Source organism: Hakea prostrata, chromosome 6, assembly GCF_041222555.1.
Source record: "Hakea prostrata isolate BN-2017 chromosome 6, UWA_Hpros_2, whole genome shotgun sequence".
Classification (NCBI taxonomy): Eukaryota; Viridiplantae; Streptophyta; class Magnoliopsida; order Proteales; family Proteaceae; genus Hakea; species Hakea prostrata.
Window position 1 is genome coordinate 34,599,931 of NC_142605.1, and position 281,407 is coordinate 34,881,337.

Consider the following 281,407-nt stretch of genomic DNA (forward strand, 5'->3'; position numbering starts at 1 on the left):
ATTCAATATTTGGGGGCCGAAGAATGAAAGTCCAGATTGGGGAAGCAACAATGCTTTTTTGCCACACATATTGTGTGCGCCCTTATAAAACCCATTGGAGGTCCCACCTATGAATTATTTTATTATCTTAAGGAAAATGCTCACATATATTGTGTGGGGTTTACACATATTTGACAAAAATAAGTAAATTATTGATAATGATATTTTTTTCAACAAGATATAGGTAAATTAGAACATCAATACAAAAAAAAATACACAAGACTTCAACCTAAAAAATGTGATGCAAACCAAATACTTTTTAGGTAAGAGATGCAAACAAATGGTAATCAGTTAGTTGGATTTTTGTTCGCGGCGGCGCGTATCCATCCGCGCAGCCGTGAGAATATGCCACGTGCTATGGAAAAATTGAACGGCTTAGATTATTTAAAAAAAAATTATATTTAAAAATGTTTTATAAATTACAATTATGCATCCTTTATACTTTCTAAATTTACAAAATCAATCCCTCTCATCTCGATGACATATCCTACGGATTCAACTCCTCTACATTCCCGTTCCCTCGGTGTCCTTTCCCTTGTTTCCTTTTCTTGAGTTATTCTTTTCATGAGGGCAGCCATAATGTCATTCATTAGATTTGGACTTTTTGCCGTCCTTGCCGCTTCTGTATTCCCTTCCCTGCAGGAAGAAAGAAATCACCATTTGCCCGATAGCTTCTTTGTGACTTTTTCTTGTCATTCCTAATAGCATGAGATATTCTCATCATATCTCTTGCGGTTCTAATTGTTTCCTAATTCTTACATTTTTTCTCCTCCGACTAATAATAATTTGTAATTTCTTGATATACACCTTGTTTTTTCCGATTTCTAGGTTTTGTAATGGCAAGCATCGTGGCTAAAGAATGATCAGGGCTTGGACTTCTTTGATTTGCAACAAATCTTTGAAATGAATATTTGAGAATATTGATTAATTGCTAAATGGATGACCCAAGCGTTGAGATCTGTGATTCCATTGTTATAACTACGGTGGCACCGTGGGGGTGATTCCGGCTCCAACCGTGCGGCCGGGGGGCAAGGATGTCCGGAAGAGCCCATCGGTGATTTTCGGTGAAGCCAAGGTGAACAATGGAGGGGTTAGAGGAGTTTGTAATCCGGTTTAGAATATTGTTTTCATCGAGATGAGCAGGGTTTGATTTTTGTAAATTTAAAGAGTATAAAGGACGCATAATTGTAATTTATAAAATATTTTAAATATAAAATTTTATTAAAAGAATCTAAGCCATTCAATTTTCCCATAGCACCTGGCATATTCTCACGGCTGCGCGGATGGATACCGGCGCAGCCGCGAACAAAAATCCCAGTTAGTTACCTTACTAACCGTAGACATTTTATTTACAATATAAAATCAAATAACAAAAATTACAAAAGAAATAAGGATACAAAGAATATAAAATCAAATAAAGAATAACAAAAAAAATGAAAAAAAAATAATAAACAATAAATAAATTGAGAAATAGAAAGAATACCTAATTGTGGAAATATTTTTTCCTAATTTTTCCTTAATTCACGCTTATAGAAATGGAAGAATAAATAGGAAGAAAGAAATGGAAGAGAATAAATAGAAAGAAAAGAGGAGAGACAAGATATGAGAGTATAAATAGGGATTGAAGAGTTAGTTTTTAATTAGAAATGACATTTTGAATATCTAATAAGATTTATTTTTTTTAATTTCTTTTAACCCACGTTTATAGAAATAGGAGAATAAATAGGAAAATAAGATGTGAGAGAGAAGAGAGGTGAGAATAAATAGGTATTGAGGAGTTAGTTTTTAACTAGGGATGACATTTATACACATTATTTTACCTTATTTTCAATATTGGGGGCCAAATAGTGATATTTCACATGTGAGAAGAGATAAAACTGAAAAAATGAAGAAAATTAATAAAAAGTGAAAAATTAGTGGAATTATAAAAAAAATTCAAAAATTCACGGGGCCACCCCCTGTCTCTAATAGTAGAAGCCTTGAGCATTTGAAGTGTTGTACTTTGAGCAAAAGAAAGGGGTTTACACCAAATTATTATAGAAGGAGATAACTTGTTCCTAATTCATCTCTTGAAAATAAAAGCTCGTTACCAAATAGGTGTGGTGGAAGATCTGTCATATAGTTTAAAATATTGAGGATCTCAATTTAGGATTCTAGACTCTAGACTTTTGCCACATCCCTTGAGAAGGAAACAATTTATTGGATAGCAATGTTTGGAGCAAGAAATTAGCATAGCTTTTTTGGCTATAACAAGAAATTACGATTATATTAAATGAAAGAGTTAAGGTCATAAGACCTATACAAATGGGAGGGATCCACAATAAACAAAGGTGGTATACCCCACCAAGATCTATCTAGAGATAATCTGCAAGCTCCCTTAGCAAGAAGATCTGCATAGCCATTGCCAATTCTAGGAATATAACTAAAAGAAACCCTAGGGAAGAAAGAACAACGCTTCAAAATATCTACTACTAAGCTGAGACACATCCAATCTAATGAAGATTGGAGACCCATAAGAGCTCGAACAACAGGTAGACAGTCCGAATGAAGATGCAAATCCACCGCTCCTAAAGAAGAGCCTAGAATAATGAAATTAGCATAGCTGTCTTAGTTGTTTCCACACCCCACCCCTTCCCCCCAAGTTCGGATCTTCTCTCCAACGGCTATTCCTCCCATGTTATGTGTATTGTTTTTATTTATTATTATTTTTTTTACTTGTGAGCCCCACATAGTTTGTGGTTGTAAAATCGTTGAGTGCTTCCCATTAGAGGAGATGATCCACACTCCCCCCCCCCTTGTGCTTTTATGTTGTAGTCCTTTTAGTTGGTAATGTAGGCTTTAAATTTTCTCGTGGTTTTTAGTTTAAGTAAATTGGGAGTTTTATCCAAAAGGAAAGAAGCATGTACACCTGGATGTGTAGATCATTGAGTTGAATCGTTTCTAAAGTTCTATCTAATATGTCTATTATTAGATGTTCAAGTTTTATCCTAATAGGTCAAATCGGCCTTGGCACAAATCGGTCGTGTCAAATCGGTCTTGTTCTTTCTCCTGTTTTTTCCTGTCTGGTAATCTTTTTCATTTTCTTACTTTTTCTAGAAGAGGTGTTATTGCACCAAGAATTAATTTAATAGTGTACTATTTTGACAGATATAACTAGAGATGTATGTTTCTGTTGTCACTATTTATTGATGAGTCGAACCATAATTAATATCTTTAAGGTAGAAAGTAACGACTAGTGACACTGAATTGAATTGAAACTTTCTATCCAAAAAAAAAAAAAAAATTCAATTCAAACTTCTTAGTTCTTAACCAAAATAATCCATGATTTTCTATTCCTGGCAACCAAGACACAAGCAATTCCAATTGATACATCTAAAGAACAGGAAATTCTACGGAAGGCCAAACTCTTAGCGGAAGCGACAATACAAGAATAACAGTCATGTAAATGGAACCATATAATAAATAGCTTGTAATAAGGTTTTTTTTAACCGTTTTGTATAAAAAAAAAATGAAACATCAATTGAAACCGTACAAGAGACATAATATAATATCTAACCATCCATGCACTAAAGATGTATGGATTTGCCATTTCAATTTTAAATTTTTTGCTTGTAAATCAACCTTGAGAGTTGTTTTTTATTTGATTAAAAGTCAACATCTCTTCTGAAGGATAGGTATTCAGTATTTTTTTTTTGTCTATTGAAAAGATATTAAAGATTGTTTATGGTCCATTCAACAAACCAAATATGATAAATTAAAAAAAATAAAAAAATCCAAAGATAACCTATTGACTACTCGAAAAATGAATATTATTATAAAAAAAATTAAATAAACATGAAGATTGAGATTGATTGACTTTAACATGTATATATTTTTTGTCGAAATTTCGATCCCAAATTCCGATCCTACCGCCCATAGTGCATGGCTTAATGGTTCTACGTATTTATGGCACAGGACCCAAGCAAGGTCCATTTTTTGTTGGGAGCAAGTATAAAATTATATTAGACTCTCTAGTAGAAAAATATGGTCCAAGTGGTAAGCAACTTGGTCCGCTTAAGCAAGGTTCCGGTATCAAACTTTGTGGATGCAAAAAATTCTCGCTGGGAAACTCACCTACCACAGCAAGGTGTGCGACCCGGGTCGAACAACGGATTAGTCAAGGCAAGCCTTGAAAACCAGGGTTGACAACCCAAAAAAAAGAAAAGAAAAGTATTATGTACAAAACACACTGACAAAGACAGCCACCAAACTCGACTAAATTTGAACTTCCCGAACTATGAAGTTAGCATAACCATTACAACCCCTAAGAAATAACGAAAGCCAACATATTCATTAAGAGGTATAGATCATTATCAATTGAGTCAATCACTTTGATTGTAAATTGATATCTATGTTCGTAATTTCATAGTCAAGAGGAAGACCCAAGAGTGTGGGTTTAGTAATAAAGCTCATGGGATTTAGATGGAAACTTTAACTTGAAGGTCAAGGTCTATTTTGGTTAATTGGTTTATCTTTGATGGAACAGGGTGTTCGTTTAAAAATCTGACTTTTAAGGTGGATTAAATCGACAACTATTGTCTGCATTGAGTGTTTGATTTGACTTAGTATCACCTTGTTAACATTGATAAATGTAAGATAACAAAAATAAAATTATAAATTATTTATTTATTTTGATTTAGGGATTGAATTTATATCAATTAAAAAATATTTTTTTTATAGTAAAATTGTGGAAAACATCTCGTATTGTACACAACATTGCACTTTATATCAAATGGTTGGCTGAAAAAACAAAGCAAATGCAAGATTATTAAGAATTTTAAAATTTTAAAATTAATCTTAGCTAACCATTATATGAAAATGCACGAAACGTGCACAGAATAGGATTTTTTTCTACGAAATTGTAAAGATTTTTTTTTAGGGTAAAATAGTCAAAGAACATAGTAATTACTCGGATCTGAATTTATACATAAAACTAGCGGTAAAAAGTGAAAACCAGGACAATTACTCTCTATTGGCTGGCATTGATAATGGGGCAACGCCGAAGTAAATGTCATGGACCCTTTCGTTAATGCAATGTTCCGGAGATTCTCTCAATGAATCGTATCACCAAAAGGTTTCTCCTAACCCTTCTAGAAGGAATATCAAATAATAATAAATATATAATTTAATACAAAATAATAGAAAACTTTTCCCTAATCTTTCCGTTTCTTTATTCTTTCTTTAGAACTTATCACTAAAAAAGACTTCTTCCGTAGGAAACTTCGGAGAGCACCGCAGAGTTGGAATAATTTTTTGGGTATATCATTACGTAGGCACACCTTTACTTAACGCCAGATTGGAATCCAAGTGAGTTCTGATCTGCCACATTCTAAATCCGACGGTTTTAGTGAGTTCCCTCATAGATCAGCCACTAATGTGTAACAAAACTTCTAGAGAACTTTTCTCTGCGAAGTCAAAGAAAACGCCTGCTCTCAGGTTGCCGGTTGACACGTGTTAATGCGTCAGGTATTTTTATTATTTTTAATTATCAATAAATCAATTAGAATTAATCCTTTTTTTGGTAAAACTAGAAATAATCCTCGTTCGTTTCAAACTTTCAATTTCGAATGTTTTTTCCTGCTTTTCCTTATTTATTTATTATCGCGATTCTAATTTCTAAGACAACAATGTAGATGTAACCGGTTCCGGGGTAGTACAGTAACCTTATCATGTTCTTACCGACACGTGGAAGAGTACGGGGTTGTGAAACGCATGGAAGCATCGAAGGAACCTTCTGGAAAAGACGTTGCTAGAAGCTCCGCTTCTCGTGCCTTCGTTTCTCTGGTGGCGTGGTTGGGCATTTCTTTCTTTCTTTACCCTTTGCCTTTTCTCTTTCTGGTTTTCTCTTTTCTCCGTCCTTCCTGTTTATCCTCCCATATTAATCACACAGAGAACCTTCTAGAAAAAACCTCTCGGTCTCTCCCTCGCTCCACCATAGCAACACCTCCCTCCGTCGTCGCCTCCGGTTGAAGATCCATCGCCTCGAAGCTTTGTTACATTAAGATCTTTGTGTTCCGATGGATCTAAATCCATTTCTACAGTTTCTGTCTTGAAATTTCTCGAGGTATTCGAAAGTAGACTGCTTCTTTTTTTTTTTTTTTTTTCCTTCTAGAATCCCTGCTGTTACAGTTATTTTTCTTCTCTGCAACATATTTTCTTGATCTGAAGAGTCTCTGGATTCGGTGATGCATGAGTTAGGCAGTGAATCAAACTATATTCTTTGTTTCCCTGATTGTTTGGTATTTCTGGTTTAGGTTTGGGTTTGGGTTGATTGGTTGAAAGTTATGGCTCCACCGCCGGTTGAACAGATCGGTGAGTCCACAAACACCGGAGACTCCCTCAGATCCTTGCCAACGCCTTTTCTTACAAAAACTTATCAACTTGTTGACGATCCCAGCATCGACGACGTTATTTCCTGGAACGAAGATGGTTCCACTTTCATCGTCTGGAGACCCGCCGAATTCGCTAGAGATCTCCTGCCGAAGTACTTTAAACACAATAACTTCTCGAGTTTTGTTAGACAGCTAAATACCTACGTGAGTATATCTCTGTCCATGATCCTTTCATATTTCTTTTTCCACTTAAAAAAAAAAAAAGTGTGTTCGTTTTTGTATTGGTTCACTTGGATTAATTTTTCTTTTAATTGTTTATTTAATATTATTGGTCTTATTTTCTTTCCTTCTAATTGGCCAGGGATTCAGAAAAATTGTTCCCGATCGGTGGGAGTTTGCGAACGATTGCTTCCGGAGGGGAGAGAAAAAGCTTCTGTGCGACATACATCGCCGGAAGATTTCACCGGCGGCAACAGGTTCTCAGGTTACGCCGGCAGCGGCGTTCCCAACGGTTCGGTCTGGTTCTCCAACAAACTCTGGTGAAGAACAGGTTCTCTCCTCAAATTCACCGGCAGCCACGATAACTGATGTTTGTCGGACTACAAGCTGCAACACTGCTGCTGAGCTTCTGGATGAGAACGAACGGTTGAGGAAAGAGAATCTGCATCTTTCGAATGAACTCACGCAGATGAAGTCTGTCTGCAACACAATCCTCGTCTTGTTGACCAAGTATGCTGGTTCACATCAAGAAAATGGTGGTTTCGCGACGGAAAAACCTCTTGAATTGTTGCCGACGAAGCGGTTCTCAGAGGAATCCGATGCCACTGCAAGAGTGAGTCAGAGAACAGCAATGAAGTCGGAAGATGAAACAAGTCCACGATTGTTTGGTGTTTCTATCGGAGTGAAACGCCTGCGAAGTGGCGAGGATGAGCAGGTTCAAGAGCAACATCATCCAGAACCTCCGCATCATCAAGAACAACGCCACAAACACCATCAACCGCAGGGATCTGAGGTGAAATCTGAGCCGTTAGATCAGAACTCAGATCATCAAGACACCCCATGGCTAAAAAACCCTCCTCGTCCAAACCAAAGGGTTTGTAATTAACAGTAGGTGATCACTTCTTCAAGTAGAACTGAATCAGAGAGTAGAATCGGTAGGTTAGAGAGATGAGAAGACAGAAGAGATTCGATGCCCACCCGTACGAGGAGATCACGTGCCAAAACAAGGGATCACGTGTTTCGTCAACCTCTACCGGGTAAATCAATCAAGACATCTTTTCTTGTTATCGTTTACTTGGATATTTTATTTAATACTCTGTTCTCTGTTCGAACGCTCGGACTGATCTGTAGTGCTTGATCGTCAAGACAAATTAATTACTTGTCATCCTTTCTCTTTGCCCTGTTTTGAGTAATATAAGTTACTCTATATATTTATCAGTAATGTGGTAGCAAAAATTCAAGTTGTATTATCGCTTTAACAGTTTACTCTCACAAGTTTTTTGCGAGTTAGATTAGATTAGATGGATGGACGAAGAAGAAGAAATGATTGAACTTTCTTGGTTAAATATATTAATTCCTTATATTTGCACTTTTTGACTTTCATGAATTCCTCCATTTTCCTTTAAAAAAAAAAAAAAAAAGAAGGGTGTTGTGCAGTTGTGCTTTCATTCCTCGTTGGCTGCTTGTGCTCTTGTCTAATATGAATGGGACACCCCGTGCACCTTCGAGTGTTCCAGAGAGTTGTAGGCTTAACCAAAAAGTTTTAGCATCCACAGGACCACAATCGTCTTCTGTATAATCTGGTGGCAAAATATGTGAAATGTAGATGGGTGTGCCAATCCAAAGGGATCGTTTACCATTTGCTCTCACAAATTGTAATATGATTTATGTTTACTATTTATTATATTAAAATTATTATTAAAAGAAGGGTAATTTTCATATGAACCCCCTGAGGTTTGGTCCCGGTCACTTTTAGTCTAAAAAAAGTTTTCCTTTGCGTATGTCTCCCTTATAGTTTTTAGAAATAACTAATCAAGGACAAATTATAATTTTCATGACTAAAATACCCTTATGATGCAATGGTCAAGATTGTACCATGTATGCCATTTTAATCTAACGGTTTATATTGAAAAGACAAATTATAATTATAATTTTGATCTTTTTATTTTATATTTTAAGGTTTTAAAGTTTCAAATTTACAAAATTATGCCCTGATTGAACTCAATGAAAACCCATTTCCATTACTTACCATTAAAAAAAAGAAGGAAAAAAAACACTCAAAGAGTGTCCGAATTCTATTGAAGAAATGTGCAATGGTACGATTATCTATAACCTCATCCCTCGCAACCGAGGTCGTTCAGCTTCTGCTTCCGATTTGTGGTCTGATCTCAACTCCACAAACAGCTCAGATTTCCATTGCTGCAACCCGCAACAACCATCGACGAAGCAACCTTCCCCTTCTTCGGTGCTCTACTAGCTAGTACTCTTCTGGGTTTTTTTTTTTTTGGTTGTGTTGGGGTGGGGGTTCCTTCTTTTTAATTTAAAATTTTAATTCTTTGTCCTTTCCGTTTCTCCCTTTCCTGTTTGTGTTTTCATATGTGTGATTTTTCATTTGGGACTTTCTTCGAACAGGTAGCGAGAGTGGCACTGATCAAAAGAATGGCAAGAGGCAAAGAAAGAATAAGTACAGGGGATTCGACAACGTCCATGGAGAAAATGGGCTGCCGAAATTCGCGATCCTAGAAAAGGAGTTAGGGTGTGGCTGGGTACCTTCAACACAGCGGAAGAAGTTGCTAGGGCTTATGATAGGGAAACAAGGAAGATAAAGGGTAAGAAAGCCAAGGTGAATTTCTCAAATGAGAGCGATTTGCAGAATGCCAAAAATCTGCTACTCGTGGGAATCCCCAATTTTCTACTATACTTCCTCTATTTCCAATCCAAACCCAATTGACCTTGTGGCTGCTCCACCTACACCCATTTCGGTTCCATTGCCACTACCGAAGAAGGAGATAACTGTGTTTGAAACAGATGTTGAGGATTCAATAACGACAGCTGAGCAAAGTTAAAATAAGGCAGACGTCAGCCTTTATTAAAAAACAGATGTTGAGGATTCCATTTTAGTAAGAGCTTTTAATTTCGAAACAAAACTTCTACGACAGCCTTTGCTTGGGCCCTAAACGTTTCTACAATGACAAACGCTCAAAAAACTATTCATGAATACACCAGGAAAAAAAAAAGAAAAAGGGCCACATGATGTCTATCTAGGGAGTGTTATTCTCTCTTATCTTTTATTAAGTCTTTTCTTTGAGTTTGGATTTTTTTTATCATTGATGGTAGATGAGTGTGTTTCTTTACATAATTTTATCATACGTTAGGAAGAGTTTTTAGCGTAAACAAAATGAATTAGGGGTGAATTTTCCTTCTAAATATGTAATGGGAGAACTTCCTACTTCTATCGAAGTCAACATGGTGGATTTGTTTCATTCTATTAGCGACCTCTGATGAGATAGGCTCAGAGTTATCTCTCACATGTAGGTACAGAGGTCCTATTAAAAGTTATGTCTATGCCTTCCAGCACTAACTTCACTACAACACATATCAAGCTTCCATCGACTCTCCATCATAAAATACGTAGTCAAGCAAGCAAGTTCTTCTGGGTAGGAGATACTTCGAAGAAAATAGTTCACTGGCTCAGTTGGAACAAGCTTTCACAACCCAAAGGTTAAGGGTGGATTGGTCTGAGAGATCCTGAGCTGCATAATCGAACCTTTCTTGCCAAAGCAGCTAGCATGGATATTGTTTAGGAACCCAGGGAGCTAGTGAATGGAGCAGATTTATGAAAGATAATTTACTTTCCAAAGTGTGGTTTCTTTTTTCTGTTGCTGTTCAGAAGCAATTTTAATGATTGGGTGGCAAAATGGAAGGATCGGAGCGGCTATGGAAAAAACAATATGATGATAGCATTGGTCTTATCAGTTTCATTCTTTGGTATATCTGGGTTGCTTGTCATGATAAGGTGTTTGGGGAGAAGAAGAAATTAGGAGCCACATCAGGTGGTGGAGGTGGCAATGCAGGCGTTCAGTGAAGACCAATCTGCTAGTGGCAACACCAAGAGCAAGAGCAAATGGAAGTCCTACCAGAAGAAGTACATGCAGGACCAGAATGCAGAGGAAACAGGTGTGGAGACGATAATACTTGACACAGACGCTTCATGGGATGCGATCACTGGTGAAGGGGGATTAGGTTGGAGCTTCTGTCAATCGGATGGGAGTGTGCTTCAAGCTACCTTCATGTTTTATGGGTTCCATTCGATTTTAGAAGGAGAGCTAATGGCTATAAGAAGTGGTTTAATGGAAGCATCTGCTCAGGGTTGGGATCATATCAAAGTACTAACTGACTGTACTGATCAAGTAGTTACAGTAATCCATGAAGGTCTGGGCCATATCTCCACTCAAGGAATTATTCAGGATATTATGCACTTTAGTTCTAGTTTTTTTAGTTGCTCTGTTACTTTGGTTTCTAGAGAATATAATTCAATTGCTGATTCTCTAGCTAGGGAAGGGCGTTTGTTGAAAGGTATGACTCATTGGCCCTCTACCCATCCCTAGTTGAGGTCTGTTTGTACTCAATCATTTGTTGTGCTGTTGAGACACATGTCACACATTTACAAAGAAATGGACATGATATTGGTCTTGAATAAGTATATAATCTACAATGCCCTACTTTGACATGGATAAATCTTGCAAATATAGGTCCCACACTCTATAAGTGTGGATGAATAGGTGGAAAGGATCTCCACTACTTTTCACCTACCTATTAAGCACACATTGATTATTTTTTAAATAAATTCTGGTGCCAAAGAAACTAACCACCTTCAAGTTTTTAAAGGAAAACAATTTTGCTTGAATTCCCTTCTGGCCAAGGGTGAAGCCCTGCCTATATTATATAAAAGTTTCCTTGAAGATGAGTCGAAGTGCACGTAAGTTAACCCAGATGAACCTTAGATATAAAAATAATAATAATAATAATAATAATAAGTAAAAAAATCTGAAAAGGGGTGATTCTCGTTGAGATCAAGTTTTTTCCCCCTTCTGGGACTGATAGTTTTGGATCTTAAGCTCTGCTTTATAAATCAAGTTATGGAAGAAGAAAATTTTAATGCACGAGAGCCGTGTCAAATCTTGGATTTCAGGAAGATAGGAAGTTTGTGATTATATTAGTGTCTGTTGTAAAATTCTTCACTTGAATCAGACGAAAAGTTCAGTATATTTCGGGCTATGATCAGCTTTATAACCCCTAAATGGCTTATTCTCCTTTTCCATTTCCAATCTTTACTGATTTATCCTGCAATGACTATTCTGTTACTCGGTAGCATTTTAAATAGAGCAAATTGCACTGGCACCCCAAAATGGAGGCATTAAAGCATTAACACCTCACTTTATGTTTAAAAAGCACAGAGACCTCAAAATTGGATTTTCATTGGATATATTTGTCCAATTTATCACTGAAAACCTTTAAAGACACTATTTATTATAAGGATATTTTAAAAAATAAACAGTAATTTAACTATTTTTAATGATAAATTTGACAAATATATCTAATAAAAATTAAATTTTAGGGTCTCTATGTTTTTTAAACATAAAATAGGGGTGTCAGTACTTTAAGGTCTCCATTTTGGAGTGCCAATGCAATTTGCTCTTTTAAATATTCTCTTGAGTGATGACCGGTGATTGGATGAGAATTGAAGAAACTCTTAAATCCATTAGAAATTTTGAAAACATGAACTTCTAAGTCCTTGCCTCAATGAATCACAAGTCTTCAATTAATCAGATCTAATGTCATTGTTTAAACCATTTAAGCATTTACCCTTCAGGATGTCTCATTGTGATTGGACTAGTAGGAAGTCAACCGGCTGACCTCTTGACTGATGCAAAGAGGGACCTGTATTTAATTTAATCCATGTAAATTGTCTCACCTTTGTGCACTTTTTCATAAATTTGGAATTCTTTCAATATCTACCTTTTTTATTATATGGATGGCGGTTCAACTTCATTGCATTACATTAACTGTGCTGCCAATGAAATCTCGATGTCCGTCTCACTTTCAACCACCTGCGAGACGGATGATAGAAATTGAAATCGGGGTCAAGATTTTGATCTCAACTGTTGACAGCAGATGCTGCGCATTAAATGTGTAGCATTCAAGTCTCCCCTTGAATGGGGCCAAACTGGTAGTAGATTAAAACTTTTTGGAGTGGGGATTTTGTGGTTCTAGAATTATCTTTTTTGATAAGTCTTGTGCCATCCTGTCCTTTTTGGGGGTGAACCCACCAAACCATGCTTCAATCTTGCACGTTAAATGCGCAGGACTGTCATGCAAAACAATTTGAGCTGTTAGATTGAAATCTCGACTAGAATTTCGAATTTAACAGTCCAAAATTAATTTGCATGACTGAAGTAATTTCCCCGCGGGGACCCTATTTGCTTGGAAGTGGATTCACCCTTTTTTGGTTGCTTCAAATCAGATAATTGGGCTCCGTCCACTTCATCCCGTAAAATTTTAGTTCAAGAATTAGTTGGTTGGTGGGTCCACATAGCCAGTTTCATATAGCTTATAAATTTGCATGGCAATGGTTATTCTCTTGCTTTAATGCAAACTGCTGCTTTGATTGAAATATTGATTGCTTCCGAGGTGCCAAATGAAAAATTCTAGATTGAGATAGGCACAGTTGCTTTAATCATAGATCATATCGATATTTTTTTTAAAGGTTTTAAGAGACGTATCTTCCTTTATCAAGAATTGTATCGCTCTGGCTAATGTATTTTAGCATAGTTTAATAGATAGACGTATCGAGATGTATCGTATTGCTTGGGTTAAATATGGATACGTATCGGCTAGTATCGTAAGATACTTTAAACCTTGCTTTTTTTACTCTTAGTTTTCATGCAGTATCTATATTACCATACAAAAGAGAGAATTAGTGGTTGTTCGATGGTGGTTCCAGAGGCCCCACAACTAGAATTATAGACCCACTCCACTTGCGGGGGAGTGTTAAGGAGAAAAGGCTTCTAGACTCTTATTATCTATTTATTGCAGTCCATGTATTTCATATGTCAGAGATCACATACCTTTATGTACCCATGTGATGGTTCCTATAAGAAGAGGATGAGGGACGTTTCTTCAATTTTAATGCCTAAAACTGTCATGCGAAACAATTCGAGTCGTTGGATCGAAATTTAAATCTAGATTTAGGATCCGAAGTTCTGAAATTCCGTTTGACGGTCATGCACATTAAATGCGCATGACTAAAGCAATTTCGAGAGGCTGAGCGGTAATTTGGTGGTAGGCCTGGAACACGAATTATAGACCTGCTCCACTTGTGGGGGCGGGGGGTCTAAGGGGAAAGGGCTTCTACACTATTCATGTAATCTATTTATTGTTGAAAATTTTGTTGAGGAATATCTACAAACACTTGAATGGTTGTTGTAATCACAATACTTCTTTAGAGCTAAAATGTACTTTCTTTAAGGTATTTAGACACCCCAATTTGTGTAACGCAGGTTCCAAATGTGTCTTCATCTCAAGATCAGTCAACCCCCAAACCTTTAAATGAAAGACACATGTCCATCAATCACATTTAAAGATTCAGATTAAATTAAAATAAAAGTTTTTCTATCTTCTGAATATTACTTTAACATTTGGATATGACTGATGAATATGTGCTATTCAAATAAAAGAAAATGAATAGTCTATTTTTTATTTATCAAAACAGACTTAAATTAAATTCTAACTCTAGACCATTGTTGACGTGATATGCTGATTCTTTCTGCTGCTTCGCACTTCCTTCTTCGTGACTACGACTTTTCATCAAAAACATTCATGAGGGCCTACAACGGGATAAAAATAAAGTCAACTTGACCCAACCAGCCTCACAAATCTGACGAGGTCATACCTGCCTTCAAAATTGTATAGTGAACAAAGCATAAAGGTGAAATAGACATGTAACATGTTAGTGCAAAAACATTAGACCAAAGCTGCAAAGCATACATTGCCAACTGCCAAGTGCATCTGCAAACTGATGTTAGAAGAAAAAAAGAAAGAAAAAAAAGAGGAAGAATTACAAAAGGCTCAGGCCCATTCCAGAAAATGTTAGTTTGGACCATTCAAGAATTCATGCTTTGTGAATGGCACGTCGTAGCAAATTTGGATTAGGCAAAACCAAGGACAGTAGACTGATTTGACTTGTTTGTTTCAATTGTAAAATCATATTTGCATTATAAATAAATCATATTATTAGCAAGGTCCGACATGTCGCTCGATTTTTGTAACTCATTTCTTCAGCTTCAGCCTTCAGGTTTCGGTGTAGTTCTGAAGTTATCAAACACATCAAAGCTCCTGTTCATCTCGTAAGATTTCCCTCTTTGTCTCAAATCAAGATCGGTTATTCTTGCTTAAATAGAGGTGGTTTCAGGATATTTGCGGCTTCAATTCTATTTCTGAAGCTTCAGGATCAGTTCGCCGGAGATTAGGTTGTAGGCTTGTAGCTTTCCTTTCTCTCGGACATCTTCGAACGAAATTTTTGGTTTTGATCTGATTATTGCAGGCTTTGCAGCTCGATCTATTTTGGATGATCAAATATAACAATTGATTCTGCCTTTCTTTTACAGCTCTTCTTGATTTTCATCTTTGTACCTACCCAAAAACCAAAAAAGCGGAGGAAGGAAGAAAGGAAGGTGGGGTTTCGCAGCAGCATTTCAGAGTTTGCAACTCTGCATGCTTGAGACTTGAGAGCAAGCAGTGGAAGAGAAAGAAAACGAGCGATTTGTCTGCAAATCACAGATGCGGTTTCGACTTTAGATCCTCTCTCTCTCGCCTCCGCGCGACTGCAAATCAAAGCTCTGCTTCACAGATGGGGTTTCGATCTCAAATCGCCTCTCTCTCTCTCTCTCTCTCTCTCTCTCTCTCTCTCTCTCTCTCTCTCTCTCTCTCTACTGCAATTCTGCAAAACTCTTCACAAATGGAGTTTTGATCTCCATTGAATGGGGGTGGAGGTGGCTCTGGCTTGGGTGCCGAGGGTGGGGGTGGAGGTGGTTCTCGCCTGGGTTCCGGAGGTCGGGTTGGAGTCGTCGAAAAAGTCGACTATCGGCGACATATCGCCGACTTTTGGTAAAGTCGGTGTCGCCCCCCAGCGACACAACAAAAATCGCCCCGTGTCAGCGATAAATCGCCGACACAAGGTACCATGATTATTAGTTTTTTGGCAAATTCTGAAAAACCCTTTTTTTTTGTTCTGTGAACTTTCTTCACACAAGAAAAATACTAAGTCAATTTTACCTTAGGATGGTTATATGATTTGTCAAGGGTGGATCTCAGCTGAATACAGATTTGTTTTATTCTAAGTTAATGGTAACATTTTATGCCAAAACAGATTTGTTCTAGTGGTTGAAACCAACACCTCTTAGTGAAGAGATCTATCCCTATCTTCCAGCTTAATAAAGCCCCTTTGTACAAAAAAAAGAAAATAAAAATTGATGGTAACACTTTCATCTGAATTCAAACAAATCCTCAGTCATTTTTTAGAGAAAAATGTTTAATATTTTACTTTAACTATAGAAATCTCGATTTTCTATTACCAACTACTGGTTTCTAAATTCGATTTTCATCCATTTTCAGAAGAAAAAAAAATATTGATACTTTACTCAATCTAGATAAATTTTTATTCGGATATTATACGATTTGATAAGTAATTATCCGAATCCGGTTGTTTAGCGGACAGATATTTAGAAGTGGATTTCGACTATCCATTTATAGGCCAGATCCAACATATTCAAAGAGATTCAACATGTTCTAACTTCCAACAACTTTGGACAAGTTCCAACATATTGATACTTTACTCAATCTAAAGAAATTTTTGGATATTATACGATCCGATAAGCAATTATCCGAATCCGATTGTTTAGCGGACAAATATTATATTTAGAAGTGGATTTCGACCATCCATTTACATGTCAGATCCAACATATTTTAAGAGATTCATCATTTCCAACAACTTTGGACATTTATGGTACTGATCGAACTACTTGGGAGAGTTACCATATAACTAATTTTTGCAGAAAAAAATCACAGTAGTTTTTACTAATTAATGAAGAAAAGAATAAATATCAATTAAAATTTTTTTTTTTTTTTGGTAAAGAATATCAATTAATTGAAAGAATGGTTAACTGTAAGTCTTCTTCCCCTTTGCAGAACTAAAATGTATTACGTTACGCCCCATATCCATATCCGTATCCGTAAGCATAAGGCACTGGAACACCAAGGGCTGTTCCACTTCCACTGGAACAACTGTTCTTGCCGTGATTCTCGTAAGCAGAGGCGACACCCAAAGGGGGTGGCGCCGCCAGGCTAAAATAGTTCTGTGTCGCCGGTGATCCGACCGTTTTAACGGATAAATTAATAATCCCGTTACGTTCTCCTTTCCGATCCCTCAATCGGTAACTAAGGAAGTGCAGATATTGTGGAGGCGTAGAATTCCCTATGAATTCTGAGACCGAAATCATGGCTGTTCCCACGGTCTTCACACCTGAAGAAGTCTTGCATTGAACTTCTACAGTAATGGAGTGAACCGAATTAGGCAAAGGCAATGGCTTTAGCTTTTGATTCCATGATGGGCAGTTCCCTCCTTCACTGTCAATGCTTGTTGATCCTTGGTTGAGTGAATCTGTTCTTACCATCACGAATGCATTTTTCTTCACTGATCGTCCGTTGAGGCGTAAGTCCTCTGCTGAGATAACGGTAACTTCTAAAGACCATGATGATGCCTTCTCCATGTTTGAGTAAATGCCGCTGAAGGAGTTTTTATTTATTTCTTTGGAATCTGTCCGCCCTTCCTTATATATACATAGAGAGAACGAGTAATTAACGACATCAGGGAGATGCGAAGAAGGCAGAGGGAAAGAGAGACGTTAATGCGATTTATTAAATTCAATTCGGCGTAAAGACGGGATGAGTTGTTGTTCAAGGAAAACGGCATAAATGCATCCTTCGCAGAACGAGCGCGCTCGCGCGCATGAGTCTGTCTGCAAATACGCGTTGACCAATAAATTAAGAAGGAAGGAACAGAGAAAGAGAGAGAGCGGTGATTTTCAATTTAAACGTGAATCGGTTCGGTTCCTTTTTTTTTTCTTAACTTTTGAATTCAAATCGCTACGCATCACGTGTAAATTGGATGGAGTTTATCTATTGCAGACCAAAATTGGGTTCGTTCAGTTTTGACCAGGTCTTGAAAGAGTTTTTTTTTTGAGCAAATTGCACTGACACCCCAAAATGAAGGCTTTAAAACACTGACACCCCACTTTATGTTTTAAAAACACAGACACCCCATTCTTTAAACACACTAGTCCATTCTATTAGTAAAACCATTAACCCACTGTTCATTTGTCTTTAATTCCAAAAATGCCCTTACCCTATCTATTCTCTCTCCTCACTCGGATCTCCCCTACTTCACCCTGTCCACCTTCACCTCCGGTAGCACCAGCAACCATGGATGAAGAACTTTGTCTTTGATCGGTTCGGTCAGCCTTCGCCGAGAGATCCACAATTCTAGCGGATCTTCTTCTTCGTCATCCTCATGTTTCGAGTAATCGCCGTTGACGGATTCACAGATATAGAGCTTCAGACCACCATTGATGCCCTTCGATCGAAGGGTTATGATCTCTTCGGCAACGCCATCGAGACCTCCGATCTTCAGTATGAGCTTGTTGACCGCGGCGATTGGACGAACAATTATAAAGAATAATTGTGCTCTCCCACTCAACTGCATCAGAGGAAGCAACACCCCACTGCGAACAATACCTAATATTAACAAAATAGAGATGAGTACTAAAATTGGATTCGTCTGTTCCTTCATCAATCTGATATGATTGCAAGACGGCAAAAATATGGCCTAAGAAAATAAAGCAGAATATAGTTCAGGACTTCCCACCAATGGCCCCATGAAGAACTTCGAGGTTCATATCATTGTTCTTGAAAAAGACCGGGCTCAATCCACCACAATCACTGTCATCGAGACCTCCGATCTTCAGTATGAGGTTCATATCATTGTTCTGAATTCACCGGATGTCGAATTCGGTTGCATACTTACATGTCTGCACCTTCCAATTCTTCTTCCAATTTCACAAACAAATTCGACGACAGCCTCGAATCTGCAATCAAAGATTTGGCTGCAAGATTTGACAGCACCAGCAAGTTCTCCATCGCCGCCGATGCATGGGTTTGGGTAGGACGAAGGAGGCGTTAGTGGAGGAGGCGGCGGCGGGTGAAGCACAGGTGATCCGAGTGAGGAGAGAGAACAGATAGGGTAAGGGCATTTTTGGAATTAAAGAAAAATGAACAATGGTTTAATGGTTTTACTACAGAATGGACTAGTGTGTTTAATGAATGGGGTGTCTGTGTTTTTAAAACATAAAATGGGGTGTCAGTGTTTTAAAGCCTTCATTTTGGGGTGTCAGTGCAATTTGCTCTTTTTTTTTTTTTTTCTCTCTTGGGTAAAAGTAAAACGTTTTCTTTTGAAAACTTGTTGGGTCGTTAGTGGACATAAAAGTGAAAGACGTGGATATTTGTTGTCCCCAAAGCCCACAATAACATATAAACAGGAAAGGATAAATTATACTTAACTCCCCCTTGTAGTTGGTCAATTAATAGTATTTTAACAATGTAGTAGTTGGATAATGTAGGTACATCCCCTTTTACCTAAAGAAGATGACAAAAAGCTTCTTGTCGTTTGTAGAGCTAATTGTCTACGAAAAATTTATAGATGTAGTTTTTTTTTTTTTTAAGATTGTCTCCAATTTACAATCAAACAGGTTATGGTTGATAGATTTTTTTTTTTTTGGTTTGGGGGGGGGGGGGGGCATAGACCCAAGGGGGGATGGGAAAGGGGAAGGATAAAGTGTGGTAGGAACGGAGGATTAAATCACTGACCTCCTAGGACTTTATGCCTCTAAACCGAGATTGTCATCCATTGGATAATGGATAGATAATTTAAAAGAATAGAAAAAAATAACGAGACTAATAGAAGTGAGTTGAAGGATATGTCTAGATTCAGTCAACACTAATGAAAAAAATCTAGATTCGACCTTAAGCAACATTGGTTAGTGGTGATGCCCCTGCATATTTTTATATTATTATTTTATTATTGTATTGGAATGTTTCAATCCTTAAGATTATTAAAGGATCATGGTGGTTGGACCATAAGTCAAAATGGTTGGTTTGATGGTTTAACCAAATAGTTTGAATGTAATTAAATGATAGCTTAACTAGAATTAGATTTTAATTAATATCTTGGTCAAGATCAGACATTATTGTGGGTCTCCCAACAATGGAATTAGACTGAACTAAAAACAAAGAAATGATTATAATAATTTTCTGTATCTGGAGGTATTATTATTTGCATCCTAGAATAGGCACTGCGTAAGAAAATTGAGTGGGCCCATAAGCCTATAAAATAAGCTCATTAATTGAGTATATATATATAAAAGATATATAAAATGTGAAAAGTTAAGGAGAGGGAGAAGGAGGAGGTGACATCTCCTCCTCTCCCTCCCACCTAACATGGTGAATTTTCAAAGATGTGACATGAGGTGGGGGGGTTTGCGTGTAAATAGAAGACAGAAGAGATGAAGTTAAGAGTAGAGAAAGAGTAAAATGGGCTTCTGCTTGTAAACAGAAGAAGAAAAAAAATAGACAAACAAGAAAACAGAAAAGAAAACAGAAGATTGAGACAGCGTAGAGAGTTGAGCGGATAGAGAAAGAAGAGGGCAATTAAGAGGAGAAAGGGAGAGTTGAAACAGACAAGATGAGAGAGAATTGAAAGAGAAGAGAAGAAAGCAGTCAGAGAGAGAATAGAAGAAAGAGAATAGAGAGGGAACGAAGAGAGAAGAAAATGATGAGAGAGAGAGAGAGAGAGAAGAGAGAAGTAAATAGGGAAAAATAGTGGGAAAGCTTAGTTCCTGTATGTACTGAAGTAGTCGAGGATTATTAACAATACAAGGGAGAGGGCAAGGTTTAACAGAGTAAGGATCAAGAGATGTACATCGAACAAGAGATTATTCATACGTTAATATAAAATATATCTTATTCTATGAAAATGCATGATATATTGTTTTGTGAGTAGAACAGAAGTGCATGAGATCGAATGACAGCTTAAAAACTTGATTGAAATGTTTCAATTAAAATGCTGTTAGTATTCTTGAACTGTTAAATTAGGAATTTGAAATGATGTTTATGCTTGTTAAATTCATAATTATCATGTTTTCTTATTTAAATAATGAAATTGTATGAATTGTATCAAGTCTTATTCAAATAAACCAAGTGCTAATTGAAATGCAAGAGGTACATTGAAATGGACTGGGTATAGTAATGCAAAACTAAAAATGAATATAAAAAAAGAAAAGAAAAAGGATGAAATAATAAGAATAAAATAACAATAATAATAATATATAAATGGCTTCTATAAGTCCTAGTACCTAGTGTATCAAAATGGGAAGGTATGAAGTGAGACTGAAAAGTAGAAAAATAGACTAGATTGATAATGACTTCTTGTGGAAAACACTTGGCCTTGTGCCAAAAGACTGAAAAGAGAATCTCTTAAGGAGAACCTTTAAGATTGAGACTGATGCCACTTGTGTGGTTTGGACTGAAGGTGTCCTCGCTACAGGTAGCACTTAGATTTAGACTAATAAAGACAAAGAAAAGGAAAATGAAAAGAAAATTGGAATGCATAATGTTATAAGACTTTAATGTGAAAATGGATGCATGATGATTTGCTTGATTTACTTGCATGATTGTCTATATTATTTGTTGGACCTGCAAGCTCAATATTGTAAATATTAACAGGTTCCCAAATACATGACAAGGGCAATGGTGTTGCTACCCAACAACACCTTTAAAATGGAAGATGGAAACCCTTTTCCTTTTTTGTTGCAACTGATGTTTACTAAATTGGATTGTGGAATGTATATATTTCTTTAAAGGTTATATGTATTTAACTAGGTACTATTGAAAACTCAAATGTAAGCATAACAGGAATTTGGACTGTATACATATGTCTATAAGTCAAACTATCAAACAGATTATCTGTATTAATCCTTGGAGATGTTTAGTTTAGTATTGTTTTTAGTGGCTTTTAACAGGTTGATACTGAGATGAACTATCACGTGCCTCGGTTGAATATTTGTAATGTAGGCCCCACCAAGCTTTAGGAACTGGGGTCATGACAGTTAGAGTTTGAGGATGGGATTTCAGAATACTTTTTTTCCCTTTGATTTTATTAGAAAATTCCAATAACTACAATCTTACAATCTTGCTTCAAGAATTGACACCAACCTCTGTTATGCTTCTTCTCTTCCCTTTATGGTGTTTCTTCTCTATCTTGAACGAAGGAAGTCCTTCACAATTAGTTGTTCTAATTTCGTCCAAAGAAATTTGGTTTTATTTTGTTAGTTTAGAATCTCTCAAGGTAGACATGCTGTAACATACAGTCTTTTTTTCTTTACCAAAAAGAGTCTATTGCTCTAATTCTTTACTAAACAGTGGGAGGCACCACCATTGGGGTGGGTGAAAATAAATTCAGACACTTCTTGTGTTGATGGAGCGCCAAGTTTTGCATAATTCTTTGGTGGATGTTCTAGCCAGAAAAGCTCAATTGGATGATAGAGCAACTATTTGGCCACTTTCTACTCCCAGACATAGTGATTATATTCTTGTTGCTTGACTTTTCCTCAATAAGTTTTCTACTAAAAAAAGATATGATTCTTTGTGTTTGTGACGATGATTCAAGGAGATTTCGTTGGATTTTCCTGGCATATTTATTATATGCAGACTTTGCTTCAGTTTTGCGCATTTAATGCGCAGGATCAAGCAAGCAACACAATTTCGACCACCAGATCGAAATCTCAATTGAAATTTCGAATCTAATGATATTAGATCCGAAATTCAGCTTGATAGTCCTGCGCAGGACTGAAGCAATTTCCATTATATGCATGCACTTGCATAATTGCATCCCGTTCCACCTAAAATTTATGATGGTTGAGGGACCTAAAATTCCAAAAAGGATAAAAAAGACAGGCCATCAATTTTGTAGTGGGTACTTTTAGAAGTAGCCATGAAATGAGTACCATTTGCAAAACCCTCTAGAAAAGGCAAAATTCCCTTTTACCAATTATGGTTGCCCACTCTCGTTAGCTAGTCTTGCATTATTGACCCACAAGTCAAGTGACCAATCTATTAATAAAATTCCAACCACATTTGGAACAAATCTCTCACTAAGAAAACATTTACTCAAACCATGTAATTTCAAAAGTTTTGATGATTAGGTAAGAGGATTTGGCTCCTTTCTCAACATTTTTGTACAATCAACGGCTAGTGAGCCACCGAAATTGCTTCAGTCATGTGTATTTAATGTGCATGACAATCAAGCAAAGTTTGAATCGTTGGATTTGAAATCTCGACTAAAATTTTGCTCTGATGAACTGAAACGTATCATATGACGGTCTGAAGCATGATCTCAAATCTTATCAAGGATCCTTCATTCTTGATTCCTAGTCAATCTGATAATTAGTATATTTTAAGAATACTAATATATAAAAATCAAAATTTAAATAAGAGGTTGTAATAAACAACCCATATTAGAACAATAACATGATATTTGATTACTAAAACCATTATTTTTTATGCAAATTGGATTCTTATCAGTATGATTGCAATGGAAATTATAAGGAAGGTAAGTAAAATATTTAAAACCTAAAAGAAGAATTTCTTAATCATATCCCACGTAAATTATAATCTATCTAGATTTTCTTTGGATAAAGATAATCTATCTAGATTTTATGCCATATTTAATAATAATAATTTGTGTCATTAAGATTTTTATTTAATTCTTAATATAGAAGAATTAGGTGTAATGTATGCTAACATTTAATATCAAATAGAAAAGTAATTTGGATATAGTCGTGAAATCATATAAAATAATGATTAAGAAGATTTATTTTCAAAGGTAAATTTCACTTCTTTTGAGTAAAGAATTTTTTACGTGTGAGTCTCCTTAAATGGACCATAAACTGATGTTAAGTCCCCTTAATGCAGTATATCACGTGTAAGTCCTAAGCAGACTAAACCTTTAGCCATTATTAAATATTTTCAAATCTTAAATTTGGAGGGATCAATTTCCCCCTCAACTTATCTCATGTAATATTTTATGACTTAAATATTCTCTCTTTTCACAATTATTTTTTTAAATTAATATATTAATTAATGCTCAATCATATATATATATTGTAGATCAGTAAAAAAAATATTTTAATCATAACACATTGTATTAAATAACTTAAAGGGCATTTTAGTCTTTTTAGATTTGAAATTTGAAAATATCTAACTGTGGCTAATAGTGTTAGTCTGATCGAAAATCACACGTAATATATTGTATTAAGAAGACTCAACATTAATTTATGGTCTATCAAAAGAATCCATATATAATATATTATATTAAAAAAATCCAACATTAATTTATGACCAATTGATGAGAGATTCAAACATTAAAAAAAACTCGTGAAATAATGGTTTCTGATGAACCTGTCCTATCACCAATGTTAAAGGAAGATTCTCTTTACCAAAGGAAAGAAAAAAAAATGGAAGATTCTCGTTCAGTGTTCCTGAAATGTTCGTAGTCAAAAAAAAGAAAAAAAGGAAAGGGAGAGAAGAAGTAAAAGAAAAGGAAAAAGAAATAGAAAAAAAGAGAATTACGGAAAAAAGGATGTGTTTTTTTTTGGGTAAACGGGACGCTTTGCGTTGTGTCACGGAGTGACGTGGATTACATGACGTCATTACGGGTCGAAAAAGCATAAAGTTTTGTTACAAAGAGATTTAGTGGGGCCAACAAGGAGACCACAAAGACATAAAAGTAAAGGGGAGTGGGCCTCAGTGGAGGCCCATGATCGTGTCTTGTTGGAAACAATTGAAGCTAACCGATTCTCATCGACCTCATTACAATTGGATTATCAGATACTAATAAATCAGAAGAGAACGAGTGAACGAGAGCTTCGAGCTGTCCTCCTTCCTCTCTCTCTCTCTCTCTCTCAATATATTATAGCCACAAATTCCATGCGTGACCGTAAAACCAACGTAACAAAACATATATAGTGCTTTCCTGGAAAAAAAACTATGAAGGAGCATTTTTTTTTTTTTTGGTAAACACTATGAAGGAACATGTGAGGAAGAAAATCTGAAATTGTTATTGATGATTTGAAATGAAAAGCCTTAATTTGATGCACCGATCTTTCTGTGTTTCTTCTTCTTTTCTGGGGTCCCCGATAACATCGGGCTCCGTGCTGGACTCTACTTAGAAGAAGAGTTCATATATATATGTTTTTTTTTTACATCAATTCCACAAGGAAATTACACTGTAAATCACATAACAACTCCATGAAAAGTCACTTGGGCAGTACAGTCTGTACTGCAAACATGTGTTGTGTGCTTGTTTTGGTGCTTACAAAATGGACCTTTGTTCACTCAGAGTAGGATTGGAGAAGCCCGGCCTTCTGGGATCGATCATGTTGATCAAGACAATAACCCAGAATGATAATCACCAGCCTTTGGAGTTGGAGGTTACAGTTATGTCAGCTCAAGGCCTGAGGATTAAGGATTCCTCTCTGTTCTTCCCACAACGTCGTCGTCTCCGGCCATTCATCACTCTCACCACCAACCCACCAACGCTTCTTCCATACGTGCCCTTCTCTGGGCGCTATGCTTATCAGACGAAGGTGGACACAGCTGGAGGAGAGAGTCCAAGTTGGGGTGATAAGTTTCATATTCCAATTGGAAACGCTTTCTTTTCTCAGAGACATTTTTGCATATACCTTCACATCTTCACCAAACCTTCGAGTTCATGGGGAAGGAAGTGTGAGTTGGGGTGGTGTGGAATTCCGGCAACTGATATCTTCGAAGGATTTCCTCCGCCAGGGACTGTTCGGCACCTGAGTTATCGTGTCCGGGGAAGAGATGGGTCCAGGGGAGCTGGAATTGTGAACGTGGCAGTTAATTTGATTGGCGGGTCATCGGGTCAAGCTTTGTTGGGCCAGCCTGATCCAAGTCCAGCTGCAATGTGGAACCTAACAGACTCGGGCTCAGGAACAGGTCCGTTTCCGGGTCCGACTGCTATTGGTATACCTTTGAAGGCTTATTATGGAAGAGAAGCAGCTGCAGGGGTGATTGGGCCACTTCCATCTGCTACGCCACCAGAACTACAAATGGAACTCTTTCAGGTCCATGAAAAACAGGAAATGAAATGACTCCCTGCAGCTCAAACTGCAATGGTTCCCTGCTCTCTACTACTGAATTTCTAGACTTTGGTTTGGTTTTGAGTTTTTTTTTTTTTAATAAAACAAATTTTATAAGCAAATCAGTCCTTAGTAATACATAAGGCAACTGGGTTGGCACTGGTATTTAAGTTCTAACTAGCTTTAGAGGCTATACTATATGCTATGTTAATAAAGTGTTTTAAGAGCGTGGGGGATTTAAAGTTACAAAACGATGTTTGGCATTTAGTTAAAATATCTACCAGAGATGCAGCTAAGTATATTGGTCATTTTTTGGTTTTGGTAGAAGGTGGACAACTTCATTGACGTGACACCAGATTTCTTTGATTGAGATCTTTGTTGTTGTTGTGTACTTCAGCCCTTTCCGAATTGCCACTAGTGTTGCTTCCATCTTGTTGAGATTTTGATTCGTTCCTGCTTTTATGTAGTTTATTCCCCCTTGTTCAGTTATCCCCACACTCTATTCTATGCTAGTCAAGTCAGCATCAAATACCTCTGCACAGAGACATGAATATGAGTTGGGTATATATTTGTCAATTAATAAAGTATGAAATTGAATTTTGCTTATGTTTTTCGTATTTTTTTTCCAAGGTGGGGATGTTATCTTGAGTTTCTTTTGTTACTTGTAACAAGTAATGGACATTGTCAAGGAGTTTGTGGGATTTGGTTTTTGATTTTTAAAGATCATGCAGTTCTTTCTTTTCGCACAAAATAACAAGTAACTATTAGATTGGAGAAAAGCTAGCTTTGCTTTTATGTCCAACTGAAGGTTAAGGAAGAAGTCATTGCATATATGGAGTATAGATTTTTGTGCAATGTATTCTGTTCTTAATTCTATTGTTCTTGCTGCCCAAATTCTCTTAGTCCATTCACATGAAATGAAGACTTGCCACAGTGTCTCTGTTTTGTCTCCCCAAAATTCACAACAAGTTTGCATCTCCTGCCATTGGGACAAAGTACACTTAACTAGTAACCCTGCATTCAGAAGATGCCAAAAGAAATATTAAAATTTGTGGCACAAATGTTGTTTCGAAAAGAAATTTCCACCACTGCTTAAAAAGATTAGGCAGAGTGGAGAGTTTTTCTTTTTCCAATGCATGTCTTGCTAGATTGGCAGTGAATTCACTATTGGGAGAAATAAAAGAGACCCAACAATCATCAGAGGGTGAGAAAGAGGATGTGGATGGAGGTGGAGTAGAGATATTGAAGTGTGTGAGATATTCCCTATTTAGAAGCAATAGCTGAGACATTTCAACCACCGAGATGCCCGGATTCCAAATATGTGCTTCTGGGAATTCTTTGTAGATAGTGCTTCCCTGTAAGTACCATGGGTCAAATTAGAAGGATGTATGTTTTTCATTACACACTTTTCAACATACCATGCTCTCCAGAGAAGGGATAATAGTACACATGCTCATCCATGTTACCAACCCATTTTTTTCCTATACTTTTCGGTTTAGTAGTGTTGAGTTGGGGAAATACTTTGCCTTTATACATCTGGCTCACATAGTTTGAGGTTCATTGAGTAGCCACCATCCTTGCTTTAGGAGAGGTGCAGTGTTGACATCCTCCATTTATTTGAACCCCAGTCCTCCCATCTTTTTTAGTTGGGAGCATTTATCCCAAAAGATTAGATTTAGCATCTTTTATTTTTCAGACTTCCCCATCCATAATTTTTTACAAAGGAAATCTAGTTTTTTGCATGTTATCTTCGGGAGAGGGAAACATTGCATGTAGCACAGAGATAAGGGTTGAACATTGATTTGATAAGAACTTTTGTCCCTGCCCATGAGAGGCATAAGCTTTTCAGGTAGCGAACTTGTGGGTCACTTTATTGAGAATGAAGTCAAAGATTTTTTATTTGACTTTTCCATGGAACAAGCTTGTTCCCAGGTAGCGAGATTCCTTTTTCATTTCCGCAATTCCCAAAATTGATAGGATTTGGGATTTCTCACATTGGGCAACATTTATGCTAAAGAAAACCTCACTCTTTTGAAAATTAATTTCTTGCCTGATAATATCAGAAAAGAGTTCGAGAGCAGCTTTGATGGACAATACATCATCCTTTCCCGCTCTATAGAAGAGGAAGGTATCATCCGCAAAGAACATGTGCGAGATCTCAATGGCAGATCTCCCAATTTTGATTCTTTAAATAAGTTTTGAGCTATATATTCAATGAAAAGTCTAGAAAGAACTTCCATGACTAAAAGAAATAAGTAAAGGCAAAGGGGCACTCTTAGCTTTTCTGTTAATTTGAAACTAAAAGACCTCTTAACATGTTTGCCGTCCCAACCCGCAAAGATTTTTTTGTGTTGTGAAAATTTCTTAGCGGTGTTGTTGCAGGAGAACGGTTGGGAAGGGGGGGGGGGTATTTGAGTTATCAAGAATCAAAACAATGGATATGACGATCAAGGCATCGCGAAGAGAGATCTTGGGGCAGATCATCTCCTGAGTCTTGTCCTAGGAATAATCGATATTGGCAAAACCCTTCAAGAGCTCGAGCCCTGCCTCACCTAGCTTCTCCGTGACAAGAACCGTAGGCTTCGCATGCCAACACACCAAATGAAGCCTTCCTTTGACCTCAACGGTTGGGAGTGTCAATGGTGACATTGAAAATGTTGGAGAGAGGAACATGCCATGAGAGAGATTTTGGGTTTTCTTCAAGGAAGAAGAAGAGAGAAGATTCAAGGATGCAGCAGTAGCTGTTACTCCTGAGATCTACACACCAGCTCTCTTAAGTCTGTTCAACTTCAAGCAAGATTCTTCTTCTCCGGAATCCAAATAAATAGCTTTGAAATTAAATTCGGATTTCCCCCCTTTTCCCGGCACTTTGTCAGTTTCTTTTTTCAAGGCTTTGTCATATTTTAATTAACACACGCAGCGGGGCCGGGTGGTTCGATTTCGTCACTTTTTCTCATGGTTATTTCTTTTTTGTTTTGGACATGGGTTCACGCCCCCTCCCCTTTTTTTTTTCGCGGGGGGTGGTTTTTTTTTTTTGCCGCCGGGGGGCGCCCCCCCTCCTCTAGGAAGTTTTGATATTTTTAGAATTAATCATCATCAAAGATCTATTGCAGGGAACCGAGGTGGGTACTCGATTTATCAAGAATCAAAACAGTGGATTTGTAAATTATCTTTTACATAGTGTATAGTAATTTCTTTTTTGTTTTGGAAATGAGGTTCATCCGGGTCAGCTTGCGCGCACCAAGATTTATTTCCTCAGGGGCTTAGATTTTTATATTAATGCTGCCGAGTGGATGCGAACCCACTTCCTCTAAGGAAGTTGGGTCTTTATCCGCTTTAACATACCACCTTTGACAGTGTATAGTAATTTCTGTAATTTGAGAAGTGCACTCCACCTCCTAGATGCCAATTGCTCAAGACACCAGCTTCAGAAGAATCCACTGGAATCAATTGATTCTAGTTTGCTTGTTATAGAGAAAATCTATGAGGTATTTAACTGAGAGAGCAAATAGGTCACCTTAACATTGTAAATAATGTCGGCATAACGATTTTTGATAAAGCATGGGTGGGGTAACCATTTTCAGCAATGGAAATTCGGAGAAATTCCAACTTTAAATTTGGAATAGGAGTCAGAGGCTTCTTTGTGTAAATTTTAAAACTTTAAATCCTTAAATATTAAAGACAAAATTTATATTTACCACCATATTATATTATTGGAAAAATAGGTATTTTAGTTTCAAACTAAGTACATAACATTTAACCGTTGATGGTTTACAAAAATTGCAAAGTAGGCACTGTCCAATTTTGACAGGCAATAGTCAGTTTAATTAATTTTTTTTTTCAAATCATTTTTTCTTTTCTTTTATCCATTCCAGATTTTTGTTCGTGATTGCGCGGATATTTTCCGTATGTAAAGATGACACGTGTCTTTAGAAAATCAAACGTTTGAGAGGTGAGGGAAAATTGGTAATTGGGTTTATTTGGTTTAAATTTTTTTGTAAATTACAAAAATCCACCCATGTGAATTATAATTTGCAAAAAAGATCACTTTTACCATATTGATGAAAAACGACTTAAGTGAAATCCTACCGTCATTTTTTCTTCAACAATGTGGTGTTTGGGAAGTTAAGAAACACTCAAACTTTGCACTTCTTAGACGAACTGCTTTGACATCTTATGGAGGAGAGATTAGAACATAAACAATGTCAGGAAACGAGATTGTGAAGGCCTTGAACTTAACGTCGAGATGAACAAAGCAATTTCAAGCTTTTGACAAGTATTTTAGTCCATATTAATCTCTCTTCTATTCAAGTTTAGTCATGACTAAGTTTTACGTTTATTTCGTAGTTTCATCAGGCATCTCGAATCCAAATTGATCTCTTTTCTGAAAGTCTTAGTTCTCTCGTGAACTTATCTATTTTATCTTTGTCCCCCTAAACAATTCAATGTTGAATCCATGTATCTTTGGATTCTTGAAAATTCAGATTAATCTCCTTTTTGACGATTTTTAGAAATCTTGAACTTAACCTGCCTTCTTTAATATTCAAACTTAATCATGACTTCTTTTTAAGTTTTCTTCTTTGCTTCATGAATCACACCATGCCTTCACCTTCATTATGAATTTTTTCGGTTTCTAATGGCGGGTGTTCTGGAGAACAAGAATAAGCGGTTGTTGAGAGAGACTCAGAGTGGGTTTCGTTGCCACCGGAGAAAAGGCAGAGCGATGACTAGATTTTCATTCAAACTAGTTTTTCCAATTTGATGAAAGTGATCTTTCTGCAAATTCTATTTCAGACTGGGTGGGTTTTTTTAAAAACTAAATTACGAATTAACCCATGCTTCTCAACCTTAACATTTTTTTGAGAGACTGTGTCCGCGCAGCTGCAAACAAAAATCCATCCCATTCCTGACCATGTCTGGTTGATGAGTTTGACCGACCGAGCCGGTGTTTGGTCGCAGGCTCATAGAAAGACCGGCAAAAGACAGTTACAAGCTTCCCTCCAATTTTAAGTGGAACTAGCGGCAAAGAGCGCCAAGCAACAGACGGTTATCGTTGTATCGTTCCAGCTTTGAAGATTCGAAGTAGAGTGTACGAGATTTCGGGAACACATTGCCATCGGTTTCCTGACAGAGAGAATCAAATTTCGAAGTGGACGTTGGGGGCCTTAAGGCGTGTCAAACCCTGCAATGGCAGCTTCATCATCTTCGACATCAAGAGCAAATACGATGTTCCATGGGTGTTGAGTTACAGAGCCACAAAAGTAGCCGACGTTATCGGGAAGGAAGATGTCGTGTCGAGGCTTCAATTCATCACCAGAGATGGCAACATTTCCCATATTATCTTGGCCGTAAGAACAACTTCTTTGATCTGTTTTCCCCCTTCTTCAATTCCCTAAGCATGCTCTATTGATTGTAACTTTAAACCTTGGATTTTACTTTAGGTTTTATCAAATCACACAGCACACTTGTTTGTTATTTCCTGTTTCTGGAGAATTGATGTTGTGAGAAACAAGATTAAAATGCTTGGCCGGAAGAAAGTAACCCTAACCCTCGGGGCGGCACAGAAGAATAATTTTGGACGAGGCACACTGGTAATGATACTAATCCCCTGTTGACCACATTCCTCTTGTCACTAAGATTATATTTATGTTAAGGATTTTCACTTAATAGATATGGGGAAATTTTTTAGATGTTGACGATGTCTTCTAGAACGCCTAATCTCATGTTATATTTTGGACAAAAATTTCAGTGTGACGTCTGGAGTACGACAAGCCTTTAGGCGGACAATGGAAATTTATTCAAGTTCCGCACGTTTTGCTCTTGCATGTAATGGAAATTCTTGCCGTTCATATGGTAGTCGTCCAAGCTGAGAAGGTATGCATTGTCGTCTTTGTTTCTTTTGATGATGGTGTACAAATGCTCCATTGAATAGTCCAGCAAACAAGACAATTAGGAGCAGTTAGGGGTGTCAACAAAACTAGGGGTGCAAGTTTGGCCCTAACGGCCTTGACCCGCCCAAAGCTCACATAGGGCTTGAGTTCAAAATTTTGGCCCTAAGGGTGGGTTAGAGCCAAAATATTCTAGCCCTGACTAGGGCCAAGGGCGGGCCTGGGATTACTCTTTGGCCCGCCAAGCTTGTCTCGAGCCTTCCTTGATTTTTGGCTTTGATCCTGAGCCTAATTTTGGCCCTAATCCTGGCCCTAGTTTTGTCCTTGATGTTTGATCTTAAGGAATTAGGAACATGGACAATGATAGGGCCAATCAGGGCCAGGGCTAAGTATAGGGCTAAGGCCAAGGATAGAGCCAATTAGGGTTAGGGACAGGGCCAGGGCTAAGTATAGGGCCAATCAGGGCTAGGGCCAAGGATAGAGTCAATTAGGGTTAGGGACAGGGCTAATCAGGATGGGAATGGGTTTGGCTTAGCCATGTAGGGCTTAGGGTCAGGGACAATAATCCTTGGCCTTAAATTAGGGTCAGGGCGGGAATAGGCTTAGATTATAATATATAGGGCTGGGCTTGGGATTGCAAAAATCCGACCCAACCCGACCCTGTTGTAGTCCTAAAAAAACCCTATTAACTTGGCCCAACCCAAGCCCGTCCTGAGCCCCGCTTGATCTCAGCCCGATTTTTGCAACCCAAAGGGCGGGCTTGGGTTACAAAATAATCAGCTCTGACAGGGGCGGGTTGGGTCGGGTTTAGGTTTAGCCCTCGGGCCAACCCGGCCTATGCTAGTGTAATTTAGTTAAATGCTCAAAAGCAAAAGAAGTGTAGCGCTGGTCTGTCAGTAAAACCCATACTTTTCAAAAGGAAGGTTGAGGGTTTGATCACCAGAACGCACATTTATCCCTTTTTTTTTTACACTGACCGTATCAGAGGTAATCAGGGTGGGCCAAGTTGGGTTGGGTCCTGTCACGGTTGGGTTAGGGTTGGTGATTCTTAAACCTTAACAGGGTTGGGTAGGGTTTGGGTTTCAATTTCAGCCTCTAGGGTTGGGTTTGGGTTCTAGGCTGGCCTGGCCCAACCTGGCCCGTGGACACCCCTAGGAGTAGTGCAGTTTCTGCTGTAGATATGATTCTTGTCACATTGCAGTAGCACAAGGAGAACATGTGGATATGACATACATGATTTAATGGACCATAGGTAGATGTGATTTGCATTACTTTCTTGCCTCTTTAGAAATAAAACCAAATGACTGAGGATATCCATTTCATCTAAAGAGTCTTATGCCTCAGTGAAGCTCCATGCAAACTAACATTTGACTGGCTTTAGATTTTGAGAAACTTCGTGGACTTCTTTTCCTGCTTCTTGAACTTTAGAGTTGGTGCAGATTTATCACTAAAAGGACCTTGTTTTATTAGGAATAAGTCTAGGGTTGGGTTTTATACATGTTGGGCTTTTGGTCCATTGGGTTTTTAAATGCATAGGGCTCTTTCACAGACTTCCTTAACCTTGGGTAGTAAGATTGCATTAGGTACTTCAGTTATTATAACTTTAATTTATTTTTCAGTTCTTTTAAGTTAGTTGAATCCGTAGCTGATTTGGTTATGGGCTTCCTGATCCAATTGTGAGAGTACTGTCTTTGGTTATAAGCATTTTAATAAAGTCATAGTCTTTTTAAGCTGCAAAGTATGGCTGTGGTTTGAGTCTAAATTCCTTCCTTCAGTTCCTAGGCAGTTTAGGTGATCTTATTTATTAAGGATTGGATAATGAGTTTCTTTTCAGTGGAGGAGTTTATTCATAAGTGTTCCATACAAGTTTGTAAGGTACGCCACGGTGCTACACAAAATTTGGTTGATTGAAAACTGTTTTGTGGCTCTTCTGAAGAAATCTCGTGTTTGATCAAGAAACCCTTGTGTGTGATAAGCATAAATTAGTTCTTGATTCAGTTGAACAATTGTGGTCTGAAACTTGGTTGGATCGCTTTGTTGTTAATGTTCTTGTGCTGCTATTTTCCTATACCAGTATCCTGCCATCAACAACCAAGTTCAGTTGTTGATATTTTTTCCCCTGCAAATATTCACACTTTTGTTCAAAATTAAGCTATATTTTTTTAGATTCCTTCAAGATTTTGACCATATGTTCAGGAATCCTAATGATGAACTTGATATGAGTTTGAACTCATTCGGACCGTCTGAACTTGAGATATTGCCATCTTTTGCAATTCTGCCCCTACCCTCCATTACAGCTACTGTTTCAACCTTGCTTGTTAAATTGATTTTGAGATTGAATACACTGCTTATGTAATATGTTGTTGAATTGATGAACCAGAAAAGTACCTAATTTTTAACTTATGATTTGGTGACTTCAGATTGCTTGTATTTATGCTATTGTTTAAATTCCATCGATATACTGGTTCCCAAGTCTGTTTGATCATTAGTTTGTAGCAGATTATAGTAGTGAATCGATTACCCTGTTTTCTGTTTGTGTTTTCTGATTTCTTACCTAAATACTCTCCCGGATCTACTAAGATTGCCACATACAGCATGGGTTATTCTTTATTTAATCGTCTGCCATTTTTCAGTCTTTCAAATGCAGTACCACATTAAGGAGAGCCTTCCATGGAGATTCTGGAATGTCATTGCCCTCCTTGTAGGTTGGGCTTTTTCAACATGCCTTCCCATTTGATTGAAAGTACAGATTTATGGGTAATCAAAGAAACTATGTCCTTAAGAAGGATCTTAAAGGCTATTTTGAATGCTGCTTAGCAGTTAAGCCAAAAGGTACAATTGGGGGAAAAGGTAGAAGCATTCCAGAAATTCTTGGGTTGTATTCTTAGTAAAGAACCTAAGCAGATAACAGTTTAGGCATCAGGGATGTTGTTCTCTCCTTCACAATTTCATTAGAACTGAAAACTCCAAGGGAAGACTCCTAATCCACTGTTCTGCTAAACCAACTCAACTAACAAGCAAATCTGGAGCCTCATGATGGGTAGAGATAAATTCTGCAATAATGTGAGGTGGAAATTGCAGGTCTGGAAATGATCTGAAGCGTGGTTTTCTTGAGAGGGGAACTGCTTTCAACTGAAACTCCAGGCCACATTGGCAAGGATCCTGGAATTGGTCAGAATGGGACCCTGGAATAAAGAAAAGGATTGGGGGGGGGGGGGGTGAATCATACAGTCAGCCCTCATATATGAAAATAGGGTTTTGGACCAAGAATTCACCATCTTGAATTCACCAAAATCCGGACCAGTATCTATTAATTCCAGTCTAAATAAGGCCAATATCTCCAATCCATTCCGAATTTCGAAATGGTGGGCATAGGCTCCCCCAGGCCTCGGGCGGCAATTCAAGCCTCACAATTTGAGGCTGAAAGTGAAGGGCACAAGGGAGATCAACACCAGTCTCTGAAAGATTGTAGTACAGACTACAATGTCAGCCATTGTGAAAAAAGCTAGATGATATACGATGAGCTATCCATGTTCCTAACAGGGAGAACTGATTAACATGACAAAAGAAGGGTGGCAGAAAAGTTAAATTGCATGCGGGAAAAAAGGAGAGAAATGATTAAAACAAGAAAATGGGAACCTAACATAATTTTGTGAAGTACTAACTAAATTGGAAGACTAAAGAATGTGACGATGTACTATGCACGAGGCTCTGCCACTGTGGAGTCACAGAGAAATTGGAATCTTTTGGTCTGTCTCCATCTCTTATAGCTCTGACTGATATATTTTTGGGAAGGTGTACTTTGGAAATAGTCTCTCCTTGTACCAAATTTTGCTTCAGTCGTGCGCGCTGGACTGTCAGGCCGAATTTCGGTCGAGATTTCGATCCGGCGACTGAAATGTATTTGCTTGACAGTCCCATGCATTATATTTAACTGTCAAATCCTATTATCATTCAGTCCACAGGGGATAATGCGATCTTGACAAATCAGTTAAAGCTGTTCAGGATTTACCTGTAATTTTGCAACTAATGCAGATTACGTATGTGCTGCCAGAATGCCTTGAAGCAATTATTTTCACTGTTGATGTGGACATTAGGCAGGCTTGAATAATTTGCAGGTCACATTCAGTGGTTGCTGATAGGGACATAAGGCAGGCTTGAATAATTTGCAGGTCACATACAGTGGTTTCCATTTTCTCAATCTAGAGAATGTGTTCAAGGTTAGACTTAAGAGTTTCCATTAATCTACTGTTACTTGGTTTTGTCCTCTCTTGTTTGTTTTGTTTTGTTTTTGTTTTTAGGTCATGGCTAGAAGTCTGAGATGTTCCGGATAGAGCCTGTGCCAATGAAGCTCTGTCTTTGTGACTGTGTGTGACCTACAGTCACAAATTTGATGATGACTAAAAAGAAAATAATAACTGAAATTATAACATAGGAATATAGTTTTTCTCAAATGGGGACAGCCTGGGCTTCATATCACCAATAATCACAAGCAAAATTTACCAAATAGATTGCTCAAAGTAGCTGCCCATTTGTACAAATTTGCAGCTAAAATTGAAATTTGTCGTGATACTTTTAATGCTTGAACTGGTAAGTGCGGTGTCACCACAAATAGCGAGGCAAAATTTACTTGTGACACTAATTTTTTCTACTTCTGTGAGTTCTGTTGCAGCACCACTTTCCCAAAAAAATATTTCTTACTGCTAAAAATTTTAATTTTTAAACCCCATACCTAGTAAAGTGTAAACTGTGTCCGTGTTGGGTGACAGAAAGTGAAAGTAGAGTCCCAACTACACAGGAGACAGGACGGGGTCCCTCCCCTCTTATTTTTCTGAAAATTTTGTTTTTAGTTTTTCAAATATTATTATTGACCCCTCCAATATTGAAAATAGTTTCTATGCAGCATTGTTGGTCGAAGGGTTGAAGGTAGCTTTGAAATCGAAAGTTGAGAAGAATGGGTTTGTGGTTAGAGAAAAATTGCTATTGCTAGGGTGGTGAAGTGTTTATTGAAAGGAGAAGAAGGGAAGAACAAATGAGAATGCCAAAGACAGTTAAATTTCAATTAAAAATAAGCTCTTCAATCTCTTAAAATTCTTCTATTTATGAAAGGAAAATTTGAAAAAAGTGGTCACCTAAACAAGTGCACGCCTTGATTGATTCTGGTTGATCCAAGCCAAGGGGATGAGACGGATTCTGGTTCATTTATGTTAAACCCGGTCTCTTACACAGTCTCTCACTCAGAGAGTGCCACGTTTTTGGGCTATCTAATCATATTCCTTCTCACCTGCAAGAAAAATGGGCCATTGGTGTGCCTTAGCTAGGTGCCTTTATCGCTTTTTTAGTTCTTTTCTGACCTTTCAAACTTTATTCTTTTCAACTTTGAAACAGAATTGATCAAAGATAGTCCTTGAAGAAAATCAGCTTTTTCTAACTTGTTGCGCAGCAGCTTTTTTGTCACTTTTCGAGACAGGGTCCATCTTTTTAATTTTTCTCAAAAATATTATTCTATGATAATTAAGGAAGTGACCTTGGGTGAAGTTATCCTTTTTAAACCCCTGGTCAGGGTTTTTCTTGGGGGTGGGAAGGTCTATTTCAATCAAATACCTCATGTGTATTGGCAATATGTTTAAAGTATACTTATGGTATGATATTAGTCAGTACATATTTATGTTAGATACAATTAATATGATATGTATCGATACGTCTTTAGTAGATTACATTAAAATGCATTGACCAACATGATACAATACTTACAAGATATGACATCTCCTAAAATCACCTAACCAGTATGATATTTGATACCGATACTTTAAACCCAAGATTTAAAAAATCATGAAGATGGATGATTATAACTTGTCTCTTATGATTTCTAGAAATATTGAACATTGTCACACAAATTTTTACTTTCTTGTAATATAATCCCTTAAAAATACAAAACCCGTACTTGATCATTAGGTATGCAAAAAGAATTAAAATTTCTCTCCATATGAGTAGAGGACTTGAGCTCTTGTATCGATTCATATTTAGTTCATGTTGATTTATTAAAATAATAATAATAATAAATAAGGAGTGGGGAATATTTTGACATTTTCTATGGCAAGATTCTTTCTCTTATTCTTTTATATAAAAGAAAAAAATTAGTGAGGACTCTTAACATGAAAAATCAATTGTAACAAAAAAAATTTAAAAATTTAAAATTAAAAATGAAGGATGAAACATGAGACGGTCTTTTATTTGTGCTTTAAGAACATGTGCTAAATATAAGGATTTTTATTTGTGGCAGCTGCCGATGGCTATGATTTTACCACATCATCAAAGGTTGATCGAATGGTTGAAAATTAGAAGACAGGGTTTATTTGTAAATGCTAAAAATCCCTAAATATATATAAAGATAAACCATCCTTGAAAATGCTAAAGTTAGAATATGTACACAAAATAGATATATGATGTGCCTAAGATGAGCTATTACTAGGTTTCATGGCTATTGATTGATTTAGGATTGTCTATAAAAAAAAAAAGTTATAGAAAAGAAAATTTAAAAAAAAAAAAAATGGAAGGAAAAGGTGGTTGGTTGTTGCTGATGAAAGTCTCCCTCTTAAGTGTGATATTGTTTTTAGAGAAAGATGTATATATATTCTCCACTGTCACTAAGTAAACGATATTATTATGGAAATTAAGTTGACTGAAGGAGCATTAGTATTGTTTATTTAACTAAACATGAGCGATATAGCATCTGATCTCTTTAATCAGTTTAGTGGAGCTTCTTCATGTTGACAAAGCAGACACCCCAGCTTCAAAGTCTTCAACTTCATTTGTTTCTTCACCTAATTTATTCACATGGAGAATTTTCGAATCCTTTATTAAACTTCAAACTTCAAAATTAAGCTCCCACTTCCTTTTCTTCTGCTTATAAAATCTTCTTCTCCGAACACCAAATCCCCCACCTCATACCCCAGAAGCCCTCTCCCTCTCTCTCTCTCTCTCTCTCTCACCCCCACACACCCCCACCATGTCGAGGTCCTTGCGACCACTAGCCTTGGGGAGAGTAGTAGGTGAAGTAGTAGATCCTTTCAACCCAAGTGTGGAAATGAATATTACTTACAACTCCAGCAACCTAGTGTGTAATGGGGTGGAGTTGAAGCCCTCTGCCATTACTTCAAGGCCTCGAGTTGAGATAGGCGGCATGGACATGAGGGTTTTCTATACTCTTGTGAGTCTCATTACTTAAGTAGAACTGTATCACTGTCTCTGTATCTCTATGTTGCTCATTAAATTTATATATTTACGTACATATTTTTTGGGCTCTATGTCAATTTTATTGAAGGTAATGACAGATCCAGATGCTCCAGGCCCTAGTGATCCATACCTTAGAGAGCACCTTCACTGGTACCTTCTTCATCTTTTCGTTCCTTAAATGGGTTTCACTCTTCTTTCCTTTCCTAGAGTGGGTTTCTCTGGTTGAGTGTGAACAGTGAGATGAACCAAGTCATCTTCCTTTTTGCTTTTCTCCCATAAACTGAGCTCCTTGACTTTCAGGATTATCACGGACATTCCAGGAACAACAGACGCATCTTTTGGTGGGTTTCTCTAAAGAACTTCAATTTCACTGAATCTCAAAGCTGTTTATCTTTAAAAGATAAAACTCAAACAGTTCTAATGATTTCTTCAACTACTTTAATTTCACTGAAACTCAAAGTTGTTTATCTTTAAAAATATAAAAATTAATTCAAACAGTTCTAATGATTTTGATTCCTTGAAAAAGGGAAAGAGCTGGTGGAGTATGAGACCCCGAGGCCTATCATAGGCATCCACAGGTATGTATTCCTTCTGTTCAAGCAGAACCGGAGACAGACAGTTAGGGCACCGACATCAAGAGATCATTTCAACACGAGAAAGTTTGCAGAAGCGAACGATCTGGGCCTTCCTGTTGCTGCAACATACTTCAATGCACAGAGGGAAACGGCAGCAAGAAGAAGACAATCATATGAATGAGTGATGATGATGTCATGGACAGAGTGTGCGTGGGGATTTCCAGGGTTTTTTTCACTTTTTCCACTTTTTCCACTTCGGTGCTGTGTTGTTTTCTGTAAAACGTATGGCTGGTTACGTTCTGTAGTATTGTACTACACCACTAGAACTCTAGAAGTAGATGCTCTATTCGCTCTGCCATGATGAGACTGGAGGAACGAGATGTGCAGGTTTCTAACTGATCATCACTTTTTAGACTTATGCGGACAATAAAATGCAAACGTGGCACGCCGGGAATCTTTGTTGCGTACTTGGCTTTTTTTTCCACCTAATAAGAGCTCAAGGAGCTCGGTTTGATACGCCAAGCACAGATAATGCTATTATTCATTTCTGCAATCCCCGAACCCCATGTACATCTTCTTAAAATAAATAAATAATAAAAAAAAAAATCAAAATACATCATTGGTTTGCTGCCTTGCTGTGGTTTGATGGTAATCCTTAAAATTTACGTAATTTTTTATTTAAAGGGAGTTACACGACCCACAACATATCGTAAAAATGACTTTTTTTTATTTTTTTTTGGTAAAGGTAAAAAAGACCTTTTAAGCTCTATACCGTCCCTACCTGGGTACACCTAGTAGAGTCCGGATCAGCGATCCCGACGGGGAGCATGACGCTTCCTGACCACAAAAATCAGTGGGGCCCAGGTGAAAAACACTTTTTGAAAAAAAAAAAAAAACTTTTTCACCAGTGGGACCCACTGGTTTCGTGGGTCGCAAAAGGCCCCCCCCCCCGACGGGAGAAGATCCGGGTTCCACCTAGTAGGTATCATTTTAGCCCACAAATTCCATCGTTTAGTGGATTTTTGGGGCATTTTTAGTTTCTTAGTTTGATTTGGATTCCTAATTTGAGTTGTTTACTTTGTTTTATTTTTATTTTTTTTTTTGAATTTTTAGGGTTTTTTAGTTGTAAATAAGTGTCACTGTTATCTTGTAAGGTACATTCCACTTTTAAATAATAATTTTTAGTTTATCAGAGTTTCTAGAATTCGTTATTCTACGTTATACGGTGCGTCAGAGTCTATCAATAGGTGCTCAGACTAGGCTGGTTCATATAGAATCAGTTCATTTGAGGATGATTTGAGGGCTTAAACCTAGGCGGCTCAAGTACAAGTTCGAGCACATGCTCTAAATTTTCACCGGATTTGAATAGTGGTTTCGTTAATCGGATTCAAATTCGGATACTAGTGTATCTTAGCCAAATCCGATCATTTTATAGGTTTAATCTTAATCCCAACATATTGGTTGTCTTTGATGAGTGTTCTGCATAATCAAAATTTGAAGATTATGCACAGCTCTCTCTTAGGCTGTATGGAAATCAAGAAAAACATTATTTCTTTACACCCAAACATATCCTTGAGAGCGTAAGTTGAAGTGTTCTAAACGCTTAAGATGTTCATGCAAAAACATGTAAAATTCTTACAATTTGGACTGTAAACAACAAGAGGAACATATAATCATTTCAAGCTCTACTGTGAGAACTGATTCTTCAAAAGAAGATTAAACTAACATATTTGATTAAAAACGTATATGTTATACGAGCAGACAAAAAGGACAAGATACCAAATTCTTTGACAGCTGAGTGGGTGTCAACCTAACAATCTCAGGTGTTTAATTTAGACTTAGAATGTCTAACCTGGATGACTATTGTTATTGAAAATCCAATCACATATTCGTCAACCATTAGTTTTTGGTTTTGGTTTCCCACTGATCACATTTGAACATTCTTAATTAGATAGGCTAGTGATGGTGAAGAAAGTAAGAAACCCTACAGACTTGTGTAGAAGAAACCATAAATACAATCTCTTGGTTTAAAAATCTGGGTTTGAAATGCCACCACCTTATAATAATGCTGCTTCCACCAGGCGATGCTCTGGAAAATCTTGTATCCAGTAATCCAATGGCACTCCCTAACCAGTTTCATTTTGTCAAAATGGTATCTTTTGTTAATAAAGATTTTCGTTTCAGTAGATTGCTACATGACTGGTCTAGCAATAAAGACATTTGCCTTTTGCTCTTTAGCCATGATGGTGGTAGAAAAACTTTTTTCATTCTATGTTGAAAGACAACTGAATCAGTGTTTTATTGTATAAAACTAAAAAGACGGTTGTGACTGAGTGGTTCTGTGGGTTTGGCTTGTCTCCTCTAAAGAAATCTTTCCAGGAGTGCCTAATGAGGTCTGACAAAGTATCAATATCATATGTAATATATAACAACAAGAAGCTTTCTCCCAATTAAATGGTGTTGGCTACATGGATTCTTGTTTTTCAATCAGTTCTATTTGAGGTCATACTAAATATAAGGCCTAAGCTATACGTATTCATTTTTCACCACTTCTTTTAAGATCATCTTTGGTTTACCCTAACTCTTCTAGTTTCTTCAATCTGGATTATATCACTTTGCCATACAAGGGCATTTATAGGTCTCCATTGAACATTGTCGTGCCACCTCAAGCGACTTTTCTGAAATTTATTACTTATGAGAGCAACTCCCATGCCAACTCTAGTATAATTTTTCTTTATCTTATCATTCCTAGTTTTGCCACTCATCTATCTTAGTATTTTTAGTTCTGTTACACTGAGTTTATCAATATGATTCTTTTTAATAGTTCAACACTCTGCATTGTACATCAAAACTGGTGGAACAACGGTCTTATAGAATTTTTCTTTAAGTTTTAATGGAATACGTCGATCACTCAATACCCTAGATGCACTCTCCACTTCATCCACCCTATTTTAATTATTTGGGAAACATCATCTTCTATTTCACCTCGTTTATTGATGATTGAATCTAGGTACCTAGCTAAAAGAATCACTCTGAAAAATCTCATTATCGTCAAGTTTCACACCTCATCATCCACCTGATCATGACACTAGATACTTTGTCTTCGTTCTACTTAATTTAAAGCCTCTTGATTTCAAAGTTGCTCTTTATGATTTTAACTTGGTATTAATCCCCACTTGAGTCTCATCTATCAACACAATATCGTCAGCAAAAAGCATACACTAAGAGACATCGTCTTGAATATCTTTGGTTAATTCATTCATTACAAGTACAAATAAATATGGGCTTAAAGTTGATCCTTGATATAGCCTAACTATAATTGAGAATTCATTACCTTGTCTCCCCACTGTTCTTACACTTGTCACTAAACTATCATATATATCCTTAACTATGTCTACATAATTACTTGCAACATATATTTTCGTCAGTACTTGACAAATTAATGCTCTAAGAACTATAGCATAAGGTTTTTCTAAGTCAATAAATATCATATGAATGTCTTTACTACACTCTCTTGTACCTTTCCATAAGTCTTCTAATTAGGTAAATAGTCTCCATAGTAGATCTTCTTGGCAAAAACCCAAAATGGTTATCTGTAATTGTGGTTAAATGTCTCAAAAACGGATTTCAATTACTCTCTCCCATACTTTCATAGTATGGTGTTCATCAGTTTAATGCCCCTATAATTATTATAACTTTGAATATCTCATTTATTTTTGTAAATTGAAACCACGATGCTTCTCCTCCATTCATTTGGCATTTTTCCTATGCTCATGTGTAACATGCTGATCTAAAAACTAAGATAAACTCCTCATTTTTTATCTTACTTAAAACCCAAAAGATTGCCAATAATGGGTTAGTAAAGCGGTTAAAGGTCCAACCTCCCACGGGGAGGTCTTGGGATTTGCACCCATTTGGCAGCATTAATATTCTCATTCCCAAAATGAGGGATGGTAGTAGATAGAAGCATCCATAGGTTTTGAGATTTTTTTAATTTATGAAACGGGATTTCACCTCTTGTGTGGGCGTATGTATCCTCCTAATCTTAACTTCAAAGAAAAAAAGGGAGAAGGTAGACTAAAAGGCAGCAATAAGAACCACAGATGGGAGGAGTAGGATTCCCACCTTCAGGGGCAATGTTATTTTATGCGGTGTGCATCCTCTATGGCGGACAGCCCTGGCCCCAAGAGGACAACCCAGTACATGGGGATGCTTGAGGCCAACAGGATCATCTGTGGCCATCGAACACCCTAATGCGCCACAAAACGACTCAGAGTTTCACGTTGTGTTCCCTTGTATTTAACTACAGGACTGTACATGTAGCCCTTCAGTTCATTTTCCCAGAAGCTTGTAAATGTAGTAATTTATATGTTTTCAAATCTTCTAGCTATTCTCTATCAAAACATCAATCCTTCGAAATACTTCTCGACATAAAAAAAAAAAAAGTTTTTAGTTTCTACCTTTTCACCTTAAAACTTTTCAAGTAAATTTCCTGGTAAAATTTTAGCCAAAACAACACAACATGCCTGATCTGGGATCCTCGGTACTAGTCTAAACCTGCACTCCATTAAGCTTTTCACTCAGTGAGTGCAATTCCCATGTCAGGACAAAGACTACCTTGCTAAGCCTCCATGACTTGAAAACAACGTAGAGCTGACCTGCTGGAAGGGAGGAAAGAAAAATATGAAGGAAAATGAAATGAAATGAAATGTATCATTGCTATAATCAGAAAGGAACCCAAATCTTTGATTCTTTGTTCCCAATTTCATTTCGTCCAGATACATGTCTGACGTTCTCAATACACAGAAATCCCAAATCCATCATCAAAGATCTTTGTAAGACTTCCAGCTCAATGTCCGATCGGATTCTTTACATGATAAGTGACAATGTTGCTATTTAAATGGCGTTGACCGTGGTTGGATGAGTGTATTCCAAAATGACCATCCACCGTGACTGCAGATCAAGACCAAAACCATGCACCTGTGCACCTGTTTCCTAACAAGACTGCAGTTTTCTACAAATAAAGTTCTCCAATATACAAATCAAGCGTTAATTTCTGCATTGCACTGATTTTCCCTGTGACAGCTTCTTCTGCTCCAGAAAATACTTGAACAACTAGCTTTCACGAGTCTAGTTCCTTCCATTTTAACCTCTTCCACTGATGTGCCTTGTGTATCACCAAAAGATTCCTCTGTTGTGTCTCCTTCCTCGGGTTCCACAGGTGGACACGGACGATCGTCGCATGCGCATAAAGGAATTGCAACAGATGGGAATGGGCTGCAGGAGACAGGGCATAGAAGATCTGATGAGATTGAGGCAACACGATTCTTGCGGATCTCAGGCCTCCAGACAGATTTAGGCATGTCTGGATCACATCGGTGTAGCATGCATGGGTTACAGAGGCCAAGAGACAGATTTACTTCGAGCTCCTTTGTGGGGGACTCAGGCAATTTGGTAAAAGATATTATGCCATGTCTACACAGCGGACATGGAATCGATCCTGGTGGACCAACCATTTCGGAGGGGATGTTGCTGGTTGAGCAGAGATAAAGCGCACACCTAACACAGAGCTCATGTCCACAACCTGAAAAAAAAAAAATCAAAATGCCCAAAGAAAAAGATTAAAATCATAACAGTATTACATCCTGTTCAGTCAACATTTCTGTCATTTCAGAACCGGAAATTCATTGAAATATTTCAGATGTACTCAGAATATAAAGAACTAGAAAACAAGAGTGATTCAGTACAGCCTAGCGCCAACCTGAATCTGTTTGGGAACCCAGACCTAGATAAATCCAGTCCAGCTAAATTGTGGGTTTATTAATAGGATACTTAATTATTTTAGGTTTATTTATTGAGTTTATCTTGTGGTTTTATTTTAGAATCCCAACTGAGTTTTAATAAAGGATTAGGGTTAAAAGTTCCTTAATTCTTCTTTAAGTGCTCATGCAATATCATTTATTGGATATGGAGTAGAAAGATGAACTAAGCTAAAGCTTTGTGTGTGCACACGCCCTTCTTCCCCCTCTTCTTCTCATAAGATCTCTTCTCCCTCTTCCACTGCAACTTTTCTCAGGTTTCCGCTTTTTCTCCACCCCCCGCCCCACTTCTTTTTTGTCTTTCCCTTTTTCTTCTCTATCCTGTACCCCATTAAGGACTCAGCAGGGAAATCAGGAAAGGTCAGGTAAACTTTGCCAACATTAGCTAAATCACCCAAAAAAACAAAAAAAATAAATAAATAAGATCCCAAGGAGAGCGAGATCTTCAAACATTTTTGCTTGCAAATTATCATCTGAAGATGAGCAAATATGTGAGCTCCCAGCATCATTCTATTTTAACCATCATCTTTAGGCTTTAGCTACTTTTATGTTTTCTTTTTTTGCTGAAAAAATCTGAAGGAAACCCAGGACATTTTCACTCTCCACGATCTCCAATTTCTTTTTATTCGTGCTGCACCAAGAGCTTAAGCTGTCAAATACATGCATCTATGCTTCTTCAGAAATATTTAGAGCTCCTACATATGAGAGGACCTTCACCTTTGTGAGACTTTTATGTATAACAGCGGTGGTCATTTCATACACAGATTCTTAATAGATGGACCCATTGAGGCCGGTGTTCTGTGACTAACGCTAAAAAGACCACCAAGATTCAGAGCAAGCGCCACTGCATTTCATACCCTTCACTCCTTTTAGTGTACTATTACACAAACCATGACGAAAACAAGACCCATGCTTTCCAAGACTGCATTCATCAATTTATATATGAAAGAAAGGAACATACAAATTGGAGGGTTTGGAGCATATAGATTGAGGGAGCAGTATAACATTAGCCAACTTAATTCAGGATCCACCAGGACTATCAGGCTGGTCCAGTTAATATTACAAATCTAGCAGATTATCCCTTTATGAAGCAGCAAATATCAGCAAGATCAAATCTAGTCCCAAGCTTTGAACACTAAATCATTGGCGTGGAGAGCTCAAAGTAAAATTTTGAGCTGGAGAAAAGAAGGTCCATCCAAGTCAACAAAATGAAGGTAGTGAAATGAATTGGAGGGTTTAGGCTGATAATATGCTATGAACAAGGCAATGTCATGGAAATAGCTTTTAAACTTATGAGAAAGAAGCTGTGCTGAGAAGATTTGAAGCATTGGATTTGCCATGATAATTAGACCAAAGAGGAACCATAACTCCTTAAAAATTGTTTAGAGAAACCAGCATTTGATGAGGTTTCCAAGGAGGTGAATGGTGTGAAAGGGGAGTGAAATTTGGGTGACAAACTGACTTGTCCATTACAGAACCAGCTATCCACCAAACTTTTCACATGAGGGGATCACATAATCATTTGTTTCCTCTTCCCAAGAGACATGAGAAGGAAATGAAACAAGTCGCTGTCTTCAAGTATGGGAGGAGAGTTTCATCTAACGTGCCCTAAAAGCCAAGGGCTAAGGAGGTTTTTTTTCAGAGAAATCTTTTGAGAACTCAGATAATGACTCAAATTGTTATAAATATTTTCATATCATAAATGACTATATCATCTGGAGATCAGTGTTGCATCTGGAAATGGCTTTTAAACTTATGAGAAAGAAGCTGTGCTGAGAAGATTTGAAGCATTGGATTTGCCATGATAATTAGACCAAAGAGGAACCATGACTCCTTAAAATTGTTTAGAGAAACCAGCATTTGATGAGGTTTCCAAGGAGGTGAATGGTGTGAAAGGGGAGTGAAATTTGGGTGACAAACTGACTTGTCCATTACAGAACCAGCTATCCACCAAACTTTTCACATGAGGGATCACATAATCATTTGTTTCCTCTTCCCAAGAGACTTGAGAAGGAAATGAAACAAGTCGCTGTCTTCAAGTATGGGAGGAGAGTTTCATCTAAGGTGCCCTAAAAGCCAAGGGCTAAGGAGGTTTTTTTTTCTTCCAGAGAAATCTTTTGAGAACTCAGATAATGACTCAAATTATTACAAATATTTTCATATCATAAACGACTATATCATCTGGAGATCAGTGTTGCATCCTATGGGAGTGTCTGTGCAATTCCCCCCCCCTGGGGGGGGGGGGTGATGTGATCAGGCAAATCCAGCAATCAAGGGGAACAGCGGAGACCATTTTAAAAAACACTGAGATATGCGCCTGCTGCTCATAATTCTGGATTTGATTTTAATTTGAGAGACTTCGTTGATCTGTGAAGATACACTCTTGAAGAATTTCAGAGGTAACCTATCCCTACCCCATAACTCATAACAGACCAAATCAGATTTTCAACTCACTCCCTTGCCAAATAGTGGAGGATGTTGTGTTGAAATAGAAACCATAATAGGGAGAAACCTAGACAATCTTTGCAGTCATATTCTATTTAGTCATGTTAAACCACCATGAGCTCAGGGAAATCTTCTATATACAAGTTTGGTTAGACAATCTCAGCTGCTAAGAATTCAAAATTAACCTTGTTACAGAATTCCATTACAAAGAGATGATGAAATCTAAACAGTACCCCACACCCTCAACCTTGATCCACTCCCTCCTGCTTTTAAGGTCAATCTTTGGAATGGTTACTTACTAGAAGAGGGGGGGGGGGGCTAGACAAGCCACAGCGGGAGGAACAAGGGCGTGGTGTGAAAGTTGTGGAACCGAAATTAGTCAGAAAGGAGTGAACGACACCTGACAGGTAAAACCTAAAGAGAAAGGCTTATGACTGAACACCAACCGGAACGAATCCCAACCGAGCAGTTGGTCCCGAGTAGTTTAGTTCAGTTCAATCTGTTTCCCTAGAATTACCAGTAAAATATAATGGTGATGTATTACTATCCAATAGACAATTAGACATTGCTTATAAATGTTGAGTTAGTTTTACTAGCTGGTGTAGTGTCACTTTAGGAACATGGCTATAACTAAAATAGCACCATTACTGTGGCAAAAAAGGGCAACCCCTGAGAAAATGAAATAACTCAAGGATATGTCACAACAAATGCAAAGGAAAGAAAGAGATTGACCTTCAGCAGCTACGCTGCATGCTCGCTCCAGGCAAACAGCACAAGTATCATTGTCATCAGATGTTATGACAGAAGATTGCAATCCACATTCTCTGCAGAGAAGCATCATAAGCTATAAAACTGTCTTTTAGATGCTCAAAAATGTACAAAGTTCCTTCATCTTTGCTTCTAAAACAACAAGGATCTTGGTAAATAGGCTACCAGTATCCAATATCTTCAAAGAGTAAATAAATATTGTGTTAAAATAAATAGCTGTAGAACCCTAACAATTTAATGAACAACTTTTAATAGACAAGATTCTTGTGAAGTACAGGATGCAAGACAAACAATTTTATTTATTTATTAATTTTTTTTTTTTTTTTTTCGGGGGGGGGGGGGAGGGTAAGTGATTTCGTATTAGAAAAGGAGAAGATATAGAACAGGCAATCTCCTAGAACCCAGAAAGAAGAAGGAGATTCACAATAGGGCATTCCATTTTAACCATGGTCCCAAAAAAAGGAAGTTATGCACCAGCCAGGAAACAAACCCAGGTATGTACTGTGGCAGGAAAGACAAAAAAAAAATATATATATTACTGGCACATTATAACATAACTGTTATAATTAAATTGCCACCAACTAATTATGAGGTTATACATCAGCTGGAAATTTAGCACTCATGCTTTAATGCAATAGATCTATCATGCAAAATGTTCCAAGTATTAACTGATTCCTCATCCAAACAACAGCACTGCAGATAACACCATAAAACTACAACCATTTAATCCATGGGCAGTCACTGACAATGCTAACCAAGAAACCCTCATAAATTTTATAATGTTAGACGCATGGTTTGACATCTCAGCAAGATCGTGATTGAGGTCTCATTTTTATGAGAAGCAGGAGGTCTCAGAGTTCTCACAACTTGCTCGAGGTCTCACGAGATCTCAAGTTCTTGCCACAATATCTCAATTGGACCGAGATGTGGTCCAACCACACTCTTTTAAGACCCTTATCTCGAAGGAGAGAGGTCATTTCTCGACCTCTCTCACCACTCTCTCACGCCAGATCTCGCCAAATCTAACCAAAACTCTCAACTTTTTCCAAATTTCTTGCGGATTTCAGCTAGATCTTCAATTGCAACTACTCTTAGCACATCTACATCACAAGGAAGATCAATCAAGCCCATTTTTAGTAGATCTTCAACCAAGGTGACATTTTCCCCCAACAATAGCTATTCATGGGCCCAAGCCAAAATTGCAAAGGAAATTCTGAGGCCCAAAGTAATATAAGGCCATTACATGCCTAGGGGCGTTGCCTCCTACAACCCCCATTAGGGCGACCCTCCGTGTGCGTTGGGGGGAAGATCGTCGACAATATAATGTAAAGCATTAGTCATACCCAACACTTCTATTATGAACTTATCAATTATATGGAACTTATGATGGTTGAATTATTGTATTCTAGAGAGTCAAGAATATGATGTTCTATTGTACTCATATAGATGGAATTCTAGTACTATTTAAGTTATTTGATGTATCTCATCACTTGCTTTTCATTTATATGTCCTAATGGTTATATATTTCATGTTTTATAACTATGCATATTCATTTCTGCAGCATTTTGATTTTAAACTTAGGGTCGAGTTAGAACTCATACTTAGGATTGTTTATTCACAAATCTAAGGCCACCAATGTGCTTAGAATGCCTAAATAGGCTAAATACCAACTCTAAGCCCAACCTGACTCTTAAAACCCCCAAGATGGGCCATCAAATTCACTGGAGTTGGCTGGGGAAAAATACCACATCTTGAGCGAGATCTCTCCTTTTTGGCATGGCAAGATGGGTGTCAAGTTGTTGAACCATGGTTGGACGTTACAACTGCTGAATTATAGGAAATCCTACCCTGAATACTTAAAGTTGTTTTTAGACAACTAAAATAATAAAATATTGAACTTACATTTCACTTTTCATAGCAGATTCTAAACACTTAGACCATATCAGTGATACTATAAAAGATAACTCAGAAAAACTGAGCAACAAGGGTGATTAGTTCTGTTACCAGATAAATCTTCAATATTTGTAAGATTTCAATCCTAAAAGTCTGAAATGTTGGGTGGAGGGACTCTCAAGTGTATAAGGGGGCCTATAGGCTCATAACATTAGTATTGGATTTATATTTTGGTCAAAGTACAATGCCTAACTCACCCAAAATAAAGGTCTAGTGCCCAAAGTAGACAAAAAAGGCTGTGATAAGCAGCTACCTCATGGTAAATGACTATATTAGCTTTATGACGGGTTCCACCAAAGAGTGAGATCTCAATCATATTATGGAGATCAAAGTATGACCTGATCAAAGCTTACATTTGTTTATAGAAGTTAATTTGCGGACCAGATGCAGAAGTTTTTATGGATGAATTATATCACAGGTAACATGCAGCAGTTAGCCTCATATAGTACAAAAATATATCCTCATGCGAGCACAACAATAATTAGAGTTGCAATAAGGCTAAGTATTAAAGCTAGAAATTGATTTTATGGGAGTCTTAATTTCTTTCAATAGAATTTTCCTTCTAGAGTATATATCTGGGCTAAATACATTATTTGTATGTAAAATCAGTCCCCATTAGTATAAGCTTGTGAGAAAATGTATCTCGTGAGGTACTAACTCAAACCAGAGTTTTTGTGTTTGTAACTGTTCAAAATTTCCTGAGGTTCCCATCACTTTTATGGAGATTGAAATACAAACTAGGGTTGGAAATAAATTTAAAAGGGCAGTAAAATTCGAAAACTTGCAGCACCCATGCCCCAGGGAAGACTTGGAACGGTGCAAGTGCCCCAACTCCAACAGCAATAATATTGGAATAATTGTCATGATTTAGTTTACAAGAATAACATGGCATACTAGAGTCAAAAGATGCAGAATGTATTAACACCTCTTTTCAAAGAAGAATAGAATTAGGAGCTCAGGACATGGTTTCCAGGGGTTGATGCCTTGCACATCTGTCACACATGGAGTTTTCCAGGTAATACTGCTACTTATAGCCAGTATCAGAGCAACTAGGATACATTGAGATTTTTCCTTGAGGAATAGAGTTTTTTTAAAGGTGGCAAGTTTATGGTGTCTCTAGTTACTTAGGGAGGATGTGTTCAAAATTCAGGAAAAAATCAGTAATGCAGCAAAGCTAAAAGTAAAAAGGAGAGTTGTAGGAGAAAGTATCAGACAAAGAAGTAGTGAGGTGATTACAGATTCTATAGCCCTGATTATGGGTCACTTTGGGCCCACCCAGTAATAAACAGCTCCACCATTGAAGGTAATGGAAAGTCAGTAATTCCTGGAACTGATTGGTAGGCAAGGATCCATGTAGCTGACCCCATTTAGTTGGGATAAGGCTTGTTGTTATTGTTGGAAAGCTGTAATTCCAGGAGTAGTTTAGTTAGGTGCAAAAGAGACAAAATGGAAATTGACTCCAACAGGGAGGACCAATCCAGTCATTAAGTATTTAACATATTAAGGTGAACCCCACTTGTGAGATAAAGGAATTTTAAGGAATCAAAGCAGAATGGGGGATAAAATAGAAGGACACCAGATATATAACGGCTTTTATGTAAATAGCTAAATACACATTAGTGTTTAAAAAAAGGGCCATACTCAAATCACAAGGCTCCCGCATTTAGCAGGGTCTGGAGAAGGTCAAATGTACGCAGTCTCACTTTTATTTCCAGGACTTGAATACCTGAACAAGCATCAGGCAAGTGGGAAGTCTAAGTCTTCCTTCAAGAACATAAATTGAAGAGCTGAATTCGAATCCTAATTGGGTTTATAACTCAAACAATTGGGTTACATGGACTTAATGGGCTGATTCAAACCTGGAACTATGAATTATCATTTGGATCAGAATGGAGTGGTTCTATAGGGGAAGGACAAAGAGTTTGGTCCTGACCAAAGCTTCAACCACCCAGAAACCAAAATTTGGTCTGAACTACCAAAACCAGGTTTCTTTCTCTTTCTTCTTCTTTTTTTTTTTTTTTTTTTGTTGTGAGGGGGGGGGGTTAAAACTTGAAATGTGATGTGCTGGTCAAAACTGATTAAAACTATGAAAACTAGTCAAAACTGCTCAAAATTATTTCTTCCATAACAAGATTGAAACAAACTTCCTTGTTTCTCTTTTATTTAGATAGAAAACCCAACAAAGACAGTTCTAGAATTAGATAGATACAGAATTAGAATACCTTGCTATATCAAGAACGCTCATAAGAGGCAGAGAAAGATAATTAGATGGAGGAAATGTAGGTACTGTCAACTGAGAATTGGGTGCCAAAAGTGGTTCAAGTAAATGACGACTCCATATCCTCGCCACATCCAATGGCAGCCACCTGATAGAAAACACAAAGTCTTGTTTGAATGGCGCATTTACAAGAACAAAAGAGGTCAGATGCAAAGCTTACAACTACCCACTAAAGGTATTTGGTCTAAGACATGTTACCCGTTGCAGTTCAATGTCAACCGGCTAGCACCTCTTGAAAGTAGGATCTGACAGAAGGGAAACGTGAGATAAATAATTGTTCCCCAATTCAGGACAGAAGATTGGTACAGAATAATACAAATGTAAAAATTAATTCTTACTTGACAGCATTTTAGGTTTCCTCCACAAGCAGCATAGTGCAAAGGAGTGCTTCCAGCTCCTATAAAGAATTCAATGCAATGAAATAATAGAAAAGCAAATCAACCAACGAAGGTGAAATTCAGCAAGAAACATCAAATTACCTATCAAATCCATTGATGTTCCATAGTGAAATGTCACAGCTGAGACATTTGCATTGATGTCAAGTAGGAGCTGTACACAATCCGAATGCCCATTCAGGGCAGCCATATGAAGAGCAGTTATACCACCGTCTGCAGCCTTATTGACAAACTTGGATAGCGCACTGCATTCAACATATATAGCAGGTTCTAAATGATATTGTAGGAGACGACGAGAGATCCAAGAAAGAAAATTAAATAAGATTCAATCAACAACAAACCAGAATAAAACAGGGCAAAATTTTTGTAGCAATGAGTATATCTCCAAAGGATACTCAAACAAGCTATCATGGCAGATGAAACAGACAAAAGGAAATGCAAGAAAGGTCATCCAGTCTTAAATAAAAGTTTTGCATCCGAAACAGATTGTGAACAAACCACATACGGTTGGTCGCATTTGGTCCTCAATTTCGAACCATCACCCTTGTCACCGTTGGCCTGAGCATTGATAACTTCATAGGGACTGCTAGGGATAAAATCTGCGACAAGGAGTCTTATGCATCTAACATGCCCATTTACAGCTGCAAAGTGCAGTGCTGTCCGCCCGCTGAGATAGTCTGCTCTGATAACCTGAACAATTAAATAGTTATGCTAATAACTTCTCAGGAGGGAAAAATGAAAATTTTCATAAGTGGATAGGCACGGACGGTCTAAGAATGCAAACGATTAAAACAAAATAAGACTCACATTGCTTCTGAACAGCAAAAGTGTTTGTACAACTTCCCAGTGCCCATACCGGCAAGCTTGCATTAAAGCCGTCTTCGAGATCCCCACCAAGAAGAACAACAAAACCACTCGGTGATTAGATCCAACAAACATGAATCGATTGCGTGCCCAATCGAACTATAATTTGGTAAACCCCCAACTCTAATTTAAACTATAATGTGATTAAGATAAGAATCAAATAGGGTTTGAATGATGAATCCGATCGTAAAAATATAATTTTTTGGCTAGAAAAAATCACAAATTAAATAAACCAAGACGTAACCATGAAAGTAGAAGAAGAAAGAATTAGAAGATACCTGGCCGCAGTAATTCCTAGAGTTGACATCGGCACCATTCTCAAGCAACAAGGCAACAATCTTGAGAAAGAGTAAAGCAAAACAACGAATGGATTGACAAGTGAGAAACATAAATGAACAGCAAAACAAGAGATCAGAACGGTAAAGAGATCAGAAGTTGATAATTACCTCGTTGTGGCCTTTAGCAGCAGCGAAGTGGAGAGGAGAGTTAAGGCCGCCAAAGGTAGAGTATTTGGCGAGGCCAGGATTGCACTCCAGCAACATCTTCGCTTCCACCAAGTCACCATCTCTCGCTGCCGACACCAATCTCTCCCCAGACGCCGAGCATCCAAACGAATTCCCCATTCTCTTCTTCCTCTACCTTCAATTCTCTTCCTTAATTCAATTTGATGAGTCCACACGCAGACAAAGCTAGCAAACTGAAAGCTCCGAAACAAACATCACTAACAGAAGGAAGAGAAAGAGAAGAACAGCAGAGGACGCGTGAGCTCTCTCTCTGTCACAGAGAATCCGACAGCGAAACGCAAAAAGAGGAGAAAAGAAATAAAGTGCAATGGAGATAGCTACAAAACACGCAACTAATTCCTCCTTTTGCGAAACAAGACATAGACAGAATTGGGGGCGAGGAGATCTGACGTGGCTAATAGTGAATTCCCTGTGGAAGGAACCATTCTGGGTTTGTTTCTGTCTGGTTGGTTGTTAATAAGTTCGTTATCGCCCACTTCTGAGTCGTTTCTTCTGTTCTTTTTCTGTAATCTTAGATTTCTGAGAAAAGAGAGAAAAGAAAAAGAAATGCAGGAAAGAAGCAAAGACAGAAAAACCTAATCCGAAACTTTGGAAGGCTTTGAAAAGGAACGAGATGGAAATTGAGAAGACGACGGACAGTTCAGCTTTTAATTTTGAATCTTTGTTCCATTGATCGGCTTGCTTGTCCCGTAGATTTTAAGTTCTTCATTCATATCAGATTTTCAGAACGTTCCTGGAATCCTTCATTTTCACGATTTTTCATGTCTATCCTTCTCTCACAACTTATTTTGTCGCGGCCCCCCGATTCGTCGGCACTTCACATTTGTTCATTTTACGGAATTACAAGATTACCCTCCTGTCTGACCGTTCTGCGTGTTTGGATCATAGAACTCTCTCTAATTTTTCCGTTACAGATGGTTGATTAGGTGAACAACAAGATTCCGTGTGTTTTTTTCTTGCCTTAGGCTCTGTTTGGCGACGGTGGGCCACCATTCCACATTTTCGCTTCGCTTTTGGCCGAACAAAGGGGGGCACCAACGCGCGCTTACCGACTCACGCTCCCTGCCTCCTTCCAAGAAAAATTTTCCTCGGTTTTTTTTTCCTGGGCAAAATCCTGACTTATCCACCTCAAATATTAATAAATAAATAACTTTTATTGGTTGTCTAGTCTTAGATCCAAACCTGGGTTAATAGTATATGTGATAGTATCATAATTTTTCACACTTAATACAATTATCAATATCTTAAAAAATTAAATAAAAATTAAATAAATTTTCTAAAACAAAAAGATTTGTTAACAACAACTTTCATCTCGCTCTTAGATATAGGAATTTTTTCAATTTGAAAGCATTTTTATAAAGAAGATGGTGATATAATATATATCATTAACGAGAGTTGATATATAATCCATGACTTCTTTACTAAAGAGATGCTGATCATTATCAATTGAATAATCCTACAATGGTTGGATATAAAATTTTTGTAATCTAGATTCCTTACACTCTTAACCAGCCTCTAAATATTACTTTTTTGGGTCAAGAATACTTCTTACCTTCAAGAGAAGAAAAGAACAATAAGGGAAGGGGGAAGTGAACAAAAAAGGGGAAGAGGATGAGTTCTAAACTTCTGATATTGTGACCGATTTTTCACACCGACCGTAGGCATTACATGGAAATCTAAAGTGATCATTTATAAGAATTGGCCAAGCTTCTTAAGATTCATAGTTGGTTTTGAATATCTAATGGCTTTGATCCTCCCCCCTTAGAAAATATCATGTCATGGTTAATCTTCTGCATGGCATCCCATCTCGAGTTTTTTTATTTTCACATAAATAAAATGACTTAAATGAGGCAAATCATTTTTTATTATTTATTTTTTATTATTTTTTTGCAGCAAGATAGTTTTCTATATAAGGGATGAGAGTATTATGTATTGCTGTCCGCAAAAGTCGAACACATAACCTCTTCACTAAGAAGTACAAGCGAGTATACCAATTCTTTATTGACAAATGAGGTAAATCATTGGCCACCTACCTGAATGAAAATAAATTATGATGAATTTAATTAATGGGCTCACCACTCCACTGTCACTCTTTCAGATTTGATTAATCCCGCATCAGATTTAGGCTGCTCAAATTATAATTTATTGTCTCACCTCATGATTGATTTGAAAGGGTTCCTTTTTGCCCATTTCAGGTAAAAAGAACCTAAGGTAGAATTAGTGCGCTAATATAATACTTTTATTGTCATAGAGATAATCAGGAGTGGCTTGGCCATCTCCTATTGGTTATTTGAGATTCTCATCAAAATTCTTATGGAGTGATCTAATAAAGTCACTGTGTCCATTCATTAGTTCTGTTTTGTGATCAACAGAAGAGTTTGGAATCAAGTTCTAGATTGTATTCTGGAAATCATTTTACATTAGAAACTCTTAAATAATGTCTCAGTTGTATGGTTTTACTTGCGTTTTCAAGGGTTTCTCAATTTTTTTGGTAGAACAAAAGCATAGATTTGTATGCAAAGGTTCGGAAAATCGCTCCGTGTAGCCGTGTCGGTGGCTGGCAACACCACTGACACGGCAACATATCGTTATATGTTAGGCGACATTTGGAAGAATGTCGATGAATAATCGACCCCCAATTTTGAGGGGTATTTGGAATTTGATTGTGTAGCTTGACTTGAGATCAATAAACACATTGGGAGCGTTATTTTAACCTAAAACACCACAAACAATATAATAGTCGGCAATAACAAAGCAAGATGTATTCGTAGACGTCGAAGATCAAAGCAAAATATGGTTAAAATGCAAGAAACAAGAGAGATAAGTGACATTGGTGACATATCAGCAACATTGACGACATTGACGACATAGCCGCAATATATCGTGGACTTTTTGTCGACCAAGGGGGTGTCGCATCGCCCCACTCCAACATGGTGATATATTACCGAATTTCAACAATATACTACTAACACTTCGAACCATGCTTTTATGAGACTAATAGATATGCTGATTTTTTTAGGGGCTCCAGGGCTCCCGTGAACAGAATAAGATATTTCCCTGCCTTGATCTAATGGGTCTACCAGATTGTATTGCTGGTTTTATCCAGGAGGAGAAGATGGGCCATCAATTTCACAGATTATAATTTGTCATTCTTTCATTATTTTATATAATATAGTAAAGGAGGAAAAAAGAGCTTAGACCTGTCTCAATCAGTGTGGTCGATTACGTGGACACTTGCCTCTTGTATCACTATCTTCTGGTGTCATCTCCTCATGTTAGGAACTGGTTTGGTTGGTTCTTTGTATCCATAATAGGCTAGTGACACCAGAGAAGTTGTCCAGTTCTGTTTGCTTGCTTGTAATCAATCTGTTGTGTTGTTAACTTCTACTTAAAAACTGTCCAACCTTCATGGCATGTCATACACGTGTTAAGCACTCTAACTCTAGGTGGTGTCATTGATATCAACACAAAGGAGATCAAGCAGTTTTTCCAACGAAATCCTATAAATTAGGTTAACTGATTTGACAAAATCTTCTAATATTATAATAGATGTAAGTTAAGCAGAACCGTTACGGTTTAGGTAACCAATCAACCTCATTGTACATTATAAATTTGAGGTGGGGAAATCATAATGATCCAACGAAAGAATCCAATGAAAGAAACCTACTCATATTGGCAGTGTTCTGGAAAAGGAGACAAGGAAAGGAGAAGAAAAGAAAACTTACAAAATTGAAGTGATCAGTAATCAATGTTCCTTCTTTCCCCAGTGATGGAAAAGGAACGTTATTTGATCATATAGATGACGTGTTTCCTGTATAGAAAAAAGAAAACACGAAAGACTGTTAAACCCATGTAAATCAAGATTCAATGGAAAAAGACATTTTTCCATGGTCATGAAGCTTAGAGATGTGGTGACGAACATACCCAGGTGCTTACAAAAAACGAGTTAGACATGTTAAACAGAGCGCATAAGCAAAAAAAGATCTGTAAAATCATTAAACAAATGGGGGCAGCACTTCCAGGTAAATTGAGCGTGGAATCTAACATCACAAGTAAACTACCAGCCAAACAACTTGATGAAAGGTGAAGATAATAACCATTACAATGCTTTTATTTATTCATTCAATGGCTTACTTGCTTGGAGACATAAATCATATTTCAAAAGATAGGTAAATAAACACAGCAGAAGAGACTGCATGGGAGACACAATTCCAGTGAAACTGAAAACTTGAAATCCCACATGCATAGATAAACCTGCAGATGTATCGGCCACACCGAAGTTCCCCATCATCAGAAAGTTCTCATTTCTTGCTGCTCCACCTCTATAAATTTTGATAAAACTATATACTACTGGAGAAGTACATTTGCGCATAAAATGCTAAGCAGCTGCAAATAGTGCCAGCTACGATTTAGCAGGTGCCTGTACCTGTGTGGTTGTGTCTCCACTCCAATCATGCAACAATAATACATGATATGGATAAATTGTAGCATGCACCTTGGTCATAATTTGCATTTGTGCACCTCTTAAGTTCGTCAATTCGATCAGAACTTGCATTTGAATGGACCTTTTCCCACCATGTCCTATCTCCAGGATGAAGGTTGTAGAGTTTTGGACCAGGGTAGTAGCATGGTATGCAACAAGGCCAATGGGGGTTATCGACCAGAATCACACCGGCAGTTTCAGAATTTTATTTCTTCACATACCCATAAATGAGATTCTAAAGCAGCTTGAGGAGATGCATTAGATAGTTCAGCAAGGTTTTCCATGAGAGACATAAATAGCAAATTAATTAAGGTGTAGAGTTATGAAGAGAAATTTGAGGAGTGAAAGGTGCATCTTTACCCTTGGGTGTGAAGTTGAATAATGGAGGAAGAGGGTGTTGACTTGGCAGGTGTGCATTTGGATCTCTCAGTTCATCAAAGAATGGATGTCAACATGCCTCCAACTGCAGACAGCCTGAGTTTCAGTAATTGTCATTAGAACCACTACAAACAAATAGCATTAAACTGGAGTTTTAATCCACTCAAAGGATGTGTCAGCACTGTCACATACAAAGCTGCAAACATGTGAATGTTATAAGATTGGCATGTTATAACTTGCAGCCAAATAACAACCTAAAAAATATAACCTTAGAATACAAATAACAAGCAAAGTTTTCATCGTACAAGAAACATGTATGCTAACTGCTCAAATAAACTCAAACATGCAGCAGGCAAACAGCTCAGTTAGTGCCATACTGCCATAGATGATTAATCAATAGCGGTTGTACACTGAGCTAGTAACTAGTAAGTAATGTGATTAAGTTCCACATTGACAAATTTCACACATAGGATTAAAGCAGTAACAGTGAAGAGAAGAGGAGCTGGTGGAATGTATGAAACTGAGACAGACCAATCAAATAAAAGAGGAACTGTTGTAAGGCTATAACACTGGCGATGCATTACAAACGAATGTCAAAAATCAACATTTAGCATTAAATGCATTTTGCTTCTTACTGTCCTGTGAGAACTAATGATATTAACAAGCAGTGTCACTGAGCACTTTAGACAAAAATCTTGAAGGACAAAAGGATGTAATTGCATGGATCAGAGTAAAGTCACTAGAAAGACTCAATAATACATGATTTGTTATAGTGATACACGGCAGTTACAAGCAATATTTCTCATAGCCAATATCAAATATCTGGTGTTACATCTATGTTGAGGTCAGGAAGTAAAATTGCACTGTTTGCTTGGTATGACGCTTACGGACACAATGTCATCCATGCCATGAGGCAGGTATCACTTGTAACCTACTCTTCATTTTACATTTAGATGACAGCCACGGAAGTTATTAAGACAGATTAAGAACAAGGGAGGGAATAATATAAGATAAAGTTTTACATGGGAACCTATGTATAGTTCCCAAAAATGTTTTAAACATGTTTAGCTGTCTGACTGCTGAATTCTAACCTCTGCCAATCCAAGTCAAACGTAACTCCAGCTTGTCTTATATTTATGTGGTTGTAGCACCTCCAATAAATTTGGAAATAATGCAAGACATGTAAACAGAGTTTTTGAGATGTATGTAGTGCTTTTCCAATGAATGTTTGTTTGTTCTCTTTTTTCTTTTTCTTCCCCCCCCCCCTTCCCCCCCTTTTGGGGATGGTGGGATGGGGGGGGGTTATAAGTCTCAGACATCAGAATGCATGTAATTAATGTTAGCTACTCTTCAAAAATAATGAACAAGCATAAATGAAATTCAACTGCAAAGAGATGAAATTTATTACAGCAGTGCAACGCAAATTTGGTGAATAGTGGAGTAGCCTCGATATAAGATCAATTGCTTCAAGAGGCATCCGCTTGTGATAGAAAAGCATGTATCTAGATCTATGGAATCAATGTAAAGCAGGAAATGACAAAATCAAAATAAATTAAATGCCGTCATGACTGAACTTTTTAAGCAGGTTAACCAAACCCACTCAATCACAAATGGGTTGAGCTCAGGCTGTAGCAAGATCCACCTGTAGTTGGGCAAACAGCATAAGACACATGACACATCTACAAATTGCCCATGGGCCTGAATCTTTGTCAAGATCTCAATAAATCAAGTTCAGTAACAACCATTGTTTAGATTTAACTAACAAAATAACACCTACCCATTCTAGGAGAAGCTCAGCTAATACAACCAATAGACCACATATCAATTGCTGTTGAGTATTCTGTGGCACCAAAGATTAGTTCAGGTGCTCGAATACTGTGAACAAATGGATAATATATTTGGTTCACCCGGCATTTGAAATTAGACAATAACTAGTCAGAAGTAAGCAACAGTATAGGAGCAACATTTATTCAAATACTAGAAATGACCACATACCAACTTTTTTGCACTTCCAAAATGAACATAGTTTAAGTTTTTGTGTGTGGGGATGAACCTGCAATATGTGTCAAACTGCAAATAAGAGGTTGCTTTAACAAAAAAACTCATGAATAAATCCCATATAGCATATCATGATCATGTAATTGCAAGGATATAGTAGGCATAGCACCCTCATACATGATCACATGCTAGGACAAACTATGGTAGTTGTACTCTACAAAATTTGATAATGAAACTAGATACACAAAAGTGTTCCTACCATAAATATATAGGATGGTGAATTGGTGATATGTTTAGGAATCATGGGCGGTTAAAGAAGCATCATGTTGATACTAGGTGTAGTGGAAATGATGATGTTGGGATAGATAAGTGGCAAAGTTGAAAGGACAAAGTAATTGATCATATTAGTGCTGGTGTTGGGAGTAATTGCAATACAAGATAAGCTAGAAGAAAGTCATCTGAGGTGGCATGGCCATGTTCCATGAAGGCCTTTAAATGCTAAAATATGAAAGAGCAATTTAATCCAATTGAATGGACTAAAAGAGCTACAGGCAGATCTTAAAGGACCTTAGGGGAACTGGTGAGAAAAGACATGGGTTAGGCCGACTGTTGTAGAATTGAAGACATATTTAAGAAAGATAAAGCCCATTGGGTCAAGCCCATCAAAGGCCTAAAGCTATCACCCAAATCAGCCCATGACTATCATAGGCTAGGACTGTTTTAGTGGGTTAAAGTTAGCCCACATCTTTTGATCTATGGTCTAGACCTAAGTCCAAGTTTAGTTCTTGAAAAGCTAATAAATAAAGGAATTCATTGTCAAAAGAGTTTTCCTTTGTCAAGAGTTAAGTAGTAGTTGAGTTATTAATAGGTAGGTGGTGTTAGCTAGTGGTTTACCATTAATGTTTATGTCTTTTAATAATGCTATATAAAGAGACCTATGTAAGAAGTGAGGCCAAAACTCATCAATTGAAACCAAATTGCTTTGTTAGCATTCCTTCTCTATGGAGAATCTTTGTGTTTGATCAAGGTAGGTTGGTGTTTGATCCAATCGATCCACCTTGTGGTATGAAACCCAGGTGTTACATTGTTATTCTAATTCCCTCATTTTGTCCTTTCAATTTCTTCATCATAGTTCTGCCCCTGTTTTGAAGATCTATTTAGCCCGTATTGTTATGCTATTATCCTCATAATTACATATAAATTTTGCTTCATCTTTAGTCTATCAAATCTGAACTTGATTCCCTGTGAAAGGTCCTATTTGGCTATTCTTTTAATCAATCAAATACAGTAATACATTACCAACATAGCTGACTGGAGGGCAAGGATCATGTAGCCAACTCCTTAGCTAGGATAAGGCTGAGTTGGTGTTGCTGTTGTATATATAGAGAAATGAGGTGCAGGTATTCTCTTCACTCTCAATATTGGGTGGTTTAGTTGCACATAATAATGAATTAATATAGCACAATCACACCATAGCAGCCATCAATTACTAGTATCAGTTAATAAACCATAAATAGAAGGGAAAATGTTAACAAACAGTGCAGTCAACTAACTAGAAGACAAAATTGGATTAGTCCTAATCGAATAAAATTAATGCAACTAGGGTTTGAAAAACCTTTTTCTCATCACTTATGTCCGCACAGCAATATAAGATGATGCTAATTATGTAAGTTATCTCATGTTTACAAGCAGATTGGCAGTCTAGTAAATTAAAAGAATCTTATGGCCCTACTTGGGAAGATGTAAAGGAAAAGAGTAGGATAGGAATTACAAGACAAATGTTAGTTGATTCCTTTTAGTGTAGGAACTCTAGTGGACTAAATTGGTCTAGCCAAGTATTTGCATAAGCAATGTTTTACTCCAACTTGTAGAAAATTTTACTAGGTGTACTAGCAACATAAAGTCAACCAAACTTTTACATGATTAATGACCTATTGTGTGGAAAAGTTTAAATGACCTGCTGAAAGTGGAAAAGGTAAACTATGACAAACCTCACATTTTTTAAGCATTGTTAAATTATAGACACAAATTCTCCACACTGGAGGATTACCATCCAAATGTTGTTTTGATTGCTGAAAACATACAAAGCACATGAATATTGTAGTTCAGAGATCAAATCAAGATAAATGTCTTACCAATAAGTTTTCGGGTTTAATGTCATGATGACACACACCAGTAAGGCTATGAACGTAATTAAGAGCACGGCAGATCTACAGAGTGAAAGAGAGTTCAAACAACCTTAGATCAATGTATGAAAAGAACAAAACACATATGCTCATGATGACACACACCAGTAACACTATGAATGTAATTAAGAGCACAACAGATCTACAGAGTGAGAGAGAGTTAAAAAACGTTAGATCAATGTATGAAAATGAACAATATACAAATGGTAAACATGGGATGCCATCATGACCCACCTGGTAAGTATAAAGCTGCATGTATATCAGAGGACCTGCTGACTTGTTCTTGAATAGTGCTTTGAAACTCAATAAACTGTGTCAGGCACATACTCCAGGACAAGGTGAAGGTCACCTCATCCTTTTCAGTAACAGAATAGAAACAGTGTTTTAGCTTAACCACATTAGGGTGGTCAAGCAAATGCATATTTGGAGTTCTCTGTTTTTGTTTCTCTTGTCTTGCAAGACTTTCTTTATAGCAACTGCTTCACCTGTTCCCAGGCACTTTGCCTGCACCAAAAAAGTTATGAAATGTCACACAAGTACAGAGAGGAATAAACATGCCACTGAAAAATAACATCCATAGATATAAACAAGACCAATTATCCATACCTGAAAGATGACACCAAATGAACCAGTACGAGCCACATGTTCTGCCATGTCACACAAATAATCATGACCAACCAACATTTATAGATTTTCTACCCCATAAAATGAGAATGAGAAACAATTGAAACAGCTTCCATAGACATGAACAGACTTTGCAGTCAGAAGGTTTCACAGCCAAGAAATAAATAAAAGAAACACTAAAAAACTTGGACTCACTATAAGTTTGAACTAGAAAGGGATTGCTTTTCTAGAAAAAGGCATTAGAGGCATTTCAAAGAAACATGAGAATTAACTATCAAATCATAAAAAAGCCCCAGAAGTACACACCACATACTTGGTGCTGAAGAGTACCCCAAGTAGCATATTAAGCATTATGAAGATGCATTATTTATTAACTAAATAGGGTACAACATCAAGTAGAAAAATACGACAATCTGGGAATATAGAATTAATTCAACTTCAGAAAGAAATTACCTGTTTTGGCTGACCATTTCAACCACCTATTGTTGTTGCCATTATCTCACCAGTCTCTGTACCATTACAATTCCCAAGAGTAGCTTCTATATCCTGCTGAATCCCTTGTCAGAATCAGAACCATAATAACGGGCACATGGAAAACGCCAAAGAAAGGAAGAAATTCCAACTTTTTTACATAAAAAGATGGTTGAAAAAATGATAATTAGATCACTGAACAAATATTACCTTCTCATCATAGCCATCAGCATTATCATCTCTTATCTTCATTTCAAGCATTTCTTTTGGAAGCTGGTCATAAACAGACTTTTCAGTCTCAGTAATAGCACAAATATCACTCAATAGTAGTAGAAGCCATGAGCTGCTCAAGCTCTGTGGTTGATTTCTCCACTGAGTGAGATTCCTCAGTGACACTCTGCTCTATTCCTTGATCAACTTTCACCCTTTTTGTTCCAGAATCCCCACCCTAGCATAAAGTAATTCGTGAACTCAACATAAAAGAATGAGCAAATTGCATTGACACCCCAAAATGAACTTTAAACACCACCCTTTTCCGCACCCCTTCATTACCCTATCCTTCTTAGTAAAATCTTACCCCTGTCTTTTTCTTTATTTCCCTTTTCTCTCTCCTCCCTCTCCTCTCCCCTTTCTCCCTTGTTTTCCTTCTTCCTATTCTTGGGGGATTTGCATCGTTGCGACCCCTTGGCTCTCCTTCTCTCTCGTTTCTTTTTCTTTCCTCTCTTTGGCGGCTTTCTTGTCTGTTTGAGAGAGTCTCTCTCGGAAATCCTCGACGATGCTAGTGCTACACAACTGCAGCGAGGCTCGTGGGTTTATATTGCACCAAATGGGCCTGCAGCAGGGAGAATCGAGCAATTATTGGTAAGGTGCTGCGCCTGATTCCGCTCCTCCGTTGCGGATCCGTGGGGCCGGGATGATCGGACCATTTCTTACAACACACTTTCAAGTTGGGTTTTAAAGCTCCAAGCTAAGTAGCCAAAAGCTAGATGAAAGTCAATTAGCGGGACTCCGGATGGGGGGAGGGGTATATATCATGTATGTAACGCCGGTCCGAGACATTGGATGGCCAGCCGGTGCGAATTTTCTCTCGTTGACATGTCGATCAGGTGCAACATTCATGGTGAATATGGCACCAAATCGTGGTTCCTTTGTGCGGTCCCAAATGCTCCAAGATCATTTTTTTCTAGTGCGACCAACAAAGATTGCTATAGGGGTGGGGGCCCAAAGCTTTAAAAAGTACTCGGGTGGGTGGTTTGGAGCGGGGGGGCGGTTTGGCGGAGGAGGCTATGGGTGGGGGGGTGGGGCTGTTCCAGGGGCGAGATGCGCATTGGGAGATGGTGGGATTCCGGTTGGTTGAACCGTTGAAGCCATCGAGACGGTCGATGAAGGGGAGGAGTTGGTGTTTACGCTCCTGGGGCTAATAGGGATTGTTGGTCCGGTGGTGGTAGAGAACTAGAAATAACAATTCTGGTGGAGGCATTAGTGGAGGCGGCGGCGGCCCGTTGCTCGAGGTGATGGCGGCATGGTGAGCGGTAGATCCGAGTGAGGAGAGAATATATGGGTAGGGTATTTTTGGAATTAATGAAAATGACGTGGGTTAATGGTTTTATAAGGATGGACTAGTGTGTTTAATGAATGGGGTGTCGTTTTTAAAACATAAGTGGGGTGTCAGTGTTTTAAAGCCTTCATTTTGGGGTGTCAGTGCAATTTGCTCTAAAAGAATTGGTAAATAAAGAAGTGAGACAGACAATGGCACAGCAAAGCTTATCTAGCTTCTAATACATCACTGATTCTTCCTTCCTGATAAGAACTTGGAGCAGAGGAACAAATGAACAGTAGCAGAGATCCATATAATGGAAGCAAAATGGAGATAGAGCACCTGGTTGGAAGGAAAAAGTACTGAAAAAGTCCATCAAAATAAGAAAAGCAAACAAGCACAGAAAAACAGATGAAAAAGTATAGAAAAGTGCAGTGTCTGAGTCTCCGAGATCTTAACATTGACATCTTGAAAGCAATAGGTTAAAAGTATTAGGTAATAAATACTTTCTCATCATACTTGTATCATAATATGGAAGCCTCACGTACCAAGCCAGATATAACTCTCAAGTCTATGGATATATACCATTAAGGCATACATATAGCACAAAAGCACACCCCAGAAGAAAAAAAATTAAAAAATAAAATAAAAAGAAGAAAAAAGGAAAATGGTCCTAAAAGAACTGATGACATGTAATAAGGTAAGAGAAGGAAATGGGCTGGGTAAAGTGCCTAGCAGAACACAGCATGAAAAGAGTACACAGCCTTGAGCTGTTTCCTGACTTGAATTCACAACCACTAGGTCATAATGGAGCATCCTTACTGTAGCGCCAAGGTCCAACATGAATCCCAAATAAATGACAATGATGAACAAACAAACTCCACAGAATAACAACATCATTGCAATTTCCATCTGAGGACTGAGCTCCTAGGCTTCACTTTGGTCGATTAAAATACAAGTATTTGCAAGCATTAGTCGGTCATTCAAGTTTAGCTTGCAATGCCGATATATGTATAACAACATGAATCAGCCAATAAGAACAACATTTCAAAAAATTGCAACGCAATCCCTCCATTGGTCCAGCAAGAGAAAAATCATTACGGTATGAACCTCATAGTTCCTTCCCCCCCACCTTCAAAAAGAATAAAGAAAAATAAAGAACCTTATAAATCAATAGGGAAAAATAGTACCAAAAATGCACACTTTTCATACACCATTGTTATAAAAGCCTCCGTACAAATTTGAAAGAAAACATTGAAACACAGATCACCAAAACAAGAAACAGACAACACAAACATAGACCGTAAGAGCTCAAGAAAATGATAAACAGGAACGAGGGAGAGAAAAACACTAACCAGAATCAGAAAAGGATGAGCGACCAGAAGCTATGCTCTTAAGGCGACGCATGACATGCATGGCTCTATCTGGTTCAACCCTGTCAGGCTGTCAACCAAATAAAACTCAATTCTCAGCTTCTCTTCCACTCCTGATTTGTCGAAGCTCCAGAGAGCGGAAGACAAAACGGAAACAAAACGGATACAAATATCCTCCGAAAGCAAACGTCGTCTCTTTTACTCTCTCTTCCGTTTCCTAAAAGAACAAAACATTAATTCCAAAAAGAAAAATAACTCTCTCCCTCACCTTCTCTTCCCCTCCAAGCCTCAAACACGTGAGCTTCTCTCACCATGAACAACCTTCCTCTGCTCCTTCACCCTCCAACAACAACTATGCCTCTTTCGATTTTCCTCTTCTGCATTCACGACTCACGAGTCACGAATCACGACTCACGACTCACGAGAGTTTGTGTATGAAATGACTAGTATACCCCTATTTCAAAAGATGTTAGACGTTGGCATTGGGCGATTTTTGGGCTTTTCTTCCTAGGATTCCCTTGACTGTTATCAAACTTTGATAGAAAGCCACATTAGTTCTTGGTAATTAGCAAGGGAAGGAAGATCTCCACTCATTCATTCAGTGCCTGCGCTGAGGCACCCGCAACAAAGGGGGAAAGCTTGCTGTAGCCCTATTTTAGTAGTATGGTAATCGTAAGCTCCCTGCCAACCCTGATCCGAATAGGACAACCAAAATTCCAGGAGAATCCGTTTTTTGATCCGGACGGAGAGAGGTTGCTTAAAAATATCCACTTCTTTTTCTTATTCTTTGCTCCACTCGGCTTTGGCATTGCATTGCCCTAGAGTTCTTTTTGTAAATTCTGTTAAACCGTAAAAACAAAATACTCATATTTACATATCTACCCTATTTTTTTCACAATTTTTAGATTTACTACCCATGGAGATCCTAACGTCTGGCTGATGCCCTCGCGGCAAATAAAAATCAGTTCCACACGACCAGCACTGACGATTTTTCCTCCACTTCCGTCTCCGGCAACAATAACCGCGACCATCCACCTCCAGCGCCGTGAGCTCCACCTGCAATGTAAGATAGCACCTCTTCCTTCGTTAATTCTTCTTATTCTCTTCTCTTATCTTTTGTGTGAATTTACTAAACCCTAAACTGTACATTGCACTACGAATTCACAGCCCTCCCCTGGACCCTGTACTTCACTCACCACCCACCCAACCCTGCGCCGCACAGAAATGTGAAATATGTTTTATAAATCAAGTGGAACGAAGATATTTCTTAAATCAAGTGCAAAGTGAAATAATTTTTCAAACGAGGAGTTCTGGGCTACTGATGTTTCTGACCTCTAACCCTGCTTCTAATGACAATATAGCTCTTATCATATAATATCATTGGGCATTGATAATTTTCCATGTCTTCAATAATGTGGGATCAGGAAGTGCACAGATAAAATGGCAGCTGCTTCAGACCCCTCATATCCACAATTTTTTTGTAAGTTTTATTAGATAGATGCTTCAACCCCAACCAACAGTCCGACCTTGAATTGATGATATCATATTCATGTTGGTGAGTTGATCTCAATATACTCCTGAGGTACAAGGTTTTTTTTTTTGGGTCGGGGGGTCCAGGGGAGGGGGTTGATACCATGTCAAATTTTAGTCTATATTGAGAGGAGAAGCAAGCAGCACATCCTTCAGAGGATTGACCTGAGTTTTAAATGCTAGTTACTAGGCAACTTCTTCTACAGCTAACATGTGAAAACTCGTGTGTTATTTTCCGAAAAAGTTTTTTTTTTGGGAATAGGCGAAACTTATATATTGTGGATGAGGGTATTGCATATCATAAGGCAGAATCGAACTCTCAACCTCTTCACTAAGAGCTGTTGGTCTTTAAAAAAAAAAAGAAAGGGGGGGGGGGGGGAAGGTTTGCTAAAAGGTTCCATTATTGAATGTTCTGTTACAAATTATCATGCTCAATAACCTGTACTCCACTTGAGTCTTCACCAGGGTTGACAACAATAGGCACTGGCATTGAAGCAAGGTCACTGGAGATAAAGTAGGCTTTTTGCATGCTTCTGTGAAGAACCTGGGCTTCGTATGTGGATAGGTTGCCAGCCGGGTTAGGTTATCCCATTGTGGTTGACGTGAGCTGATCCATAGGATCGGTTCGGTGTCTGAGATGCCATGAGATGCTACAAATGGTCATTTGATAGATCAAGATGAGCAGTGTGGCTGACTTGGAGGTTCAGGAAAAGCTATGTGGCCAACCAGGATGGTCAAGAGTTATGAGGCTACTAGGATGGTCGAGAGAGTTATGAAGCTGGCCTGGATGGTTGAGGAGAGATGTGTGGCTGACTCGGATGGTTTGGGAGAACTGTGAGGTTGATTTGGGGGTTGAGCAAAGTGTTGTAACTGACTTGCTGGTCAGGGAGAGCCGTGAGAGGGTGGGGTAGAGTTGTGTGGCTGATCAGGATGGTCAGGGACTCAGGTAGCTCTGTGAAACCAACCCTAATGGGAGGGTGAGGATAAGCAGTTGAGTTGTAATGCTGACAGGTTTGAGAAGGAAAACAAGCCTGTTTTGGTGAAATATTGGGAACTGTGGTGACTCCTAAACTACATTCAGAATAATTACTTTCACCATAACTTGAATTCACTCAGAAATTGTACCAATTGGACCACTGGTTCACTTGAACTAATCACAAAAAGGCTGAAAAAAATTAAATATTGGGGATATTTTCATACTTACCCTTGGTACTCATAGCTTGGGCCCTTAAAATTGCCCTAGTACATAGAAAACCCCATGGGATCAAGGGCCTAACACCTAGATAACCCAAGACTAGGTTTATTTCTAAGAAAACCAGTGTGATTTGTTGATAGATCTACAGCATAAGGGTTAGATAGTATTGTAATATGAAATGGCTATAGGAAGAGGGGAGAGGGGGGGGGGGGGGAGGAGGGGGAAAAAATGAACAAGGCAAAAAGTTATCAAATCTATGTTTATCGTCAAAAAAATAACTAATTAATTGTGTATCTTTAGCCAAAAAACTTTACCAAAGATGTATTCTGTTTTATTACTAATACTATTTTCCTGCTGTTACTGTGCAGTTACTTTTGCTTAAGGAAATTTCAGAGCCTTATTTTTTGGTGGCAGCTTGTTCTTCATCAGAGAGTAAACAAACTCCTTTGACAAGGTCATGGACTTCGATTTGGATCCTTTTTCTGATATTGTTCCTGAGCATGCTGGTAGTAATGGTAAGAATAGTTTGTCTGTCACCTTCAAAGATTGTTTGCTAACTCTTATTATTGTGGGGATGATTGTATGATGGTTCATTTTATCGGCAGCCAGGGCTGGGGGCAAGTTCCAGCCGAAGTCCAAAACACGGCCCAAGAAAGGAACACCAAGCACACTGCCTACCAGTTTCACAAGTGCCACAAAGGAAATACCTGTCATAACAACCTCTAGCAATGATGCTCCAGCTGTGAAGTCCGTAACACCAGTCAGTAACCTCCAAGATTCCATTCAATCTCTTTCTCCTGTGGATCCAGGAATGGGTGGATCAATCAATTCAATTCATGTCTCTGTAAATAACTCTATCAGAAGGCCATGTGTTATGACGGTTGAAGATCCTTCTTCTGAACTCATTGGAGTTGAAGTGCTGGACAAGAAAACAGAGGCTTCGCATTCTGACGTTGACGGTGAAAGAATTTTAGAAACCATGAGCTCATTGTCACAAGTCACCGTAAACAAAAAGGATGCAGGGTCCACAAATGCTGTTTTTTCAGAAACTGATGTCTCCGACAATGATGTGAACATTCATTCTGGTTCTGGAAAGTTGGGAGGAGAGGTATAGTTGATAGTGTTTGTAATTTGTTTCTCATATGCTTGAGATAATTTTGTAAGTTTGGTTGTTTACAGGCTGGCGACATTTTCTTCGAGCTTGAATCTCTTGACAATATTCTATTTCAAGCCAATGCTTCAACTGGTGAGCAATGCACTTTTTTCACTTCTGGAAAATATTTTACCTTCGTTCACCACATTACTGAGAATTATGTGTTTTATTGGTAGTTGGTACTGAAAATAACTTGCAGTGTAACATTGAAGCAAGTCCTCAGCCAGAGAACGAGGGAGTGATTTGTCATCCTACTAGTAATGTCATGGACTCAAATATTCCTGTTAGGGACCATATTATTCATTCTTCTAACCATCAAGATTCAGAGGAGGAACGTTGCATTCAGGCTTATTCTTCTGTGAACTCTTCAAACTTTCTGCAGTGTGATGCCAATGCAACTGGTGTTTCTTTGGAATCTGTTTTGCCTTATGAGTCAGTAAACAACAAAGCTTGTGATAGCAGCAGGCATTTGCAGATAGGTAATCTAAGGTCCACAACAAAGGTAAATATTTATATTATTGTGCCTTATTCTCCCTCCCTCCTGGCACTTCCTCGAATAACCATGTTTGAGGGTTTGTTTGCTTTCAGGAGGCAGAGGCATTTGATGGATTGGAAACTCTTGATGTTATTTCTGAAGCCACCATTGGTCCTGGTGAATTACAAAAGTCAATTAACTGGTTTTTTCAACTTATTATTTTCTATTTTCTGCTGTAAATTGATTTCATGCTTGTGACAGATAAGAATGGGGGCAAATCCTGGTCCAAGAGCAAAGCCCAAGATGAGAATGAAAAGCTCATCCCTTCTCTCAGTATTCCTAATGCCATGGAGTCCATTTCTTCTCCTGTAGATTCTCCGTTGACTCCTCAAATCTACTTAAATGAGAATTCAGCTCCTAGCTTTCATCCTGATGGTTCTCTTGATTTCTCAACCATGAGGTTTTCTGAGACTGTCCCTTCCGATCATCCCCCTGAACTTATGGTGACTGAAGGACCCATAAACCTTGTTGAGGCATCCCAGCCAGATGTAACATCCGTAACATCTGAAAAGGTTAAGAATTTACAAGCTTCTGGTGGAACTTCAAAAAGAGGGGTAATTCAATATCTGTGTTCATCATGCATTTTCTCTTTGCCTTTAACTTCTTTTTTTTCTTCCAACTTTATACAGATAATCTGATTGTATCCCTTTCTCTTCTAAATTGGGTTTCACAGACTAGGAAAAAGAAACAAGGAGCAGTGGAAAATGTTGACTCTCAGAATTTTGAACAACCTTCTCAGAGGGGCCAGGATCAAGGACCTGCATCTACAGCCGTTGAGGAGAATGAAGCTAGTAAGTCATCAAGGAGACTTCGAAAGAGGAAAGCTGTTTGTGTTCCTGCTGAGGAGGGTGAGAATGGGATTGGTGAAAGTGATAATGTTCACAAGGAGGCTTCTCATTGTTCTAACTTGCAAGGAGATGAAGAAGGAGATGATGTTGAATATAGACCGACGGGTACGTCTCAGAAAAGGAGGGCACCTAGAAAATTGAAGAAGCATGCACCTGAAAATGATGAACCTGTTCAAACGCATAAAAAGTCATATGAAGGACATGATCCATCAGAGAAAGAACTTAAAAAGAGATTTTCTCATTCAACTAAACGGAAGAGAAGAATAGGTATTTGCAATTTTTTTTTCATGAGTGTTGGTTAACCCATGGACTATACAAATCTAGTCAGGTGAGAGATATTTACATTTTTCATGCTGCACTTCTTTAGTGGATAAAGTTTTACTTGAAACGCCTGAGGATGAAATCAACCCTCAAAAGCTGAATTTCAGAGATCTTATACTGCTTGCAGAGGCTAAGGAAAAGTTATTGGTATATATTCTTCTCCTATTAGTTGGTGATATTTCTTGTGGCATACATAATGATGCAATCTTTCTACTTGTTAGGCCCTTTTTTTCTTACTTGACATGAACTTGGGTTTCCTAGTACCAATGTCATTGCTTTTTCTTTCAACACTTCCCAACTCTTTTCTTGCAGAATAAAGAAGCAGCAGCATCTAAAAAGTCCCTTCCTGATAGAAGGTAATGCAGTTTGTTGTGGCTTTATTAATTATGCTTCAACTTTTATGTGGTTCTACCAAATTTTGAATTTTTGTAACCTTTGATTGGCATTGAGGGGTATTGCCAACTTTTATATCTGAAATTTGCCATCGAATCAACTGGAGTTTACTTTGAATAGAGAAATCTTATTTGGAAGTATTGCCAAGTGAAGGCGTCTTCCATCCCATTCTCCTTTTGTGCCCCTTAACAGATTGAGCTCTTTTCACTTTTCTATTGATCTGCCATGTCTCTTATCCCTTGTGTTGTTTTTTCTCTCTTTGAACCACACTATTTATTTGATAATGTAGAAAACAAATTTCGGCATTGAAGAAATAAATAATAGTTAATCCCCCAACCCCGGGAGGGGGGGGGATTAGACCAATTTAAAAGGGACTTGATGATTGTATCAAAAATTGAGTTGATTTGGTCTTGAATTTCACTCGTAATTTATTGTTTTCTTTTTTATAGTATTGTTATTTATTTGACTATTGCGTATTATGCAGGGCCTCACCTAATGAAACTGACTCAACTAATGAAGAAGGCGATGAGCAGGTTAAACGAGGTACCATAAAAATAAATTATCATACCTACATGGATAGGACACCTTCTGAAAGATGGTCAAAACAGGACACAGAGCAGTTTTATGAGGTATTACTACCATTCTTCTTGTTTGTCTTGCTGATGTAGGTCTTTAGATCTTACTCTTCTTGCAGTTATAGATCTTTACATTTATATCACCAATAAGTACATCAGCTTTGGGTTCCTCTCTGTTGGGTTGGGTTCTTTTCTTCACGCTCTTTTTTTTTTTTTTTTTTTTTTTGGGGGGGGGGGGGGGGGGGGCTACTATAAGATAAGTTCAGCCCCCAAATCTATATATATACATATATTCACCAACTTCAATAAATTTATTCACTCTTACCCTGTGTTGCAGGCTATTAGACAGTTTGGCACAGATTTTGCAATGATACAACAATTATTTCCTGGCCGTACCCGTCATCAAGTGAAATTGAAGTTTAAGAAAGAAGAACGTCAACATCCTTTAAGGGTTTCTGATGCCTTGACTAATCGTTCTAAAGGTGATGTTGAACTTGATGCTTTTAGGGATCTCTTTCTTCATTCAGAATCTTGAATTTACATACTCTGTTTGTAGTAGAATCTTAATTTTGGGTTCTAGAATGATAACTAGTAATTGACCAAGTGGTGGTTAAGGTGAAAAACATACAGGCTGCAGAGGCCTAGATAATTTTAGAAGAATAGGGATAAAGTACACTTTTTCTGGACTAGTTACTACTCAATACGTAATCAAATGAGCAATTTAGTAGGTGATATAATGTACTGGTTTAGTCATAAATAATTACAACGAACGAAGTAATAAAGCTAAATTCTTACTCAGCCTATATATTCGTATTCTAGGCCCCTTACAATGTTTATCAAAGGACTCAAAACCTGTTACCTATATGGCCCAATCCTAGGTTATTTCCGCTATTCCTAAGAATTCCTTTTGGGCTATGATTTTGCAAATTCGTGAGTAAAAGGTTGAATACTAGCATTGGTTTGTTTTGGTTTGTTTTGATGGTGGAATTGGTATATAGGATTTTTTTTATCGTGGACAAATTACGGTTGAGACTGTAGAACAGAAAAAGATGACTTGGTTAAACTTACTGCTGTTTCAACTTCCATATGTTCCTGCCCATGGGTTCCATGTCCTATAAGTTTTTGAGTTTTGTCCCAAGTCTGATCTTTGCCTTTACTGCTGAACCTGGTTTGGAATTTCCTTGACCAGCATGGCTTCAGAATCGTATATGTGGGGTTAATTGTTTTCTGGATTCAGCTCATTCCTTGGAATTTCTGGTCAATGAGTGGTGGATTCTACCATAGAAGCATGTCTGCTCTTCCCCCTCTCAATTCTGCGGGGAGGTTGAAGACAACTTTCCTTTTACAATTACAACTAAGCTCTCTTTCCCTTGATTCACTTACCTGCCATTTGTTTTTAACATTATTCCTATCTCACTAGATTGGTGATGGATCCTTCTCATCAAGTATTAATTACTATTTAGTCCCAATAATCTAGTACTGTATTTGATTGATCAAAACAATAGCCAAATAGGACTTTTCACAGAGAATCAAGTTCAGGTTTGATAGACTTAAGATGAAACAGAATTTAGGTGTAAAAGAGGGCTGAAACTAGGGTGGTATTATAAGGATAATAGCATAACAATACGGGTTGAATAGATCTTCAAAACAGGGGTAGAACTATGATGAAGAAATTGAAAGGACAATATGAGGGAATTGAAAATAACAATATAACACCTGGGCTCCACACCGCAAGGTGGGTCGATTGGATCGAACACCAACCTACCTTGATCAAACATAAGGAGTTTCCATAGAGAAGGAATGCCACAAAAATTTGATTTCAATAGATGAGTTGTGTCTTCACCTCTTACATAAGTCTCTTTATATAGCATTCTAAAGAGACATAAACATTAATGGTAACATCCAATCACTATCTAACACCACCTACCTATTAATAACTCAACTACTACCTAACTCTTGACAAATGAAAACTCCTTTGACAATGAGTTCTTTTATTTTAAAACCACAGCCATTTTTATTGACTTTTCAAAAACTAGACTTGGGCTTAGGTCTAAACTATGAAGTTTTTCATATGTGGGCTAATTTTAACCCACTAAAACAGTCTTAGCCCATGAAAGCCATGGATTGATTCAGGTGATAGCTGTAGCCCTTTAATGGGCCTTAATGGGCCTTAGCCAATGGGCTTTTTCTTCCTTAAATATGTCTTTAACTCTGCATCACCCAGCTCCTATATATTCACATCATTATGACGTTATGCTTAACATATTAGAGTTGGTGTGGGAGTTGCTTCTATAAGTGATAAGCTTTGGAAAAGTCATTTGAAGTGGCACGACCATGTTCAATGGAGACCTATAAATGCCCATGTATGGAGAAGTGATACAGTCCAGATTGAAGGAATTAGAAAAGCTAGGGTTAGACCTAAGATAACCTTAAAAGAAGTGGTGAGAAAAGATATTTATAGCTTAAGCCTAGCATGGCCTCAAACAGAACTGATTGGAAGGCAAGAATCCATATAGCTGACCCCATTTAGTTGGGACAAGGCTTGTTGTTGTTGTTGTATGACATTATGCTCAGCATGAGGGAAGTCATGACAAAAATATTGGAAGGGGAAAATGCTTCGACTATTGAGGTCTCCAATGAATCACAAGTCAAAGAAGACTCATAATTTTCCATGGGAGGATTGACTTTTGGGTACTTTGTAGGGAATTAATATTTTCCTAAACTTTAGTATATTGATTCATTTCTCTTGCAGATCATTCCCATTTTGAAATAGTTATTCAACGATTACAAGCTGCTGCTCAGGCAGAGAAGAGTGATTCTGATGTAGATGTGGCTTCAGTTGCTGTGACAGATGAGGAACAGGTTGCTATTTCCACTTTTCTGTTAAGCATTTGGATCACTATTATTGTTCATGCTTTTCATATCATTGAACTCTGGCCCACTTTGTCTGTTATCTAAGTTATTGATTGCATGGAGATCTTGTTGAAAGCCATTCAAGTTCTTTGCTCTTTAACCATCTCGAAAGATTAACATTCCTTTTAAGCTTTCGGAAAGGATACAATGACTCTGGAGAAGCTTAAGCTCACCTTTTCATGTCCGGCTAAATGCTGATCTCCTAGGACTAGTTGTTTCCTTAGCGTAGTCAGGATTCCTTGCCTATGCTTCAAGCATGTGGAGGAATCTGAAGGATCAATATTTGTGTCGTTGCTACTGTATTTGATGCAGATCTCCTAGAGCTGGTTCATTCCTAAAACAAGGCAGGATTCCTTGCTTGTGCTACAAGCATGTGATAAAGAAATCTGAGTTTGTGTTTGTGTGTCTGCTCCTTTGGTTAAGATTTTGTCATTTTGGAATTTTGATGATTTCCTATATCTTCTATTTGGTTCCTATATTCTTGCTAAATGTTGGAAGCATCCATGCTCACAGGAAGAAGTAGCAAAATCAGAGCAGAAAGTAGAAGAAGAAGAAGAAGAAGAATACAATCTTGATCTCAAAGTTCCTGAAGTTTGTGATACTGCAGCGTCTCCTGAGAAAGAGGATGATTTCAGTATCTGGTGTGACTATAAAGGCGCAGATTATTCACCCTGATGATGGGGAAAATGAGGAATATGACTTGTACCAACTTAAGGTTGTCTCCAATTTTCTTGTTCATGTATTCCATGTGAATTGTTAGATTATAAGCTAAAAAGTCAACTAGAAAATTCAAGGGATACCCATTAACTATGTTTCGGTGTACTTTGGTACGAACCAAGTGTATGAATTTTGAAATTATTGAAGTTTCTTTCTTGCATGTAAATTCAAGCACATAAGTAGTTCTTGTGTTTGTCTTAATACATCGGAGCTTGGATAATCAAAAAAATTTGGAGAGGTCAGAAATCTTATGGATGTGATCATCTTAATAAATAATAACCTTCCCTTTCTTTTTTGGCTTTTTTTTCCTTTCTTTTTGGGCCATTGTACGCAGGTCCACCGGCCCAAAGGGGGTGGGGAAGGGGCAGGGGAGAGATGTGGAAGGAGCAGAGGATCAAACACAAGACTTCTTTGGACTTCATGCCTTTGTAAAGAAGTTGCCAACCATTGTGCTAGAAGCACAATAACAACAAAAAAGTAATATCTTCAGGTCTATAAGAAGGTTGGATCAGTATAAGTTCCTGCTTGGGCTAACAATGGGCCAAGCCCAAGACAAGAGAGGACAATCCATATCCATACTTAACCCTTTATGTTTTGTCCTTTCATACTCAGCATTTCAGCCTAAGCCCTATATGGGGTTTGGGCCCAGAGAAAAAAAGGAGTTTTGGTATTTTATCCCAATGAATAGAGAATTGTACTTTTTTTCATATTCTTTTACCATACATTTTATGAGAAGATCCATCTCGGAGCATTAATAAAGTGAACCACAAGTGGGTTTTTCTTAAATATGTAGTGGTAAGAGCAGGAGGGAAACAGAGTTCTCTACCCATTTGGATCCACCTCGGAGTATTAATAAAATGAACCATAAGTGGGTTGTTCTTAAATATGTAATGGAAAGAGCACGAGGAAAGCACAATCCTCTACCCATTTGGATCCAGTTGAAAAGTATGAGAAATGCATTGTCTCCAGACTATTGCTTGGGAGGATGGCTGCTGAAGATCTCAATTCACACCCTACAAATAATTGAATGTTTGAAATGCCTTTCTCATGGAGTTTCATCCAACCATGAATGAAAACTGATGGATGAAAAATTCTGTCTTCAGCATTAGCAGTAATTTTTTCTTTTTCTTTTTTTTAAATGATAAATTCATTTAGAAGGCCGAGAAAAATGCAGTGGGTTTTGAGTACAAAGATCAAGAATCTACTAAGTAGAAAGTCACCAATCTGTCCTTTCAAACACGGACAAAGCCATCTCAACTAGGGAGTATGTTACCGCATTCATCTCTGTAAAGAGAAGCCCTACTTGTATGGAGATCTAAATCGTCTCCACCCAAGCGGGCTATCCCCCTATGTCACAATCGTCACAAAGGACCTGACACAAGCCTGCCTGTAGTATATGGACAGACCCAATTAGGGGAGATGGTAAGACAGACACTTGGATGGAGACAATCTACGCGCCTTGTATGGACCCTGATATGTAACAATAAAATCTCAGGTCCTTCCAATCTCACGTTGGAATTTACTGCCCATATAAAAACATGTTCTATAACGATAGACGAAATGATATAAATTGCAAGCAAACACATAGCACATGGTTGAATGAATTGGTGTAAAAAACCCTAGACAAATATTTTACCAGTACAACTTTAATCGTTAACAGTCTGAGAAATAATTTCAGGATTTGATAGACAACTCAAACACAAAGCAAACACCACGAGGACTTGTTTCTTTGAATGAATTTCTTTTTTTATATTTGATCAAAAATAACACAAACCTTTGACCCAGTTTCTGATACAGACTCGTTCAATAACGAATCCTGTGAAATCAAGTCAAGACAAAATCAACAAGTATGAACCGTGAGAAGATGAAGGAAATCTTCTAGAATGAAAGGATTATGTTTGAATTCCCAAAGTATGAAAAACTGGAAAAAAGGAAGAAAGAGACAAAGAACCAAATACCACATTTATTTCTGTCTAAAACCCAACTTAGAAAACCATTAAGATAAAGAATACTTTTAAGGGGTCAAAAGAAACAAGTGATTGAGACAAATCATCCATGCCATTTATGAGTCAAACATATGGATGCCTTTTGTCTTGATGGTCTCTCTCTCTTCCCCACAGCCATTACGATCTTTACCAACCAACCTCTTTAACAACAACAACAAAAAGTTTGTCCCAACTAAATGGGGTCGACTACATGGATTATTGCCTTTCAATCTGTTCTGTTTGAGGCATGCTAAATTATCTTAGATCAACCCCTAACTCTTCTAGTCTCTTCAATATGAATTATATCACTTCTCAATACAATGGGCATTTATATGTCTTTGTTGAACGTGGTCATGTCATCTCAAATGACTTTCTCGAAGTTTATCATTTATGGGAGTAACTCCCAAAACAACTTTAATATGATTATTACTTACTTTATCTTTTCTAGTTTTACTACTCATTCATCTTAGCATCTTCATTTTTGCTACACTGAGTTAATCTATATGATTCTTTTTAACAATCTAACACTCTGCGCCGTATATCATAACAAAAGTCCTATAATATTTTCTTTTAAGCTTTAATAGAATACACTGATCAATCACATAAGACCCGGACGCAACTCTCTACTTCATCCACCGAATTTTAATTTTTTGAGAAGCATCATCCTCTATATGGAATCAAAGAAAACAAACTAGAAAATTCCAACACCAATGGTTATAAAGCTAATCTCGGATCACTTTCTATCAGGTTCTTTAACCAATTCGACCTTATAAAATGGATGGTTTTAAGAACTACACGTATAGACCTGGTCGTTAGATCCTAGTGTAATATGAATAGAAGGAAATCCCAAGATCCTAGTGTAATATGAATAGAAGGAAATCCCAAAGGGAAACCAAGTTTTGACCTTCCCATGCTTCTGTTGAAATTGAAACTAAACGCCAATATTTTCTGGTTCTGATACAATCATAACCACCAAAGACTTTGTTCTTTCATTGAAAGCGCAAAGTGTCTTCAAGATGTTTCTTTTGACTTCATTAAATGCATTTAATGTTCTTGGAATGAATCTCTTCGGCTCTACATTCTTCTCAGTTTCACACCTCGACTTGATTAATTTCTTGACCCAAAAATCTGATTCTGAATACAAGCTCTGGAACTGTCATATTCTCTATCTTTACCGCAACTGGGCAAAGAGGAAGCATGGAAGGTGATCACAAGAAAAAAGACCTATAGAATGAGAGGAGAAGCGAAGGAACATAACACGTGAAGAAGCATGGAAGGTCACAAGAGGCCTTGATCTCTCTCTCTTCGCCGACTTGATCATCAAAGCCAGCGTGGGCTTCTTTCTTAATTTCAATGCAGTTGCTCTGGTTGGTTGTCTTGACTTTATTGCACCCTTCCCATAACCTGTCATTGGCTTTAAAGCTCGGTATTTAAATGGTCAAAGAATCGATTACTTGAGAAATACATTAAAAATTAGAAAAGATATTCCTTCTCAAGTGCCCATCACCATAGCCATTGTTACTTACGTTATTCCTTCCTTCTCATGTGTAGACAGAGGAAGAATTTTTAAAAAATTTTTTTTTTTTTTTTCTTTTTCTACCATGAAGAGAATCTAGTCAGTAGTCACCAAGGTGTTATGATCTAAGATTGCGCAGATGTATTAGGTGGGCTCAGTTGCTTTCTTGCTTCTGAGATGGTTTCCACTAGAATCAAAGGTTGAAGATTTTTCACTTTCACTTTAAACCTCATTTAATCTTGAGGACTGGTTAGTCTGGTTTGATATCCCGTAAGTGTTTCTGTTTCATAAAATACTAGAAATATTTCTGGTTGTTCCTAAAAACAGAAATATTTTACAAGCGTTCGCCCAACTTTTGTTGCAATAAACATAAGCAGAAGAAATTAAAAATAACAAAATTCGTGATCAATCAAACAAAGATAGGAGGACAGCATAGCTAAACCAACCATTCAGTGGAAAACAGTCAATCTTTCATGCTCATAACCGAGAGGACCTTCCAGGCTAGGACATCCACTACCACATTAGTAGTCTAGGAATAAAAGAGAGATACAATTATCAAAATTTTCAACCAGAAAATTGATATCCTGAACTAAAAAAGGGCAATACTCAAGGGTGGTTGCAGGTCGTTCCTGATGAACTTGTTGAGTTGTTGGAAATCTGATTCAACTTGGAAAAATGTATAGTATGTTGCATTTGCTTCAAGTAATCCCATTCGTAGATACAGCGCTTCCCCTTCCAAAGCCAATGAGAAGGATCCAGGGTAGGAAAACAACCCCATGGGTTCCCCTACTGGTCCTTTGATAACAACTTCGATACCTCCCAATTTCTTCTCCTTTATAACGAGAAACAACAAAAAATTATTGCATCCAAACTATTTCATGAATTTCACATTTTCATAAATTTAAATTTATGTTTCAATAATCACTTGAAACAAGACAGTTTCATCAAAAGATTATCAGACTGATTTGTTTGTTTATCATAACAACTAGCAAGAAACACTATAAACTGTTTCCGGATAAGTTATCAACCTAGAAACTGTTTTGGAATAAGTTATCAAACAGGTCCTTAATTAGATTTCAATTTCAATGTCATGAGTCCCACTGTACTAAATTATTTAATACTATGGGAAAGCTGCACGCTAAGAAACAATGAAGTGGCCACTTCGCTGCACCTATATATTTATAGTTCTGTATCCGTAATGAGCAAAGGGTTTCTCTCTACGCATCTTAGGAAAATCATTTATGGTCTGATCAGAGGAGTTTGATGATCAATCACATGCTGTGGGGCTCTGACGGTGGTTTAAAGAAGAGAGAAAACACAGAGGACAGAAGAAGACCAAGACCCACCATTGATGAGAAATTCTCATGAATCATTACCAAAAATAATAACACAAACAGGCTTGCATGGTCTTCTCTTCTATTATGAATCCCTGTATATACTGATTGACACAGTGAAGAGAGATCAGAGGCTCAGAGGTGGTCATTGCAGGGAAGACCACCGACGCCTGCATCAAGTGTCAAGGAACTGAGCAAGAGACAGAAGGCCACGGGCATACATGCACGGGATGAATGGAGCCAAGCTTCCCTCATTGAATGCTACTGTACACTCTTCGTCACTAGTAGGCCATGCATTTATTAGGGCATCATGCAACCAGAGACTATTCAACCTGTCCATCTCCATTAACTACTCAAAGCCCACCAGTCACCACCGCCACCACCACCTTTGTACGCGTAGAACACTCGTGAGAGAAAAGACACAGCACTGCAGCAGACTCTTTTGTTTTCTTTGTTTCACTGACTGAACCCAGATTTGAAAATACAACTACTAACACGAGAGACGAGAGATTTGAGATTTGAGATTGATATAGAGAGGGAATCATTTTTGTAAGAAATTGTAATATTTAATTCAAAAATATAACAGTAACGAAGACACCAATAGACAATTTTTTTCTAATTTCTTGCTGCCTTTTTCAGAGTCACTTGATATTCATAATGCTCGATGATAATCTTCAATCTCGAGACAAAATCGCGGGTCCACTGAGTCAATACCCGAACCACCACCCTTGCGTTGTGTTAAGAACACATCCACACCAAACCAAGCTAGCCCACCACGAACCAACCGGAACATGGATTACTGGTCTACTGGTTCAACACAAACCTAATATATTCTGACCACCCAGCAAGGATTCTCAACGCGCGGTTCGTTCTTGACTCAATAACCCACCAACCGAACCCGGTCCCGAAAGCTTCATAATCATCTTCCCTTCCTTCTTTAGTCCCTTCGTCTTATATCCTATCCAAAAACCAAAAAACCAAAAAAAAAAAAAACCCACTCTACAACACTGTCTGTCCCAGATTAACAAAGAACAGTAAGAAGCAAACAAAAAAAGGGAAAAAAAAAAGACGAAGAAGATAGCAGCAAGTCATTATTATCCAAACGCTTCACTTCCCAGATACTGCACGGTTTTAGCTCTCGCAGCGAAGGGCAGCTTTGATCTTCTGTACGGTGCAAGAGATGAGGTTATTCACAGTTTCAACGGATTCCACCGTGAGCTTCGCAGTTGGAAGATTATTCACGAGTATCTGAAACGCCACTGTCAGTAGAGAACCACCAACTCTAGGAGGTCCACCACCTCCGTTACCGATATTGTTGTTGCTGTCGTTGCCTCCGTTAGAACCAAACGGGGTGGGTGTGGTGGATCCACGAGTTCCGGGTCCATCGGGTACGATTGCAAACCCAGATGGAAGAAGTGCCACGTATGCAGAATCACCACCGTTCATCACAACATGCATAGCTGGTATATCCACCGGTGCGTATACAACAAGAGATCCTGAAGCGTCGATGCATGTTTCCTGGAGTATTAGCATACTGTTCTGGTTCGAGTTCATGGCCTGCACAGTCAACATAATCTTTTTTCGTGAAAATCACAACCCAAAAAGCTGAGCAGAAAGTAGAATCTCGATATTCGTTCCCCTAACGATCTTGTACTAGGGTTACAACTTACAAAATAAAAAGTCAAAACCCACCACCGGATCTGGGCCACCCAAAGCCCATGATGGCCCAAACTAAGATACTTCCAAAACCCTGCTTTTGATTTGCTTTACCAGAGTATAGAACACGTCATGTCAGAACAGATCATCGATGAAGATAAAGGTCACAATCCTCAAGGACGAAACCGTCATTTCAACCATTTAGAGAGATGGGGAAACGTGAGCTACGTGATACCTAACAGGAAGAGTTCGATTATGGAGTCTAGAAAAAGGATGACAGAGCTACTCACACCAGCTCGAAGGAGGGAGACGCAGTTGCCTTGTTCCTGGCCTTTGGCGATGTGGGCCATCTCCTGCATGGGTGCACCGTTTGATAAAATGTCCCACTCACTCCTGAGACGTTCGTCTCTGAGGAAATCAAAGAGACGCTGCGGAGAGATTGGCAGCCAGACAGAAGTGGCAGCGCTCAACACTACGCCGGGAGGCTCGCCTGGGTCATCCACACTCTTCCGAGTTAACACTCTCACGTCGGCGTCAACATTGCCATTGGTGCATAGCTTGTGCCACTTGTGAATTGCAGACGCGCACACGCCAGCACAGAAGTTATCCGTCATTCGCTGCGCCAGCTTCAACATGCTTCTTCGCCCACTCGGTGTGATTGCAGCTACAGTAAATCAGAAATAAAAAAATGTACATATATAACAGTATCAATTAATTAAGCACTGTCATGTCATCATCATCTTCACTGCTGATAGTCAGAATTGACACAATATAAGAAACCCGAAAACTCAAAATTGAAAAGAAGAAATGGCACAGAGGGATTGAGAATTTGGATATGGGAAGAGTACCAGCGTTATCTCTAGTGGGGACACAGGAAGACATAAGGATGGCCAAGCATTCACATTGCCTCTGTAAGGTAGCTACCCATCTCTGTGCGCCAAAGCCCATGCCTGAGATCAGCAATGGACGGTATAGCTGGTGTACAGTACTCTCATCGTACTCGGCATGTTCCACCCATGTTACCTGTTCAGTGAGATTTTACATTTTTTCAACCCATCAAAGCTAGGTAGGTAGATGCAAGAAAAGAAACCAAACCAAAAAGACAAAAGCACAGTACTCAGTCAACCTTGAAACCTATAAATAATTTCTTAATTATATGAAAGATGTTCCAGCAAATCAAATCAAAGAAAGATGAGTTTCCCCATTTAGCTCATTTTTTCTACTGTAGCTATAAAATAATAGAAGACCATAATATTATAATATACATGGCATCTCTCTCTCTCTCTGTAGCTGTTAAATAATAGAAGACCATATCTCTCTCACACACACAAGTCCCTTATAAGGGGGAATCATTTCGAAAAAATAAACAAGAAAACAAATATAGGATTGGGCATCTCTTGGGAAGGGGCGAGGTAGCGATGGGTACGGCAGAAAGATTGTTAAGCATCGAAGATTTCACATATAGTTGTATTTTATATACATACATACAAACAAAATGGGCACGGTCTTAGGGCTTGACTATTAGGTCTTCAGAAGGAGAACAAACAAAATACAATAGATTATAAACAGATCATGGCTAGGATTCTGGACCAGATGAATTATTTATGATCAACACACTCGAGAGAAAGAGAAAAAAGGGGGGTTAGAGGGAGAGAGAGAGAGAGGGAGAGACAGAGAATGGCAGACTGGAATAGAAACATCAAATACATATTTAAAGAAACAAGGTTTAAGATTAAAAGGTCATACCTCGAGATAAAAGGCTAATGAAATTAATGTGTTCGAGGCGCAGAAAAAAAGAGCAGTAGAGGCTTCTATCCAATATAATATTTCTGCTAACCTCGACTCTCTCATGATAAAGATAATCAACAAAACACCAATGGCGGAAAAACCACACTAGAAACCCTAGTGCAACTTCATCTTACAATGGATGCTTCAGGCAGAAGCAGCATTATCAATGGAAAACTGTGGCGTTTAAATGACAACAAACCCAGAAAGGGTTCGTGGTCCAAGGTTATGTGGAAACATCATAGATCAGCTAAATCTTTCCAAATCCAAAGAACCTCTACGAGTGATCACTGCACCCAACAAGGCTCATAGATGAGTGAGTTAAACCTAGGTAACTGTATTGCCACCATTATAGCTTAGAAAAGCATTACATGTCTTCCTCTCAAGCCAAAAACTAGGTTTTTTTTTGAAAAATCCAGTTCCAACAACTACCTTCATTAAAGACTCCAGAGACAAAAAAAACCAAAACCCTTTTCAGAAACCTCCGCTAATTAAACTTGATCACCACGCTTTAGTTTCTCCTAATTATTTTTATATGTCTTACCTTGGAATAGCCATTCGGCATATCTTGTACCACACAGCCTGATGGAAGCCTTCTGCAATTTACAAAAGTTGGCGCAGTTGAAGCTTCTCGGAGAGTGTCAACAGACACATCGACAACAGCCCAGACCCCCTCTGCGTGTTGCTTGCAGAACCTCAGGAAGTTGACCTCGCGTATGGGGACCAGCGGAGAAAGAACTTGCAGCTCCGCATGCATCTGCAAATTTCCAAAAGCTTTGTTTCAGAGGATAGCTAGGGAGGCGCTAATTAAGAAGAAGCTCTTAACTTCGAACGTCATATATTCTTCCTGCTAAACAAAGTTTAGAAAAGACGAAAAATTGAAAAAATTACAGAAATGGCTTACCAGCTGAAGTGCACCATTCCTGGTTCCTCCCATTCCATTAGATATCACGTCGCTGGTGGAAGCTCGAGCTATCATTCCAGGAAACATCTCAGTCCATCGATTCTTTTCCCAAAGGAAAACAACAGAAACAAAATTAAATCAGAACCAGAAAGTAATGCAAAAATTTATCATTAGTGTAAGATTTGGAGAAGATTGATGGTTACCGCATCCATTAGTGTCTCAACAAGAGCCAAGCTATTGATAATCACCATGCCAGTCTCTCTCGAGGCCTCAGTTACAAACCCATTTGGTTTTATTCCAATGCATGAAGGGAAAGACCGGATGTATTCTTCATGGTTCAGTGTCTCTTTTCCACCTTCGAAGTTGGGAATCCAAAGGGGTTCGTTAGTTTGAGCAATCTTGACCAACTCGTCCATGGCAGATAAAGCAAGCTCTAGCAGCATCGATCTCTCAAGAGACCTCTCAAGACTTGTAACAGCAGCTGGTGTTCTGGGCGGAGCAGGCACAATGGACAACGCACCAGGAGAAACCCCACCTCCAAAATCAGATACCAATGGCAAGGTTGCAGTCGTAGCGTTTAACCCAGCAAAACCATTGCTTCCGACACCAAGTTCCAAGCTAGAGTTAGGCATAGGATGTGGCAGTGAAGTAGACAAGGAAGAGATTGGCCTGCCCAAGAACTTCCCTGCAAGGGCACACACCCTATCTAGCTCATCCTTCAAGCGAGCATTCTCAATCCTAAGATGCTGCTCCTCCAAAGAGATCTCGCCAAGCATTGCTGGGCCACCACAATTTGTGCAGATTGGGTTCCTCATAGCATCCCTAATCGACATGTTCTCAGCTCGCAGCTTATCGTTCTCTTGCCTAAGTATTGAGTTCTCATGGCGTTCCAGTTGGGTCTGGTTTTCATGTCATCACGAGATTATGCAGTTCCAATCACTTTACGGAACATTAAAAAAAGGGAAAAACTGAAGAGACATGTGAAGCTGCATGCATTATTTACCTTCATCTGAGTACGGCGGTTCTGAAACCAGAACTTTACTTGCCTGGTTTCCAGGTTAAGCCTCCTGCTTAATTCCAGCCTTTGCTTCTCATCCGGATGAGGACACTCCTTGAATAGACTTCAAAAACAGAAGCAACAGAGCGAGGATTAAAAAATTAAAAAAATAATAAAATTAAAAACTCATCACCAGAGCTCACTGAGGTTCATAGCTTACGATTCAAGCTCTTGGATTTGCTGTGGAGTGTGTCGGTGGTATCGTTTCTTCCTCGGTGGGTTATCGGCGTCTTGATCATCACCAGATCCACCTTCCATGTTATCGCTACCAGATCTGCTCTCATACTCGTCTTCTCTATTGAATCTTCCCACTGTGGCAGGAGAATCCAAATTTTCTCCAATCCGATTTGCATCGCCATGGCCTTCCATACTTGTTTGCTGCACACAAAGCCAAGATTAGTCCAAAGCTAAGAACACACAAAAAGAAGAAAGCCAGGTAAAAAGAAACTTGAAAACATCCCTACAAAAAGACTCGAAAAGAAATCGTACAAGAGCGAGAGAGAGGCCCGGAGAAGAGAACATAGATTTGGCCAGAGACGGAGCGACCAAGCGTGGCTGTGCGATCGCACCAACCGGCATGTTGCTGTAAGGTATATCGGCCACGACTCTAGCACCACCACCAACACCACTACTGTTCTCAAAAAACCCCCCAAAATTCATCAAAATACTTCCCTAGTTTTTTAATTAACGTACACTTCCTTCCCACCTATGATTATTCTCACTCTCTCTTAATCTACAAGTGCAAAAACCACAATTTTCAAATCTGCACCAACAAACTCTGGTCTGTTCCACGATGATAAATTCTCCACTCAGAGACGCAAAATCACAGGGAACGATGAAAACAAAGAGAACAGAAAGAAATCGTTCAAAAATATGGACAGAAAGAAAGAAAAGAAAAACAGTAAAAAATGAGACACAGAGAGGACAGAGGAGACAAAAGCTGGAAACTATTGTCTCCAACTCCCTCTCTGGAAAGAACAGTGAAGTTGAGAGAAAGAAAGAGAAAGAAGGCAAGCAAAAGCTCTTTCTGCTGCTTCGCACTTCGTTCTCTCCCCGTCTCCCTTTCTCTCTATCTAGCCCCTCGGTCTACGAACACCATAAAAAATTTAATAAACCCACCACAGAAATCCGATCAGGAAGAAAAGGAAAAGAAAAGAAAAAAAAAGTTAAGGAACCCTAGTGAGAGCTGAAGGGGGTCATATCCCTTCTTCTGCATGTCTTGACTTCCCAAGCTTCCATGACTGAAAACGGAGAAAAAGAAAGACTTTTCTAAACGGTTCAGACAGAGAGAGAAAGAAAAAATAAAATAAAAAGGTGAAGATAAACCCTTATGTGGACACCTCGAAGCCTTACAAATACTAAAACCAAGGCAATGAAAAAGGTCGGTTGACTCTCGCACAGACACTTTCTCTCCCTCTACGATTTCTCTTCTCCGTTACTGACAGTGGAAAAAGAAAGATAAAATTTTTACAGAATTCAGATCCGCTCTCTCTCTCTCTCTCTCTCTTCTGTACCAGAAAATTAGAATTTAATGAAAAATAAATAATAAATGAAAAGTAAACACTAATAAAAGAAGAGAGAAATGGATCTAAAGCTGACCTACACCTGTCTGCAGAGAACAGGTGGCATTTCACCTTCTCAATAAAGACTAAGAGACTCTCTTTATTTCAGACCAAAATTACCGTTGACGGCAACCGTTAAGGTGACGCTTTCCGGTGGCCTCTCCTGCCGGAGCTCTCCTTCTTCGTCATTTTACTTTTGTAATCTTAACAACTTAATGTGGTCCCGTAATCTTAGCCGTCAGATACGGTAAAACCTTCAGATTTCGTGCGAACTTGGATTCCAGTTTTGCTATGGAAGATTATACGGAATCATTTACCCTTATGTACTTTGTCACCATCGGAAAGCTAAGTCAAATTTTCCTTGTTTTATGCCCATACGAAGAAGTAACGCACGGAAGTTTCGCGTGAAAAGACATCTCTGACCTTTTGACGTTACCTTGATTACTCTCAAGAGTGTGAACTGTGAACTGTGAAGGGCCTTTCGGGTCCTTTTCAGGTTAAAAATTGGGCCGTTGGGTGATTGGGCTTCGCTCCGTTTAGGGTCCATGAATGAATGAATGAAGGTTAGATGTGACGGGTATTATAAATAAGAAGAAGAAGGAAGAAAAATTTAAGGAACGGAGGAAGCGTTGGCGTAGCTGTCCTCCTAAATACAGAACCACAAAAATAGGTAAAGCATTTATTATATATACTCTCTCTCTCTCTCTCTCTCTCTCTCTCTCTTCTTGCAGGTTATACTGTTACAGCTTACAGGGTTCAAATCTCTATAGTCTTGCTTGTCTTCTCAACAGGATTTTTTGTTACTTGATATACAACATTATAGATTCCAGCTAGCAACAATCAAGAATGTAACTCTCCCTTGTCTCCCATGCTTTTGAGATCGTATCCCTCTTTTTCATTTGGTATGAACTGATTTTCAATATCTACTAAAGAAAAAGAACTGATTTTTAGATATTAAAAAAAAATTAACATTAATGTATTCTTTCCTTCAAAATGTCACAGTTCTTCATGCCCAATGTGTTCTTTCCTTCAAAGAATCTGCATGCCACGTCAATGAGCAGATGCAAATATAAGAGACTACTTGATCATGCCAAATTGCGTGCAATGGTTGTGTTTAAAATAGGATTATTAGTTATTTAAAATTAAAAAAAATAAAAAAGGAAAAGAAAAGAAGAAGAAGAAACCACACATACAAAATGAAACTCAACAAACGGAAATGAATATATAATAGGGTAAATTTTTGGATGGTCAGATTTAAAAAAATATTTATTTATTTAATAAGATTTTTTTTAAATATTTACTCAAATGAATTCTATTTTTAAAAATAATTACCAAGTCTCAAATTTTGTGATAATTTTTTCAGTTTAATTAATTTGCTCTTATGAACTAACTAAAGTACCCTCAAACCTTTTATATATTTAGTTAAATTTTTTAAATAAAAAAATTATACTAAAGAGTTCCCATCCTCTAATATAAAGCTCTCGATTATATATATAAATTAACAATTAGAACAAAAAAGGGGGGAAATGAAAGAGGAATTAGTGAGAATTACAGCCGAATTTGCAAGAGTACATTATTTAAAAAATAATAATAATTTTGAATACAAGTAATTTACTAAAAACTCTCAAATAATTTGAGTAGTTCATAAGAGAAAATTAGTTGAGCAGGAAAAAAAAATCACAAAATTTGGGATTTGATAATTATTTTTAAAAAATATATCTATTTGAATAAAACTTTTAGTATCTTATTGAGTAAATATTTTTTTTAAATCTTACCATCTGCAAAAATTTTCCATAATAATAACTATAGAAATTATCTGGACTTTAGATTTTAGTTAAACTTTATTCGAAGAAGCTGTGGGAACTTAAAATGCCAAACAAAATTTGTAATTTCATGTGGATTCTAAGCCAGAATTGTTTGTTGTCAAATGTTAGACTAAAAAATGAAGCTTCAATCACATGCATAGTGCAGATTTTGTTTATGCGAATCAGAAGAGTACACTACACTGTACACATATTTAGAGATTATTCATATGGCCCTAGTACATGGAATAGATTACTACCGAAGTCAACACAGGCATGGTACTTTGGGAGCAATCAAAAGGACTGGCTAACTCTAAACATCTACGGCAAAGGTCATGGTTGGCACCTAGAGTGGGCGATACAATTCAGTTGTGTGGTGTATCAAATTTGGATGAGAAACAGAGAAAGCCATGAAGAAACCTTCACTAGACCAGGTAACGGAGTAGAACTCTCTTTAGACCTCTACAATCAAGTAAGCTTAGTTTGGGGGACATGCAAGGAGACAACAATAAAATCTAATGCCCTAGAAGTGCTAGTGGATGGTGCCATCCTGAGAAAGGGTTGTTTAAAATCAATGTGGAATGTGAATGCATCAATATGTAAAGGTGGATACAGTCAAATAGGAGGTGTACTTCGAAATATAGAGGGCAAGTTTTTTGGAGGTTTCGTAAAGAGAACAACGAAGACGAACATTTTGGAAGCTGAGCTGCAGGCGATCTCCAAAGGAATCAAGTTTGCACGTGAAAGGAATTTCAATGCCTTTATATGTGGAATCCGACTCTTCACAGCTATTGACTTGTTGAAGTTAAATGCAAGAATACAAGGGAGAATAGCGAGAATGGTGCATGCAATAAAAGATAAAGTGGGAGACATTGGAGGAATCACATTCCAACATGTATACCGGACATCCAACTATGATGCTTAGGAGGAGACCGGCATCTTTAATTAAAAGAACCTTCACGAGTCTTTTTGGATCCACCCCAAGAAATGGAGATCCTACTAGCAGATAAACTTTTGCATGCTTGATTAGCTTTTTCCGGTTTAGTTAACCCCATTTATTTGTAACCCAAGAAAGAAGAAGAAAAAAAGACTTTATTAAAATGAAGTACAAATCACATGGGTGTATATAGGTGAGTGATCTCTAACACATGAAATACATGAACTACAATAAATATAACAAGAATAATCCATTGAATTTAGACTCCCCCACAAGTGGAGTGGGTCTATAATTCAGGTTTCGGGGCCTCTAGAACCACCACTGGGTTGTTGCTCATCCTCTTCCTTGCATAGTCATATGAAAACCATATGACAGACCATGAGCATCAAAGGAAAGATCACCATATTAAGAATGCTTTTTGTGGCAGCTTCAAGTGAATCCAATCAAAATAGGTAATTATGTTACAGTAGCCGTAGCCTCGGTCATCCATCAAACCCAAAGGATATAGCATCAGTCAGATATCCACCAAACTGAAAGGATATACCATTTTAATAGGGAAACATCAACAAACTCAACAATCGAAGAACATTTTCTGCTTTCTGCTTCCTGTACAGATGCTAGCTACATGAATAAAATCCATGATAGCCAGAACAAATATTTGGTCGAAGTAAGAAAACATAAATCCAGCATGTTCTAGCTCAGGCAACAGTTCTTCATTGTGAGTTCTAATGTTCCGAGGCTACAGGCCTTTACTGAACCAGGACCAAGGTCAATCGAAAAAGCTCCCAGGTTAACACTCTAACAGAGGGAATGTTTTGCCTATCTAAACTACATACAAGGCTAATTTAATTGCTCCATTGGAGTGACCTGGTGATCCACAAGAAAAGCATGAGTCACAGGACATTTGGTCACCAACAAGCCTAAAGAGTTCATACAAGAAACAGGGCTCCATGGTACAAGAAAGCAGTAAATACAAGTTGTCAATTACAACAAAAGATTAACCATTCCACAGAATTTCACTGTAAACGCAAAGTTGTAGATAAAAGAGGGTGAAGCATTTGGTAGTTCCATGTATATATATAGTACAAGAAGTATATAAAGATCATGATGAATAAGGTTAAAACGATCAATAGATAAAGAAAAAGAAATCCGTTAAATCCGTAGTAAACTTTCAAACTAACTAGAGTACAGGTTTCTGTCTGACAAACTTGAGATGGACTTTGATCGGATAAACTATTTTAAAATGGCCTTCTCTTTACCACGTTTCTTCTCCTCTTGGCTTGCTTGATTTTACTTTTCTCTTCTAAGTCCTCTGGGATGTGTGGACGCTCCACTTTTTGTTGTTCTATGATTGCTCCAGTGGCTGATGAGCTTTTTCGCAGTAACAGTAGTTGTACTTTTGGTTGTTCAACATACTTGGCTGTGGATCCTTCCACTGTTCCACAAGCCATTAGATTGGAAGCCGTTATGTACTTATGTTGCCCTGTGATCGAAGAGACGAGTGAGGCTCTATAACCAAGATCAGACAAGACGTAAACTTTTCAACATAGATGAGAAGAGAAGAGAAGACGACTACTTACCTTGGCTTGACCCTAAAGAAAATAAACAAATAAATTAGCAAACCCTGCATGAGTAGGGGATTATTTGAACAAAAAAGGATTGATTCCCAACCGTACGTCTTTCCTGTTTGTAGATATCTTCATCTCTTTTATTTATTCGATGAACTTGACAAGTCATTATTCAAGAAGGGATCAGTGTTATGAAGACTATCACCAGCAACAATGTGGTTGCCCAAGATATCTAATAATGTAGGTCGGTGGGAATGTGATTTTCTATTTCATAAGAGAATATATATATAGTATGGTCGTCATTGCTTATCTCTTCTTACGTATGAGTTGAAATTATTTATTGAAACGGGTACACGGGTCTACTATGGTCTACTTCAGAGGTAAGCTTCTTCAGGAAAGAATTAACAATCCTCAGTCAATCAAAATATAAATTTCAAACTCAACTCCCTGTGTACCATGCATGCAACCTAATGATTTTCTTTTGCTTTTGAAAAATTTAAGGGAAAAAACACCATAGCCCTTACGCCTAAAGTAGGCTTAAAATAATAACTATCCCACCACTGGTTATTTGATACCTAATAAAGGTATCAATAGAAAAAAAAAAAAAAAAAATCTTTTAGAATCTTAAATGAATTAAACACAGAATGTCACATGTGTTTGACTTTTCATGCTCTTGAAATCAACACATCATAATCAGCAAGAATTCAATGTAAAATGTCATTTTAGCCAGTTTAATACATATGCCTGAAAAACTCAGCTCTAGATCTTTACCTAAAAATAGAAAGCAGTAACATAAACTCAACTCATAGTTTTTAATCTAGAACGAGTTAACTCCTACTTCCCCCCCCCCCCCCCTCTTGTTCTTCCTACCTTGACCTACTCCTCCCGTCCACCCTAGCTCGATCTTTAACCTTCTCACTCTAGCTCAACCTTGTTTGGCCTCCGTTGCAAGGCCTTCCACACCAATCACGATCGAACCTGAGCCCTCCCCTCTACCTCTCACCTTCTTCTCAACAAATTCTACTTCTCTTCATATCTAACTTCTTGTTGATCTTTTTAAGTGGAAAGGTGAACGGAAGCCACTTTTTTTTAGAGAAAATAGCTTAAAAGACCTTCTTTAAATTGTTCTTCTCACTCTTCTAAACCCTAAACAGTCCGATTGAGGGAAAAACATCCTCTACTGTGCAAAACCGTGCACATATATGACAAATAACTGGCTTAGAAAACAAAAAAACTACAAGGCTATTTTGAAGTTTTCAAATTTGAAATCAAGCTTTAAATCTCAACTAGTTTTTTGTATAAGAAGTGCATTGTTGTGCACAACAAAGGATTTTTTCTCCCCGATTAAGATGAAAGCAAAATCCTCGAAAATAAATGTTATGTGGATATAGTCTTTTATTGTTAAAAGTATTTTATTCCAAGAAGAGTTGCTTAACAAATGAGTCGGAGAAGAAAATTTGGGTGGTTTCTTTTTTATCCTTGAAACTCATGGATGCTTGAACGCTGAAGGATTGTATTGTATTGTTTTGTAGGGAACTTCATGGCTGCCCCCTCTATTATATGAACTGTTTGTTTTAGGTTTGTTAAATAACATTAGAAGACTGGTTTTATAACAACCCACGTATTTCTAACTCGGGATCCGTATTGCAGGTCCGAGAACTCGAAGGTTTAGCCGGGTAAATTTGTGGAGTGTCCGGATAGAAGCCCATGATCCATACCCTGAACCCATGGATTTGGATTCTCTTGATGAAGAGCTTGTCTTGCTTGGTAGTTGGACTTTTGGAAGGCAAGTGATGTCTGGAGATGTCCGGAATGAAGGTAAGACATCCCCCATGTGTTCATTAGGGTTAGGTTGTACTTGGACATCAACCCCCTGATCAAAGCACCATTGTATTGCAATATACTAGGGGCCGGTTGCTAGTGGCGGTTGATTAGACCAAGCGACCGCCCCAAGCAACCACCTGATCCTTGTTGCGGGGTTTTGCCCTATTTTGCCCCCAGAGTTCTATAAATAGCAACCATCATCTATTTACGAATATTATATTCGGGATTGGTGTTGTTGGTGGTTAGGCGGCTGTGGAGACATGCTGGAAGGTGATCTAAAGTGTTGTTAGTGTTCCAGAAGGTTCTACTATCTTTTATAGTTGATCTGGTTGAGATAAGTGATTCCCTGTTCATTCATACTCTACCTTTAGCTATGATTAAAGTAGATTAGTTTTCCTCTTTAGTTGTTTATGATCCTTCTATTATAATACCTACCTTTTTAATAATCTTGATGAGATCAGGTTCGAAAATGAAACCTTGCTTTCGTGAAAGGGACTAATCTAATCAAGGGAAGGATTATGGGTAACCAATTTGGTGTCAATTGTTAGGTTTCGTATTACCCTTGGTTGTGGGAGTGTTAGATTTGAAATTCGGATTATGATCATTCAAAAATAGGATTGAAAATGGATGATCAAAAGCCTAAGTTTCGATTGAAACTCTCTGTTTTTGGGGCGGTCACTAGTGGCAGTCGCTCAGCACAAGTGACGGGCCCAAGCGACCGGCTGGTTTCCAATGAGCTTGCAACTTTTGGATTTCATCCTATTTGATTCATTTGACTTACATATTATTGTAACCCTGTTTATAGGTGTCCTTTGTTTCAAGTAAAAGTTTTATAATTGTTTCTGGTTTGCAATCCAGAGGAATTCTACTTATTTACAGGTAATGACATACAATCTTATCTTTATGTAATGACTTGAAATGCTAGTCCAATGTCTTTCATTACTATTCTTTCATTTTATATACTGCTATAACCATGAATAGCATGTTGATCTTAATGTATACTTGCTGTTTGTACTATCTTTATACATACTATATCAATTATGAATGTGGTATGATGATGATTGATGTATTGTGATTCTGATGGAGAGGGTATTCCATTGGGATATCTTAGCTTGAGATATCAGAGGGCTGTGGTACATAACACATGCTCGCTAATGTCTCCAGCACTGTCATAACTATTGGATGACATACCTAGGTAGAGTCTAGAGTTGCATGGCTAGGTACACCACATGCTACTACCCTTTCGGTAGATAATTGAAGCCGGATGACCCATGACAACAATGATGTGACTCTGGTCCACTGTTGGTCATACAATGGTAGGGTTGCATATGTTAGGGTTGGGCTCATGGACGTCCAAGGAACGGACCGGGTGTCGTGAGGAGTCATGAGAGCATTCCGCCCCAACAATATGTGAATGACCAAAGGGTTGTGGAATGGAGTCCAATAGCAGTAGCCAGTCCATAAGGGTTCTCATTCCTAGGTTGCGAAGGATACTGAACCGAGTTGGTTGGTGCCATAGGGAATGTATCTTGACTTCATTTAGTATGTTACCATTATGACTTGCATTGGCTTAGAAACCCTGACATGTGCTAGTACTCATGCCAATGGTCATGGTGAAAGGGTGTTGACTTAACCCCAACCATGGTTTGAGAGCCAGGTGTGGACTTTCCATTTTACCCAAGATCCCTATAGAGATAACCAGTCCTTACCGGATCAGAGTGACTAGACCTACCCAGAGGAGGGTTGGTGTATATCTTAAAGCATGTCAACTGTTAGAAAGTTGCACAGTTAGATCTTAGCGGTATTCATACTTTGCATTTCATACATATGATATATTCATTTCTGATAGTTTGACATATATGGATGTGAATTATTGTTGTTCTTACTGAGTTTGTCAGAACCCATTCCTTTATTTTTCTATGTTATATTAGCTTGTACAGATGGAGGATATATGCCAGAAGATGGATTGGTTTCCCATGAAGGAACCTTCTTGTATAAAAAAGATGTGGTACCGACAATGGGAAATGGAGATAGCCTGTGAGGGAGCTCCCGCGAGTGCATGGAATGTACTTATAGCACCCATTGATGGGCGGAGGAGACAGGTTGCCAAGCAGTTTGCTCATCGAAATGGAGAAGAATTGGAGGACCCATTTTCTTGAGAAACATTATCTAGCTTTAGAGAAGCGGAGAAACATAACTTCGGTCGCGGAGACGATATTGGGTGTGGTTTAGATCCTCCTATACGTGATATTTACTGAGAAACATTATCTAGCTTTTAGAGTAAAAGGGGGAACTCTAGATTTCATGAATCTAGAGATTTTTACAACCAAACGGGGAACTGAATCCGGAGATTTCCAATTCTGGTTGTTACAAAAAGGGCCCTTACTACTTCCGCTAAACTTGTATTCTTTTTAATCATTTATTCTTTCTTTGATTATTTTATTGGAGTATTTGGACTCTTATAATCTTTTTATTTAATTATTGAACTTATTCTTGCTCATGATTGTTTTTACTTGCATTTATTATTATTGATGGACTAAGACCGTGGATCCAATGACGGATCACTTCCACGGGTTGTTGGGCGGGTAACCGAGACCGTGAGTGGGGTGTGACAAGTTTCAACGTTGAAATTTCCTTTTGGTGCTTTGCTCTACGGAAGCTCTGATGTTGTGAAGTGAACAAGGGTCCAAAAGCGTTAAAATTAGAGAATCATAAAATATTGGATTAAAGAGTACCCTCCACTCCTAAATTATCGGCAGTCACCATCGTGAACCTCCATGTCTAGCCATCGTGAGAATGAAGGACGAGAAAAGTGAGGAACGGTTAGTATTCTCAATTTCGCTTTTTTTACATGATTGTGAAAGAGGCACTCTTTTGTGAATTTTAATTTAGATGGAGATTAAGTTTGTAATTTTAAAAAGTTTATGAACTTAATAAATTAAAGGGGGGTTTTCATATAGACCCTCTTAGGTTTGGTTCAAGTCACTTTTAGTCCAAAAACCAATCTTTTTGTGTCTACCTCTCCTAAAGTATCCAAAAAGCACCAAATCATTATTTTTATGACCAAAATACCCTTATGTTCTAAACTTTTGTTTCGAGCCATCAAGGTTGTGCCACGTAAACCTAATTAAATCCCACGGTGCATGTTAAAAAGGTGGGTGTAGTTGTAATTCTTAAATTCTTATTTTATATTCAAGGGTTTTTGAATACATTAAATTTATATTATCACACTCTTGTGGCCAGACGAAGAAAACCCTAGACTAGATAGAAAACCTAACTTCGATTCAGGCCTAGATAGTTGCTTTGTGAGACTTAAAATCCACTCATCATTTCTTATTGGTTGGGCCTTTGGAGGGATATAGCTTAGTGGACTTGCAAACCAATGTTGACATATGGGCTGCATCCTCCATAGGTTCTCCACATCCATGGCAAGCTGATTCTATATGGATTCTCGTCTTGAAAAGAATTCTTACCCTCCATAAGAAGTGTTTTATTGTTGAGTATACCTAATGCTTCACATTGTGTCACATTGAGGATCCATTTTTTTGGAGCTCAGAGTTTCTTTACAGTTTGGGCTTGACCCATGAATAGCTATGGCTTAGGGTTTCTAAGCACATATATATTCTATCGTAATAGAACATCTAATGTAGTTGTTTTCAAAAGAATATAATGAAAAACCTAATGCTGGATGTAGCCTCACATTGAGGTGAACCAGGGTAAAATCCGTATCTCTTCTTCTCGTTTTTTATTTGATGGTGTGTGATTGATTGCTCTGATCCTAGCTTTAGGGAGCTCTCCTAGGGAAATGGACTAACGTGAATTCACTTTATGTGCTTGGCATCTGAAGGGTGAAAGAACGTGTTAAGCCCCGTGTAATATGCAAGATCCTGCATGTGTCCCAGGTGAGGAACCTGCAGATGTTCATCACATCCTTCTTCACTCTCCATTTGCTAAATCTGTATGGTATTTGGGAAATCCCTGCGATTTCAAGTAGCAGGTGACAAGGAGACAAGGAGTTGCCTTTCAGAATTCGGATTTCATCCAAGGCTGGCCCATTTAAGTGTCAAAACAGTCCTCAAGTGTAGCAAATTGAAACCCTGCTGTATATTTTACAATGAATTGGAAGAATATGCTGTATAAATTAACAGTGAACAGGATGAATATCCCCACACAAAATGACCAACATTGCAGATTGAGATTGGCATTTAACCACCATAATTAAATGCTCTTCATGATCTTAGTGCGGCCGTGTTAAGCATCAAGTGAATTCAATCTTATAGTGATCATTATATAATGGTAGGCTTGGTAGCTTCAGTAAGTCATCCATCAAAACAAGAACATACCATTTGAAAATGGGAACACCAACAAACTCAACAGTAATAGAAAATTTCCGAAGCATTAGAAGCTAACCAACTTGAAGAATTATAGACATAAATGACTCCAACAAAGTTGTGGACATCTAGAAGTCTATCCATACAAAATCTCAAGAATGGACAAACAATCTAACTAAAGTTTAATTCAAATAACTGCTGGAAAATCAACGCTTTCCACCACCACCAAGTTTGGAACCCTTTGGTGCAGCACCCTTGGGTATGTTGCCCTTGGTCTGTGCTTTTTGGGTTTTCGTCACCTCTGCCTTCTTTGCTTTCTTCTCATCTTTAGTTTTCTTAATTCTCTCCTTAATTTCACTGCAGAATGCAAAGAATATATAAATAAGACAAGGCATTTAGAAGGAGGATTGATGGCTAGAATTAATACTAGTCCACTTGAAAATCAGAATACAAGAAAGCCAATATTGGAATATTTGAAGAAGGGGATCATACCGAAGAGCAGCCTCCCTGGCAGCATCACGAACTTCAGGCTTCTCTGTTCTTTTCTTCTGAATCACCTCCAAAGTAGCACCAACAATTGACCTTGAATACGGCTTCTTGGTAGCCCGGCGTCTTTTCTTCACTTGCTCTGCAGCAATGTCCTATAAGAGGTGGAAAAAAAGTTACATAAACTTAATTATTGATCAACCATTGCACACAAACATAAATAAGAAAGCACTCACTACAAGAAAAGGGTTCAACGATGGCACTTAAGGTAGGGATATCGCAGTGTTCTTAAAAAGCGCCAGCAAAGGGTTAGAAATGCTGGCGTTTAACAGTAGGCGCCGCTGAATGAGTATCCATCTTGGCGTTTTGCCAAAGCGCTAGTATTTGTAGAATTTTCCCAGCATTTTTCAGAAGTGCCACTACATGTGCATATATTCCGGCACTTCCTAAACGCCAGCAAAGGGAAGCAAAGGGGATGTTGTACATATCCCAGCGTTTTTATAAAATGCTGCTATATGTCTATATATCCCAGCATTTCCTAAACAATAGCAAAGGGATGCTATACATATCGGGCGTGTGTGGTAAAATGCCACTAGATGTCTATATATCCTGGCGTTTCCAAACCACCAGCAAAGGTGATGCTCTACATTTTCCGGCGTTTTTGAAAAACCCTGCTACAGGTCTATTATTCTGGCGTTTTTAAAGCCCCACTACAGCTCTATGGTACATATTTCGGCGTTCTTTGAAAAACGCCGCTACAGATTAATATATGCTGGTGTTTTCACATGATGGATATCAGGATATGCTTGTGCATATCCCTAGGCCTGAAATTTGCCCATTTTTCCAGTCCACCCAATTCCCCCAATTGTCTCAAAAAGCCCCAACAAAATATTTCTTTCCCAAAATGCTTGTTTCCTCCCAAAAATCCCAAAATTGACTATGACTCGTCTCTCGCTCTCTCTGTCCTCACTTCATCTCCCTCATCTCTGTCTACAACTGATCAAAGGCGATGAACTCTCCTCACTTCATCTCCATCATTCTCTATCTGTAATTTCAAAGGCAACAAATGAGTTGTGAAAATCAAAAAAAAGGAAAAATGGAAGAAAAAGTAAGTGGTGAGATTGTTTGCTGTACTCCAGATCCACTCTGCTACTATCCATCTCTTGGACCTCCATTTTCTTCTCTCTTTTAGTTTCAGGTATGGCCGATTCCCTACTCTTTAAGTCTTAACATCTCTTCAATCACATATCTTCTATTCTCTCTCTGCTTCTTTCTGCAAAACCCTAGACATGGCTCACACTTTCTCAAAAATCAGTCTTCCTACTGTCCCTCCAGCTTGTATTTCCAATTGATTGAACAGCCATTGCAAATGCAAGAATCTGAATTTCCCTCTTTTACCAAGAAAAGATTCCTCCTTTGTAAGTTCTGACTCTTATTATCTCCTTGTAAATAAGATGTTTCTGGATGTATGCCTTTTGTAGTTGATAGTTTTATTTAGTTCCTATTGCACTTGGTTCATTAATTTGGTTGCTAATTAATTGAAGCCCTAGTTTTTTGGTTCTTTTTTTGTAGGAATTTTTAGTCTGAGAAATCATCTCATGCTTTTGATGCTGATGTTTCTACATATTCTGTTCATGTACTTGTTAACTCGTCCAGAAATAACATTGCTATTTTTTATCTACTTCCAGCTTTATCTCTCTTGGGCAACTCTTCAGTTGAATCATTCTCTGATGCAGATTACTCAAAGCAAACATCGGTATGATACTGCATTTATAAATACATGTTGTTTCAGGATTTTCTCTCTCTGAACTAGATTAGTTCCCAGTATACCATGTTATTACCAATTCCTACTAGCAGTAGCAAATTACAGAAATTTGTAGGTGCTTGCATCTTATTGCCTTCTACTTGCAAAGGCTTCTGCAGGTGAGGCCTGTGCTCTCAGAACTGACGGAAGTATTTCAATCACATTCGATGAAATCATATTGGTCTCGCTTTCAAAAGTAAGAGTTACTATTTATTGTATGCTGTAATTTTCTTAGGTTTCATCTAGTACTGCTTGATGGTATTATCATTGAGCATTTTTTCCTGATGAGTTTTTTTGTTTATTGGCACTATCAAATCCTTCAAATCTACTTCTTGGTTGGTTGGAATACTTACTCATGAAGACACTGTTTCACTATTTGTCCAGGCCAACAAATTTTGCCTAATAGGAAATATTTTATGTTCTATGCTTTAGTTTTTTACCCTGCTGGTCCTTGTTTCTTCATTTACAAATGTTTTCCACATATGAGAGGTTTTTAGGGGATGCTTTTATTATTTGGGATGATGATGTTTTTAGTGCTGATATTCTTCAGAAGCATTAGTTTATAGGTTGTATGGACTATGTAATTATAAGCATACTAAATGATGAAGAAAGAAAATTCAACTGTTTTGCACATGATGCTGATTTACTTGAGACATTCCAATGGATATTCATCATAAAGTTGATTTTCTTCAACACTAAGATAGAAACAACAATATAGTCATCATGCTAACAAAACTAGAAACTATCTAAAATCTACTAGGTCTTCAGAACTTCAAATCTGCAGTTGAAAATCCCAACCAAACCGAGCCAATGGGCTGAAAACCTGATATTTACATTATCATCTATTTATCTCTAAGACTGTACCTTGTAATCTGATTCTGTACATTTTTTTATCTATTTATCTTGGATTCTATACATTATGATCTATGTATCTTGGATTCTATAAATTTTTTTAATCTATTTATCTTGGATTCTGTACATTATCATCTCTTCCCTCTCTCCCTCTTTCTCTAATATAATAATGTTGTTAGGTTTCAGTAAATTGATTTAATCGTTTTCTGTTCATATGCATCAAGGTGGTTGGCTGTTAATTGCGCATCAAAGCTTCAGAGGTAAGCTTCTTATAAACTAAAGTCCAAAGTTTCTTACATGCATTAAGGATCTTGCCTTGGGCAGGTCCCTTTGATATCAACTTCAGTTAAAAGTACTTATTCTGAAATCAGTCCTGAAAATCTTAGAATCAGGCAGTGAGACCTGAAACCCTCCTACTTTGCAAGAGAGAAGCAAATGTCTGCAGCTATAAGTTCTCCCAGCTCTGCAAGGGAGGCTGGTCTGTAACATCCAGAATCAGGATCTTATCATCAGCCAATTCTGTTGTGAACCAACCAATGATCATTCTTGTTCTGCTTTTTATAGTAGTTCTTGTAATTTACTCAAGGAATGCATATCAAACACAGCCTAAAAATACATTTATTAAAACTGGCAATTGTGCTACTACTCCCTCTGCAACAGTCTAGGGTGGGTGCTTTGTTGTTCCATATGCATAAGGTAGACAAGTTGCCAAAGTCAGTATTAACATGACATTGTTACTTTTAAGATTGAAAAATAGGGATGTAAAGTTGGTTTTCCAGCAATGTATTATATATTCCCTTCATGATTATGGTGTATTAGAAGGAAGTTTAATTGAGCTTAGTAGTCTTGCCACTAATAATCGAAGCTATGGCTGTTTATGCTGTTGATCTTTTGATAGGTTATTCAGCAAATCTTAAGGTCTTCAAATTGGGTGAATTCTTTTTCCTATGCAATATATAAGGCCAATGGCAAGATCATTGTGCATGCATCATGCAGAAGGCTTTGCATGCTAACCAAGAAAGGGGAGGTTGAAGTTAATCCTAGGATTAGAAAGGTGACATTCAACTTACATAGCTAGGGTAATTCTTCCTTGTTCTAATTCTGTTGTTTTCTCATGAAATTCTCTACAGGCAAGAAAGAGACTCAATCAGATTCTAGCTGAGATTATTTCTGAGAGGAAGGAGATGAGAGTGGTGGAGAAGGATATCCTCGGTTGTCTTATGAACCCCAAAGATGAAGAGAGAGATGTTTTATCAGAAGATCAAATTGCAGATAACATCATTGGAGGCTCTTTGTAGCTAAAGATACCACAGCTAGTATTCTCACTTGGATTCTAAAATACTTCCATGATGACCCAAAACTTCTAGAATCTGTCAAGTTAGGAAATTAACTGAGTTTTTCTGCATTTCTTTTCAATTCTATTCATGTGTCTCACCCAGAAACTTCAAATGATCATAGTTAACAAACTACTTACTGTTGCAGGCTGAACAGAAAAAGATATTTGAATCAAATGATGAGGAAAACAACCCTTGAGATGGGCTTAGACAATAAACATGGTATTTACTCAATAGGGAATGCACTTCTCACTCACAGCCCACACCTTGTAAGAATGAGATACAAAAATGAACCTGTCTTTCTTATGAACACTCTCTTCTCTCCTCTCTTTTTTCTTCCTTTTTCCTTTGGAAATTGACTTTGTGTTGCATGGTTAATTTTGATCAGGTTATATTAGAAAGTTTTGATGATGGCAAGCATAATTTCTTTTACATATAGAGAAGCAGTAGTTGATGTGGAATACAAGGGTATGATTGAGAAAACCATCTGAGTTTTACTTTCTTCTTTGATTTTCTGACCATATTATTGAACCTTTCTTTGACAGGGTAATTGGGAATTCTCACTGGGTATCTTATTCCAAAAGGGTGGAAGGTGATGCCTTTGTTCAGAAACATTCACCATGATCCAGGTCTTTTTCCTGATACACAGAAGTTTGATCCTTCAATATTCAAGGTAAGAGTGTGAGGGTACTATATTCCTTTATGTTACTCATTAAATTATAAGGAATAATACCACAGAGAGGTGTATTAACTCTTTTCCTTTCTTTTTACCTAATCTTCTATGGTTCATACAGGTTGCACCAAAACCCAATACATTTATGCCAATTGGGAATGACCTTGCCAAGCTGGAGATGCTTATTTTAATCCATCATTTAGTCACCAAGTTCAGGTATGACAAAGAGAGAGAGGGAGACAAAGAGATCTGTAAAATCTGTAGATTCTTATTCAACCTTCCTAGGAGATACAAGAATTGATCAGGAATTTCTGTTATTCTAAATGAAATTAACTTTCACACTGACTTAAGCTTTGACCCTTTTAACAGGTTTGGAAGGTTTGATAGGGAATTTGACATTGGTGTTCCAGATGAAATTGGACATCTTGAGGTTCTTAGTATCCATACAAAAAATATGAAGTTAGCTGAGGATGTAAGCTAGATTCTTAATGTTTATGTCTTGTAATCATCTCTACCTGTTTTTATTTTGAATTAATCAATCTAACAAATCCTATGGTCCATTTATGCAGGTTGACCTGGAAAGAGCAGGAAAGGACATTCATGGGTGTGTTGGTGCTGATCTTGCTGCTCTATGTACTGAAGCTGCCCTACAGTGTATCAGAGAAAAGATGGATGTTATTGACTTGGGAGATCAACCCAGTGATGCTGAGATACTAAACTCTATGGCTGTATATCATGAGTTTCTTGGGTTTCTATTTGATACTTTTTTCTTTAGCCATATCCCCACATTTTGATAAGTCCTATAACTACTAGTACCACCTATATTTCTTTGATTGAATGGAAGGAAGGGACTGATTATAATGAGCTTTCTTTTATTAGATAATCCAATGGAAGTATGGTTCTTGATCTAGCAGTAGAATATGGCTTTCTAGGAATCAATTTTTTTTTATTAAAAAACACTTATCCCCATGTTTCAAAAATGCCGGCATAAGCCACATATGACGGTGTTTATAAAAAAACGTCAGCCAATAAAATGAACTCCTAGGTCTATGGCAGCATTTCCAAAATGCCGTAAAAAATCACTAATAACTGTGTTTTTTTCGGAAAACACCGGCTATAGAATGGCACTTTGCTTTACAACAAAGGCGTTTAATAAACGCCACAAATATGATATATGACGGCGTTTTTTATAAATGCATTGCAATTTATAACACTATCACAGGGTTTCTTAAACGCCGAGAAAAGTGCCGTTGTAAGTCACCATCACCGGCACTAACAGCAAAACGCTGCCATAGGCCCGTTTTCTTGTAGTGACTATCAAAACATTTTTGAACAACATTTACATAAAAATGACCAAGATGAAAACAATATTTACCTTCTTGTGTTGCTTTCTGTACATGGCTGTCCATGTCAGCTTTGAGGGCTTCAGTCTATTGTGAAAATACCTCTTGCATTTTGAATTTGCAAAGAGGAAAACCTAAATGCAACGAGGAAAATGTCAGTCAAAAGAAAGAAAGAAAATCAAAGAACTAACAAATAATCCAGCCCACATAAAATAAAATTAAACATTTGACAGCTCAGGAATACTCTGAAACTAATGCAGCTGAAATTTAGGGCAAAGACTCACTAACCTGGGAATCAGAACGAACAAATCTGATACCCCTGCCAGGATATATCTTGGCACCGCTGAAACGGCAGAGCTCCGTCCTGTAATGCAATAATTCAGAGTTGAATCCAATTTTTTGCTATAAAGCAAAGCCAGATGTAAATGCATGTTTCAATATCCAGTATTAAACTTGGAAAATACAAATGTAATTACATGCTTGGAATGCAGTATCATGAACAAAAACGTGTCACTAAACTTATTTAACAGTTAATGCTAATATGTTGCTTTGGTTTTAGAATCTCTAACCTAGTTAATGCTACTATGTTGCTTTGGTTTTAGAATCTCTAACCTAGTTTTTTTCCATTTTTCAAGCCTCGATGTATATTTGCACCCTTTCTTATCTCCTTTTCCAATGCAAACTAGCAGCTCTCAAATGATTTCTCTTATGTAAGCTTCTAAACTTTGATCTTCGAACATGGGCATCCTATATATTAAACCATTCAAATGATTTCGGATAGTTATATAAGTTTGAATGAATGGAATGGAATTGAACTAAAGAAGTCCAAGTGTTTTCCCAAATCTATGAAAAGGGCTTAACACAGAACAAATAGATCTTCTTAGCAATGGGTTCGTAATAAACATAAAATCAAATTTGTATATGCTATGCTTATGCAATTAATTTAGTTGAGAAGAGATGACATGGAAGGAGAAACACCAAACATTTGTCTAATTCAACTAATTGAAATAAACCTCAAAATTCTTCGGTCATGATTACCAAAATTTGATGAACCATACGACACAATTAAGGAACTAGTCTGTTTATCAAACTTTTCACCAAAACAACAACAAATATCTATATATCATTAACTCATCAAACAGCAGAGAATGGCATGATTAAACTACCGAATAACTCATAGAAACCGTAAGAGTTGAAACAGAAGCACAAACAGGTCTCGATTTACCAAGAACAGGAAAACCCATGAGGTATAATCAAAAGCTAACAACTAAAGCCGAGAAAGACAGGAGTTTCGAGGAGAGAGAAATACTTGAGAACCATGGCTGTCGCCTTCCTCCTCTTCCAGTCCTTTTTTGGTCAGTCTTCAGGAACCCTAAATGCGTCGAAGGTAAATTGGGGTCGGAATACAACAGGTCGACGACGTATGGTAGTAACTATAGATTCCTTCGTGATCCACTTGATTAGAATCTTAATTTCAAATCTAGGACACTTCTGAATATTTGTTTGTTGCGGGAGATCATAACACATGGCATTGTAATAATTCAAGGACTGCGGTAATGTGGTTACAAGGGCAGGAAAATAAAGGTCCTAGGTCAAGCGGTTAAAGGCTCAACCTCCCCACGATGAGGTATTGGGTTCGCACCCATTTGGCGACATTAATCATATAAAAGCTCTCTTGAGGATGTAATCGTGGTGCGCACAAGCTGGCTCGAATGAACCTCATATCCAAAATAAATAAATAAATAAAAGTCCTAGGTAACTTCAAGGGGTAGCTCAATTGGTCAAATCTAATGGCTGCAAGTAGGAGACCACAGTTTGAATTCTCTAGGGGTTAGGGGTTAGCCTCATCTATTATGTAATACCCTCATTCTCAATATATAAAATTGTCTGACAGAGAAAGAGAGAAAAGAAAAATGTTGTAGGCACCATTAAAGAGTTGTTAATTCGTTAAGGATCGTCAACTCTTAATGAAGAGGTTACTGGTTAGACTATCTCATAAGCTAAAATGGGCTCTCAATTCTATCATGGGCAGTCATTTAGTCAAAGAGCTATTTCATATCATATTTTAGTGAATGATGTTCTAAGAGTTCCCTTCGTCTCCAATCATGGAACATGGGAAGTTTAAATCAACTAAAGTATTCCCTATACGTTTGTTGACCATAAAAATAGGGGGCCACAAGAACACACTGTCAAATGCTATCATATTTTAATTGAATGACATTCCAAGTGGTTCCCTTTGTCTCCAATAGTGGTATATGGCGAGTCTGGAATCTGGACCAACTAAAGTGTTACCCGTATGCTTGTTAACCATGAAAACAGAGGGCCACAGGGACACATTATAAGTCTCAAAAAAAAATTGGGGGAGCACCAACCATCAAGGGAGGTGATTCAGATTCGTATATGGCAAGGTGACCTTCTACCCCTATTGTTATTTATTCTATGCTCTCATGCCGTGAAATTTTCTCCCCTTGTGATGTTGAATCTATTCTAAAGCTAAAAATCCCTTTGTCCTAAGAAGTTGATAAATGTGTTCGGCGAGAGGCATATAATGGTTCCCTTTGGGTGAAATATGCATATCACCTCCTCATTAATCAAAGGAACATGAATGGCAATTGGTTGATCCAAGAGTTTGGAAGAAAGTATGGACATGTAAAAGCCTACTAAAACTCAATACCTTCTTTCGGGGAGCCCTTGCCCAAGGTACTGCATCATGTGAGAACTTAATGAGAAGACAAATTAAGATTGATCCTTCAAGTAAGAGTTGTGGATCAGCAACAGAATTTGTGGATCACCTTCTTTTAGAATGCCCTTTTGTGAAAGATGGTGTGGTTTGATAGTAAATACTCTTATGTGGTTCCCCAACAAATTCAGCCCAAGATTAACCATTTCATCTATCAATGGAGCAAGTTGAAGTTTGGTTTGAAAAAAAGAAGGGAAGATTTGTAGTCTAATCACTTTCGTGTGATGAAACTTATGGTTATCGAGGAACGATATGCTCTTTGAAAGAATTGACAGACCACAAGAAGAGGTGATTAAGAGCTCTAAATTATGGCCATGCGAAGTTTTGAAAGGTGACAAATACAAGTGGGGTGCTCCATGTCGATGATGTATTTAAAAGTTGTTGCCATCCTCCTAAAGGATGGCTCAAATTGCATACAAAGTACTTTTAAGTAATGGAGGAGCTGGTACAGTGTGTAGGGATAGCAGGGGTTGCATTCTTTGGGGTTGCTCAGCTAATATGACTTGCTTTCTTAGTCCTAGAAGGTGAAGCTTGGGTGTTTTGATTGGGCATTATGGAGATCATCTCTCAAGGAAGGTCCAATGTTGTTGGAGAGACCGACTATGCGGGCTGGCTCATTTTATCCTATCTTCCCCCCTCCTTTTCTTGTATCCAATATCCTTAAGGATAATTTTATTTTATTTATTTATTAATTTTTTTTTTTTTTTTTCCTTTTTTTTTTTTTTTTTTTTTTGCCCCTTCTGCCTTTGATAGTCTGTCGTGTCACCCCTGGCTTAAGGCCCCTTTATCCAATTAGTTTATCCCCGCTAAGGCTCCACCCCCAGTGAGAAAATTGGAGAGAATATGGGGGGTTTTGTGTATATTTGAATATTGGAAAGTTCAGTAAAATAAAGCACCCATTTGGTAAATCGATTCCTGTTTGGTGGTCTTTATTTTTGGAAACCATGAGTCCGTCAACTGAATCATTTGAAGGTTTAATAAAAATGCTACAAAGAAAAAACTTATATGGTGACAAAGAAAAAAAAAATTCCTGAGACGGGCCGTTATTAAAACCCAAACCGCCCTCCAACCCGATTGTTTGAATCCAAACCCCTTATGAGTGCCCCATTCATTCATACTCTTAGAACTGAAATAACTGAAATAATTTGAAGGTTTAATATATAGGATACCCCCACATTCCAAAAAAAAACTTAGAAGGTGACATAAGAGGATTACCAAAAAAAAAAGGTGTAAAAAAAAAAAACATAAGAGAAATAATTTCCTGCCATGCGGATTTCTTCCGCGTGAGATCAAGACATGCGACATTTTGGAAATCTAACGGCTGTTATTTTCCTTCTCTTGTAATCGCTGTCCTTGAATTTTTACAATGCCATGTGTTATGATCTCCAGCAACAAACAAATATTCAGAAGTGTCTTAGATTTGAAATTAAGATTCTAATCAAGTGGATCATGAAGGAATCCATGGTTCTACCATACGTCGTCGATCAGGTGTGTTATATTCTGATTTCCAACCCTCATTTGCATTCGCCGTATTTAGGGTTTCTGAAGAGTGACCAAAAAAGGACTGGAAGAGGAGGAAGGCGGCAGCCATGGTTCTCAAGTATTTCTCTCTCCTCTAAACTCCTGTCTTTCTCGGCTTTAGTCGTTAACTTTTGATTGTATCTCATGGATTTTCCTGTTCTTGGTAAATCGAGACCTGTTTGTCTTCTGTTTCAACTCTTACGGTTTCTATGAGTTATTCGGTAGTTTAATCATGCCATTCTCTGCTGTTTGATGAGTTAATGATATAGATATTTGTTGTTGTTTTGGTTAAAGTTTGATAAACAGACTAGTTCCTTAATTGTGTCGTATGTTTCATCAAACTTTGGTAATCATGACCAAAGAATTTTGAGGTTTATTTCAATTAATTGAATTAGACAAATGTTTGGTGTTTTTCCTTCCATGTCATCTATTCTCAACTAAATTAATTGCATAAGCATAGCATATACAAATTTGATTTTATGTTTATTACGAACCCATTGCTATGAAGATCTATTTGTTCGGTGTTAAGCCCATTTCATAGATTTGGGAAAACAACTGGACTTCTTTAGTTCAATTCCATTCATTCAAACTTATATAACTATCCGAAATCATTTGAATGGGTTAATATATAGGATTCCCATGTTCGAAGATCAAAGTTTAGAAGCTTACATAAGAGAAATCATTTTTGAGCTGCTAGTTTGCATTGGAAAAGGAGATAAGAAAGGGTGCAAATATACATCGAGGCTTGAAAAATGGAAAAAAACTAGGTTAGAGATTCTAAAACCAAAGCAACATAGTAGCATTAACTAGGTTAGAGATTCTAAAACCAAAGCAACATAGTAGCATTAACTGTTAAATAAGTTTAGTGATGCGTTTTTGTTCATGATACTGCATTCCAAGCATGTAATTACATTTGTATTTTCCAAGTTTAATACTGGATATTGAAACATGCATTTACATCTGGCTTTGCTTTATAGCAAAAAATTGGATTCAACTCTGAATTATTGCATTACAGGACGGAGCTCTGCCGTTTCAGTGGTGCCAAGATATATCCTGGCAGGGGTATCAGATTTGTTCGTTCTGATTCCCAGGTTAGTGAGTCTCTGCCATAAATTTCAGCTGCATTAGTTTCAGAGTATTCCTGAACTGTCAAATGTTCTATTTTATTTTATGTGGGCTGGATTATTTGTTAGTTCTTTGATTCTCTTTCTTTCTTTTGACTGACATTTTCCTCGTTGCATTTAGGTTTTCCTCTTTGCAAATTCAAAATGCAAGAGGTATTTCCACAATAGACTGAAGCCCTCAAAGCTGACATGGACAGCCATGTACAGAAAGCAACACAAGAAGGTAAATATTGTTTTCATCTTGGTCATCTTTATGTAAATGTTGTTCAAAAGTTTTGAAAGTGCTTTCTTATTTATTTTTGTGTGCAATGGTTGATCAATAATTAAGTTTGGGTAACTGTTTTTCCACCTCTCATAGGACATTGCTGCCGAGCAAGTGAAGAAAAGACGCCGGGCTACCAAGAAGCCGTATTCGAGGTCGATTGTTGGTGCTACTTTGGAGGTGATTCAGAAGAAAAGAACAGAGAAGCCAGAAGTTCGTGATGCTGCCAGGGAGGCTGCTCTTCGGTATGATCCCCTTCTTCAAACTTTCCAATATCGGTTTTCTTGTTTTCTGATTTTCAAGTGGACTAGTATGAATTCTAGCCATCAATCCTCCTTTTAAATGCCATGTCTTATTTATATATTCTTTGCATTCTGCAGTGAAATTAAGGAGAGAATTAAGAAAACTAAAGATGAGAAGAAAGCAAAAAAGGCAGAGGTGACAAAGACCCAAAAAGCACAGACCAAGGGCAACGTACCCAAGGGTGCTGCACCAAAGGGTTCCAAACTTGGTGGTGGTGGAAAGCGTTGATTTTCCAGCAGTTCTTTGAATTAGAGTCTAGTTAGATTGTTTATCCATTCTTGAGATTTTGTATGGATTGAGTTCTAGCTGTCCACAGATTTATTGGGATATCTAGTCCGATAATTTTCAAGTTGAGTAGCTCTTTAATACATAGAAAATGTTCTTCGTTTGTTGAGTTTGTTGCTGTTTCCATATTAAAATGGTATAGGCTTTCAGTTTGGTGGATGTCTGACTGATGCTATATCCTTTTGGTTTGATGGATGACTGAGGCTACTGTAACATAATTGCCAATTTTGATTGGGTTCACTTGAAGGGTGCTAAGTCTGGGGACGAAATCTGAAGCATGTATTCAACCAATGTTTTTTAAGAATTCATAATCTTTTATGTTACCGTGATTAAATCATGTCTGGAACAAAACCATGATTTGTTCAAAAAAGATTGGAATGACATTTCGTGATAGGGCTTGCTGCTTCCAAGGCTTTCTGGCCATGCGGGAGAACACTTGTGGTTAATACCGACTCTTCGCAAGCTCAAGCCTCCACACATCACAACCCAGTTGTGGTGCACTAGTTTGATGCAACTTTTAATACTTAAATTAAAACAAAAATTCAGTCACACTGTTTAACACATTAATGTATTTACTTGCAATCTTCTTTTACTTAGGCTTCGTTTGTTGGTTGGAATAAAGGTGGGGTGGGAAATTCTTGAAAATAGTGTAGATTTCTTACTTTTTCCTTAAATTCCAAAATGGTAGATTGTTTGGTTGTTTGGGGTGGGAAAGGAGACTTGTTTGCTGATGTGGCACCCCAATTTTCCCAGCCCAAACTATTTTAAAATCCCACATTTTTTGTGGGATTTTGTGGGAAAGTTGAGAAAAGTAAAAAGTGGGACCCACCACCATTACTTTTCTACAAAACCTTTCTTTTTTTTTTTTCTTCTCCCTCACTCCACTACACATGGGACTCACATTTTTTTTCCCCACCCCATCTTTGCAAACAAACGCAGCCTTAATGCTCACCTGCTTTTTTCCTTCAGGAGAAATTTTTTTTTTTTTTGGGGTAAAGATAATTTTCATTCCAAACGGCAAGAGGGGGATGATGGACCTCCAACAAGCTGGAGGTTCATAGTATAACACGACCGCTCAGTCTTCCTTGCCAAAGTGAGGGCCTTCTAGGGAATGGGCAATCCCACTATCTTTCCCTTGAGAAAAACAAGAAAGAGCAAGACTCAAAATTCTTGTATAGTACCAAAATATCATCCACAATGGAGGCAATTTCTAATGGAGGTACAAGGGCAACTTGACTATAGAAAAGATGAATTAGTTCCTCACAATTAGAGTAAACAGCAACATTGGATACATGATTATGAAGGGCACACCAAAGAGCAGCTCTCACCGCCAAAGCCTCACCTGTAAGAATATGATCAAACATAACGGGTTTTGAGAAGGGTTTCAAGATAGATCATTGCTCATAAAAAATCATGCAACCCACACCACCATTAATATTTTCCGGTGCCTGGGAAGCATCACAGTGGATCATAAAACCATCCTTAACCTTCATCTGTGGAGGAAGTGAGCATCGCCAAATCCATCTGCCAACTCCTCCATGATCCATTTGTCCCTTTGTAGGTTCTAAAAGTAATTTTGAAGGTGAGATTGAATGTGACAGACTTTACATTATTTTGTGTAGGATAACAGTTGTATAGAGAATAATTCTATTCTTGAGAGCGGGGTGTGATCCTATAATTTGCGTGTTCAATTTTAGTGTTGCGCACTGCATATGGCCACAATCAAATGAGTGGTCAAGGTTGAAATCTCGACTACTCATTTTGCCCTTTTTTTTGGGTTACAAGTAGGTATGGATGAAAAAGTTAAAAAAAAAAAAAAAAACCGTAAAACTAGCGGTCGAGATTGTGACCTCGACCCTCGTTCCATTCTCACCGTATGCAACTCAGTATTGCACAATTAATGCATAGTACTGAAACTCAATCCATATTCTGTAGTCAGGGATTTAGGTAAATGTAGATCAGTGGATTAATGTTAGGCTTAGTTGTCTGTTCGATTAAAAGGAAGAAAAAAAGAAGTGGTACTTTGTGTTATGAGCAACAGGAATTAGCACCCTTGCTGTGTATCTGAGTCTCCTATATTTCTTCTATCTATTAGATAAGACATCACTTTCAACACCAACTGTGTCCACATGAAAATATATCATATTTGGTGCTCTGGGCAACCCTGCAATTGAGATTCTCTACTTTGGTGGTAGGTACACCTTGCATAGTGCATTTCATTGTCAGGCAGATAGTTCAGTTGGGATGATGTGTTTTAGTTTAATTATGCAAGCAATGTATGTACATATCCTCTTCCATGTCCTGTTTGTTACAAAGGGATTTTAATTGATCCATCAAAATAGTCAAATCCAAAGCCCTAGATACACTGTACCCTTATTAGGAAAAAAAAAATGAAATAATATGACCTGTCACACATTTCTAAATGCATAAGACAAGACCACTTAAAATCAAGTCGCATTTTCAATGTTGTTTAAAGTATTGGTATCCAATATTTATCTCGTATTGATTCATGTATTTTAGTATAATTCAACAAAAATATGTATTAATATATATTGTATTGGTATCAGCTAGTATCATATCATATCGTGGAATACCTTAAACCTTGGTTGAGCCAAAAGAAAGCCCAGCTGGAAGTCCAATTTGGCATTGGGTTGGGTTGGGTTGGGTTGGGTGAGGTGGAGTGGCGTGGGCTGGAGATGTGGAGTAGCTTGGAAGTATCCTAGTATTTAGTAACATAAACACTTAACCGTCCACATCCAAGTGAAGCAGTTTTGTGGGCCCAAAGTCGCATCGAACGCCGTGGTGAAGCAGTTTTATTTACTGGAGTGGCCCAGGCCCACATACACGCAAAGCACACGGGTCTTACTGGGACCCACTTTCACCAACTCTACACACGCTTTTCCACTTTCTGTGTTTGTTGAGTTGCAACTGCAAAAGGGTTTTCTCTTCTTTCTGGGTTCCTAGTTAGTTCCTACCCAACGAATAAAAGGGGAAGTTTTCGATTACCAAAAAGGTTCCAACTTCAAAGATAAAGATGGTTATTTCGTGGTGCTTGTCTGGAACCCTGCCCTGGCGCAGGAGCTACGCAATTAATGCCATCAGATGGTGTTGTTAATTATGCCAAAGAACTAATAATAATCAGATGATGTTGTTAATTTAAATGTATTTCATATAAAAAGATATATCTCTTCCGCCATGTCATCTAATTCTCTGAGAAGACATTCATGAAACATATCACGAGTGGTGAAGAGATTCTCTCAACATGGGTGAGGAAATACTTAATTCATATTACATGTTTAAATACAAAATACTTTCTTGACTTTAAAAGGGTCTCAAGTAACTAAAGTTTTATAAACCTATTTTCGACACGTAGCTTGCCCAATCCCTACACTTAATAATTAGAGAAATTTGCTACGATGTGCCATCCAAAATCAATGAATAAATTGCTATTTTAAGACAAATTTCTTGTCATTATTGAAACCCCAACTAAAAAAGGTATGCCATCATTAAATAGATTAATATTTTTCTTACCCTACTTTCAGGGGCGGAGCCAGGATTGAACATTGGGGGTGGGGGCGAATGCATGTGGGCCAATGTGGGACCCACTGTAGGTCCCATCTCAGAATATATTATTATATTTTAATGTGGAGTCTACATTAAAATTTAGGTAAATTAATAAAAAATTCGTGAGTGTGAAAGAGAAATGAATAATTTGAGAAAGAGAGACTGAATACCTGATGTGGAGAAGATTTAGGAAAATTCCAAAGTTTTACTAACTACTTCAATATTCTGTGAGACATGAGAAAAAAAAGAAAGAGAAAAAATAAGAATAAAAGATGAGATTCATAAGAGAATAAATAGAAATGAAAATAGGAGAGAATATATAAGGAGAAATTTTGAGTTAATTTTTAATTAGAATTTAACATTTTATTCCTTAAAACTAGGGATTTAATGATAACCATTAGATAAAAATTATGAATGATATTTGTACCCATCATCTTTATGTTAAATTTTTATTTTTAATTTTTGGAAGGGGCCAAATAGTGGTATTTCACAATTAAAGATAGAAAAATAAGAAAAAAACACAAAGATATTTACAATTTCAAAAAATCCGGGGCCATGGCCCCCTCCGGTCCCAATGTGGCTCAGCCATTGCCTATTCCCCCTTTTCAAGAAAAACATTAAAATGGCATCTCTCATGAAATTTTTTTTTTAATATATGAAATCAGAATATCAACACTTAATCTGTCATTTTTTTTTAGTTCTAATTTTTGTTTTTAATGTATGAAATATCAACACTTGATTTATCAAGGTTTTTTCAAATTTTTTCCACTTTTTATGTCTGAAATATCAATTCTTAGTCCATAAATTCAACAATAAAGATAATAAATAAAAAATTTATTGTGTTCTGTTACTTGGACATTTTTTATGTTCAATCTGACTCAGCCCTGGACATTAATTGGAAAAGTAAATTTCGATTTGGCTTAAATTGAATTAAAATAACATGTATCCAAGTTATCCAACTATTATGATGATTTATGTCGGCTTAAAAAATAGGTAAAAAAAGTTTTATTAATTAAATTACATACATGCCTGATGCCGCTTATTTTAGAGACAATTACGTTTATATCTCCTGCGATTTTACCTGTTAATTCCAGGGACGGACTGCCGTTGACCAAACCAGTAAACGCGACATCAAACCGGACTAACCGGTAACAAGCGAACACGGCAACGCGATATTGCTGTGACCGACGATTGGGCCCGGGAAACTTGAAGGAAACTCAGTCGCCGAGTCGCTGCAGAGCTGTATTTTAGTGATGAAGGGCTTCAAGTTCAGCTTCACAGGCTCTCCCTTCCAAGTCACTTCACCTGTTCCTCGTTTTACTCCTCTGTTCCGGCTAAGGCAAACTTGCTTATTTCTTCTACACTTTTGTTTCGTTTTTGTTTGTCACTATAGTTTTCCTGAGATATATTCATAGGAAGAAAGTAGAGATCTGAAGGGATTTCAGAATTTGAGATGAACCATAGAGGACAACCTATGGCAGGAGATCTTGAGAGCAGAGGTGCTAAGAACAGAGACAATGCTTACCCTCAATCATACTACTCGTCTTCTAATTACCAAGATACTTCAGAGAAGCAATGGATTTCATGGTTGGTTCCTGCGTTTGTGTTTGCCAACGTTGCTATGTTCATAATTACTATGTCTATCAACAATTGCCCCAAGAACGAGAATGCTTCTCAAGGACACTGCGTGATCAGGGGTCTTGGTAGATTCTCCTTTCAGCCTCTTCGGGAGAATCCTCTGCTTGGACCATCTTCCTCAACGTAATTGTTCTTTCAACCTCTTTTAACTCCTTTTTAACATTTTATTTGAATCTCTTTCTCTGTGGAAGGGCAAACATAATTAGTTTGTGTTTCAATCTATTTTGGTCTGGGAATTTTAATCGGGCTCTTCAATTGGTTTACAGTACTCTTTTGTGGCGTTCGTAGAGATGGGTTAGATTTAATTGTTGGGGATAATTCTTGGCTAAGACCAAAATTTTGGATCTTCTTGTTATGAGCGCACAAGGCATTCAGATGATATGCTTCTTTGCCCTTCTTATGATCTGGGGGAGGTTCTGTCTTTCCGAAGGCAACTGTTTAGGTTGTGGGTATTAGGAGATTTAATTTCCTGTTGAAAGCCATAAGGGTTAGTTTAATTCGGAGAATTTCTTCCTGTTTTTTCCCCACTCTGGTTCTCTGGGTGCTCACAATGTTTTTCAGATGTGAAGCGAAGTCTACTAATGTCCGCTGTTGGATCTGATCTTAATCTTATTTCTACATTTCTACATATTTTTAGGATATTTAGACTTGACAGTTTCTTTTTGCACCTCTGCTAAAGTAGCTTCAGCCTGTATGACTTTTTGACGTCAAGGTAGAAAAGATGCACTGATCTTTTGGTTTTTCCTATTTTTTCAGGTTGGAGAAGTTGGGTGCTCTTGAGTGGGACAAAGTGGTCCATGGACATCAAGGATGGAGACTCGTCTCTTGCATCTGGTTGCATGCGGGTGTTATTCATCTCGTTGCAAATATGTTTAGTCTTCTCTTCATTGGGATCCGGCTTGAACAGCAGTTTGGTTTTGGTAGGTCTGCTATTCCTATTGCTTTGCCCCTTTGAATTGGTGTAGATGGAAGTGATCCCTAGGTCAACTTGAGCCTGGTTTGCCTTTTTTTTGATTATCTTCCTTTTCACTACTTCTAGTGTTGGCATTGTTTGAGTTTGAGTGAAACAGATAGTTGAGAGGTTTTACTGGGGGTCATTGTTGCTGCTGTTTTCTGCTGTTAATATGGAACCTCTTGTAAAGTTGGTCTAGGTTTGGTTGGCTATTTTTTTCCTAAAGTCCTCTGACATCAGCCAACTTTGAATTCCTTAGTCTCATCTTTAAGCAATGTCACTGTGAATGTAGTTAGTTCGCTATCTAGGTCTTTTCTCTGTATCTTTTCATTAGTCCTTGTATCCACTGAGTCTCTGACCAAGCTTTAGCACTTACGTTTGGCATGAATTTGCAGTTCGAATTGGGGTTATCTACCTCGTGTCTGGATTTGGAGGGAGTGTTCTCTCTGGCCTTTTCATAAGAAGTAACATCTCTGTTGGTGCTTCCGGTGCACTGTTTGGACTTCTCGGAGCCATGCTTTCAGAACTTATTACAAACTGGACTATTTACTCCAATAAGGTGAGAGATTTTCAAGCATGTTTCATTTATTGTTTTATTGATGTCAACCTAAATTGGCTCCCATATTGAATATACCTATTGTAGACATATGGACAATCTAGGAGTCTCTCTTATTGCACAGGAAATGGCTGCCTTAAAGGGTTCCGTGTGTTAGCAATGCCACCTACCTTTATGTGCAAATTTCTGCCCATTTTTGACCAACACCTCCCCCCCCCCCCCCGGGGCACACACATAAGGGGAAGGGAAAAAATATCTGCCCATGGGCTCCTCCCATGTGGCAAGCAGAAGAGATCATTTTTCACATTTCTACAATTTAAACTTTGGTTCTTCAAGAGCTGGTGTAGCAAGGTTAAGATCCAATACATGGTGGGTTACATGGCTGAAAGTGGAACAGATTCTAAAGTCTGTATGGGCCTGCCTTTTTCATGGCCAAAGCCAAGAGGCTACTGGTAATGGGGTATATAGCCAGTTAATGCTGAACCTTTTACCCTGTAAATTGTGTATTTGGTTTTACACAGAGCTTTTAAAGTTTGTGATGTTGAAGAAAGGCTAGTGTCTTCGTCTTCATTAGTTGCTTAGAAGTTAATGCTGAACAAAGGTAAATTGGGACTACCTTGTAGCTGTGGTTTTAACCTACCATTACAATCCCACATTTTTTTTCTGCTTGTGCAGGCTGCAGCATTCTTGACACTTGTGATCATCATTGCCATTAACTTAGCTGTTGGAATTCTTCCTCATGTTGATAATTTTGCACACCTTGGGGGATTCCTGACGGGCTTCCTCCTTGGCTTTGTTCTGCTTCTCCGACCTCAGTTTGGCTGGGTGGAGCGCCGGAATCTTCCGGTTAGTATGGCTGCAAAATCTAAACACATGGCATACCAATACATACTGTGGGTGGTCTCCCTGGTTTTGCTGATTGTTGGGTAAGTTCTATGTGTTCAAGTAAATCTTCGTTGTCTGTACATGTATATGCCAAGTAGTTTAGTGGTCTTCAGTTATTCATTAGTATGTTGTTCATTAGATTACAAGGCTAATTTTAATTGCTTTTGTTGTTAAAATTTGCAGTTTCATAGTTGGGCTGGTAATGCTGTTTCAAGGGGTTAACGCATATGAGCGCTGCCACTGGTGTCGGTACCTGAACTGTGTCCCCACTTCAAGATGGACTTGTGGAAGCAACTGAAACTCCGTTCTTGCCTTTGGTCGCTGCCATTGGATTTATGGTTTGAAGACATCGGGTTGCTTTTCTTCCTGTGGCATCCTCCCTGTCATTCTATCCTGGAATGTTGCACATAGAAGGTGGTTATATTACAGTAGATGTTGAAAATTCCTGCTAGTTTCCACATATGTAAACACAATAATATAGATGAATCCATGGTGTGTATATTTTGACATTTTAATCGAATAGCATTCGTGATTCTTTATTTTCTTGTTCTGTGACACTTGTTCTTGTTCATTTATTTTAGGAGTTGTAAAGATCTTAAGTTGGGTTTAGAGGGCCAGGGTGGGTTTGACTGGGGAGGGGTGGTTAACGGGTGCCGTCCCGTAAACCATATGTGTCCTGGTGGTTTTGCTTACGGCTCGTGTCTTATTTCTGCCCGTTCTGTCTTTATTTTAGGAGTTGTAAAGATCTTAAGTTGGGTTTAGAATAGTATTCGTGATTCTTTATTTTCTTGTTCTGTGACACTTGTTCATGTTCATTTATTTTAGGAGTTGTAAAGATCTTAAGTTGGGTTTAGAGGTTGTCCATTTGAAGTGAAAAAAATTAAAGGAGTTCTGAATCATGAGAGGATGGGAAATAATAGTTCCCATTATTTCCCAAAAAGAACATACCCGGTGGGACTCGAACCCACAATCGCCTGATTAGAAGTCAGACGCCTTATCCATTAGGCCACGGGTACTGATGTTGGAGGTTTGTTAATTCAGACTAAATTATAATTGATCTTCTTGCAATTACTGTTTTTCCCCACGGTAAAAGGTGTGAGAGAAATAGCTTTTACAGAAAGTGCTTTTCTAATTAATCAAATAAAGTGAATGACACATATATGTAGTGTCAGGCAAATACAAGAACACAAGAATACAAGAATACAAATACAGAAATACTAGTATAGCTGTTATATACTATGTATATCCAACATCCCCCCGCAAGTGCAGCATATCTTGGACAGCAAGCTTGGAGTGTAGGATGAAAAATCTTGCCCGAGAAAGTGGTTTAGTGAGGATATCCGCATATTGATCAATAGTAGAAACAAACCGAACAACCAATCGTTCGTTAGCAACAAGTTCTCAAACAAAATGAAAGTCAATCTCTAAGTGCTTAGTGAGAGAATAAAACACCGGATTTAGAGTAAGAAAAGTAGCTCCAAGATTATCACAATATATCACTGGAATGGGTGAGAGAAAAACTCCAAGCTCATGAAGAAGAGAGCAAATCCAAACTAACTCAGTTGTGCCAAAGGCAATCGCCTTATATTTGGCCTCAGTTGAAGAACAAGTGACAGTTCTTTGTTTCTTGGAACTCCATGAAACAAGATGAGAACCACAATATATACCAAAACCAGTGGCGGAGCGCCTAGTATCTGGTCACCGGCCCAATCAAAGTCACTAAATGCTGTCAAAGAAATAGTAGAACCGGTTTTGAAGAAGGGTCCATAAAATTTGGTGCCATTTAATACCGCAAAATTCTTTTAACATCAGCCCAATGAAAATCAGTTGGAGCATGCATGAATTGAGCCACATGGCCAACAACAAAAGAAATATCAGGTCTTGTAAAGGATAAGTATTGTAGTGCCCCAACTGTTTGCCGATACAAGGTACCATCCGGAAAAAGTGACCCACTAGTGAGAGTGATAAAAGTAGTTGCCATTGGAGTTGAAACAAGCTTTACTTGATCCATATCAGTATTTTTTAATAAATCACTAATATATTTTTGTTGAGAGAGATAAAACCCAGCAGCAGTTCGGTAGCCTCCACGCCCAAGAAATAGTGTAAGTCTCCCATAAGCTTTATAGCAAAGGCATTTGACAAGGCTTTAATAAGCAACGAAATGGCATCATCATCATTCTCGGTGATTAAAATGTCATCAACATAGATAAAAAAATCGATGACAGTCTTCTGGTTGTGAAAAATGAAGAGACTCGTATCGGTTTTGGAGGCCACAAACCCATGAGACAATATAAATGTACTAAGCTCTAAGTACCAAGCCCGTGGAGCTTGTCGAAGCCCATATAATGATTTCTTGAGCAAGGATACATAATTGGGATTAGTTGAATCAAAATAACCAAGTGGTTGAGACATATACATCGATTCAACCAAATCTCCATGTAAAAATGCATTGGTAACATTGAGTTGTTTAACAGGCCAATTCTTTGTAACAGCCAAAGACAAAATAAGTCGTACAGTAACCGGTTTCACAATAGGGCTTAATGTCTCATTAAAATCAAATCAGGGTTGTTGATTATATCCTTTAGCAACTAGGCGAGCCTTATAGCGTGAGATTGATCCATTGGGATTGCGCTTGATGCGAAACCCATTTACAACCCACTAAGTTATAAGAGGGAGATGGAGGAACCAACACCCATGTTCCATTAGCAGTGAGAGCATTTAATTCCTCATCCATAGCACATCTCCATAGCACATCTCCATATAATGATTTCTTGAGCAAGGATACATAATTGGGATTAGTTGAATCAAAATAACCAAGTGGTTGAGACATATACATCGATTCAACCAAATCTCCATGTAAAAATGCATTGGTAACATTGAGTTGTTTAACAGGCCAATTATTTGTAACAGCCAAAGACAAAATAAGTCGTACAATAACCGGTTTCACAATAGGGCTTAATGTCTCATTAAAATCAAATCAGGGTTGTTGATTATATCCTTTAGCAACTAGGCGAGCCTTATAGCGTGAGATTGATCCATTGGGATTGCGCTTGATGCGAAACCCATTTACAACCCACTAAGTTATAAGAGGGAGATGGAGGAACCAACACCCATGTTCCATTAGCAGTGAGAGCATTTAATTCCTCATCCATAGCACATCTCCAATGCTTATGACCAGCAGCTTGTTATAAGTGGTTGGAACAAAATCAATAGAATCCGATGTAGTTACCAAATTCAAACGCTGGACAATTCAGCTTTCCAGTTGGAGAGCGAGTTTGCATTTTAGAAATTGATGGTTTGAATGACAAAACAATAGAAGTACTTGGCAGATCCTGAATTGGACATTCGATGAGTGATGAAGCAAGCTTATTTAATTCACAACCAACAGCTGGTTTTTTAATGGAAGTACCAAGCCCATTTGAATTAGCAAGCCCATTTGATGTGTCAAGCATACTTGAAATCGAATTTGGCAACAACCCATTTCCACAATAATCTGTCTCAAGAGTCACAACAGCAGAATGTCTATGTGAACAAGAATTATTCTTAGGTGCCACAAAATTATCATTCTCAGGTGCCATAAAATTAGGAACAATAGAGGGGTCAGTTGCAGAATAATTTGTCTCAAGTGCCACAAAATGAGGAATAATAGAATTTCCATTTGTGCAAGAATTTGTCTTATGTGTCACAGAAGTAGGAACAACAAAATTTGTATTAAGCATATCATAAGTGAGATGATTGTTGCCTATACATTTTTCAGATGAAAGTAATGGAACTGGAGAAGAAAGAATAGTTAGAGGTAAAAAGGAAGTAGGAGAAGAAGTGCTATTAGCAGTAGAAGAATGATTAAGAGTATATGAAGTATGAGGAAGAGATGACACAGATGAAGACACAAACCATGGATAAGTGAACAAAATAGAGGATGTAGCAGCAGCACATGGAAAAACATTTTCTACAAAACGAACATTTCGAAAAATATAAATTCGACTAGTAGTAGAATCCAAAACACTTATATCCCTTATGTGGAAGACAATACCCTAAGAAAATGCATGGTTTTGAACGAGAAGATAGTTTATTAGAAGCATAATCTCTATGACAAGGATAACAAAGACAACGAAAATATTTCAGAAAGTGATAATCGATTGAGTAAACAAATATTGAAAAGGAGACAAACCATTTAAAGCAGAAATAGGGATGCGATTTATTGCATAAACTGCAAATTGAACAGCAGCAGACCAAAAAGTAAGAGGAAGTCTAGCATGATAAAGAGAAGCTAAAGTTGATTCTACTACATGTCTATTTTTACGCTCAACAACACCATTTTGTTGAGGTGTTTTCGGACAAGAAAATCGATGGGAAGTTCCATGAGAAGAAAGAAAAGAAGCCAACTTAACAAATTTACCACCCCCATCAGATTGCAGAGTTTTATTTTTTTAAAGAAAAGTAATTCTCTACAACATTTTTGAATTTAGTAAAAATGCTAAGAACATCAGAAACAACCAGCAGTACTTAGAAAAATCATCAATGAATAAAATGAAATATCGATGATTATCAAAAGAACAAAAAGGTGTTGGACCCCAAACATCTGTATGAATTAATTCCAGTGGTGCTATGCTTACATGAGTAGATTTTGCAAAAGGAAGTGTATGTGATTTGGCACGAAAACAGGCATCACAGTACCCAAGCGTCCTGTAAATTGAAGACCAGAAGTACGAAGTAAAGACTGCAACCTTGCAGGAGCCGGATGACCAAGACGAGAGTGCCAGTTATTAACAGTAAGAAGAGTAGTAGCAGGAACAGGAGGTTCTGGTGAATGAAAGACAAGATAATAAAACCTCGATCACTCCGGCCTTGCAAAAGAACTCGGTGTGTCAAACAATCCTTCAAACAAAAATCAGAAGCAGAAAACACAAAGTAAGCATTATTATCTGCACAAAAATGAGCAACAGATAAAAGATTACATTGAATGGAAGGCACACACAAAATATTAGACAACATAAAAGAAGATGAAGCAGGAGAAGATTTCATTAATGAAGAACCAGAACGAATGATTCGCAAACCTTGACCATTGCCAACAACAATATTATTAGTACCAAGATAAGATTCAAAGATTGCTAGATCAGAAATATCTGCAGTGAGATGATTATTAGAACCAGTGTCAAGGATCCAAGAATTTGGAGGAAAATAAGAAGAAAGAAATGCAAAGGCAGAGAAATACCAAGAAATGCTTGATTAAACCTTTGTGGACAATTTGCACACATTATGCCCTTCAAGATTGCAGAGTTGACACAGAGACCTTGTTGTATGCAAGAACGAAGGTTCTTTAGTATCAATAACAAGAACATCACTACCTGAGGAACGATTTCCAGAGAGATTCCGATTATAGAAAGAACCTCGAGACCCTGATTGAACACCACGAGAGAAGCCTTGATTGTTGTGAGAAACTTGATAATTCCATCGATTGCTAAAATTATGATTATGATTTGGATTCCAACAATAAGAACGTCGATAACTAGAATTAAACCTTTGATTACCATTTCACAGTGAGAACCGAAGCCGCAGCATTAGTAGATGAACTTCTCAAAAAAATTTCATGATTTAGCAAGAATCTAGAAAGTTCAAGAAACAACATTGGTTCAGATTGAAGCCGAACAGAGGTGACAACATCACGATACTCATCTCCAAGTCCATGAAGAATAGCAAGAAGCAAGTCTTCATCAGCAACATGACATTGGGCAGCAGCAAGAGCATCTACAATCATTTGAACTTCAAGCAAATAATCACTTATACTAGAAGAACCTTTGTTTAATTTGAGAAGTCGATCTTTCAAATCCATGATTTCTGGACCGTGAGGAAGATGCATAGACTCTTTCGAGACGAGACCAAGCTTCAGCAGAAGTTTCAGCAGTCACAACGTGAGGCATCGTCACTTCGGTTAGAGAAGAAACTAACCAAGACAAGATAAGCTGATCTTGTCTTTCCCAATGATCTCGAGCAAGAACATCAGCATCATCAGGACATTGCAGAGCACCGGTGATATAGCCCAAAAGACCGTAACCACGCAGAAGAGGTAAAAATTGAGCCTTCTAGAGAAGGTAGTTTGTTGCAGTGAGCTTGAGTGGAAGCGAGGGCGCAACATTTAGCGAGATAACGCCAGAAACGGTGGAAGAAGCATCAACAACAGAGTTTGCCGGAGAAGCCATCACCGCCAAAGATCACAAGACCTAGAAGCTTAGAGAAGCAGAGAATAACCAAGACTCAATTTCAAAAGAAAAACGATGAATATTGAGTGGAACAAGAGATCCTATTCACGATGGATGAATATTGAGAAAAATCTCCATGAGTTCTTCCATGGCAGTTGCTGAGTTTAGAGAAAAACCGCTTTACAAGAACCAAGAAGGTTCAAGAAGCGTGGAAAACAAAAAGAGAAATAGCTTTTAGGTCAATTAGGCGTGAGCCAAAAAATGCTGATACCATGTGAGAGAAATAACTTTTAGAGAAAGTGCTTTTCTAATTAATCAAATTAAAGTGAATGACACATATATGTAGTGTCAGACAAATACAAGAATACAAGAATACAAGAATACAAATACAGAAATACTAATATAGCTGTCATATACTATGTATGTCCAATAGAAGGAAGCCTCTCGAGCGATAACTATTCTTACAACATTGCAGCACCTCTTTCCAAAAGACAACGGTTGAATCTTCCCACCCTTTGTTCTGCTCTTAAGTCTCTTTCAACTTATAAAGTGTCATCTCTATAATGGATCAGTTTGTTGACATACCACTGAGCCATTTTTTGCTAGGAAAATTTTCAGCTCCACCTAACAAATTATCCCTTAATATTATTGTCATAGCTTGAGTTATTCAATTTATGAGTCTGACCTCAATTACTAACACTTTTAATCTTGACTAATTTTTATTTATTCATTCTCAATATTACGCCCATATTTCAAGGGAAGAAGATGGCAAAGGAATGGAAAATCCAAAAAGTATTTGTGTGAATATAGAGGTGTAGAGGAAGACGAAGATGAGTCGAGAGGGTTTTTCCTTCAAGGTATTCTTGTCTTTTTAAAAACTTAACTTTCTTACATCAACAATAAACTTTGATTTCCTAGAGGGCAAGGGTGTCGCGATATATTTTGTTCATATAGTGAGTCTAATTGATAAATTGAATAATTCAACGATAATATTAATTTTTAGGAATAACCCAGGGGTGGTGCCAAAATTCCCTTTTTATTAAGATAATGACATGGAACCCATATATGCTGATGCGACTAAGGCTTTTTTTTGTATCAATTATCATTCTCAATTATGAGATTTTTTCATTATTTTAAGTTGTTTGGCTATATTCTCAATTTTATTTTTATTTAAAATAATAGAAAAACTTCCAAAATCCATAATGAACTTTTTGTCTATTATGAATTATGGTGATAATTTCATTCTCTTCATTTATGCACAAGTTTATTTAAAATTTTATGGTTAAGATGAGGGTAAAATAGTCAATACACATTTTTTTAAATAAAAATCATATTTTTTTCTCACTGTTATTCACTAATAATTTTTTATTTTGACACCAAAATTTATTTTTGACAAAATTCACCAAACCATTTTTTATTCTTGACAAATAATGAATTCTTGTACTTATTTCTTTTAAATATGCATAATAGAGAATGAGAATTGATACAAAAAAGAACCTAAATCAGCTGCTTTCTTTTTTCTTGTGATATTGACTGTTAACAATTTATTTTCAGGTGCTAGTTACATAAAAAATTAAATCACAAATTTCTGATGCAAGAAAATACTATTTTGCTACTTTTTATGTATAAGTTTCTGTATTTCTATTTCTTAGAGAACCCTCTCTTGATTGTTTTTGGGAATCCACTTAACTAATGCATCACGAACAATTGAGTGGATACGATTAAACTTCAAAACTTTCTTTGGTGAACCACTAGAGTGTCAGAATAATTCTATCCAATGTTATTTTAAAATACATATTACATGTTTAAATACAAAATACTTTCTTGACTTTAAGCGTCTCAAGTAATTGAAGTCTTATAAACCTATTTTTCACACATAGCTTGCCCAATCACTACGCTTAATAATTAGAGAAATTTGCTAGGATGTACCATCCACAACCACAATGTATAAATTGCTATTTTAAGACAATTTTCATTTTTTTTTAACTAAAAAAAGTATGCCATATTAAGTAGATTAATATTTTTCTTACCCCATTCCCCCTTTTCAAGAAAGACATTAACATGGCATCTTCCCTTTAAATTATTTTTGTTTTTTATTTTTTTAATGTATGAAATATAAACATTTAATCTGTTAATTTTTTTTTTAATTTCAGATCTAATTTTTGTTTTTAAAATGTATGAAATATCAACACTTGATTTATCAAGTTTTTTAAAATTTTCTGAAATTTAATTTTTTTTTCTTTAACCTTCTTTTTATGTGTGAAATATCAGTTCTTGGTCCATTAATTCAAGATTTATAACAATAAAGATAATAAATAAAAAATTTATTGTGTTCTGTTACTTGAACATTTTTTATGTTAAATCTTAACTCCATCCCTAAACATTAATTGAAAAAATAATTTTCGATTTGGCTTAAATTGAATTAAAATAGCTAAATATTATGAAGATTTCTGTCGGCTTAAGAAATAGCTAAATTTTTTTAATTAAATTACATACATGCCCCTTATTTTAGAGACAATTACGTTTATATCTCCTGCGATTTTTACCTGTTAATTCCAGGGACGGACTGCCGTTGATAAACCGGTGGCCGTGCGACATCAAACCGGAGTAACCGGCAACAAGCGAACACGGCGACGCGATATTGCTGTGAGCCTGTGACCGACGATTGGGCCCGGGAAACTTGAAGGAAACTCAGTCGCCGAGTCGCTGCAGAGCTGTATTTTAGTGATGAAGGGCTTCAAGTTCAGCTTCACAGGCTCTCCCTTCCAAGTCACTTCACCCGTTCCTCGTTTTACTCCTCTGTTCCGGCTAAGGCAAACTTGCTTATTTCTACTCTATTGTTTCGTTTTTGTTTGTTACTATAGTTTTCCTGAGATATCTTTCATAGGAAGAAAGTAAAGATTTGAAATGATTTCAGAAATCGAGATGAACCATAGAGGACAACCTATGGCAGGAGATCTTGAGAACAGAGACAATGCTTACCCTCGACCATACTCCTCGTCTTCTAATAATCAAGATACTTCAGAGAAGAAATGGATTTTTATGTTGGTTCCTGCGCTTGTGTTCGTCAATGTTGTTATGTTCATAATCACTATGTCTATCAACAATTGCCCCAAGAACGAGAATGCTTCTCAAGGACACTGCGTGATGAAGGGTCTTGGTAGATTCTCCTTTCAGCCTCTACGGGAGAATCCTGTGTTTGGACCATCCTACTCAACGTAATTGTTCTTTCAACCTCTTTTAACTCCTTTTTAAACGTTTTATTTGAGTCTTTTCTGTGTGGAAGGGCAAAAATAATTAGTTTGTGTTTCAATCTACTTTGGTCTGGGAAGTTTAATTGGGCTCTTCAATTGGTTTACACTTTACAGTACTCTTTGTGGCGTTCGTAGAGATGGGTTAGTTTTAACGGTTGGGGATAATTCTTGGCTAAGACCAAAATTTTCTATGTTTCTTGGATCTTCTTGTTGTGAGCGCACAAGGCATTCAGATGATATGGTTCTTTGCCCTTCTTATGATCTGGGGGAGGTTCTGTCTTTCCGAAGGCAACTGTTTAGGTTGTGGGTATTTGGAGATTTAATTTCCTGTTGAAAGCCACAAGGGTTAGTTTAATTCGGAGAATTTCTTCTTTCTTTTATTTTTTCTTTTTTTTTTACTCACTCTGGTTCTCTGGGGTGCTCACAATGTTTTACAGATGTGAAGCGAAGTCTACTAATGTCCGCTGTTGGATCTTATCTTATTTCTACATTTCTACTTATTTTTAGGATATTTAGACATGACAGTTTCTTTTTGCACCTCTGCTAAAGTAGCTTCAGCGTGTATGACTTTTTCACGTCAAGGTAAAAAGATGCACTGATCTTTTGGTTTTTCCTATTTTTTCAGGTTGGAGAAGTTGGGTGCTCTTGAGTGGGACAAAGTGGTCCATGGACATCAAGGATGGAGACTCGTCTCTTGCCTCTGGTTGCATGCGAGTGTTATTCATCTTGTTGCAAATACGTGTGGTCTTCTCTTCATTGGGATGGGGTTTGAACGGCAGTTTGGTTTTGGTAGGTCTGCTATTCCTATTGCTTTGCCCCTTTGAATTGGTGTAGATGGAAGTGATCCCTAGGTCAACTTGAGCCTGGTTTGCCTTTTTGTTGATTATCTTCTTTCACTACTTCTAGTGTGTTGGCATTGTTTGAGTTTGAGTGAAACAGATAATTGAGAGGTTTTACTGGGGGTCATTGTTGCTGCTGTTTTCTGCTGTTAATATGGAACCTCTTGTAAAGTTGGTCTAGGTTTGGTTGGCTATTTTTTTCCTAAAGTCCTCTGACATCAGCCAACTTTGAATTCCTTAGTCTCATCTTTAAGCAATGTCACTCTGAATATAGTTAGTTCTCTATCTAGGTCTTTTCTCTGTATTTTAGCACTTACCTTTGGCATGAATTTGCAGTTCGAACTGGGGTTATCTACCTCGTGTCTGGATTTGGAGGGAGTGTTCTCTCTGGCCTTTTCATAAGAGGTATCACCTCTGTTGGTGCTTCCGGTGCACTGTTTGGACTTCTTGGAGCCACGTTTTCAGAAATTTTTACAAACTGGACTATGTACTACAGTAAGGTGAGAGATTTTCAAGCATGTTTCATTTATTGTTTTATTGATGTCAACCTAAATTGGCTCCCATATTGAATATACCTATGGTAGACTTATGGACAATCTAGTAGTCTCTCTTATTGCACAGGAAATGGCTGCCTTAAAGGGTTCCGTGTGTTAGCAATGCCACCTACCTTCATGGGCAAATTTCTGCAAAAATATCTGCCCATGGGCTCCTCCCATGTGGCAAGCAGAAGAGATCATTTTTCCCATTCCTACAATTTAAACTTTGGTTCTTCAAGAGCTGGTGTAGCAAGGTTAAGATCCAATACATGGTGGGTTAGATGGCTGAAAGTGGAACAGATTCTAAAGTCTGTATGGGCCTGTCTTTCTCATGGCCAAAGCCAAGAGGCTATCTGGTAATGGGGTATATAGCCACCTAATGCTGACTGAAAGTGGAACAGATTCTAAAGTCTGTATGGGCCTGTCTTTCTCATGGCCAAAGCCAAGAGGCTATCTGGTAATGGGGTATATAGCCACCTAATGCTGAACCTTTTACCCTGTAAATTGCGTATTTGGTTTTACACAGAGCTTTTAAAGTTTGTGATGTCGAAGAAAGGCTAGTGTCTTCGTCTTCATTAGTTGCTTAGAAGTTAATACTGAACAATGGTAAATTGGGACTACCTTGTAGCTGTGGTTTTAACCTACCATTACAATCCCACATTTTGTTTTTCTGCTTGTGCAGGCTGAAGCATTCTTGAGTCTTGGGATCCTCATTGCCGCTAACTTAGCTGTTGGAATTCTTCCTCATGTTAATAATTTTGCACACATTGGGGGATTACTGACGGGCTTCCTCCTTGGCTGTGTTCTGCTTCTCCAACCTCAGTTTGGCTGGGTGGAGCGCCTGAATCTTCCGGTTAGTATGGCTGTTATGGCTGTAAAATCTGAACACACGGCATACCAAAAGATACTGTGGGTGGTCTCCCTGGTTCTGCTGATTGTTGGGTAAGTTCTATGCGTTCAAGTAAATCTTGGTTGTCTGTACATGTATATGCCAAGTAGTTTAGTGGTCTTCAGTTATCATTAGTATGTTGTTCATTAGATTACAAGGTTAATTTTCATTGTTTTTGTTGTTAAAATTTGCAGTTTCATAGTTGGGTTGGCAATGCTGTTTGAAGGGATTAATGCATATGAGCGCTGCCACTGGTGTCGTTACCTGAACTGCGTCCCCACTTCAAGAGGGAATTGTGGAAGCAACTGAAACTCCGTTCTTGCCTTTGGTCGCTGCCATTGGATTTATGGTTTGAAGACATCGGGTTGCTTTCCTTCCTATGCCAACCTCCCTGTCATTCTATCCCGGAATGTTGCACATAGAAAGTGGTTATGTTACAATAGATGTTGAAAATTCCTGCTAGTTTCCACACATGTAAACACAATAATATAGATGAATCCATGGTGTGTATATTTTGACATTTTAATCGAATATCATTCGTGATTCTTTATTTTCTTGTTCTGTGACACTTGTTCTTGTTTATTTATTTTACGAGTTGTAAAGATCTTAAGTTGGGTTTAGAGGTTGTCCGTTTGAAGGGAAAAAAAAGTAAAGGAGTTCTGAGGCCTAAATGAGAGGATGGGAATTAAAAGTTCAGAAAAACCCCCCAAAAAGAACATATCCAGTGGGATTTAAACCCATGGTCACCAGATTATTAGAAGTCAAACACCTAATCCATTAGGCCACGGGCACTGCTACCGGAAGCCTGTTAATTCAGAACAAATTATAATTGATGTTCTTGCAATAACTATTACCCTCACAGTAGAAGGAAGCCTCTCGAGCTACCACATTGCTGCACTTCTTTCCAAAAACGGTTCGTTCTTCCGTTCTTAAAGAACGAACCGGCACAAAAATTGGTTCTAAGAACACTAGAACATCTAAAACATGTTTTTTCGAAAGAACAAAAATAAAACTGATAAATCGTTCCCGATAAAACCCTAGGAAACTTCAGCAAAAGGTTTGTGGTCTCTTTGGCTTACTTCAACTCTTCCTCTTCGGGCCACGGCGAGACGGCGACCACCGGCTGAAGCAGAGTCAGCTTGACTCATTTTTCTCCTTTCCCCTCGAGCTTGCTAGCATCTTCGTCAATTATTTTGCTTTTCGATTGACATAGGTTAGTGTCTTCTACTCTTCTGGACCTGTTTTCATCTTGCATTCTATAACAAATGAAGAACTTCCGTTTCATCTTGCGTTTTATGAAGAATGAATTCTAATATAATAGAACCCATAAAAAGTGAAGTTTCTGTCCTGAAGTCTAAGTTATTCTCAAGAGGAAACGAATCCAATAAAAGGAGCAGGATAGGGGTAAGGTATAATGGCCCTGGCTCCTTCGAAACAGGTAGAAGCTTTTCCTAGTTCGAAAATCTGAGATGACCACCTTCACTTATATACCCAATTTGCGTCACTAGCCTCTATTTGATTAGCAGTCAACAGCCACCATTTCTTTTTGTTAAAGCAGAGGGAAAGTTCCAATTTTGCTTTGAACTGGTCTCATAAAAAAGTAGTATTATGGGAAAGCTACAAGGAGGTTCACCTGCCATCAAATCTAGCACGATGAGATCTTCCTAAGACCAGAATTGAAAATGGAGTTGGGAGAAAGTTGATTTGCCCATATTCTTGACTGCATTATTTGCTATATAAACTTCCCCCTTTTGGTTGGTGATTCAGATTGTTATTCACTTATTTGTATCTGTTCTGGTTTTCTACCACATATTTGTGCTCTAAAAAAATCTAAAATGAGGGGTTTAGGAACCCACCTGTTTACTTGGAAACTGCCAAAACCCTCTGGAGACCACCCTAGATGTGATCACAGGCCAGTACAATTAGTGAAACAGCATGGTGTCGTTTTAAAGTTTGAAGGGGTAGTGAAATGGCATGGTGTCGTTTTGCAAGACTTTGAAACGGCACCATGTCGTTTCAAATTTTAAAGGACAAAAATTAGTGAAACTGCATGGTGTCGTTTCACAATTGCATAGAACAACACCATGCCATTTTGATTAAAAAATTTCCCCCTTCCTCTAGTATTTGTTGGTTTAAAAAAATAGTCATCGGATTCGTCTGCACCAAGGTACCTCCATCGAAGGCTTTATTAAGTTGATTCAAATTCATGTAAATTGAAAGTGTATTTCAAACGCAGCTAAACTGATTGATAAACGTAAATGCGTAAATAACATGTACATAAAGGCTTTGCTTCAAAATTTGGCTTTCGAAAAAAACTACAAAAAATACATACCAAATCTTCATTAAGAGGATCCAACATAAGTTTGCATTAAGGGAACCTAACATTAGTTTATGAGGGCACCCACACATAAAAATCTCTAGTTCTTATTTGTTAATCCAAGTTTTTAATACCATATTTAATGTGGGGTGTGAATTTAGTCATATTTATTATTTTAACAATAAATTTTTGTAATAAGAACATATTTCCTGTAACAGTTTTATCAAACATCCATATGTTCTTTAAACATTCTTTTTCCATTCAGACGAGACAAACACAAATTGTCGGGAACTTACAGACCGCCTTTCAACAAAATGTCTTCAAACGAATGGTTAACGCCGGCCGCCCTCTGTCTTCGCCTCAGGCGGGCCCCCGGTCTTTTTGGTGCCCCCCGGCCTTGGCGGCCCCCTCTCTCGGTCCATTTTTAATATTACGTCTATATTCCAAGGGAAGAAGATGGCAAAGGAATGAAAAACTAAAAAGTATTTGTGTGAGAATAGAGGTGTAGAGGAGGACGAAGATGAGTCTAACGTAGGGTTTTTCCTTCAAGGGTATTCTTGTCTGTTTTAAAAACTTAACTTTCTCACATCAACAATTAACTTTAATTTCCTAGCAGGCATATAGTGAGTCTAATTGATAAATTAAACAACTCAACAATAATATACATATATTTTGTTGGTAAATAGATATTTAATTAGAAAGCAGAAGAACTACCAAGAAGAAAACCCAGCTGAAAAAAGTGGTGCCAAAATTCCCTTTTTAATAACATAATGACACGGAACCGTAATATGCAGATACTACTAAATCAGCTGCTTTCATTTTTCTTGGAGTACTAACTATTAACTGTTGTTCTTACCAAAAAAAAAAAAAAACTATCATTTTTCATTGAAATATCATTCTTAGTCCGTTGATTCAAGAATATTTTTAACAAAATAAAAAATTTATAATGTTGGGTTACTTGGACATTTTTTATGTTAAATCCTGAACATTAATTGAAAAAATAAATTTCGAATTGGCTTAAATTGAATTAAAATAACATGTATCGAACTATTATGAAGATTTATGTAGGCTTAAAAACTAGCTGAAAAAAGTTTCTTTTACTAAATTACATACATGCCCCTTATTTTAGAGACAATTACGTTTATATCTCCTGCGATTTTACCTGTTAATTCCAGGGACGGACTGCCGTTGACCCAACCGGTGGCGACGCGACATCAAACCGGACAACCGGTAACAAGCGAACACGGCAACGCGATATTGCTGTGACCGACGATTGGGCCCGGGGAAACTTGAAGGAAACTCAGTCGCCGAGTCGCCGCAGAGCTGTATTTTAGTGATGAAGGGCTTCAAGTTCAGCTTCACAGGCTCTCCCTGCCAAGTCACTTCACCCGTTCCTCGTTTTACTCCTCTGTTCCGGCTAAGGCAAACTTGCTTATTTCCACTCTATTGTTTCGTTTTTGTTTGTTACTATAGTTTTCCTGAGATATCTTTCATAGGAAGAAAGTAAAGATCTGAAGGGATTTCAGTAATTGAGATGAACCATAGAGGACAACCTATGGCAGGAGATCTTGAGAACAGAGACAATGCTTATCCTCAATCATACTCCTCGTCTTCTAATAACCAAAATACTTCAGAGAAGCAATGGAGTTCTAGGTTGACTCCTGCGCTTGTGTTGGCTAATGTTGCTATGTTCATAAGCACTATGTCTATCAACAATTGCCCCAAGAACGAGAATGCTTCTCAAGGACAATGCGTATTCAGGGCTCTTGGTAGATTCTCCTTCCAGCCTCTTCGGGAGAATCCTCAGCTTGGACCATCTTCCTCAACGTAATTGTTCTTTCAACCTCTTTTAACTCCTCTTTAACATTTTCTTTGAATCTCTTTCTCTGTGGAAGGGCTAACATAATTAGTTTGTGTTTCAATCTATTTTGGTCTGGGAAGTTTAATTGGGCTCTTCAATTGGTTTACAGTACTCTTTGTGGCGTTCGTAGAGATGGGTTAGTTTTGACTGTTGGGGATAATTCTTGGCTAAGACCAAAATTTTCTATGTTTCTTGGATCTTCTTGTTATGAGCGCACAAGGCATTCAGATGATATGGTTCTTTGACCTTCTTATGATCTGGGGGAGGTTCTGTCTTTCCGAAGGCAACTGTTTAGTTTAATTCGGAGAATTTCTTCCTTCTTTTTTTTCTTTCTTTTTTCCCCCACTCTGGTTCTCTGGGGTGCTCAAAATGTTTTTCAGATGTGAAGCGAAGTCAACTAATGTCCGCTGTTGGATCTTATCTTATCTTATTTCTACATTTCTACTTATTTTTAGGATATTTGAACTTGACAGTTTCTTTTTGCACCTCTGCTAAAGTGGCTTCAGCCTGTATGACTTTTTCACGTCAAGGTAAAAAAATGCACTGATCTTTTGGTTTTTCCTATTTTTTCAGGTTGGAGAAGTTGGGTGCTCTTGAGTGGGACAAAGTGGTCCATGGACATCAAGGATGGAGACTCGTCTCTTGCCTCTGGTTGCATGCGGGTCTTATTCCTCTTAGTGTAAATATGTTTTATCTTTTCGTCATTGGGATCTGGCTTGAACGGCAGTTTGGTTTTGGTAGGTCTGCTATTCCTATTGCTTTGCCCCTTTGAATTGGTGTAGATGGAAGTGATCCCTAGGTCAACTTGAGCCTGGTTTACCTTTTTGTTGATTATCTTCCTTTTCACTACTTACTAGTGCTGGCATTGTTTGAGTTTGAGTGAAACAGATAATTGAGAGGTTTTACTGGGGGTCATTGTTGCTGCTGTTTTCTGCTGTTAACATGGAACCTCTTGTAAAGTTGGTCTAGGTTTGGTTGGCTATTTTTTTCCTAAAGTCCTCTGACATCAGCCAACTTTGAATTCCTTAGTCTCATCTTTAAGCAATGTCACTGTGAATGTAGTTAGTTCTCTATCTAGGTCTTTTCTCTGTATCTTTTCATTAGTCCTTGTATCCGCTGAGTCTCTGACCAAGCTTTAGCACTTACCTTTGGCATGAATTTGCAGTTCGAATTGGGGTTATCTACCTCGTGTCTGGATTTGGAGGGAGTGTTCTCTCTTGCCTTTTCAAAAGAAGTAACATCTCTGTTGGTGCTTCCGGTGCACTGTTTGGACTTCTCGGAGCCTTGCTTTCAGAACTTATTACAAACTGGACTATTTACTCCAACAAGGTGAGAGATTTTCAAGCATGTTTCATTTATTGTTTTATTGATGTCAACCTAAATTGGCTCCCATATTGAATATACCTATGGTAGACATATGGACAATCTAGGAGTCTCTCTTATTGCACAGGAAATGGCTGCCTTAAAGGGTTCCGTGTGTTAGCAATGCCACCTATCTTCATGTGCAAATTTCTGCCCATTTTTGACCAACACCTCGCCCCCCGGGGGGGGGGGGACACACATAAGGGGAAGGGCAAAAATATCTGCCCATGGGCTCCTTCCATGTGGCAAGCAGAAGAGATCATTTTTCACATTTCTACAATTTAAACTTTGGTTCTTCAAGAGCTGGTGTAGCAAGGTTAAGATCCAATACATGGTGGGTTAGATGGCTGAAAGTGGAATAGATTCTAAAGTCTGTATGGGCCTGTCTTTCTCATGGCCAAAGCCAAGAGGCTATCTGGTAATGGGGTATATAGCCACCTAATGCTGAACCTTTTACCCTGTAAATTGCGTATTTGGTTTTACACACAGCTTTTAAAGTTTGTGATGTTGAAGAAAGGCTAGTGTCTTCGTCTTCATTAGTTGCTTAGAAGTTAATACTAAACAATGAATGGTAAATTGGGACTACCTTGTAGCTGTTGTTTTAACCTACCATTACAATCCCACATTTTTTTCCTGCTTGTGCAGGCTGCAGTATGCTTGATACTTGTGAGCATCATTGCCATTAACGTGGCTCTTGGACTTCTTCTTCGTGCTGATAATTTTGCACACATTGGGGGATTACTGATGGGCTTCCTCCTTGGCTTTGTTCTGCTTCTCCGACCTCAATTTGGCTGGGTGGAGCGCTGGAATCTTCCGGTTAGTATGGCTGCAAAATCTGTACACATGGCATACCAAATCATACTGCGGGTGGTCTCCCTGGTTCTGCTGATTGTTGGGTAAGTTCTATGCGTTCAAGTAAATCTTTGTTGTCTGTACATGTATATGCCAAGTAGTTTAGTCTTCAGTTATTCATTAGTATGTTGTTCATTAGATTACAAGGCTAATTTTAATTGCTTTTGTTGTTAAAATTTGCAGTTTCATAGTTGGGCTGGTAATGCTGTTTCAAGGGGTTAACGCATATGAGCGCTGCCACTGGTGTCGGTACCTGAACTGTGTCCCCACTTCAAGATGGACTTGTGGAAGCAACTGAAATTCCGTTCTTGCCTTTGGTCGCTGCCATTGGATTTATGGTTTGAAGACATCGGGTTGCTTTTCTTCCTGTGCCAACCTCCCTGTCATTCTATCCCGGAATGTTGCACATAGAAGTGGTTATATTACAATAGATGTTGAAAATTCCTGCTAGTTTCCACATATGTAAACACAATAATATAGAATATAGATGAATCCATGGTGTGTATATTTTGACATTTTAATCGAATAGCATTTGTGATTCTCTATTTTCTTGTTTTGTGAAACTTGTTCTTGTTCATTTATTTTAGGAGTTGTAAAGATCTTAAGTTGGGTTTAGATGTTGTCCATTTGAATGGGAAAAAAAAAGTAAAGGAGTTCTGAGTCATGAGACCTAAATGAGAGAGGATGAGAAATACAAGTTCAAAAAATTTCCCAAAAGGAACATACCCGGTGGGACTCGAACCCACAATCGCCTGATTAGAAGTCAGACGCCTTATCCATTAGGCCACGGGTACTGATGTTGGATTATTGTTAATTCAGATTAAATTATAATTGATATTCTTGCAACCATTTTCCCCATTGTAGTAGGAAGCCTATCCAGCCATAACTATTCCTACAACATTACTAACACTATATATATATAATATTAATTTTAAGAAAAGAGTGGTGCCAAAATTCCCTTTTTATTAACATAATGACACGGAACCCATATTTTGCGGATGCTATTAAATCAGCTGCTTTCATTTTAGCTTGTAGTACTAACTATTAACAATTGTTTTCCGATGCTTGTTGCATAAAAAACTAAATCACAAACTTCTGATGCATGAAAATATTATTTTACCACTTCTCATGTATAAGTTTCTGTAACTCTATTTCTTAGAAAACCCTCTCTTGATTGTTTTTGGGAATCCACTTAACTAATGCATCACGAACAATTGAGTGGATACAGTTAAACTTCACAACTTTCTATGGTGAACCACTAGAGTGTCAGGATAACCAATGTTATTTTAAACTTAAATTCAATTCTTAGAATTGTAACTAAATATATATAACATGATTCACAAAATATTTCACTTCTGAGAAGTCATGAAAAATATTATTAGTTGAAAATTTTTTCAATGTTTGTTTTTTCATGGAAAATAAAATCAAAAGAATTTAACATACAAAATTTAACGTCACAACAAACAAAGCTTATGGAAATACCTTCATGAATGAGAATTGATACTTGAATTGAACTATGTAGTTCTTTCCTTTCATGTAATATGGAATTTGTTGGAATATGGCTTTTGAGCATGAGTGAATGAAATTATTCATTAAAGAAATTTTGTGAAAATAGCTGCATGAAATAAATTATGGACAATTGGGTATTTCAAATCCTAATGATAGTTCATGCATAAAATGTTAATGAACGTTTGGGCTTTGGATTTTCCAAGCATTGTTCATAAATAGAGAGTTATGGGATTTTCATTTCGCAAGGAACTTTTCATTTCCCTAGCTTGGTTATAAATGACCGATGACGTTATATCCTGGGAGACAGACATTCTAGTTAATTCTTTTTTTTTTTTTTTTTTTTGGTTTGCCAACCCCGGGTGGTTCGACCCGCATCGCACACCTGGCTGTGGTGGGTGAATCTCCCAGAGGGGATTTTTTGCATTCACAAGGATTCGATACCGGAACTTTGCTTAAGCTAACCAAGCTGCTTACCACTTAGACCAACCCACGTTGGTTAATTAATTCTTTATTCTCTTCTTTTTAACTCAGGTTTTGTTTACATGTCTTTTCAATTTTTAGTTAATTCTTTATTCTCTTTTTTCATATCTTCAATTTGGCCAACACAATTTGTATTTAGAAAATTCAATGTTCTTTTAGATTTTCTCCCTTTTGAATACGACTGCTTGGCTTACTTCCTCTTGTTGGTTGTTTGAACTTTGTACTTTTTTCCCATTAGTCTAACTCAATAAATTGGCTTTTCTACCCCAAAAAAGAAGAAAGAAAAAAAAAACTACTCTTCACGTAGTAAAGAATATCATTAACTCTGTCATGTTATATATTTTTCACTTCAAAAGATCTTTTTCCCCCGCTTGGGAGTAAGGAATTCATGAGAGAAAACAACAAATAGAATGTGGGAAAGAGTAAATTTGTAAAAACCTGTGTGCAGTCATTCATCACCATCAAACCTTATCCAACTTTAATAGAGTCAAGTCAACTACATAAATTATTGCCTTCCAATCAGCTTTGTAGCTTTGTTTGAAGCCAAACTAAATACCAGACCAAACTATACATATCCTTACTCACCACTTCTCTTGAAATAATCTTAAATCTGTCCCTATCTCTTTTGATTCCTTAAATATTATTTTTTTCCTATAGAGACATTTACAAACCTCCATTGAACATGGTCATACCACCTCGACTTTCTCATAGCTTATCACTTATATGCACTAATCGTAAACCAACTCAATATAATTGTTTCTTATCTTAGTATTCCTAGTTTTGTCACCCAAGAAAAGAAATCACGCATGGACCTATAGATCCTGCACCCACATCAAAAATAAATTTTAGTGAACAAGAACTGTTAATTCTAAACTGTATACTGACATCCATAATAGAGTTCACCTGATAATACCATTTAATGGGGGAGATACAAGAGAGATGGCCATTAAATCATTTTCTTTGCTTGGACTAAATCTAGTATACAATTGGATTCCAAAGTTACCTTCTAACAAGCATGTGCTTTCTGACAGTCAAAAATCTTTCATTTGAAGCTTCACCACCTTACATCTCACAACTAACTTCTTCATTTCCTTTACGTCGCAACAGACAATTCAGCAAAACTTACAAGAAATAAATAAGAAGACATCTGCATTTTCTTTAATACGCGAGGTTAACCTCCTGGAAGGGTCTCCCACAAAATAAAAACCTCATATGCTGTGGATTAAGAGGCTGAAGGTAGAGTCCATAATGTCTTCGTTGCTACAAGAATCTTCTCCCTTCCTGTCGATTCTGGTTCTGGTTCATGAATAATGATTCTCCATCTTACTGCACGTGCAATGCGAACCACCTTCTCAATGACTTCAGGAGAATCTCGAACAAGAACTATTCCTTCTGGGCGCAGCATCCGATCCATCTCCACGATGAGATCAACAAAATTACACCTGTGACCAAGAGAACATGAAGCAAATCCAAACAATAAATTGCATTTGAAGGAAAGACGCATCCACGGTGTCTCCTTTGGAGAACTCCAATACATGTGACTTGACTTCACCTGTATATAATACAGTACTACTGATCAAGGAAAAATTCAATCATAACCCAGGCACCGCCCACTCAATCCCGTGGACAAACCCTTTAGAAAAACAAAAATTTGAAATATAGATGTCAAATTAAGAGGGGGTTCCATATGTCAGAAGAATCAGTGTATTGGGTTTGAGATGATACATGCAATAGGAGAATTAACTGGAGGCATCCAACGAAATTGGAATGGTTTGATCTGGATTTATAGATGAATTGCTCTTGCAGTTAATTAAAAGGATCTCTTAGTAATTAGCATAATGGAAAAGAGCCAGATCCTTAGAAGGCACCTCACAGCAAGAAGGTATGCAAGATTTTTACTGCCCCAATGGTTACTGAATTGCAGTGTCATGGCAATGGTATGAAACTTTATTTGTCTTGCTTGCAAAGTTCGGATGCCACTGAAATTAGTCTAACAAGGTGTGCAATCTGGTTATTCAATCTCAAACTTCGAATGCTGAGGATATTTGCCCAAAAATTGCTCCTGCTTTTTCGAGGGACAGTATTTCTTTCATTACAAAGAAAGAAAAACATAAGGCACATGAAACCTCATAATCAAAAATATTGAAGGCATTCATTTAAGTTCATTGCGCAAATTCAGGTAGAAAACAGAGTTGAGACTGAATGCAACATCTGCTACATATTCTTGGAATTAAGGCAACAATCAACACAGATATCCTTGCGTGTAGGCATTTCTGAAAACAAGTCATGCTACTAGAATATTTCATCAACAAAGAATATGGTACTAACTTATGGATTCTTTTCCCAAAACGCCATTGATTCTATAGATTCAAGTCCAAATTACCAAAAATGATTCTGTATAAATGCTCCACACCATCATCTTCATTTGGAGGTATTTGAGCAATCATGGATAATACCAACAACTGAATCCCCTCTACATTCTCTCACGTATTTGTTGTGTTACAAGAATGAAATCTAACAAAGACATATCAATTGTTTTCTCTGGCTTTGATTTGTATTGAGTCCTCCAAAATGATCTTCAAGTTCTTAGAATTGGCTATTGAACCAATGTTTCCCCATTCATTCCATTGCCTGGTTACTGCTTTTTTTGTTTTTTTTTCCTTTTCCGTAGGGGGGGGTGCGGGGGCAGGGAAGGAATTCATGCTCTCTGGTATAAACAACCTCTAGATAAACCAAAGAATTGATCATTTATGGCATGGTTAATCAAATCACTTAGGTAATTTTAATTTTGGACGGTCTCTTTACTATTTATGATGTCCTAACTGATATCATGATAAGTTCACTTTATTAAACATATCAAAATCATTGTGCATAACAAATGTATCATACATAGAAAATTTAATGCAGACAAAAAGACAATGTTGTAAAATTCAATACCTGTTTTTGCTGGAACCAGAATGTCTTAATAGTGAGTTGATATGGGATACATGTATGAAATCATAAGTTCGAGGATATGTTGAAAAAGGTTCACACCTGTCAACACCAATCATATAAATATTAGCAGTCATTAATGTCTATAACTAATGAAGTTTCCTAGTTTAGCAGGGAAATAACAACACATATAATGGTTTTTTGTGGGAAAGAGTAGCATAAACATCCTTATATTAATAAACAAGGTAAAAGAATTTCCCAATCACTAGGACTCATGTCCAGTTCAGTCATTTATTTCTTGAGGTCTGGCTAATAACTAAGCAGAAAATGCAGTTTGCTTGACAAGTTTTGAATGCTTTGGACTAGGAGATATCAAGTAGTTGATTTGTGATTGGAAAGAACAACTTCTGTGTTAAAAGATTGAAGAGAGAATTAGTTGGCTACAAATTTTGAAAGACAAACAAGAACTATGATTCACTTTGAAGTGTGCGCAATTCATTGGTAAAAAATAACATTTTATGGATTAAGGATCCACAACAAATTGTATTCGTTACTCCATAGGATGTCCATAATCTTTAAAATCCTAATTGGTCAATATAATAAATAACCTTTACCCCCCTCCCCCCCCAATCAAAATAACCTTCAGAACTGATTGTTGATATCTAGTTTAAATGAGAAAGACACGGTCCATAAGCTTTCAAACATATGACATTCATTTAGCTCCAGAGAGGTGGGGAATATTAGAACGAGAACATACCAGTCATGGTAGACTCCTATTAATCCTCTGTCATAAATTACACCCAAAGTTGACAATTTCCGAGGAGGAACAACGTTCATCACCCACACTGGATCAGATAATAATGCAGCTGCAAGACCCCCAAAAAGGGCATTCATATCCATGATGTTGCGTACAGCCGGGGTCCCAATCTTTAAGTTGAGTGATTTCTTGTAGTATGCAACCCTTCTTTCCCAACGTCGGGTATCAGCTTCAAACACTTCATTCCCATTTTTCATCAATGTAGCTCTTGAGGGTGGCTTAGTTAGCCTATCTGGCCAGTTTGGAATGGTCCCCACAGCATGTTTGCCCTCAAGGGAGGGCATCTTAGCCACACAATTTTTCAATTTGAAGTACCTGCAAAACCATTGGCATTACTACACATCTCCACCTAGATGACACTTCACCCTAATGATCAAGATTTGGAATTCTTAAACTCGGGAAGAGTAATTCGAAAATGAGGGCAAAAGAAACTGGGAAAATTATTGGAGCTATCAAATTCTGAGTTCCAACCCACCCAAGAATCAAGTATTAAAAGTTTCAGCTCAACTTGATAGAATTACCAGTGTAATATTCAATTTCATTTCTTTATCCTCATGCTTTCTTTCACCTTTATGTGGATCACAATTTTCCCTACATTTAGAATGGATGTGTGTAGCAGATCCATTTAGTTAAAGTTTCAGCTCAACTTGATTGAATTACCAGTGCAATATTCAATTTCATTTCTTCATTCCTCTTGCTCTCTTTTCCCTTAATGTGGATCACAATTTTCCCTCCATTTAGAACGGATGTGTGTAGCTGACCCATTTAGTCGGATAAAGCAGAGTTGTTGTAAATGAATTAAGCTGTAATTGATGGTAAGGAGGTACTATGGAAACTCTGATTTGCTAGCATAGGAAGCAAGGGAGTGTATAGAATATGTTAGGACACTGGTATTTTCCCTGTAACCTCCCGCATTCCCCTACACACGCCTAAAATTCTGACTGGTTCCCTCACCGGGGTTATTCACTCAATGGAACTGGAGTAGTTAAATAAGAATGAGGTGGATCAACAATGAACAATCGATTCCTTTAACAATCTGCAAGTCCTATTACAAAATCAACACTCTTACACTGATATGCAAATGGTACAGCTACTAATTCACTCACCAGAGAGCGCTTCTCTCACCGCAAGCAAGCTTGCCCCTAAAACCTACTTGATCCCCCCCCCCCCGTTTTTTCCTACTTCCATGTCCCTCTAATATAGTCCCCAACAAATCTCCACAAATCCTAACTACTTTCCACATGGGCCAACATGAGTGGCTGCCCCCTAATAGGAAGTTGCCACCTGTCCTTGCCCCCACATCGTTATTTTGATATGCCACAGCTCCCTACTCCTACACCCTCAACTCTAGTGTCCTAACAGAATTACTTTCTGAAGTGTACAGCTCCCTACCCCTACAACCTCAACTTTAGTGTCCTAACAGAATTACATTCTAAACGTTAATTACGTGTGGGATTGGAGCAAGATAGGATTCTGAAGTGGAATTCTTGTGACTCTACGAGAAAGTTTTTTTTAACTATGGATTAATCTGAAGCAATATGCAAAATGGAATCTTAGGAAGCTTACCATGCATTGCTTGGGTCATCTGAGTCATCACAAAATTCAAGCCCAAATTCATTTTGGATTGGGACACATGAATCAGATGAAGGCTTTTTCCAGATGACAGTATTCCCATCCACGACAATCAACTCATAACACAAGCCTCTTGCTAAGGCCTGCAGGTCCGCCCATTCTTTATCTTGTTTAGGCCACTGTACAGGGGGACCAGAGACTACAAAATATCCACCTGGTCGAAGCAGTCGATCCACTTCTGTGAAATATGTTCCATCTGCAAATCAAAAGTCTCCTTTTAATTAAAGAAAATACAAAAATATATATATTAAGTAAACAATATAGGCACATAAAGAAAGTATGAACTTACTATAGGCAGTAAATGGGATCAAGCAACGTGAGCAATGCATCAAATCAAAGGCATGTGCAGGAAAAGGCAATCTACGAGTACCAAGCATTAGAACAAATGCTGGGATTCCCCTTTCTAAAGCAAATTGTATCTGTGATTTATGTGAATCTCTTGGAGCAAATGACAGGGTTAAAATATCTTCCTTGAGAAGGTAACCCCCGAAACTTGCAACCTACATGAAAACCAAGTCATGCATTTCTCTCTTTAATTACACAGTACTTCTAGATACAAAAACAAACAAAATTTTGAACACATACAAGTAAGCAAATCCTACCCCACACCCCATATCTAGGGCCGTCCTCAAAACCCCTCCACTAATTGGAATGTACTGCCCAAGTTTCTCAATGTACTGAATGGCCCCATCAGGAAACATTGTTCCACCACCAGGAAAAACAAAGTACGGACCGTCTTCTTTCATCCAGCCCTGATGGCCCTTCCTGTCAGCAATTTTATTGTGTGGCATGTTGCTGTGCCATATCTGCATATGAAGACAATATTTAAGTACCAAGACATGCAGATAAACCTGACATAGTAAAATCTAGTATTTATGTCCTGCATAACGAAAGAGGCACGCTGAAAATACTTAAAATTGTGATAATCCAGATAACATACAGATAACATCATTTCCAATTGCTTAAAACAGAATGGGAAGTATTTTAATACCCAGGGGTGAAAGAAATATAAAAGCAGGCAATCTCCCAAGTTTTCCCAGTTAAACACCACCATTCTATTTCCCTTAGTCTTCTCACCTCATCTTTCCACCATCAACAAGCAAGTACTGCTCTAAATCTCTGCAATTCCTAATCTATCATGAGATCATATACAAGTGTTTTCGGATGAAGTTGAGTCAGGAGAAGGTAGCCATCAGATTTCTTTCTCATGTTGATCGGTTCAGCAGTACTTCAACCTCAAAAAACAGAAATTCCTTCAAACAAAATTTGTGCAGATCAAACCTGCTGATCTGGAGTTAATTAAAATCCTATTTTGCACTTATTTCTGAACCTAAAGTCTATCTTTTTGAATGCTTAATCGATTTACTGGTTTTACTACCCTGATATTGCTGAGATTTGTAATGTATTCAGGACATATTTGTCAATTTATCCTTCTCTTCTGAATTATGTCTGGAGTGGTGAAACTACTGTTCTTGCCCTCTCCCCAACTAGGATTGCTTCATATCTTTTAGATGAGCTCTTGAATCAACACTAAATTTTCAGAAACTGTTCATCTCAATATTAGTTGAAGTCGGGTTTGAGTTTCATGATCAACTGACCATCTGATTTGCTATTAATTATTCTCCTAATCTGGATTTTATTCTCTGACAAAAAGGTCCTATTTTGGTACTGTTTTGATTATTCAAATAAAATACTACATTAGTAAGCAATAAATAATCTGGTATAATATAGATTTCCCTGTTTAATGCAATGGTGTGTCATGTTGAAGTTGAACCATCCAGTGGCTATAACAATCATCCAAAATAAAATGCATAAAGTATATTCTCTTCTCAAAAATCTGGGTTCCCAAGCTCATTGAAACATTGGTCTGCTCATGCATGTGGTTACGGAGAATCACACAGCTTCGGTTGTTATCAGTTAGGTTAAGGAACATGAGGCAAGTTGTCTGATCAAACGGCACCAGTACAGGTTCGATTAGTCACAACACACAGGAAGCTAAAGATCCCTGCAGGGCAGCTAGAAAGCATGGTTTTAGGTATCAGCATCATAGAATCCAAATTGTACCAGAAACACCTGTGACCAATACGGATACCAATCCTTGTATTGATAAAAAAGGGACTCATATGGCCTGGTGCATATTGATATATATTGGCATTAGCAGCAACAAATACCAGTGCCGTAGTACGCAGTAAAACCCTAACGCTGAGGAATTACTTTGCCTTAATCCCTGTATCGTATTCATTTTGCAACTAATTACTACGTGAATAGTTTTGAAAAATTAAGATCAGGGACACTTTCCAATATAAATAACTTATCTAATCATTCTTCTTAACGAAGTTGATAATTTTTGTGGTGCTTCTATTAAATGAACTTCATGAGAAGCTTTAACCAACAGTTTCCCATTAACAGCAAAAGAAACTTGAAAAGACCGACCTTTTCTAGATCCGGTAACACCATTAATGTTTAATGGAGAGAGCTCATAAAAAACTTCCTCCTCTTGTCAAATAGCGTGGCAGTCACTTACAGAATATGATTATAAATTATGGCCAATCAAACAATAAAATATGAAAAATCCAGCAGCAACCGAGCACAGAAAATACTAATTACTACTATATCCTACTCAAGTTCGAAATCCTATTAGCATAGCCTATGTTAGGGTTTGGGGTTTAAGCATAAGATTGCTGAAAGCATTACACCTTGAATATCTAGTTTGGAATACCTAGACCATTGCTTCCAACTAGTATTTATTGAACAACACTAGATTCTACAATTAATTGGATTCTCCCACAAAGGCCCATTACACCGTTGGATCGGAACTAAATCCAATGGCCTATATTAGAACATAAGTTGGGTATGACTCAAAATACCTCATCAATCTCCTCCTATGTTCTACATATGGCTCCAGCATTAGTCCCAAAAATGTAATGTTCAAACTTAATACAGAATCATTCATAACTTTCCAAAAGATAATAATATCCAATTAAATCCAAATGAACATTGCGAATCAAAACATGAGTTTCAAAACAACTCTAAACCCAATCCAATTTGAAGTTCTTATTGGAAGTGAATTACTTATTCTCACAAAGAACAATACATTCGTTCCTTGCATCCTTAAATGATTTATTCATAAAGTGAATCATCCTCATCGAGATCCATCCTCACAATTTTGAGTGATTTTACTTGTCAAGTATATCTTTCCACCAAGCTCTAGGATTGGATTCGCTCCTCCATTTTCGTCATCCATTACAAATTTACAAATACGAACTTCATAATGTATGAATTCAATCATTTGCCTAAGCATCTAGTTCAACCAAAAGAACTTAGTACAACCCACATGATGGCTGAAAAATCATTCACATTCTCATCAAGTTTCTATAAAGAAGATCTAAATAGTTTCTTTTACAAAGAACCATTCTATGTTTCTATTTGGAATGTTATAGTTATTATGTCCAACATAGTTATCGATTGTATCATCAAATTTGGAATGACAAACATTTTATGGAAGACATATCATCAAATGTGGAATAATATAAAGATAACAATAACATCATTGAAACATATTAACAATTTCTATATTCTTTGTTTGGAATAATAAGGTAATCAAGTTTCATACAAAGGCTGCTACATCATCAATGTGGAATGACTTTGCACACCTCTATACTCCACAATCCTACCAAATTATCTGAAATATGTAAACTGTCATGAATGCCAACAATGGCTAGATGAAATTCAAACAATTCAAAATAGCATAGAATTGAATTAAGACCTACCTATATGATCTTTAACCCCATCTCCTCCACAGTTTCGAATGTTTGGTTTGTATTTCAATCTCTTTGTAAGAGCATCTATCATGTTCTCCCTTGATCACACATCAACTAAAATGATCACTTCTTGTTCCATAAGATAATTTGGCACAACATATCTTAGCCTAATTTGTCTCTTTTTACTTGTGACTGGCTATCATCGTTGTTGTTTGATTAACACGGAACAAATCTTCAAGTTAATCATAGGAATATCCATGATTAGATCCTTTATCCACTCTCTGCCTTATCTCATCCTAAGGCTAGAGAATATAATTCTGATTCCATATAGGATAAGACTTAAAACGATACAAGTCTATCTCTTGGATTTCCTTTCAACAGTCACTTTACCTTATATAAAAATAATCATTAGTAGATTTGTTGTTCCTATTTTTGAGCACCAAGAAGCATTAGAATTATCTCTCTCAAATTGAAGACGTATGGTTTAGAAAATAGCATAGTTTGAAGTACCCTTAAAGTATCTTATTAGCCTTGTAAAGGCAGATCAATGTTCTCTACTAGGATTACTAGTGAATCAACTCAGCATGCCTACTGTATAGGCTATGTCTGGCATAAGGGTATGTCATGAAAAGTTTTGAATATAAAGATTATGAATTAAGTTAGATTTTTTAGGATTTTAAACAAGCACCTAAACATGTCATCAGAATTTGACAAAAGTAGTAAAGAGGTTTAGTTTGAAAACCAGTAACTTAAATAGGTGTCTTTACAATAAATATTTGTGTCAAATAAAGTTGTAATTATCTGCTTGTTTGTAGATGACATGTTGATTATTGGTTGGGATCACCCTGTAGTAAGTGACATTAAAGGACCTTAGATAAATAAATAAATTTGACATGATGGATCTTAGTCTTGTAGACACCATTCTTGGCATGAAAGTAAGTTTCAATGGGTAAGGAATTACACTTAGCCATTATAAAACTACTTTCTAGACAGAGACACCATATGATTATAACAAAAGGTTTGTATCCCATGACTATAAAGCTGTGAATCAATCAAATTATTTTAGACTGATTGGTAGTCTCTTGTATACAATAAGTTGCCTTAAGTTAGACATAGTCTATATAGTAGGCATGCTGAATTGATTCACTAGTAATCCTAGTAGAGAGCATTGGTCTGTTTTCACAAAGCTAATAAGATACTTTAAGGGAACTTCAAACTGTGCTCTTTACTAAACCATACATTTTTCAATTCGAAAAGGATAATTTTGATGCATCTTGTTGCTCAGAAATAGGAACAACAAATCTATTAATAATTATTTTTACATTAGGTAAAGTAGTTGTTGAAAGGAAATCCAAGAGATAGACTTGTATTGTTTTGAGTTCTATCCTTTCTGGAATCAGAATTATATTCTCTAGCCTCAGGAGGAGATTGTTGAGGTTTTAGAATCATGCCAAATTTATGTTGAGGTTTCAAGTTGTAGTCAACTTATGTTATAATATAGGCCATCGGATTAGTTGCGATTCAACGGTGTAAAGGGCCTTTATGGCAGAGCCCAATTAACCCGTATAACATATTGTTCTACTAGCTGGAAGCAAAAGTCTAGGTATTTCAAATTAAAAACTTAGGGTGTAATGCTTTAAGCAACCTTGTGCTTTGAACATTAACAATCTTAAAGCATTATATTTTTAACTCAAGTGGATCAGACAAGAAGTGATCGATGAATTCGTTTGTGAGGTACTACAGCCTTCAAATTCCTTTGCGAGTAATTCAACCGTAAGGTACGTTGTCCATTCCCTCTTCTCTTTAATTAAACTAGCTATTATTTTTTCAAGTTTAAGGAATGACTTTATCGAAGAAAAGTTAAACAGCTCTGTTGCTTCCATGTGGATGCACGAAAAGAAGAAGTTAACAGATGGGTCAAATTGAATGTGAAAATGGATTCTCCCCTAAATTGAGATTGCATTTCTAGACCCAGAGATTTGTTGGTTTAATCAAATTGATGTCAGAACGTTGTTTTTCGTTTTAAACGTTTGATTAATTGATTTGTACAAAACCGCCAATCTGATTATAATTGCTTTAATGAAACCTCAATAGATTATAAAAATTAATAAAATAAAGAAAGGAAAAGGAATAAAGTTAAACGTATACCTTGGAACCTTGGAATCATGATCCTTCGTTTTCTTTTGCAATACTGTCATGATGTGACAGAATGAAAGAAAAAAAGTGTTCATTATGACCTTTTTGACAATTCATTTGATTTAAGAGAATTAAATAGTTTTAATTCTTTTCTTATTTTGGCATGATAACCTTTTTGACAATGCATTGATTTGAGAGAATTGAATGGTTTCCTACATTTCGATAAGTTGAAGAGCTGACTACTCACATCATGAGTGCTTTGCTTTTGAAAATACCATTCACATTTATCTTCTTTTTGGGAAACTCATTCCATGGTTTAAGCTTTTGATGATGGGACTTGATAAATTAAAGAAGAGTAAGGAAAGGTAAAAATATTGTATTTAATGATTTTTTATTATTCCTCTTCCTCTATTTGATTTAATCAATCTAAAAGGGTTTTTTTTACGTTTTGTACAAGCTGCAGAGGAGAAATATCTTATATTTAAAATAATAAAAAAAAGAATTCAATTATAAAAAGGAATTGAGTCGATCATCATAGATGACGGTCAACTTTTCAAACTGAATTCAAAAAATTGGATGCTTTTCTAAATGAAAAAAGACAAGATCCATTCAATTTGACATTAAATGTATGGTTGAATAAAGAAATGGACAGATTTCATGGTTTGCCCAAAGCATCTGAAAATATTCAACTTTTCCATCTTTGCTCAAAGCATATGGAAATGGTCAAAATTTCATCCACATGATCCACCTTATTTTAACTATTCAAGAATCACTAGGGTTTCATAGCCACAAAAGCAAAAAACACCAACCTTGTTAAGGTGCCAATATCAGCAGTTAACAATTTAATGTATATAATCTTTGTACAAGATTCAATTCAACTCAACTCAATATAGATTTAAAAGCTGAAAACCATTAAATAAATGGTGTGATTGTTGCTAGCTTTTATTGACCTAAGAGGTGGTATGCTTAAAACCAATAATTAATGAACATCCAACTAAAAGAAAATACAAAATAGTGTGAATACAACAAGCAAACCATCTCTAGTCCAATATGTTTCATTAAAACAAATAATTAAAATTAAGAGAAGATCCAACCATACATTTAATATCAAACTGAATGGATATTGTCTTTTTCCATCTAAAAAAGCATCCAATCTTTCGTAAGAAAACCCTTCTAGATTGATTAAATCAAATGAAGGAAAATGAATAATCAAAAACCATTTAAGACAATGTTTTTACTTTTCCTTTTCCCTTCTTTAATTTATCAAGTCCCATCATCAAAAGCTTAAATCATGGAATGAGTTTCCCAAAAAGAAGATAAAGTGTGAATGGTATTTTCAAAACCAAAGCACTCATGATGTGAGTGGTCAGCTCTACAGCTTATAGAAAGGTAAGCAAACCATTAAATTATCTCAAATCAATGCACTATAAAAAAGGTTATCATCAACAATTTTTTTTCATTCCGTCACATCATGACAGTATTACAAAAGGAAACAAAGGATCATTATACCAAGGTATGCGTTTAATCCTATTACTTTTCCTTTCTTTATTTTATTAATTATTATAATCTATTGAGGTTTCATCAAAGCAATTATAATCAGAGTGACGATTCTGTACGAATTAATTAATCAAATGTTTAAAATGAAAAACATTGTTCTGACATCAATTCAATTAAACCAATAAATCTCTAGGTCAAGAAATAGAGTTTTGATTTGGGGGATAATCGATTTGACCCATGTGTTAACTTCTTCTTTTCGTGTATCCACATGGAAGCAACAGAACCGTTTAAATTTTCTTCAATAAAGTCATTCCTCAAACTTGAAAAATAATAACTATTTTAATTAAAGAGAAGAGGAATGAACAACATACCTTACGGTTGAATTACTTGCAAAGGAATTTGATGGCAGTAGTACCTCTCAAACGAACTCGTAGATCACTTCTTGATCACTTAAGGAAAAAATATAATGCTTTAAATTGTTAGAGTTTGGGGTTTAAGCATAAGGTTGCTTGTATTTAGTTTGGAATACACACACTGTTGCTTCCAACTAGTATTTATAGAACAACACTAGGTTCTACGTTTAATTCAACTCTCCCTTAAATGCCCATTACACCATTAGATCGTAACTAATCTAATGGCTTATATTAGAAGTTAGAACATAAATTGGGTATAACTTGAATACCTCAATATAAGTCAAGTTGGGTATGACTCAAATACCTCAACAGCCTAATCATGGAGGAATACGTTATCTGGTTATCTGCCGAATTCGTGTTTGAAGGCATAAACATTTATCAGAAAAATAGAAACATAAAATTCGAAATAATGAAGCAATCAGGGTCAATTAATAAATTAGAAGATAAATAAGGATTAAATACCTTGTGTAAGCTCTCCGGCCACGGAACAGGGATCTTATAGCCGGTGGGCGGAGGGATCAAGCATAGAGGAGTCTCTTCGGGCAAGGGGCAGTGGCGCTCTCGGTAGAAATTCATGTCTCGGCTGAGTTGGCTGTTCCTCCTGGGATCCTCACACGGCATGTGATCGACTGCTTCGGAAGGGCAGACATCGATGCTCTGCTGCTGCCCAGACTCAACCAAGGCTACCAGCTTCTGTCTCTGACGAGGATCACCTGTAGAGAGCACAAGGGCTTGTCGTCCCGAAGCAGCAAGGGAATCACCAAGTGGGGTAAATATAAGGAGAAAGAATAGCAAAACGCCACCGAAGAATGTCGCAGAGACCAGATCGAGAAGCTTCCACTGGCGAACATTTCGTTTCGAAGGAGGCAAATTCAGATGTCCCATTTTTTGGATATCAGATCAGATCAGATCAGATACACATTGAGGATATCAAATTCTTCGTTGATTGGGTTGTATATGCAACTCAATCAACGAAGATGAAGTAGAAACGATGTACCAGCTTAAGCTGCCTACAAGAGAGAGGGAGAGACATGAACAAAGAGGGTTTTTCTCAGTTCACCCACCCACTCGCTTTAGTTCATAGTGGATGTATAACGACGGCTCTTGAAGTGATCGGGTTTCTCTCCAAGAAAGTTCCTGTTAGCAGGAAAGCAGCCAAGGGATATGGGCGAGAAAGTAAAGAGAACCAAGCTCAGTAGAGTATCCAGGGAAAAACTGGTCTTAGCTTGACCCAGAAGCCAGAATTAAATACAACCAAAGATCTAGGGAGAAATCGTAAATCTTTCTCTCGCAATGTCTGGACGTCTCTCTCAAGTCTCACCGACTTGCTAATTGCTATTGCCATAGCAGTCATAAACCATGTTCTATTGTCGCTAATAAAAAACCAAAACCGATGGTCCCCCTTCCCCCCTTCCCCAAACATGATCGATACGTGCAGTGTAAATTAAGGGCTGGGTTTTCCCACTATCAAGGTGCTTTAGGGTTGAAAATCATGATTTAAGGGCTTATCAAAGCATGGTTGAGCCAGGATTTAACACTGGAGGTCATTTTACGTGCAAAATTGCTTCAGTCACCGTCAAGCGGAATTCCTGTCCGATTTTGATATTGATCAAAATTTCGATCCAACGCCTCAATTTATTTGGCATGAGAATCCTGCATATTTAATGCAACAAAGTCCTTTTACTGAGTATAATGACTTTTCTAGTGATTGTCTTTACTCTCCAATATGGCACCTTAGACAAAAAAAAAAAAAATGGCACCCAAGGAAAAAAATTCTCCAATCAAGAGGTCAAGTATTGGTCCATCTAGAGAGTCGGTAATGGAATTTTAAAAAAATTAAGGGGTTCTGACTTTTAAATAATTTGGGGGGAATTAAGTGTTCATATTTTACACATGAAAAAAAGGTTCATCGAGAGAAATTTCAAAAAGTTAGAAACACAGAGAGAAAAAATTTTCAAAAAAACCAAAGAGGGGGAGCCTTGGGGTTGCTCTTCTTTTGTATGGAATAATATGTATTAGTGCATTTGTGCTTCTGGCATAGTGATAACTATTTTAAGATTAGGTTATCTTCGAGTATATGCTTGGACCTGAGTCAAATAGGCCCAACGAACCGGATAAGGAAGTTGATAGGATACCAAGTAGTGATCCAAGAATGAACAAGTCAAGGAAAGACAAAAAAGAGAACCATTATCCGTCTAAGGAAAGACCTCAAAGAGGGACCTAATCAGGGGAATCAATCCGGCTGATAGCTGGGGTTCTCCAACAAACAAGAAGGTGAGTAAAAAAGCATACATAGGGGTTCAACCCCCAAGGTAAGGGGGCTAGAAATACTTAACCTTTCATTGATCCCTTTGAGCAAACTTGGCTTTGGAGTGGTTAATTGTTCTCGAACTGACTTAACCGTCTGAGGTGACTTCCTAGCATAACTATTGACCCACAACTAACCCCTTGTCGGTTGCAATTTTGCCTTTACGAAGATTGGAATGAGGTTTTGACGCAACAATAACGACGTTCTATGTTTAGAGACATTAAGAAGAGGTCTAAAGTTAGAACCTTTGTCACTCCATACCTTTTCCCTCCTTCCCATCGTGTGGAGACCCCTATACCTTATGAATAGTTTGATGACGACAAAAGAAAGAAAAAGAAAAAATGGAAACTTATAGGTTTGCATTTTGGTATTATCGATACGATGCATTAAAACCCTGTTGAAAAGAGTAATCTCCAGGTTAGGAACATAGGATCCAGATGGGTTTTCATGGAATCTTGAACCTCAGTAATTGAGCTTGATTTTAATCCAAACTTTCCACTAGGGAATTTTTACTTCTATTATGCCTCTTGCACTCTTCCTTTACACTTCCCTTTATTAGCTTATAAAAAAACTGATGGAACAACCTATAAGTTGGACGTAAGGAACATGATTTCTAATTTTATTTTCTGGTGCATAAAACGACAAAAATGATAAAAAAATTAAATTAAAAAAAAGGTCAATCATAGCCAACTGGCCCAGCCTAGCCCAAGAAGGTCAATCAGGTGGCCTGGGCTGAGTTGCAGATGGCAGAACTGGGCCTAGATTGAGGTTTTTAAAACTTCAGTTAGGATTAGGGACCCAAGGCTGAGTTATCTTGGGCTTGATCTTTAGATATTAGAGTTTTCTTAACAAAATGTTACACTTCTAGTAGTTGAAGTGGATCTCAACCTTCGTGCCTAGCATACAATCTTCATGTCATACCTTCCCAATTCCCAAACTCATTAAAACCAAATGGCTAGTTGCTAGGAAAACTTTGAAAGTTGCCCACTGAAGAACCCAAGCAGTGAGAAGTAATAGTGAAGCAATGGAGTTTAAAGCAATGAGAACTCTAATCCAGAAGGCATGGGTAATGGTTATTTTAACCATGGCTTTCTTTCTCTCCCTGTTGGGTGAAACAAGTGACTGTACTAGCGTGATCACACTCATTACCAATTGTTCCAATTTCATCTCTAAGGGAACACCAGATCCAATGCCAGGTTCCCCTTGCTGCAATGCCCTTGTGAAGCTCAAGCTCATGGCTGAATCCACCACCAGCAAACGGGATTTGCTTTGCAGATGCTTGATGGGTATCATAATTTCAAATACCACAAATTCCACTGCTATAGCTACAATACCTGGTTTCTGTGGAGTCTCTTTAGGTTTCACTATTGACCCTACTACTAGTTGCAATTAGAAAGTTAATCTCTCCATTGTAACTATTTCTTCATATCATCATTTTCATGGAAGCATCATAAAACTGTCTTCTGAAAGCAAATTGTTTTGTTTCTTTACAATTGAAATAAAGGATCAAATGTCTCATGTGCATTTTGTCGAACACCACTTGTGTTCTCCAGCAGATGGGATGGATTGGACGTGAGAGGTGATAGTCTGATAGAGCCTTTCAGGTAGAGCAAGAGAATGCTAGTCTATTAAAGCTTAGGTTGGCTTTTTTTGACAGCAACTGCATGTGAACTTGGAAAGTGCATGACGTGGTTAACGTAATTAAGATTTTGGAACCGATTTGACATGCCCACCACCCGCTCGATCCTTTTGTCCTAAGACAATTACACATTTGATTTGTTTTCTGGATTAATTAGTGGCTTTCATTTAGTCTTATAAGATTAATATGCTTTGCTACCGGTCCCAATTCTATTAACGTTCTCTCTCTACTTTCCTGGGCCCCAAACACCCAATCAATGGAGAATCCACTTTTGGATTCAAGTTCTTTTTGCTTTCTTCCCCTTAATTTGGTTCAAAAGTAGAAATAAAGCTCTGTTGTCTGTTGGGTAATACATAATTCCAAAAATAATCAATAGGTTAGGAGCTTAGGTCTTAGTATAGGATTCATAATGTATCTTTGTCCCATTAAAATCTCTCTCTTTCAAAGTAAAATTCACTCTCTCTCTCTCTCTCTCTCTCTCAAGTCTTCTATTAAATGATTTTATCATCGTTCTTTTACGGTCGGTTTGGTTACATAAATTCAAGGAATTGAAATGAAATGGGATTTCAAATCTATGAATTCATGGTTCAAAAAATTAACTATTTGATTAGTTTTAAATCTACCAAAGTTCATAGAGTTTTGCTAAGTTACTCCGCGTGAATCCGCAAATTTCATCAATTTTCTACTTATAGTGGAATCTATGAATTTCACCCAATACCCAAGAATAACTTAATTCACGTTTTAAGCAAAAAAATGAAATCTCCATCGATGTTGTAACCAAACTTATATATAAGGGATAATTACTATTGCCCCCTCACTTCTAAAGGTGTTAAGTGGCTGTTAACATCAAATATGAAATGTCTATTTTCCCCTTAAAATTAAGAAGTAAAAAATATGGCATTATCCTCATTTATAGAAACTATATTGCATGTCAATTATCCTTAATTTTAGAATTAGTTTTGGATTTGGTGGGACCACATACTTATGATTATTGAAACTTTCACATTCTACTTAAATTTTTCATAATCACCATGATGGAAGTTTTACAAACAAATTAGCATATAAGATCTAATTGATAGAAAATTTGGTAACATACATAATGGTCAGCATATATTAGGTGATTTTCGATTTTCAGTTTTGAATTAAATTTGATATTTCTTAATATTTTAGTTTCTATTTAATTACATCTTTCCTTTATTTGGTGATTTATTTTTAGAGAAAAAAAAATCACATCTTTCCTTTATTTGGTGGTTTCTTTTTAAAAAAGAAAAGTGAAATTAAAGTTAATTTCTTCCTATTAAGGGTAGTATTATAACTTGAAAAAAGAGCAAATAAGTAAAAAGATAATTGCAAGGTTATTTTTGGGATTTTGAAAAAATATATAGATGCCACATCATCAGTAAATTGACGGAGCTTGATGGTAGAGGGGCATTAGTAATTGTTGACAAAGTTAAAGGTTGGAATAGTAATTTTAAAAAGTATTGGGAATAAAGTAGTAATAAAATCAAAATACAATGGGGCAACAGTAATTATCCCTATATATAAATATTCGAATCATGAATTTAGGGATTTGAAATCTTTCGATTCAAACAACCAGGCCCTTACAAAATCTTGATCTTCGTGATCTTCATTTGGGAAATCATTTGAGGAAAGACTGATTTTTTCTTACCGTTCAGACGTATTAATTTCCAAATACTGAAGACTCCTACTCTCTCTCTCCTTGATAAATACACGTTAATGGTCCAACTGGCCAAACTCCGTACTCTCACAGAATCCTCTGTGTTTAATTTATTCTTCTTTTAAGCATTTTTCTCCGTTTCAGACTCTCATTCAAGAATGTGAATAGAAGAAGCAGCATTGAATTTTTTTTAAGTTGGTCGGTGGCGCTCTACTCAAAGCTCACCAAACAAGACGAGCTTGGCCTTGGCGTGGCCGGCACTTTGGTTATTTTTATTTTAATCTTCACGTGGAATAATTTAAAAATCCATCCATCCTAATTCACACGAAGAATGTCTTTAAATTTTAGTCAAAATGCAGATTACTATTATTATTATCATCATCATCATATAATATCGAATACATCGGAATCTTAGAAGACATAAACCAAATTAGAAGTCGAAAAACTGAAAAAACAAGCTAAAATATCTGAGCACACATAATGCAGTTGTAGACTTGTAGTAGGTGTTGCAGGTTTACGCACCATTCAAGCTGACTGAATCACTGTCAATTGCCATTGCTAGTCTATCCAACCTGCCGGATCCAGGATATGCTTTGCTCTTGAAGTTCACTTCTAGCACTGATGATGCTTTCTGAGAACCTGTATCCACAGAACCTTGAAGAGAAAACCTCCTTGTTGAACTACACTTCTCAACCCGATAGGATCTCTGTCTTGGAGCACTATGAGATCTAACCTTAGCCCTAAAGGATTCCGTGTTCGACATATAATTGGGGTAGTCCGAGTACTCATTGAGTAAGCTCCGGGAATCTAAGTACCTGGAGAAGAAGTTTTGAGAGTAATCACTCCTTGTCTTGGCACTATCAGGCCTTGATGTTGCAGAGTAATTATGTGGGCTGTTATCAGCTGTGCACAAAGATATGTCATCAACCTCAAGACTGTATTCGAAACGTCTCAAAGATTGGATATCACCAGAAGCTAAGCTTCGAGCAGGCAGTAGAGCTGTAGTTGAGTCTCCTGAAGGGGAGCCCACTGTGTTAACACTGTGAATGTTCCGATCGGAAGTTGTAGGAACATGCTTGCATGAGTTAAAAAAGTTGTGCCTTCGTTTTGGGTTCGAGTGTGGCTTCCCAGTGTCGATTTCCAGGATTTTGTCACCTTTCTCATCATCGGTGTACATGGTTTTCTCTGGAGTTCCCCGACGATGCTCCCATAGGAGTTCTTCCAATTGCTGCTCTGAGAGGTTTCTCGGAAGTTGCATCCTGTCCAAAATATTACCATCACGGCTACTTGGCCTTGAAGTGCTCCCCTGCTCATAGATGGGTCTGTGAAGTGAGGGCTGTGCTTGTGCATTCTAGTGTCAAAATGGAATTATTAGAATTGGGTCTGCTTTCTATAACAATGTAGCATTAAAGTAGTTCTCACATATAAAATGGGAGAGGATGCTTAATTTAGATAAACCAAAGCTACATACCTTGAAGGGTGAGGATTTTTCATGTCTGGTACTGTTGCCACGGGTTAGTTGTTCATATCTTCCAGGAGTTGTAGGGCCCTGCAAGGAAATTAATGAGGAAATTCTACCCCATTGAAATTAATATAAGACTAATGGTGGCAAGTCCCATTCAAAACAGAGTGATGACCCACTGGATCAACTCATCACTGACCTGATGCAAACAAGGCATAAAAATTCCCCATAATTGGGACCGAAAAACTAGTGTTTGAGAGACAGGGTAATTCTAAATTGGTTATAGGGAGGGACAGATTGCCCAGCCCAAGATTCGACTGAGCTAAAATTTTCTATGTTAAGGAGCAGTAACAGAAGATTTGTAAAGCCTTACAAAAAGGCAGTAATCCATAGCTGCAAGATGATAATGGTGCAAGCACAATTGTTTGTTTAATGGGGGTATGACCAGTTCTATAGCATCAGATAGTCTAAAGCACACCATAACTACATAATCAACAAAAAATTAATGAAAGACAGCAATCCGACTTGAAATCTTACATAATTTGTATGTGACAGGATTTGCCTGGATTCTGGAGCAAGGGTCCAGCCAGCCTGAGCCATCGACTGAGCACTGATCAGTGCCCGCAAACACCGTAGACTCTCAGCCATTCCTTTTCTCACAATGTAGCCCCTCACCAGTGCTTGAAGTCTAACCAACCCCTTCAGAGCTCGCAATGCTCTCCTCGCCTTTCAAACAAAGAACCAGAAATTCAAATCAGTTTCTTTATTTTGTTGGGTTCAACCAAAATTGTATCCAAATAGAACAATCTCTCCTCAATTATCATACACTTTTTCTCTCTGGCAAGAAACTGGATGCAAATTATAGAAAGAAACTTCTGCTGTCCATGACTTTCTGGTACACTTTTTAACAAAGTCACCAAACCACACATGAATGAAACTTTTGAAAAGTGAAACATTTGGGAAAATCAACAAGATCAAGCCTGCCATTTAGACAGAATGACACCTCAGTCAACCCAGAAACACTAAAAGATTAATCTTCTTGTTATAACTTATAAGATCAAACACTAACGGCTCAATTCCTGGGGTCCCATAGCGTAGAAGACATAACTTCTAAATAGTCGACCGGGTCAACTATGAAGACTTCCAAATTCCAATATACCCATTTGACAAGAGATGACACGATTTCAGACACGTGGCCCAGGAATAAATGGCCCCCACCAGAGCCCTTGCATGCAGGGAACTGGCCCACCTAGTAGTTTAATAAGCTAGCAGTGTAGGTCCCACGCCACCAAAAGTCAAGATAGCAGGCATACGGATGGATTCGATCCCTGATCAGATTTCACTGCTACTGTATGGTCCATGAAATCTCAACTCTCTCAACAAACTCTCTTCTCAATCTCTTTAAAAAGTCCATGTCGGCTTTGCCGGAAAATTTACCAAATTTCAGAATGTGAAACTGAGAAATTGAGGTCACGAGAAAGTAGAACAGAAACCAATTCAAGCAGAAAGGGTCAAGAAAAAACAACAGTGGTGACAATCAGAATTCTGGAAAATCCGTAGTCACAGCAGCAACAGATCATGCGAAAGAACAAAACCTCGACGGATCTTGTTTTAATTTTTTCCTGTACATTTTCTTTCCGAAACAAACTGAAGAACCTAACTCAGATTGAAGAAATGTACAGCTTAATGATCTAATGACAGAGAATTAAGCCTCCATAATCGAAATCCAAAAACTAAGAGAATAGAACATTGAGAGATATACTAGAGAGAATGGTAATTTGAAGCTGAGGTTGCAGAGAAAAATACTAACCAAATAGCCACGGAAATAAGATTGAATCTTAACAGCGGCCCATTCTTCTCGTTTGAAGATGTTAACCCCATAGGTCGAAGCTCGGCGACCACTACCGCTGGTTAACCTAACAACAGCAGCAGCAGCTTGAGCAGCCGCTACGGCAGCCTCCGCCACAGCAGCGGTGGCTGCGGCCACGGCTATGGCATGTCTACTCTGGTCTTCAATTGATTCACTGTTGTAGGAAATAGCAAAGGACAATCTAGCATCATTATTGCCCCCAGTCGCATGCTGCGGAGAAGAGATAGTCATAGTTTTGTTCTTCTCTTTGGGAGATCTGATGAAGCTCCACTTCTTCTTCTTCTCCTTCTTCTCCTTCTTCAAATCTGGCCAATCTATAGTTCCACGATTTCCATCCTTCTTCCCACCCAGTAACCCCCAGAAACAACTTGATTTCTCCATTTCTTAGCATTGGAAAACCGCAAATAGTTTTGAAGAACGGGTTTGATTTCTCATTAAGAGGACCATTATAGCGTCAGAGCCAGAGAGAACGCATGGGAGCTGTGGGGGGAGTTGACAGGGATGAATGCACAGACAGTGAGAGAGAGAGACAGATGATGAGGGATTAAAATTTGCATTAGTGCGTCAATACGGAAACAAGAACTTTAATAGGTTGGAAAAGTAAAATTTTTAAATAACAGTAAATCCATCTTCCATCAAATTTTTACTATTTTTATCATCTCTTACCTATATATTTATATATTAGTTAAAAAGGAAAAAATTGAGGGATGAGAAGGGACGAGGTGTAACAGATGGGACCGAAGGAGTTAAGGTTGTGGTGTGACGTGTTGGTTTCAGCGTTACCTGGTATAGATACCAAACTTGAACAAAAGACTCAACTCTCTACTATGTTTCCTACAAGTGTATAATTACATTATTGTCCTCATCTGTTTTGTTATTTTATCCTGTGTCCCACGACTTCTGTCGGGTCTATCTTTAACAGATATTTTGGTTTTTTTCTTTCTTTTTTCTAACCAAAGTACACAATTATGGTTTAAGGTGCCACGTGTCAGAGAATACGAGTTGATTCACATGACAAGAAAAGCAGGGAATATACTCTACTCGCTTTGTGCGCGTGAATTAAGACACTGACACAGAGGTCATATATTATTAAGGTTAGGGTAAAAGCGGCATTAAAAAAGTGAGTGTGAACTCCCCCCTTTTACCGGTAATAGGGGCTTGAACCAAAAAAACGAAAAACAGCCAGTTTAGGGCAGTTTTTTTTTTGGTAAAAACTTCATATTGGTTTATTAGTACTTCATCTTACAATTATTAAAAACGGAAATCTTTGACGATTTTGTGTATTTTACTAATATAAAGATGTACCCAATTTTCTTTTTCTTTTTTTAATGTTTTAAAGTAAAAAACATATTTATTCAGAAGAGGAAGCCAAGTTTAAGGATACACTCCATCAGCCAAAGAATAGAGGTGGGCCAAACAGTTGTCTTCAAACAAGAGAACTGGACCTTCGAGTTAGGACGACCGGCTCCACCTAAATGGGAGGTGGGGGTTTTTTGTTGAGTAATTGAGCATATTAATGATGTCTTTACAATCAGATTATATTTCAACCATCTCCAACTTGTCCGCTAGAGCATGGAGCATCACTATGCGAATTGCTAGGGCCTCCCCTAATTTCATTCTCAATTTCCCTTACCTTCAACTTTATTGGATGTTTCCAAAAAAAGAAACTAGATGCAAAGCTTAAGAATCAATTCAATGATTAAGGAAATAATAGACAAAAACAAAAACAAAGAGAAAACACAAAAATTCAATGCGATGTCATAATTTTTTTTTTTTTTTTGTCTAAAAATAAAAAAGCCGACCACCATGCATGAAAGAAGAATATAATAATAATATCGCAAAAAACTTAAACAGCATTAAAAACTCTCCCCCCCAAAACCCTTTATCAAATTAACTTGAATCTTACACTTTACATGAGGATGAAGTACATAAATAATGTTACAGTCAGCTAAAAAAGGTTGATGCATCATAGATCCCAGAAAAAGAGTCATTGGGTTTCCATCAGCATATCCGGTGCAAGAATTCAAGACAAATCATACATTCATACCTTCCCTTTATTCAATTGGAAGATGCGGGTGTCTTAATCTCGGGGCGCTGTTTACATCTACTTCGTACAAATAAGGGAACTATAGTCTATAGCTATCCAAATTTGTAAGTTTGTAAACAGTGGTCAGTGAAGTATACTTTGTCTCCACTGTACTAGAAAAATAGGTAAAATGAAAAGAACTCGTCACACGCACCGTTAAGAAAGTGAAAGAAAACGTTACAAATGGCCACCAGGACCCGCCATGATGTAAACTTCTGCAAACCATGTTTCAACCACCTATTCCATGTCCTTTCGCGTGGAAGCAGATGTATATCAACACTCTGCAGAGACATTTGGATTTAAATGAGAATCACAATCCAAAAAGGTTACAGAAAGAAAAAAACAATTGAACATTTTAATGAATTTTGTCTCCTTTTCTTAATTCTGTGGTTTAGAATCTTTTCATTGAATGACCCCAAAGAAAAATATCTGAAACTCAAATATGTGATTCTCTTTTACAGAGAGTTGAGTACCGTTAGGCAGCTCGTAATCTTACCCTGTATTGAACGTTGTCTCCGTCGCATCTGAGTCTATAATAACATCCATTCTCGGGAAATCCAAAAACGTTCTTCCTTCTGCATCAGCTAGAACATGTACCATCGATGAAAATGTGACTGTATGAGACAGTAAAACATGTTACAGAATCCCGGCAGTTGAGACTGTGAGAAGCACCAACCTCCATAAAGCTTCCAGGACGCCAAAGTCTGTCAGAAATTGCCCTTCAGTATCTGTCACTCACATCTATTAGAACATGACATACAAGGAAAAATAATTCCTGTTTGATGATTATGACCATCAGTTACCCCACACTTAACTGAAAAAATCCACAATCCATGCCCAAACCAACCCTTCTTCATGAGCCACCACTGTTTGAGTCTCCCGCCTCTCACATTGCACAAGGTTGACCTCCAAGCCTCAACCTGACACGAGTTCCCCCATTCCATGATTTTTTCGAACAAATGTAACCAAGGGTGCTCCTCTTCTCACAACATAACCCACCTGGGAGTCCGTATGATGCCCTTTCAGAGTTTCATTGCTCTTTCATTCAGTCACTATATGCAACAAGAAGAATAACGATCAATACCACCACACCACCGTGTATGTATATATATATATGTATGTATATCAACATTTTGCAAGGCACAGCGCTGACGTGTGTTTCTCAAACTGTATCACTTTCATTTTCTCTGTCCTTTATCAGTCTTCAAGTACCGAGAGACTGTCCGAACCATATATTCTTCAAATGAATCACCCAAGCCATCAATATACTTCAAGTCTTCAACTTTCTGCCGCTAACACTGTTGTAGCCGTCTGAACCAACTCGCTTGTTCTTATAATTATGTCTTTAAAGGAAGGCCGGCGATCAGGGTCACTGAACATGGAGATTGCATTGTAGTAATTGGCAGTTCCAACAAGAATATTCAAGTTTATTAATAAGGAAACAACAGTTCGGGAACAGAGCAGCTTTACCTTTGCCAGCAGTCATGGATGATTGATGAAACTCTAGGGTCAAGTCCTTCTGGTATTTCTAACCGACGATCCATGAAACCAACAATACCAACGACCTTTCACAGAAGTGTAAAAAGGTTCAACAGAGATGGGAGTGCCAAATTTGACTAATTTGTTCATAATTTTAGATACGACACAGTGGTAGATGCTTTGATTATCTCTATGGAGGTACATTGTGCAACTTAGAACAAAATTGTTGTCCTTTACGTTTCACTAAATTACAACATACACAATTATGCATCATTGAAAACAAAAGAAAATTGCTGTAAAATCTATTCCTATTAAACAGAATTCTGGGGAAGCTTCATTAGAATTTCCAGGAATGTAGCTCAAAGAGGACTTCCATTTACATAAGAAAACAACAACAACGAGCCTTCTCCCAACTAAATGGGGTCAGCCCATTTACAGAAGAAACTCAACGTTATATGCTATTTGACTTCGGAAGGTGCCATATTTTACCTTATATTTTCTAAATTTATATTTTCTTTAGCCCTTCATTGAAGGTGGACTTCACCATCAAGATTTCATTCATATGGTCATGGTGGAAGGGGGTAAACATTCCATGCATGATGTGTGAAAACAGATCTCTATGGACCATCATTTGTGCTAGACTGTAGGCTGATAACCAATCAATCAGTGGAAACGTAAATTATTCTATGGTGAGGCTAAATTTCAAGTCATCATGCATCAAGATCATGTAGCTTACCATCTTATGGGTATTTTTCCAACCAGTCTGCAAAACATTATCTTGATATGTTCAATCTGACAAGTAATATCAACAAGATTTGAGCACTAATCAAGCTGCCACATGTCATAAAAATAAAGCACATGGATTGAAGCTTACTTCTAGAGATCAATGAGAGAACCTCAGTATATGCCTAAAAACTTTCTGGGCTCCGTTGTTTATTGAAATATCCCACAGAACACCCCCATCCCCACCTGCATAAAAAGATGTGTGTGTAAGGATGTACCATATTAAAAATCCACATCCTGCTGCATCTAAGATGAACAACAACTACATATTCTTATCCCAACTAAACAGGTTCAGCTTGGATCCTTGCCCCTGACACTTTTAGTTCCTGGAAAAATCTGATACAGATCACACTTCCACACTGGAGCATCCCAAGGCTTTCGTTACACATGGCTGTGCCACCTTAAAAAACTTTCTGATAGCTTATCTTGTGATGGAGCTACTTCAAAATCAGATCTAATATGGTCACTCTTCAACTTACCCTGTATAGTTTTGCCACAACCATCTTAACATCTCCATCTCAGCTACGCTTAGTTTATCTATTTCATATTTCTTAAGAACCAGCATTCGACATCTTATGTTGAGTCTCACAGTTTTTACCTTTTAGGCTTCAAAGAGATACACTGATATACAACACTCTGGATGGACTGTCCATTTTGTCCATTTACTTAATTCTATGAGCAATATTATCATCTACATCACCTTCTTTATTTATGACTGAACCATCATACATAAAAGAATCAGTGTGTATTCTCCTCGTCATCAATATTCATCACCTCATTAACCACTATATTATTGGTGGAGCATGGTCTCAACTTAGCCAAGATGTACTGGTGATTCTAGCCCAACTCAAACTTTATTTGGTTTGTACTTTCAAGGATTAGGGTTTTTTCTACATTGTACCATGTGAAATGCTATACCTAAGAATTATCTTGTGAGAAGATGGGTACATGAGAGTTCTGTACTTTTCTCCATCTATTTAGTAGAACCTCTATTTATTGTTTGCCCATGGACATAGCTCATCTTAGGTGGGCTATGGGGTGATCTCCTTTTTCGTTTTTCTTTTGCCTGTTGCTACTTTAATGCATTATTAATTCCTAAATCACATATGTAACTGAAGTTACACACCACATGCTTTGTCTTTTTCTATTTACCTAAAGACCTTTGAATTCCAACGTAGATCTCTGTAACTCCAATTTGTCGTTTATCCCAGGCCTTTCTCGTCCACCAAGACAATATCATCAACAAAAACTATACACCAAAGAACTCTATCTTCTATTTCCCTAAATCATCCATGATAAGGGCAAACAAATAAGGGCTTAAAGTTGATCCTTGATGTAACTCAATTCTAACAAGAACTCGCTACTTTGCTAGTCTCACTCACAATGTCCATATCTATGGTTGATAGCACATGCCAGATTAACCTTTTCTTAGGTCAATAAAAACCATATGGAGAGCCTCCTTGCCCTGTTTAAATCTTTCCATGAGCCTCCTAAGTAAGGAAATAGCTTAACTGGGCATGGAACCAAATTGGCCCTCCAAAATATTTGTTTTTGAATGGGTTTCAATAACCCTCTCTCTTCTGTAAGTACTTCCCAGTGGTATCTTTCCCTCTAAGGTGGTATGGTGGGGACCGTGGGGTTGGTGGAAGGGATGAAGATATGGCTACTACAAACTACCCAAAATGATGATAACATGGAAATAAAAACAATAAAGAAATTGTATCCCCATAAATAAAATTTCACTATATACCCCTTTAGGCAGATAACATTACTTACAGTTACTCTTCCCCTTACTCGTAGTATTGGGTAGGAAAGAAAATTTTCATGTTAATGCTTGAAAAAAAAGTTTCCTAACATCTCCCTAAACTTACTTCAAAAAGACAAAGGAGCATTTAATTACCTTCAAAAGTGGTTATCATTGAAGCCAAATAGATCTTCAAAAGTATAGGTTGGCTAGAAATGAAGCAAAGAAAATTGCAAGAAAAGCAAGGGAGAAGAAGTATGAAGAGTTATACAATAAGTTGGGCACGAAGGAAGGGGAAAAATCTATTTATAAGATAGTTAAAATAAGGGATAGAAAGTGTAAAGATCTTAACCATGTTAGATGTATTAAAAATAGAGATGGTAAAATACTAGTATGTGATGAGAACATTAGAAAATATGGGAAATCTATTTCTTTAGTCTACTAAACAAGTATGCTTCAAGCACCTGTGATTTGGACAATTACACCATTCACCAAGGCCCCAATTTTCAAATATATTTGTGAAGAATTTCAATGTCTGAAATAAAAGAAGCACTACGAAGGATGAAACTAGGCAAGACACAAGGTCCTGATGAAATCCCAATAGAAGTATGGAAGAGCTTAGGAACCCGAGGGCTAATTTGGTTGACTAAGTTGTTTAATAAGATTATGAGCACAGAGAAAATGCTAGATGAATGGAGGAGAAGCATCGTGGTTCCAATTTACAAAAATAAAGGAGATAGTCAAAGCTGTAATAACTATAGGGGCATTAAACTAATGAGCCATACTATGAAATTATGGGAGAGAGTAACTGAAATCTTTTTGAGACAACCACAATTACGGAGAACCAGTTTGGGTTTATGCTCAGAAGATTTACAACGAAAGCTATTTACTTAATTAGGAGATTTATGGAAAAGTATAGAGAATGTAGGAAAGACCTTCATTAAGTAGAACGAAGACAAAATATCTAGTTTGTAAGGTAGACGATAAGGTGGTGAAACTTGACAACAAGGAGACTCCTCATAGTGATTCTTTTAGGTACCTAGGTTCAATCATAAATAAAAGAAGTGATATAGAGGATGATGTTTCCCAAAGAATTAAATAGGGTGAATGGAGGAGAGGTGCATCTGGGATTTTGTGTGATCAACATATTCCATTAAAGCTTAAAGGAAAATTCAATAGGACCGTCGTTTGACTAGCTATGATGTACGGTGCAGAGTGTTGAACTATTAAAAAGAATCATATAGATAAACTCATTATAGCATAAATGAAGATGCTATAATGGATGAGTGGCAAAACTAGGAAGGATAAGATAATGAATGATCATATTAGAGTTAGTCTGGGAATTGCTCCCATAAGTGATAAGCTTCGGGAAAATCGTTTGAGGTGGCACAACCATGTTCAACGGAGACCTATAAAGACCCATTGTACGAAGAAGTGATAATCCAGATTGAAAGAACTAGAAGAGCTAGGGGTAGGCCTAAGATAACCTTAAGAGAAGTGGTGAGAAAGGATATGCATAGCTTAGGCCTTATATTTAGCATGGCCTCAAACAGAACTGATTAAAAGGCAAGAATCCATGTAGCCGACCCTATTTAGTTGGGACAAGGCTTATTGTTGTTGTTGTTATTGTAACATCTCCCTAAACTGTTGTTTATTGATGCTTCATGCATCAATTATTCAATCTAGTTTCCTCATGTAAGAAACAACACCATGTCTGATGTAGGAGAAACCCTAGAAACTAGGGGACCTACAAAGTGGGCTACTAGATTCTTAGAATTAAAGACCTATTCTTGACAAATAGTAAAGAAAAGAATTGCAACACTTGAATTCTGATTATTCATGCATGTAAGACAGCTAAAGTAGAGAAAGAAACACAATAAGTGCTAACTGATAAGCACAACTAAACAAGAATCAATAGGGAAACAAGATAACGGGGATCTTGGCACCATAATACTAAATTGAATGCAAGGGGATTAAGAAACTTAAAGAAAATAGAAATGTCCTAATCAATATCAGATTTCTAAAAAGGAATTCAGCAATTAACAATGTAAAAGGAGTCTACAAAGTTTTTGTTTTAAAGAAAACTACTGCCAAAGAATAAATGAGAATATTACCTGCTAATTCTGGCCGCAAAACAGGGGTTAGAAAGCATTTAGGAACAGAAAGAATATATATATATATATATATATATATATATATATATATATATATATATATATATATATATATATATATATATATATATATATATATATATATCATACTACTATAATAAAAGCATGTACTCTACCTTTTTCGCAAATCTTTTTCTCTCCGTTTCTGTCCTTAGAATTTTTCTAAATACCAATAATGTTGTACTATCTATTAACTTTTTAGTTATTTTTGTAAGGATAATTTGGACATTGTACTCATGACTTATTATGAATTTATCCTTAATTTTAATCTCGATTTCTCTCTTGACTTTTTTCAATCTATCTCAAAGTCTGTCGCGTTATCCCTCTCAAACTCTCTCTAATCTCTCTCTAAATCACCACTATCTCTCACGACCCCTCTCAATCTCAGTCTCTCGCTCTCTATATCATCTCCCACTCTCTATATCATCTCCCACTCGAACTCGCTGTGAATCCCTCTCGATCTCTCTGAATCTATGTATTTGTTCTCTCATTGCAGAAATATCCCTATATCCCTTTCAAACTCGCTCTGAATCAATCTCTGCTATTTATTTATCTTTATTAGGTTCGAATGCATGAGATCTAGGGTTGCAAAGCAAATCTTCAATATTTCCAGCAAATTTTAATTTTCTCAATCGTTTCTCCTCACGAGTTGTTCTAATGCTCAACTGTTACTTAGGGTTTTTTCTCACTCTTTGGCTTCTTTCAGCGATTATTGATATATTTCAGTGATCTCTTTTCAGGCAGTGTTTGATGACGATGACAAGGGTTGTTATCGATCTCAGAAGATCAGAATGATCGATTTCTGAGGGATTCCAGTTGGTACCTACAAGAGGTAGGCGGAAACCAATCTCTTCTATTTATTTATCTTTGTTATTTCTCCTCTTTTTCTCGTATAATAAGCTCGGGTTTTGGTAAATCATACTATATCATACTGTTGTTCCATTGGCCTAAAATGAAGGTGTTGTCATTGTTGGCAACTTAAGTGGGCTTTGATATGGTACAGCAACACACAAAAAGGTTCCAAGAGAAAGAATCCAATTCAAATAAAGAAAACTCAAGAATCCCGTTTTTGAGGGTCTCTGTCCAGTTTTGATCAACCTCTTCATCGGATGGCCATCCAGTGTCCGATTGAGCCGATTTTTGGAGGAGAGCTTCACGACTTCTTGATCTTCAAATCCAACGGTGGGATTGTTCATTAGAGATCTCTAAGTTAGTCCGATTTGTACGTCAAAACACTCCTTGTTTAAGTCAGATAGGAACTCTGAGTTTGATTCAAACTCTGAGTTTAATTAATCTATAAAAGGAGAGCAAACTCCAGCAGAAGAGATAGGACGTTTTGAGGAGCTTGGAAAGAGCGTGGAGGTCGAACCAGAAGAAGTTGGTTGGCTTTGGAGATCTGAAGCTTAGGAATAAGAAGTCTTTTGTTTTGCTGAACAAGAAAGAAAGTGAAAGAGAAGGAAGAAGAAGCAGCAGAAGAAAAGAAGGGAACATGGTTGTATGGTTTTTTTAAAGAGAGAAAACTGAAAAAGATTGAAAAGAGAAAAAAAGAGTTGGAGAAAAAGAGAAACAAGTATTGTTACCATGCATCTTACACAAGTTGAGGTAACCCGTATTCACAAGTTATTGTCTATTATTTTATAGGTTATGTTTAATGATGAAGAACCTAGATCATGAATGTAATTTGGGGAACTTGAATTATTGGTTTACATTGTGACCTAGCAAGTTGGAGCTTGTCTAGGGGGTTGGGGTTGGTGCCCTTGTCTAAATTGCATTTTAGACTATAGCAGGGATTGGTGTTCCTGGACTGTTGTAGCAGTCAAAATATCTAGGAGTGTATTGAATAATATACGAAACCCTAGGTAGGGTATTACTCCGTGGATGTAGGCAATTTGGCCGAACCACGTAAACTCTGGTGCATTGCGTTTTTTTGTTTATTTTTCTTTGTTGCACATATTGGAGTGCCTTGATTGCAAAGTTGTGGTACACTGTCTGGTAGACCTAGCCACATTGTGGTGTGTGGTGGACGTGTGCTTGTGCAGTTGATAGCTACGAGTGGTACACTGTCTGGTAGACCCAGCCACATTGTGGTGAATTTTTGAAGACACTAATTCGCCCCCCTCTCAGTGTCAATCTGGGAATAACACATACTATCATATCATACTACTATTATAAAAGCATTTACTATTCTGTTTTCGCAAATCTTTTTCTGACCTTTCCGTCCTTTTCTTGTTTTCAAATATCAATAATTTGGTACTATTTTTTTTGTTTATTTACATACTTTTACAAGGATAATTTTGACATTTTAGTCATGAATCATTATCAATTTATCATTAATTTCAATCCCGCTTGATCTCTCACAATCTCCTCTCACGACATATCTCAATTTCTCTCTCAACCTCTCTCAATCTCCCTCGATCTGTCTCTCATGGTTGTGAGTATAATCCTCTGTTGTGGAAGGCCTTCACGCACATCTGTGAAACCCTAATTTGGAGCAGAAAAAAAGTTAAAGATTTGGGATTTTTGCTGATTCGAAAATGCTGGTTGAAGAGTGGACAAGCAATGGTGGTTCTATGGGCTGCTCTGTGTTGGTTCCTTGTGGGAATGGTGCTGCCCTTAATGGACATACATTGGGGGTCTGAAAGGAATAATACTGATGACAGCATCGGGGAGTACTCGGAGTGTTCGACAGATGGCTTACGTACTTACAAGCGGCGCAAACACTTAAGGCCGACTGGAGGTACTGAACCACAGAATAATGGAAGAGTTTTTGTTGATGCAGGAAGTCAAACGAACCAGGTTTGTTCTTGTCCATGATGTGCCTTAAGTGTTTGGCTTTATATTTCCTTTAACTATGATGAATACCATTCTCCCTAGAAAATTATTACTTCTTCTCTTGCGTTTGTCTTTATTTTATATTGCATATCGAGATATCTCATAAAATAATTTCAAAGATCTCACTCTCTTAATCCTTCATATATGGTCACGTGCATTTGCACGTGTGTAAGTTTGCTAGTATATATATATATATATATATATATTGAAGTAGTGGTGAATCCTAGGAAAGGAGAAAATATTTTGAAGTAATGGCGAATCCTAGGAAGGAGAGTAGGGTTAGAATGGAGAACCACAACAAGACTACTGTACAAGAGGAGATAAAAGAGAAGGAGAGAAAGAAAAGAACCAAAAAGAAGGGAAGGGAGATTAACTAAAGAAAAACAGAGACTGCCGTAGGGTAGGAAAATAAAAGGAAATAAGGGAAAGAGGGAAGAAAGAAAAAAAAGAACAAAGATTTTTCTGCAAGAAAACAGAACAACCGTGGGGTTTGGGGAAGAAGAAAAAGATTTTCAGGAAAGAAACTAGGTCTTTTTCGAGAAAAAAAAAGAGTAGGTCTTTGTAGAGGAGAGCAAGGGGAATTTTTCTAGTGGGAAACAAGGGTGAAAGGAGGAAAGAGAGGTTACCTGGAGAGAGAGGGAAGAGCTGGTTCCGCCAGAGAGAGAGAGAGAGAGACAGAAAGAACAGCGTGAGTTCTTCTTTTATAATACTTGTTTTCATTGTCAAAAACGAATTCCATACAAGGTTTAAATAAAAAAATTGATCCCTCCCAACCCTACATGTTTAATTCCCAAAATAACCCCAACTTAAGTAGTAAAATAACCCAAACCCAAAATAATTCAAAATTAGACCAAAAATTGACTCTAGTCTCAGCCCGTAAAGACTCAAACATGAAATTAAAATATTTCAATAGTAAACTACTATCCAACCCACTAAGACTAAGGAAAATAACATGAGAAATTGCCTATGAGCAGTGTTTCTCATCGAACCATAAGATCCTAGCAATCTGATAACCTCCGAACTCATCATCCATCCACATAGATGCGGTTGTGGGATGATCTCTACGTCGGCATCGCCGGTAAACTCGGAACTGCTCAATGATGTCTTCATCAATGTCCTACTATGATTTTAGGCAGTGCGTCTAACACCTCTTTACCTAAACCTTGTGTGGTAATTTAATCATGAAATTCTTCTTCAGTATATTATTGTCCACCCTTTCGTAAATCTGCACTTGTGAAAACTTGATGAGCTAGTCACCAGGAATAAAAATCAAACATTATAATTCCCCATTGGCCTGCTTGAATACATTGCCACTTAACCTATGAACAATTACTTGATGACGTCACTCAACTATCTTCTGATTGATGAAACCAATTTTAATTTTCACACGGGATCAAGGATTATCCTCACAGGGACCAAGGGCTATGTCTTAACAATTAAATATCATTTCATAAATTATTAATTTCCCACCACATAGAGAATTTAAACATGACATCCACATGTAATATGTCACTTTGCCAATTAAAAATACATAAAGTTCCTTAAAATATCAGATTATAAAACTATAGTTATAAATGTGAAACCAATATAACATCCAAAAGAATATTAATTAGACATGCAGATTATTTATTCTATAAAGTGTTAATTATAAGGGGTGCCAAAGCCAACAGTAAAGATAATCAAACCTTTGCACTATTACATTGCTTATATATGCACTCCATGCCAACCATGTTGCTGTATCTATTTTATTTAATTATGATGAACCACTCCAATCCTTTTGCCCTCCCATAAAACAAAAGATATTTGGTTCAGCTGGAAACAGCAATATCATAAACGTACCTGCAGAGGGTTCAAGTGAGCCCATGGAATGGATTTGGTCATTAATTCCCATAGAATGACACCAAAGCTGAACACATCAGACCTGCTCCAGTGGGGAAAAAAACACCATCCATCAACAAAACAACGCCATAGAGCTTCTCCTCCGTTAAGCAATGATTACACTAGCAATATTGAGAGGAAGTTGAGCTGATTTGCAAGTGGAAAATAACCCTAGCTTTGGATAGACAGTAGGTTTCAAAACCTTCCAACTGATGTAAAAATCTGACAGCTAAGAGCTTAAAGTTTCCAGAAGGGAAAATCAAAACTGTCCACGCATAATCCTAGTCTCCCGGTTTTTTGTACGATTGAACTTCTAGATTTTAGAACCATTGGTGAGGCCCCCAAACCTAAGAGGCCTGTTCCAGGTTATTTACTGGCTATGAAATCATATAGTGGTTAAGATCCAAGGATGATGATGGATTGAGGCCCACAAGAAAATTTTGAATTCAATATGAAACAACTTCAAAGAAAAAATAAAAATTTAAGACAAAAACCCAGTGGCCAATTTTTAGGTATGTCAAAATGCTTGAACCATTCAGAAGATTACTTTTCATCTGCAGGTTCATCCCGGAGCACTTCAGGAGCCATCCACTGGGTCTGCATTGGAAAGGAAGAACAAATGAAACTAGAACTTTCATGACAGACCTTCGATAAAAAGCTCTGATCGTCAATATAAAAGCATAGATGCTGAAATTATTACACAGGTAACATGATAATATCAACCATACTTGGAGTTTGCTCGATGTTCAAAGATGAGATAGAAAATACAAGGTAAAAAGAAATGGGGTAGGTCCTTACTGTCCCTCCTTCAGATTTTGCAGTTAAGAAGGTAGCATCTTTCAACTTTGACAGTCCAAAATCCCCAACCTGATGAAGAGAAAGTGAACTGACTTGGAAACCACATGAAACTCCTCATGTTCTATAGTACTAGGAAAACAAATGCCATTATGTAACAGGAATAGAACACAACCATACCTTGACTGTCCAGTTTCTGTCAACAAGTAAATTTGAAGATGTTAGATCTCTATGAACAATTGGAGGATTTCGGTTGTGCAAATAGTTCATACCCCGGGCCTGAAAAAAGAAGGATCCGAAGCAACTCTGAAATTTCAAGTACCACCTTAAATGGCATTGCATGTTTATGGAAAGCAAAGGAGAAACTTACAACATCAAGCGCCATCCTCAAACGGCGTCTCATATCCAATGACAGGTTGTTCTTCTGTAACATTTTAAATAGGCTTCCCCTATTTATAAGAACAAAACGAATTTTGAAATGATTAGCAAATTACTTCTCTAGGAAATTGAGCTATCCATAATGAGAAACTAGAGATCTGACACCAAATCCCAAAGAAATTGAACTGGATGGCAAACCCACATATATACTAGGACAAAAACTATGACTTGGTAGTTTCCATATTCTTTATTTCATTTGTTTGTATGTTCATTAGAGAGAGATTTCTCTACAATACCTGTGTAAGAACTCTGTCACTATAGCAAACCGTTCAGGGGAATACGCTGCCCCCATGAAAAGCAATACATTTGGATGTCTCAGTCTACGCATTATACCAATCTGAAAGAAGGGGGGTTATCAAATGGTATTTATTATCAAATGCCTCTAATATAACAAACAATTACAAACTTTCCAAAACATTGTTGTACCTCTTTTTTGTAATCCAATAAAATCCCTTGACGATATTCATTGGCAAAATAAACTTTTACAGCAACATCCTGGTAAAAATGAAAAAGGAAATATAATGTCTAATGTGCTGATGTTATTTACTTCTCATTTGCAGTAACCACCAATGACATGAAATTTTTAAATTCATGCATGTACCGATCCATTCCAAATTCCTCGATATACAACACTGAATGAACCTGAAAAGTAACGATAAGCAGATAAACGGTAAAGTGAATAATGAACTTAAAACCCTGACAGGAAGGTGAACCACTGTCACCTATTAAGTGTGTTATTTAAGACTCCCTATACTGAGTCCAAAGTCCAAATCCCTCAACATACAAACACAAATACCAATCCTGGATATCACCTTTAAAGCCAGGAGATCATAATTCCATCCATTGGAAGGATTTCCTATGCATATATAGGGTACAAAAAAAGAAAGGTTAAATTAAAAAATGGACCGTTTGAGTATACCTTGCCCAATTATTTCCCCTAAATGCAGGTCTTCCCACTTAATCTCCCAATCAATCATTGAGGTAGATTCTTTATCCTCATTTGTTGATAAACTCGCATTGACACTAACTAGACTCTCCCATGAACACAAAAAGGTTGAAAATGGCAATAATTCTGGCTCTTTTGCAGTACTTTCTGCTTCTGAAGCTTCATATGGCACTGTGTCAGGCTGTATCTGAGAAGAATTGTTGTCTGTAAAGCAGGAAAATTCATCAAAACAGCTATTAATCCTGTGGCTTTTTTAATATACATTTTTTAACTGCATAAACAATATTGCTCTTACTAGGGCGGTGATCCATAGCTGTTTCTGGAACTCCTACGAAGTTTGAAGAAATTGACAGCACAGAGATCAAAAAATCGGAGCCACATTCTGCAACATTCCCATAATCCCTTTGTACAATAATATCAGCTTGGCGGTGAAATAACGTATCTTCCTGTAGTCATTTATAATAGTTCACAGAACATTATCCAAAGTAAATGAACCAATGATATGCAAAGAAGAGGCACATGATGACTTGTGTGAACTATATGTCCAATAGGTCAAAAGGAATACAGAAGAAAGCAAGAGTAAATTCCAAAACAAAAGAAATTAAATTCTCTTGCATATAGAAATAAGAGAGATGTAAAAATGTGGAGGGTGTGGAGGTTATCTTACTAGCTTTCCAGCTTTCACTGATTCTAAGTCTTCAGTATGTAACACTGGCTCTTCTTTAAGAGTACTTACACAATCACTGCAAATATCTTCACCAAATCCAACTGAGAAGACTTTTGAAGTCTGTTCATTTCAATAGCATATTGAATATGATCACAGAGTAAAGGATAAAAATAAAATTAAAAAAATGCAGCAAAAGAAAGAAAAAAAATAGGATAGTGTAACACATAAGCACCAGATTTGTAACAGAAGATGCAATTTGTGGCACTAGTGAATTGTGCGGTCGTGGTTGCCACTGAGTCTTTGTCACATTTAGCCCCTGTGCTCTAGGTTGGCCATGGGCACGATACAGATTTTGTCTTACTTTTTCCATGATTATACTATTAAATAGAGCTTCATCACTTGAGACAGTAATAACACCAACAAGCTCACCATCCTCATATAGGGGGCTCTCTGTAACTATCGCCATAAATTTTTCACCGGACCTCTTCTTAAAAGGAAACTGACCCGACCATGATTGACCAGTGCCCAATCCTTCCATTATTTTCTTGAGGGATGCGTGGTTTTCTTCCAAGATAAGCAGATCACTTGCTCGTCTTCCAAGTACTTCATAGTCCTTCCACCCATAGAGCTTCTCAGCAGAATGATTCCTGGAAAGAGAGGTTTCCTGTTCTATTATAACGAGCTTCACATAAATCCATGGTTATGATATTCTGAATATTTATTAACAGATCTATTCCACCCAAAAACATCTGTCTTTATAAAATCATAGATTGGCATCCCTTTGACACCAAGAACTTATTCTTTTACTAATTGATAGTGATACCAGAACTACAAGATATATAGGCATAATAGGAAGAAGACTTTCAAAGCACAGAAATAACTAGGAACATTTGCTTATATTTTTGTTCAACCCACTGAATGCCCTTTCTTAAACTCTTTTGTTACTGGATGGTGTTCTCTGTATCTTTTTCTTGTATTACTTCATTGGAAACTTAAAGCCATCTCCACAGAAAGTATATCATAATAACTGTTGACATACTATTCAATCTGGAACCTCACCATTCAAAGCTTCTGATACTTTTTACTGGATAAGTAGATTATGACAAGAGTCCAAAGGGAATTACAGTCAATTACCAGCAACTAGTTGCTCAACTTTTGTAGATGTGGTAGTGAATTAAGCCATCCAATATGCTGCTAGATAATTAAGACTCAATCCCTCTTGATCAAGCACACCAGATGGTGTATTCAACATCTGTAAAATCTTTAAAGGTCCACCTCTTTTCCTTCTTCTTCTGCCATTAGCATCCGCTGCTATGCAGTTAAGACAAAGTTTAGCCATGATATATCAGCCATATACTGCTCTAGAATTTTCTTTGATATGTAAGGATCGGAATGTAACACCAAGAAGGTTCAAACTCGAAAACCCGGGCTGAATGGACCACAGCATCACTGACTCTGCTAGGATTAGGAAACTGAGGTCTATGACCTCTTCATTATGAGATTTTAGCCTTTGCCAACTGAGCTATACCACCTTTTTTTCTTCCCTATAGTAGTGGTACTGTTTTCTCTCTTTTAATGCTGGCTCAAAATTGTAGAGAATCTCTCCTTCTCTAATGTATTCTGTTTCTCATTTTCCATTTTTAATTATTAATTCTATTGGTAATGAACTAAAAGTTAGGAAGATTTGCTAGGTAACTGTGGACATCTACAAAAACAACAAAAAGGGACCAAAAAGATGCATACCTTTGAAGGCTAAGTTCCAAGTATATCTATAAACATGGAATTTTTAACTTCACCATTTATAATTAAGTGCTCAGTTTCCCTAGGTTTTGCAAATCAAAGGAACAATTTTTTTAAATTATTAGATGGTAAGCATCACTGAAGAAGCATTTCTTTGCCAAACATATTTCATACAGGAACAGTGATTATCCGTATGACAATACAAAGATATACCATTATCTGCCCGAACTCTTAACGTTGTCCACTTGCTTTTACCTTCCAAACAACGGAAGTAAGAATATATCAAGTTATTATAGGTACAATACATGCAAAGAAGCTTCACGAATGGAATAGAACGATCAAATTCATCTAGATTCCTTGATGTAGATGACATACATCAACAAAAACGAATTTTAAGAAGAAAACGATCAATCCTGCCTCCGAATTTTTCCAGTGCATTGACTCCACATTACCATAGGTAAGTAGATATGAATTAAATTTTCTAGAACTGTTCTATTTGACAAATATTTAGCACTGTGATTCTCTTTTAGATTGATCGCACGTCGCAACTACCTTTAATTTTCATAAACATGAGAAAGAGGAAAAGCAAAAGAATAGAGAGAAAAAGATGTTACCAGTAAATGATATCTCCAGAAGGAATCCTGGAGACATAGACAGCATGTTCGATGGACTCCAACACGTTCCGGTAGGGAGTCTTCGACAATAAGTAACCAGGAAGATGATCACAACCAGAAGAAGCCAATGACGATGAAGAACTTTCTTCACCTCTTCTTCTCCTCTGCTCTTTTTCAGTCTCTCCTAACAACATTCGAAACTGCTCGCTGAGCTTCGCGTGACTCAACTCTAAATCTCGAAACCGATTTAGCAAAACTCTATAGAGACCTGAACATGAATCTTCGTCGGCCATAACCTTGATGCTTTGGATGCAATCCTAGAATCGCTGTTGCCGGAGAAGAACCTATCGAAGCCCTGGGAGGTTGCAAAGACAGACTATGCTTCCCATGTGGGCACTACTTTATTTTTTTAAAATATTTACTGTAAGTTCCTTCTTAGTTCCTACGCAGAGGGAAAATGATTTTTAAATTTGTTAAAGAATAGAATTCGTACAGAACCGAACCGTCGGTCAGAAGAGAACAGGACGCGTGTCGCTGGACCGGCACCGAGTCCCATGAAATCGGGCCTTGCGGATTGGTTATTACTTATTACTGCAGAGGTCTGGATCCGAGCCTGTGATTGGCTTCGACACTATGAATATGACCAATTTGTCCCTCGTTTGAGTTGTATTTATGAGAGAGGTTGCTTTTACTCAAAACTAAATGAGATTTCTTGTGATCATTTAGTAGTTTTAGTGTAACAATCAAACTTATAAATTAATTTGAAAATATAGTACCTACCCCACGATTCAATTGTCCCCATGTATTTTATAATTGATTTTGCATTTATTTTATTGCATAAGAGATACGCATGATTTCACAAATTAAACAAAAGGAACAGAAACTTGTGCCCCCCCCCCCTTCTTGACGTTGAAAGAGTATCTTTCCCAATTAACGTTACAATATAAGTTTTTTCAATCTTTTGTAATATAAAACCTAAGATTGATCAGAAGAATTTCCATAAACACTGCAATGATAAACTTATAGAACGATCTATAATTGGGATGGGATCTCTGATGTCAATGCAATTGGAGCATGGATGGGGATACAGAAGATGAGGGTTTACGAAAGGGAAAAATATTACATTTTCTCTGATTGTTTATATGTTTTGATTTTAAAAACAGTAGGGAGAAACCTTATAGCATAAATTGAGGTACTTAATTTGGGAAAAAGCAACCGTCCCAAATGACAAAATTTTCAATGAAAATTTCATAACATTGGGGAATAAGTTCACAGCGAATGGTATTTTTTTTTTTTTTTTAGTTTGAGCCTTCTTACTCACAATAGAGCCAACTAACAACCAACCGTCCAAGCCCTATAAGGACCATTCATTTCTCTCTATACAAAAGACACATGTCTATCAATCACATCAAAGGTTGAAGTAACATTTAGAGAATAAAAAAAAATTTATTTTAATTTAATCTTCTTCCATTTGAGGGGGAAATGGACCAGCTAAATATCTCCAACCAAAACCGATTCATCTTTGGCCCTAAATTTGGCTTTCCATTGTTATCAGCAACCAGTGTTCAAGGACAGAGCAAACAAATCGATTTCAGAGAAGAAACAGATCTAAAATACGACCGTCCAATATGTGGCTCATATTCAAGTCTTCTAGCTTTCATCATAACAATTGGGCTGGTTTGGATGTAGAAAATTTGAGATGAGGGAAAACGATCGACAAAAATAACTCCCAGCTAGAATTCTTATCCGAGTGTTCTGTAGCACGGCTTAGTTTTTAGATGAATACCAATTTCTCCATGTGAACCATCATAGCCTAACTTCCTATCGTTTCAGGGCAATGTGGATGATAGTTTGTGCTAACAAACTACAAACAATGAAACGCAAGAGTATATACACAGCAGTCAAGACTCAGCCATATAAACATGAAGACTGGCATACTCAGGAAGTGCAGGTGCAATATAGAGCTGAATGGAAGATTTTCGAAAAAAGAGAGGCTCCATAGACACATTAATCACTCGTCTTCCAAAAACTCACTCCATACCCTGTAGTAGGAGCCAGCCCGGTGCATGCGAAAACAAATCAGAATACGCTAGTCAAAGCTGGTCATTTTAGAGGCACTTCCTTGCAGCTGCTCTTGCATTGCATTCATGCTTGAGTAGGTTAGCCCTCAGCAACATTGCCCTGACATCACGGTCAAACTCACTGCCTGTCTGTAGGACCCGTTGGAATGTCGCATTCCTTTGATCAGCATGTCGTGCATAAAGAATTTTGTTGTGCGAATCAATTCGAGCCTGTCATAGGAAAGTATGATAAATTGACATCGAACACACAGGAAATGAAACAGATGACCAAAAAGATGCATAACATGCTCAACGAAGAAGGTTTGTACTTTAGAATTGCTGAAAGAAATGTGAAATGTTTCCAAGTTTTAATTAAGAAAAAAATATCATTACAAAGACAAATCAAGTTCCATGAATTAACAGAAACGAACAAGATTGTAGCCAAATCATACCTGTATCTGGTTGTCAGTAATCAAAGCCTCAAGTTCTTTTTCCAGCCCTGCAACACTTGTTTTGAAGGCACCAGCCATCATGTGAAGATCAACAGACACAAACGGGTGTGTATATTGGATCAGGGCTTTGTGACGGATTTGATTATACAGAGGCTCCACATGGTCATACAAATGGATGTCTAGCAACAGATTGGCTTTCAGATTTTCAAGGTACTCAAGACATGAAGCATAACGGCTGCAAGATAGCCAATTTTTCAAATATCAAATAGGGTCTACTCCCTCCAATAATGAGAAGAGAAAAAAATTGAAATGCACAGACACTTCAATGACATACATTCACGAACAAAACCATATCCACTTATCTTGTAAGGACCTTCAATAAAGTAAGCTCCAGTAACCGACTATAAACTTGCGTTACTGGCAGCCGGCTTTAAAGGACTTAATTTCAGTTTCACCACTATTAGAAACTCTGCTTGTGAGCTTACACCACATCGTCGCCATTCTTGAAGCGTTCTTATCCTTGCTCTAAACTACTGTTTCCTAGAGTTGAGTTATCAAAATGCTTTTAGATCAATTTTTGTGTTTCCGAGGATAGCATTCAAAAGCCCCCCCCCCCCCCCCCCAAAAAAAAAACCATCTTGTATTTATTATTATCTGCTTAGATTGAAAAAAGGATGTATGCCAGTAACTTTTCCCTTCATTTCATCATGCTCCTTTCTGGTAGTCTAAACTACAGGCATTTTCAGCAAGATGAATTCCACAGGCTACTTTTTCTCCTCCTTTTGGGATACTAAGGAAGTAAGGATTCTAATATATATACAAAACAGTAACTTTTGGGCTACTTCTATTTTTTTTTATTTTTGGCCTCAAAGTCCTACAGAAAATTATACATTCATAATAAAAACAGAGATAAGAAAGAAGTTGCAGATTTAGGACAAGAAGATCAGGATCAGAGTTTATAATTCTTACCTTGAATAGAAATCATTAATAAGCTCCCTTACTTCAGGCACCAGCTCTAAAAAATTTCGAAAATTGAGATTGTCTATAACTTTGTTCTGTTGGGGAAAAAGACAACTAGTTAGAAGGTTGATTTCTCAACGGCAAGCATGAAAACTAAAGCACAGAAATATTTAGATAAATGCCTTCAATTCTGTCCTGTCAAAACTAGCAAGTGCACAAAGTCCACCATATGTCGCAACATCTTGTGGTGCAATCACTTCATTGTAGTTATTTCCCAATTCAGGCCCTGTCTCCAAGAACTGTCAACATACCAGAACAGAAGTTAATATTTTACAGTTGACAATCAACATAAGTCACCCCACCCAACACAACCACTGAAAACAATAAACCTTGTACAGGTCCACAAAACCACCAGCAGCACAGAGGAACAGACCTGCTCCACCCCACTGAACTACATAATGAATAGATGAGCATACAACATGCAAGCACCAACACGAAACCAAATCAAGAGCATCAAGCACAGTTCTCATACTCCTAACTCCATTTGCTATAATGAGAAATCGACATCCATTCAAGAAAAAAGAAAATGAGTAATGGATTCTAACTTTTGAAACTGTTAAGCATCTATATCTAGATTGGCAAGTCAACCGCATCATAAAGAATATGTAGGGAAAGAAATACCCAGACAAGAAATCAAAATGCTATTGAACTTGCCCGGTCTCCAAATAAGAAATCTCGGGGTAAAGCACTGCTTCGGTACAGGCCACGAGAGCGGTACCAAATCCCAGCAAACACTGAATACTAGATACAGACCCCCCACCACAAAAAAAGGGTCAAGGTCCACCAGTGAGACGATGGGAGATAAGCTTCATCGTCAAGAGAGAAACAGCTTCCACCATTTCTCAAGGTTTCAAATAAAAAAATCCGGCATCAATACTGCTTCTGGCCCTCCGACAAAGATCAGATTCCAAACCTCGAGGATTCTACAAGTGGCCTAAATGTCAGAAAACATTTTGAACACATCCAACAAAATTCTCAAATAGTTAATGTGTCAAAACCTTCCAAATAATTGAAAACCAATGATAAGTCTGATGATCACATAAAATGTGAAAACTTGATAAGTCATTGTCAGACACCCTAAGTTAATATTTCCTCAAAAACTGTGGGACCCAACCCAAAGATTCTCCACAACATGAACCCCACATGACCATCTTGCAAGTAAAAGTTTTCCAAGGAGACTCTAAAGCATAGCCTAATGGAAATTTCCTCTTTTCCCAGGGGAAAATTCCAAGAAAAAAATGTGAAAATGGGGTTATCAAGCTGAGTATTTTTCTTTCTGTTTTTCCTTTCCCCTAGTTTTCTTCAAATTCTTTTCTTTTCCTTTTGGCATTAACATTCTCCAATCAAAATAAAATGCCCTTCAACTTTTACAATGGAAAGGGCAAAGAAATTAATCATCAGAACAGGATTTTAAATTTCATTTTATAAATCACCAAACAAACTTTTTCCTTTGTTTGTGATAGCCTAACACAAATATAGTCAAGATTATTTTCAAAATATTTGGTTCACAATTCAGATTCTTCTACAGAAAACTATAGAACGTTTAAGTATAAAAGAATAAGAGAACTAAACATCCTATCACTAGAGTCAAAAGCTTGGCAGACCCAAGTTTTTAGATTACTTAAAGCTCTAAAAGAAAAATAAGAACATGGCAATATCAAGTAATGCATCATGCAAGATTTATGAATACAATTTTTCTGCAGAAATCGCTTACAAATGCAGACACAAACCTTGCGAGCAGCATGTTTGTATTTTTTCCCCTCCAAGTGTGCCAATCCAGCAGCACAACGCAATTTTGCTACAGTAACAGGATCCAGAGCCTCTGGCGTCGGCTCTGCTTTACTTACATAGCTTGTGACATGTGTAAACTGGCCCATCTCAATGCTAACAAGAATTGCATTCAGACACATCTGAATTATGTGCTTTGAAGTAGTGCAGTAATCACGAGTACGGACATAGTTTTTAAAAGCGTCAGCAAGGAGACCATGAGCATAGTAAAAATCACCAAAGTCATTGTATCCCATTCTGATGCTTTCTTTTATCAAATTTGTCTGCATAAAAATTTCTAGGATCAGACGTTAAGAAGGAAACTAGAGACCCCCCTCCTTTTTTTGTTGGGGGAGGATAAGAGAGAACATTCATAATATAGACCAATCTAAAAATCACACTGTTCAGTTCATCAGACTCTGAATGTAGATGTGGCAAACTCTAAATGACAATAATATCTTATAAAGGGACCCAAAAGAGCAAAACATGATGACCCAGTCCAATCCAACCAATGATTATGTTAAACTCTTAATGGCACAAGACAAGTCTCATGCACCTTGAATTGAACTTTTCAACTTTAAATTTCAACCCTTTACAAAGTTTTAGATCCAAAGTACATAGTTGTCAATGCACCAGCTTGGTGTTGCCAAGGCAACTCCATGAAATCCAAACTCCTTGATCAAATTAGGCACCTATGAACGCATCCTGCCTCATTGTTGGTGTCAGCTTGCCTTTTTGACCTTCTGTTACCTTGCGAGCTTGATAGTTATGACACAGTAATGTATGTCCAAAACGACCTCATGAATGTGTCTACAAAATATCAAGCAAGAACTGAGCTAGTTCGATGCCAAACACTTAGGGCTGTCAAGGGGAAGCTTGACTTAGCAGGCATGAATATGTACCCCAAGGACATTAGTTATGGTAAATAGCAACAGTAAAGCAAAATATGTGAAGGTTTGGCTCATAAAAAGAATGGTACTTATTTCAAGTTAGTGAGAAGAACATGTTAAAGTGAGATGCATCTAGTATTTAAAAAGCAACAACCAGTAAAAAAGCCACTATCAATGTATGGACAGCTATCTCTTGAGCATTGGTTTAGGTTGGCCTCAATGGGAAAAGGAGCACCTAACAATGCATCCTCACAGACCAAGAACTACGAGATCAGCCCTCCCATTCTAGGGTGACGGAAGGATCATACCATTCGACCTTTTTTTTATTCTTTTCCAGAGGTCTGGAGAGAGCTGAAATCAATAGGTTGACGAGCCTCCCTTGCCAAAAGGAAGAGCGTGAAATTATGTTTCCTTTCTCACCAAACTTCTCTCAAAAATTAGTGAGGGTGGTGTGTTGAAGTGCGGTGAACCAAGAATTCAGAAAGTGAAAATTAGATGTCCCCATTAAAAAAGGAAGAGAAAAAAAGTTGAACCCAATGTCGAGGGCTTCTGCACAAGCAATTTCCCGGGGGGGGGGGGGGCACAATTTTCGTAGTACCCCAGCAATTTTTCCTGAGAGGTTGTTTCAATACCTTGACCTCATGCTACAGCTTTGGACCACCTGACCACTGCTCCAAGGCCTTCCCCTTTACCCAATGTCACCAATTTTTTTCTCAAAATAACACTACTTTCAAAAGACTTTGTAATAGAGGCAACAAGTTTCCGAATAGCGGCTGTAAAAAGAAACACCTAGTACGAGAAGAATATGAATTGGTGTACAAACAACTGCAAGCCAGATTTAACGTTCCAATTTAAGAAAAAGCTAGGAAATAGTTCAAAAGGAAGAACACGTATATATAATCACAACCATGAAACTCGGAAGTGAAGTTATACATCATAAATGATTATCCCCAAAGAGATCATCCATTGCATCAAAGGCAATCAGATCAAAACAAAAAGACTAGATAAGATCCTGATATCCTAAAATGCAGAGCTTGCCACCAATTAGATCACACAAGCAAGTTATCTGACAATGATATCCATACAACTCTGCTCTTGCAATCCACCAAAACCAGGAGCAATAAAAAGTTGTCTAAAAGCTTTGCAAGATTAAATCAATTCTGAAGTATGAAATAGTGCAGTTTAACAGAGGAGGTATTCTTTAAGCAATTCTCCAGCTTTGATAAGAACTGGTTTTTGACTAGTTTCTCTGTCTCGAAGTTCTACATTTCTTCATTTTTCTTTGATAATTGCTAGGTTTGAATAGAAAATCAGAAATTAATTTACTACTGAGTCCCTTAACCTGCAGAGGAAAAACAAAATGAAGAATATGGAGAGAATTAGTCGGTCATATGCAACAGACAAGGTGATTCAAGCAGACATGAAACAGCTGCAAACAATCCCCCATTCGCCAGAAGCAACTCCTTTTCAGGTCTCTAAGGCTCCTACTAGGTGTAGTAATTCTCCAGAAGTAAGACTACCCACTAGTTCTGCATGGAACTGTAAACTTCTAATTTTTTTTAATGAATGGTAACTTCACCTGCTGCTCTAAACCTTGTGTAAACTCTTTGAAAGGAACTAATATACTGTCAAAATGTTCTCTATCTGTCCATGTGCTTTTGTAAGTTGTAACCTTGTCAAGCAACTAAATTTCCCTTGGCACTCAAATTGGCCCATTTTACTCTTCTGGTTCACCATCAGGCACCCCCTAGTGCTTTGCCCTTCTGGCCCACTATCCGACACCTCTGGTGCAGCCTCATCAGCTATCTGCTGAAATATAGTCTCAGACATGTCACTGTTTCCAAATGATCAAACTACTCTTGACTTGGTGTATTAACCACCCATCTACCATTCAGCTCCTCCAACTCACCAAATTACACTGCCACAACTTTAATGTGGCTGTTGCAGAAAAGCTCTAAAATGCACCTTATTTCCCAACATCTTCAATCAAGAATTGATTGGAACTCAACACAGCATGTTGTGATGATTGATATCAGAACTCCAGCACTGCAGTCAGACCTTAGGTTGCAGTAGACTTCAGAATATAAATCTTCCACAAAACTGATTGGATAAAAAAAATTAGAATAAGACAGAATAAGGTTTAATAAAACTAGCCAAAAGTCTTCTCCTTTAGATCTGGAAACTATCTTCAAACAAATCTGGGAGTAAACTCCTAAAAACCAACAGACAAAGAATATTACTTTCCCCGAATAAGGCTGGTTGACCTGATAGAATATGACCTCAATATCCCAACACTCCCTGCAGCCTCAAACTAATTTTTTGGAAAGCATCAATAAGCTGAAAGTGGTCTCTTTTTTTTTTTTTTTTTTTTTGGGATGAATAAATAATTGAATTAACAAAAGAGGAACAAACAAACAAAGGCGGTCTTTTAAGAGGAAGACCGGAATGAAAGATTAAGACCCCAGGAGACAACAATAAGCTTGTTCCTTGGGGTATCAGCAATCAGGGGATGGGGAGAAGCTACAAGCCTAGAAGAAACATTAAAATAGATGGCATTCCAAATAATATCTTTCGAGCAAGATTTGGAAGCCATCTCCGAAGGTTATGCTCCCACCAAAGATGATGGACAGTGGCACTAAACACGAGCTTACCAACCCAATCGCAAATGGAAGAACCTGGAAAGTTTCTCAAAATCCAAGACCACTCACTAGCAAAACCAAATGATCGCCTCGAACGGGACCAAATATAGATAGGGCTTTTTCCCAAATAGATATGGAAAAAGAGCAAGAAAATAAGAGGTAGTCAACGTCCTCCATGTCACTCCAATAAAAGATGCAGTTTGGGTTAACAGGGATACGGTGGCCAATAAGGAAGGATTGGGTGTGGAGTGCGAGGTTAAGGCCTCTCCAAAGGGTAAGGGAGTGTCGGGGGATGTATCTTTTAAACCAAACCAAGGGAGGCTTTGGGTTATGGGCACAAAGAAGGTTCCAAGCTGAAAAGGTGGTAAAGGTTTTGGTTGGGGATGGAAGCCAAATGGTAGTGTCACTGGGAGAGTAAGAAATGTGGGAAAGAGTCCCAAACCTGTGTGAGAATAGAGAGGGGGGCAGGGGTCCAAGAGCCATCAGAAATGAAAGTAAACAAGGGGTGGATTTGGGGATACGAGTAGCATAAATTGCACGGGGGCCGAAAAGGAAAAAGAGAATGCCCATCAAGTGCCACGGGTCTAACCAAAAGGAGGTAGAGGAGCCAGTGGAGATTGAAGTAGAGATAGCAGAGACAGCACGGGGACGAAGCAAGAGAATTTTCCTCCAGATCCAAGAAGGGTTGGGGGCCGTCCAAAAGGGATTTGAACGGAGAAGGAAGGAGTAGACCCAATTAACCCAAATGGAATCTTGCTTTGAAATAATTTTCCAAATGAGCTTGAGAAGGCAAGCAGAGTTAACATCAGAGATCCGGCAAATGCTGAGGCCACCTTCAGAGGTTGGGTGACAAACGGTCGACCAACTAACAAGGTGGATGAAGCGGGAAGCTTCACGCCCTTTACAAAAGAAGGCAGAGAATAGGGACTTCATAGCATGGATAATGATTTCGAGATGGAGAAGATTTCACACCAGTAGAGGTAGGAGGATTGAAGGACTGAGCGAATGAGCACCACTCGACTGGCAAAGGAGAGAAGCTTATCTTTCCAAAGTTGGAGTTTCGTACGAATGTGGTCAAGCATGGGAAGGTAGTGATGGCGAGTGAACCTACCAAGAATGAGGGGAAGAGCAAGGTAGGAAACTAGGAAGGAACCAAGCTTAAACCCCGAGAGCTGAAGGAGAGAGGCACGCAACTAATCAAAGACCCCAGAGAGGAAGATGGTGGATTTATCAAGATTGACCTAGAGGCTAGAGAGAGATTCAAACAGGGAAAGGGCCGAGAGGATAGAGGAAATGGACAAGTGATAAGCTTTGGAGAAGATCATAAGATCATCAGCAAAACAAGGTGGGTGAGCTTTAGAGGTTTACATTTGGGAATGGAAGAGATGAGGAGTTGGTCCATGTTGGATTGGAGGATACGAGAGGAGGCCTCCAAGGCTAAGGAGAAGAGATAGGGGAGAGAGGGCAGCCTTGACGAATACCAACACAAGAAGAGAAGAAACCAATAGGGGATCCATTAGTAATAATGGAGAATCAGGGGGTGGAGATACAGATCTCAATCTAGTGGATGAAGGGGGGAACCCATGGAGAAAAGGGCATTATTGATGAAGTCCCAGCAAATGGAATCAAAGGCTTTATGGAGGTCTACCTTGAGGAGGGCGGCCGGGGAGTGAGAAGACCTATCAAATCCATAAACAATTTCCACATAGAGGAGGATATTGTCCGCTATACTACGGCCAGAGATGAGAGCAGATTGGTTCGAGCTCACAAGGGAAGGCATGACCTTTTTTAGCCTATTCGCTAAAACTTTGGAGATGAATTTGTAGAGGAGATTGCAGAGAGAGATGGGATGGAAATCAGAGAGAGGAAACACCTTGCTTCTTGGGAATGAGACAAATGAAAGTTTGGTTGATGGAGGAAAGCTGAGAAGGGTTAAAAAGAAGCTACGGATGGCATGAACAAGATCGTGCTCAAGAAAATCCTAGGAGGCGAGGAAGAGCCTGAAGCCCATACTAAATCCATATGGACCAGGGGCACGAATGGAGTTCTGGGAACGAATGGCTAAAAAGATCTCTTCATTGGAGGAGATAGCACAAAGGGAGGGAAAGGAGGAGGGATCAATGAACTTGTTGAAAAGGTTTGGAGGGAGAGGTGTGCAAGGAGGGAGAGAAGATTGGAGAAAAAGGAGGTGACATCAACCTTGATACTAGGGGGATCAGAAATCCAAGTACCATTACTAGTAAGAAGGGAGGGAATGGAGTTGAAATTGTTACCGGCTTTGAGAGAATTATGAAAATAGGCAAAGTTAGAAACGCTGAGCTCAAGCCATTTGATTCTAGCTTTCTGGCGGAGAAAGCTTTCTTCAAGAGAGAGAAGGGGGGAGAGATCCGAGGAGAGGGCTTTTTCCTGATCAGCAAGAGAAGGGTTGGAGAGGTCACTTTGGAGGAGAGATTGGGTTCTCTGGAGGTCGAGGCGAAAGGAGGAGAGCCTAGAGGAGATGTTGCCGAAAGATGAGGAATTTCAGGATTTGAGGGCTTCCTTAGTATTGCGAAGCTTGCAAGCAAAAACAATAAGGGGGACAGAGTGGCAGTGGACAGGCTTAAACCAAGCATTTATGATAGTGGAAAGGAAAGAAGGGTTAGAAGACCACATGTCAAAGAATTTGAAAGGCTTAGGGCTGAAGGAGATAGAGGGGAAGAGGTGGATGAGACAAGGAGAGTGGTCAAAGAAACCAAGAGTTAAGGAAGAAAGCAAGGAAAGCAGGAAAAGAAGAGAGCCAGGATGAGTTAGAGAGGAATTTGTCAAGCTTATAAGCAATTCTATCGGGATCAAATTGACAATTATGCCAAATGAGGTAATGCCCAGACCAACGAAGATCTGAGAGACCAGAGTCCTCAATCGCAACTGGGTCTGAATGGGATCCTCCCACTCGCTCATGAGAGTAGCGGATAATGTTGAAATCACCACCTAGACCCCAAGGGAGATCAGAGATAGAGGTGAAGATAGAACGGATATCCTCCCAAAGGCCAATATGATCAGAAGCTCGATTAAAACCATAGATGATGGTAAGGAGAGAGGGGGAGGAGTTAGGGATATGGATACTAAGATGCATGAGTTGAGGGGTGGACTTCAAAAGAGAGATTTGGAATCTAGAGGGGTCCCTGAGAATCCAAATATGACCATTGACCGAGGCAGAAGACTTATAGAGAAATGACCAAGAGGGGGAGATAGACCGGGCGACCAAGAGGGGGAGATAGACTGGGCAATCAGATGGGCATTATCCACATATGGACATGGGTTTCAATGAGAGCACAGAGAGAGACTTTAGTGCTCATAATTGAGTTTTTCACTTCAGCTTGCTTTGCAAGGGAGTCCCTTGACATTCCAAATTAAAAAATCAGACATTAAGACTAGAAAGGGGGGGGGGGCATCCATATAGCTAATAGGGGAATGGCAAGAGGGGTTGGAGAGGGAGGTCTCACACAAGGGGTAATTTAGGGGAGAACGGGTTTCAAAGAGATCCGGGTCGATGGTTGAAGTGGAAGAAGGGAAGGCCCAGGTACATATTGAAACCAACAGGAGTTTTTCGATAACAAGGGTCATGGTTTGCCCTATCTCACAACCCCATCCATTGACCAAATCTACATAATGGAGTAGTTCAGGATATCCTTGCAAAGATGAAAACATGCCCTGGTGTTTTCTTATTGCTGGTTGACACATCAAATCAAATATCTGCTCTTTGCATTGTTACATAACTTCAAATGAAGCTATCAGACTAAATCTGTGAAATGCACCACCATTAAGAGAGTAGGAAAAAGGATTTATCAGCACAAGCCTCTTCTTTTCTGAAGCTTTGCCAAAATTGAGCCAGACTTCAAATTAGGATGCAAATAACATAATCCATATATCTACCCAGGAAAAAAAGAAAAACACATAATCCATATCATTTCTGAACACAATTCCGATAAGTAACCCCCCATTGGTCCCAGAGGGGGGGGCAAAGGAATCACCTAATCAACAGCACCCTATTACACACAAAATTTTGACTTATAACCATCTAATCAGGAAGCAGAAAGTAAGGGACTCCTATTCCAGTTCACCACAAGTCATCCACCAGCATCTTACAGGTCCCACCTAATAAGGGTAATTCCGGCGACATAACCTGATATGAGCCCCCAAGTACCAAATGATCAAATTTAAACTAAAGGAATCAGGCTATCTCATCCCAGAAAGTTCAGACAACAGATTGTGCTCCGAAACTGATACATGCACAAGGGGTGGGAATAATAGATAATAGAAAGAGATAAGAAGGGATATTGAAATAAGAGAAAAATATAAGGACAATGATAGAATTGGCTTCATCGACAAAGCATTGCATATTTGGCTTAATTGAATAAGCCAGGCCTCTTCCTCGAAAGATTAACTTGAAGAAAAGGTTTCGTCTCCAAATTCTATCTTCCCCAGCTCTCATGATAGCTATCCACTAACTCTATCCCCTTTACCTCATTCCACTATTAATAGCTACAAGCAACTAACCCTAACCAACATAGGGCGTCTTATGTAATACGAATAACAACGACTAGCACTAATGCAACCCATATTATACCCTTACTGCAACACAGACCCCTCGATTCACGACTCTTTCATATTTTCACCTAGGCAGCCCCAACTGGATAATATTTCTTCACTGCAGGAGCTATAAACTTAAAACCATTGGAATCCATTTATTACCTTTTTGATAAGTGAATAAATGAAAGTACTGTTTTGGGTAGGGTTTGAAATTTGAAACCAGATAATCATTCTAATTATGCACATCAGGTAAAAGAAATGCAAACTGAAACAAAGGTAACCCTGCAACTACAAACAAGGTTTTGAATTAAGTCCATATGATTGAATGAGTAAAATAAAGAAAAAAGTGAAACACACCCGGTAAGAGTTTAACTCGTTCTCAAGCTTCTCCTTTCTCTGCTCAGCTCTACGATCAACGTTATCCACCCATGCCTGGTCCATCCCATAATCAGGTCCCAACCTCCCATCAATTTTCTGAACGACCTCACGAAATAGTTGAGAGTTTTCGCCCTTTTTAATCTCATCGTAAGCCATTCGCAATGCCTCCAACTGCATTGACTGGTTACCGCACCGATCGGCAATGAATAAAAGCCTCGTGATCTTCGTTCTGCCGCTGTAGAGACTTGCATAAGCTTCCACATCCATCTGTTCGCTGCTAAAGATCGGTTTACTACGCTTGTCATCTACACCATTGGCGACGATGTCCTCAATCATCGTTCCTGGTCCTTCATCCTCGCCTTCCATAGCTGCCCGAATCTCCGATGCAAGCCCTAGAAATCAAAAAAAGCCTCACGAATTCGTTTTCAAAGATCGCTTGCCCCGCAATTGCAGATTTGCACCCACCACTCTCTCTTCCGCTCTGCCTCTTCTATCAGAGCCCTCACCGAGTTCATTGATATACTCCGTCTTTTTATTATTCGTTCTTTTCGCTAGGCGCTCACTTAACTGTGCTATAATTAAATTGTTCGCCCCTCAGTTTACAAAATTGCAATACTCTCCCTAAACTCTTTTGTAAGTCTCCACATCGGACTCCACAACTACATCTTCTAAGAACTATAAATACCCACATTTTCCTCATTAATAAGTATGCACTTTTTTTTTTCTTTTTTGAATGAAGTTCATCCGGTCAGCTTGCGCGCACCACGATTACAACCTCAAGGCACTTTATATATAATAATATAGCAGAGATGTTCGCACACGACTACATCCTCACGCTTTTTTACAGTTAATTTGCTTGCGTTCGCCGCACAGAATTTTTGCACTAACAAGTACTTCCTACTCACAAGGTCGTCGGAGATGTTCTTCAACCAATCCGGTCGAGCAAAATTTTGTAATAACAAGTACTTCCAACGAAATTAAAAAATAAATAAATAATAAAAAAAACTATATTAAAAATCAGCTATAATTTATTTAAAATACAATATTTAGTATATATCCTTTATATCTATATTTATCTTTATAACTATAATTATAAAACCCTAGGTTAAATATGGACATCTACAAAATGGGAAACGAGTACAATATTGAGTCTATAGCTCTTTTTTTTTTTTGTTCTTTAACTCATATTTATTTCCATAAACTTTTAAATCTCTTTGCGGTTGTACCATGTGGCATTTAAGTAATCCAAAGGTTACCCAACAAATTAGAGTCTAAATAAAATTCAAATTTATGGATGGGTTTAAATAAAATTTAAATTTAATTTAAATTGGATAACCTTTGGATTACTTAAATGACACATGGTACAATCCTATGAGGGAATTACAGGGAATTGCGGGAGAATGAATTACGAGGGATGTGAATCCGATTTCCTTCCATTAGTGTATGTGTATGCAGTCAGTAAACTAGCTTATATTGCTCTATTAAAAAAAAAAACTTTAGCTTTTTTTCGTCTAATGGAATGGCTTAAAAGGAAATTTTCTAAATTTTAACCAAGAGAATTAATTAGTAGGGATAAGTGATCATGTGATGGTTGTATGTTTTTGGGGTTTTTTTTTTTTCCTTTTTGTTTTTCTTTTGGTCTAATTTGGGGTTTCTTTATTTTAAGGTTTAAGGTTTTGATCTCCAGCCATTGTATTGGGGGAGATTTTCCTAACCAATATGAAATGTCAAATAGTTTTGTTAGTTCTTCAAAGCCAAGAGATGGTGATTATACTGCACTTCTTACAATTTCAGCTATTTGTATGGCAAGGTTAGTATCGCTTTTATTTTGTATCTCAATTTTAATATTTTTGCTAACCAAAATACAAAGCTTAATCATTTTTTTCTTGCTTAGGAATTAAGCCACGCCGTTCATATAGAGTGGAAACCCTTTTATTTGCAATGCATGGATCATAGCACACTTCATCGCATATGGAGGGGAGTATCTCTTATTTGCAATACGTGGATCGTAAGACACCTTATGGTAGATGATTATACAGATGACTATGCAAAAAATTTATCTTACGTATTATCAATAATTTCCTTTAATTTATTAAAATCTCAGTATGAAGACTCAACTAGACTTTAAAAAAACAAAACCAAAAAAACCACTCACCAAACCTCAAAAAGAATTGTATTATAATTTCATCGTTTATTTATTGGTCGTGCATTAAATCTTTGAACATGATTTTGTTTTGGCTTGGTAGTTTTTTCATAGGAAGAGATCATTATTGGTTTTCTCCTTCTCTTGGCATATAAAATTCTTAAAATAATTTTAGTCTCTTATACTCTTACTTAGATTCACATTTGATGGATTCAATTGGCCATCAAGTATTGTTCTTGATTACTCTAATCAAGTCATTAAATTGAATTCTATGAGTGAGGATTCCAATGTTAAGAGGAATCATATTTTGTATTTAATCTTCTTATCCACTAACAACTATATAGTTTATTTGAATTTTGAAAAATAATGAATAATGAGCCTTAACAATGGGAACAAGAGAGTATAACGATATGCCAAACTTTTGGTGGACAAAACATAAGTTATATGTCATTTTCATGGTTTATCTTTCGGTTTCTGATAAGCTTTGGAGAATTTGAGTGTTGATTTAACAGTCTTTTCATATGGGTAGATCTTCATTTTTTTCCCTCTTTTTCTTCGCATTAAAGATCTTTGAACAATTTTAGTCTTTCAAATTCTTAGTTAGATTCTCAGTTGAGTTATTTGATTTGTTCTCTTTATTTGTAAATGATTTTATAAAGAAGATAAAGTAGCAATAATGCATTTATGTTTTTTTAGGCTTTTTGGCTCTTATAAAATTTATTGTTATTTGTGTTTAAATGTTTCTATCAATGAAAATGAGCTGAAAGAAATGAAGAACATGCCCAAGCAAGGGTTTGTTACTTCTCTCAAAACGTGGTTATCATAGGGATGTCTTATATTATTTGATATATACATTTTTTAAATATTAACTTTTATTTTTTTTTTAATATAAGAAAAACAATGGATTTTCTAGGGACTTCAATCTATAGAATTATTAAAAGTTGGGTTTTCTTAATTCTATTATTTCTCCCATTTTCTTAGGTTCAAAGCTTTAAAAATTGTTATCATATGGGTGAACAACCTAAGAACGTGTTATTGTATGAAAATGTCATCTATAGGGGTGTACTTATGAACTAGCAAAGGTTCATGAGTTTTAGATTTGCCTATAAATTCAATATGAATCCAATTGATATAAATAAAGTAGTCAATTAGTTGACAAAATCATGTTAGCTAAATATTATTTTAAAAAATTGTTTTGAGATCAATTTCAACTTACTTAAACACCATATTCAAGACAGAGATGACCAAAAGCATCATGGTACCGACAATACTATTTTCATTTCTTTCAAACTATCAATTAAACTTGGGATAATTCCCCCCTTGCTTTGATTTATTACACTTTACCCCTCACCTTTTAAAATTGCTAATCCAACCTTAACTTTTCAAAATTACTAATGTCCTCTTCCGTAGTTCGTTGTTGTGATGTGGCATCTATATATTTTTTCAAAAACTCAAAAATAACTCTACAATTATCTCTTTACTTATTTACTCCTTTGCAGTTTAATACTATCCTTAATTAACTATGGGAAAATTAACTTTAATTACATTTATTTTCTAAAAGAACTACCGAATAAAGAAAAGCTTTTTTCTTCTCAAAAAATTTGCCATAAAGAATATGTGATTAAATACTTAAAATAGACTAAATATTAGGAATATCTGTATTCAAGTTGATTGATCTCTTAATATTGCTCCTTGTCGTGGGGACCCAGCCAATTTATTGTCAATTGTTTTGATTTTGACTCCATTAGTTTATTGGGTGATTCTTTTTTACTTCTTATTTTAATGAGGGCAAATGCTTACATATTTATGTTAACACCCTTACCCGTTTGTGGGGGGCTGTTTTCAGGGTTTGATTGGTGATAATCAAACTAGGGGTATTATCCCATTAAACTTCTATTAGCTGCCTCAAGTTTTATGATGTTTTTTTTTTTTTGTGATCATTTAAGAGATATTAATGTATGTTTATCAATACATCTAATACTATTTCTTAGATCATGAATTTGTAAAAGTAATCACTACGTGTGAACTAAAAGATTTGTTGACTTAAAGGGAAAACTCATTTGTAATCAAAACAAAGTTAGACAAGATTAATTTGAAATATCATGTAATGTCTTCCATTATAAGAGTAAAACCTTACAACATTTTAAGAGTAAAACCTTACAACTACCATCACTTGATCTCTCTTAGTGAATCAAATATAATACATATGACATGGAGATCGACGCTGCACATGCTATTGTTGGGGTTGATCTCTAAGCTTTTCTAAATTTATTCACGAAAACAGACGTATGCGTAGCTCTATAGTTTCATCCACAAGTGGTGGCTAATTTTACTCGATGATCAGAGAATCTTTGAACTACATTTTAGAGTTAGAAAATTTGATTGAGAAGGAATAAAAAATAGAAGAGACACACTATCTCTATCTTTTTTTTTCCTCTTCAACTCCGGCGACAATTCTTAAATATTTATTATATCTCTAGGGATGGAACCCATTTGCAACAAAAACGCTTGCTTCACTTCCACTATCGGCGAAAGATAAAACACAACACCAGAATCAGAACCTCTGTTCTATATTATTGCCGGAAACCATGGCGGCTCTGCAACAATCTGCAATTGCATTTCAATCCAAGTCACCACCTGCAACGCGAGTCTCCGGTGAGGTTCTAGCTCCCAAGATTGTCCGATTATCATTTGCAGGCAGCATCTCATCCTTTAGGGTTCCAAACTCGCGACGAAGTTAATAAATTTACCAAAGACTATCCCAGTAAATATAGAATTTACAATAAACCCAAAAACCTAATCAAAACGATTTGTGAATCTGAAAACCCTAGCTGTTTGCCTTCTTGGCCGGTCACCCAATACACCCTGTATAAGGACCTTCTTGATTGTCTCTTTTAGTTGCATTTTCCATAACACCATGAGATCCTTGTCCAACCTTTCTCTGAGATCTAAAATGGTGTCTTCTCTATTTAGACATGGGCCGGTTAATCAAGTTCATCTCAGACTCTACTCCAGTACGTGAAATAGCTGTTGTTGGAGTCCCTAGAAAGCGATGTGATCTCGACTTGGTGGGTTTGAGCTTTAAATGAGTTTCGATTAATGGAGAGAATGATTTGTTCTGTGATTTGTTCTGTATTATTTGCTAACACCGTTTACCTCTTTGTTTCATACATATATAGACACGAACCAAATCACGCAGGTAGGTGAAGAGGAAAAAAAGGCAAGGATGGTGGCGACACCGGACCAAAGATGGAGACGATGAAGGAGATGAGAGAGAATTGGGGACTCATAAATATGTATTTTTTCAGATGGATTTGTGTTCATCCGATTGGAATGATCCACGTGACTTTAATCTAACAACCAACTAGAGGTAATGGGAGGGTGTCAGTGCAGGAGCGGATAATAAATGTGAAGAAAATATGCAAATCTTACGGTATAATAGATGTGAAGGTATTTTGGATATAAAAATCACAAATTGTCCTTATTGAATACCCCAGGGGAGGCAGATGCAAAGTGTTCATTTTTTTGGACTAAAAATGACATGGACCAAACCTTTGGGGGTCCAGATGAAAATTACCCTATAATTAATATAGAAAGGGGCTTTTCGCCTTGGCCCCGAGGGGATTCGAACTATGACCTCCTATATTGAATGGAAGCGTTAATTTTTTGACAACTGAGTCACTCCTCAGAGTTTTGATTAGATTCTTTTTTTAGTGGTTTAAAGTATGGTTGTTTGGGATTGAAAAAAAAATATGTATCTTTTACTCTCCTTTTTAAACAAATATTTATTTCTTGATTTGATTTGATGCATTTAAAGAAAAAAAATATAAAGGTTACCAAGAATTTGTGAAAAATAAAATAAAATGACAGCAAAATTTGTATAAAATATATGACGTTTAAACAAAAACAAAGGATACAATAGTCAAGTGAAAGATATATATCATGCTTTTAATTTAATTGGTTTATTTGTATTACTACAAAGTTCAAACATTTGATAAAACTTGTCAAAACTAAATTGGATTAGCTCTCAAGCAAATAAACAAATTAAATTAAATATTAATATATGACATTAGTTATAAAGTTGTTGGATGTATTATGAAGGCAAATAATATTTCGAATTGTATAATGTGAAGTAGTGAATTAAATGAACACAATAAAATGTTTAAAATTTTTATGTTTATTATAAATGCTAATCACGTGACATGTTTTAAGAGTATATCATCTATTTCTTATTGTTTCTTAGTAATTTTGAACTACTTTGTTCATACACTATGCATGATATTTATTAGAAAATTTTTTAAGAACACTCCAAGATAATTGGCAAAAAACATAATACTCCAAAACTATGCCAAATTGGCAATGACTTCATTTTTTTTCATTATAAATATTAATTAATTAAAATAAATGACAAATATACCTTAGTTGTATTGTTCTAGATCTTATAATATAAATCAACAAGATGAAATTAAAGATTCAATATTTTTGGGGGCAACATTGTAAAGTAATAAGAGATTAATAGTAATGTATAAATTATGAGATTATCTAAGGATGACTTAATGAAATTCACTAACGGGAATGTACCATTGTGAAAATTTAAGAGATTTTTTTGATTGTCTTTGTCAAGTTGATATATTTTTGGAGTGTCCATCATTTTTGCAAAATGTTTTGATGTGTGTCTTATTTATTTTTAAGAAATAAATTATGCATGATTGAGGATAATAAATAATGATACAAATATCACATTAATAATCAAAATGTTTGTCGCTATTGTATTTAGTCATTCTATGTATTTAGTTATAATTCAACACAATGATTTTCAATTTATATCTTTTTTGAAGAATATGATTGACATATTGGAGGAAATTGAAATACTACTAACCTATAAGAAGAAAATATGAGGTAAATTTTTATTTCTAATGTCATAACAATATGAATTAAACTATACTATTTATTTGAATTAGTTGAATGATTTTCCAAATTCTTCAATTATATATTTATTATATAAATGAGCTGAATAAAGTTACAAATTTGCAATTGTAAAGTTAATTTGATAATTATATATATATATAAAATAACTTTATATGAGAAAAAGTTGAAAGAAAAATTTTAAAGTATAAATTTGAAAAAAATAGATAAGAATATCATCATATTAAGTAGTAATTTATCTATGAATTTCAAATATAACATCATATATTTTATTCTTAATGATATTGTTTAACATAAATAACAACAAAGTTGTTATTCATTTTACCTAATTATACGGTATTATTATTTTATTAAGAAAAATATATATCTTACAAAATATCAAGACTTGTATTTAAATTCATATTCTATTATTATTTAAAAAAAAATACAAAGAATAAATAAAATGAAATGAAGTTATTTGGTTAATAATAATAAATTTTTAGGGAGATGAATAGATTATGATAGAAAAAATGAATATAGAAATCGAGAGAATTTAGGAAAAGATTTTAAATTATTATTATTATTATTATTTATTAGATATAATGAATTTAATAAAATTATGAGATTATTTTTTAAAGCAACTAATCTATCAGAAATATTCCAATAATTTGTAATTAAAAAAAAAAAAAAAAGCGAAACTCAAATTGGTGAATGAAATAAATCCATAAGACCTTATTTCTTCAAAATAAAAAATAATCGAATCTCAAATACGAAATTTTGGTTTCTATAAATAAAAAATTATATTAAAAAATGGGGGAGAGTTTTTATTTTTTAATTACCTTTTAAGAATTTATCAAATTACACCCTATTTCATTATTTATTAAGAAAAGAAAATATCTTAAGAATCTCAAGATTCCTATCTCAAAATATATTCAGATAGTATGATATGATATGATATAATTTGATTTTTTGTTTGTAGAATATTAGAGATTTGATGGATTGATAAAAAAGATGATGGCATTTAATCAAAAGTATATTTTTTTTATACCAGGGACAACAACTGCTTCAAAGCAAAGGATTTACTGTTGCAAGTTTGTGTGACTTTGCAATGTCAAGCCAACTCAACGTATTGACTCTTCGTTGCACTATACTTAAAATCATTTTTAGCTACTGGAATGCTAGTAATTGTGGGTATAATTTGGTTGGTTTTAGGATTTTCATCAATGAATACCACAATTGCTTTAAACTTGTTAGTGATTCACCCGATGAACAAACGATTGTATTCCTTTACGTATCAACGGATGGGAGGCAATAATCTAATTTGGTTAAAAGGGGATTTCAGTATCTGTTTAAGTTACTTCAATTGTCACATACACGTGTTTGCTCTGTTTGTTTTTGTAAGATTTGAATACTTTTCATTTGCAATCAGGGTCTAATGAATCATCCTTAAATTTTCAGAAGCTGAGGGGAGGCCTTTTGGATCACTGTTTTCTGTACAACCTGCTTCCACACTGTCCCTATTTTTCATCAAGCTGATTCGTTTGTTACTAGTTAATGTTGTGATTAATTTCCATCAATTTATACTTGTGTAACTCAATTTTGTTGAGTTTATCTATACTAGGAAATTCAAAGTTTTCCTGGGTTGGTAATGATGTTAACTCTAAAGACAGTTCTCTTCCAATATAAATGATTTCCCTCAGTTGAGTGGATGCCCCACTTCAGCTGCTGGTTCTCAAGGACAATCAGGTAAGTTGTATACAATTTTTACTTTCTGATATCTTTTGTTAGGTGCTTTGTTTTGTAACATACCTTTAGTCCCTTGACTAGCAGGTTCTCTACATGAGCAGAGTGTTGGTGTTCAACAAAACCAATGATTCATCTATCAAGCTGAAGATTTTCTAGCTTTATCTAGATCTAAATGTGTTGAAATTATGTTCTGAACCATGATGCTGATCGTGTTGTTAATGTCAAAATGCTTCGCATTCAAAACATTGTATGACATTGTTGGGCAAAAAACATTACGAATCAAGATTTTATTTCCTGTATTAATCTTCCTACCGAATTTTCTGAACTGCGATTTGCTCTGATAGGATTTCGTCATCTTGTTTCCATGCATTTTTTGTATTATGGATTTCAATTTGTGATTTTTTTCTTCGTGTAAATCAAGAAGGGAATTGTTTGTGACAAATTAGTGTATTAAGCAGTAAACAGAATTGTCTTTAGATAAAATTGTAAGGTACTTTCCCACTTCAGTTGAACTGTAACAAGAAAAAGGGGAAGAAAGAATATATTTTTTTGGATGAATATTGCTACTATGAGAATGAGCATTTGTATTTTATGAAACTAATTCAATGGGGTGAATTTTCTGTCTATCTGTTGGCCTACTGGGTGTGGTTCACTTGTTGACAACAAATCAATGGGGTGCCCTTTGGATATCCAATTAGCGAAGATCTACTGCATATGCATGGTTCTGATCTATTCCCATCATCCCATCCAAGCTTTCATTGACACAATACATATATTTAAAATTTTAATTAATTATTTGATGCCTTCAACTCTGCCCAACAGAATTTGTCCGTTTATCATTTGCTCCATCAAACCTCTGTTTAGACTTTTTTCATCAAGCTGGTTCGTTTGTTCGTAGTTAATGTGGTGATTTCCATCAATGTATAATTGTGTAACTCAAATGGTTCAACAACCTGCAGGAAGCTTTTCTACTGGATGTTTTATGTCGAACAACAATCCGGTTGCTCTTTACCAGGTATCTATTTTGGAGTTTGGCCAGATAAATATATCTACACTCACATTGTTGTAAAGTGTCCAGTTACAATGTTTACATTCTGTTTGAAGGAGGATTTGGAAAATAAAGATTTAGAATTGGTAGAATCAGGGATTTGGGAATTTGGTAATGAAAGAGGGTTTGATTTGTTAAATTAATAAACTTCAACCCCTTAAAATGTAAAAATAAAAAAATTTAAATAAAAAAAGGGGCAAATTTGTCCTTTAAATTGACTTTTTCTACAATACAGAGGAGGCAAATGCAAAGTCTCAATTTCTTTGGATGAAAAAGGACATAGACCAAACCTCAGGGGCTCAGATGAAAATTACCCATGTCATATTTTAACTGTTTTTTATTCATGGCTTGCATTTGGAGGGAAATAATTTTATTGTTAAGGCTAGAATAGGTTTTTGTTGCATGGATGGTTCTGTTCGGACTGTGGTGTCTGCTGTATGTTTGAATATGTGATTCTCATTCAGGTGGAGATACTAATGATGCGATGGATTGGATCCCATACAAGCTATTCCCAGTAAGTCATGAATTGGGCATGGCAGATGAGCTAACCAGAAAACTCAAGTTGAACTTTGTATCTTTTAATACAGATAGACGGATCAAGTTGTTTGAGCTTAGGTGGTACAGATGTATCCTACCACCAGCAACAACTGCAGGATTCTCCATCATTGGGTGGTAGTGGGGTGCTCTTGGATCTCCAAATGTCCAAATGATCTATTGTTATTCCATTGGTTTCCTTCAATATCTCAATTTTATTCTCTTAATTTTCATCATCATAGTTATATCAATGTTGAAGAGAAAATCTCAAAAAAAAAGCCGATGAACGATGATTAGCTTTGAGTGATAATTTGTTATGAACAAACATCAAGTTAACAATGTTTATGAACCCACGATTCATGAATAATGCATGACTTTTTGAACCCATGAATTTAGGGATTTTCATGAAAAATACATGACTTTTGAAAAATCCATAATCATAGTATTAATTATTAAAAGCGATTGATAGTTAAAGATAACCATCAAGATTATAGAAGGTTTAACGATAACGCTAGATAGTCTATTGAAGAATGTCCCTTCATTTTGTTTAACTTGCCCGGTTGACTTGGCATAAAATGATATCTTGTATCTGGCTGTGCTGTTGATCGTTGCACTATTTTTATGGGTAAATATGTTTCTGACTGATACTAGTTGCAATACATTATTTTTAACCTCTTTTTTTCTAGTTCCCTTTTCTTCTTTTATGCAATTTGGATTTGGGGTGTTTCAATTTTCGCTATTGTTGTGGTTAAACCCCTCATAATTGAAGCCAAACCACAAAAGATTATTCCTCCGAGCCCCTGGGACTGGATTTATAATCGAAGAGAAGAAACAGATTGAATTAAAAAATAAAAAAAATCAGATAAAACCAGTCAAAGTCTAAATCGCCCCTGAAATAGTCAAATCTAATTTTAGAATGGATATTTAGTTTGTAATATTAACCCAGTGATGGCAGGTACGAGCTTAAATCTTTTTGAAGAAATTTTCTCATGTTCTTTCTGATATAAAAACTGTACTTGGGTTTTAGTTGGGAATTAAAGTAATTAAGAAGAACCTCAAATGTTTCGTAAAGAGGATTCAAATCTAGGTTTTGGGGCCTATCAAACCATGTGAGAGTGAGCTTGAGATCAATAGACCGCCACCTCTAATGGTTCTCCCTAAGTCTCAACATGTACCATTCATGTGGTTGGTGTAGCCAAACCGCATAGAAAAGTGGCACAAATGTTGAGGTAAACATATGGATTGGTCATCTTCTAAAAGTTGTCCAGCATGGCTTAAGGAGAGAACCTATTAATTCAAGCATAATCATCTAATCATCTGGAAATTTATGTTTCATGCCTTCAATGACAAACTCCCATGAATTCGAATTCAATCGTAGCGATGATTTAACCCAAAAAATAGATAATAAATCGTAGCGATGAGCTCCTCCTCGCTAGCCAGCAACAATCTGCCTTCATTTATGCTTTTCCAGGAATCGAACATGAAAATCATTTTTTGAAACCTCTTGGGAGTGGTAATTAATGATGTTAACTTTAATGACAGTTCTCCTTCCAATATAAATGATTTCCCTCAGTTGAGTGGATGCCCCACTTCAGCTGCTGGTTCTCAAGGACAATCAGTTGAGTTGTATACAGTTTTTACTTTCTGATATCTTTTATTCCATGCTTTGTTTTGTTAGACCCTTAGACCCTTAATTTCTGCTTTTTTGCCTGCTTGCATTTTGTCTTTCTGTTGGCCTACCTGGTGTAGTTCACTTGTTGACAGCAAATCAACGGGGTGCCCTTTGGATATCCAAATAGCCAAGATATCTACTGCATATGCATGGTTCTGATCTATTCCCATCATCCCATCCAAGATTTCACTGACACAAAACGGATATTTAAAAATTTTTAATTATTTGATGCCTTCAACTCTGCCCAACAGAATTTGTTCCTTCATCTTTTGCTCCATCAAGCCTCTGTCTAGACTTTGATTTGCATTAACAGTTTTTTGATTGACACCCCACACCTACTGGAGCCGCAACAACAACAGCAAACAAAATCAGCCTAATCTCAACAGAATGGAGTTACCACATGATTCTAAGCAAAACAAAAGAAGGAAGAGAAAAAAAACAAGAGAAAAGGTGGAGTCAAATGCCAATAGAATGACCACGGGGGGGGGGGGCCCCCCCTTTTTTTTGTTGGGGGGGGGGGGCTTTTGGCCCCTCTGGGCTGGGCAGCCACCTTCGTGCCGGGGGTGGGTGGTTCAGCATCGGACCATGTGTCAAAGAGAATCATCGCATGACTCTCTTCACCACCTGGATTCGGGAACGCCACATGGATTCCCGGACCATTTTAACTGTTTCGTCCCGGTTCAGTGGTTCGCTCCGGATCACCCATAACGATTCCTATACATTATTATCTCACCATGTGGTAAAAAGATTTGAGGAGCTACTAAACAAGCTTAGATCAATACAGTCAAAAATAATTTTCTTTCTTTTCAGAAAAATAAAGAATAACATATAAAATTTAATTATAACTTCATAACAGTCATGCAAAGTGTTATCATTGAAAAACATGTCCAAGGAATGATTCTTTTTTTTGGGTAAAATGCCATATGTATGACAATTAACATACAAAACTTATCATTCATTGTTGATATGAAATATGATTATATCTATGTAGTATGTATGCGTTGGTTAGACTTTATGTAGCACCCAAAACGTTGGTTAGAACATCTCCGTCTCTTATTTAAAATATGTCACTAAACATATGAGAAGCCTTATTATTAACATTCACAGATTTAGACATTGGAGAAAACTAATTTAGTAAGCAAGTGTTTATTTATGATTTTCGTACTTTTTCCCTTAAATTATGAGTCTCTTATATTAAATTTAATTCATTAAAAAACACGAGTTATCTTAGATTTGGCAAATATGCATTTATTTATAATTTCTTTTAACAGAGGAAGGCAGCCATTGAATGGGTTTTCCTGAATCTGTGTTTTTATTTACTGGGCTTCTCTTCTCTCCCCACCTTATGGGAAGCATTTCCATGCAATGGGGGAAACAAGGATTTAGGAACATGACATTATCTGGGTTGACAATCTCCATGTTCTGCCTTTTCCTCACTCCTAGTGGACATAAATCTGTGGTTTGATAATTTGATACTGATCTGAGATATGCAATCTCTCTCTTACATTCCCTAAACCTTCAATTTCTCCATCTATCAATAAATATTTGTAGTCCGAAACTTGATTTTTGAAACTAATGGTAGCATCTTGCCCATTATTCTGCAGGTGCAGGCACAACAAATACATATGAAAGGGGACACTTTTTTTTGTTTCGATCCAGTTAAACAGAAAACTGTTGCACTATTTTGATGGGTAAGTATTTTTCTGACTGATACTAGATGCAATACATTATTTTTAACCTCTCTTTTCTAGTTCCCTCTTCTTCTTTTATGCAATTTGGATTTGGGGTGTTTCAATTTTCGTTTTTGTTGTGGTTAAACCCCTCATAATTGAAGCCAAACCACAAAAAATTATTCCTCCGAGCCCATATCCCTTGGGACTGGATTTATAATCAAAGAGGAGAAACAGATTGAATTAAAAAAAAAAAAATCAGATAAAACCGGTCAAAGTCTAAATCGCCCCTGAAATAGTCAAATCTAATTTAATTCAGTGAATGGATATTTGGTTTTTAATATATTAACCCAGTGATGGCAGCTACGAGCTTCATCTCTTGGAATAAGCTGCCTTCATTTATGTTTTTCAAAGAACTGAACTTCAAAACCTTAATTTCAAAAACTTTATACCAGGATTTCTTAATCTATCTCCTTTCCTTAGCTTCCACTTGATAAAATACAACTTCAATAGATGATGGTAATCTGCACAAACCAAAACGTACCTATGTTTGCTGAGTAGTTGATGTAAAAAGATGATGATTTGCAACTTTGCAAAGTCTGATCCAACACAAAATGTGGTGTCTGTTGTATGTTTGTAAATGTGATTCTCATGCAGGTGGCGATACTAATGATGCAATGGACTGGATCCCATACCAGCTATTCCCTGTAAGTCATGAATTGGGCATGGCAGAATATAATGGATGAATGAAAAGCTGGAATAAGCAATGCACTAGTTGAATTGTTTGAGATTCTGAAACTCACCATGGACATAAACGTCAACGAGTTTATATTCTTTCAATGTGACTTGGAATCCATGTTTTATGGTTTTTGTAGAAAATTTCTCATGTTCCTTCTGATATAAAAACTGTATTTTGGGTATTAATTGGGAATTAAAGTAATTAAGAACCAGAAACCTTCAAATGTTACAAAGATGAATCGGGAATAATGTATCTACAATGATATCCTCCTTCTCCACTTTCCCAATCATAAGATCAAGAACTCACCATGTTCATTCATTGCAGCAGGTGATGATGAGTTATTGTACCTCTGATGTAACACGTTCTTTATCAATGTTTTTTCCCTTCCCAAAACCAGGAAGGGTATTGAAAAGACAAATAACGGCACCCACAGGGGCAAAATCCCCTCAGGGCGGACCAGCACCAGGCGGCGGATACCGCCGCGACACAAAAATCGTTTGGTTGTCGCGTGGTAACATCAGTGCGGATGAGGGTCGCCGCCTCCGGCTCGGCGTCGCTTCCGAGCTTGTTCCGTTTGGGTTTCCGGTGTTCCCCGTCGCGCCCGTTTGTTCCGTTTGGGTTTCTCGTTCTTTATCAATGTTATTAATGCTTCTTTCGCCCCTGTATACATTAAGAACCTTTAAGGATTAATTAAAAAATAAACGCCATAAGAACAATGGGTTCTGAGTAATCACAAGAGGGACAGAGCAGCACCTGTAAACATTTATAGTAAGAAGTTCCAGGTATTTTCAGAGGAAAGGAGACTTGACAATGCATAAAATCTGCAAAATTCTCCCTGAGCTTTATGGAGCACTTTGCTTCGGAAAATGCTTGGGAGCACTCACAGCAGTTCACGACACGGATTTGAAGATGAGTCTTCACCTAATCTAGACCGTTAATATAAAAGATCCAGATTAAGTGAATGAATATTGACGGCCGATGTTGACTGCTCAACATTTAAGAAATTAGCGAGGACAATAACTGGTCAGATCCGGTTGGACCTTTTGTTTTTCGAAAGATTCCATTTCAAGGGTCAGATTAAATCATCAACATCTTTCAATCTATATTATCAATGTTGGCGTACCAAATGTTTTTGCCAAGTCGTTTTTGCGCCGTCCACTACACAATTTTAAGGCTTTCGAGTTCGACTTTTGTAAGCATTTAGCCCTATGTTGGAACTTTTGAATTCAACCTATCTAAACATTAGCCCTATGAACTACTAGCCTAAGCAGTGACCCCGTCAACAGATAGTCCACAAAAGCCAATACCGATTCTATGCATAAGTCAAAGAACACATAACTGTCCAATATGAGAACAGAAGAGTAGAGAGGATTCAAATCTAGGTTCTGGAACCTAACAAATCATGTGAGATATTAATATGCCTTAGCAAGACTCGAACCCACGACCCACTAAGAGGTGTTGGTTGGACAAAATAGAACAGCTTTGCATTGACATTTATGAATATTTTAAATACTATGATGATCGAGGATAACCATGAATGAGATTTTGTTACAATGAAGCACATCAAACGTTTTAAATAATTTTTTTTGTCAGCTAGAGAGAATAAATTAAAGTCAAATACATTTATTTCTAATTTATTTCCTTATCTAATAGGAGGAAATTGTTCCTAGGATAAAAACTATTGGTCTCTCTTTGTAGGTAGCGAAGAAGCTTATGTATAAAATATTTTTAGATATATATTATGAAGATGGAGGATAACCGTGCTTTCACGATTGTCTTACCTCTTTTCTTCTTTTCAGGTTTGATTTCATTGTTTTGTGCTATGAATTGATGGAAAACATGAAATTGAACAGAATACAAAGTCACTTGATTAGAACATAACAAGGAGAGAAGGCAAAGCTCCCTGAGTTTGTTCTCAAAATAAGACGAGATGGCGATTCTGGCAACTGAACGTGAAGGTGACGATGACTCCGGAAAATGAAACAACGGCAACGACAACTACTCTGACATTGAACATGAAGACCTCCTCCTCTGGCCAGCAACGACAACCAGGAAAAGACATGACGAATTCTGGGTTGATTTGGGATTTTTGTGTTTTTGTATTTTCTTTTTTAAACCGAGTCGAGGGTAAAAGGTTGGTTGGATCGTTGCTGAACCGCTTTCATTGGACTGGCATGATAAGAGATACAACTATTAAAGAATCCATGGCTGAGATTTGTTTGTTGCCATGTGGCAATCATCCACGGCGGCCGCTAGCGCTAGATGGCTGCTGGGCTTGAGTGCTGCAGAAGATTTCAACCCATTTAAGAGACATTTTGGGATGTCTTTGCCATATCTTATGTGTGTTTGTGATTTTTGCCATATATTTTGGGGTGCTTCTCAAAAATTTTGTCAAATTTTATTTACCATATAAAGATTAGTAATTATCGGTATATCTTAGGCTCTTTGGAATCAATTATGAGAAATTCTCATTATTTTAAATTGTTTGGCACATCGTTTTATTTTATTTAAAATAATGAAAACTTCAAAACCATATGAACTTTTGTCCATTATGGTGTGGGATTCATTATCTTCTTTGTGGTTTACTAGTTCTATAGTAAGATGGGGTAAATAGTCATACACTTCTTTTATACACCATCTTTTTCTTTCTTTCCCTTGTTTCTTCTTTTTTTTTTCTTGCCCAACTTTTTTCCTTTCTAATTTATTTCGTTTCCCATCTTTTCTTCTTGCCATTGTTCTTGTATTTTTTTTAATGGCTAGTAAGAGGATCCAGGTTTGTGGGATCACACCAATTCAATGCTCTTCAGGTATATGTAATAACTCCACCTTAATATAAAGCTACTAAGATCACATACATTGATAAAAAAACACAAATTTTATTATATGACAAACCGATTTAAAAAATCAAATAATAACAGAAAACGATCAATAGTATTCTACCTTATCTGGAACATTTACACCTATTCTAACGATTTATTCAATCATCTTTTTAATCAAATTCCTTTATTTTTTTCATTGATCTTAACATTAAACTACTTCACGAACTGATCAATAGCTGCCTTCATTTGCCAGGATCCCTCAATAATAAGCTGCTTTCATTTGCCAGGATCCCTCAATAACAAGCTGCCTTCATTTACCTTTTTCAAAGAATTGAACTTGAAAACCTTTTGGAAACTGTATACCAGGATTTCTCAATATATCTCCTCCTTTGGTTATCTTCCACCTGAAAAAATTTACAACTTCTATACATGAGTGACTATTAGTGCTATAGCAAGCGTATTTGGTAAGCTGTACAAACCAAAACCTATATACCTGTATTTCGTGACCAAGTGATGTAAGAAGATAGTCATTTGTAGCTTCGCAAAGTCTGATCCAACACAAAGTCTTGCACCACCTCCAAAACCCATGAAATTCTTCCCATGACTTAATTCCATGGCCTTGTGTTATCAACCAGAAACAGATAACAGTAAACTAAATATTTGTAGGAGAGTTAACATCAAAACTACATATTTTCTCAGAAGCTGTGCTGAAATGTTACCTTCCATCGCCATGGATTGAATGTCAAAGGATCAGCAAACATAGCAGGGTCCAAATGAGCCGCTGGAGGACAAAGCATAACAGTCCACCCTTCTGGAATTGTATATCCTGTGGAATTTGATCATGAGATCTTAGGTCGTATTAACACAAAGTGAGAGAAATTAGTTCTCTAAATTTTTGAACATACCCTTTATATGGACATCTGCCACTGATTTTCTCATAATTAAGGGAACTGGATTTCCCAGCCTGAGTGATTCATTGATAACCTGCATGCATTAATATTATTGATGGATAAACAGCAGGAGTAACTTTTGCACTAGCTGAACCGATTGAGATAATTCTGCAACTCACCATTGACGTAAATGTCATTGATTTATATTCTTCCCATGTTATTCCAGAATCCATATTTTCTCTTTTTTGCAGAATCTTCTCATGCTCCTTCTGATATATTAAAAAGCAGTAGTTGGGTATTAGTTAGATCAAAAAACAAAGTAAAGAACCAAAAATCTTCAAATGTTTCGTTACGTACAGTTAGTTCTTCTACCACTGATGGGTGGTCTGTGAGAAATTTCATCATTAACGTTATGGATAAAGAAGTTGTTTCGTAAGAAGCAAAGATGAGCCCGAATAATATATCTACAGTGATATCCTCATTAAGGATTGAACCATCTTTCTCCATTTCCCCAATCATAAGATCCAAGAAATCACTACGGTCTTTCATGGCAGCGGGTGATGCTGATTTGCGCCTCTGACGTAACATGTTTTTTATCAACGTTATAGCCTTCTTTCGCCCCTGTACATATAGACTAAGAATTTGTGAGGATTAATTATGAGATAAATATAAAACTAAGAAATTGTTTATGTCCTCTTATACTTTCTATTTATTCTTATTCTCTGTCAAAAAGTTTCATTTGTGATTCTCGATCAACTATTAATCCTCTCTCATGATATTTTAAAGAAATTTTTTTTGAGAGGGGAATAAGAGTACATAAAGATTAAATATAGGAGCCTGGAGGAGTTTGACTTCTCCCAACAAGGAAAACATTCGTGCTCCTTTCATATTTAGCTATCATATATTAATAGGAGATCCATTAGGAATCTACTTTTAATTTTCCTTATCAATTCAAAAATCCCTCTTCTAAATATATAATAAAAAATCACCGAAGAGCATACTAACTCTAGTTACTCTACCCCATCTCCTCCATCTCCTAGAGGACTCCAACTTGTCAGAATTATAAACATTTCCCTTGTGAAAACATGTGAGTTAATTTCACGCATTAATTATGAGAGTGTAAAACTATAGCAGCACCTGTAAGCATTTATAATAAGAAGTTCCAGGTATTTTCAGAGGAAAGGCGATAAGACCACGCATGAAATCTGCAAAGTTCTCCCTGAGCTTCATGGAGCACTTTGCTTCATCATAACTGATCAGCTTCTTGGCTGCCAGGTTGAATATCATCTGTAGAAAACCCAGGAATATATATTTAAGTTGTTTGCAGCTTAACGAGCTTATATTTTTTCTGATATATAAATGACCTCCATTATGCATCATTCAAATAAATTTACCGTGCCAGCTTCTTCTTTCAAATCGATAGGTTTCTGGGTAGACCACAACTGTAGCTGTGTCATTGTTGCCTGATCCATTTCAGAGAGTAGCTTCTCCTTCAGGCATTGAGGACCAATCAAATTCAGCATCAGGTTCCTGAGGTACTTGTGAATGTCACCATGAAAATCCATCACACTTTGTTTCCCAAAGATCTTCATGAAGGTATCCAAGTACCATACCACAAACAACTTTCCTTCTTGCTGGATTACGAAGTTATTGAATTCCTGATCAGTTGATACTACAACAGGTCGACCAACAAGACTAGTGCGAAATAATTGCCCGTACCTGCAGATGATATATAGCCATGAGACAACACTAAAGCAATATCTTTTATAAATACTTGGATGAACACAGTGACTAAAAGACAACCACAACGTAAATTAAGTGATTGTTGCTACCTTTCCATTCTCTGTTTGACGAAAGGAGAAAGATCATTTGATTTGGAGGAAGAAAAGAATTGAAGGCTCTCCCCAAGGAGTGGAATCCCCATGGACCCAGGTGGTAGTTTACCATTACATTTCGGGTTTCTCCAACTGTAAACCCAATGTGTAATGCAAATGGTAAGAATAACTACAGCGAATGACAAAATGATGGACCACATCTCTTGGCTAAATAGGCTCTTCTGTATCTGAGCAAGGTTGTGGTAATGGAACAAGAATGAATATGGATGATCAGAGAACAATATAATTGCAGATGAAGTCGAAGTGGCTATGAGAGAAATGGTGTTACAGGGAACCACTTAAATAGACTAACACACTGCAGTGCGTTGGAGCCCTGGGCTGTAGCTCTGATTTGTTTATTAGAAACCACAAGCGGAACCACAGTGGGGCCGGTGGGAGGGAATGCCCTATTTTTAATAAAATTATGTTAATTTTTTTAAAATTTTCAGTTTTTATATTAATTCTTTTAATTTTTCTAGTGAAGAAAATTTTGAAAAAGAATCTTCAGGTACTCTTTCTTTTTCTCAATTTATTTATTTATTTTTTAAAAAAATTCTTTTTATTTAATTTTATGTTCTTTGTTTTTTTTATTTTTTATTTAACTTTATATTGTGAATAAAATGTTTATATTTAGTAAGTTAATTACTACAATTGGATTGCATATTTTACCTTAAAAAAATTAGTTTGCATTTTTTGCCAAAGAAATTTTTTTAATATTAATTCCCTTAATTTTTTTAGTTAAGGGAAACTTTGAAAAAAAATCTTCTCTACACAATTAGGTACTCTTTCTCTTTTTCAATTTGTTTATCTTTTTTTTTTTATCATTTTTTTTGTAATTCTTTTTATTTGATTTTATATTCTTTGTTTCTTTGTTTCTTTTGCAAATTTTTTACTTAATTTTATATTGTGAATAAAATGTTTATAGTTAGTAAGTTAATTAATTACCATTGGTTTGCATATTTTACCTTAAAAATTTTTTTGATTTGCATCTCCCGCCAAAGATTTTTTTTTAATATTAATCCTCTTCATTTTCTAGTCAAGGACAATTTAAATCTTCTTCACAATTAGGTACTCTTTATTTTTCAGTTTTTATATTAATTCCTTTAATTTTTCTAGTCCAATGAAAATTTGGAAAAATATCTTCTTCACAATTAGGTACTCTTTCTCTTTTTCAATTTATTTATCATTTTTTTGTAATTCTTTTTATTTGATTTTATATTTTCTATTTCTTTATATCTTTTGCAATATTTTTATTTAATTTTATATTGTAAATAAAATGTTTATAGTTAATAAGTTGACTACCTGTTTGGTTACATGAGTCTGGAGATTTCAAATATCTAGAAATTTCAAATCTATAGATTTTAAATCTATGGAGTTATAATTTATAAAATTAGATGTTTGGTTGTGGAATGAAATTTGTGGATTCATCCTAAAAAACTATTTGATGGACGTGATTTTTATGAATGTGCAAATGTATAGCTTTATTGAAATCTCTGAATTTCACCTCTTACCCATAAATCTACAGATTCACGTTTTTAGTGTAAAAAGGTGAATCTCTAGATTTCATGAATCTATAGATTTTTACAACCAAACGGGTATAACTCTTAGATTCATGAATCGAGAGATTTCAAATCTCTGGATTCAACAGGCCCTTACTACATTTGGTTTGCATCTCTTATTTAACAAAAAAAAAAAAAAATGGTTTGCACCTATTGCTAAAGTAAATTTTGGTTTGCATAACTTTTTAGGGTTGACGTCCTGTGTATGTTTTTTTGTATTATTGTTTTAATTTGTCTATATTTTGTCCCAAAAAAATATCATTATCAATAATTTATCTATTTTTTCAAATATGTGTGAGCCCTACAAAATATATGTAAATTTATTCTTTAATATAATAAAATAATTCAAAGGTATGACCCTAAATGGATCTTATAAGCCTACACAATATGTTTGTCTAAAAAAATCATTATCAATAATTTATCTATTTTTTCAAATATGTGTGGGCCCTACAAAATATATGTAAATATATTCTTTAATATAATAAAACAATTCAGAGGTATGACCCCCAATGGATCCTATAAGGCCTACACAATATGTGTCGGAGAAAAACATTGGTGTTTCTTTAACGGGAAGATTATCCAAATTTTCATTATTCGGCCCCCTAATATTGAATCTTGTTCCCCTCCTATTAGAAATGGTGGACAAAGAAAAAAAACCTTATTAATCCCAAAGCAAATAATAAAATCTCAATAAAAATAAATAAATAAGATTTCTTTTAATATTTTATCACTTTCAAAATCAAGATCAAAGGCCCACCACACTTAAGAAATTAGTGAGGATAGTAACAGATTAAGTGTGTGGAAGAGGGTTTTGTAAGCTTTTGATTTTTAAAGGGGGTTTTATTTTCAATGAAAGGAGCTCATATAAAGTTCAATAAATAAATACCAACAGGATGCTAAGATATTTATAAAGATATTAAGAATTAAAATGATTGTTAGGCTTTTGACAAAGACAACAGCATGAATTGCTGGATACTATTTATAGATATTAATAGGGTTGTGTGTAAGTTGAGATTCTCTACTTTGTGTGTAGAAGTTGTTACACATTTTCTATTAAGAAAAAAACACACCTTTGAATTATAAAATAAATCAAAGGTTAATGTTCCCTCTAGTAGGACCCTCCTAATGTATAGTGAAAATTAATGATGAAAAGTATAGACTCTATTCGTAGGGAAGAAAAAAAATCATAAAGGGACTAAACTTGTCTAGAAAATCATGCTCTTCATCAGCATGGTTCAAGAAATAAAGAAAGAAAAAAATCTTGATAGAGGCATAATAGTCCAAAAAATTTTGATTTGGAGCCTGAAACAAAAAATAAGTGAACATTAAAAACATTATGAGACATTTCTCACAAAATTTCCAGAAAGTACTAATAGCTATTCTAATTTAAAAGTTTCTTTTATCAGAATTTTTGATGTTTTTAAGTGAAAACACATACACATGCCTCAATAAGAAAAATGAAAATAATATGAAATACATGCTAAAATTGGAGAAAAAGTTACTTTTGAAACGTAGAAATTTGTAGGCTCAAGAGTATGTGCTCTCAAAAGATCAGAGAGACCTACTGAAACCTTCAAAACTTCACTTGAAATGCACTAACCGAATGGAAAGAAAACTTACGGGAAAAAAGAAGAAGAAAACATTGTGGAAATTTTATTTTACAACTGTGGAAGGATCTCAGAATTTTGAAAGCATCCCATGAGAGAGCCAAGATAGGGCTTTGCATAGGTATTTTTTTACATAATTTTCCTCTATATTTATAGGCCTTAAAGGGGAACATGTTCCCCCAAAATAAAGAGCATTTGCTCACGACTACAACGATATCATGAGAACATGACACATGTCCCTAAAGATATCTAATGGTTAAAAAGTATTCCACTTATTCTTATATTTAAAAAGTTTCTAATAGTAATATTACTCATCCCTGAAATTTTTTCAATTTATAAAATTTAATCATTATTTCTCCCTATCGTGAAGAATCCCTCTTGGGGTGTTCCAAATTATGGAGTTCTCTTCAAAGTTGAAGTTATGATATTCCTTGAAAAATCTTAGGAAAAAAATTCAGATCTGTGAGAGGAAATCTAAAATTTTTTCAAGACTCAAAAACCTGTGGTGGAGGTCACAGTGGCTAAGCAACAATGTCAGTAGTCGAAAAATATAAAATTTGTTGTAGGAACAACCAAAACTGAAAAACCTGCTGGGGGTTTGGGGTTCTTTTCTTTCAAAGAGAAGAGAAAGAATCCTCCATTCAAGTTTCAAATAGTGAGGTTTTCTCTGAGATAGAGTTATGATTTTTCTTCAAGAAATCTCGGTGTAAAATGTCCCAAAGATCAGGTTGTCGGACAGTCTTTTCTTTTTTTTTTTTTTTTTTTTTTTCTTGGAATGAGGTTTGTCCGGGTCAGCTTGAGCGCACCACGACTATATCCTCAAGGCGTTTTTTGTATAATTAATATAGGTGGAGCTTTGCCCCTGGCCCCGAGGGGATTCGAACTTTGACCTCCTATGTCGGACAGTCTTTCTGGTTAAATCAGGCTGATTCATTTAGGTTGAACCGACTACACCTTTATTTTTTCAAAAGATTCCCTTTTCAAGGCTCACATTAAAATCATTAATATCTTTTAGTGTATATAGTCAATCTTAGGGTACCAATTTTTGTTGTGATGTTGCATTTGTATGTTGGAATAAAAGTGGAATGGAAAAAAAGGGTCCACATGTTTTTTTTTCTACCATTTTTTCCCCACCCCACCTTTGCAAACAAACATAGTCCGAAGGTCTCAACATCCACTTTTCATTTGTACATAGTCCAAAAAGATGCCATTGAAGCGCACAAACAAATCTACCTTGTCGCTGTGGATTTGATTGCTTTATTTGAATCTACACCATTGGGAAACTCTGGCCCTTGGTAAAATTGCAAGTTGAATCGGGGTGCCAATATGCACTGATGGTGAGAGACTTGCTTTTTTAAGGTTCTGGGCAATGGTAACACAAAGGATGGTTTTCCCAGTACTATTGAGATTGAAGACAATGAAGGTAACCTTTACCTTCAAGAGGTTGAGTATGATTGGGCTCAGACTGTTTCTTCTCATTGTTGCGTTTTTTTGTCATTCCGACCAATCATGCTCGAAGTTGATCCCTACCCCTGTTGAACCAATGACCCAGGCGGTGACGGCTCCACAACACCCCAATTCGAGGCCTGATGTTTGTGAGGGATGGCAATCGGTAATTGTGAAATCTTCTGGGATCCTAACCCAAAACTCATCTTGTAGGTTCGAGAACTCGGAATGTGAGTAGAAGACAATTGTGGGCCATCCAAGGAGAAACAATTGGATTAGAATTTGAACCAATGAAATTGAATGGTGGAAATGAAAAAACTGAAGCTTTACTAAATTTTGTTCACCTAACATATGGGTTGTTTTTTACCAAAAAAAAAAAAAAAAAAAATATGGGTTGTTGTTTGTTGCGCCCACGGATCAAACCAAAAATATGTGTCGCTTCTTATGAGACTAAGTACCACTCTAGTGTGAGGCCAATTTAGCAAAAACTGGTCCTTGTTTTATCAGGTGTTCATCTTTATATTCTTTTTCTATAAAAAAATAAAAATATATTTTATCATTTTTATTAAATATATTATATAAAATTTTTTTATAGATAACTACAAGTACAGAAAAAATAGTTTTTATCAAACGAATAATATCCTCTTATTAGGTAAGAAAATAAATTAAAATAAATGTATTTAATTTTTTTTTCTCCAAGTGACAAAATTTTGAATGTTTACTACCTACACGATCTTTCTGTTTTTTTTCTTCTAAATAACAGGATCTCAATGATCTTTCCTGATTATTCTTGATCGTCATTATATCTAAAATATTCATAAATGGTTAATGTAATGGTCTCCAGTCCCACCTAATTATTCTATCAGAAGCATCCTTTTAGATAAACAAAGAACATGAATTTTATTAGGTATAATATTGCAAATGAAACGATTTTAAGTTTTTTTTTAAATAACGGTCTCACACTTTTGGTGACGATCCACGGAACTTTACTTTGATATCAAGGATAATCATAAAAGATCATTGAGATCCTGTTACTTCTACCAAAGAAAAACAGAAGAAAGATCGTGTTAGGTAGTAAACATTTGAGATTTTGTCACTTGGAGAAAAAAAAATTAAATACATTTATTTTAATTTATTTTCTTACCTAATAAGAGGATATTATTCGTTAGATAAAATCTATTTTTTCTGTCCTTACAGTTATCTATAAAATTTCTTAAATAATATATTTAATAAAAATGATAAAATATATTTTTATTAATTTTTTATTTATAGAAAAAGGATAAAAAGATGAACACCTCATAAGACAACGACATGTTTTTGTTAAATTGGCCTCACACTAGCACCAGTGGGACTTAGTCTCACAACAAGTGACCCATACTTTTGGTTTGATCTTTGGGCACAAACAAAAACAGCCCATATGTTAGGTAAACAAAATTTCCTGCTTTGACAAAGGCATGCTACGGTGCAAGAAGTACAAACAACTACGAGCAAAGAAGCAGGGATCTAAATAATTAGAACAATGCTAACCCACTAAGTTGCCTTCTTTTTTAGCTAATTCTTTCATTTAATCCATCCCCTACACAAGACTCATGGTTATCTCTATTATTGACAACAAATGAATTTTCTACAAAACAAGTAGGAATTGCATTGTCAAATGCAAATAACTATGACTCATTGCCAATATCTTTCCTTTGGTGGAAGTTTTATTAGAAACTACTAATACATCCAAAAGTTTAAAAAAATAATTGGCGTCTCTTAAATGCAGGATTGCCAATAAAGCTGACTCTTTCCAAATGGACATAAACTAATCCAATATGTGAATTATGCAACAACAAGGAAGAATCAATATGACATATTTTCATCTTGTGCGACTGGACAAAAAAAATTTGGGCAGCAGGAGCTTTGGGACTAAGATCGGAATTCATTAGAAGCACCTCTCTTCTAAACTTATGCATTTCCTTTCTAACCAAATACTCATTTTGAAAAACATACTAAAATCTAGTTCTTCTCTAATTTCAAAATTACTTATTAGTTTATTTGGTTAGCAAAGAATGCAAAAATATATAACAACAAAAATCCAAATCCTTCTTACATAATTGGTAATGTAAATCGATGGATTAGGGATTTAAAAATTGCTGGATCCTGAATGGACAAATAATGAATAAACATCCCAAAATACTTGTCTTAAATATTTTTATTCAAACAATAACTTTAGAAACTCATTAATGTTAATGTGTGCAAGTATATCTGATGAATTGAATGGAGATAGATGGAGCGTATGATTGATGTGTGATGGAATAATCAAAGTGTACAAAAAGGATGGGCCACACCAGGACAACTGTTGAAGCATCTACTAGAAACCACTGGGTAGTGATACAAAGAGCACAGAAAAATGATATCCAACTAAAGCATATTTAGTGTGATCATTTAATTAGTAGGAGAAATCATTACCACAGGCAAACAAACCACTCAATTATATCTCATTATTTTTCTCATTTTAGCGATGATGATACCAATCACATCCAAATTAGAAGTATGTAATTTAAAACAAGATACAGCTTAAAACTGGCTTATTAGTTTGTCACATGAATACATAGAGCTATATTGCAATGAGACCATATCTCATACTCGATGCAGCCACCAAGTTTGATCTCTATAAATCTTATCTTTATTATAAAATAAAAAAAGTACAAGTTATGTATTTAACGATTTATTTATTCATTATCAATTAATTAAAAAAAAAAGACAATTTATTTACTTCATGGTTTAAGGCTGGTTCAGGGGTTTAAATATCTGGTTTCAATCTATAAATTTCAAATCTATGGGTTATAATTATAAAATTAGATGTGGTTGGATCGATAACTATGACGACGGAGTTTATTTATTCATTATCAATTAATTTAAAAAAAAAAGACAATTTATTTACTTCATGGTTTAAATTAGCCAGCAGGATCACATATTTATGTTTGTAATACAAATAGAAGTTCCAATAGGGATCACATATTTATGTTCGCAATACAAATAGAAGTTCCTTGTCTCCTTCTTGGAATAAGCTGCCTTCATTTATGTTTTTCAAAGAATTGGACTTGAAAACCCTTCGGAAACTTTATGCCAGGATTTCTCAATATATCTCCTCCTTTGGTTATCTTCCACCTGAAAAAAAATACAACTTCTATACATGAGTGACTAATATTGCTACTGCAGGCGCATTTGGTAAGCTATACAAACCAAAACCTATATACCTGTATTTCGTGACCAAGTGATGTAAAAAGATAGTCATTTGTAGCTTCGCAAAGTCTGATCCAACACAAAGTCTTGCACCACCTCCAAAACCCATGAAATTCTTCCCATGACTTAATTCCATGGCCTTGTAGTGTTTTGAACCAGAAACAGATGACAGTAAACTAAATATTTGTGGGAGAGTGAACATCAAAACTACATATTTTCTCAGAAGCTGTGCTAAAATGTTACCTTCCACCGCCATGGATTGAATGTTAAAGGATCAGCAAACATAGCAGGGTCCAAATGAGCCGCTGGAGGACAAAGCATAACAGCCCACCCTTCTGGAATTGTATGTCCTGTGGAATTTGATCATGAGATCTTAGGTCGTATTAACACAAAGTGAGAGAAATTAGTTCGATCGCTAAATTTTCAAACATACCCTTTATATGAACATCTGCCACTGATTTTCTCATAATTAAGGGAACTGGATTTCCCAGCCTGAGTGATTCATTGATAACCTGCATGCATTAATATAATTGATGGATAAACAACAGGAGTAACTTTTGCACTAGCTGAACTGGTTGAGATTATTCTGCAACTCACCATGGACGTAAACGTCATTGATTTATATTCTACCCATGTGATTCCAGAATCCATATTTTCACGTTTTTGCAGAATCTCCTCTGATTTATATTCTTCCCATGTGATTCCAGAATCGATATTTTCACGTTTTTGCAGAATCTCCTCATGCTCCTTCTGATATAATAAAAAACAGTATCTGGGTATTAGTTAGATCACAAAAACAAAGTAAAGAACCAAATATCTTCAAATGTTTCGTTACGTACAGTTAGTTCTTCTTACCACTGATGGGTGGTCTGTGAGAAATTTCATCATTAGCGTTATGGATAAAGAATTTGTTTCGTAAGAAGCAAAGATGAGCCCAAATAGTATATCTGCAGTGATATCCTCATTAAGGATTGAACCATCTTTCTCCATTTCCCCAATCATAAGATCCAAGAAATCACTACGGTCATTCATGGAAGCGGGTGATGCTGATTTGCGCCTCTGACGTAACATGTTCTTTATCAACGTTATAGCCTTCTTTCGCCCCTGTACATATAAACTAAGAATTTGTGAGGATTAATTATGAGATAAATATAAAACTAAGAAATTGTTTATGTTCTCTTATACTTTGTATTTATTCTTATTCTCTGTCAAAAAGCTTCATTTTTGTGATTCTCGATGAGCTATTGACCCTCTCCTTCTCTCATGATCTTTTAAAGAAATTTTTTTGAGAGGGGAGTAAGAGTACATAAAGATTAAATATAGGAGCAGGAGGAGTCTTGGCTTCTCCACCCATCAAGGTAAATATTTGTGCTTCCTTCATATTTAACCATCATATATTAGTAGGAGACCCGCTGGGAATCTACTTTTAATCTTTCCTTATCAATTCAAAGATCCCCCTCTTCTAAATATATAGTAAAATTAAGTCATCAAAAGAGCATACTAATTCTAGTTACTCTACCCTATCTGCTAGAGGACTCCAACTTGTCAGAATTATAAACATTTCCCTTGTGAAAACATGTGACTTAATTTCAGGTATTAATTATGAGAGTGTAAAACTATAGCAGCACCTGTAAGCATTTATAATAAGAAGTTCCAGGTATTTTCAGAGGAAAGGAGATAAGACCACGCATGAAATCTGCAAAGTTCTCCCTGAGCTTCATGGAGCACTTTGCTTCATCATAACTGATCAGCTTCTTGGCTGCCAGGTTGAATATCATCTGTAGAAAACCCAGGAATAATTTAAGTTGTTTGCAGCTTAACGAGCTTATATTTTTCTGATATGTAAATGACCTCCATGATGCATCATTCAAATAAATTTCCATTTATCCACTTCTGAATAAATTTACCGTGCCAGCTTCTTCTTTCAAATCGATAGGTTTCTGGGTAGACCACAACTGTAGCTGTGTCATTGTTGCCTGATCCATTTCAGAGAGTAGCTTCTCCTTCAGGCTTTGAGGACCAATCAAATTCAGCATCAGGTTCCTGAGGTACTTGTGAATGTAACCATGAAAATCCATCACACTTTGTTTCCCAAAGATCTTCATGAAGGTATCCAAGTACCATATCACAAACAACTTTCCTTCTTGCTGGATTACGAAATTATTGAATTCCTGATCAGTTGATACTACAACAGGTCGACCAACTAGACTTGTGCGAAATAATTGCCCGTACCTGCAGATGATATATAGCCATGAGACAACACAAAAGCAATATCTTTTATAAATACTTGGATGAACACAGTGACTAAAAGACAACAACAACGTAAATTAAGTGATTATTTCTACCTTTCCATTCTCTGTTTGACGAAAGGAGAAAGATCATTTGATGTGGAGGGAGAAAAGAATTGAAGGCTCTCTCCAAGGAGTGGAATTCCCATGGAACCAGGTGGTAGTTTACCATTACATTTCGGGTTCCTCCATCTGTGAACCCAATGTGTTATGCAAATGACAAGAATAGCTATGGCGAATAAGAAATAGGACCACATCTCTTGGTTTAATTAGGCTCCTCTGTATCTGAGCAAGGTTGTGGTAATGGAACAAGAACGAATATGGATGATCACAGAACAATATTGGAGATGAAGTTCAAGGTGGCTATGAAAGAAATGCTGTTACTGGGAACCACTTTTATAGACTATCACTATCTTGTGGCAGAGACATAAAGAATTAAAATGGTCGCATTCGGTGGTAGTACGAAAAAAGATAAAATTATGGTTCAGTAATCATATAATCTTACGGTAAATATATATACGTTCAACATCCACTACCATCACCAAGATATGAATCGAAAGCAAACAGCTCATTTGCCAAAAAAGAGTTAAAACAAAAAGCTCGGCTGGCTAGGTTACTGTGTTTTTATTGATTAATGTGCAGTAACGTTTGGGTGGTGAAGCGATAGAACATGTCTAAAGCTGCTATACTTTGTATAAAACATAAGAACAGAGAGAGAAAGAGAGAGAAAACAGAGATGATGTGGTTCGGACCGTTCGGTTGAGGTGTTCAATCAATGTCCACAATAAGAGAAGTTGTTGAAGCTTTTCTTATTCTGATGATAAACAAGTACTTCTTATAAGATCCATGGGAGAGTTCCGGAGAAAAAGAAAAAGCTCGAATTAAAAGTTCCACTTCAGTAACTTCAGTGTAAGTCCTTAAGAGGTCGTACTTCAAAATTAATGTGCAGCACTGAGCTGCCCGCTGATTTTATTACTAATTTGCATGAATTACTTGTCTTTTATTATAGGCAAGCTTAAGAGCTCATTACATAGCCAGTGATCTCTCAAGTTATGGGTGATATTCTCATTCTCATCCTTTAGAGGGAAGCCATTGACCAAATCAAATGCAATAAAAGCAACACAAAAGCAAAAACTTCAAAATACATCCCCATTGCATGAAAGTATTGAAATACGGACTTGATGAAGATTAGCCACCAAGTCTATAGAAGCAGGACTCCAACAGCATGTAAACATCTATACTTGCATGACCATGGAAAAATATTAGAAAACTAACCACCGATGAGATTATGTTTGGGGCAGTTTAGGAACAAGATGGTTGATATATGTGACATAGAGGTGATAAAGGTTATTTTTTAAATGGAGAGCTTATTTAGGATCATCACAATATCCGGTCTTGTACTCTTGTGGGTTATGGTCATTGGCTATTAATATATCGATCTCTAGTACTATGTCAAAAAGAAACAAGATTTTCACTATTTTCATTGCCTGTAACTTTTTTACCTTACCTAGTAAATGGAGGAAATTATTCCTGAGATAAAAACTATCTGTCTCTGATCTTCATATACAAGGAAGAAGCTTTACGAGATCAATGGTCAATTCTTTCATTATTATACGAATTATACGAAATTTATATTTCAGGTAGGCTGTAGGATATCTATGTCTGACAAATTCTCCCCCTGTTACCTCAAACATTCTTTTTGAAATTTTCACATTTCTTTTTTGAAAAAATATTCCTACTAACCTTTTTGCATGTCTGAAATATTAATATTTCAGTTATGTAAAATATCGGTATTTGACCCCTCCCAATGTTACATCCTCACTTTACCTTACCTTTATGCTTTATCAAGAATTGAACATGGAAACCATTTCTAAACTTCAAATTAATCAGGGTTTCTTGCTATTCTCCAGTTTTGAAAGGTGACCATACTCTCTAACATGCATCATGTATTTATAAACATTTTAGATATTATGACGTGGATAGCCATGCTTTCACTGTTGTCAACCATTGATCAGATCGAGTTACACAAGGAGTAGAACACATGAAAAGCTAACTCATCCATTCATTGTTCTTAACATTAAACTGACTACTTCGTAATTAACCTGAATGGCACTGCTAAATTTCAAATTCAACCATCTCTTATTAGCCATTCTCTTTCTTCAAGAAGATAAAGACTACTGGATGAGTGGTTTCATAAGGTGGGAAAAAAGAAAAAGAAAAATTCTACTGTTGCAGCTAACAACTCCAATTTATTCACTGATCAGTTGATCACTTCCCTTGTCCATCCTCCTGCTCATGGACCTGTTCGTCAAAGATTAAAGAAACAATAGTCAAGATTACAGAAGGGTAAGAGACGAGAGAGCGAGAGAGCGAGAGAGAGAACTAACAACTGATGGCAGGCAGGTGGCACTCAGAAGGAAGACGAGAGATGATCCTCATAGCATTGCAGTAGCAGTTCTGATCGACACCTCTGATTGCATTGCAGCAATCACTGCTGGGGTTGGCGTTTGACCCAGGCAACACATATGGGGCACAAACATTCAAGCTATTAAGCTCGTTTCCACAGTTCTGTGATTGAGCCACCTGAGCCTCAATCACAAGAGCAACCACCAAGAGAGAGATGATAAACTTAAGAGCTGCCATTACTTTTATCTCTTCAACCTTCTCTGCTTTTAACTTCTTACTCCTTAAGCCTCTCAATTGCACCTCTATTTATATCTTACAACGCAACGATCGTGGTTGCAAATGAGGGTGTTGGTACGTCTTGTGTGACTCATCTATCAGTTAATCTTTCAACACATAAAATTTTTGTGGACGTTTATATATGATTCATCCAGCATGCATGAACAAAACGGCAAAACCTATTATCTTTACATATTACTTTTTCCTCAATCCATTTTATTGGGAAAAATGGGCTTTATAAAAGTTCAAGTGGAGGATGATCAAGATTCCAAATCAAGAAATTTAACTAGGAACTTAAAATTGATCTAGTCAACAACTTTTTCCTTGATTTGGACCTGACTTTATTATGTGCCTTATGAGATTCATTTAAGTGTATGGGTTCAGATTGAGTCAACTTAGTATAAGATAAGTTAAAAAGCTTAACTGTACACATTTCATCAGCTTTGGAGCTTTTGACACATAAGTCAAGTACCTAATCCTAAATCTTGAGTCAATCCTAATTTTCTTATGTCTTTAACTTAGTCTTGCCATGAGTATCATGTCTTTGTATAAATTCAAGAGTGGTCATAGCTTGAGGCTTCAACCCAAGCTCAGCTTAGAGCTATTCGGGCATTGGGCGAGTGAGGGTGGAATCAGGCAAAGTTGGATTTTTGACATCACAAACAGGTAACTTGGGCTCCATCACAAGGAAAAGATTTAGGTTATGAAATATGAATTGAGATCAAATTTTGTTGGCCAGTGTTGATAGTTTAGTTTGGCTTGGTCCCCTCAACCCCCAATAAAAAGACAGGTGGTAATGTGGTCTGTCACTTAGCCGAGTATCTTGTATTATGCAAAGTCTAAAGTATCCCAAAATACAATACCATATTAGTCAATACGTATTCATATTAGATACAATCGATATGATACATATCGATACGTATCTCTATTAAATTTAACTAATACGAGACAATAAGTCTCTTAAAATCACATGACCGATACTCAATGCATATAGTTGAAACCTTGGTATTAGGCAATATTGGTTGGAATTTAAAATTTAATTTAATAAGGAGTTGTAGGATATGAGCTAGGTAAAATATAATTTTGAAGTTTCTATGCATTTTTACTATTTTTTCTAAATCATATATGATTACATAGGATAAAAGTGTTGAAGTAATTTGAAGTTATTAGATTTCAAAATAAGAGGTTATACTTTGAAAAAAAATGTGATTTTCTGATGGAAAGATGATTCCAACTCTCTTTCCTCCCAATTATCTGTTCTTTCTCTTCCCTCAATCTCTCCCATTCTCTCTCAATCTCTTTCTTTTAAATCAAGTTGGCTTCGGTTCTTTTGGCATCCGCTCATAGCATTTCATGTGATAGGAATTGGGTCCAAAAATTTTGTTTGCTTGTGTTGATAGTTAAGCTTGTTTTGTTCCCTCAGGCCCCAAGAAAAAAAAGTCATTGTTGTGGTGTGTGGTTTAGCGATTTCCTCCTATTCAATGACTTATTCGTTGGAAATTAGAAATTGAAATTTTATTTAATAAGAAGCTGCTGGCAACTATAAATTGTTTCAATCTCATTACATAATACAGAGATTTTTTTATACTGTTTATTTAAGTTGGGCAAAAATTTAAAATTCTTAAGTGTCTATTTAAGTGATAAAAATTACATGTTGCTTGCATTAATCTTTTTTAAAAATTACAAGTTACTCACTGTTATTAATTCTGTTCTTGTGTTCCTCCTTTGGTGAAGTATCGATCATGTTGAAGCTGATCTGGGCTTATTTTAAGTTCCCTGCATTTTAAGCTTCTGTAAACTAACAGCTTGGACTAGCCCAATGGCAACCCTCCTCAAAAAAATGATTCTTTAAACCAAAGAGAAAAAGCTTTCAAGATTATTGTAGTTTGCAACTTCTGATTATGTTCACGTGAACCCATGGAGTTTATTTACCGAAAAAAAAAACTAATCATGGAGTTTCAACTGAAGAGGGAGTTTTTTTTTTTTAATATTAATTTGAAAAAAAAAGAGTAAAATTTTGTTAAATAAAATAACTTTATATTTCTTTTTACCCATAGATAATACCCCAAAATGGAAGCCTCAAAGCACTGACACCTCACTTTATGTTTAAAAAACACAAAGACCTCAAAATTAGATTTTCATTGGATATTTTTGTCTAATTTATCATTGAAAACAGTCCAAATATTGTTTATTATAGGGATTTTATTTATTTGAAACAAAATAAACACTGATTTAACTATTTTCACTAATAAATTGGACAAATATATCCAATACAAATCTAATTTTTTGGTCTTTGTGTTTTTAAAACGTAAAGTAGAGTGTTAGTGCTTTAAAGCTTTCATTTTTGGGTGCTAGTGTAATTTGTTCTAGATAAAATGATCATTTTAATTACAAAATTAATAAAAAAATTAATAGTGAATGACTTGTAATTTTTGCCACTTAAGTGGATAGTAAAGAGTTTTGATCCAGTTTATAAACCGGGGTTGGCAACCCAAAAAAAAAAGAGTTTTGATCCACTTAAGTGAAAAGCATGAAAAAAAAAAAACTATAATAAATTGTAACAATAGTTAATTGCAAAATGACCTCAATTAAGAGATGAACAATCATAAATTTGGGATCCAAAAATCAGTAGTGAAAATATTAACTGATACATGCAATATCTATGTCGTCGATTGTAATTTTAGATATTAACACCTAAAATGTACATGTTAGGTAAGAAAACTTATACGCAAAGGAACTTGATGTGTCTTGGGATTGATGCAAGTAGGGGAGTGTGGACCATCTCTTCTAACATGAACACTCTGTGTTCTTCCCACGACTTTATAACCAAAAAATTTATGGGGGCCCATAAGTAAATAATAATAATAATAAAAATAAAAAAAAGTAGAATCCATCACCAATACTGCCACATAGTCTGTGGTCGCTTAGATGCACTCTATCAAGGGTGAGAAACCGAACTCAAAGTAGTGATAAATGAAAAAAGGGTGAATGGAAAAGGGTATAATGGTAATTAAAACAATACAAGTGTGACTATGGGATATCCATGGTATTGCATGTATGTGAGTATGTGTCTCTTGGTTTTATAATTTATGAGAGTTGTTTTCACCAACTTTCCATTTTGTAATATTATTGGTAGCATGAATCAAATTCGGATGTCATAATGCAGATTTATACCCTTTTCTGAAAATCTTTAGATTCAGAAATTTGGATTCATCTTTTACAGTTATTAATTATGTTGATGAATGGTGTAACAATAGTGACAGCCTCTCCCAGTCTCCCTTCTTTTTTTTTTTTTCTTTTTTAGTTATTAATGAATTGTGTCATTTTGTGATAATAATAATAGCCTCTTATGCAGGGATTTTGATCCTCACCAACACTAGTTGTTGCTACAAATGAGTTTGAGTGTTATTGTTACAAATGAGCTCTGTCGAGTATCAAAATCCCTTCCAGATTTAAATCCCTTATTATGTAAAAGTAGTAAGAACAAACAGATCTCGGGTTTAAACTTTCATGGACCCTTTCACATTCTCATTAGCTTCACATCATAATACCCAAATAACCCATGCACATTTAATTGGATGTGGTTCTAACATAATGGTACAAGTGACAACTTTTACTTGTCCTCTGCGCTGGGTCAAATTTCAGCCACCGCACTCTCGTTGTGACTGGTCTTAAGATGACAAAGCAAAAAAAAGAATGTACATTTAATTATGAAAAGAACAATTCTATAACTCACAGGAAAAAAAGACACAACTACTCCTCTCTCAATTGGATGGCCTTATTGTCCTTATTTATTATTTATTCTTTTTCAATTGTTGGACTTGGACGGCTGGAATTGGGTTTGATTAAGCTCTGTAGGAAAATATTCCTACATCCTTGTGAAACTGGATTGCAAGGAGTTCATACAATTACTTCTTCACCCAGACCACCCCATACCCTTAGAGGTCAAGCCTATCATTGCAGATATTATGCATCTTCAAACATCTTATTCATAGTATATTTTTTCTTTTATTCCTAGGAATGTCAACTTTGTTGCAGACTTCCTAGCTCGAAAGGTCAAGTCACTTGAGCACGACTTTTTAGCCTACATCCACTCCTTAGTTGGTAGGCTTATGTTCACCTTTCTTGGCTAAGTCCCTTGAATAATAAAATTTTTCTTTACCAAAAAAAAAATAAAAATGAATAGCTCTCAAAAAGAAATAAATTGAGTGGATGATTCCTTTCTTTACCCTCACCCAATCATTATCAAACTTCTTATTCCTTACAAGTATAAGAAGTGGGACAGTTACCCCAAAAAAGATAAGAGATAAGAGTTGGACAGATGAAGTATCAATCGAGCAAAAACGAAAATTCTTTCATTTCAGTTTATTAGTAGTAAATATTAAGAAAGTCGTTCTATTGATTTTCATTACATTTTCTTAAGCTCTCTCATGTCATATCAGATCAACTTACTCCATGGATTATTTAACTAAAAAAAAACAAGAGAGAGAAAGAACTCCCAAATTTATTCTACGGTGGGAATCCACGAACTCCGACGACCCACATTCCTGTCTAATTGATTAATTATCAGGACCTGCACCATCAAAGAGCACAAAAGATTATCAAATTCACTAAAAGATCAACTATTATGCGTGTTTGGGTATGTGCGTTGAAAGAAAGAGGGAGGAAGGGATCGAAGTAGTAGTACAATTGAAGGATGGAAGATGGCATCGGCTGGGGAGACTAGAAACGACCCTCAGAGCGTTGCAGATGCAAGAAGAGCCGGCTGTGCTAATCGCATTGCAGCAGTCCCCACTGGGTGGTGAGGAAGTTCCCGGCAGCACATATGGTTGGCACATGGTGAGGTTGGCTAGCTCTACAGTGCAGTCTCTGTTTTGAGCCACAGCCACCTGGGATGGCAGCGCCACCGCCACTAGTGTGACGAGGAGGGCCAGCCACGCAAAGCTTAGAGAGTTCAAACTAGTTGCCATTTTCTACTGTTTCTTTCTTTTGCCAATGTCTGCCTTCACAATCTCTTTATATAGAGGGTTGTTCTGAGTTAACATCCTTCAGCGAGTATTGGGTGGAGAGTGAAATTTTTTCATGACCTAACTGCTACTACAATTTCTTGAAGAAACACAATTTCCGTGTGCCATCTCCCCATGCCCGGCAGAACCCAAATATACCATTGTTGCCAAGATTGTTTCATTAACTAATAACTATCAAAAGGGAATTTGATTAATCAAACAGTACAGAAAAAATAAGATAAAAGGGAAAAAGGGAAAGGGGGGGGGGGGGGGGACCAATGTCCTTAATGGTTGCAATATTGGACTCTTGAGCTACCTTCCCTAATTCATTACAGAATTGCATGAAATTAACCCTATCAACGGGTTAGACAAATTCACATCTGAAAGAATTTTACCAAAAAAGGGTTGACAAATGTAACTAATGGAACAATATAAATGAGATAGCCCACAAAAAATTAAAGAAGAAAAATGATACACAACCGACAACCCTGCCCTTAAGAAGCTGTCTTGGACTGCTATTGGGGGCTAGAATGTGAAGCTGTTTCATATAACTTCACTGCAACCAGAAGTTTCTCTCTTACATGAGGGCCATCTTCATGGTCCACTATTTGACCTTCCCAATTCATTCCATCTATGACATTCTTCACCTTAACTAAAGCATCTACGTCGTCTCTGAAAATTACAGAGCCTTCTGGTCTAAGTATCCTGTCCATCTCCAACAGAATATCTTCCATTTCACATCTGCAACACAAAAGGTAGGAAAGCTCTCTCAGAATTCAATAGTTCTCTACTATTGTCTCTCAAACTTGGAGCTGTATTTATCTAGAATCTTTATGACCTTACCTGGTCTCATACAGGGTAAAGATCGATTCAGCGTGAATTAGATCGTAAGTCCTTGGGTAAGTAGACATAGCTTCACACCTGTGATTACCAGAGAAGAAAATGACTATATGGAACTCTGAGAAGACCTTATACAAATGGTACAAATGGGAGATGTTCCATACTGGGGAATGATGCTTACCAATTCTGATAAGTTCCAATCAACCCACGTTCGTAGATGACACCGAGAGTGTTGATCTTTGCCTCTGCAGGAACAACATTCATGACCCAGACTGGTAGGTCCACCACGGAAGCCGCAAACCCTCCTAAGTAAGCATTCATGTCCAGCAAATTCCGGTATCTTCCTTTCTGCCCAAGTTGATTGTTTACAGCCTTGTAGTATCTAATTCTCTTTTTCCATAGTTCTCCATCCTTTTTGAACATCTCCTCTGTGATCCCCTCCACACCTCCACCGCGAATCCTTGGAGGAATAGCATTCAATCTCTCCGGCCACTTGGCGAGTTTGCCACCTGCTACTTCTGCAACATCAGATACTTCTGGTAATGGGGTAAGGCAAGTCTCCAAATTGGTATACCTGATAACAATTAGCAAACGCATATTAAGTTTATACCCAACCAAAAATCTTTGGCCAATATCGTTTAAAAATGAGAACTTGCTCCACATACCAAGCCTTGTCGGGGTTTTGTTCAGCTGGGCAGAACTGGGGCTTCTTAAAGACCTTGCGAGTCTTCTTACAGTGAAAGTGGTTAGTGGGTTTCTGCCAGATTGCAATGTCATCCTTCTCTACAAATTTCTTCCAGCAAAGACTTTTGGCTACAGCCTCAATTTGATTCTGCTCAGCCTCAAGGTCTTCCCGTGTTCTTTCCCACCCTTTCCAGTACTTTTTCCATCTGATAGGAGGGCCTGAAAGAATCCAATATCCGCCAGGGCGAAGCACTCGATCGACTTCAATAAGGTAGAGCCCATCTGTTCCCAGACAATTCAGTGCATTATAGAACGAAATCTAGTAAAACCCAATTAGGGAAACCAATTAAAGAGGTAGGAGTACCATATAGGCCCCAGGGAATGAGGCAACGAGAGCAGTGAGCCATATCAAAAGCCCTCGATGGGTAAGGAAGCCTAATGGAAGCCAATACTCCGATTAAAGCCGGAACTCCTCGCTCGAGGGCAAATTGCACTTGAGCTACATGAGTGTCTCTTGGTGCAAACGACATTGCTAAGATGTTGCGTGATAGAAGGTAAGCTCCCCAGCTTGCGACCTGCAAATTAAAGATTCAATCATGGCTATTCTAAATGAATTCCAGTATACTACCACATAAAGCCAGAGACTACATTTTCTTTTTCTTTCTTTCTTTTTTCTTGTCCTCTCTTCGTCTTCACCGATTGGACAAGAAGGAAAAATGGACATGGAATCAATAGCATAGACTCCAGGGAAAATCTAAAATACAAAGAAACTGTCTTCTTTTACAGGACATGAAAGAGAGACTAGACTTTTAAAAAAAAATTGCTTTCGGAGAAGATATAATAATACAAATAATGGAAATTGCCAAATTGGAAACATCTCTGTCAATAACTCAGAAAAGGAGATGTGGGTTGTCTGTAAAAGCCATCGGAAAGGAAAACAAAAGCAAGACGCAGAGCATGGATTCCACCAAAGAAAAAGCAAGGTCAGGTTGCTCCGGCTAACAAGATTGGAATCCAGCTGATACACTATTACAAAAAAAAACCCTGAAGTTTTCGCTCAACCGGTCTAAATCACGCTAGATCTTTGTAAAGAAGCCTCATCTTCTTGGCTTGTCAGTCCTTTACCTCGTCACCCAGAGAGGAATCTAGAAAAGGAAACTCAATAGCTATTCCTTCTACGTAGAGTTCTACCCAATTGGAAAACCGTAAAGCCGATGAGAATGTGCGTTAGATAGTGACAACCAGAGGCAAGGGAAGACCGGTTCAACCATGTCTGCGGGTGAAGCTCTTGATGTCTGAGTTGGGTATGGCATGAAGGGAGTCAAAGAACAACGCTCAAAATTACTGTAAATGATGCCCAAGATTTAACAAGATTTAATCTTGGGAACTTGAAACAGTATTTTCAAGGTTCACGAGGTCAATAGAAATTAAATGGGGCGAAGAGCGAAAATCTCGGAAGGTGAAACCATGGAAGGTGAAAGGGTTAAAGAAAAGCTTACCCCACAACCAGTATCAATGGCGGTTCTGATGGAACCATCTTTAAGATTGATAAGCTTGCCAATATCATCGATGTAAGCATCAGCACCGTGAGGGAACATGGTACCACCACCGGGGAACCTGAACCGATCTCCTTCGTATCGAATCCAGTTCTGCACAGCCTTCTCCACCGTCAATTCTTTGTGGGGCGCGTTCGCAAACCAGGCATAGTCACGACTCTTCGGCCATGGAAGAGGGTTCTTGTACCCAAACGGCGCAGGCACACGACATTTAAGCAATTCCCCTGTCCGCGGGCAGTGTCTCTCCCTGTAAATCAGTCTACTCCTTTTGAACTTCAAGGATCTTTTCGGGTCCTCGCATGGGGTGTACTCGCTGTAAGTGATGTTGCAGAGAGGATAACGCTTCGTAACCATCGTCATCGGAGATTCATCAGCCGCGTGGTGAGCAGAAAAATCCAAAGCAAAGGACCGGGAGGTTGAGGGCAACCTGGTTTTGGGTCTTGCTCTGTTCTTAATGTCAGGGCAGGGGACGGAATTAAAAAGCTGAGAGGAGAGGACTCCTCCACGACTGTTCTGCCAAACCCCCATAAGGTACGACAGAGAGCAGAGCACTGTTATTAAAAGTAAACCCACGAGGTTGGATTTCTTCCAGTATGGGAAGAAGAAGGGTTTTGAAGAAGCAGGGTTGAAAAAACCCGCCATGGTTGACGCTGCTCTGAAGAAGCAGAGATTTTGAAGAAGGCGAGAGAAAGAAGGAGAGAAAAAAGTGGGGGTTTTAAGAGCTTTCGCCAACCATTGTGAGATTCAGACAGAAGGAACTGTGCTGTATTGGCGAGAATACAAAAGGGTGATAAGAGGAGATAAGAGAGGCAGCTGTGTTCACCTAAGCATTTGAGAATCCAACGTAGCGTAGGTAGAAAATGAGATGGATTCAGGGAAGTCAAGGTAGAACAGAATGCCTTTTCTGAGCACCCATATTTATTATTGTGGAATTAATTTATTTTAGTTTCTCTTTGATTTATAGAAAATAATTGAGGTTCTTAAGGGTGGTGGTGGACTAATTTTGACTTATTTATGACTGTCATGTTTTGATGTTTGTTTGTTTTGGTTTATATTTCTGGGGGCGGTAGTATTTAGGAATGGGTTATTGGGATAACGTTGGAGCCCAATTCTCAAAAGTTTGCTATTTATATGTGAACCAGCCATGCTGATGTGGCCCATGAGGCCCACCGCCATCTTTTGGGGTGAGCAGCACGAGGATCTCCAGTTCATCAGTTACTTGTTTGGATAGTACAGTTGTCTCTAAGCCTGGGAAACCAAGCTTTGCTTATATTAATCTGGTTTGACTCGGGCCCACTTCTACCCTTAAGGGCAGGTGGTTCAAAGAATCAGAATTGGATCTGATCTTGATCCAATTCAAGTGGTCTTGTCTTTCTGCATCTACGTGTCTGGCCACTGGATGCCCTACCTGTGGTACCAAGTAACAAACCTAAGTAACCATGGCCAGGGCGTCGAGCTGCCAAACACATGGAAGTATGCCCTGCTAGGACACAAACGTTCTGAACTTCAACATCAATAGGTTGGCTAAATTAGCAACATGTGTTAAAAACTTCCAAGATCTCCGACACCATCATGTAGCTTGACCAGTGGCATGGCCTACCAATAAAAGCAAACTAATTTATAGGCTTTCCAATGGATGCTTTTGCAAAGGAGTCCGATTTGTCTACCTAATAACACCATCTTGGACCACCATTTACTCAAAGAGATCTGTCTTGCTAGTTTTCAGAGATGAACTTCTCTTCTTAATGTGGTAAAAGGACTCCAAATTAATATTACCTCTATCTCCCTCCCTCTCCCTTCTCCCAAGTTTATAGATCAACAGGAAATGGTAAATTTAAAACCACATACCTGGGTTGAACATCGGATTAGTCAGGGAAAAGCCTTAGAAACCGGGGTTGGCAACCCAAAAAAGAAAGAAAAAAAATCACATAAATTTTCGTGTATTTTTTAATAGAGTTGATTGGAGAAAGTCTTGGTTATGGATACCTTCCTCAAAAGAAACAATTTTAAGTGTATGTTTAAATGATGGTCAAAACAGGAATACCTTCAACAACCTTCCTCAAAAGAAACAAATAAGTGTATGTTTAAATGATGGTAAAAACAGGAAAATCTTCACTGTTCAATCTGCTCACATCTCCATATGAAATGACATCTTTGCTCTCTAAATTGATGAGTTCTCACTGAAAATAGTTTATCAGGAATAAATTTTGATTCAATTGATGCTACATATATAAGTACATTCTCCTTAAGATGATTATCTCATACTTAAAAAGCTTTTGAAAATTTCTCTATTAACGTTCTTTCACGTACATTAATTAACACCGACACGCTATTCTAGGGGTCTTGAAACTGGGACAGCGTCCTAATTCTAATCAAAACCTAGTAATTAGATACAGAACTTAGATTAATTTACAATTAATTAAATAATAAATATTAATATACAAATTAACCCTTTTGTTTGTATAGTATTTTTTTTATAAGGTAATGGTTCCCAAGTCTGAACTCTGAAGCAACCCCACCCTGCCTCAACTTTTAATGAATGAGAGAAAAGGTCAGAGAGCATAAAGGGAAGAAGACGAAGAACAAGAACGAGAAGAGAGAACTAGGGAAGGACGTTCTTGCGAGTTTCTCATTTTTATATATCCAAACTGCAAACTCACCAATCTACTGCTGTGAATGGTAGTATGCTATGGAACAGTGAAAACTTAGATCGATCCGTGCATAGTTGATCTTAGAATAAAAGAAAAACCGGATCCTAACCCCATCAGGGTAGCACAGAATGCTTACCAATGGGTTCCCGACCACACAAAATAGTGGAATCACGGATGAAATTTAAAAAAATTTTTTTTTTCCAAAAAGTATTTTTTACCATGGGTCCCCAGTGTTTTGTGTGATCAGGAGCCGTGGAGCTGATCCGTACTTAGAATGCAACTCACACGCCCCATTCCCTATGATCTGGCATTGATATTATAAAAGAGGGATGGTGAGTGGTGACAAGGATTTATCATTTATTAGGTTTCTTTTTGGATTTTTAGGGATTCAGAATATATTTCGTGGCTTTTATACATGGATTAATTTTCAGGAAAAAAAAAGACTGTTTAGTAGGATGACTTCGATCTCATCTACCCAAGGTTCGATATGTAAGACTTTTGATAGGGTGTCCACGAAAATTTGACCCCTAGTTTCGGGGGCATTTAGGGTCGTTATATCTTGAATTTTGTTGTCTAGTCTAATTTAAGGCCAATAAACATATTGGAAACATTATTTTGGCTTCAAGCATCACTTGAGCCTGTTTGGTTAATTGAATCCAGATTTTTTAAATCTTTCGATTCACAAATGGAAGATCTATACCTACTTGATTGTGTGAATCCCTAGATTCTATGAAATCTAAGAATTCACATTTTTACACTAAAAATGAGGGTAATGTATAAAGGCCTGAGTAGCGGCTGAGTTCTTGGCCGGCAATGGAGAAGACGGAGAGACTCGTATTTTTTCTTTGAATAAAAAAAAAGAAACTTATTAAAAAGAAGAAAAAAACAAATTAAAAAAAGGGCATTTTTGTCACAAATATAATTAAATTAACAGATTATGTTAAACTTGTCCTTATTTAATTATTTCATGAAACCATAGGAGAGCCATATGCAAAAAAAAAACTTAAACTAAACTAAAAGTGACCTGGACCAAACCTCAAGGGTCCATATGAAAATTACCTTTAATTTTTTTATTTTAACAAATGGCAAAATAGACATTATATATTTTATGTTAACAGTCATTTAACACCGTTTGAAGTGAGGGGGACAACAGTAATTTCATAAAGAAAGAGGTTTGATTAGTAATAAAACTAAAGTACAAAAGGATAATAGTAATTATCCCAAGCATTAAATATTTGAACCATGATTTTATAAATGTTTTTTCATGATGAATCTACAAATTTCATGCCAAAGATTCAGGCTAATCAAAGAAGTTAATTTTATGAACTATAACTCCATGGATTTGAAATTTATAGATTTGAAATCTCTCGGTTTTTAAAATCTTCAGACTCAAGTAACCAAATCGACCCTAACATAATTACCCCATTTAAACCAGGAAAATATCCTTCGTTGTGCATCACAACGCACTTATATGCTAAACAAGTGGTTGAGAAAACTTAAAAATTAAAAGAGTATTCAGGATTTTTAACATTTAAATTAAACCTTTAATCATAGATTTCTATATGGCATATAGATATATGTTGTGTACAATAGAGAGATGTGGAGAGCATGATTTTTTTTCCCATTTAAACCCTCCTATACCCAACCCTTCCATGGATAATTGTGGCTTATTTTTAGAGTTGCCAATTCTATGGTTGAAGCTCTAGTCAAAAAGGCCTCATCCCAGGCAAATAAGGTGATTTGGTGATTTGGCCAAATTTCACTACATGGCTCCTAGGCTTTTTTTGCCAATATGTTGTTTGTCCCTCTTGCCCTTTTCAATGAAATTACTTTCTACCCCAGAAAAAAAGATCTCCATGAAAAAATTCCTCTAAAAAAAATGTCTTATCTTACAAACACTTTGGTTAGATTATCATTTCAAATAGGTTTAGATCTCAAACTTTTTTGTTTACAAAAATGAAAAAAGATTTCAAACTTATTGTTTGGTTTATATTTTGCTAATTTTTCTATTTAAATTATTATCAACCACCTATAACTTTTTTTTTTTTTTGATAAATAGATATTTTATTAATAAACAAAAGAACTACCGAGGAAACCACCCAGTTGGCAACACACTATACAACCAGGGATCGGATAACGGTCAAACTGTCTTACCGAGGAAGCCACCCATAACTTATTGGAATTGGGGTTTTTTGAGTCTCCATGCCAATAGATCTGAAAACTATAGTGAAGAAGGTTACGAAAGAAATAGTAACGAAAACGTTAACCCTAATTCTCTGCTTCTCCATCTGTTTTACTGATTTCTAACCTCCAATCTGACGAAGCATGCACTTATTCTATACAATGTAGTAGCATCTTCCCATCAATTGCTTGAAAGTGCTATCTCATGGCCTATTTCTTTGCCATTCTTGTGGTATAATTTCCTCCATTCTTGTGAAATATTCTTCAGCCCTCATGGTATGTTTTTCTTTTGTTTATTTATTTGTCCCTTCTATTTATTCTAATGCATTTTTATAAAACTCAGGTGTTTCACTTGAGAAAACTCTGAAACCAAGGATCATTAACCCGAAAGAAAATGAAACTACAATACATTTTATCTCAAAAACAAGCAAAATAGAAAGGGTTACCCTTGAAAAACTACAAAAGCTAGCTTTTTCCACACAACATTTTATCTTAAACAAGCAAAATAGAAAGGGTTACCCTAGAAAAACTACAAAGTCTAGCTTTTTTTCCCTTTTCTTTGTTTAAGAACAAGAAAATGAGGAAATCCACATTGAGGGAAGTAAAGTAGTAAACACTCTACCACCGATTGATATCTTCAACCATGAAACGGATTTCACTCGGTTCACATCAAAATTCAAACCCAAAACTTGTAAATAAAGTGTCCCAAAATTTTTAAATACCTAAAAAGTATCCCAGAAATTAATGTGTTGATCTGAGGACAAAATCTCAACGGCTAAAGCCCTGTTTTGTAGTTTTCAGTTGGACCCATTTTGATACAACCACTCGACCAGACAGGTCCACTTGCTACCTGATGAAGCATCAAACTAGATTACAGTGGAGACAATTTATATCTTATGGGGAAAATTTATCTAGAACAAAGGCAGGTTTATCTGATTATAAATTAAAAACTTAGTTATAATTTATCAAATGTACGATCTTATAGTAGAGCACGTAAATTACCCTCGATGGCTGTGGCAATTAATATATGTTTCTCTGTTTAATTAATCAATCTAAAATGTTCTTCTCAAAGCCTGAAACCATATAAAGATTGGAACCCAACAGCCATCTTCATGGCGTGGTCCATGACTGCACCCAGAGATTTCTTCCATGTCCATAATGGTGTCATGTTTCTCTTCTCCCAAGGCCATATTCTTCTATTTTTCTTTTGTCATCGTACAGGGCCTCTAAGTCCAAGGATGGGAAACGGGAAAGGAAGGTGTGGAAGAGTTGAACCAAGACCTTTTCAGGACGGTTGCCATTGTGTTAGAAGCACAGCCACATATGCTTCATCAATTGACATTTCTTTTTTTGTACTTTGATTTTCTCTTAATTTGTTCTTTAGTAATAGTTTCTATGTTTTTTCGGTAAAAATGTAGTGTTAAGATCCTTTACCTAGACAAGTAGAGGATTGCACTCCCCTCACATCCTTCTACCATACGTTTAGAATCCGTTGATAAACCATAGAAAAATAGTTTATGGTGCTTCTTGATTTGAGAAACAAAAAAAATAAAAATAGTCGAAACCCATTTGATATAATTGTTTTGTTTTCAAGTTATTTTTGAAACATAAATTGAAATTTATGTTTTAAGAAACAGTTTAATGCAAAAAATATTAGTGGCGTATATTTCTCGAAGCAAAAAAAATTGGGTGTAGGTTAAATTTAAGTGGCAAGTGTCGGAAGCAATGGGCAACTCCCTTGGAACATGGATTGCATCTTGGAAAGCATATATGAACAACAGTGATGGAGACTCGCTTAACCTACAAAGTCTTGTTTCTTTCTTTGTTTGAATGTTATGAATGGAAAGAAATGATAGAGTCACAGGAGAAAGAATATGGTCTCCGCAAAAAGTGTTGGAAGAAACCTTACGGGCCCGTGCTAAATTTTGGAATTCAATGAAACAACCAATTTTGAAATTAAAGCTCAACATGGGTGTATCAGAAAGTCCAAGTAAGTCGGATCCACCTAAACCTCCATTTTGGAAATTAACTATGGATGCATCTTCAAAAGAAAAGTGAAAGTAAGGAGGACAGGGTATAATTATTCGGGGTGTGGACGGTATGCCTAGACGGACCAAGTCCATATTTGTCTTGTGTTCATCAACAATGGAGGTTGAGGCATTGGCATTAAGGGCTGGATTACTAGAGGCAGTTGGAGAAGGGGTTGACTATATTTGGGTAGAGTTTGACAGCAAACAGCTACTTGATGTGTTTCATACACAAGATCACTAACCCATCCCTTTCATTTTGCCTATTATTTAGGATATTCAATTCCTAAGTTCACAACTTGTGGATCATAGAATTCAACATATTTATAGGCAATCCAATATTGTAGTGGATCTCCTATCTAGTAAGGCATTCGATGTTGAGAGCCCAACCGAATGGCCTATTTCCACTGAGTGGCTAATATGCATGTGTTTAGTCACTCCTTTGGCTCATTTTCAATGAAATGTTGATTATAAAAAAAAAATAAAAAACATTAGATTTAAGTGAAAAAAATTACTGGGGCTATCCATGGATTTTAACATTCTAAACAAAAGAAGTTTGCTAAAACAGATCCCCCCCCCCCCTCTCTCCTCTTCTAAAAACAAGTTTTATAACACATCTAAAAAATGTTTATGCTTCTAGAAACAATCAAAACTGTTTATGGTGCTTTTCAAAGAGATAATACTTGGTGAGTCATAAACAAGTCCCTAGGAGAGGATCTAGTTATGATGATTAATAAAGTGGATTATAAATGCTCATATGTAAACTCGCTCTTAAATATGCAGTGAAGTGTAAGGGGCGCATAATTCAAACCTTGACTCGTTGTGGCAGAGCTACATTACGGTCAAACGAATATCCGCCTCACCCCAAATTTTTTGTGAATATCACTATTTGGGCCTCCAATCATAGAAAAACATTTCTTCAAATATCGGCCGGTTTGGTGTTTAGCAATTTTTTTGGAGTGTAATCGACACAGACAAAAAATGGCCGAAATCTCAGCAATTTTTGGTGATAAAAATATAAATTTCATTGAATTTTCCACAAATTTTCAACATATTTTTCTTAAATTTCTCTCTATTCTCCAAAGCTTCATAGACCTTCTTTCTCTTGTTTTTTGCATTATTGTCATAATAATATATTTTTAATGATGTTTATTTGTATATTAATATTGTCCTTGACTCCTTGTGCATATTTATTTTTGTTTTATTGTTTAAAATACTATTCTTGAATTACAGTTTTGCCCATATATAATCGGGTATGTGCCGATCAAGAGTACCAATTTATGTGAGGTTTTAAATAAAACCAACTATTCTAGTGTGTTTATTAGCATTAAATTATGGTAGATACTAAATTTGAGTTTAAAATGACCATAGAGCCTCTTTGGTTACATGAATATAGAGATTTGATATCTCTAGATTCACAAATGGGAGATCTATACCCGTTTGATTGTGTGAATCTCTGAATTCATTACATTTAGAGATTCATCTTTTTACATTAAAAACTTGAATCTATAGATTTATGGGTATAAGGTAGAGATTTCATCTCTACTATAAAAGTGTTAAACATTTGAAATATGACTCCATAAATGTTTTTTTAGGATGAATTTATAGATTTCATTCCAAAGATTTAAGCTAACCAAACAGTTAATTTTATGAACAGTGACTTCATATATTTGAAATCTATAGATTTTTGAAATCTTGAGACTCAAGTAACCAAATAGACCCCTAAAATATCTTTGAAATAGGGTCAAAATTTGACTGAAATTTCAGCAAATTTTACCAGTTCACCCAAGTTTTAACTATGCATTCAATTTTAGAGAAAAGTTTTTAATGCAGAATATAATGGATAGAAAATTCATTCTTCTACGTGAAATATATGTTTATTTTTTTCTCCAATAATATTGATATTTTCCCTCATGATTTCGCGAAAAGAAAAAAGCCCATCCTGATTTTGCCCCTGCAGACCCCGGAAATGTAATTTTCTACGTCAGAGAACCGGAAGCCGAAGAGATCATCGATAAGGGTATTCTCGTAAATGAGTACACAACGTCGACTGGTGATTCATGATTAGCATTGTACTCCACTATTCTACAGGATAAGTTTTTCTCCCACGACGACACCATCAGGCCCTTGCATGGCTGCAACGTGTCAATTCATGCTCGTCCGTGACGAAACAAGTGATGGGGCCCATTGTTGTAAGAACCCCAACGGTCACTTAAAACGGATATGAGGCGACAACGTGAAATCCCCCCTGCAACAAAAGAAAAATGAATTCCAAGCACACCACCCGTACACCAACCTTCTAACGGTCATATTTGACTAGAGAATAACACCAACGGTAGTATTGACCGTCATTTCCTCCCGTCTGATCTTCATCGGACGGTCACAGAACAAAGTTCTAGAGACTTTCGTGTACGTACTCTTTTGTTCTCTCACCATTCTTTACCTTTTACAAGGAATCACAGAAACCAGAAAAACATCACTAGCAATGGCACTGAAGTAGAAGAGAAAGAAGAGCAATGGGTCCACTATAAAAGACTAGTAAATGAAAGTCTCATGTTCTTTTGCGTGGGAAATTTTATCTGGTAGGAGAATAGTTAGTCTGCATGTTTGAAGGGCATTCGTAGCTGGGGTATCTGGGATTCGCTTCAGAATCAGATTCAGTTACTATGGATACTTTACAGGTTTCAAGTGCTGATATGAGTCTGAAAGCTTTCCTGAATTTCAGTTACAAATTCAAGCAAGTTTCTTTCTGCATTTCCATGCATGGTGTTAGTCCTTTGGGTGAGAAGAGGGATAGCTTTCTTCAATGATTTTCACGGCGAAATTCTGAATCCGATGACATTTTTCTGGTAGGTACATAGGAAGCCTTACATTCTTTTATTCTTTTCCTGGGGTTTTTTTTTTTTTTGCAACTATTCGTTCGTCCTGTTTCTCTTTATACAGAATTCAGACACCCAGATTTGTGAAAATTCTATAAGTTTCTTATTCAGATTCTTACTGTCCAAATTTCCATCCGATTCATTCTTTTAGTTTCTTTTCTTTTTCTTTAAATTTGTTTTGAACAGATCATACATACATATAGATTTACAAAGTCTGTCTGAAAAAATTTCATTTGATTTTAAACAAATATAGAGAGAGAAGAAAAGAGATTACAGAGTCTGTGACTGGGTAAAACAGGGGAGGGGGATATAAAACAGGGGAGGGATAAGATAAACAGAGAAGAAAAAGGCTAGTTGAATTGAGAAGGGGAGTGGGGAAACAAGAAAGAAAATTGGAAGAACATAGAGGATGTTGGCGGGGTTTTCTGCATTGCTGTCGCCAAGGCATAGATTAAGGAGCGAAGCATCTACCCAGTTTCAAGCTTGCCATTTTCAGTATCCTCCAATGAGCACACACAGGTTGGATTTGCCATGTAGTTTCCCCCGGAAAGATGCCTCCCAACGATCCCAACCCATTCGACCCGTCGGTCTCTCGGTGGATAAGCCAGTAGAAGTTAAAGGGAGCTGCTCTCTTAAGCAGAAAATCCGGCTGCCGCCGTCCATTACCACCGCTCAGACGGCATTGTGGGAAGGAAGGAGAGAGATTGAAGAAGGGTTTTGGACGAAAGAGAGGAGCTTGAAAAGATTTGCTGAGCAGACTTCATCTGATGAATCGTGCGCAAACAGGGCGAAGAGGAAGAGAAGCAGCAGTACCACAACGCCTGATGCTTCTTCAGAAGGAGAAGGAATGACTCTAAGCCAATTGGGTAAGGGTAATTTATGGTTTCAGCAGAGTGTTGAGATGCCACAATCAATGCTTGGAATCACAGGCCTAAACCCTGCAACAGTTTCATTTCCCAGGTCTTATTCAGGAGAGGAAGAGAAGATCTATTTTGTTCCTGGTGATGTGATCATACCTCCTCCAGCAATGCCCAACAATCCCCTGATGGAGTCTGTAGTCACTGAGATTACAGATAAAGAAGAGAAGGATGTTGATACCACCACCACCAGCCATGACCCTAGAAGAGCAAGTTCAGGATCCACCTCGTCCGAAGGCGATAGTGTAACTCCAAGGCGAAATGAGAATTCCTCAGGGAATGGAACTGGTAATGGGTCTCAGCGCCCTCACCCGTCTGAGGGAACCAGAGTAACAGCAGGCAGTGAAGATGTTCAGACAGAGCATCAGGGATTTGAGCTTGTGAGATTACTGGTTGGTTGTGTTGAATCAATTAGCTCGAAGAACATCCCAGCTATCAACCATTTTATAGCTAGACTTGGAGAGCTTGCTTCACCAGAAGGAACTGCCATTAGCCGTGTCACTGCTTACTTCACTGAAGCTATGGCAGTAAGAGTTGCAAGGCTCTGGCCTCACATTTTTCATATTACCACTCCTCGGGAGGTTGATCGGATTGATGATGACATGGGCACTGCACTTAGGCTTCTAAACCATGTTAGCCCAATTCCAAAGTTCCTTCATTTTACATCCAATGAGATTCTGATGAGGGCATTTGAAGGAAAAGATAGGGTTCATATCATAGATTTTGATATCAAACAGGGGCTTCAATGGCCTGGTTTATTTCAGAGTCTAGCTACCAGGCCTAATCCCCCAAGCCATGTACGAATTACAGGTATAGGAGAGTCCAAACAGGAACTTCAAGAAACAGGCGATAGATTAGCAAGATTTGCAGAAACCTTGAATCTGCCATTCGAGTTCCATGCAGTTGTGGACAGGTTGGAGGATGTGAGACTCTGGATGCTTCATGTGAAGGAAAAGGAAAGCGTAGCAGTGAATTGTGTTCTTCAACTGCACAAGATGCTTTACGATGAGACCGGTGGGGCGCTAAGGAATCTGTTGGGTTTGATAAGTAGTACTAACCCCATAGTGGTTCTCATGGCAGAGCAAGAAGCCATGCACAATGATTCCAATTTGGAGAGGAGGGTTTCTAATTCACTCAAGTACTATTCTGCCATATTTGACTCCATTGATTCTGCCCTGCCATTAGATAGCTTGGTTAGAATCAAAATAGAGGAGATGTTTGCACGGGAGATCAGAAATATAATTGCCTCTGAAGGCAGTGACAGGGTGGAAAGGCATGAAAGTTTCGTGAAGTGGAGGAAGATGATGGATCATGGAGGGTTTAGATGCATTGAAATCAGAGAGAGGGAGATTCTTCAGAGCCAAATGCTGTTGAAGATGTACTCAAGTGAGAACTACAGTGTCAAGAAGCAAGGCGAAGGAGCAGGGCTTACTCTCAGTTGGCTAGAGCAGCCTTTGTACACAATTTCGGCCTGGGCACCTGTTGATGTTGCTGGCAGTTCCTCCTCTTTATCTTTGCCAAGTTGATTGTGATGGTGTTCTTCTTCCGAGGTCTTACAATTTCCATCCTTGTCGTACAGAACAGAAAGGGTAACAAAAATTCTTTGTAGGTAGAGAATTCTTTCATTCTTTAATCGCATGAAACCTCTTTTTATAAGAATAGCAGGAGCTAGTACACATTTGAGTTCTTTCAAGATCAGATTCTCTAGAGTACCATTCTTTGATGTATGTGAAGTCCTTTTTTTATGTTATTCTTTGATTCTTTTTCTTTTTTCTCATGTTGGGAAATCAGTGGGTTTGATGTATTCTTTATGTATTTGGGAGCAATGTAATATTTGACTATTCATTATGTATTTGGAATTTTTTCTTAGGGTTGTGAAGTCTATTCTTTGTGTATGTAATTGGAACTTGGATCATCAATGAAGTGAATTTGTTATTTAGTGTCATACATCACTTTTCTCTTCATGTTGTAATTTTCTTCCTACGTGATTCATATTCACACCCATTTTTCTTGCCCTCCTGAAAGTGTCTTCATGAGGAAATGTAATGTAATATAAGTCACCACGCGAAAGAAGAAAAAAAAAAAAAATCTGCTGCATTTATATGGGATAACTTATGGGGCATAACTTATGGTTGCCATGCTTAGGATCTTCCAAATGCAGATTCTCAGTGCTGCAATCCAAGCTGCATAACAGAAACCTGCAAAAGAAAGAATTGCTCATCAAGAAGTGAAATCAGCCCATCATGAGTATCCAAATGCAGCAACATGCTAAACCACAGAAGCTCCACCACATTATGGAGCAAGTACTGGTTGGGTGCAAATGCAGGGGCTCTGTTACGCTCTGCAAATAAACAAATTTAATGGAAGGTATGGACTGTTGTACACAGTTAAAAAAAGCACCCATACCTATCCTTCTCATATTCTACTTGCAGTTAAAAAAGGAACCTGAAAGAGGAAAGAGAAGCAGCATCACTGCATATCTTGATCAAAGGAGATGAGTTGAGTTTTCTGCTTAACTTTGATAGACTTGACAATTTTACCAAATGGGTTTTTTCTTATGTTGGATCAGATATTTCAGTATTTATATTTACTTATTTATTTTGTTGGTAGGAGGTATTTTTAACTTTTCAATAGATAAAACCATTGAAAAATTTGGGAAATAATACAGGGACACAGGCGAGAGCACAAAATGTGAACTTTTGTTTGTTGCTGCTGAGTATTTTTTGTGTAGCTTTTGTGTAGCTATCTGATTGTGATAGATAATATTTTTGTGATGCAATAAATATGATCTTTTTCGGTTTTGTCTTTGTAGTCAGTGGATCTGAAATATATCACGTCAACTCTGAGAGCTGTTACAAAGAAAAATTACCTAAAATATAAACTTTTGACCAGTGCTCTTGCATATTAGAATTTAGAAGACAATTTATTACGGATTTTTCTCTGATTTATTTTGTTAGTATTCGAAAACAAATTTTAATTTTATATTGTATATTGTAAAAGTGAGATGAAAGCACAAATCTTAAAATGATGGATTTTTTTTTTTTAGAATCTTAAAATGATGGATGAGCATGAGACACTTAAAATGTAGAAGTCACCAGAATATTCTCCCACATGATCCATGGAACGTTGGGGTGGCAAATTAAACGCGACTAATTAAAACACTTGTGATTGAAAGGGTAATTTTGTCAAATGGAAATTAAATTATTATTTTTCCTCTATTCTTGTCAAACTAGGGTAGAAGAACCCTAGCTGTTGTTGAAGCGAAAGTGATTCCTCTTCTTCATCTTCTCCTCTCGGTCTGGGGTGACCCCAGTCAGTCCACTCGCCAAATAGTTGCAGCGGTTCATCTCTTCTTTATCTTCTCCGTCGTTTCGGCGTCCTGGTGTTTGGACTGTGAGAAGCAGAGCGTTAGCTGAAGGTCAGTTTAAGTAAACCTTTCAATTAATGGATTAAAATTGAATCGAAAAACACAAATACAAAGAAGAACTTCCTGAGTTATCCTTTTCTTGGTTTTGGAACCCTAGCCCCTTTCAGTCTCCATTCTAGAACCAGGTCATTGTTGATTGCAGCGGCAGCGCTCGACAATTCTCTTCTTCTCGGTAATTCTTTTTTTTTTCTTTCTTCTCTTGTCCGTTGTCGGTATTCTATATCTACGTTCGTCCTACCATCGATGACAGCCTTGAGCGGTGAAGCAGCTTTCCTTATGAGTGAATAATCCCTCTTCTCTTCTCTTGAGAGTTTAGCTCACGTCTCACTACATTGTAGTTTTTTTTTCTAGAAATTCTGTGATCATTACCGCTGGGTCTTTTCCCTTGGTGATGATTCACGTTATTCTTCTTTTTGGTTTGTGCGCATTGTAGAAAGCTTATGCAGACAAGCTTTTTTCTTAATTATTTGTATCAGACCATGTGGGTCGGATTTGTTGGTCCCGGTTTCCAGACGCCAATGCATGGAATCAACGGTATCTTGGCCTAATCTCACTTCCAAAGCAACAACTGCACTGTGGTTTCAACTCCATTGGCTGCTCCATACCATCTGAAGTTCTGAACTAGCCAGACCCATGCTAGCCATCGCATACAAATATTGAAATTAGCACCTCATAATGAAATCTCTTCGTTTAGAAGATATATGTAATCGCTTTTTATTGTGGATTATTTGTTCCATGTGAAATTTGCACGGTTTTGGACTGTTATTTTGTTGGAAGTGGCTCCATTTTGTTGGGTTACTTGATCTGTTCTGTATTTTGCTGCATTATGAATTTGTTATGTCAGGTGGTGTAACTGTTGTTGCGTAGCAAAATATGAATGATACCATTGCCATATGTAAAGAGTTCTCTTTTTCTTTTTTTTTTTTTTTTTTTTTTTGGGGGGGGGGGTCTGTTAAACTTTACTAAGCAAACTGTTAACCTGCACAATCAGCAATAATAATATCTTATCTATTGAATTGAGCGTTAATATATTACCTAAATTAAATTAAAGTTCACTATTGCATGATTCAGACTCAATGGTTCAGAGGCTGGCTTCGTGGAATGTACACAACCCATGCAACTCTTTACCCTTTTTATTCCCTGTTTCAGCTATGGATTGTGTAGCCAATAGGATTGCTTTCCTAGTTAAATTAGGATTTTCAATGTCATTTCCATAATACGATGTAACACCTTGGACATGAACACAATTAGGATCTGGAATGAAATTGATTACCTTACCTAAATAAACTGTGTGAATCAGTTCCAGTGAGAAGCCATCAGCAGCAAGAAGCTGATCCTTGCAGATGGGAGGCCTGAGTTACTTTATCTCTCATCTTATTTCATTCTCTGTTTTTAATTATGTCAGCTACTGTTGTTGTTGTTCAATCAATTCTATTTCTGTTCTCGGTTTAATCTCTGTATTAATTATGTTTGATCTCTGAATGTGTACTGACATTATAGAGTTAGGATTTTGGTCACGAAAAACATCCAATTCAACCGGTGAGTATACCTACCTGTGGATATTGAATCTTATTTCAATACCATATAATTGCACCTGCATAATGAACCAATGACGTCATTAGACTGGCATAGTCTACTCTTTGATTATCAAATTAAAGGTCTGATCCAAATCAAAGACCAGCTAAATGGTTAGGCTGAATGTAATTTCATTTTATTTGCTGAGATCTCCACCTCTGATATCACTGTTTTTTAGATAACTATCTCCACCTCTGGTATCTCTGTATTTTAGATAACTCCCATGCTGTAATTGAATCATGCCTATATTCTGAGGGAATCTTGTTCTTTCTATTAACTATCATTTCCTAGAGTTTGGCATTATTCTGGTAGGTTTGAGTTTTAAGTCGATTTTCAGGTTTCTATCTGAGTGGGGTTTTGACTTGGGATCCTATTGAGAGGTTTGCAGAGTTGTTCCAATGTATGCCCTGTTGTTTTCCTAAATGATGATTGGTTAATGCTCATCTGTGTTTGGCATTAATAGGTTATTCTCTCATTGATATAATCATCCTTCAAGAATTCTCAGTGCTACATGTTTATTGTTATGTTAAGATGGGACTGGAATCTATATTTATGATTGCCTAAATGTTCTATCATATCTGTTGTTCAAGTACATGCACAAGTATTATGAATCAATACGAGGAAAGGGATAATTTTATTCTGGGGTTATCAAACTCGATTTTGATGGGGAACTTGAATTAAGTGCTTGATGAAAAGTTGCTTTGAACTATGGATGTGGATATTTAGGTAATATACTCTCAAGTTATGTGTATGTATATTGCCCTTATCTCATTCCCTACCGTACAATTGTAAACGATTAAAATCCATTTAGTCCCTTTTGTCCATTGTCTATGCTTGATCACATTTTGTGAATCTCCTTTAATGTCTAAGCTGTTTAAATGTGCCATTCCAACAAAATATTTTTGTCATTCCTGCTTTAATAACCATGCATAGGATTCACATGGTCCCAAGTTCTCAACTCACTTCATTTATTGATCAGTTCTGTATTTTCTGGGGATAGCAAAGGATAGGCATTACACGAAACAGGGTATTTTGCTTTCTTGGATTTGTGTAGAGTTGGCTAAACTGGATGAGACTTTTCTCCCCACTCATTCTTTCTTTCTTGTATCAGGGTTTGGCTGCAGTACATAGAGGAAAACTTCTTCAAACGACAATGGCAGATGATGACAATGACGTAGACTTGGGGTTTGTCTATCTCTCTGCTTTTTTATTCCCATTTCCTTTATAATAACCATGCTGTGAGACTTTCTACTTATTGGTTGACGTTTATGAACAGTTTTTGCCTTGTGATATTTAGCTGTATGCATATCCTGTTTGACTCCCTTTTTGTGGCTCAGCAATTAAGCATACGAATTGTGGAATTTTTTGGGATGATATTTTTGGATAATGAGATGGAAGTTCACCACTAGTGATGATTAAGGCTTGGTCTGGCTGTGTTTTGAGTAGTGGGCGTTGAGCGTAATTAGAAAGATTAAATGTGCTCTTCATATTGTGATATAATTGAGGCTAGTAAAGAACAAGCCAAAGCCAATATGGAAGAGAAGTGAACAAAACCATAAATTTACTCTGGTAAAGTGTTGCTTTTTTGTTATTTCGTTTGCTACTGGTTAAATGTGTGGTGGATGATGCCTTAAGACAAATGTAGTCAAAATTTTGGGCAGTAGGCTACAATGATTCACCTAGACTGATTGAAATCTCAATGACTAAAGTTTGGTGAGATAGTGGTTTGTCGGTAACTGTTTGTATGGGTACCATTCGGCAAGTCGATCAACCAGATGATCTATTTTACCTCTTCCCTCAGGAAACACCCCCCCAAAAAAAAAACAAAAAAAAAATTATTTTAATGTTTTTCTTAGTCCAAGAATGATTTGCTGATTTTTATTTTTTTTGTTACCTTGGGTGTGGTTGTCATTATCTAGTTGGCCCCTCTCTCTCTAGGGGCAAAAGTTTGGTCATTAACTTGCTCATCTGACTGCACCAAATAGCAATTTGTGCTGTTTACACCGCTCAAAAAGTAAGTAAAATTTTTTTTTTTTTTTTTTTTGGGGGGGGGGGGGGGGGGGTTTGGAGTGGGGGAGGGTTGAGGATGATCCCCAAAGGTTGATGATGTTCTAAAGGTTAAACTGGCCTAAATTTAGGTTTTTGATTTTTTTACTTTAGAGAGTCAACATCCAGCAACCTGCTGTTTTATGGGTTTAGGCTGGTCAGAATCAGCCGGGGTTTGAAATCGAAGGTCAGTTGGGTTGGGACCCTGATGTTGCTGAAGTTTGGGATAGACCTCATAGTTAGATAATAGATCTGACCTTGAATTTTGGGTGCGTGGATGGTTTGAAAGTACCTGAAAATTAAAAAAAAGGGTGAAAGGATGGGGTGGGAAAGATCTTGAACTGCAGCTAATCTTGCTGGAACAGGGGTGCTTCAATGGGTGAAGTGAAGATGCAGAGTGCAGGTTGAATCCCGACCTAATATAAGAATCTTGGGCTTGACCATCCAAGAATCTTAAGTATCTTGGACTTTAAACACCAAAGATTCCAGTTAACTTTCTTCACCAAGAAACCCCAATCTAGACTTTAAACAGTAGATCATCAATCCATAAAGGGAATAAAAACCAAAGTCAAAGCTGGAAATCTAGTAAAGTGAACTCTATCTTGTCTGTCCTTTTATAGGTGGCTAATCAGCCTTAGAACTCATAATAGGAATAATAAGGAAACTCATAAAAGAAATAGAACATAAAAAACTACTAGACCTAGGTTATGTTCAATGCCTCACAGTAGCCTTTGTTTTATTTATTATTTTTTTTTTTTGGGGGGGGGGGGTTTGGATGGAGTTTCTCTGGGAACTAAAATTGTGTGTTTTTTTTTTTATTTTTTATTTTTAATGGAACTGCTTGGGTGGGAAAGTAGGGATCTTAATAATGAGCTGGGATGAGATGTGATTAAGGCTTCAATTTGGATCCCTGCCCCCCCCCCCCCCTCTCTTTCTTTCTTTTCTCTGTTCCACCTCTGTTGGTTATATGGCAGAACAGAATTCTATTAGAGAGAATAGGGAAGCAGTAGAGGGGATAGATAAGTGGGGAAAGAGTTGGGTCCTTCATGCTCTAGTAACAAATTGGTGAAGGGCCAGTTAGGAGAAGAAGGAACCCTACAAAAATCAGAGTTGCAGGGGAGAGAAGAACAAATAAGAAGAGAAAGGAGAGAGAGAAGAGAGATGAGAAAGGCCGGGGGGGATGTGTGTGTGTGTGTGAGGGAATGCATGCACAAACCAGCCACACAGGATCTACACCGGTGAAAACCCGATCCATCGACCTACCTATTCAGTGATTTATTTCTATGGGCATGCACCTTCAGTTATGCATTGGGAACTTATATTTATATTTCTTGCATATCTTGGACCTTTTTTCATTATTTTAATTTGATTTGATACCCTTTCTAAGATTTCTTTTTCTGTGAGTTTGGTTTGAAATCCATTGTGCCCTTGCTGACAGAAGAATTGTTTCTGCAGTTATGAGGATGAGCCGGCAGAGCCTGAGATGGAGGTAAACAATTAACACATTATCATGTTTTTGTTTATTGCTTCTAAGTGGCAAATTATGTTGTATCTAGATGAACTGATGATTAATTAATTGGTTGGTTTGATTTGCAGGAAGGAGCAGAGGAGGATGTGGAGAATAATAATGAAGACGTTCCTGATCAGCCTGTACTTGAAGGTGAAGAAAAACAGGAACAAGAAGAGGTTCAACGCCCCCGGAAGACTTCAAAATATATGACTAAGTATGAGCGTGCTAGAATCTTAGGTACACGCGCCCTCCAGATCAGGTATCATTTCATAGCTTTGATATTCTTCTTGATTTGTTGCAAGCAAATGGTAGAGTAATATTCATTTTCTTGAACAGCATGAATGCACCTGTGATGGTTGAGTTGGAAGGTGAGACTGATCCACTCGAGGTAAGTTTCTTTAATAAAACCGTATCTCAGGATATGTTTATATACGTTTGTAAGTAATGTGGATTACAGTATGTCCCTGAACAAGAAATTCTAATTCCCTTTGTGTCCTCTCTCCTTTTACTTATCCGGTATTATTAAATTTATCTGTGCCAAATTTCATGGAAGGGCATGTTATGAGTATTGGATTTTTTGATTGATCTCAGATAGCAATGAAGGAGCTCCGGGAGCGTAAGATACCATTTACCATCCGTCGTTACTTGCCTGATGGAAGGTACTATCATTATTTTAAACTCTCATTGTAGTGAATCAACAGCAACATTGTTCTTGGGGGTTTCTCATTTTCAACCTGAAATTTGGCAGCTATGAAGATTGGGGAGTTGATGAGCTGATTGTCGAGGACTCCTGGAAGAGGCAAGTTGGAGGTGACTGATCACTCAATGTGTCGCATATGTGTTGGATGATAGTAAATATGAATACTACAGACTGAATAGGCTAAAGGATTGTTGCTGCTGCTTCTGCTTCTGCTTCTTCCTCTTTCTTTTTTTTTTTTTTTTGGGTTGGTTGGTTGGGGTTATGAGAAACAGAAGAACATCCAAGTAGTCAGGTGCCTAGTGTAAGAATGTATTGGATTGGTCTCTTCAGTTTCTATTACGATGCGAGAGTATTTTACTTGTCTATCTTACAATCTCATAACTCTGCTGAGTATGCTCGTCTCTTCCCTGAAATGCAAATCAAATTTCTGAGGTTTCCAACCTTCAAGGTGTGCGACTGGGTTGAAGGAATGGTTCCTGCAAACCTGTGTTATTACCAATTTCCACCGTTGCCCAATTTCAAAGTTCACATAACGCGTTGGTTAGCGTTAGCAATTGCTCATGCATTACATACCTTCTCTCTATTGTCCGATTGTAGTGGAATCTTTCTGTAGCGTTGGTTTGTTGGTTTGGCTTGAAGCTATCCCAATACGTGCGTATAGGTACCGAGGACTTCATAATTTTCACCAAGGTTTAAAGTATCTCATGATATCATATAATATTAGTCTATTCGTTTCTATATTTGACACAGCCGATACGATATATGTCCATACGTCTCTCTATTGAATTGTACTAAAATATATTTGTTTGAACGATACAATACTTGTATCTCAAAATCACATAATTGATAAGATACTATCTCAAAATCACATAATTGATAAGATACTCAATACCGATATTATAAAGGGATAATTACTGTTGTCCCCTTGTACTTTGATTTTATTACTATTTTATTTCCTGTACTTTTTAAAATTACTATTCCAACCCTTAATTTGTCAACAATTACTAATGCCCCCTTACCGTTAAGATCCGTCAGTTTAATGATGATGTGGCATCTATATATTTTTTTAAAATCCCAAAAATAACCCTGCAATTATCTTTTTATTTATTTGCTCTTTTTTCTAGTTATGATACTACCCTTAATAGGAAAAAATTAACTTTAATTTCACTTTTCTTTTTTTAAAAAAGAAATCACCAAATAAAAGAAATATGTGATTTTTTTTTCTAAAAATAAATCAAAAATAAATCACCAAATAAAGGAAAGATGTAATTAAATAGAAACTAAAATATTAAGAAATATCAAATTTAATTCAAAGCTGAAATTGAAAATCATCTAACATATGCTTACTATTATGTATGTTACCAAATTTTCTATCAATTAGATCTTATATGCTAATTTGTTTGTAAAACTTCCATTATAGTGATTATGAAAAATTTAAGTGAAATGTGAAAGTTTCAACAATCATAAGTATGTGGTCCCATCAAATCCAAAACTAATTCTAAAATATAAGATTTTAAGAATATAATTGACATGCAATATAGTTTCTATAAATGAAGGTAATGCCATATTTTTTTACTTCTTAATTTTAAGGGTAAAATAGACATTTCATATTTGATATTAACAACCACTTACACCTTTAGAAGTAAGAGGGGCAATAGTAATTTCACAAAAAAGGGGGTTTGATTAATAATAAAACCAAAATATAAGGGGCAATAGTAGCTATCCCTATTATAAACCTTGGTGAACACATATGAAGCAAGATTAAGATAGCTACAAATTAAGAGAATCTGAAGATGAATTTTGTCATGTTCATGGCATGCATTATTATGGTTTTCCACTTTCTCTTTTGAAAAATCTATGTGTTCCTATCCTCCTTGTTTTCTTGTTACGATGTGATTGTCAATGCGGGCTATGGGCGATATTGGATTCTTCTATCTTCACGTCTATTTTTATTTGGTGGTTTCATTCATTTGTTGGTGATTCCTCCTCTTGGATTAAAGATGGAGACAACCCATTAATAGCTATTCGATGCCAAACCAGAGACAGACAAAAGCAGAGACAGAGGAAGACAGAAATGAACGAATATAAAATTATACAGGACCCACGTTTGATGGATCGGTCTCACCGGTTACTGGAATCTGCAACTTATCATGCAATTGAAGAGACAGCATTGGATCCACTGAATCACAAACAATCATGATTACCAATAAACAATCATCAATCAGTGAGAAGGTAAAGAATTCGAATGGAAGCGTCAACGGTAGTAGGATTCCAATTTCCAACAGTGAAAATATTTTCAATTCGATCATTAACGTGACCCTCACGGCTACGTGTAAACGTTGAAATTGATATGTTGTGCATGTGTCTCCAATATCTGGTGGAGATTTCACGCAATTAAATGGGTGTGTAAATGTGTAATCGAGAAAATTGTTAAATTACAGAGTGTCCCATAATCTGGCTTTTCTGCTGCCACCGCCTTCCATGTAATTTCTTCTATATAATCGTCACTGTCAGTTCGCTCCTTTAATTGATGGCGGCTCTGAGTTGACGCACTGGACCAAACCCTCTCGACTGTCAGTCACAGACAAGAGGAAGCGCATCGCCTTGCTTACCCTTCTTTAACCTTCTTCATCTTAATCTTCTGAAGAGGAAGTTCAAAGCGAACTAATGGAAGAACCCATTTGAATCTCAGCTTGCCTGCTTTTGTATGCTTCCGGGTCTTTTTTATTTCTCTTCAACAATTCTCTGGTCGAGTTTCATGAGTTTGGTTTTCGTTAGTGACGTTGAAGAGAGCTTCTGAATTTGTGGTTTTAAGGTACTTGGGAACTACCCATTTTCTTATCTTCATTCTTCATTTTGTTGTGTCATCAAACAAGTTTTCTTATCTCTGTCCCTCTCTGCTGATCTTATTTGATGTGTCCTAGAAAATCATATTCTTGATAATTTTGGTGCTCCAGCCTGCAGAAGGCAAAGTGAAAGTTGCCTCTGTTCTCCAGTGGGTGAATTCTCAATGAGCTCCATCGTTGAAATAGGGAATCGGCAAGTTGATGTTCACTATGCAACTACTGGCCTCCCTGGCAGAGTTGAAGAAAATTTTGAAGAATTTTTCTTTCAACATGACGATCACTATCTTGAAGAGGTTCTACAAGATCAGGTGATCAAGGCTTCTTGTTTTCCTAGATATTGTAATAAACATATCCTATGATGAATTGGCCGGTAATTTAGTATTCTTGCAGAAGATTTGATAAAGATGCTGACTTGATTACGCTTCAGGAAAGTGTGTACCAGTCACTCCAGGCAAGTAATGGGAATGACTCGGCTAAAGCTTCCACAAGTGGTGGCTCTGATGTGAATCATGGACAAAGTGATGAGGAAGAAGAGGGAGAACCTTCACAAGTTCCAGATGTTCAGTCACAAATTGAGCTGGATGAAGCTTTTGCTATACATTTGCAGTTTCACGAATCCTTCATTACTGAGTCAACTGGAACTGACGCAGGTATTAATAGATGATTCAACGAAGGTGCTTTATACCCTAAATTTTGTAGTTGCCATATCTGGTAGCATGTTTTGCTAAAGGTTGAACTAACTCCAAAATTATGATTGCTGTTTTTACATTCGTCTTCTTCATGCTGTTTGTGGACTTCAAATTTCTGCCTTAATTGTTGTCATAACGAATCATGCTTTATCAACTAGAGTAACTTCCTCTCTCATATTACTCTGGCAGTGTGATTCGTGCATTCCATATCTGTCTTTCAACCTTGGAACAAATTACAGTACGGTGACCACCTCTGAAAATTTTCACCTTTTGTTTTTGTTGAAGAGATTATGCAACCAGCCTTGACCATTACTGATAGTTTATTATCAGATGAAAAGTAAACCATGTTCATATTGAAAGAAGCTTCCTCTCTGGTTTACAGATTTCAGATTATATTAGAGACAATTTTGATCATTTCTGATTCTTGTTTGTAGGGTCTAAACCCTGCCCTTGTCTATGAAGCAAAACAGGGCAGTTTGTGGAGTTTGGGAAGGGTCATAACTTATGAAGCCTTAACCCTACTGCAAAGAGGCATTTTATCATGTTTCATAACTTCGTATTTGTTAATTCGGATTGCAGAATAAGGGCACTAGCATTTTTTTGGGGGTCATTTTCTGGCTTCATCTTCGTAGTTGGCAACCCTGATGAACAAACTAATTGTTGTTCCAAAATGCAGGGCAACCTTCCAAGTGACAATTAGCTATAACTGCACCAAAACATAATATGCAAAGGTTATCGTTGCATATTATGATTTGGTGTAGTTATAGCTAATTGTACTTACTTAGAATGATTGTGTTATTTATTTTATAATGCCACACAATCTGATTCAGTAAGGAAACCTATGGATATTTGACAAAATTCAGTACCCCAAAAATATAACCTGTAAAGACAATATAGATAACTTGGGTGCAAAGATATACCAGTCTTGAGTTAGTTTAAAATAGGTTAATGGCATAATATGATTCATGCATTCATCATTATACAAGGCTTATAGCTTTCAATTGGTATTAGAATGTGCAAATGGTTAGTCACTGTGTACATGTGCAAGGGCACACATGCATGCATTTGCATGATTCCAAATGACTGATTATAGAACAACCACACTTCCCTGTTTTGCAGTTAACAGAGAGGTCGATTCAACAAACACCTCTCCCCAGGTATCTGTTCTATTGTCAAAGTCTTGTCAAAGTCAATAGTTATTTTCATTTTTATTTGATCCTAATTTTTCTCTATTCTGAAATTCAGCCTGAGAGACAAGACAATGTTGAGCCAGATGACATGTCATATGAGGTCAGTCTATTGATGAGAAACGCTTCCACGGTTTCTTTTGAATCCTAGCCTTACCCACCAATTATCATGGCTCCTTGGGCGACAATTAACATATTTTCTTAATTGCTTTTGTCTTCGCAAATCGTTTGTATTATATATGGAACTCTTACACATCCGAACCTATCTTGATACTAGTTAAGTTGCATGATGACTTGGCCTTATTGAGATGAATTTGAGGCTTATCAAATCATCTCAAGTGATTTATTTGACTGCCTTGACTCGATCAATACATGGAAATGGTTAAGCAAAGCCTTGTATGATTAGAAAATTTTAACAACAATTACATTTTAATGTAATGTTGGTGATTCTAAAGCCAGCAGTACCAGAGGTTTTTAACAGATTGTGGTTTTCCATCCTGGACGATGATCTCTGGACTGGCCAATATACAATGCAATTTTCAACTAGTCTTGCATTTTCCCCTTGTCAGTGATAGCCAATGTTCTGCATTATCTTGAACTTTCTAAACGAGGGAGGTTATGATGGAAAAAGTTCATTCTGCCTTCTAGTAGAGGTATTTGGCCTAAACTTACCACTTAGAAAGATGGTGCCGTCAAACAACATGTAAGTTGGACTAAATTTCGAAGGAAGTAAGTGGGATCCAGGTGGTCTTGTTAATGTGGGGTTGAAAGCAGATGTAAGTTCTTAACTAAACTACAGTCTGAGTTTGACATTAAGTCTTTATATAACAGTTCATTATCTCACCCCCTTAGAAAATTTGCATACCATTTGTGGAGTACATGTGCTTCAGGGGGAAACGAATCACATAAACAAGCATCTAACCTTTAACCTTGCTACCATGTTTTAATGCAGTATCCTTTGGTATTACCAGTTACCATGAATATGGAATTGCTTATCACTGTTAGCATCTATTTTATGCTCCCCCCACATTTGAAGAGCTTCCAGTCTGACTTTTAAGTTGCTCCTGTACGTGCTAATCATTTATCATTTTTCTTGTCTCAGGCATTGCTATCGCTGGGAGAGGATATTGGCACTGAGAGTAGAGGATTATCAGAAGAGGTTATTTCATATTTGCCAACAAAAAAATACAGTAAAGGGGGATGGTTCTCAAAAAATGACAACACTGAGGAGTATGATCTGTTTAACTGATCCTTTTTTCTTTTTTGGACCCGTCCCTTTCATGGTTACTCTTTCTTTTTGGGTTAAAAGGACAAGTTAGATTTCAGGAGATTAATTTTGAGCTCTTCATTCCCTCTTTCTAAACAAATATACTGATATCAATACTGCCTGACACATTCCCCTGTGGTCAAAATCAAGAGCATGTTAGTGTTAGTTTGTCATCCTCTTGATGACAGAGTGCAAGGTTCAAAGCTCTTTGTCCCCATGAGTTGGCTTATATGTTAAATTTTATGTTTTGTTGTATTAAACACGTATGAGATATTAGAAGTCTTTCTTGTGCGTGAGGACTCACCTCTGCCTCAGTGTGATTTAGCATGTAGTTCCCTTGGGCCGTTGCTCAGCATGTTGACATTTTTAGTTTCAGAGGATTGTGCACCACAACAGGCTTGCCTGGACTGATAGGGCCATGTCCATCCTATTTCAAATCACATTGTCATTTTTATACGTAAATTTACTTCCATAGGTTGATGAAGTTCAAGTTAGGTACTTGTATGGTGCAGTCAGTGGTTGGCACCCACCATGTGCATGTATATGTACTAATTTTCAAGTTTCAGAATGGAAGAAAAATGTCAAGGATTGTACTTTCTAAGTTCTATTTTATTCTTGAAATTCTTTATGTATAGTTGACTGTTTATGTTACTTTTGATTCTTCATTTCTTGCATCTGACAGTTTGGTTCTTGCAGGTGTGTGATCTGTCGTGTGGTATACAAAAACCGTGATAAATTGATAATTTTGCCATGTCAGCACCTATATCATTCAAAATGCATTACACCATGGCTGAAGCTGAATAAGGTGGTTCACAATTTCACATAAATTATGTCAGTAGTATCTTCTAGTAAATTTTCTGTGTAGGCATGATAGTTTTGACTTGGGACATCATGACCAGTAAGATATATTATCCCTCCTCAATCAGTAAGAACAGTGGGCACTCACAAAATCACAAAGCTTGGTACAACCACAGAACCCAGGATGTCTTCCCTTATTGCTGCAAGTCTGAACCTGTGAACCTACCAGAGTGAAATATACTTCTCCCAATATGACCCACATCAACATTGATATCCATGTTGATTCAAGTTTCTTGACTCTAATTAAAACTTACTTACTGTTAAATTACTAGATTATGACTTAACATTTTTATCAAGTGCTCATTCTTGAATTTAGATATTTTCCTTCAATTATGTATAAAATTCAACATTTCTTTGTACCTATGATTGGAACTGAAACTTACGGATTTGTACCATTCTGTTTTCCTGTATCAGGCATGCCCTGTGTGCAAGGAGGAAGTATTTGGATCTTGATCCAGCAAAAAAGCTTGCTTTCAAGTGAACAATGCTTAGTGTACTGCCTTACTGCTTTGATAGGTTTGGAAGTTCCCTCAGCTGTACTGAGTAAATGAGAATGGAATTGGTGCCTTACGGAATTGATTCTTCAAGGCACAGTGCAAATGGGTTGATGTTGATACCTCCACGGATATTTACATGAAGGTTTCCATTATGTTGAATAATGATGAATAGAATAAATGCTTTTGTCTTCTAGACCCGAAAGCTATTCCTTGAATTCATACCAAGCAGTCTTCAGACTTATTGTAGTATGAAGGACCATTGCCACTGTAGATGCATAATTCAAATTGCCCACTTGTGCTTTTGTTTTTCACTCAGGTTCTCTATGATATTAAGAGCTAAAGTCTGTTCGTGTGTTAGCAAACTTAAATTTGATCTCTCAAGGTGTTTGATTGGGAAGAGGGCTACTAGGGTGATACAGGGTTGAGTACTGTTGGGTGATGCAAAGCATACAAACTCTTATCAGAAGACTAAAAATCCAACAGTAATAATTGGGTTTAAATGCTTAATCAATCAAAGGTCATGTCATATTTTTGTCATCTTAATCTCAAGTTGCCTTACAATAAAAAGGTGATGTTTTTACTTGTTTCCTTACAGTTTGAATGGATGAACAGACACAACAAAGTCACCGTTAGCATTTGAAAAGAAAAAAAGTTGTCTGTTGGTAGAAAGTGTTTCTTGTTTTCCTAAAGAAAACCAGCTGGATTTGATGGATTGCTTGTGATTAAACCCTTTGGTTAGGCACATTATGTTTCAAAGGACCATTGCTGTTAAGGACTTTTAATGAGTAGACTGCATTACTGTTTGGTATTTTCTTTCTTTAAGGTATTTAAACGTCTCAAATTGTGCAATATTCATTAAGAGTTCCTTTCACCCCTAAAACTGGTCGGTCCCTAACCATTAAAGTTATACTCCAATAATGGTTCCTTCATGTGTATGATGTTGAAATGAAAAAGAATAAAGCCAAATAGAAGATTGGATAGAAAATGGAGAGTTCTGTCTCTCAAAAGTTTTTTCAAAACAACAGTATTTAGTTGTCCTCCAAAAAAACACAAAACATGGTTTTATAATGCCAAGAAACCCTAAAAAGAAAATGCCATTAAAAACAGTAAAATGTCAAAAATGCCCTCAAAATGATCTCAAAACACAAAAAAATGACATGATAAATTTCAGCTCATTTCGAGTAAGGATCCTGTGATACTTCATGAGCCACTCCATATTCATCAAGGTATTCATTGTAAAATCAGGGAGAGAGAAGAAACAAAAATTAACCAAAACACGCATGGGAGAGAAAAGAAACAAAAATTAACCAAAACAAATGAGCTCACTTTTAAGTATATATAAGTCTTCAAACCTATGGTAGACGGATAAGATCAACTTCCTTTGTGAGAATAATTCTCCAAGCCATCTTTCTATGGGAACATAGGTCACCTCCCAATGGAAAGGTATCCTACTTCAACACAGCAATGGATTTTCCAAATCAATGTCATTTGTGAAAAGAAAAGAAAAAAATGTAATGAAATCTAAAGTAGTTTTCATTGATGACTTCTCGGAAATTATACTATCTCAAGATAATGATTAATGAAGGTCCTAATTCTGTCGCATTATCCTAGTCTATCCTATCCTCTTTCTTTATCATAGGCCTACATCTTTGTCGGATAATAGAATATAAAAAAAAAGCATTTTGCATTATAAGATCATTAAAGAATACACAAGTGATTAAGAAACATGATTAGGAAGAGATTCTGAAAAGATTACTCCTTTCTCCTTTCTCTTTGTTAAATCATAACTTGTCATGGTGAGGGATCCACAACAGGACCAGACAAAAGCCTCACAGCTTATTGAATGTCATGGTTGAGCTAAGGAGTGATTAGAGAAGAGATTAATTAAACTATAATTCTTTAATTATTTGTTAATCAAGTAAAAGTACATGAGAACAAGCTTATGGAGCTTTCCTGTGTTCTTTCTTTCTTTCTTTCTGATGGTCGGCATTTTTATTTGTTTGGTCTTGAATAGTTCTGAAATCTCCTTTCTCTTTCTACCTAACTTTTGCTGGTCGGTAATTGTGTTGTTTGTTTTCGTATATATTCCATGAGAGACGGAGGAGATCATGGCGGTGCAACACTACATGCATATGCTTCTCCACCGGCCACCATTATCAAAACCTGTCTTTGTTGACGTCCAATTCCTGCACACAAAAAATTGACATTTTTACAAATGAAAAGCCAAAAGTCGAATCACTCGAAAAATCTTTCAAGAATTTAAGTAAAGAGCCCCCACGTACGGAGAGGAATAGATTCTCATGTAGCAAATATTTTACAAGTTTCTGGTACTGAGGTTCGTTTCGCTCAGTTTACACGCGTCTTTTGACTATATCTTCAAGATTGTCATCTTGATTATATCCTAAAGGGTATTGCTCCTAATCCTAGAGATTCGACTTTTTTTTTTCTTCCATTTAAAGGAATATTCGAGTTTATGATTTCATACTATGAAGGGTTAGTCTCTTGTTATCTACCAATTTAAATGGATAGTCGAAATTCATATTCGTATTCTTTTAAGGGTGTCCATATCTGTAATTTTTTTTACCGAAAAATATTTGTATCTGTCCGCTATGTAATTTTGAATAGGGATGATAACTAGATTTGGGAACTGGATAATCGTTAACCGGATAATCGAAAATTCTGCGGTTAGAATAAGGTATTAAACATTTTTCTCTAAAAAAGAGGCTAATAATCATATTTGAAACCGGTAATCGGTAATAAAAAATACAAAAATTGACAATCACCAATCAATAATCGGATCGGATTTATAGGATATCCGATAAAGTCCGGATTCGTATTCAATATTGATTTTGCTAATCAAATTCGGACTCGGATACTGGGTGTATCGAGCCGAATCTCCACTTACAAGTCTACCTAATAGGACCGAATTTTGTGTATAAGCACTAGATTGGACTAACTTAGCAAAATAGGTTAAATGGTTTGATTCAGCTTGTTCCATTGGCACCATTTGTTTGTTAAATCTCAAGCGATGTGGGAAAAAAATTTTAAAAGTAAATTTTTTTCATAAAATCCCTAAGTGTGATTTATTTGGTTTACGCGAGGAAACATCCTCTGTTGTGCACAAATCTCTACTATGGACAACAGTGCACGTATATACCAACTGGTTAGCTAAGAAAGCAAAACAAATACAAGACTATTGACCTTCTATTTGATATAAAAAAATGCATTGCTATACACAACAAATGATTTTTTTTTTTTTTTTTATTGGAGTAAGAAAGTTAGCAGACAAGGCATGCTAACTTTTCCATTCCCATCCTTTTTTAAAGTCTTACAAATATGTAAAATTTATAAAATTTTATAAAAAATATAAAAAACAATATAGTAAGATGCATATTTAATTTTTTTTTACAAAATTCTTTCATTTATTTTCCTCATTTCCTACCCCCATTATTATATATGGGTTGATTTTTTTTTAACTTTTTTTTTTTCACTTTTGCAATGAAACACTGACTTGGACCTGCTGCTGATCAAATACCTAAATTTGGTAATTTGATACCATGTCAAAGGATTTTGTTCCATGAAATGATGGATGTAGATGTGATTCATCTTTTGAGTCTGAAATGCAAAGAGGCTCTTTGGAATTTGGATTGTTCAAATCAGATGGAGTAAATCAGAACTTGTTTCATGCCACTTCAAAGTAGAATGATCATCAATCATGCCACCATGGTTGTTGAAACATCCCATCTGAAATCTCTTCTGCATTTTCTAGTCTCGCCTCTCGGCTGCCAAGCCATGAGCCAACCAATCATAATATTAGTATTCATAAAAATAAGTGCTTTTGCTGAGTGAGTTGAACGCGTTTGAGCAAAAGATTTGTTAAATCCAGTTGTGTAGTTTTTTTTTTTTTTTTTTTTTTTTTGTGGCTTAATGGGTATGTCACTATGTCAGTATGTGTGGTGCTGACTGGGATCCACGTTTTAATATTTTTTGAATTTAGGCTTTTAGCTACTTTTTCCCATATTCATGATGAACAATGGATATGGACTTGATTTTATATATTTATTAATTCACATATGGGCTTTTGAATATTGCTTTCTTAGGCAATTAAAGAAAGAAAAAGTTCAAAAAAATATTTTTAAAAGATAAAAGTGTCTCTTTGTTTATTTTATTCTTCTTTTGTTCAATTCTTCAATCAGCCAAATCATTTTAAAATTTACAAGTATATTTTCAAAATACATTTTTAAACCAATACAAACTCATGTCACGAATAGATTTTCTTTGAAGGATTTTTTTCTTCTTCTTTTGGTAGATTCCTTGAAGGAAATCTTATTCTATAAGGTTTTGCAGAGATATTTTTTTGAGATACTTTTTATCTATAATTGCTCTTTCTTTGTTTAAGGCCAGAGAATTTCAAACCAATTGGAAACGTTAAATAGACCATTCTAGGATTTGTTTTCTAAATTTCAAGTTGTATTTTGTTCTTTTCGTAAAAAATGTACGGCAATTTAGCCAGTCTCAATCTTTGGTTTTTTCAAATTTGTAATTATTAAGTTGTGGCCCTTTAAAGTTCTTTTCAATAAAATCTCTTTCACTAGAAGAGTTAAAAAAAATGCACCCATAGGCCATCGTCTTAGTAGAAGAAATGCTTCCAAGAATGAGATATTTCGAAAGGGACGTAACCAACTCCCTTAAGGCAGGTTTGGTTATCAAGGATATTTCAAATCCTTGAATTTATGAATTAGAGATATATACTGTTTGGTTGTAAAATATTCATGAGTTCATTAAATCTAGGGATTTCACTTCTTGCCTGAAAACATGAATTAAGGGCTAATTTGATTACTTGAGTATGGCGATTTAAAAAATCTAGAGATTTCAAATTTATGGAGTCATGATTTATAAAATTAATTGTTTGCTTAGCCTAAATCTATGGAATGAAATATGTAGATTCATCCTGAAATTTTTATTTTTTTTTTATATAGAATCATGGTTTAAATGTTTAATGCTTTTATAATAAGAGTGAAATCTTTGGATTTTACCTCATACCCATAAATCTATAGATTCACGTTTTTAGTGTAAAAAGGTGAATCTCTTCATGAATCCAGTGATTCACACAACCAAACATGTATAAATATTCCATTTGTGAGTCCAGATATTTGAAATCTCTAGATTCATGTAACCAAACAAGCCCTGAGCCATTCTTGGGTATTGAGTAAAATCGATGGATTCCACTATAAGAATAAATTTAGGGTAATTTTCATCTGGACCCCCTGAGGTTTCATGCATGTCATTTTTAGTCCAAATAAATGAACACTTTGCATCTGCCTCCCCTAAGATATCCAATAAGACCACTTAAGGACAAATTGTGATTTTTATGACCAAAATACCCCATATGTATTCTACTGTAAGATTTGAATCATGTTTTCAGAATTAAATCCAACAGTAGAAATTGTGGGGGAAGTCCATGGATAGCAAGTCTTCTTCGGGTTCACGGCGGTGGAAGCAACCACAACCGGCGCATTTGACAGAAGTTGGGTCGGTGAGGGTGGCGGAGGGAGATGGCATGAACTCTCCTTAGCCGTCCGAGGCATGGCTACCTAAGCACGCCCGTGTGGTTCCTCTGGCATCCTCTGTAAACAACTGGCTCCGGAATCACAGGGCTAATTGGGCGATGGTGGTGTATGCGCTTAAGTATGCTGTTTGTTAAGGATAAGGCTTTAGGAATTTGGTTATCAGTTGTTGGCTTGGGTAGTTGGGTTGGCGGCGCCGACAGTGGTGGTGGTGTATAATCTGATTCTGCTTCCTAGGCTTTGGCGGTGGCTATAGTGGTGGGGATGAGGTTAAGTTCATGGTTGAAGCTGAAACATTTAGGGTTTGAGGAACTGTAGACTATTGAAATAGAGAGAATCAAAGATCAAAGAAGATGATGTAGGAATTGGGAAGTGATGATCGGTGATGAGAAATGAGTAAACAAAAATCTGGGTTTCTAAGGACAAACAATGACAGGGATAGAAAAAAAAAAAAGAAAAAAAAAAAAAGGAAGAGAAAATTACCACGGCGTCTGTTTATTAGAAATTTTTTCCGATTCCAATATGAATTCCAAATAAAAGATGCTCTTTTTCAAATGAAGGGTAACAAAGCTCCTGGCTATGATGGCATGCCAGCTAGGTTTTATCATAGAAACTGGGACACGGTAGGGTCAGATCTTATTCATGCTGTCCAGCATTTTTTCAAAGAGGGTTTTCTTCTAAAAAGCCTAAACAAAACCATCATAACTCTTATTCCTAAGAAGAAGAATCCTCAGATGGTGAGTGATTTCCGACCTATCAGCCTTTGCACTGTTCCTTATAAAATCATTGCTAAATGCCTAGCAAACAGGCTAAAGCCGATCCTCTCTTCTCTCATTAGTGAGACTCAGAGTGCTTTTGTCCCTGGTAGAGCTATCTCCGACAATATTTACTTGGCTCATGAGTGCCTTCACTTCATGAAGCATTCAAATTCAAAAGGAGGGTTTATGGCACTTAAACTTGATCTATGCAAAGCTTATGATAAAATGGAATGGTGTTTCATTGGAGACACTTTGAGATTTTTAGGCTTTGACTTCAAATGGGTCCACTGGATTCTTCAGTGCATCTCCACTGTTGAATATCACATTAAAATTAATGGGCAGCTTTCGAACAAGATAACTCCTTTTAGAGGGCTTAGGCAAGGGTGTCCGCTGAGCCCTTATATTTTTATTTTGTGTCATGAAGTTCTTTCTAGAAGGTTGTCTTGCTCTACTGGGATACCTCGTTTCCCTGGCTTCAAAGTAGCCCGATCTGCCCCTGAGATAAATCATCTTTTTTTCGCGGATGATTGCATGATCTTTGCCCCTGCAAAAACAGAGAATATGTGCATCCTTGCAAAAATTCTCAATGATTATGAGGAAGCATCGGGACAACATATAAACAGTTCAAAATCTTCCATTTTGTTTAGTAAGAAAGTTCCTCATCTTACTAGATTACACATCACTCAAACCATTAATATAAAAGAAGTGTCTTCTCATGGGATATATCTGGGATTACCATCAAGCATCGGAAAATCCAAAAGCCGGTATTCGCATATGTGTATGACAGGCTTCGATCAAAACTTGATGGTTGGAAGGAAAAGCTTCTTTCGCGAGCGAGGGAAAGAAGTCTTAATTAAAGCAAAGGGCTTCCGCCTCCCCACGTACACTTTATCAAATTTCCTCCTTCCCAAAGATTTGAGCAACAAGTTAACTAGTCTTATCAGGAGATTCTGGTGGAGAAACAATGAAAACACTGGAATTTGCTGGATTAAGTGGGACAAGTTATGCTGCTCCAAAAATCAAGGGGGAATTGGGTTTAGGGATTTTCATTCTTTCAACAAAGCCTTATTGGCGAAACAAGGATGGAGATTGCTTACCCAACCAAATTCCCTTTGGGCCAAAACTTTCAAAAGTAAATATTTTAAGGATGTAAATTTTCTGGATGCTCAGTCTTCTAAAAGAGGGTGTTGGGGTTGGAAAAGCGTCTTAGCTGGGAGAGATGTTCTCAAGAGAGGATTACTTAGGGGTATTGGTAATGGCTTTTCAACCCGAATTTTTGGGGACCCGTGGATCCCTCACTTGTCTTCTCCTTTCCCCTCTCTACCTCAGGTTGATATGGGACCTATCTTTGTTGGAGAACTCATAGACTGGAGAGGAAAATGCTAGAAGCATGATCTTTTAAATGCTCTCTTCACCACCACTGAGAAAATTGCTATCTTATCAATTCCGTTATCAAATATGGAAGTTGATGATTTCTGGGTTTGGAAAGAAGAAAAAAATGGTAGGTTTAGAGTAAAATCTGCATATTATCTGATTAGAAACTCTCTCGAAGGGCAATTAAATTCCCCTAGCTCCTCTACAAATGTTAATTGGGGTAGGATATGGAACATCAATACTTTGCCCAAAATAAAAAATTTTATGTGGAGAGCTGCTCATGAAGGTATTGCAACTCAAAAGGCTCTGTTTGATAGAAATTGCTCTCAATCTCCTCTTTGTTTGTTGTGCTCATATCATGGTAAAGTACAAATTGAATCAGTTAACCATGTTTTATTTTTCTGTGATTTTGCAAAGCAAATTTGGAGAGCTTCTATGTTGCGTCTTGATTCTTCTGAGTTTAATGGCAATTCTTTACATGAGTGGTTAGATTTCATGGAAGCTAGGTTTGCATCATTAAATCAAAAGGGTTATGTTCTTACTCTATGCAGCATCATTTGCTGGGTGATCTGGATTAATAGAAATAACATTTTGTTTAATGGTAAATCATTCTCTCTTCTTGACTCTATGAACTCTTGTAACAGATTGCTTTGCGATGTGGAATTGGCCAAAGGTGATGTTGTGCAGGTTTCTTCTTCTAATCCGAGTGATGTTCATGTAGAGTCTCCAATCCCTCGAACCAGCTTTAGCATGTTCGTTGATGCAGCTTGGGACTCCTCTTCTAAGCATGCTGGGAGAAGTTGTATTTTGTGGAGCCCTACGGGCAATTTTGTAGTTGCAAAAACTTTGTTTTGTTTTGGTTTCTCCGCTCTTATCATGGAGCTTGAGGCGATTAGAGACGCCATCTTTTGTATGTTGGATCTTAGGATCTCCCAGGTGGTTATATTCTCTGACTGCTTGCCTGCCGTTAAGGCCTTAAATGGCCAGGTGCAATCGTTGGATTGGCCAAGTAACGGTATTATTCTGGATATTTTAAAGCTATCAACAGCTTTTTCCTTTATTAGGTTTTGTTTTATTAGTAGATCTTTAAATGCCCAGGCAGACTATCTTGCCAGGGGCTCTAGGGTCTTTCAGCTTAATAGGTCCTGGTGTACATCCCCACCAGCTTGCATTGTAAATCCTTCTTTGCTTGCCTCAGGTCTGCGGCTTGAGAGCTTAATATAATTTCAGCTTTGTTCAAAAAAAAAAAATATGACTTCCGATTGTACAATTGAAAGTTGTGTACCTCAACAAACAATACAATTATTTGTTATGTAACTTCTGTTTATACTTACCCTCCTCTTTCTTCTCTTATCCATCCTCCTCCAACTACCTATTACTCTGAAGATTCCTTCTCTCAAAGATTTTCCCCAATTTTTATCATCGTTTTCGCTATTCTGGCGGTGCTTGTCTTCTCCTTACCTACTATGCAGTGGCGGAGCCACGTTGAGACCGGAGTGGGCCATGGCCTCCCCTGGATTTTTTGAAATTGTAAGTATCCTTGTTTTTTTTCCTTATTTCTCTATCTTTAAACGTGAAATACCACTATTTGGCCCCTATCCAAAAATTAAAAATAACAATTTAAGATAAAGATGATGGGTACAAATGCCATTCATAATCTTTATCTAATGGTTATCATTAAATCCCTAGTTTTAAGGAATAAAAGGTTAAATTCTAATTAACTCACGATCCTTGAATTTCTCCTTATATATTCTCTCTTATTTTCATTTCTATTTATTCTCTCATGAATCTCTTCTTTTATTCTTATTTTTTCTCTTTTTTTTTTTCTCACATGTCTCACAAAATATTGAAGTAATTAACAAACTTTGGAATTTTCCTAAATCTTCTCCACATTAGGTATTCACTCTCTTTCTCAAATTATTCCTTTCTCTCTCTCACAAATTTTCTATTAATTTACCTAATTTTTAATGTAGACTATACATTAAAATATAATAATATATTCTGAGATGGGACCTACAGTGGGTCCCACATTGGCCCACATACATTCGGCCCCTCTCCATTTTCAATCCTGGCTCCGCCCCTGCTACTATGGCTTCATCCTAAAGTGAAGTATTGTTCGACTGTGAATCGAGCAAGAATTTCAACATGATAGGGATTATGAGGGTATTTTGGTCTTAAAAATCGCAATTCGTCCTTAATTGATCGTATTGGATATCTTAAGGGAGGCAGATGCAAAGAATTCATTTATTTGGACTAAAAATGACATAGATTAAACCTCAGGGGGTCCAGATGAAAATTACCCATAAATTTATTAAATTTGCAGATTTACATGGATAATCCGATGGAACTCTACGAACTTCGATAAATTTAAGACTAACCAAATAGTTAAATTTTTTTTAACCATAAATCCATAGATTTGAAATCCTTGGATTCGTGTAACCACGCAGGCCCTCAGTCCATTGAGAATAATCCACCTATGCAGAATAATCCACCAATGCTTCAAATAAACAGCTTGGACCTTTCTTTTTCATTTTCAATACAATTTGACTAAGTAGTGATGAAAACATGCCGAATTCCACTAAAATATAAATAAGACAAAAATTATTTACCAAATAAATAAATAAAATAAATGAGTTAGGGGTATTAAATTTTGTCTAAAGTATCTTTTCCAATTGAACCACACCTAAAAGAATAAGTATGAAATTCTCATAAGATTAGGCATGGTTAGCCATAATTAATGTGACCATAAACTATATAAAAAAACAACAATCTAATAAGAAATTATTATAACATTTTTATATGCGTTTCTGGAACTTACCGGTTCTTTCAGTTGTATCTTGTATGCATGCAACCTTTTACTTTGAAGCATTTTTATGTGCATTTTATTTATAAATAAATAAATAAAAGATAAATAATGTAACTAAAATATGATTAATTATGTCATTGCGAGAAGATGTTATTATTTATCATATATTTTTCAAATATATTTATAAAATAAATATAATTATATTCATTGAGAAGTCAATCAAGTTAAATAAGAACTTCTTTTAGGTATTGAGTCTCACTTTGGCTCTTAATAGGGGATTGAAAATTGTTAAGGTTTACTTTTGTTATCAGATTGAGTTAAGTTCTTACATTTCAATACATGTAAAGAACTTATACATGTTAAGGAAATTCGAAATCATGACCTTTCAAGTATAAATGATAAATCAAATGTGGTGGTTATTGCCAATTAAGTCAATTTACTATAAACATAAATATAATTTATTCTTTTTAAAATAGGAGTTTGTCGAGTCAACTTATATATAGGTGATAACATTTTTATATACGGCAGGCTTTGTCGAACTTTGAAAAAAATTAAATTATCAAAATCATACTATGAAGCATTAGTCTTTACCAATTAAATCAACCACTTACAGGAGATGCATATAAGATCTAAGGAAAAATATGAGAATACCTTAAGATAACCAGCAAAGAGCATAGACACTCCAAATTATATCAAATTGGCAAAAAAGCCTCCCAAAATACCTCTTAAATTTGCATAACTAGTACAACTTGTTAATGTATTTCATTAAGTCTTATGTTGCTTTATTGTGACTTTATATTGTTGCCTTTAGTAAGATAAAACCCTAAATGTCACATTATTTCTTTTTCTTTTTTATACAAGGTATAGAATAATATGCTAAAAATATATTCATTAATCATTCTTCTAAGAAATTAATGATTCTATCGGAAAAAAAAGAGACGATTGTCATTTCAATTAGAATTACTTCAGTATTGTGTAATAAATGCATATCATATAGTCCACAATCTAGATCAAAACTTGTGGTTGAAATTAAACATTGATCACTTGTTTCACTTAATTTTGCTTAAGTATTTTATTTAGGTAAAGTTTAACTGCGAAATGAATGGTTGAGATTTGTCTCGATCACAAGTTACGATTTGGACCCTAAATTCAGCACACAAGTAGAGCTCCATTTCAATCTACTTGAAGGGTGTATGTGCATTTTAGCAATTATCTTGGGTATGTGTGAACTTTCCCTAAAATCTAGAAGTTCAAGTTTTCAACCATCATGAATTTCCCACGTGGATATGAGTTGTGTGACTTGTCTTGTTTGGTTTTAATAAATTAGAAATATAATAATTTCGAGGAGTGACTCAGTTGTTAAAGCCCAACGCTTCCACATAGGAGGTCAGAGTTCGAATCCCCTTGGGGCAAGGGGCCAGGGGCGAAGCCCCGTCTATATTAATTATATAAAGCACCGCGCAAGTTGACCTAGATAAACCTCATTCCAAAAAAAATGTTGTAAAACAGTGGCCATGTTGGCGTATGAGTTACACGTGGGAGGTAAACATAACACAAGAAATGACCAGATAAGCTATCTCAACATGAATGACGTGTTATGAATTCATACACAACGTGTGGATTTTGGACTCACTTGACTGGAATAATGAGAACAAGGGCATAAAGGTCATTTAACCAACTCAACTGCTTTCAACTTCTTGGAAATTGGAATAATGAGAAAAAGGGCATAAAGGTCATTTAAGCAACTCAACTACTTGCTTGCTTGTTCTTTATCATTACTTTACGAATCACCATGCCCTTTATAAAATGTTAAATTACCAAAACTTATCCTGATGGCATGTAACCAGGAAAACGACCGGAGCGCCTGGAAAACCACCAATCTACGACAACTGTAATGGTGGAAAAACCAGGTATAAGGGGTCCCACTGATAATTTATTCTAATCCAACGGTTTCACAAGGGTTCTTCTCCTTCATAAAAGGCCGACGATTTCCACACCCTACACGTCTTTTCAGTCCAACTTGCACGGTCCACCGCACTCTAATTAAGATAGATCTTTTCTTTATTTTCTCTCTCCGTTTCTCTTTGTCTCTGAATACTTGAGAAGAAAAAAACAAACAAAATAGTGAGGCTGAGGATTTTACAAGTACATGAAGAGTTGAAGACACGAACACCACCTCCGAGTTCCAAATCCGCCTTCCACCATTTCAATGTGAGAACTTGAAACGAGAAAAGGGGTTTTGGGCTTGGATTAGGGGTTTTAGCTTTAGGAAATTTCTTGATTCTGTTTCTTCTGTTCATGGGGGCTGGTTTCTCTGGTTTTGAAGCAGAGATTGAAGGAGGTTCTTCCTCTTCTCCTCCCGCTCCCAAGACTGGTCTTGGAGACTTACCAGAGAGTTGCATCGCTCAAATTCTTATGTATTTGGATCCAAATGATATTTGTAAGTTGGCGGGTTTGAATCGAACTTTTTCCGGTGCCTCGTCTGCTGATTTCGTTTGGGAATCCAAATTGCCTCTTAATTATCCGTACCTCATCGATAAATTCTTCGATGAGGCTCCGATAAATTTGAGTAAGAAAGACATTTATGCTGGACTCTCTCAGCCGAATTCTTTCGATGGTGGCACTAAGGTATGGATTTTTTTTTCGATCTTTCGGTTTTAGGTTTCTTTGTTTTTATTATTTCAGTTTTCCTCATAGTTTTGTAATTCTCGATTTTGTGTAGGAGGGTTGGCTGGACATGAGTTCGGGCGGGATTTTCTTGTTGATTTCTTCCAAAGCTCTCAGAATTACTGGAATAGATGATCGGAGATACTGGAATCACATTCCAACTGAGGAATCTAGGTACCGTATAAACTCATACTTCCCTCCAAAATATTAATCTCTTTATCTTTTCTGATCTGGGTATGTTTTGGTGGTTTAAAAAATTTTAATCTTTTAATCGAATGCCCATTTATCCCGAAAAATCAGGGATCAGATAAATTTTATCTTCTCAATGTTTATGCAATCTTGAAGTCGTAGACTTCGGAAATTTGTTATTGAGTTCCCTGTTAGATAACGTAATTAATCAATTATCAGTACAAGGCAGAGTGTTTAGCTATTTTAAGCTCTTAAATGTGAGGGGAAAAAATGAAATCTCTTTCCTGTTTTCTCTGAGGAAGAAAAACATTGTCCTGCTTTTGAGGAAGCGCGCGAATTTCTCTGTGGTATATTAAAAAAATCTGTTCTATTTTGGGATATTGCAGTTCTTATGCTGAAATGGAGTGATTTTCCTTTGTTACTCTATGGAACGAGTTAAGATCCATGTTAAGGCATCAGGTTTCATAGTCGATGTTTCTTTTTGATTTGGTATGGCTTGGATTTGTTATAAAATTCATGTTTTCATAATTATCTTCTTTGCCGAAATGTCGATTTGTTAAATATACGCTTTTTCTGCAACTCCCTGGTTTTCAGATATTGGTTATGTGACGAAACTCCCTCAAAATCCGATTGTTCTGTGTTCAAGATTCCAGTCTCACCCAATTAATTTATTTTGCTTGGCTAATAAGGAATTCAACGATTTTAGTTTCCTAAACAATTATTATTATGTTTTTAAATGTCCAACTTGACAACTTCTTGAGTCTTGAATTTATTGCTCAGGCTTTAATAAAATATACCGCTTAGATGCAGGAAACCTCAAGTAGTGGGAAGTTCATCAAATGGGTTTTTTTGTTGAGAAAATTCAATTTTTAATTTATGAAAATTGAAGAGAATAGCGACTTTTTTGTTTCATTGACGCCACAGAACCGTATAATATAGTATTTCACAGTTGATTTCCACCCGGTGGCGTCTTCCACTGGTTGCTGTTTCTAAGTTCACACAGTATTTCTAATGGTTTTTCAAATTTTATTTTCAGCGAATATGTGTTCTGACTTTTTAATGCAACTTAGCCAAAATTGTGTGCTTTCTTTGTAACGGTAGATGTTTATTTTATTCATGGGTAGTTCTCTTGACTTGGTATGTTAGCGGGACTAGAATCCAGTGGAAGTTGAACAAGGAAAAAGATGATGTGGGGTGGAGGGGGAGAAGTTTTCGTTGCTGAGGCTCTGCCAAATTATGCAAGTGCAAGTTCTGCCGGGAAATTTTGAATCAAGTACTAATGGAACTATTAGATTACATGTGGAACAGGAGAATTGTTGTTATTTTTTGATTAAGTTGCAAGGGTCTCATGTATGGAGGATAATTGCTCCTCTACTGTGTGTGTGCTTTTGGAATCTAGGTTGTACAATAATGTTTTTAATATTTGATTTGCCTTGTTGAGAAGAAGCTGGGTTGTATCTGATCAACTTTGTTTGTAACTATTGCCTCGATCATTCGGATGGAAGAAATGGTACTGATCTAGATACTGTTTTCATTGGTTGTAGATTTCGGACAGTGGCTTATCTTCATCAAATCTGGTGGTTCGAGGTAGAAGGGGAAGTTGAGTTCAACTTTCCAGTGGGAACCTATTGTCTTTTCTTTAGGCTTCAGCTGGGTAGGGCTTCTAAGAGACATGGTAGGCGGATCTGCAACCCAGAGCACGTCCATGGTTGGGACAAAAAGCCTGTGAGATTCCAGCTATCAACAGAAGATGGCCAATATGGACAATCACAATACTTCTTGAGTGAACCGGGGAAGTGGAGTCACTACTATGTGGGAGATTTTGTGGTGGAGAACCCCGACATATCCACAAAGATCAAGTTTTCAATGACACAGATCGATTGTACACACACAAAAGGGGGACTCTGTGTAGATTCAGTTTTGATATGCCCAACTGGGTTCAGAGAGAGGTTAAAGAGTTTTTGAGTTTGCATTTAACCTTTCACGGGTAGTGTAGAGAGATATAGAGGGGAGAGGGATGAAGTTGGAAGAGACACACTAAGTAGAAGAGAATCAGGTGAAAGGAACGAAAGAAGCAAGCCAGTGGGCTGCTATGAGATTTGTGAGGTGACATTGCAAAGCATGATAGAGGCATGCAATGTGTATATAGATGTGTATGTATCACACTTTTTCTTTTATATATTTTTATTAATTTTTCCTTTTTCCTTTTTGCCATCCGGTGGCCATGGTTATTACAGTGTAATGTTGCCTATCGCTGTCCAGACTCCAAAAGGCTTATTGAGTGGTGCTTTTCTTGTAACCCCAATGCTTTCCACACTTATTTTGGCTTTCTCTCCTCTGTTTTATTGAGGAAATGGAAATCACTGTCTACCCATTTGTCTTCTGTGAATGAAAATTATCATTTTTCTGTTTTCCATATTTACAGAATCTTCTGTCGTCCCAAAGCAGATAATCCCACCCTGGTTCTACCTTGAAAAGAAAAGGCAAAATCCACCCCGGCAGGGGAAGTGAATGTTGCAATTAACAAGAACTATGTTCTTTTGGTATCATGAGTAGAACGCTCAGACATTTTAACTAAAAGACATCCGGAATAAGAGTTATGATTTTAATGCGGATGCATCTATTCTGAGTCTGGATATCCAGATATTTTCATTTAATGCATCTGACCAGATGAATATCTTCATTTAATTTAGATGTACGATACCAAAGCAATATTTGTTATGATTTTTTTTGTTGGGAGTTGGAATAATGACTTTTTTTTTGGCCAATAATGATGTTGAAGTCTCAAAAACCAAAAACGTCTCAATAGTACTACAGGGTATCTCATACATAAGGTTGCCGCAGACTTTCGTATCTTTTCATAATTTATCCAGAAAACAAAAATACTATGCAAAACGTCTTCCTGTTGGTGGTTGTACCATAGACATTTTTTTCCGGTTTTGTTTCTTGGTTTTTTTTACCAAAAAATAAAGGCCTGGGCCTGGGGGGTGATTTAATAAAAAAATCAAAGAACCACCAACCAAACGAATGACAGAATTTGTCTTTCATCAAACACTGTTCTTCGAATGGAATTAAAAGCAATACATCTGCAGCAAGACGTGGTGGTGGCTATGAGAAAGTCGAAATCCGAAGTGACTCCCTCCCAGCAATAAATTTCATTAACGAACTCTTTTATCATCATCCACTCATCATCCCATGGCAGATGTAGGATTTTCTGGAAGAGATTTGGTAACGGTTACGAGATTCATTCCGACGCTGCTACGGATTACCTGGGCATGTTGCAATAGAGACAGAAATTGCTTATATGGTTCGGTTTCATATCTATCCGAGGAGGAGTTCAGTGCAATAACTGAGGCGAGGCAGATCGGTGGACATGTTTATTTTCGTACTTTGATTATTTTCTTTTCAGGGTGAGAAGCATAAAAGCATGAAAGGAAAAAGAACAAGACACCTCCCTAGAGGTCCTTCTTTCAAATTTCTCTCAAATTTGGAGGGCTTCAGTACTTGGATTACTTTCTTACTATATGTAATATTTAGTTAATACATATAATATAGTATAATATAAAAGCACCTGTTTACCGAAAAAAAACTTGAAAAATAAAGATGTCAACCACGAATTGATTGGGTTTAGACAAATGACCAAAGGTTGGGCTTTTAGTTTAGAAGCCCAACCAGGTATGACGTCGCAGCCATTTCTGAGTTAACAAAGATATGGGCCATGGGCTTCGGTCCGTTAGTCAACCCAATTTGCTGAGATTGAAAGCACCCAGTGGTAATTGGGCCTGAAAAAATTGCACTTTGGCATCACCTGACCAATGGGTCCACCTAATGTATTGGTCTGAGAATGAACAACAACCCTCTTTAGTCCACCTAGATCGGTGTAGGATCTATGCTTCCCTCGTACTTTTCCACGAGTTCAGATTACCTCTCCGTCCGGGTAGCAGTATGTACTCCACAACGCTAATTTCACCACAAAACGTGTGGGATTCACTAGTGGTCCCATCTCTAAATTCTTTTATTATTATTATTTAGATGTGGGCCTCGATCAATTTTGTGGAGACAAAGCATCGCGGAAGCAAACACTGCTTCCCTGAGGAGGTGATCCGAATGCTGTTTCACCATACATCATTTATTTAACACTTCAAAGACGAATTGCATCTTTAATGTGCAGTAAACCGTAAAGAGAGCACAAACTTCTATCCAAATGAGATAGACGAAGCATCAGCATCAGAATAGAATTATATATCTTCTACTCCAATCATCGACTAAGATGCCCCCAGCTCATCCTTTCCTTTCGCCACAGGTAAAGAAATGATTAAATGAATCTTTTCTTTTCGTAAAAGTCATAGAAAAATATCCATTCTATCATATCTGCATAGACATCTTAACAATCTGATGGAAAACCACCACCCACGATTAGTAGTAGCTTCAAAGATATTTTTGAAAACTTGAACTTGCAAAAAAAAATATGATTTCTAATTGTGGGGATGTCGTTGATATAATTTTAATATATAAGGGGTGGCATAAATTATTAAATGTTAGGGGTAACTTAGGGGTGGTACAGAAATTTTCTTTAAGTATTTTATGTATGTTGGGCTTTGTCCCGGCCTCAAAGAGATTCAATCTCTTAACTTCATAGTGTGAGGTGTTTTTTAGTTTTGCCATAAACTTAAAAATATATATATTAAATGAAAGATCCAAGGTCAAGAGACCAGACAACAAGAAAGAAGTATCGACAATGAATAAAGGTGGAACATCCCATCAAGACCTAAACAAGGAAAAATGACAAGTACGCTTTTGCTCAAAAAATTAGCATAACCTGGAATATAAATAAAATAGACCTCATTAAAGTCTAAAAAGAGTGTCAAAATATTTTATAACTGGTAGACTCATACTCATCCATTCTAAGGACGAAGAATAATATTGTAAAGCAAGAAATGGACCGATCCGAGTGTATTTGCACGTTGGAAACTCCTAATAACAACCCAAGTAATAACCCCTCTCTTATAGTTGTCAAACTGTCATATCCGTGTTTGCTTTGTTCCACAATTGGAATCTCACATAATGCATCCTCTGCCTCTCTTGTTAGACTTGTTGTCCCACGACCCAACTACAAAAATATGAAAATGAGCTAATTCCTCACTTAGATGTCGATAGATGTTGCCTAGTACCTTTCGGAGTGGTGTAGTGAGTTCATAATGTGGTTTTGGACATTTGCATAAAGGTAAGAGAAAGTAATCGTAGTGTGCCTAATTGAAGCATCTACTCTTCGGAAAAAATACCACATTTATAGTGTTCCAAATGCACCATACTAAAGCGTACTTCACATTTGATTTACCAAAACCATGTTATCACAACCTTTG

At 36.9% G+C, this 281,407-nt stretch overlaps 24 protein-coding genes, 2 non-coding genes and 3 pseudogenes across 36 annotated transcripts; 13 read left to right on the plus strand and 16 right to left on the minus strand.

Annotated features, from left to right (window-relative positions):
* The first annotated feature begins 5,845 nt into the window (after positions 1 to 5,845).
* On the plus strand, positions 5,846 to 8,819 carry LOC149013577 (heat stress transcription factor B-2a-like). Its single transcript, XM_089160092.1, has 3 exons — positions 5,846 to 6,142; positions 6,333 to 6,614; positions 6,772 to 8,819. Exons 2-3 carry the CDS (start codon positions 6,363 to 6,365, stop codon positions 7,513 to 7,515), a joined length of 996 nt encoding a protein of 331 aa, XP_089016218.1. The 5' UTR covers positions 5,846 to 6,142; positions 6,333 to 6,362; the 3' UTR covers positions 7,516 to 8,819.
* A 7,128-nt stretch (positions 8,820 to 15,947) lies between these two features.
* LOC149013578 (BON1-associated protein 2-like) lies at positions 15,948 to 17,573 on the minus strand. The gene has a single exon (XM_089159623.1). It carries the CDS (start codon positions 17,234 to 17,236, stop codon positions 16,673 to 16,675), a length of 564 nt encoding a protein of 187 aa, XP_089015749.1. The 5' UTR covers positions 17,237 to 17,573; the 3' UTR covers positions 15,948 to 16,672.
* A 13,190-nt stretch (positions 17,574 to 30,763) lies between these two features.
* Positions 30,764 to 32,156, plus strand: LOC149013579 (replication factor C subunit 2-like; annotated as a pseudogene). Its single transcript, XR_016174132.1, has 2 exons — positions 30,764 to 31,329; positions 31,488 to 32,156. The product of XR_016174132.1 is annotated as a replication factor C subunit 2-like (transcript).
* Positions 32,157 to 38,604: 6,448 nt separating this feature from the next.
* LOC149013580 (CEN-like protein 1) lies at positions 38,605 to 40,003 on the plus strand. Its single transcript, XM_089158427.1, has 4 exons — positions 38,605 to 38,836; positions 38,951 to 39,012; positions 39,163 to 39,203; positions 39,389 to 40,003. Exons 1-4 carry the CDS (start codon positions 38,636 to 38,638, stop codon positions 39,616 to 39,618), a joined length of 534 nt encoding a protein of 177 aa, XP_089014553.1. The 5' UTR covers positions 38,605 to 38,635; the 3' UTR covers positions 39,619 to 40,003.
* A 3,767-nt stretch (positions 40,004 to 43,770) lies between these two features.
* LOC149013581 (E3 ubiquitin-protein ligase XBAT33-like) lies at positions 43,771 to 55,267 on the minus strand. The gene is made up of 10 exons (XM_089158355.1): positions 54,406 to 55,267; positions 54,238 to 54,297; positions 53,903 to 53,974; positions 53,601 to 53,785; positions 53,180 to 53,340; positions 53,039 to 53,097; positions 52,899 to 52,945; positions 52,645 to 52,788; positions 48,434 to 48,525; positions 43,771 to 45,021 (listed from the first exon to the last, which is right to left on the minus strand). The coding sequence occupies exons 1-10, from the start codon at positions 54,580 to 54,582 to the stop codon at positions 44,480 to 44,482; spliced, it is 1,539 nt and encodes a 512-aa protein (XP_089014481.1). The 5' UTR covers positions 54,583 to 55,267; the 3' UTR covers positions 43,771 to 44,479.
* Positions 55,268 to 56,569: 1,302 nt separating this feature from the next.
* Positions 56,570 to 64,574, minus strand: LOC149013582 (shaggy-related protein kinase epsilon-like; annotated as a pseudogene). Its single transcript, XR_016174131.1, has 5 exons — positions 64,135 to 64,574; positions 63,763 to 64,032; positions 63,478 to 63,552; positions 61,122 to 61,397; positions 56,570 to 59,440 (listed from the first exon to the last, which is right to left on the minus strand). The product of XR_016174131.1 is annotated as a shaggy-related protein kinase epsilon-like (transcript).
* A 3,509-nt stretch (positions 64,575 to 68,083) lies between these two features.
* LOC149013583 (uncharacterized) lies at positions 68,084 to 78,022 on the plus strand. The gene is made up of 15 exons (XM_089160164.1): positions 68,084 to 68,285; positions 68,439 to 68,596; positions 70,627 to 70,773; positions 70,864 to 71,366; positions 71,438 to 71,504; positions 71,588 to 71,913; positions 72,000 to 72,063; positions 72,148 to 72,500; positions 72,620 to 73,061; positions 73,162 to 73,262; positions 73,428 to 73,471; positions 73,993 to 74,137; positions 74,421 to 74,565; positions 76,836 to 76,945; positions 77,510 to 78,022. Exons 3-15 carry the CDS (start codon positions 70,716 to 70,718, stop codon positions 77,669 to 77,671), a joined length of 2,520 nt encoding a protein of 839 aa, XP_089016290.1. The 5' UTR covers positions 68,084 to 68,285; positions 68,439 to 68,596; positions 70,627 to 70,715; the 3' UTR covers positions 77,672 to 78,022.
* Positions 78,023 to 83,052: 5,030 nt separating this feature from the next.
* Positions 83,053 to 89,347, minus strand: LOC149013584 (homeobox-leucine zipper protein ANTHOCYANINLESS 2-like). The gene is made up of 9 exons (XM_089158541.1): positions 88,440 to 89,347; positions 88,111 to 88,328; positions 87,897 to 88,014; positions 87,097 to 87,792; positions 86,894 to 86,995; positions 86,534 to 86,746; positions 85,053 to 85,227; positions 84,495 to 84,868; positions 83,053 to 84,105 (listed from the first exon to the last, which is right to left on the minus strand). The coding sequence occupies exons 1-9, from the start codon at positions 88,608 to 88,610 to the stop codon at positions 83,680 to 83,682; spliced, it is 2,493 nt and encodes an 830-aa protein (XP_089014667.1). The 5' UTR covers positions 88,611 to 89,347; the 3' UTR covers positions 83,053 to 83,679.
* A 10,524-nt stretch (positions 89,348 to 99,871) lies between these two features.
* On the minus strand, positions 99,872 to 107,884 carry LOC149013585 (large ribosomal subunit protein eL24). Its single transcript, XM_089158839.1, has 5 exons — positions 107,776 to 107,884; positions 106,755 to 106,830; positions 106,499 to 106,600; positions 100,467 to 100,615; positions 99,872 to 100,331 (listed from the first exon to the last, which is right to left on the minus strand). The coding sequence occupies exons 1-5, from the start codon at positions 107,784 to 107,786 to the stop codon at positions 100,181 to 100,183; spliced, it is 489 nt and encodes a 162-aa protein (XP_089014965.1). The 5' UTR covers positions 107,787 to 107,884; the 3' UTR covers positions 99,872 to 100,180.
* Positions 107,885 to 110,719: 2,835 nt separating this feature from the next.
* Positions 110,720 to 113,023, plus strand: LOC149013586 (large ribosomal subunit protein eL24-like). The gene is made up of 5 exons (XM_089160111.1): positions 110,720 to 110,806; positions 111,743 to 111,818; positions 111,973 to 112,074; positions 112,210 to 112,358; positions 112,494 to 113,023. The coding sequence occupies exons 1-5, from the start codon at positions 110,796 to 110,798 to the stop codon at positions 112,642 to 112,644; spliced, it is 489 nt and encodes a 162-aa protein (XP_089016237.1). The 5' UTR covers positions 110,720 to 110,795; the 3' UTR covers positions 112,645 to 113,023.
* Positions 113,024 to 117,467: 4,444 nt separating this feature from the next.
* LOC149013587 (RHOMBOID-like protein 2) lies at positions 117,468 to 120,846 on the plus strand. The gene is made up of 5 exons (XM_089159452.1): positions 117,468 to 118,026; positions 118,660 to 118,823; positions 119,251 to 119,414; positions 120,087 to 120,337; positions 120,480 to 120,846. The coding sequence occupies exons 1-5, from the start codon at positions 117,719 to 117,721 to the stop codon at positions 120,592 to 120,594; spliced, it is 1,002 nt and encodes a 333-aa protein (XP_089015578.1). The 5' UTR covers positions 117,468 to 117,718; the 3' UTR covers positions 120,595 to 120,846.
* A 393-nt stretch (positions 120,847 to 121,239) lies between these two features.
* TRNAR-UCU (transfer RNA arginine (anticodon UCU)) lies at positions 121,240 to 121,312 on the minus strand. The gene has a single exon. It is a non-coding gene; the product is annotated as a tRNA-Arg (tRNA).
* A 2,191-nt stretch (positions 121,313 to 123,503) lies between these two features.
* Positions 123,504 to 126,742, minus strand: LOC149013589 (uncharacterized). The gene is made up of 3 exons (XM_089158892.1): positions 125,512 to 126,742; positions 125,354 to 125,422; positions 123,504 to 125,174 (listed from the first exon to the last, which is right to left on the minus strand). Exons 1-3 carry the CDS (start codon positions 125,828 to 125,830, stop codon positions 125,134 to 125,136), a joined length of 429 nt encoding a protein of 142 aa, XP_089015018.1. The 5' UTR covers positions 125,831 to 126,742; the 3' UTR covers positions 123,504 to 125,133.
* Positions 126,743 to 129,380: 2,638 nt separating this feature from the next.
* LOC149013590 (RHOMBOID-like protein 2) lies at positions 129,381 to 132,655 on the plus strand. Its single transcript, XM_089158721.1, has 5 exons — positions 129,381 to 129,714; positions 130,376 to 130,539; positions 130,926 to 131,089; positions 131,808 to 132,067; positions 132,209 to 132,655. Exons 1-5 carry the CDS (start codon positions 129,404 to 129,406, stop codon positions 132,321 to 132,323), a joined length of 1,014 nt encoding a protein of 337 aa, XP_089014847.1. The 5' UTR covers positions 129,381 to 129,403; the 3' UTR covers positions 132,324 to 132,655.
* A 2,879-nt stretch (positions 132,656 to 135,534) lies between these two features.
* Positions 135,535 to 138,873, plus strand: LOC149013591 (RHOMBOID-like protein 2). The gene is made up of 5 exons (XM_089158666.1): positions 135,535 to 136,158; positions 136,766 to 136,929; positions 137,358 to 137,521; positions 138,200 to 138,450; positions 138,590 to 138,873. The coding sequence occupies exons 1-5, from the start codon at positions 135,866 to 135,868 to the stop codon at positions 138,702 to 138,704; spliced, it is 987 nt and encodes a 328-aa protein (XP_089014792.1). The 5' UTR covers positions 135,535 to 135,865; the 3' UTR covers positions 138,705 to 138,873.
* Positions 138,874 to 139,127: 254 nt separating this feature from the next.
* On the minus strand, positions 139,128 to 139,200 carry TRNAR-UCU (transfer RNA arginine (anticodon UCU)). Its single transcript has one exon. It is a non-coding gene; the product is annotated as a tRNA-Arg (tRNA).
* A 1,835-nt stretch (positions 139,201 to 141,035) lies between these two features.
* On the minus strand, positions 141,036 to 154,921 carry QUA3 (S-adenosyl-L-methionine-dependent methyltransferases superfamily protein). Its single transcript, XM_089158115.1, has 7 exons — positions 154,045 to 154,921; positions 146,378 to 146,581; positions 146,065 to 146,275; positions 145,710 to 145,971; positions 144,084 to 144,458; positions 143,333 to 143,428; positions 141,036 to 141,837 (listed from the first exon to the last, which is right to left on the minus strand). Exons 1-7 carry the CDS (start codon positions 154,465 to 154,467, stop codon positions 141,618 to 141,620), a joined length of 1,791 nt encoding a protein of 596 aa, XP_089014241.1. The 5' UTR covers positions 154,468 to 154,921; the 3' UTR covers positions 141,036 to 141,617.
* A 2,008-nt stretch (positions 154,922 to 156,929) lies between these two features.
* On the plus strand, positions 156,930 to 157,283 carry LOC149013594 (Bifunctional inhibitor/lipid-transfer protein/seed storage 2S albumin superfamily protein). Its single transcript, XM_089158304.1, has one exon. It carries the CDS (start codon positions 156,930 to 156,932, stop codon positions 157,281 to 157,283), a length of 354 nt encoding a protein of 117 aa, XP_089014430.1.
* A 2,285-nt stretch (positions 157,284 to 159,568) lies between these two features.
* Positions 159,569 to 163,075, minus strand: LOC149013595 (protein IQ-DOMAIN 22-like). Its single transcript, XM_089158790.1, has 4 exons — positions 162,480 to 163,075; positions 161,207 to 161,395; positions 160,679 to 160,756; positions 159,569 to 160,558 (listed from the first exon to the last, which is right to left on the minus strand). Exons 1-4 carry the CDS (start codon positions 162,918 to 162,920, stop codon positions 159,722 to 159,724), a joined length of 1,545 nt encoding a protein of 514 aa, XP_089014916.1. The 5' UTR covers positions 162,921 to 163,075; the 3' UTR covers positions 159,569 to 159,721.
* A 1,289-nt stretch (positions 163,076 to 164,364) lies between these two features.
* Positions 164,365 to 181,101, minus strand: LOC149013596 (uncharacterized). 7 transcript variants are annotated; one of them, XM_089158124.1, is made up of 17 exons: positions 180,716 to 181,101; positions 178,594 to 179,008; positions 178,362 to 178,481; positions 177,990 to 178,140; positions 177,668 to 177,898; positions 177,350 to 177,390; positions 177,175 to 177,243; positions 176,985 to 177,085; positions 176,681 to 176,759; positions 176,491 to 176,589; positions 176,314 to 176,382; positions 176,063 to 176,112; positions 175,477 to 175,558; positions 166,096 to 166,190; positions 165,302 to 165,997; positions 165,122 to 165,209; positions 164,366 to 164,906 (listed from the first exon to the last, which is right to left on the minus strand). In XM_089158124.1, exons 1-15 carry the CDS (start codon positions 181,006 to 181,008, stop codon positions 165,904 to 165,906), a joined length of 1,989 nt encoding a protein of 662 aa, XP_089014250.1. In that variant the 5' UTR covers positions 181,009 to 181,101; the 3' UTR covers positions 164,366 to 164,906; positions 165,122 to 165,209; positions 165,302 to 165,903. The 7 variants fall into 7 exon arrangements, with proteins under 7 accessions (XP_089014249.1, XP_089014250.1, XP_089014251.1 ...); XM_089158123.1 differs by having other exon boundaries at positions 164,365 to 164,906; positions 165,122 to 165,997; XM_089158129.1 differs by lacking the exons at positions 164,366 to 164,906; positions 165,122 to 165,209; positions 165,302 to 165,997 and adding exons at positions 166,841 to 166,896; positions 166,979 to 167,073 and having other exon boundaries at positions 166,130 to 166,190.
* Positions 181,102 to 182,195: 1,094 nt separating this feature from the next.
* Positions 182,196 to 195,060, minus strand: FUS6 (COP9 signalosome complex subunit 1). The gene is made up of 6 exons (XM_089158567.1): positions 194,470 to 195,060; positions 185,978 to 186,298; positions 184,370 to 184,486; positions 184,197 to 184,282; positions 183,228 to 183,462; positions 182,196 to 183,006 (listed from the first exon to the last, which is right to left on the minus strand). The coding sequence occupies exons 1-6, from the start codon at positions 194,854 to 194,856 to the stop codon at positions 182,824 to 182,826; spliced, it is 1,329 nt and encodes a 442-aa protein (XP_089014693.1). The 5' UTR covers positions 194,857 to 195,060; the 3' UTR covers positions 182,196 to 182,823.
* Positions 195,061 to 211,991: 16,931 nt separating this feature from the next.
* LOC149013598 (cytochrome P450 87A3-like) lies at positions 211,992 to 214,774 on the minus strand. Its single transcript, XM_089159710.1, has 9 exons — positions 214,489 to 214,774; positions 214,051 to 214,375; positions 213,794 to 213,943; positions 213,014 to 213,277; positions 212,836 to 212,925; positions 212,672 to 212,750; positions 212,486 to 212,592; positions 212,260 to 212,384; positions 211,992 to 212,170 (listed from the first exon to the last, which is right to left on the minus strand). Exons 1-9 carry the CDS (start codon positions 214,689 to 214,691, stop codon positions 212,077 to 212,079), a joined length of 1,437 nt encoding a protein of 478 aa, XP_089015836.1. The 5' UTR covers positions 214,692 to 214,774; the 3' UTR covers positions 211,992 to 212,076.
* Positions 214,775 to 222,201: 7,427 nt separating this feature from the next.
* On the minus strand, positions 222,202 to 224,915 carry LOC149013599 (cytochrome P450 87A3-like; annotated as a pseudogene).
* Positions 224,916 to 227,040: 2,125 nt separating this feature from the next.
* Positions 227,041 to 227,301, minus strand: LOC149013600 (protein LIM3-like). Its single transcript, XM_089158292.1, has one exon. The coding sequence runs from the start codon at positions 227,299 to 227,301 to the stop codon at positions 227,041 to 227,043; it is 261 nt and encodes an 86-aa protein (XP_089014418.1).
* Positions 227,302 to 232,503: 5,202 nt separating this feature from the next.
* LOC149013601 (putative methyltransferase PMT16) lies at positions 232,504 to 236,360 on the minus strand. Its single transcript, XM_089159168.1, has 6 exons — positions 235,370 to 236,360; positions 234,235 to 234,445; positions 233,852 to 234,152; positions 233,368 to 233,760; positions 233,190 to 233,267; positions 232,504 to 233,087 (listed from the first exon to the last, which is right to left on the minus strand). Exons 1-6 carry the CDS (start codon positions 236,066 to 236,068, stop codon positions 232,862 to 232,864), a joined length of 1,908 nt encoding a protein of 635 aa, XP_089015294.1. The 5' UTR covers positions 236,069 to 236,360; the 3' UTR covers positions 232,504 to 232,861.
* An 8,360-nt stretch (positions 236,361 to 244,720) lies between these two features.
* LOC149013602 (GRAS family transcription factor) lies at positions 244,721 to 248,102 on the plus strand. 2 transcript variants are annotated; one of them, XM_089159983.1, is made up of 2 exons: positions 244,721 to 246,030; positions 246,112 to 248,102. In XM_089159983.1, exons 1-2 carry the CDS (start codon positions 245,574 to 245,576, stop codon positions 247,605 to 247,607), a joined length of 1,953 nt encoding a protein of 650 aa, XP_089016109.1. In that variant the 5' UTR covers positions 244,721 to 245,573; the 3' UTR covers positions 247,608 to 248,102. The 2 variants fall into 2 exon arrangements, with proteins under 2 accessions (XP_089016109.1, XP_089016108.1); XM_089159982.1 differs by having other exon boundaries at positions 244,722 to 248,099.
* Positions 248,103 to 249,312: 1,210 nt separating this feature from the next.
* Positions 249,313 to 255,704, plus strand: LOC149013603 (DNA-directed RNA polymerases II, IV and V subunit 6A-like). Its single transcript, XM_089159700.1, has 7 exons — positions 249,313 to 249,499; positions 252,195 to 252,268; positions 254,585 to 254,618; positions 254,726 to 254,898; positions 254,976 to 255,027; positions 255,231 to 255,298; positions 255,388 to 255,704. The coding sequence occupies exons 2-7, from the start codon at positions 252,237 to 252,239 to the stop codon at positions 255,455 to 255,457; spliced, it is 429 nt and encodes a 142-aa protein (XP_089015826.1). The 5' UTR covers positions 249,313 to 249,499; positions 252,195 to 252,236; the 3' UTR covers positions 255,458 to 255,704.
* Positions 255,705 to 257,752: 2,048 nt separating this feature from the next.
* LOC149013604 (uncharacterized) lies at positions 257,753 to 263,294 on the plus strand. 2 transcript variants are annotated; one of them, XM_089159477.1, is made up of 8 exons: positions 257,753 to 258,154; positions 258,264 to 258,493; positions 258,613 to 258,835; positions 259,994 to 260,031; positions 260,120 to 260,164; positions 261,164 to 261,291; positions 262,025 to 262,133; positions 262,601 to 263,294. In XM_089159477.1, the coding sequence occupies exons 2-8, from the start codon at positions 258,350 to 258,352 to the stop codon at positions 262,637 to 262,639; spliced, it is 726 nt and encodes a 241-aa protein (XP_089015603.1). In that variant the 5' UTR covers positions 257,753 to 258,154; positions 258,264 to 258,349; the 3' UTR covers positions 262,640 to 263,294. The 2 variants fall into 2 exon arrangements, with proteins under 2 accessions (XP_089015603.1, XP_089015601.1); XM_089159475.1 differs by having other exon boundaries at positions 257,755 to 258,154; positions 258,297 to 258,493; positions 262,601 to 263,293.
* Positions 263,295 to 275,412: 12,118 nt separating this feature from the next.
* On the plus strand, positions 275,413 to 278,629 carry LOC149013605 (F-box protein PP2-A13-like). The gene is made up of 3 exons (XM_089159777.1): positions 275,413 to 275,816; positions 275,911 to 276,029; positions 277,589 to 278,629. The coding sequence occupies exons 1-3, from the start codon at positions 275,487 to 275,489 to the stop codon at positions 278,007 to 278,009; spliced, it is 870 nt and encodes a 289-aa protein (XP_089015903.1). The 5' UTR covers positions 275,413 to 275,486; the 3' UTR covers positions 278,010 to 278,629.
* Positions 278,630 to 281,407: the final 2,778 nt, after the last annotated feature.

Excerpts from the sequence above, each read along its gene's own strand:
- LOC149013577 (XM_089160092.1), top strand. The coding sequence starts at position 6,363 with ATGGCTCCACCGCCGGTTGAACAGATCGGTGAGTCCACAAACACCGGA. Across the intron at positions 6,615-6,771 it reads TTAGACAGCTAAATACCTAC|GGATTCAGAAAAATTGTTCC; the intron begins GTGAGTATATCT and ends CTAATTGGCCAG.
- LOC149013578 (XM_089159623.1), bottom strand. The coding sequence starts at position 17,236 with ATGGAGAAGGCATCATCATGGTCTTTAGAAGTTACCGTTATCTCAGCA.
- LOC149013580 (XM_089158427.1), top strand. The coding sequence starts at position 38,636 with ATGTCGAGGTCCTTGCGACCACTAGCCTTGGGGAGAGTAGTAGGTGAA. Across the intron at positions 38,837-38,950 it reads TGAGGGTTTTCTATACTCTT|GTAATGACAGATCCAGATGC; the intron begins GTGAGTCTCATT and ends ATTTTATTGAAG. Across the intron at positions 39,204-39,388 it reads AACAACAGACGCATCTTTTG|GGAAAGAGCTGGTGGAGTAT; the intron begins GTGGGTTTCTCT and ends TCCTTGAAAAAG.
- LOC149013581 (XM_089158355.1), bottom strand. The coding sequence starts at position 54,582 with ATGGGGAATTCGTTTGGATGCTCGGCGTCTGGGGAGAGATTGGTGTCG. Across the intron at positions 54,298-54,405 it reads CTGCTAAAGGCCACAACGAG|ATTGTTGCCTTGTTGCTTGA; the intron begins GTAATTATCAAC and ends CTCTTTCTCAAG. Across the intron at positions 53,975-54,237 it reads CTAGGAATTACTGCGGCCAG|ACGGCTTTAATGCAAGCTTG; the intron begins GTATCTTCTAAT and ends GGGATCTCGAAG.
- LOC149013583 (XM_089160164.1), top strand. The coding sequence starts at position 70,716 with ATGGACTTCGATTTGGATCCTTTTTCTGATATTGTTCCTGAGCATGCT. Across the intron at positions 72,501-72,619 it reads GTGGAACTTCAAAAAGAGGG|ACTAGGAAAAAGAAACAAGG; the intron begins GTAATTCAATAT and ends TGGGTTTCACAG. Across the intron at positions 74,138-74,420 it reads ACACAGAGCAGTTTTATGAG|GCTATTAGACAGTTTGGCAC; the intron begins GTATTACTACCA and ends CCTGTGTTGCAG.
- LOC149013584 (XM_089158541.1), bottom strand. The coding sequence starts at position 88,610 with ATGAATTTTGGGGGGTTTTTTGAGAACAGTAGTGGTGTTGGTGGTGGT. Across the intron at positions 86,747-86,893 it reads GGAATGGTGCACTTCAGCTG|ATGCATGCGGAGCTGCAAGT; the intron begins GTAAGCCATTTC and ends GGAAATTTGCAG. Across the intron at positions 85,228-86,533 it reads TGCCGAATGGCTATTCCAAG|GTAACATGGGTGGAACATGC; the intron begins GTAAGACATATA and ends CTCACTGAACAG.
- LOC149013585 (XM_089158839.1), bottom strand. Across the intron at positions 106,601-106,754 it reads TTGTTCGTTCTGATTCCCAG|GTTTTCCTCTTTGCAAATTC; the intron begins GTTAGTGAGTCT and ends CGTTGCATTTAG. Across the intron at positions 100,332-100,466 it reads GCCAGGGAGGCTGCTCTTCG|TGAAATTAAGGAGAGAATTA; the intron begins GTATGATCCCCT and ends TGCATTCTGCAG.
- LOC149013586 (XM_089160111.1), top strand. Across the intron at positions 112,075-112,209 it reads ACAGAAAGCAACACAAGAAG|GACATTGCTGCCGAGCAAGT; the intron begins GTAAATATTGTT and ends CACCTCTCATAG. Across the intron at positions 112,359-112,493 it reads GCCAGGGAGGCTGCTCTTCG|TGAAATTAAGGAGAGAATTA; the intron begins GTATGATCCCCT and ends TGCATTCTGCAG.
- LOC149013587 (XM_089159452.1), top strand. The coding sequence starts at position 117,719 with ATGAACCATAGAGGACAACCTATGGCAGGAGATCTTGAGAGCAGAGGT. Across the intron at positions 118,027-118,659 it reads CTTGGACCATCTTCCTCAAC|GTTGGAGAAGTTGGGTGCTC; the intron begins GTAATTGTTCTT and ends CTATTTTTTCAG. Across the intron at positions 118,824-119,250 it reads TGAACAGCAGTTTGGTTTTG|TTCGAATTGGGGTTATCTAC; the intron begins GTAGGTCTGCTA and ends ATGAATTTGCAG.
- LOC149013589 (XM_089158892.1), bottom strand. The coding sequence starts at position 125,830 with ATGGTAATCAAAGGTTTAATTCTAGTTATCGACGTTCTTATTGTTGGA. Across the intron at positions 125,423-125,511 it reads GTTTAATCAAGCATTTCTTG|ATATTTCTGATCTAGCAATC; the intron begins GTATTTCTCTGC and ends ATCTCACTGCAG. Across the intron at positions 125,175-125,353 it reads TGTTGTTGGCAATGGTCAAG|GATTGTTTGACACACCGAGT; the intron begins GTTTGCGAATCA and ends TTTTGTTTGAAG.
- LOC149013590 (XM_089158721.1), top strand. The coding sequence starts at position 129,404 with ATGATTTCAGAAATCGAGATGAACCATAGAGGACAACCTATGGCAGGA. Across the intron at positions 129,715-130,375 it reads TTTGGACCATCCTACTCAAC|GTTGGAGAAGTTGGGTGCTC; the intron begins GTAATTGTTCTT and ends CTATTTTTTCAG. Across the intron at positions 131,090-131,807 it reads GGACTATGTACTACAGTAAG|GCTGAAGCATTCTTGAGTCT; the intron begins GTGAGAGATTTT and ends CTGCTTGTGCAG.
- LOC149013591 (XM_089158666.1), top strand. The coding sequence starts at position 135,866 with ATGAACCATAGAGGACAACCTATGGCAGGAGATCTTGAGAACAGAGAC. Across the intron at positions 137,522-138,199 it reads GGACTATTTACTCCAACAAG|GCTGCAGTATGCTTGATACT; the intron begins GTGAGAGATTTT and ends CTGCTTGTGCAG. Across the intron at positions 138,451-138,589 it reads CTGGTTCTGCTGATTGTTGG|TTTCATAGTTGGGCTGGTAA; the intron begins GTAAGTTCTATG and ends TAAAATTTGCAG.
- QUA3 (XM_089158115.1), bottom strand. The coding sequence starts at position 154,467 with ATGGGACATCTGAATTTGCCTCCTTCGAAACGAAATGTTCGCCAGTGG. Across the intron at positions 145,972-146,064 it reads GATCCCATTTACTGCCTATA|ATGGAACATATTTCACAGAA; the intron begins GTAAGTTCATAC and ends TTTGATTTGCAG. Across the intron at positions 141,838-143,332 it reads TCTGGTTCCAGCAAAAACAG|GTGTAATTTTGTTGATCTCA; the intron begins GTATTGAATTTT and ends TCTTGGTCACAG.
- LOC149013594 (XM_089158304.1), top strand. The coding sequence starts at position 156,930 with ATGAGAACTCTAATCCAGAAGGCATGGGTAATGGTTATTTTAACCATG.
- LOC149013595 (XM_089158790.1), bottom strand. The coding sequence starts at position 162,920 with ATGGAGAAATCAAGTTGTTTCTGGGGGTTACTGGGTGGGAAGAAGGAT. Across the intron at positions 161,396-162,479 it reads CTTATTTCCGTGGCTATTTG|GCGAGGAGAGCATTGCGAGC; the intron begins GTTAGTATTTTT and ends TTTGTTTGAAAG. Across the intron at positions 160,559-160,678 it reads AAAAATCCTCACCCTTCAAG|AATGCACAAGCACAGCCCTC; the intron begins GTATGTAGCTTT and ends TTTTGACACTAG.
- LOC149013596 (XM_089158123.1), bottom strand. The coding sequence starts at position 181,008 with ATGGCCGACGAAGATTCATGTTCAGGTCTCTATAGAGTTTTGCTAAAT. Across the intron at positions 177,391-177,667 it reads AGGGGAAATAATTGGGCAAG|GTTCATTCAGTGTTGTATAT; the intron begins GTATACTCAAAC and ends GTTACTTTTCAG. Across the intron at positions 177,244-177,349 it reads GAGGAATTTGGAATGGATCG|GATGTTGCTGTAAAAGTTTA; the intron begins GTACATGCATGA and ends CATTTTTACCAG.
- FUS6 (XM_089158567.1), bottom strand. The coding sequence starts at position 194,856 with ATGGAAGGCGAGGATGAAGGACCAGGAACGATGATTGAGGACATCGTC. Across the intron at positions 184,487-185,977 it reads ACAAACATGCTGCTCGCAAG|TTCTTGGAGACAGGGCCTGA; the intron begins GTTTGTGTCTGC and ends GTATGTTGACAG. Across the intron at positions 183,463-184,196 it reads ATTAATGATTTCTATTCAAG|CCGTTATGCTTCATGTCTTG; the intron begins GTAAGAATTATA and ends GCTATCTTGCAG.
- LOC149013598 (XM_089159710.1), bottom strand. The coding sequence starts at position 214,691 with ATGTGGTCCATCATTTTGTCATTCGCTGTAGTTATTCTTACCATTTGC. Across the intron at positions 214,376-214,488 it reads GTCAAACAGAGAATGGAAAG|GTACGGGCAATTATTTCGCA; the intron begins GTAGCAACAATC and ends TATCATCTGCAG. Across the intron at positions 212,926-213,013 it reads CAGTGGTAGAAGAACTAACT|AAGGAGCATGAGAAGATTCT; the intron begins GTACGTAACGAA and ends TTAATATATCAG.
- LOC149013600 (XM_089158292.1), bottom strand. The coding sequence starts at position 227,301 with ATGGCAGCTCTTAAGTTTATCATCTCTCTCTTGGTGGTTGCTCTTGTG.
- LOC149013601 (XM_089159168.1), bottom strand. The coding sequence starts at position 236,068 with ATGGCGGGTTTTTTCAACCCTGCTTCTTCAAAACCCTTCTTCTTCCCA. Across the intron at positions 234,446-235,369 it reads CCATTGATACTGGTTGTGGG|GTCGCAAGCTGGGGAGCTTA; the intron begins GTAAGCTTTTCT and ends TTTAATTTGCAG. Across the intron at positions 233,761-233,851 it reads CAAAACCCCGACAAGGCTTG|GTATACCAATTTGGAGACTT; the intron begins GTATGTGGAGCA and ends AATTGTTATCAG.
- LOC149013602 (XM_089159982.1), top strand. The coding sequence starts at position 245,574 with ATGTTGGCGGGGTTTTCTGCATTGCTGTCGCCAAGGCATAGATTAAGG.
- LOC149013603 (XM_089159700.1), top strand. The coding sequence starts at position 252,237 with ATGGCAGATGATGACAATGACGTAGACTTGGG. Across the intron at positions 254,619-254,725 it reads CGGCAGAGCCTGAGATGGAG|GAAGGAGCAGAGGAGGATGT; the intron begins GTAAACAATTAA and ends TTTGATTTGCAG. Across the intron at positions 255,299-255,387 it reads CGTTACTTGCCTGATGGAAG|CTATGAAGATTGGGGAGTTG; the intron begins GTACTATCATTA and ends GAAATTTGGCAG.
- LOC149013604 (XM_089159477.1), top strand. The coding sequence starts at position 258,350 with ATGAGCTCCATCGTTGAAATAGGGAATCGGCAAGTTGATGTTCACTAT. Across the intron at positions 260,032-260,119 it reads CAACAAACACCTCTCCCCAG|CCTGAGAGACAAGACAATGT; the intron begins GTATCTGTTCTA and ends TCTGAAATTCAG. Across the intron at positions 261,292-262,024 it reads AAAAATGACAACACTGAGGA|GTGTGTGATCTGTCGTGTGG; the intron begins GTATGATCTGTT and ends TGGTTCTTGCAG.
- LOC149013605 (XM_089159777.1), top strand. The coding sequence starts at position 275,487 with ATGGGGGCTGGTTTCTCTGGTTTTGAAGCAGAGATTGAAGGAGGTTCT. Across the intron at positions 275,817-275,910 it reads CTTTCGATGGTGGCACTAAG|GAGGGTTGGCTGGACATGAG; the intron begins GTATGGATTTTT and ends GATTTTGTGTAG. Across the intron at positions 276,030-277,588 it reads ATTCCAACTGAGGAATCTAG|ATTTCGGACAGTGGCTTATC; the intron begins GTACCGTATAAA and ends CATTGGTTGTAG.